This window comes from Diabrotica undecimpunctata, chromosome 2, assembly GCF_040954645.1.
Source record: "Diabrotica undecimpunctata isolate CICGRU chromosome 2, icDiaUnde3, whole genome shotgun sequence".
Taxonomy (NCBI): domain Eukaryota; kingdom Metazoa; phylum Arthropoda; class Insecta; order Coleoptera; family Chrysomelidae; genus Diabrotica; species Diabrotica undecimpunctata.
The window spans coordinates 1,389,953-1,678,310 of NC_092804.1; the positions used below are offsets into that span (position 1 = coordinate 1,389,953).

The following is a 288,358-nucleotide window of genomic DNA, read 5'->3' on the forward strand; positions in this document are numbered from 1 at the left end:
TTGTGTTTTTTTATTTCAAATTATTTTTCAGCTGTTGTCTGGTTTGCCTCTCTTTCTTTTTCCCTCAGGTTGGAATTTAAGTGTTTATATCGATAGGTTTTTTTAATTTATCCTCAAAGTATGGGCAACTTGTTTCCATTTTTTCCTTGATTATATTATTTTCCTTTGTTCTCTTCTCTCTCTCTTCAATGGCGCTACAGTACAAATCGAGCCTCGGCCTCCTTCAAACTATGCCTCCAATCTTGCTGATCAAGCGCCGATCTTCTCTAGGTTCTCACGTCAAGCAAGTTTTGCGTGTCTGTTGCCACTTTATCCTCCCACCTTTTGTGCACTCCTCTTGTTCTCTTCTACAGTCCTGTAATAGTTATTATGTTAAGCGAGTTATTCATAACTTTTCTTAAACATTTGTTTACAAAAGTTCGTATCTTTTAAGTTATAGTTTCATTCTGATTCCATGTTTCTGCTGCATAGAGTAGTATACTTTTTATGTAGCTATTAAGAATTAAAATTTTGTTCAATATTTCACTCGCTACCAAATTTTATTTAAAGCATTAAATGCGCGTTGCGACTTTTTAACTTATGTCATTTTTACACCCATAAATTAAGTTTTAAAAACTAAAAAAACCTAATTTATGGTCTTCAGTAAAAATAAAATTAGAGACGTCCAACTGTTTATCAAGAATACACCAGTGGTCTGAGTAAAACAGTTTACCTATCTTGGAACAATAGTAAACGAACAATAGTATCACTCACAAAAAGTAAAATGTAGAATAGATAAGGCTAGAAGTGCATTCAACAACATGGTCAAACTCTTTAAAAGCCACAACCTTAATATAAAGATAAATGTAAGGTTCCTACGATGTTATATCTTCTCGATATTATACTACGGACTTAAGTCCTAGATAGTCCCTGAAACGATGGAGAAAAAACTTGAAGCCTTTGAGATGTGGCTATACAGAAGAATCCCAAGGATATAATGGACGGACAAGATAAACGATATTCTACTTCAAAGAATGGGGAAAAAAGAGAAGTGGTGTATACGATTAAAAAGAGAAAATTAGAATATCTCTGACTCATAATGAGAAATGGAACTAAATACAGATTACTGAAAATAATCCTTCAAGGCCAAGTATTCGAAAAGCAATGAATTGGGAGAAGATGACTATCATATTTAAAAACCTGAGAAAATGGTTCTCCACAACAACAACTTATCTATTTAAAGCATCAGTTAATAAAATAATTATAGCCAGAATGATCGCCAACATCATTCGAAATGAATAGACACCAAAAGAAGAAAAATTTTTACACCCCCTTCCTTCTTTCCTTCATCTCCCTTCTGTAATTGATCCCAACATGTGAACGTCTTCTACTTTCTTATCCTTTATCATTATTTTATTGTTTAGGTGGTTAATATTTTTTTAAATTTTGCCTTAAGTACTGTGTCAACTTGTTAATTTTTATTTGTATATGATTCAAGTAAGTAACGGAAATGAACGCAGCCTCTGAGATTTTGAGATTGGCAAATATCCAAAATTACATTTGGATAAACAATTCTGAGCTATGCCGAACATAGTGTGGTGCTATAGTCTCAATCAACCTCTCTACTGACTTATCATCGAAATGTATTGATTTCTCGATTGCCGAGCCCCCGCTCTGGATTAGGCCCAGTTCGGCGACTCATCGTTAGTATGTGGGACCATGGAAATCAGTTGCATATGATTTCAGTGTTGTGAGGAGGCAGATAATCAGCTGCTTATTCAAGATCTAACTGTTTGATTAAGTTCCATCTGATGCATTTTTAATAATCAATTACTTTTCACTAACAAAAAAGTTTGATTAAGTTGATTTTGTTTGATATCCCATATATATATATTACCCAGTTAAAGACCTTTTCAATTCGCTAAGGCTAAAATCTAAATGTTTTCCTATTTATTTGTTTGTTCCAGGTTAATGCTAAAACTACAAAATGTGATCATTGGTAGAGCATTTGGCACGAAACTCTGCTTGGTTGCTTCTTAGTTTCTTATGTAGTTTCGGCTTCAGTCTTTCAAATATGATTTTACCAACACTTTGAATGTGGCGTTTAGTATTGTTATTGCTGGCCAATTATTGCATCTACTTAAATGAACTTTTTTGGATATCTATATTAACAGTCTCTTCTGTTACTACTCTGGTAATTCTTTGCCATTCTAAATTTTTCTCAAACATTTATGTAACATTTTTATTGGTTACTCAGTATTTGCTTTTATTAAGTCAATTAATAAATATAAGGCTATTTTTTAGAAGTATAAAATTATTTCCAATTTTTTTCTTTGTAATTTTTCCAATATTCACTTCTAGTGTCTGGTGTTTGTTTTCTACATATGACTTGTTTTATTTCATGTTAAGTATAAATTTCTTTAAACTATTACTTCCATCTTTTTGTTATTTCCTACCCATTTTTTTTATGATTTCTTGTTTATCCTGTATTCCTTGTATTTGTCTTTGTGCTCTTCCTGTTAGGTTTTGTATAATTGTGTATTGTTTTTGTAGGTTGTTTTCTTGCCCTACTTTTTCTGATATTTCTAGCGACTCATTTCTTTAGTTTCTTTTATCTTTTCTGGCTTGTTTCTTTACTTTGTCTCCTTTTACATTGCGTATCCTTTCAAGTGACCTCTTGTTTTTTGATTCTTTCTTTTCTAAGATTTCTTCTCTAATTTTCTTTATTTCTTCTATGAGTTGTGAAGTATCTGCAGTTATCCATTTATATCTTTTCTTCCTTTAAATCCTCTTGTTTGTTGTACTATTTTAAAATGCACTACTTCTTTAAAATGCTTTCATGTCTCTTCGACTGACTTTCCAGTTTGCTGTAGCACAATTTGGTGTATTGTCAGTTTCTCAGTAAATTTATTTCTTATTTTCTTTTGTTTCATGGCGTCGTCGTTATATTTACTCCTTCTGTTGGTTTTGTAGTTTTTATCTCTAGCTAATTTTAGCCTTAGATTTGCTCTGACTAGAATATGACTCTAAATCAACTTCTCTTAAGGTCCCAATATCTTTCAACCAGCTTCTTTATTTAGATTTAATTGTTATGTGATCTATTTGGCATATAAAACCTATAAAATTATTGTTGATTTGGTGGTTCATTTATAAAAGTAGTTGTTAATGAGTATGTTCCATTACTAAGTTGTCATCTTGTAAGTAAATACTGATCTATTAAAATTTGCTAAAAGTCGTTTCTTCGACTAACAAATACTTGATGATCTTAAGGCACCTTACTTATCATCAGCATTATTAGTGTTATACTCATGATCTCCTAAATACCAGATCACTTTTATAATCCAGAGCAACAAATCATCTGATTTTTAAATTTGTGATATATATGTCATTGTTGAGGAGCAGACCTAAAAGTGAAAATAAAACCCTTAGAGGAATGTATGTTAACAAAATCTTATTTAATAAATTTTAGACATACATAAATCATTTATGCTTTAGTTTGGCTGGTTCGCACATCCAATCGTATTTGGCTCATATCCACAAGAAATGGAAAAAAAAGTTGGTAATAGAAGTAGTACCCAGGGATACTCAGGATCCCGTCATCCTGGATTTACTGACGAAGAATCGGCATATATTGCTGGTACAGCAGACTACTTTGGAATTAACTATTACACGTCTGTACTTATTGAACATTATAAAGATGAACACAAAAACGAAGCATCGTGGTCAGCTGATACTGAAGTGATTCAATTTCAACCACCAGAATGGGAGGATACAATAGTCAATATGTTTAAAGTAAGTTTTTTTATAACAATAAATGTTTTTATTGTTGTTTTTTGTTTAAACAAGTATATTTATATTTGATTTTTTATTTTGTTACCTAGAAATATAAGATGCAGGTAGATAATTTTAAAAAAACTACATACAAACTGCCAGCAAAGATTTTTGGCCCACGCATACATTCTTCTATTTTTGATACCTTTTTCTACAAATCAGGTGTATAGGATCAGATCTGGCTCCGTCCATCGTGCATGATTTCCATGATTTAACAAGAAGTAGAACAAAAACAAATTTTCGATCCTCTTCGATCATTTTAAATAGAATCTTTTACACTGCGCAAACTGTACTTTCCACCCACTGTCCGGGAGGTTTCAGTATTGTTTCAGCTTCCTTCTTGAAATCATACAAGATGAAATTTTAGCCTACTTTTACAACAGTTGCCTGCTGTGAAATGATATCGATGTACCGATTTGGACTCAGTATTGTAACTATTTTACGAAATTCCTTTTCGCTGTTTCCAAACACTCTATCTGCTGAAAGATAGGAGTGGCCAGTTACTGGAAATACCAGTTTTACTGTTTTAATAAAAGGATGTTCCACCAACCATTTGCAACAAATCATTATTATAGTGGAATTTTTATTTTGACTTTCGCTGCTGTCTGAGGTCAGTCTAATGGTAGTGATATTGGTAGGATGCGTCTTGTTTAGGTGGTTATACACTGCAGATGCTATAGTATTAGAATTTTTGAGAAAGTGTTCTCTGTCCGAACATTTGCGAAATCTTGTTTTGAGCAGCAAATAGAAAGCTTTTGCCCTCAAGCTATGAACTTTTATTTTCTACTCTGAACTGATTGTTCTAGTAGTTGCAGACATGTAGAACACATATCTGTATTAGGATTGCCAAATCCTAAATAATTGTATTCGATGTTGAAAATATGTCTGAAGTAAGATTCTTTTGCCGGTGCTGAATATTCATTTCTGTATAGTGTGTACAGTTTTTGGATATTTAGATTACTTAGCAAATATTTACTGATTGAACTTTCGCTTCTACAATAACGTGTTTCTGAACACAGAAGTTTGCGAATAAAGGCATGTACTGATGTCTTTTTTAGCCTTGAATAGGTTGGCTTTACGGTCTCCTCCTCTTTTTTCTCCTGGAAACTCTCCACTTACGAAAGACTATTGAACCAAATTTGAGACACGTCCTTTTTTAAAACAAAGCTCTGATAAATACTTATAGATTGTTTATCGACTTTTATATAATATTTTATGGTACACTGCTTGGTTGCTTTTAATGGAGTTTGATCTCCGATTTTACCTATATGTCTATGTGCCTTAGATAATATTGAGAAAGACAAATTTAAAGAAAACCATAAAATTTTAAATCTAATTTAGATAATATATCCAAACAGTGCTTTATGCGTATTTGGAAAAAATCTATCCTATTTCCTTTTACCAGGGAATATGCTGTAAATATATTTTATTATTCCAGCTCTAGCCTACCTTATGTTACCTTATCTACTAAAAAGTTTTTATTTTAGGTTTACCCTCAAGGTATATACAAACTTGTAAAATGGGTTTCCAAGACTTATAATAATATACCTATCATTATTACCGAAAATGGATATCCCGATGACGGATCAACATTAGAAGATGACAAGCGTATTAGTTATATTAAGGTAATAAGTCTTACTTCATGATACGTACATGTAACTTATTGTTTAAACTTTTAGCGCCATCTTAGTAAGTTGAGAGACGCGCTGGATGAAGGGGTTAATCTCATTGGTTACACTTACTGGAGTTTCATGGACAATTTTGAATGGTTAAGCGGCTATTCGTAAGTTATCTAAATCTGTTTTTAAGTAGGATTGTTTAGAGTGTTGGAATAATTTTGGTTTTAAGAAAAACCATTGTTTTAATGACATTTCAGCAAGGTTGCACTTACCATTATCAAGTCGAATCGTAACGATTCTTGGTATTGCTTGAAAATTTATGGTTTCTGACGTAAAAAATGACATCCATGTTCGAAGGACCATTTTAAAATCATACGTTAATACAATAATTTATATCTTTTAAATGTGTGTCAATTTAACAACGGTAGTGTTTTTATTTTATTTTTTTTTTTTTGTATTTATTAATTTTTATGACTATATTACCTTATAATATTTTTAGAGTAAAGTTTGGTGTCTTTGCCATCGACTTCAACAGTCCCAACAGGACCAGAACACCCAGAAAATCTGCTGAGTATCTCAAAAATGTGTACGCGACCAGATGCATTATGGAAGACAATTCTCAATGTTCTGATTAAACACAACTTACTTATATTTATTACACTGAAATCAACTATGTTATTTAAACATACATAAAATAAAAATTATTTTTCTTATTTTGTTTTTTAATGCTTCAGTTTAAGAGACCCAATCGCCCAAAAACAGTTTTGATTAACTTTTACAATGAAAAATATCCAAACAGATTACAATGTTTAAAACATTTTTGATCCTATCAGACAATCATCAGTGAAAATTTGGTACTTGCATAAGCCTCTCATAAATAAATCAGGGTAGATCTGTGAAAAGGCTAGAATACAATCTCACTATTAAAAACAGAAACAGGAAAATGGGAAAAAAATCCACTTGAAAATGCTAAAACATTTGCGACACACTTTACAAATTTTTTTTAAGCCAACCGACGAAAAATAGTTACTGCAAACTTTCTGCTAAGAGATTGTTTCAGTACTCACAAAACCTTATCGTTTAGTACTTCCTAAAAAAATATTCACTAAGAAATAAAGTAAAAAATATTATACACCACAACATTACTACTACTGTCCTTTTAAAAACAATCGATCTATTTCCCTTGAATTAATAACTTAAACTTACCGTTGATAGATGGCGCCTTTTAAATTTTTTTTTTTTATTTAAATTAATGTGTCTCGGCTGCAATGACCATTGACACAAACAATATTGTGTTCAATAATTACACTAAGCACATGTCACTAATTCCTACAGTTAATAAAGAGGCAAAACAAGGCCTTACATCATATACTCTGTCAAAGAAAAAAGTTCAAAAAGTTTAAAATAATAATTAAATTAAATTGAATTGATTCTCATAATTTTTAAGCATTTTGGTTTATTATTAAAACCTTTTTATACGTCTATTATCACATTTCCATTGCGCACTTTTCTTATTTGCTTTTTTTAAATTCGTTTATTCTTGCAGCTTAAATAGCCTAAAAATAACGAAGCAATCGTCTTCAATGTACTGCAAAAATCGAATGACGTTCATAAAAATAAATTAGGTTCTTTAGAATATAACAAAGATGAACGCAAAGCTTTTCTGTATTTCAATAAAAATAAATTCGGCTGCAGATATATAAAATTGAATTGAATTTAAGGAAAATATGTAAAAACTGGAATAAAATATTCAGATAATTCACAAAATTCAGTTAATTTTTTGACAAGTGATTAGTCCTTCTTCAATTGAAGTAAAACAGAAAATGTTACAAAATTTTTCTGCTTAAAAAATTGTTCAAATAGATTTCATGTACCATTTCAACCATGGAACTTCTATTATTGTTCTTAATATTTTGAATTAAAACTTTAGTATTTTTTTTTACTAAAGACACAGAAGTGTACTTACATTAAAATCTGATCAGTAAGACCAATTATCAATTTGTTTCTGACTTAAATTACTAATGAAATATTAAAATTAGGTGTCTACTCACTAGTATCTTTCCTATTATTTCTAATAACTAGCATTAAATTTAGCATGCATACTCGCACAACACTTTACTTTGCTTTTCACTCACTCATTATACCAGTTCAAAAGGCTTTGTTTTTTTGAGCCTTCTCTCTAGGTTCGTATTGTCGAGAAGCTGGATAGCCTCGACGTTTACATGATGATGGGGTCGTTGTTCATGGCTCCCTGCAAATTTCTTGATTATCTGATTGACGTCTTCCATCTTGAGGTCCCGGTGAAGGTCGTTGTTTCTAACGTACCAAGGCGCATCTACGATGTTCCTCAGCACTTTATTCTGGACAATCTGGATTACTTTGATGTTTTAACTTTTGTATGTCGTAAAACAACATGTCGCAAGACTTGCAGTCTCCCGATTGATTCAGTTTCACTACCTATACTGCAAAATATACGCCCTAATTTAAGTGTAGTTGGATTTTCTCCATGGCGCCTTACTTCACTGACTCCAATGATATCCTATTTTACTTTTGATATCTCGATTTCCATTTCGGTGAATTTTTCTTCAGATAGTAATATTCTGGCATTGTAGGTACAGATAAAGAGTGTTAAAGGTTTTTTCGTATTTCACGTCGTCAGTTTTTTATCCCTCACAGAATGTTTGGGACAGACTGATAAATCAATGTACGACTTTCGATTTCTCGTAATACTCACCTGGGCTACATCCGTTTTTGTTTTAAAATCTGACATTTTGTTTGATTGTATTTGCCTTAAAACACCATGCTGGTCCAGGTAGACGCGGATGGAAATAAAGCAAATTGTGAGTACCAAACGGCCGAGATAGAAGTACCCCCGCCAAGCCTGGAAGAAATTATCACGGCGATAGAAACCCTAAAAAATGACAAATCCCCGGGACTAGACAATATTGATGCAGAACTGATTAAAAAAGGGGGGCATGAACTTAGAACTAAAATACACCAATTAATGTAAGAAGCCTGGGAACAAGAAATAATGCCAAAAGAATGGAGTGGCTGTATTATCGTGCCAATACATAAAAAAGGCAGAAAGGATACATGTGGCAACTACAGGAGAATCTCACTAATCGGTACTACATATAAGATATTAGCTTCAGTTGTACTAAAACGATTACTGCCATATACAGAGGAAATTATTGGCGGTTACCAATGCGGCTTTAGGCCTGGAAGATCAACAATCGACCAAATATTTACTATCAGACAAATGCTAGAAAAGTATTGGGAATATAATAAAGAAGTACACCAGATCTTCATAGATTTCAAACAAGCATATGATTCCATAGATCGCTTAAAACTGTGGAGTGCAATGATGGAGTTAGGCGTACCAAAGAAGCTGACCATGATTGCGCGAATGTGTGTCAACAATTCCTTTGCACAAATTAAAATAGGAGGCAAAACTTCAAAGGCTTTCGGCATAAGCACCGGACTCAGACAGGGAGACCCGCTGTCCCCATTACTATTTAACCTAGCATTGGAATATGCAATGCGAAAAATCTATACCAGAGTCAAACCTGACATAACTGCCAGAGGAGCAAAGATTATTCTCGCATTTGCAGATGATGTTAAGATTTGCAGATGACAACACTGGAAGTTAAGGATATAGTATCGAACTTTGAAGAAGCAACACTAAGCGTAGGCCCGAAAATAAACGAAGAAAAAACTAAATACATGGTCGTATCAAAAAAGGAACGACATCGAATAAGACAAAACATTACCATAAACGATCATAATTTTGAGGTGGTCAAAGAATTCAAATACCTAGGAGCAACAATTACCAGTGAAAACACAGGAGAACGGAAGGTTGAACGGAAAGTTGGCGGGGAATAAATCATTCTTTGCCATTTAACATCTAATGAGGTCAAAGCTTCTCTCAAGGCGTGCCAAAATCCAAATGTACAAAACCATAATACGACCAGCAGTGACATATGGAAGTGAAACATGGACATTGAGAAAGAAAGAAATCAATAAGCTATTAGTATGGGAACGCAAAATCCTGCGAATTATATCACGTTGTCCCTGCAATCCTTGCAGGGACAACGTGACAAATGAATGGAGGAGCAGATACAATAATGAAATAGAGACTCTCTTCGGATAAGGAAACATCGTAAGATACATAAAAACCAATAGATTAAGATGGGCAGGCCACGTGGTACGGAGTGATGACGACAGACTGATTAGCAATGTGTTTTGGGAAAGACCAGATGGTAGAAGATTGACAGGAAGGCCTAGAAAAAGGTGGAAAGACGCAGTCAGGGAAGACCTGAAAAAGATGGAAGTAAGGCCATGGGAAATAATAGCACAGGATCGGAATCAATGGAAGGCAATAGTAAACGCGGCAAAAACTCACGAAGAGTTGTAAACGCCAATGATGATGATGACCATGCTGGTAGGGCAGGTTAGTGAGTTTTTAATTCAGCTGCTCATTGTGAGTACTGACGCTATTTGAAGCCACCCGCTCCGGGTCAGACGCTTCCTGGTTTGTGATCTTATACTATCCCTAAAATCAGGGGTTTCCAACTCCGCCATCTTCGCCGTACCGAAAATATTCTTCGACGCATTGGATACCGTTCTGGACTTCATCCTTGACCCTGGACAAGGAATCCTTAACAAGGGAATCTGCAAAGAGCAGGAATTGATTCACTTTCATTGATGCGGGTAGGAACTGCAAAGGAATTCCTACCCGCTACCTTGTCTATACCAATAAAAAAAATTAATAATATTCTGGTTTTTCTTTTTAATTACCTTTGTCGAAAATGTAGTATTTGTCTTATAATCAGTATTGCCATAAGCAAGTATTTTATATTTGATAAAAAAATACGTCGATGATATATCTTTACCCGTGTGACATATTGAGCCCACAGCAACGTACTTACTTAACTTGATTAAAGTGATAATAAAACGAAAATTAATAAACGAAAATTAGTCTATTTTGAATGACTAACGAAGCAACTAATTAGCTGACAAAAGTGCATTATGAATAATTAAACATCTCAGTATTGACAGAATATAAACAGCGCCACGGTTTTTCGTTATTAGATAATAGAGGTTTAATTTAATGGACGAATGATTGATTAATTCTAGGTGACCGTTGTTTGTAGACAAATACGTACGTATACTCTTTTAATTTTCTGGAATGGAAATTGATGAATCCAGATATAAGTAGTATTGACCATATATTGTTTGTTTTTCCTTTGTTGAAGTTTTTGATACATAAAAAACAAATGCAATGTCTATTTACAAAAATGATATATTTATTTTTATTACTGACAAATTTAAGAAAATAATCATAATAATAATAAAGGTTTACTTTCTGTTATACAAGATAAACAATCTTACAAAGTAGTTTAATATAAATGCACTCAACCAAAGTTACATGAAATCATCTGGTATTTCTTATTATTTCAAGCCAATTTAAAAAAGAAACCAACATACGAAGTCAAAGAATATTTATTTTAAAATCCACAAGGAAATTAAGTTCCTGTAGCTGGCTGTATACCATGTAGCACAAAAATTTATTTTAAAGCAATTTAATCGTCAATATATAAAAATTAAAGAAAACGGTAAACTCTTAAAATAATAAACTGAAACCACTTGTTTTAGGACTAATAACATAAAAATTTTCAATGTGAAATGACTAATGTTTAAATTGTTTTTATTTATTTGTGTTTTTTTTAGTAGTCAGTGTAACCACTCCTTACCATTATGAAAGCTTCAATTTGCGTGGGCATGCTCCTAATCAAATCGGCAATATTTTGTTCTGACAGGTTGTTCCACTCTTCAAGAGCAGCTTATACTAGCTAGGAGTGTTTGATGGATTCTCTCGGTGAGTCCTAATTTTTCTTTTAAGCATATCTCACAATTGCTTTATAGGGTTAAGGTCGGGTAAGCAGGTCACTGCAGAACAGTGATATATTCTGCTTCAAGGAAGTCTATAATCACTCTACTGGTATGTGCAGGCGAATTATCATGCATAAAAAATTATATGTTCTTCCATTGCATCTCTTCAAAGGCTAACTACAATTTCTAGAACCAAATCAAAATACCGAGGAACTGTCAAAGTTGGTTAGATGAAAATTAAAGAAGTTTTTTTACTGATCATAATGCCTTCTCAGTACATGACACTTTCTTCTTAATATCGAGCTCTTCTTATGATCAAGCAGACAATCTTGGAACCTTCTTAGAAAGCTAGGAGGAAGTGAGAAAACCCCACTTTTTGTCCCCCGACCAAATAGCTAGCAGAATAGTGACCCTATCTAGGACTCCACGTAACAAATAACATAGGAAATATATAAAAAAGGAACTCAACAACTTACGTCAAACAGCTGGACATAACCCAAGATTCTCCCACTAATTCACCAACGAAGAAATAACATCAGCCCTCCGAGACATGAAAACTGGCAAGGCGCCAGGTTTTGATGGGATACATTCTGAGTTCCTAATACAATGCGGTCAAAGGACAAGAAAATGGTTGGCTGCGTTATATTGACTGATCCTTACAACTGGAAACATACCAAAAGCTTTTAAAAAGAGCAAAATAATTGCTGTATTAAAACCCAATAAACCCCACGATAAAGTTGAAAGCTACCGTCCTACAGCACTTCTCAGTTGCTGCTATAAACTGCTGGAACGACTTATCCTAAACCGAATAGGCCCACAAATTCTTGAAAATATCCCACTCGAACAAGCAGGTTTCATACCTAATCGAAGCTGCGCAGATCAGGTCCTAACTACGCATATAGAAGCAGGCTTACAAAAGCAACAAAAGACGGCTGTAGTCTTTGTGGATTTGACAGCTGCCTACGACACAGTATGGAAGGAGGGACTCCTCTATAAACTAACCAAACTCATCTCATGCCAAAGAATATTGCAATTAATAAACAACATGCTCTCTGATCGCTACTTCCAGGTAATGACATAAGCAAACAGGGGAAATTAAATAATGGACTACCCCAAGGATCAGTCCTTGCTCCGATGCTTTTCAACTTATAGAAGAAAGTTTGGCTACGCTGGCGACCTAGCAATAGCAGTACAACACAAACAGTTTGAAATTACTTAAAACGTGCTGACAAACGACCTCAACAAACTATATGAATATTTCAAAAAATGACGCCTGATACCCAACTATACGATTATACAATACTGATACAATAAAACTGAGGTAAGCTGTTTTCACCTCAATAACAAACAGGCAAACCAAAAATTAAAGGTCAAAATGAGAAATGTAGCACTACCCTACCAACGCTACCCAAAATATCTGGGGGTTACCTTGGACAGGACTCTCTCCTTTAAAAAACGTCTACAAATAACTGTACAAAAAATAAGTAGTAGGAATGATCCAGAATCTTTGTGGTACCAAGTGGGGCGCATCTGCGAAAACACTACGAACATCTGTGCTAAGTTTGGTTTATTCTGTGGCAGAGTACTGTGCACCGGTCTGGCTAAGTAGTCGTCATGTGAAAATAGTTGATACGCAGCTTAATATAGCAATGTGAATGATTAGCGGCTGCATCAAGACTACTCCACTATATTGGCTTCCTATCCATAGCCATATTCCTTCGCCTATTCTACGAAAACAAAAGGCCTTGATAACGGAGTGTTCGAAAGTAAATAGCAACTTGTAACTACCAATCCATGAAGACATCCCAAGTTTAGCAGCAAACCGGCTCCCATCCAGAAAACCACCCATAAGAACAGCCCAACAGCTAACAGCAGATGATTTCAATGTTACCTCCAGATGGCGCACGCTGTGGACTGAGGACTGTGGATTGACCCAGTCCAAAAGCCTGATGGCTTCGACCAGCCACGAAACATATGGAAGAGCCTAAACCGAATTAGAACGGGACATGCAGTAGGTATGCACACACAACCTACATAAATGGGGTAAACAGCCTACCTCCAGCTGCGACTGTGGAGCTCCAGATCAAACCATCCAACACATAGTGGAGACATGTGAATTGAGGGCATATCGAGGGGACCCAAAAGACTTTTTCAAAACTCCGCCTGCAAGCCTTGAATGGATAGCTCAACTTGACTTAAAGATATAACCTTATCTGTTTGTATTATCTTGTATTTTATCTGTATTTTGTCTATGTTCGTTTTTATATAATCTGTTGTTTGTATTTTTGAATGATGTACTTACGATTTTTACAATTATTATTGTATTTAATTTGAAATAAAAATTTCGTATAAAAAAAACTGTTACATTTTTTTAAAAAGTACATTTTTGTTAATTACAGTTTTTTTTGATTATTTACGACTCAAGAAAATCAATCTTTCTCGAAAATTGCTACTTGATTTATATTTTAAGTTTTTCCTACAACTTTTACTTTCTTCTACTTATAAAACAACTGTATATTATACATAATAAATACTTAAAACTCAAGTTGAAGTCAGTCGGTCCAGATAACACAAATCAACGTGGTTAAAAATTGATGGAGCAGTCCCATTCAAACAGATCCCTGTCTAAGAAAAGTCTGTTTATGGCAAGGGATGTACATTTATCCTGGCTTACTACCAACATATAATTCCCTATTGTAATACCCAGTCACATTTTAAAATAAGAACAGAAGATAGAGGAGATAAATCGCCGATGCTGATGTTTATGGTTTACGGAAATGGTTTTGAAAGGTATAAATATCAATTGAATCAGTAATAATCTTATTGTTTCTTATAAAAATTATTTTCTTGACAAATGCAATGACATATTTTGCGATATTTGCTATCGAAAAGGAAATAATTTAATAATTTTTCTCAATTTATTATAAAATACAGGATTTTTTATATATTAGATGTATACAGAGTAATAATTTAAACACTTTTCACCTTGACTTTTATTTTTAGTTTTAGAAAACTTGTGTTTCAGAGGCACAAGTATTGCCGATATCTTAAATAAACTTAATACAAATTTTCTAAATAACGGTAGCCCTACAAGATTCAACATTTCAACAGGGTATTCCTCATGCATCGATTTAATTTTCTGCGACATAAATTTAGCTCATTACCTCAGTTGGAAGGCTCTATACATATGGTAGTGAGCATTTCCCAATCCTTGGCAAATTGGCAGAAATTAAACACTACCGACAAATTTATTGATAAGTCAGTTAACGGTCGATGTTCTGTACCTTGGTGGAATAAATGTTGTGCTACAGCAATCCGTAAAAATAAATCAGATCTAAACCGATACAAAAAGCATAAAACATTTCAAAATAAAGTAAAATTTAATATACTAAAAAAAGGCACAGCTAACTGTCGAAACTGCTAAAACATTTTCATGGAATAAGTCTTCTTCTTCTTCAGATGCAAATCCACTAATGGATGCTAGCGATCACATTTTCCATTAATTCTCTATTTCTACTTCTCCACCACCAATGGCCAGCTATTTGGTCAACAGCAATAGTCATTCCTCTTCTAAAAACTGACAAACCCAAATATGATCCAGAATCATACCGACCCATATTTTTGACATCGACAGCATGCAAACTATTAGAAAATATTGTTAACTTCAGGCTCTTATGTGTTTTAGAAAATTCCAGTTTCTTAATCTCTGAACAAAATGGCTTTAAAAAGATCGGTCAACCACAGACAACATTTTAGACTTTGAAAGTGAGATACATGAAGCTCTTGCTAGAAACCAAAAATGTGTTGCTATATTGTTTTATTTAGAACGTATTGTCCACGTATTCTTTTCTATGTGTTACGATTCTATTAGTTTCTTTACTTTCGTTCTTTGACCTCTTATTAAGCGCCATATTTCCTTTTGCAGATCGTACATCGATCATTTTTTATTTTTTTTACAAGTGCATATATTTCGTTTCTAATTGTCTTTGTTTTTGATTGACATGTATTTCAGGTAAGCTTTTTTCTTTTCTTTACATTTTTTCTTAACTTCTGCACAAAACCATGGAGTTCTTAGCCTTGGGAACAATTTACTTTAATTTATACTTCTTTCACCAATAACTTCCTTGGCCAAGGCTAAGATATTAGACTTAATTTTTACCCAGCTTTTTTCGACTTCATCATTTTCTGTGATATATGTATTTTATTGCTAAAAATTCTATAATAAATTGATTTGATGTTTTTGATAATTTCTAGTACTATCTTGTTATTAATAAATATTCTTTTTCGTCTTTAAATATTAACTATTCGATTTTTTGTGGTCCGAAATTGAAAATATATGAATCCTACACTCATATTTATATACAGGTTGAATAATTTCATAGTTTCAATTGTGGATCATATCAGAAATCCCTGCTATTTCAGTTGAAACATTAAATCTATCCTCAAGGATTTTACTCTCAATCCTAATCGGAAATTCAAAATAATATTTATCATAATAACCCTATGTTTACCCAACGAAATTTGTGATAGTTTCAAATATTATGCTTGCTGATGTGTCAATTTTCCCCAGGCCTATGTGCCTGTTCAAAACAATAGTTATAACAATAATTTTCTTGGTCGTTTCCCTCATATTCATAGCGAAATTTACTGACAGGGATATTTAAACGGTCCCTTGGGGCAAAATTAATTGTTTTCGCGGTGATGGCTTTTAAATAATTGATGGAAAATATACCAGGAAAATAGGAATGGTATTTATTTAAGCTAAAATGTTTTGGTAGAGGCAGTTTTAGCGACTTTAAAAAAATGTATATTTAACTCCAGAACGGACATATCGACGGTTAAACTGCAAAAACTCGTAAGTCAGTTTTATGTAACTTTACAGGAGACACGAAAAACGTTTTGGCTTCTTGATTTAACATTCAGTTTTCTCGTTTTTTGTGTGTAGCGTTCTTTTTAGGTACGATTACATTACTCTTGAGTAAAATTCAATAACATTGTTTTTTTTTTGTTAAAAAGCCACTTACGAGGTTTTGCAACTTAAAATCTTAAACTGTCAGTTAACTTACGAGGTTTTGTCCCATAAAAAGTCCACTTCCAAGGTTAAAAAAAGCAATAAATTAAATTATTTTTAATTAAATTATTACATTACATCACCTATGATATAAAACCAAGTTTTCATTATTATACTCTTTGCCTTTTCTGTTAGAAGCACGATGTACAAAACTAACGTTAATATTCGTCGTGAAAATTATACTTGTACTGTAGAATGTTAGGACACTGTTTCTTATAATTAAAACACTTTACCCTTAATCAGTTGACCGTTTGCCCTTTTTGATCCTCTTACTTATTAACAATAGTAAATAGTGCAAGCTTTTTCAAATCTAAGAATGCGTTATACTTATTTTCACGCGTATTATAGGAAGATTTATTCCCATTATTGCCCATTTTCGAAATTTTAAAGACATATATATATATATATATATATATATATATATATATATATATATATATATATATATATGCTCTTTAGTATTTGTTATAACATCGCAAAAAAATACACTCTCCTATTGTAACAATATGAGAAAAAAAAAATTCTTAAACAGAGGACTAATGCACTAATTACCATTATTTAAAAAAGGAGATGGAGCAAACTGCTGAAGTTATAGTCCCTATATTATGGGACAGTTTTGACCGTATCAATACACAGACAGTCCCAAACACTTTCGCATTTAAGACTGATACTAAGAAGCGCAAATTAGCGCATGTAATTGCCGAACAAATTCCAAAAACGACAACGTTGGTTACGTCCACAAACGGACTAGGAACCAGAGAAGCGTTATTTGCTTTTAATGTGTCAGCTCAAATATGCATGGATATGAATGGTGATGTGCATGTTTGTTACGTTGATTTTGAAAAAGCATTTGACAAAGTAAGACATGAAAAATTAGTCCAAATTCTAAAGACAAAAAACATAGACCATAGGGACTTACGAATAATAACAAACCTCTACTGGAATCAAAGAGCACATATCGTAATAGATAACGAACATAGTCCAGAAATTAAAATCAGGAGAGGAGTTAGACAGGGATATATTATGTCCCCATTACTATTTAATGTATATAGTGAAGCCATTTTTGAAGAAGCATTACTATCTCAAAGTGAAGGAATAATAATTAACGGAATATCTATTAACAACATAAGCTATACAGATAACACCGTGATTGTGGCAAGCTCTGCTGAACAACTCCAATTACTGCTTAACAAAAGAAACAGTTTCTGTGAAAAAAATGGACTAAAAATGAATATAAAAAAGAAAAAATACAGGATAATAACAAAGAAAACAAATATACCAACAAACATACATTTGGGAAACGTACCTATAGAAAGGGTTGATAAATACAAATACCTAGGAACCTGGATTTCAGACAATAATGATCTAACAACCGAAATAATAGCCAGGATAGAAATTGCAAGAAATGCGTTTGTAAAAATAAAAACAATTCTCTGAAATAAAGACCTTAGATTAGAACTGAAAGTAAGGTTTTTACTACACTGTTTATTAACACCCTGTGTATATCTTTAATTAGACTAGTAAAACCAAAATGATCTTGATAATATATATCGCAAAATCTATCTAAGCTTGTTTAATTATCCATATGTTATTAAAAAAAATCACTTAAATAACAATGAACCCTATATAAGTCGAAAAATTGGTCAGTGACCACGTAATTTCGTTTTAAAGAGCTTAGCTGTATTAATATATAAAAACGGCTTGCGCTTTTCAAACTTGCTGAAAGGTTAATAAGAATCCAAGCCACTGACACAAACTAATGCTTTTATCCATAATCTCCGTAATTTATTTTTAGACTTTAAGAACGATAATTGAATCCTCCGCCTTCTAAGCGGTACACACAGCATTAAACGGCTTAACTACTAAATACAATTTCCCTGCTCCCCAGTTTGTATTATTCTTGTAAAAGGAGAATCCAAGAAATGCAGGGTGGACCACAAAGTGGAGATATAATTGATTTAGCTAATCAATTTTATTTAAATTTGAAATCCGGCTAAAATCTCTGCCTTCTGGGGGAGAATTGTCTGACGCTTTTGTGGAAAAAATCGAATAATTGTCGTTTTGTTGGATCGGTAGTTTTCAACAGAATTAATAATGAAAAACAATAATTAATTGTTACAAATTATTTAATTATTATATTTAGTTTATATACTGATGAAGTAAAAGATAGATCAGTCAGTCATTTTGGGTACAATATTTCTTCTTAATAATCAATCCTTTTATACTATGTTTCAGTATATTTCTACAGTCTGTGTGCCGCTTCTCGCATTTTGACCGCCATCGTTTCCTGTCCATCCATTCGTCTTCATGGCTCTATCTCACATTATGTACCTTCCTCTTCTTCTTTGTTGTGGTATGTAATTTAAAGCTTTCTTTGACCATCTTTCTTCATCCATTCGCTTCACGTGACCGTATAACACTAGTTGACTCATTTCAATTCTGTTTACACTGAAATATACAGGATTTGTTCTCCTAATATCTTCATTCCTGATATGATCTTTTTTGGATACACCACATGCACTCCTTAGAAAATCTATTTCTAATACTTCCATTCTTTTTCTATCCTTTTCGTGATCTGTCAAACTTCTGCCCCATAAGGGCAATAGGCTCTACCAAGGTTCTATAGATTGTCAGTTTTGTTTCTTGTCTAATATCCTTAGACCATAGTAGAGAGTTTAGTATGTTTACCGCTTTTTTCCCTGCTGCGTTCTGTTTTCGATGTTTCTTTTGGTAGTGCCTTCTTTAGATATTATAGATCCAATATATTTATATTCATTGCATGTGTCTTTGTTTCTAATTTCTAACTCTGGATCCTCTTCATCATCTCCTATTTTAAGATAGTCTTTGTCTTTGAAATACTCATATTGAGGCCTCATTTTTTATATTCTTTCTTTAGTTTTCTAAACACCTCTCAAGTTGAGAAAGGCATTTGAGAAGTGCTTCTTCAGAAGTACTCTTCTTGCTATTCAATGCCCATCGAGAAACTCTTCAACGAAGATCGTACAAAAACTTGTAAGGCTAAACTACAACGCATCTAATTCTGGTGAATGGACTGGAAAAATACAGTTAATTTTAGATGGTTCACCCTATTTAAGGCCTGCTAGCTATGACTGCGGATCCCAAGGACAAAACATCCACGACGTCGTTAGGGATATTCGCTTGGGGCTTTCACTGTTGCGGATGACGACCTTTTGAATTAAGCCCTACTGGCTCAAAAGATACTGCATAATCTGAAGGTAAAACTGCAAGGAACGGCTGGATGAGTGATTTCGAATTCAACTCTTTTAAGTGTTCTAATGACTTTAATTGTTTTAATTTTTTTTAATGTTTTCTTGTAACAGTATATTGAAAATGCATATGATGTGTCAGGCTCACGCTTAATAATTCTTTTTATATATTAAATTTAATTTAAATCTTTTTGAATGTACCAATTGTTATGAAGATTATCAAGTTACTCAAAATTTTAGGTAACGATAGGTTCATGTACTCTTCCCAATTTTAGTATTAATTTAAAACAATACATACTGTAAAATTCTTAACATATCACCAATAATCGCTCATTATTTTGTTACAACTATTAATAAAATACGAAAATATATTCTATTTATTTTCAATATTTCTCAAATAAAACGAGGTTTCTGTCCCTTCTGTTTTCCGTTGAGACGCTCGCTAAAACAGGTTGTTTTTTAGGTATCTAGACACGCTTCGATATTGTGTTACCGCCAATTCTCCTCTCCTTGTAAAAGTCCTCCCCTTGATATAACAAGTTATCATTTTTACGAACACAACTGGTCATAAATGATTTTTCCTAGTACGAAGCGCTTCGCTAATTCGTTACAAATTGTATGTTTGTAATGAATGTTGTTCTAAGGCCCGATACTGTGGGTTACTGTTGGAAACCAAAAATTTGGAGTATTTTTTAATATTCAATTAGAACACGTTCAATAATAAAAACAATTTGAAAGAAGGTTTTTATAAAAATATATTAAATTTTAACTTACATAACTATACTGTATCTTTTTCACCAGTCTTTTTTTCGTTGGTCCATCCGGGATTCCTTCCAATGTTCCGTGTACATTTTCGCCTTCTGCACTTCCTTATTCTCTCACTTATTTAGAAGAAGGCCTTACGTTTTGCAGTTTCGCCATGTAATATAAAAGGGCCGTCATGTGGTATTTAAAGGATATTAGAGGGTTTATTAAATATTTGGCACTACTTTCATTTTCATACACTCTATTTATTTATGTACGTATAGGTTAATGCTTTGTTTACATGGTCGTCTGTTAATTATAAACTCTAACTATTGACTAACGACCTACGCTAACTTTGCAAAGTGCTATTGTAATATCTATAACAATAATAAGACTATAATAATCACTACAACGTATTCATATCTAATTAGTCGTGATTTCCTAAGGTTACAAAAATGTTTATTCTACTTGTGAGTTAAAGTTACTTGAGGTGAATATATGAATATAGGTGAAGTCTTTTGCGTTTTATTACTTAAGGGTTAAAATCGTAGCATATCTTGTACTAATACATACAGATACACTATATAAATATAAACAAATATTACCTAGGTAAGTCCATTCAGATCAGAAAAATAGCTTACGTCATTGTTTCGGAATTAAGTGGTAAAACCAAACCATTTGTGACCTAAATTTCCCAAAGTTTCTATATTTATGATCTTTTTATTAACTTTAAATAAAATAAAGAAAAAAATATATACAATGCACCATATTGATTTAAGTGTCTTGGGGAATTTACTATAAGGCCATAATAATAGATAAAACATTAGATAAGAGATCACCGTTGTACTACACTACAAAGCTTCATCATTAATCACTTAGCTAACTCCCTTGAAATATTGTTTCAGCCAACAACTAAGTTTGTGTCATCAAATATTGCAAGTAAATCCAGGACCATTAAGCGGATCTCGAGTTCAGCAGTAACTTCCCGGATTTGAAACCAAAACAAGGTGAGTTTAAAGGTCGTCTAATTAATTTAAGTATTATATGCTTAGCCTTGTTTATTTTAAATAAAGTAATGAGTTGATGTTGTCTACTTCAGTATTTTAAAACATAAAACTGTCCTTCTTAGCCCCTTTATTAATAAACTAATTAGAATGTAAAATATACATTTGATTACAACCAATTATAATTTAAAAGTGCAGAAAAAAAGCGATAACTTTAAAAATGTAGCTTTGTTCAAGCATAAACCGATTGTTATACAAGTATTTGTATCTGTTGAAGAGTGCTTGTTGAAAATACGGTATCTCTTAAACCCTCAAGCCCCAAAGGTCTGATACCAAACAAATAAAACACTTTACACTTCATATTTATATAGCAGAAATTGATTTTACACTGGAATGAACTTGTATTCAATAAATTTCAGCGAATTAAATATGAAAGCAATTTATTAATTAATAGGTTTGTTTACAAAACCTCCCGCAGAGCTTTTAATTACTGTCTGTTTATGTAAAATTGATTGAAATGGTTAATATATATTTATTTGGTATACTATAATTTAAAGGTAATATACCGAGAGATGAATCGTCAAACGGGCCATAGGAAACTGGAATGGAATGTTCTCAACGGCTGAATTCCTGCTTCTCTAATTATTTTACATCAAAAGTCATGTCATGACAAACTTTTGTTCTATTTATTGTTCTAAGTCGAGTCAGTTTTTAATTTAGTAAGGCTTTGACGCCCCAATTAATTGTAATGAAAATAAATAATTGAAAGTAACTACAAACTAATGCAAAGGTCTGAATGCTGACATATTAACATTAAGAAAAATTGTATTAAGTCAATAAGTGAAATACTTCGACTGAGTACTTAATATTGACGAACAAAATGAAAACCTGGTAGATACAAGAGATGAGGTAGACAGAAAAGACGAGAGGGAAGAGAACCACTAAACATTCTTGAAGTTGCAGATGAAAACTAGCCAGAAGCAAATGACTCAAAATAGATAATCTCGCAGCTGAACTATATAAAAAAAGTGGCTATAATGCCATAAGGGTACTAAAGTAGATTTCATTAAGTTAATTTACCCTTAATTATGAGAGCAATTTATTATTACCACCCTACCCGTTGATAAAGAACACAAGGCAAGCCTCGGAACCAGACGGAACCTAAGATGACGAACCACGCAAAGAAACGGAAAAAAAGAAGGAAAAATAAGCCCACAATCAGATTAGCAACATGGAACATTACTTCTTTCAATTACAAAGACCAAGAGATAATAGAAAAACTAATAAATGAAAACATAGACAATTCAGTACCTGAAGGCATATTCCCGCTCCAAAAACGGGCGAGGAGCTACGAGAGTTCTTATGGTAAGAATAAGATAACCACAATCGACCAGAATGTAATCCGTAATTTAATTGAAAATATGACGTGTCTCCTACAAGATTGTAAGAGGGGTAAATACACCCTATTGATGAAGATTTTTTTCCTACAATATTTAGTTTGAATAATTTTTTTGTCAGTTTGTTATCAGTAAGTTGCACTTTGTTTTAACTGTAAACTTGTTACTTCTCCTAAATAAATCTCAAAACCAAAATATTACTATTAATTCAATATTGATTATTAAGTAAGCTTACAAAATACAGTACCAATGGCTTACAACCGCAAACAGAAGTTTACAACCGAAAATGTCAACGAGACATCACAATTTCAATGTGACCTCATTTGTTTGCCCGCCAGCGTATTAATCTTTCAAATGGTTCCTTTTCATTTGCTTATTATTTATAAACAAAGTCCCGGTGGATTTTTGAAAAAAAAAGGTTAACTCGGATATTATTGGTCATAGGACATAAGGATTTTTTAATGTGTTTAAAGTTATTTAAATTGTCTTTAAGCTTAAAATCACAGCAGTTTTGCAAGCCTATTTTACAATATTTAATATATATAATAACGGATTTATTACGGCTGTCGCCGCTTCTCCGCCCCCAATTTCCATCTTTTTCTGTCATATGCAGTTGCCTCTTCTAAGTCTCTTGCCGCCATTGCTTCATCAATATCGTTGCGCCAACTTCTCCGTGGTCGTCCTCTCTTTCTTCTTTCAGGAGGGATCCATTCCAGTACTCTCCTAGGCCATCTGTACTCTGGCATTCTTTTAACATGTCCGAACCAGATTAATTGTTTTCTTTCTATGTCATCATTGATATTTCTCTCCATTTTCATTTCGTTTCTTATTTGTTCGTTTCTAACTCTCTCCAGTTTCGATCTACCGCAGCTTCGTCTCAGATAATCCATTTCTGTCGTCATAAGTTTGTTTTTATTAGCTTTGGTGACGTCCCATACTTCCGAACCGTAAAGTGTAATACTTTGAACTATACTACCGTAAATGTGTTTTTTGGTTTCTCGTCGAATTGTTTTTTGCCAGAGAAGAGAGTTTAAGGCACGGGTCGCTGCTCTGCCCTTGTTTATTCTTTCCCTGATTTCATCTGCGCTATTTCCCTTCTTGTTGAAAATGACCCCCAAATATTTGCAGGATTGCACGCCTTTGATTTTGTCGTCTTCCAAGACTAGGTCACATATTTCATCTGTTCCCACTGAGAGATATTCACATTTTGTCATATTCATGTTTAGACCTGCCACCTCATATTCTTCTTGCAGTTTTCTTACCATATAGCTAAGATCGTAGCTGTCTTCGGCAATTACTACCTGGTCATCCGCAAAGAAAAGTGTATATAGCTTGTTTTCTTCCACCGTTATTCCCATGTTTCTACATTTTTTTACCCATTTCACTAAGGATCTGTCCAAATAGATTTTAAATAAGGTGGGTGACAGACAGCAGCCTTGTCGTAGTCCTTTTGTTGTTTGAAAGGGAGAGGTGATTTCTTGTCCCATTTTAATTCTCGCAAAGTTTTGTTCGTAATATTTTTGACTGGCCTTAATAAGAATTGGGTTTATTTTCAAGTTACCCATTTCTATCCATAGTTGGGAGATCGGTACACTGTCATATGCTTTTTCCAAATCTATTAAAGCTATATGAGTTTCTCTATTTCTCTGCACTCGTTTTTCCATTGCAATTTTTAATGTGAAGATATTATCCATAGTGGAGCGTCCGGCCCTAAATCCCGCTTGTTCTTCGGGTTGTTTGTCTTTGATATCATTTTCTATCAGGTTTCGTAGTACTTTTGAGTATAGTCGGCCTATAGTAGCAATCACTGCGATCCCTCTATAGTTTTTAGGATCCATCTTTGTGCCTTTCTTGTGTATTGGAGAGATATACGATTGTCTCCATTCTTCTGGAACTTCTTCTCCGTTTAAGCATCTTTCGAATAATTTTCGGATCATCTCAAACAGTTTTGATGATCCATATCTAATCAACTCTGGATGTATTCCGCCTGGGCCTGGAGATTTTTATATATTTTATATATTAGATACAATATTTAATACAAACTTTTTAATCGCTAAAGGATTTAATTTGATAAAATAAGCATTTTTCTTCAATTTGGTGCTTTTAAAATTCATGTAGACCCAGGAGTATATGCATAATAACGTTGTAGGTAAAAGCTTTTTGGGATAAAAAATTTCAATTTCGCAATAACTATTAGGTGATAATTTTTGAAATTTTTAAAGCTAAACATTTTGTGTAATTGACCTTATTCTGACGTAAAATCATAGCCTTTTGTGCATTTTTAGAAAAGTTGATAATAAATTTCAAAAAATTGACTTTTGAAACAATAGACTTCATAATTTAGTATTAATAAGTTCATGTGTCAGTAGCGCATCCAGGGGGGGTTTGAGGGTTAACCTTCCCCCTCCCAGGGCCTTATTCCGACACTGTTACTCACACATTTTAAGGACTCAAAATGGAGGTACCATCGTAAACAAAATTTCGGTGACCAACCAAAACCCTCCTCCCAGAGGCAAATTATGGTGCGCTACTATTATGTGTGGTACTAAAACAGTGATCTTTATAAGTTTACCTATTATATCAGTGTTCTTCTCCTTCTTCTTCTTCTTCTTGACGTGCCACCTCCGCGACGGAGGTTGGCAATCATCATGGCTATTCTGATCTTAGATGCTGCCGCTCTGAATACTTCGATTGATGTGCATCAGTACCATTCCCTCAAGTTACGCACCATGAGATTCTTCTCTTTCCTACACTTCTCTTGCCCTTGTATAAATAATTAAAGTATGTTGTGTCTTTCATTACGCGTAACATGCCCCAATTATTGCAGCTTTCGTGTCTTGATGGTTTCCAATATTTCCATCCTTCTGTTGACTCTTCTCATGACTTCGTTGTTTGTTACATGCTTGGTCCATGATATCTTCAGGATTCTTCTTTACAACCATAGTTCAAATGCTTCCAACTTTTTAGTAGTCGACGCATTAAGTCGATGCTTCTATCCCGTAAAGCAGAGTCGAGTAAATATAACACTTTGCCAGCCTAACTCTCAAGTCTAATTTCAGTTCCCTTGCCCAAAGTACCTTTCTCATTTTATTGAAGTTTTGTTCGTGCTTTGTCTATTCGAACTTTGATTTCTTTGGAGTAATCGTTTATGTGAATAATTATTGTGCCAAGATAATTGTAGTTTTCAACTTGTTCTTAAGTTTTACCGTTAATTGTCAGGCTTTCATCATTATTTTGGGTTTTTGATATCCTCATAAATTTAGTTTTCATAATATTTATTGATAATCCATATTTTTTTCCATAACCAACTATCTTGTTCATTAACTTTTGGAGCTCTTAGAGGTTGTCTGCTATTATAATAGTATCGTCCGCATATCTAATGTTGTTAATTGGTGTTCCTTGTTGACCTTTATTCCTACTGTTTCTCCTTCAAAAGCTCTTTTTATAATTTCTTCAGAGTATACATTGAATAGAAGTGGTAACAATACACGCTCCTGTCGCACTCCTCTTTTAATTTCGAACTCTGATAGTATGTATTCATTAATGCGTATGTGTGCCTGCTGTTTTTAATATAGATTTGATATAATTCTAAGGCCATTGTATTGTCATTGTTTTTCTTTGAGGACGTCCATTAGCCTTTTGTGACGGACTTTATTGAAAGCTTTGTTGTAGTCTATGAAACATACGTACATATCTTGGTTCACATCTAAGCATCTCTGGATTAATACGTTGAATGCAAAGAGAGCTTCATGGGTACCTACGCCTCTACGGAATCCAAATTGGGTTTCTTCAAAATTCATATCAAAGATTTGGTAAATGCGTTTATGGCTAATCTTTAAAAATATTTTAAGTGTGTGAGACATCAAGCTTATGGTGCGGTGTTTTTTTTTTTTTGAGACAAATAAATGTTGAGGTCAACCATTTATTGGGTATGTCACTAGACTGATAAATTTAAGGCTTTAAGAGGACATCCATGTACTCATTTTCTACTATTTTAAGGATATCAATAGGTAGTTGATCTGGCCCTATGCTTTTTTCGTTTCTGGTATTCTTTAGTGCATACAATAGTTTTTCCTTTGTAATTTCTATACTCTATGTTTCTCTGTCCTCGAAAGATATGTCTTGTAGGTTTTTCTCTTTCGTCGTCGAAGAGCACTTCCATATATTATTTCCATCGTTTTAGCTTTTCGTCAGTTATTATCATAGTATTTTAATTTTTACGTAAAAGAGTTGTGTTGTGGCTTTTTCTTTGCAACCTTTTTATGTAGCTTGAATAAGTCGTATTTGTTCTGAAGATATTCTATTTCTTTACATTTTTCCTCATAGTAAGTTTATTTTGCCTCTATTATCAGTTTTTAATTTCATTGTTAATGATTTTTTAATTGTGACTGTCTTTCGTCGGTTATCCAGTTGTCTCTCTTTCTTATCTTTGGTTTGGTTATATTTGGTTCTTTTAATATCTCTTTGCATGGAACAAGGAGGCAGTTTTTTAATGTTTTCTATTGTTGGTTTCCAAGGTAATCGTGGTCCTGGTAGAAGAAAAACATCATGGCTGAAAAATCTAAGGCAATGGTATGGAAAATCAACTACATCGTTATTTAGAGCTGCTGTCAATAAAGTCACGATAGCGAATATGGTAGCCAACATGATAACCAACGATCGATAACTGTCATGGAACTAGAAGAAGATTGTTGGGTTATCTCGTAAGTGTTAGTATTTAAAAAGGTAAAGGAAATAATAAGTTAGACTTACTCACAATCAATTTAATTTAACTAATCGGACGACCGGTTTCGCTTTCTATAATATGCAAAGCATCTTCAGGTCACGATACAAAGTTAAAATGCTAAAAATAATAATCCCATATTAGGGTATTGTCTAATAAAGATAAAACATAGGAAGGTGATATAAACTATATAAATTACAGTAATTATACCAATATTACATGTCTGTGGTTTTATAAATGAATAAAATGTTTAAGCAGACAAGGTAAGACCCACAAATTGGTAACATAGTCTATTAAACTGTAATGAATTAATAAATAAACAAATAAATAAACATTACTTACATGCCGGTACTCTATTAATTGATGGTTGAAAAAACATGGTTCAAACTATCTTGTATTGTTGATTGGAGAACTCAAGTCAACTATTGTAATTGTTTAACAGTAAACGGGGAAGTTCTTGAGAAAACAGATTTTATCCAATGAAGTAGAGATAGGTGAAATGTATTGTTTGTTTGATGAAAGTAATGTTCTATACCATTAAGTTCTTTAAAGTTAATTATATTTATTCTGGAGATATATTTATGAAATGTGTGTTATTTATTAAGATTTTATGTTTTGTTTTGGAAGGTGACAGTTGTAAGACAATGATCATCATCATCATCATCATCATCATCATCATCATCATCATCATCATCATCATCATCATCATCATCATCATCATCATCATTGTCTTACAACTGTCACCTTCCAAAACAAAACATAAAATCTCAATAAATAACACATATTTCATAAATATATCTCCAGAATAAATATAATTAACTTTAAAGAACTTAATGGTATAGAACATTACTTTCATCAAACAAACAATACATTTCACCTATCTCTACTTCATTGGATAAAATCTGTCTTCTCAAGAACTTCCCCGTTTACTGTTAAACAATTACAATAGTTGACTTGAGTTCTCCAATCAACAATACAAGATAGTTTGAACCATGTTTTTTCAACCATCAATTAATAGAGTACCGGCATGTAAGTAATGTTTATTTATTTGTTTATTTATTAATTCATTACAGTTTAATAGACTATGTTACCAATTTGTGGGTCTTACCTTGTCTGCTTAAACATTTTATTCATTTATAAAACCACAGACATGTAATATTGGCATAATTACTGTTTTTATATAGTTTATATCACCTACCTATGTTTTATCTTTATTAGACAATACCCTAATATGGGATTATTATTTTTAGCATTTTAACTTTGTATCGTGACCTGAAGATGCTTTGCATATTATAGAAAGCGAAACCGGTCGTCCGATTAGTTAAATTAAATTGATTGTGAGTAAGTCTAACTTATTATTTCCTTTACCTTTTGAAATGGACTCACACAAGCAACACATTCATGATTTGTTAGTATTTAATTCATCAAAGTTTTCGTATATTTTCTGTTGGAGTTTGTTTTTTATATCAGCTTTTTTCAGTTTTCTAACGTCTAATTTTGAAATTCCTTGGGGTTCTCTAATACGCTTAAGCACCACCGCTTAAGCTTAAACGTGATATTAGCGATTAGTGGGATATGCTCTGATATGACATTTGCTCCTGGATATGTTTTAACTGATTTGATGGTGTTACGATATCTCTCTGTAATCATTATATTATCAATTTGGTTTCTTACCACTTTTCCGGTTTATCTGCTGTTGAGCTACATGTATATAATCGTCTCGTTGGTAATTTAAAAAACGTGTTTGTGATTATTAGACTTTGTTCTTGGAAGAATTGTATTGGACGATCTCCTGTGTACTTATTATATCAGTGTTCATGTGTAAATAATTTTTATTTTGTTAGAATCTTGTTTCGCTTTAATTTTAATAAATTAGTTAATGTTGTTGGGGTTCTTTTTTCGCATATGCTTACGCGTCCCTTCCCTTATTAGTAATACCGCCACCTAGAGACGTGCCCCACAGGTTCAGAATCACTGCATTAGTGTATAAAATATTTTTTTATAAATTATCAAAAAATATATAGAAGTTGATGTGTTTCAGCTGTTTCCAAGAATATTTATATTTCAGAGAAAAATTATTTATTTTATATTTTACGGACACAGTAAACATTGCATAAAATCATGATTTTGAAAATGATGCACGCAATGGTTATATCAATTTCAGATTAACTGTATTTGAAATTAGGTTAGTCATAATTTTATAACTATAATATATTATTAATGATAAAGTTGTAAATGTTTGTGACACATATATAATAACTAATATTTGGTATATGCAATTACTAATAAATTATTTTGATTATTGCTTAATGAATTCAAAATAATATAAAACAACAGTTTAAAATTATTGATAAATTATGCATTACCAATAACACTCGTATATCATAAAATTGTTTGATGATTTAGTTGGGCTATGATAGTTTTTGTTATTTCAAATATCAAAAATGTACAGACAATTAAGATATTCCTCTCTTCTTTTCTCTACTCTACAAACCATGTCCGTTACGTTACCACGTGGTCTATCATATTGGGTGTTATCACTTAATTCACCCAACTCTGAAGACGGATGGCGAAAACTGATTAATATTTTTTCTATTTCAATTCTATGTTTATGCTGCATTTGGGTGTTTTGTGGACTATCATATATTAATTTTTAACTTGTATTCTTTGCATTATCCAGTAAGACTGTCAATTAGTAACGGTACTAGACAGAACAGTACAGAACTCACAAACAACACAGTATCATCCGCATATCTCAGATCACGGATCTTAATTCCGTTGACAGCGAGACCGATATCAACCCTGATAAGTTTCTGGTATATGCTCGGAGAATAGATTAACTCTTATCCGGGCAACACATTTTATTTTCGTAACCGGCAACTCGTGTCCGTTGGGCCCACCACTGTTCTTGAATGTACTATTCATATTGACCCAAGATTCTAGAATTGTCTAGATTAAAAAAAAGTTGATACTAAAGTATGCGGTCTACCTAGAGCGTGCAATCTACCTGAAGGATTTGCACAAACTAATGAAATGCAAGAAAACTTTTTTGTAGAAAAAATATTTATTCACGAGGAATAAACATTTGGAGCCAAATAAAGATTTAATTAATAATAAGTATTTCTGAAAGTTCTGGTTGACTTGATTCAGCACATCGCATATTGCTGCTAATTTGTCGTCCCTTCTTCGTTAAGACCTCGTGTCCTTATCGCCAAATCGAACAAATCTTTGCAAATTTTTAAATCGTTTTAACGCAATGGTAGCTTTAAATATAGTATATATATATTTAGGGATTCTACAGTATTCACTGCCTTCCCTCGCTCGACCGTTTCCATCTCTCTCTGTTGTTCCATTCTCTATCGTTTAGTCCTCTCTTACTCATGGCGTCGTCTACTTCGTTCCTTTAGGATTTTCCGGGTCGTCCTCTTTTCCTCCTTCCTATGGGGCTCCATTCGGTTATTCTCTTTATCCATCTGCTGTCGCTAGTTTTTCTTACATGTCCATACCACTTTAGTCTTTTTTGTTCTATATATGTTAGTATGTCTGTTTCTATTGATGTTCTTTGCTATATTTCGTCATTACTTCTCCTATCCATTCTTGTTACTCTGCAGCATCTTTGCAGGCATTCCATCTCTGTTGCTACTATCTTATTGCTGTTTTTCTTGTTTATGATCCAATTTTCAGCCCTATATGTCATATTACTTCGCACTAATGTTTTATAAATCTGCGTTTTTGTCTTCATATTTAGGTGTCTATCCCACCATACTGAGTTAAGTTGTCGGATTGCTGTTCTTGTTTGTCCTAATCTTTGTGTAATTTCTTCCTCTGTTGTTGCCTTTTACGTGATTATAAACCCCAGGTATTTGAATTTACCCTTTCCTTTGATTGTTACGTTGTCATCAATCTGTAGATCCTCTATGTCTTCTTCACTTGTAGATAGGTACTCTGTTTTCGCGAGGTTAATATCTAGGCCAGTCTTGGTATATTCTTCTTGTAGTTTCTTCATCACGTAGCTGAGGTCGTTTTGAATAAAGTTGGAGATGTGGAACAACCCTGCAGGAGCCCTTTTGTTGTGGTGAAGTCTCCTATGATTCTTGTTCCCATTTTAATGGACACTTTATTTTCTTTATACAGAGCTCTTGTAGCTTTTATGAGTTCTAGTTAAATATAGTATGTCCATAAAACTTACTCCAAAGTATATCTAAATTATGGACGTTGGCACTCAGGTGCACTGCAGTTAGAAGTAGTCCAATAAAGGCATATAGCTCTGTAGAGTCGCAATATTTCCTATCCCCAGAACTTTTTTGGCTTCTTTATTTGTACATTTCACTATTTCGTTCATAATTTTTTTGTCCAATAAAAAACAAAAGGATTCAACAGGATCATCTACACTTTGACCAGTGGATAATATTACTTTGTGCTCTTTGTTTTTTGTTATGTCGCAGAATCGCATACGTCCTGCCGGTTGTGGTTGACTCTTTCAGTTAATTCGATCCTTAGTTTTTAAAAATTACACATTCTGAAATCTGGGAACTTGTAGCTACACGTTCTTCTTCATTATCACTCAATACTACTTGCTACTTTACTTCAGGAGATTCTTCATAATCGGAATTCCATAAATTATTAGCAATATCTTGCAGTATATGGCCATGTGCAGCACAAATCTGGGGTACAGCAAGTAATACCAACATACAAAAACTTCAACGTTTTCAATCGAAAGTACTGCGCCAGATCTGTAATGCCCCTTGGTATATCACGAACCACAGATTACACCACGATTTACAGCTACGAACAGTTTGTGAAGCAATATCGGCTGTAAACTCTGTATACAAGAATAGACTATCCTGCCATCCAAATCCGCTGGCCACGGATCTGCTCAAAATTTCACATGTAAGAAGATTAAAACGACCAGAGCCTTTGGACCTCTAGTAAATCAGGAAAAATAGAGCATAGTGTCATGATGCGGTGAAAAGTGTTTTCTAAATATTTCCTTAATTTGTGTTTCTAGCCTTGTAATTCTCATATGTGTGTCAGTGATGTTTACCTGTATTAAACTTTGTTTGTTAAGTGAAAGTTTAAACTAATTGGTTATCATAGATTATATTTATATTATATTTTACCTGGGTGCTCGCCACTGGGCAGCTTCCCACTATGTTATTGTACATAAATCATACATATTGCTTATTGTTTATAATGAGACAGATTGCAATACACATTGGATGTTAAAAAAAAATCTTGCAGTTCTGCAGCTGATAATGATTTTCGGGACATTTGATTAGCACTATCTACTTTCACTGTAATTCAGTATAATTTTAGAAGCTTAGTCGTAGATCGACATCAAACGACTGATAGCAGATGCATTATTTATTTCAAAATATGTATAGGTACCTACCTAACAATATTATTGCATTCCAACAATGATTATCAGTTTTTAAAATTTATTTAAAATAGATATAGCAGCTATTATAATTGATGTTCACATCAAAGAGATGTTTACATTGTTTGTTACACGTTGAGACTTTATTATTGGTTTTCCGGAATCATAAAAGTGGTTAAGGTAATCCACAAAAACATTATCCGACTGCCAGATTCACTTCTGTAAAAAAGATTTGGACTTTAGTTATAAATACAAATAGCCGTATACGTATTGCCCCTTTACGTGACAAAATTCATTACTAAGCTATTCATTTCATGAAGGAAACATACTTCTAAACGAATTCAGTGACGCATAAAATTCAATAAAAAACTTTTTATCAGTTTATGATAAAAGAATTTATTCTCAGGCCCGTTGGACCCACCTTGCCCAGATAAGGGTTAATAGAAGTACAGTCTGTCCCAAACCCTTCTTTCAGTGCGTCACAAATTTTGACGTAATATAGGATCTTAAGAATGTCGAGAATTATTGCATGACATTTTAGTTAAATCTGACAGTTGAAGGATCGTAATCGGCTAAATGCGCTAAATGTAAAAACGTTATTTTTTAAAAATGTGTAGTAAAAACTTTAACAATTCAATTTTTTTTTTAATTTACATATTAGAGGTCCCGTCCTGTATAAAAATTTTTATTGCGCATTATATTGAAACGGCAGTTTGTCATAATTCCTATTCTATACATTCCAAGGAAAGTGCTTAATTAGCTAAGATTTATTTATGTATTTATTATTATTTATTACAAACACTATGGCTAAAATGTATAGTATTTAAACTACTAATATGACTATTTTTTAGAATAATTTAAAACTTACTTCACGAACGGCAGAAACTGGTAATAAAGTTGTCCCAGCCTCTTTTTCTAATTGAAAATAATTTAATAATTTTAATATTAGTCTTTGTTCATTCTCGGTATATCTCGGCATATTTAAAATATTTTTATGACAATAAATACAAAATTAAATTTTCACTGTAAAATGTCTGAAAATACTAACCTGGAATGACAATTATCATTTTATCAGTTGATATTGTCAAAGTACTGTCACTATCGAGACCATCTGCGTCAAATTATATTTATTCGCATCATTGATTGGATATCTATTTAGCGTATTCTAAACTTCAACCAATTATATATTCGTAAGTAGAATTCGCTTTAATATGCAAATACCCTTGAACGATACATAATTTTCCAAGTTCTATGTATAATAATCACAGACTCACGTTTTTTTCTGTCACCTCTAGCTTAATGCGTAAGAGAGAATTCGATCAACTGTGACGCACTGAAAGAAGGGTTTGGGATGAACTGTATCTTACAATTGCTTTTAATTTATTTGGCAATAAAAATACGTAATAAACAAAATATGTGAAAGATTAAATGTCATTTTTTCACTTATAAATAATATTTAAACAATTTAAGATTGCTAAATACTAAAGGAGAAGGCCAATAAATTATATGGAAATGTGTTACAATTTTACTGAAAAAGCATCGAAAATACTTTAAAATTATTTTTTGAAGGTTTCAAAAGTTGTCTTTCTATGGATACACTTTACTCTTTTGTTACTTACACTCATGTTTACGTGATAATTAGCCGATTTTGATTATATCACAAACACAAGATTCACTCCATCAATTATTAAACCATGTTTTCCAATTATATTTTTTCACTGGTGCGCTTTTTATTTATGTATGTTTTCATTTATAAATCTGTTAGATACTGCCTTACTCTAAATAAAAAGTGTAATTTATTGTTGTTGAAACTAATTTGTTGTTGACCACTGATTCAGACAAAGTTAAAACTCTATTTCCATTTTATCATATATAAAATATCATCTATTTCTAGTTTTATAACTGTAATTTATATATAAGCATATACCGCAAACAAGTTACTATTTCCGGAAACGATGTTCTAGGCATTGCCAACGAAAATTTAATGCTTTTGCCTATTCAGCATTTATTTACGAGTGGGAAAGTGAATGCTAGGAACGATGGCGAATCACTTTTATGATTTGAATGTTCGGTTTTGTGGTTTAAGTCAGCAAAAGCGATGTTAACGATTTGACATAGAATATATAGAGTGATAAGCTAAATAAGGTTCGATAGATGATGAAATACGTTTTCAAAATATACTTAAACAATGTGAAATTTTATTATAAAATCTTCGTTGCATCATATTTTGTATTTTTGTAATACGATTTAGAGACAAAGGAATTTTTATTGATAATTACTAAAAACAACGTTAATATGTATTAGATTTTCTAGATGTGACCCATAATTATTTTAAAAGTACACTTTTTATTTTGTAGCGGTAATTAAATGTTCCACCAAAGGCGGCGTCTACGGCGGATACTTTAATTCTGAGCTACCTAGGCCGCTAAATATATGTAATTTCTCTTTCTAGATATTTTTCCAAGAAATTAAACTTTTATAAAATAATATGATTGGCATAACCGGGTTAAGATGGCCTCTACCGGAACACGTGACCGAGAATGAACAGAATTCTGTCAGCGACATAATTTTTTGAAACAGTAAGCTATTTAATGTAAATATTATTTAAATATACCTCTCTATTACAGAAAAGCAATATGGCAATGAAATAGATTCTTGAAATATTGCATAAAAAAATGACGATAACGATTACATTAGTGCACCGTTTTTTTTTCTGTCTTACTGTATGGCTGTGAAAGTTGGACAATGGACTCTGAAATAGAAAAAAGAATAGATGCCTTTGAGATGTATATATACAGACAAATGTTGAGGATTCCACGGGTATAAAGAGTTACTAATGTTGAGGTACTTCGTTGCATGTGTAAACAAAAAGAATTACTAAGAATAATCAAAGAGAGGAAAATGCAATACTTGGGTCATGTGCTGAGAGGCGAAAGATATGAATTACTTCAAGTTATACTGAAAGGAAAAGTACAGGGCAAAAGATCAGTAGGAAGACGCCAGAACTCGTGGCTGAAAGACCTGAGGAGATGGTTCGACCGCTCATCCGCAGAGATCTTTCGCGCAGCAGTTTCCAAAACTACAATTGCCATTTGGATCGCCAACCTTCGAAAGGAGACGGCACAATGAGAAGAAGAAGCGTTTCCGAAACCTTTACCATCTGCGACCCAATTTTCCATAATTATTTTCACCGCACCCCCTCTCGTATAACAACAATATATGTGAAGAGCTTTTTTACAAAACTGCATAAATCAATTTCCCGTTAAAATACATTTTTTGAATTTCGAGAGTTTGGTCTTCCTTAGATCTTGTGTATAAGTCTCATGTGGTAAAAGTTAATATTTCCCATTTAAAATGAGACTAACAATCACGTTTCTTCCACAAAACTTAATTAATCCACATAAAAACCTTTACCCCATGTTCATTTTTTTTATACAAAACTTAACATCTCCTTCTTTAGCTAACCATTAAAATTAGTTTTCGTTTTACAAAACTGCATACATCCTCCGGCCTGCAGAACTGTCCCTCTACTATTTTTGTTTGGTTTTAAAGCATCCTCTAGAATTAGATGTTGATTCGTGAAACAAAATATAATATTCGTTAGTTCTAAAACTACTCACGGGTCGCTCTTCTTCTTCTTGCAGTACCGTCTCCTATCGGAGGTTGGCTATCATTACCGCAATCTTTACTTTGTTGGCTGCAGCTCTGAACAACTGTATTGAACTGCACCCATACCACTCCCTTAAATTTCGCAACCAGGAAATCCTCCTACGTCCCACATTTCTCTTTCCCGAGATCACGGGTCGCACTAACAGTATATAGCGTAGCCACGCCATGCCACGCTGTATGAGATTATCATCAGTACTTTTCCGTTCGATGAGACGGGATTTTGTGAATTCCTTGTATGTCAACGTTGTGTTTGTGTTTTGCGTGTTATTTTGAGATGGATACTGTTGTTAATTTATCGGTGAGATCTAAAAAAAGACGATCCATTAAAACAAGTGAGAGAGGGCGTTCACAAATTATGAAGTACAATGATAGTGATCCCCATTAAGTATTTCTAAAACAGAAGACCAGACCATGTGCCCATAATTCGAAAAATCTTCGTTGTGCTACGGTATCCTACGATGATATAAAAATTAATCGACAAGCAGTCTACATGGCAGAGGCTAAAGAGAAACAAGATCTTGTTTTGATGAAACATATCTCTGCTTTCAAACCCCAAAGAAGAAGGGGAAGTGATGCGCCTGTCTCTGTAACTCGCACAAGAACGGTTTCTGTGAAATTTATTCTCAATAGTCAGAAACAAAAACGCATGATTCCTGTCTGTAAAAAGTTTTTTGCTTTCTCAATGGGTGCTCGACTACTGCGGATTGGAAAGGTCGTCAATCAAGGTCTGCTGTCCAAAGAAAATAGAGGTGGTTATCGACGAGAAGCTTTTTTCACAGCCAAGCAGTCTGTCAATTTCTTGGTAAACTAAATTGTGTCGAATCTCATTATGGAAGAGGAAAAAGTAAAAAAGTGTACCTTTCAGCAGAGTTAAGTGTAAATAAGTTATATAAAATGTTTAAGGATGCTTACACTGCTGATTTATACGTGAGCTATTCATGTTTTCACCATATTTTTGTAAGTAATCGATTTTAACATTGGATTTTCCTCTCCAGCTACAGACGCATGCGCTACGTGCACTCGTCTTAAATATCTTATTCAACAAAATGCTCACGGCTCAATTGAAAGAATTAGTCCAATGACTAAACTTCGTATGCACAAGCTGAGAGCGGATGCGTTTTACAAACTAATGAAGGAAGTTCCCAGTTCCTAGTGGTACTTATAGTTTTGTTTTTTATTTGCAATAAGTGCACCCACTCCCTAAAACTCCAATCGGCAATGCCTTTTATCGCCGACAAATTGCATTTTATGCATTTCGCTCTGTGCTTATTGACTCAAAGGCACCAACATTTTATACATGGAATGAAACGCAGGGAAGCGGAGGAGCAAGTGAAATCCTATCTGCACTCATCCATCACTTAAGACGCCAAGATCTTTTGTCTTTTTAACCAATTATCAAAAGTTACATTTCTTCGTTCAGTTCTAAAAATTGGTTTAGTTATTCTTTGTACGACTGAAGACGATAATGTTAAAATCAGATTAATACGCTGCTACATATTCCCCACATTGCTGTATGATATGTAGAGCTGGACCCTTACAGAGACATTAATGAAAACATTGGAATCCTTTGAGATGTGGATTTATCGACGAGTATTGCGGATTAGTTGAGTTGATCGAATAAGAAATGAAATAGTATTACATCGAATGAAAAAGAGCACAGAAATAACAAAAACGATAAATTCAAAAATTACAATATTTCGGTCATATAATGAGACATTTAGTAAGGTATCACCTTCTACACCTCATAATACAGGGTAAGATCGCCGGAAGGAGAGGCCCAGGCCGAAGAAGAACATTCTGGCTCCGAAATCTCCGAGAATCGTATCAAGACATTATCACTAATTTATTTAAAGCCGCCGTAAATCAAAGTTATTATTGCCTAGACTTAAGAAATATTATAAAAAGAACCACACACAGGGTTCACTTACCGTATTATTTACTGTAAAAAGCACACCAATATCTAAAACTGTGAAGCTGCAACACTAATATCTTTGATACTTATGTACACACGTACGATCAAAAACACCGACTACAAAAATATTAAACTGTATCTCTCAGGCCTAATAAAAACAAAAACTGAAATAATATAAGGACAGTTGGTACCTAAGGAGAAAACTGCTTGAAGCATTGCAGGAAGGTCAGTACCACCACTACTATACAAGCGGCGTCATTTTAGCGGCTTGTACTCCCGATTTAATTAACTGATACGCTAAGATATTTCTGTTGTCAGTATTAAACAACAATACATACATATTAACAAAGTGTGTTGATGTTTAGAACAAGTACAAATACTTTCAAACCATAAATTAACAAAAAAAAACGGTTGACAAGAGGTATCAATAAAATACGAAGATTATTAGCGAATAATAGCTGCTAATCAAAATTTCACTTACGACTAGACAATATTCTGTAAAAGAAGATTAGTGGTATTAATTCAGAAGAAAACATAATAAATTTTAAATTTTTGTTATTCCCTCTTTTCCTTTAAAGACTGTTTAACTTTATTTTCTTTGTATTATTGGACCAATATAATTTTGAATGGTATATTAGAAGATGAGAGAAATGATGCTGTAAATCGGATTCATCGGCAATAAAATGCCAGTTCAACTTTATGACACACTAACTTTATATAAGTAATCAAAATAAGATTGAAAAGACGCATTTAATGGCAGCTACATTTATGTGTATATTAGAAAAGCGTTAAGGATCCTTCGTAGGTCGTTTTTTTCTGTAATAAACTATTATTTATTAGAGTACTTTTTTTAATAAAGCCTAAATATTAACGCAAACATTAACCAAATAAAGAAAACGGTCTCAATTTTTTTCTAGCTACCGTAACAATTTAATTATAAAATGTTTATGGTTCTAGGGACGGCTCTGTCCCTATAGAAAAAGAGTAAGCTTAAAGTGTATTTGGAAATACAGTATTGAGTTTTGTAATAACCAGAGCTCAGATTTATGGGCAGAAATTTTAACATATAGGCAATTAATTTTATTATTTATAACAAAAGTGTATTAATTTAGTATTAAGTATATTAAAGTGCAGTTATACGCTATATATATAAAGTGTAGCCACATGCAGCTCATTAATAGCTACAACTACATGATTTTAAATATTTTCGGAAATAAAACTATGTCTTCGATCACTTAAAATGAAGTTGTATACTGAAAATAAAAGTTCTACACCGACAGACGTAATTGGTGCATATTTTAGGGTCAATAATAAATCTGGATTAATTTGTAATTCCTCAGAAAGGGTCCCATTAGAAAGATACATTGGATAAAAACGAAAAACCTTCATTATTGTTAAAAATATATTTATTTTTTTTTAACTTAATTAACCATTACTTTCAGATGCTGATTTACTTTTTGATTTAAAACTAAACTATCTACTTATTTTACTGACTCACATTCAAATGGCTTCCTAAATATTATAATCAAATTCTGACATATATATTTCAGAATAGAACACTAATTCTATTTTATTGCAGTGTAAAAAGTAAAAAACTGCTTGAGGTCATGTTTCCCAACTTTTAATTATTGTTATAAATGGCAAAGGACATTGTTATCTTTTTCTGTATATATCTGCACCCTCAAAGCTTCCTTTGCGAAAACTTTTTTAATTAGTACTCCGTGTTGTTCATAGAAATCATTTTTTATTTCCATGTATTTCTCTGCTATTGGAGCATGTGCTTTAATTATGCCGATTTTTCTATTTTCGTCGCAATCTTAAATAGCATAGTCTTTATAATATTGCTTGAAACTCAGCTACTACTCGGCTTATGTTCTCTGATAGCATAAAACACATTCAGGTATCTATTTGGCCCACCGCTTTTAAAAAGAATACTTTTTCCAACTTTACCGTAAAATGAGGTAAAATTGATTACTCTAAAATTATTGATTCAAAAATATGATGATAAATTATAAAATTCACCATATATTTTATACTAATATGATTTAACAAGATCTATATTAAATATAACTCAATAAAAAATATTTTTTTGATTAAGTTTTTTACTAAAAAATGCTAATAACAGAAAAATAAGACTGTACAAGATAATTATATGTCTCACAATAACGTATGGAAGCGAGCCATGGACTCTGAACCAGCAGGAAGCGACAAAGTTACTGGTACTGGAAAGAAAGATACTGCGAACTATCTATGGGCCTTGCAGAGAAGAGACAACAGGAGAATGGAGAAGAAGACACAATGATGAATTCCAGACAATATATGGAGATGAAAACATAGTACGCTACATTAAAGCAAACCGAATAAGATGGGCGGGCCACGTACTAAGATCGAGTGACGAAAGACTCCTGAACGCCACATTCTAGGAAAGACCAGATGGCAGAAGGTCAGTTGGTCGCCCAAGAAAGAGATAGAAGGACGCAGTAGCCAGTGATCTACGCAAAATGGGAATACAGCAATGGGAAATAGCTGCTCAGGACCGACAACAATGGAGGTAAATAGTAAACGCGGCCAAGACTCACATAGAGTTGTAGAGCCAAATGATGATGACGATGACTAAAAAATGCAAACAACTGGATGAACAATTTCATACCCTAAATGAGGCGAAATTGGTCACCCCTTTTTACTGAATGAAAATAGCATATATAATGCCGGTCGATTATGTTCACCCCACGTTATAAATATTTTTCAAAACATGTAAGCGTTCTGAAAAATGTATACTGCGGCGAAATTGATCATTGCAATTTAAACCACAATTTGCTTTTGTACAGATTTATTTTATTCACAAAAAAAAACAAAAATATGCTAATACGCCCTAAATTAGGTTTCACAAACAAAAGTTATCAATGATATTAAAAAAAACTTGAACCAAAGAGCCGTATTCAATAAAAACTAAATATTGTTCTGAAGCTATTTTCTTGTGGCATTTTAAATTAATTACTATTTAACTGGGAATAAGCCACAATTAAAGGTTAAAATACGTTTATTGACGTTTCAATTTCCACTTCGGAAATCGTTCTCAAAATACAAAATTTACTAATGTTTGTATTTTGAGAACGATTTCCGAAGTGGAAATTGAAACGTCAATAAACGTATTTTAACCTTTAATTGTGGCTTATTCCCAGTTAAATAGTAATTAATAAAAACTAAAATTTTCTAAAAATTGTAATCGTATGAAACAGGTCATGAAAAGTAAACTTCAATATGCTTAAATCAAATACTGACAAAGTTGGGCTAGTACTGCAATAAAGAACACAAAAAAACATAATTTTTAACATATTTGAACATATGTATATTAAGTTTAAAGTGATATTCTACATCTCCATTACATCAACCCGTTTTTTAAACATACAAGCTGTTTCTGTTGAATTAAAGAATTCGGAATTGGGCAAAATGGCAATAATATCACTTACTGTAACCGAAAATTTATCATGCTCAATCAGTTTGAGGTCTTCTTTACTTCATCCGTAGATTTATATCCTACAACGTCTAGGTCCTTTTCATTAGCTTTTTGAATTTTAGTAACATAGCTAATGTATTGCTTCTTTCTTCTTCCTCCCAATACATAAGTTAGACGTTTCACTTTCTGTTTCGTTATCACTTGGTGGCTCTTCTTTACTGTCGCTTTTAGTTTCATCAGATTGCTGAGCTACAACACTTTCTTCTGGTTTGACATTTATTTTGGTTCGCTCAATATTTTTCCTAGATGGTGCAGCTAGATATCTTTTCTCTTTTAGATAGTACCAAAAGGTTGTCGATTTGGAGCTCTATATCTTCATCTTCTCTAGATAACTTATTTAACAGTTTCTCTAGGGAGAAAGGGTAAATTCCCGTCGCTGCAAACGAGCAAACAATAATTCTTTTATACCGCTGTTTTCGTCCGCTGTTTTTGTTTTTTGTCCATGTGCTGAACGCTAGTATTTATTAAGTTTAAAAAATCTTTCTTATTTGTTGTGGTTAATGTGGGGTGATAGTTTTTCCTATCACTAAGAGTTTTCCTCCAAGCCACCTAAACGGGATGGAAAAAACCGACATCAAGTGATTGGGTCAAATGTATTAAGTTTTTGATAAAAAATGTAAAGCCTACATTGTTTTGTTCGCATAAAGATGTCACCTCAACAGTAAAATGTGAGAAAAGGTGATCTCCCATAACGATTTTTTGTCCTTTAAGTCGTTTTGCAAGTAGTAAAAAGGTCAAAGTAAATCAATCCGTAAATGTCTGTGAATCTATCCGTTCTTGATGGGTGCGATTATATGAGTCCCTACAGAGCAGCATCTGTCAGTACAGCAAGGTGATCCTTTTGGACAATTTTTACTCCTTTATAACTACATTTTTTTCTGCTTTTTAAATTATATATGATGGTAACAGTAATCCTGAAGCTGAAGCACACATCATTCGTTTGCGGAAAATACAGTCTGCCCACTATTTTTTCTTTCATATAGGCCATTATGGCGGTTATTAAGGGTTCTAAAGGAAATTTTATATTTTTCGGCAGCGCGACGTAAGAAACATCCTTTCTCAAAAACTTGCTGGAAGAGTATTCCTAGTCCTATATCCTAGCTTTACATCATCATAGTCCTTATATTATGACACTCTGTTCTCTGTCAACAAGTGTTTACGAGTGTTGACAGAGAACATGTAACTGTTAAGATAATTAGTTCAAACCGCACATTTTTTGTAGTTTTTTTTTTAGAAACAGGAAAGTTAGAAAGCTTATATTAAAAATATAACCATAATTAAAACAAGCATTTTTCCATAAAAAAATAGACATACTTTAACTAAACAATCACAAGTTTCACGCTAGTGTTTGCTAAGTGAAGCGACGTTGCCAACAGTTTGTTAAGCTTCTTAGATTTCAGGGAAAATTACAGTATTCAGAATCATTCGCAATTATCAATTTCACCCATTTGGATCAATTTTACCCCATTTTACGATATCTCACTTTCCATCTGCGTAGTTTTTTGTAAGGCCATTATTTCGATTCTATATTTCTCACGTATTTCTTCTCAATTTCCTAATTATTCTTCTTGACAGGTAATTCTTACGTTTCACGTTCCTACTTTCAATCCATTTTCAATTTGTTTGTTTTCCGTCTTGTTATCTTTTTTTCTTTACACTCAAATCATTGTCCTTATCGTAGCCATGTTTTTACCATTTCTCTTTTGTTGTTTTGTGAAGGTTTTATGTAAATTGATCGTAAAATTGTTGGTGCTTGTTAAATAGACTGTAATCCATTTTGGTGTTTTTAACAAAAAATAAATATTTAAAGTAAGATCAGATGAATTAGCGCAATTTATTGCTGTGCATAACGATGGAGGTTACATTCGATTTATCGAAGAAACTCTTAGCGTTTTAGCCGCCAGGGTAACAAATTTTGGTATTCAGGTACTAGCCTGGACTCCTAGAAGTCCAGACCTTAATCCCATAAAGCGTTTCTGGAGAAACTTGGAAAGTGTAGTTAGAAAATCGTACGGTTTGAAATTGTGGTAGCGTTAGAACACGCGCTGATGAAGGAGTGGAAACATATAGCGGAAAGTTGAGATTGTTGCTTTGATCCAGAATATGCCAGAAAAGATAAAACTGTTACTCGAGCTCAAGTACAACATAATTAATTTTATTATCCATATTATAGTTATTTTAGTGGGATAAAATTTTTATACGCTATCTTTTATTAATTTTTCCATGCGTTTTGTCAAATATATCATATATCTTGGATCTTAAAAGTGATTTAATTTATGTAACAGCACAAAACTCCCAGCGACAAACAAATTTCTTTTGCATTCTAACGAAAATTGACAAAAGATTGTGCTGACTCGTCGTCATAAGGAAAATCAAAAAGGAAAATCCTTTCATGGAGCGCTAACCAGAAACTTACTAGCATGGCTTTGAGGAAAACGAAGCTTTTTAGAGAATTGTGTAAGCATGTAAGATGAAAATATCAAATACCTTTGAGATTTGAAAGGTAGTTTAGTAGACCCGTTTTAGCGTAATCCCTGAGGAATGTATATATAAAGAAAGTCGATGGATATACACACTCCAGTTGGTTTTTCTGCTAAAGATGCATGAAGTCGACGCATCCGTTATAAAATTATTTATTCAGTGTATTACAAATATATAAATATTTATATATATATATATATATATATATATATATATATATATATATATATATATGTATATATATATATATATATATATATATATATATATATATATATATGTATATATATATATAATATATATAATTATATATAGGGTATCCATTAAGTCTGTATTTTTAGTTTTATGAAAAAAGTTATTGTCTACAAAAAGTCCTGAATGATATAGGACCAAGAATACAATCATCACATAATAATTTTTTTTGTATAACACCTGTACATTGTTTTTATAATGCTATCTGGATACAAGTGACCAATTATCAATTTTCTCACCTAACTTAGGAGGGAAATAAAATATCTTCCGTGGAATAACGGGTAATTCACCGAATGATTGCCGATATAAGCAATCCCCCACTTGCTGACCAACGACTTCGGGCAGACGAGTTGGTAGATGGTAGAGTACTCTTTTTTCCTGGGGCTGAGAAACCGGCCCCAAAGGCGGAAGAATCAGTGGTTTGGTCAACGCCATAAGAATATAGAAGGTAGCGAGAAACCACTATATTAAAGATCCTCCTATGGATATTTCTAGCACAATCATAATGACTGTATAACACAACATAAACTCGTTTACTGATCATGGACATCGAAGACCAAGATCCGGCAAGAGATGTAATTCCCATGATCACACTTCCTTCCGGGTCGTCAATCTGTAAAATCCCTGTGTAATGCCCAATAACACACCTATAAAAAAATCCACACGAACTGTCTGAAGAGAATATAAATTTGGAATGTTAGGACTATGGCTCAATCAGGAATAATCCAATGCGCAATCAAAGAAATGGAACACACGAAAATAGCAATAAAGGACTTAAACGAAATGAGGTGGTCTGACTCAAGTTATTGTGATATAGAAGAATACAGAGTATACTATTCAGGATCAGAAAATGGTAAATATGAAAATAAAGTCGGAATTATCACTCATAACAGTATAGCCAAACATGTCAACAACTTCATACGAGTGAACGATAGAATCCTTTTGTTACAAATAAATACATTACCGATGAACCCTAACATTATACAAGTCTATGCACCCACAGCAGACCACAGTGATGAGGAAATATCAGAATTTTACAAACAACTAAGCAACCTTATGAGGGATATACCGAGACATGAACTCCTTATAGTCATGGGAGAGTTCAATGCTAAAATAGGTAACGGAAAAGAAGGGCAACATATTGATCCTTATGAATTAGGAGAGAGAAATCAACGAGGAAAAACAATGAGTATATTTACAGCTGAACATGACTTATTCGTGCTGTGTGAACACATTTTACAAACTACCACTTAGACGCCCGTATATGTGGAAATCACCTAGAGAAAACGAAGAAGACGTTATTATAAGAAACCAAATTTTGGTCAAAATTTTAACTTCATGTTCACTGGGACACTGATGATGGAATATGGATTCCGAAAACGCTTTGTCTTCATGACATAGCCCGTTTGGGTTTTTTAATTTATATGCCTTTTATAGAGGATTTTAACAAACATTTTTTGTGATACATGGTATACAGCCAGCTACAGGAACTTAGTTTCCTTGTGGATTAAAATAATTATAGCCAGAATGATCGCCAATATTCGAAACGAATAGGCACCAAAAGAAGAATATCAAGCTCCGCTTTTTTCTTTTTCACATGGGTCTAGGATGATGCCTAAGTATTTTGTTGATGTTGGATAAGGAACTTGGGTATTATTTATTTTATCTAGGAAAATTTTTTTATTTGTAGAGTAAATGTATGCACATTTTGTTGTTTTACTCTGAAATATCTATTCACAATAGATGATTCTAAGATTTCTGAATACTGTGTAGGCATGAACGTTTCTTAGTTTATAGTTTAACCCCTCATGCCAGACTTTATAAAACGCCTGTTCTACGTACCAGAAGATTGTAGAGGAGACTCTCTTCTCTTCTAATGTTTTTCTATTATATTCGTTATTCTGTGAACTTGATCTATAATGGAATGTTTATTTCTAAAACCAAATTGATGATTTGGTATAAGAATTTTTTTCTTTCTATTATTGGTTTTAATCTTTTTTTTTTTCAAATAGTTTTGACATCACCGGAAGAAGTAATATTGGTTGATAGAATGTCACTTCATTAGGAGGTTTACCTGGTTTGGCGATCATAATGACTTCGTCTACTTTCCAGAGTCTGGAAATATATCTCAATCTAAAAGCAGCATTTATTAGATGTGTCAGCTTAACTATGGCTTTTCTTGGTAGATCTTTTAATAGTTCTTGTATTATGAGATCATATCCTGGAGCTTTCTTAGGATTTATATTCTCTGTTATCTCTGGTGATACTTTTCTAAATGTAGTCAACATTATTCTTTGTTTGATTTGGAATGGTTCTTCCGATCTCAGTTCTTCACCATAATTGTCAAGTTTAAACGTGATTTCTAAATGATCTACAAATCGTTCTGCTTTCTGTTCGTTACTTCTAGCCCAGTTGCCGTTTTTCATCTTGATAGGAGAAGAATAAATAATTGGTCTTTTCTTTCTTTTTATTGTCTTTTATAACGAATAATATTATCTCTATTGATGCTTCTTTAAATGATGTTAACGAGTTGGAGTCAGTTCTTCACCATCATTGTCGTTGTCGTTTGCCAACTTGATAGGAAGAGATTGAATAATTGGTGTCTTCATTTTTTTTTTGTTGCCTTCCATAACAAATAATATGTGTTCTGGTTATCTGTTAAATTACTTTAAAAGATCTCAATTGTTGAATTTTTTTTACACTGTATTTCTCTTTTTAGTTTTTGTGTAGCATTTTTTAGACTAGTTTTGTCTTGTGGAGCTCTGTATTGCTGCCATTATTTTCTTAACTTTCTTTTTTCTACTATGAGCTCTCTAATTTTTTTTGCATTTTCCTTTTATTCTAGAAGTTGTTGTGGTAGTATTTTCACAAGCTACCTGTTGAATATTTTTTATAAAAACTTCTAATTCGTCATCAAGTTGCCTCGTGTTTCTCAAACGCACAGCAAGATTAATTTTGTATTCAAGGTTTATTTTTGAAGCTCTTTCACTCAGTTTTTTTATGAATTTAATGTCCATATTTTTGAACAAACAGCGTAGGTTTGAACAAATTTAATATTTATTGAATGATTATATTTTGGGATTTAGAACTCTTTATAAAGAATAACTTTTTTTTTTAAAGCTGCTCCTTATCTCCTCCAGACAAAAGAGATTTGGTTGATCTCTTTCTTGATCACGATTTAACTAACTATTACCTGAATCACATAAAATATTTTGATATTTAAAAGTTTATTTTATTTCTTGGATATTCTGACAATTTGACAACAGCGTGCGATCATTACAACATTAAAGCTGGCGATAACGTAATGGAGATTCGACAGAAAAACTCTAAAAGCTTTTATTTAAACACTGACAGGTTCTAACCACCACACCACACGTATTTGGATTTATTGAAATGGATTAGCTAAATTCCGATGCTGTTTCAAATTATTGTTTTAATACATATGTGTGCTAGCTGAATTCATACCATCAATTCCAATCGATGTTCACTGCCAAAGCTTTTTACAGATATAAATTGCGGTTAAATTGTTTCAATTGGGAAAAATTTTTGGGATTTTCTATATTTGTCAGCGATGATATTGGGAACGTGTGTGCCTTATTTTGCTGAAAATTGATTAGAAGAATATACCAGAAAATAAAAGTGATTTATTGGAGGTAACAAATAATTTTAAAGGAAAAGATCTTATAGGATTCTATGACTTATTGGAGGTTATTTTGATAATATTTTTCTTTGGAAATTTCTGTGGTTTTTGTTTTTTTATAACCTATTATCTGACCTATTTTGATGTTAATTTACAAGATCAGGATAAATCTTGGGTTTACGTTTAGTATGTAAATCATGGATTAAGCATTTGCGGCAATTGTGACTAAAGTTTGGAGTATAAATGATTAGAACGAAACTAAGAAACCACAAAATGATTGTTCTTTGTATTGTAAATATTAAAGACATAAATCAGAACAATAAAAAAATTAACATATCCTGTCGCATTCAGAAGGGCGGCCAGTATGGCATTCCGAATAAATACTCATTCCGACATTCACTAGTCTTCTTAGGCATCCAGGAGATGACAAAACAACATTGTCACAGAAATACTGATTTTCAAGCAGAACAGAGAAGCAGAACCTTTGTTAGAAAATAAAATTCATTCTAAAAGGCTTCTGAATCACTTACCTTCATATTCAAATAAAAAATATATTCTACCCAGGTATATAGTTTTTTCGTTTACTTCGTCTAAAATTAACTTTTGTTGGGGTCATACACAATAAGGAAAATTTTATCATAACTTTTTTATATAAGATCAGTTTTGCTGATATACAGGGTGTCCAGAAACTCTCCTGACAAACGAAGACCGGAGATTCCTCAGATAATTTTAAGAGAATTGACTTTATCCGAAACTGATTCCTAAGGGAGCTAAAATTCTTTAAAGATGGCGCCTTGTAATTAGTTTTTTTTTTAAATATCTTCAGAACGCTCCTAGTTAAAAAAACGAAAACTATTGCGTTTATTTATCCTCCAACATTGAATCGATTTCGTTATTTGCCAATTTCTAGTACTGATCATAGGCGTCCGTTTTGGGTAGGTCAACGGTTATTTAACACATAACTCTTTTGTTTTTAGCTTTTAAAGCATTCGTGGTACTATAATATTAAATTTTCAGGTATTCTAGTACCAAAAGGTATCGTTAGTCAACTCGATAGGATACACTGTTTTCTAGAAATATCGATTTGAAAATGTTTCGTTTTTTCGTCATGAAAGTTACATTAATATTTTTTGCTCTAGTTGGCCGTGGACCCGTCAACATAATTATAACCTACGTTTTTTACTGTCAAATTAGTTTGTGGCATTTAAGATAACAATTTTAATTCAACAACAATGGTTTTTACTAATGGGGAATACGGTGATATGCTTTCGTTTATGACGAAGTGAGGAGTAACGCTTGAGCAGCACAAAGTAGATACCCTGCCTCCGATAGGGACTGCACGACCTTGACGTAGGTTCGGAGGCTTAAGCTGACTGTTTAGATAGGGCTGTAGTCTGGCGTAGAAAGTGGAGCAAGTATGTGTGTGAATGAATGGGATTTCCCTAATAAGGAGCTCTCCGTTGAATAAAGCTACCTCCTATAAACGGGCTAGGCGTGGTGAATGGGAAGTATATAAAGATGTGAAACGATCACGCTAGAATAGTTCCTGTTACCACATAGCTCTCTGGGATATCTAGGAATCTCTCCCAGATATTCGAAAGAGTAGGAATGGATGAACTGCTTCAGCGACCAATAAGTAGCCTACCCAAGCTAAGGTATAAGATAATCGTTCCGATAGCTGTATAGCCACAGGGTTTTATGTGGTCATAAACGATCCCCCTGGGGAACCGGGCAAACCCAATTGTATAAAGCCTTCCCCTGGTAATGCGGGACTCTGCCGGGGCGACCAACCTTTCTTCAGCCTTTCATTGGAACAACATGAATGTACAAAAAACAAAAAACTAAAACCAAATTCCGAGGCTGGACCAAAACGTTCACCTCAGTCTGAAGCCGCAGTTAAGGATAGACAGCAATGTTCACCAACAGCAATCTCGGTCCAACCGGAGGCTGTACCAAAACGTTAACCTCAGCATGAAGAATGAACAGCAATGTTTACCTCAAATGTCGGCCCAAGCGGAGGATAGATAAAGACCACCTCAGGAAAATCGAACAAAGCGCCGAGGCAAAAAGGAGGAAGGCCAGAGAGGTAATGTGAAAAGCACCCGCGGAAGCAGCTCATCCCTCTCCAACCCTTCTCAAACCTAATGTGGCGACTGCCCAAAAACTTACCTCAGCCAAACTGATAGATTTTTCAACAAACGTATAGCAGAACATAAGAGGGTTTTGACTAATAAAAAAATAGATTTTACGTACGCATTTTACCTTCTAGAATAAAAACTTTACCTTTATACCAAAAATAGATCACTTGAGGAATGCACTTAGCCGAAACAGCTGTACTGATAATAAATTATCATAAATTTTGTGAAAGTGTTAAAAATGAAAGTTTTTAGTGTTTTGTTGTTAAATAAAATGAATTTCCATCAAGTAACGGTCGAATCCATCACTTATTTAAAATTATATTGCCAATATTTGGGACGACTTTATTGTAAGATATTTCATTTGATTTCATGAAATCAACTTTAACTTAAGAAGATCCCCCAAAAAAATCATAGCATGTGATTTGTCTTTAAAAAAAAAATAACTAAAGTAAAATTCTCCTGTTCGTGATTTCATGGTAAATATTAAGGAAAAAAACATTTTTGTATGTTTTTTTTAAGTTATTGTCCCTGTTTTATATTTTCTGGGAACTTATATCCACATATCTTTTTCATGACTAATTGGGCCACAAAACTCACTGCCGTTCATAGTATCCTCCTGTTTTCAGTTCACGCTCCTACCATCAATATAAAAAAAGAGTTTACGATATTATCGAGAAAATTGCCACAAACTTGTCAATATAAATTAAATTTTTACGTTACCTGCACTTTGTATGTAAAAATTATTGTCAGTTACTCTCAAAAGACCTGAATTATAATAAAAATATTTAGCTTCACTCATATTGAACGACGCACTGTGGCAAAATCTTTTTAAAGAAATACAATCAAACTGGTTTTTTAAAATCCTCCCTAATATATTATCTCTTTGTTATACTATATTCCACCGCCATTATAAAAAATAAAACGTTTTAAATCCATTTTTAAAACAATTTAGAGAATATTTTTGTGACGAATCCTAGACTATTATTTATTCAGCGGTTAGTTGGGTAGATACGTTTTTCTCTCCCTTAATAAACTACTACAGAACAACTTCCCACTATATATTCTTCAAATATTTCACATTTACTTTACCTCTTTTCCCTTGTCTATTTCAAATACTACAGAATTGCCAAAGAATACAACACCAGAGACTTCGCGTTGATTTACATACTCAATATCGAACACGTATCCCAAAAATTCGCTGCAATTTCCTGGGGGAAATCATATCAGACGGTTTGTTCGGAAAAAATAAGTCAAATCTTGTATAAGTGTCGTGATAAAAACATAAATTCCGATCTTAACATAATCTTTTTTCATACTTTCCCTTCTTCATTCATCAAATTGATTGGACGCCTCAGGACTGCTTTTAGTGGTATTGCTGGTATATTTTTCACATTACCCAGAGTCTGTATACAAAGATAAAAAGCATAAAAAAGACATTTCATAAAGAACTCTTTGATTTATTAAGTTACATGTGAGTAATATTATAAGTGAATTTATTTTGAATATCATAGAATGTCTCTAGTTGCTGAATATTTATCTCTTTTTGTTTCTGAGAAAAAAAAAACATTTAAAAAAGACTTATTAAAGGGAAGCTAAATTTTTCAACGTGCTTTATTTTCGCTTGGAAAGTTTGTAAATTATTATGGTAAATTAACTCGAATAATTGAACAGCCAAATATGTTTGTCAAGCTTGTATCATATCCCCGGTGTAGCTTCATTCTATATTAGCTAAAAAAAGAAGAATAATTGACAGTTGACAGATGAAGAAGAATTGACGGACCTAAAAGAAGAAAAAATGACAGTTGACAAAATGGTTTCGGTCTTGGCTAAGGTTTATGCTTAGCCGGTAATGTAGATTCAACGCTTCAACGTAACCGACAGTGACGTCATACTCTCTCGTCCAAGTGCCCCATACTCTGCTGCTTTAAACTCCACACATAGTAGTACCGGCTAGATTCAGAAACTTGATGAGACTGCCACTGAGCCCAAGCTCGAATCAAGTGAAGCTGTAGCAGCAGGCTAGATCCCTACAATATATAAAAATAAAACTTTCTAAAAAGCCTAAATATCGCGTGAATGGAGAGACGGATCAATGGTTATTGAATATGGGAAGATGCAATATACACAGAGCAAAGCACAAAATCAAGATCATTGTAGCGCAGAATTCTTCTTCTTCAAGTGCCATCTCCGCGGCGGAGGTCGGCAATCATCACAGCTATTCGGACTTTTGAGACGACTGCTCTGAAAAAGAGCAGAATAGAAAATAACAAATAAAAAAATTTTAATTGAATGAGGTAAAAAAAAGAAAAGTTGAATTGGTAAATACTTTCCCATTTCCTCTATACATAGGTACAACGTACATAGCACATACATACATTCTATATGTAATCATAATTCGAGCAAAATAATATACCTCTTGATAATGGCTCCAAAATGGATGCTAAAACATCAAGTTTTAAATTCTCAACGCGGTTCTTGACTTATAGTAATTTTCATTTATTTATTTAATCAATAAATTTTATAACCAATATTATGTAAAAGTGGGTAGCTGTATTTAAGATCGATATTGTACTACTTCACATGTACTTCATTTTTATACAGTATTATCTCTTTTTCACTCAATACGAGAGATCACGTTTTGACTTTCTCTTTCAATTCAAAAAACCTTACAGTTCTTTCTAAAAGAGAGTTACTCTGGCAGCTATGGACTGATACTGTTTTGTAAATACAAAACAAATGCTTTTGCTGATATACAGAATAGTTATTATCTAGCTTGTTTCTTTTCTCCTCTTATCCAACTAAGATCTTATGACAGTGTGAAAGAGATTCCACCCCTTTCCATTGTTTTTATTGTTTACATTGCTTACTGATTTTGACAGTCGTTGCTCCTTCTGGTATATCACCATCATCATCTTCATTATTTTCAGTATATTCTACCGATTATGGTGTAGCCTTCCTTACATATTTATGTTCTGCCACCCATTGTTTAAAATTCGCTTTTCTGTGCCATGTTGTACCGGATTGTTTCCTTGTAATAGTCCCATGTATTAGTTCGATCTTAAATTTGGACGTCTTCTTGGTCTCTTGACGCCTCTTGGATACCACAGTGTAATTCTAGTGGACCACCCATTGTCACTTCTTCTCGCTAAACGTCCCACCCACGACCATTTTAAAGATTTAATTTCTATGGATTACATCAATAACCTTAGTTTTCTGTCTGATCCATTCTATTCTTTTTCCATCTGTCTTTGTTATACCTAGCATGCATCGCTCCATTGACCTTTGAGTGATTAAGTTTCTATATTATCTCTTTCTTTAGTGTGCAAGTTTCGCAGCCGTATGTCATAATTGGTAGTATACACTGATCGAATGCTTTTTTCATTCTTCTGTTGATTTCTGGAAGTAAGGAGCCAGATTTATGTATTAATTGTTCCAGGTATACATACTCGTCTACTATCTCAAGTGCAATTTACACAAATACACCTGCATGCAAAACATGTTGCATACCAAAAAAACAGGTTTAATATACTACTTCCATTAATAAAATATAAAGAACACTTAATTAAAGTTTAATTCATACTATTTTTGTTTTTTTTCTGTTTTCTATGGATCAGTTTAAACACACCATTAAAAGATGTCACAAACGAAGTTTTACTATCAATAACTAAATTTTAAAATGTATTTTATTCATTATTTTATATGTTATATTTTATATATGTGTTATTAATGTGTCATAGCTTTATATAAATAATCTGTACGGCTAGTAAGTTGCACTGACAATTTGTGATATATTGTAAATATTTACACATTTTTCTAATTACAGTGTCTTGTAGAAGGAATAAAACAATTTCGAAAGCAAGACCAAAAGTTAAAAGAGTGTTATATATATATTAATGTGATATTAAAAGTCAGAGATGCGCCAAGCAATTAATTAGCTAATTAATTTATTAATTAAACTTATTTAAATGATGCAATTATGATTTTATCACACTATTTAATTTTCTTATCTCAGGGTTATATTCGTGCTTCAATATCTATGCTTTACATATGATAGGTAAGGTCTGAGGAATACCGGAATAATAAACATATATGATACAAAATTATATATTGAAATAAAATTCACACTCAAATATCTTAAACAAAGAATAGCTCATACAATGATTATCAAAATTTTGTTCTACGTACGTGAAACTTCAAAAATTAATGTTATATATGTACTACATAAATTAAAATTTCAAATCAAAATTGTTGTTCTATATATCCCGATAAATATTTCTATCTTTTCTGAAGCAATTAAAAAAAAAACTTTGTTGATAAAGGAAAAACTGACGAATGAAAAAAAAACTATCTCTCTGATGATAAGTTGTCCAAATCCTTGTTCCTTGTAGCCCATACTATCTATTCTTAGCAGTTCCCTAGGTAATCAGCAATCTTACAACAAATTATTGCGAGCCTCTCGTCTTCAATGATCTCCTTCAGATGCACGTATCGTTCAAAAGATAAACTTCTCCTCTCGATAAACTGAATCTCTCGTTCCGGCCTGAACAGTGACTCTTGGAATATATAAGTAGAAAAGTATGACTTACAATATTTTACTGGATCAGCTTCCGTCAGGATACACTTAGTCCACGAAAACTCACAAACATTCACTTCTAATACTTACTATCATTTGGGAACCGCCAAAGAACTACGACTGTTCGCCTTGCACCCTTGGAAAACAACTGATGATATTTTTTCCTTCTAAAATCTAGCTAAACTCTCATTCCTCCATCTCTCCCACTTTTTTTCACTCTTTGCCAATCAAAGTTTGTCATATTTATCCCCATTTAGATAACAAACAACAACCTTAACTACAATTATAACTTTCCTAAAAACTATTCACATGTTAATCGTTTCTACAAATTCTTAAGAACTAACTGAGAAACATAATTTCTAAATTCTACCCTATTGTCTTTATTCACTGTACAAGTCCATTTGGAAAACCTGGTCGTATTGTTCTATTCACTACGTTCACTCAAATATATTTTACAAAGAAAATAATTTATGCATATCTTAAATTCTGTTTACTACAGGTAATCCAAAGATAATGGACTTTCGTTTCTTTGAAATATCTTTTATAGTTTATGAGTTGAAATATTTTGAATTATTATATTTTATAATTTGAAATATATTAAGAGCAAACCAATATTATTTTTAATTTTTACATAGCATAACAACTCTCCAGGATATCTTGAAAATCTATTTAGATGGTCTATTTAGTAATTTTAATTTTATCTTTGGCGGATAAAATGAATCATAACGATATATATATATATATATATATATATATATATATATATATATATATATATATATATATATATATATATACATGTATCTACATATTTTATTAATGAAAATTAGAAATTTTACTAATTGAAAATTTATTTGGACATTTATAACGGCAATTACTAACTACCCTATAGCTATGATTGCACAGCCACAATTATGTTTGGCAATCACAAATTTTCAGTTGATGTTAAAGCGCCAATAACAGCAGTTTAATTTCCTGCCAGTATTAGTTTTAATTGCAGGAATATCAACGAGGTTGGCTAAGCAACTTGTTTCGCACTTTAATTAAAGTTAGACCTTCTAATTAAAGCTGCTTATTCGCATAATGGATATTTGTAAAGTTATAGCTTATTTACTATAATCCTGCTGGGTTCAAATTTGATGACCATACACTTGAGTATATTGAATATATAGAAATTTAGTTATGTACAGCTGGTTCCTAAAAAAATGATACGACTCTTGAAGCGTATTTTGAAGAAAACTGAGCAGTGTATTTTGAAGGATAAATACTTATTATTTACATACTGTCACTGTCACTGCCAAATCTTAAAATTTGTCAGATAACTTTCATAAACTAAGATCGAGAGAACAAGAAACTCTCGAAAGAAAGGAAGGTTCATCACCATCTGGTGCTACAGCCCTTAGAGGGCCTCAACTTTCTCAAGCTTTCTACGCCATTCTGTTCTGTCCTTTGCTTGCATTTTCCAGTTGCCGACTCCGATATTATCGGCATTTTTTGTTACTCCGACCATCCACCTCAGCTTTGGTCTACCCCGTCTTTTCATTCCCACGGGTTGCGCTGTTAGAATCTTTTTTATTATGTTCGATTCAGGGGCCCGGGCTACATGTCCTGCCCACTGCAGGCGGTTTCGCTTAATTATAGTGGTAATATCTTTAATACCAAACGTATGCTTGTTTTTTCATTGAAAATATTTTTCAATCTTCTAAAAAAGGCAAAATTGGGATGTATAGACCAGATAATAATAGATTTAATCCTGTATATGTTTATACAGGATAATGTGTACAGGACAATGTGTGGGGATGGATTTCATCTAGAGCAATAGGAATGGTATGGCGTATTGATGGCAGGTTTGTTGGACAGACTTATCTGAATATTCTAGAAAACATCATGTTTTCCAGTGTAGAACAGTATCCAAAAAACAATTTTATCCTCCAACAAGATAATTGTCCTGTTCACATTGCAAATGTAATAACCCAGTGGCTCCATGATAATAACATCGAAACCTTACCATCGCCCAGTTACAGTCCAGATTTAAATCCAATCGAGAATGTGTGAGGAGTTATTATAAAACGGTTGTATCGGCGTAATTTCATACCTTAAAATGCTAAAGGGCTGTGACACGGTATACAGCAGGTTTGGGCAGAGCTCTCTGAAAAAGACAATTTCACACAGATGGACCGAAGACTACAAGCTGTACAAAATATTAAGTTTATTTTTACATACCTAAATTTAGTATAGTTTTGGTCTTCCAAACCCTCGCTTTCTTTCAAGAGTTTCTTGTTTCCTCTATTTTTTATTAATAGAAAAACTGTGGTTCTGCTTACGTTAAAATGTTTTACTGCCTTTGATATTTCCCAGTTATCCTTTAATTTGGTTACAGTTTTTGCTTAGATATATTGTTAAGTCGTTTGTTTTATTCCTTAATAATAAAAAAAAAATAATAACATCAACCCCATTTTACGTAAAAACTATCGTTTATATCCTCCTTCTCAATCCTTTTTCCTTCGTAAGGATATAGTGGCGTCATGAAATTTGTTTAATTATTTCTGTAATTCCATCATTTACATACTTTTTATAAAATGCAGGAATTCAAAATAATATCAAAATTTAGACCCTAATAATTATTACAAACAATTTATGAATTAACATAATATGTAATTAATTGTTTGTTGTTTGTTTGTTTATTTTATTATTTGTCCGATATAATAAATATAATATAATGTCAGCTCAAAATGATTAAATTATACAGAGTCGTATCAGTTGTTTTAGGAATCAGCTATATCTAATAGATCAACAGTAGATACTAATATACATATAGTTATAAAAAGTGCTATGACCACTTTGTTTATTTAAAAATATGATATTTCAGCGAACAATATCTAGTTTTATGAAGAGTTACAAAGAACAATTTGTGGCATTTTCGCACCTTTATATAAATACTGTTAAAATATTGATAAAGTCTCTGTTAGTTTTGTTTATCTCTGTATAGTTAGCCAAAATTTCGCTTACAAAACCCTAGATACAAACGATGTTGCAAAGAATAGACTGTTCATTCAATGAAGCATAGAAAAATAAGTGTATTTCGTTAAAACTGCAGATCGCTTGGGTGATTATACATCCACGGGTCACCGCATCTTGTAAAAAATAACTCATTAACCAACCGCCGGTCCTCAGTCAGACAGGTTCCATCTGCCAAACAAGACACTCGCGTAGCGGCTCGCTTAGCTAAGCTTTCGACAGTATCATATACTGAATTTTATTTTTTTTTTAATTAAAAAATATCGGCATTTAAGGACAAGCATTGAATTGGTTAACATCTTATTTAGCTGCATGCCAATAATAGGTCAGCTTTACCTAGAAAGGCAAAAAGTCAAATGCAGGTCATAAATTTATCTTGATATTAACATAGATTTACCACAAAGTACTATTTTAGGGCTCATTATATTTTTGATTTATACAAATCAATTCAGGTCATACGTTATCAACGGATCTGATAGCTGTAACAATAAAACACTGAAAACTTTGTTTTCAAACTTCCACAAAATTTATTTTAAATTCTTATCACTACAGCTGTTTCGTAACAGAAATTCTCTTTGTAACAGGCATTTTTGGTTTCACTACACACATCTGTAATAGATTTTGCAATTATACTTTTTTCGATATTGTTAGCAGTTTTGTTTAATGCTACTTCACATTCTACACCTACAACACAATCATTACATCTGAAATTTTACATCTTCTTGAAGTTTGCATAAACCGGGACTACTTTGAATTTAATAATGAATTATATACAAATAACAGTGCAGGACTTATAATGGGCAATCCTCTAAGCCCATTGCTATCAGATATTTTTATGGATCATCTAGAGACAAAGATTTTAAAACATCCCATATTCAAACAGTTTTTATATTGGTGGAGATACGTAGACGATGTACTGGTATGTTTCACAGGAAATAACAGGCAACTCGACCAATTTTTATCTTATATTAATTCTCTTCATAGTCATATTGAATTTACAATAGAAACAGAACAAAATCAATCCATAAATTTTTTAGATTTAAAAATTACCAGACTTAAAAACAAACATGACTTCTCCATATTTCATAAACCTACCCATACTAACACGACTATTCACAATGCATCATCCCATTCCACACAACATAAACTGGCAGCCTATCATAGTATGTTACATAGATTAACAGCAATTTCTATGTCAAAATACAATTTTGAGACAGAATTAAATATCATTAAGCAAATAGCAGTAAACAATGGATACAACGAACAAACAATTAATAAAATGTTAAATCAAAAACTACACAAGAAAGCCCTGAACTTAGTAATTCCACCACCAGAGAAAAAACCCAGTACCTTCTGCTCGATTACATATACAGGCAAAATATCAACAAAAATAGCCAAACACATAAAAAAGAAAGGAATAACACCAGCTTTCAGAACAAATAACAACCTAGGCAAATATATTAAAAACAACAAGGGCCAACATAAAAAACACTTACACAGTGGTGTGTACAAACTTAAATGTGGCGACTGTCCAAAAACTTACATTGGTCAAACAGGTAGAAATTTTAATAAACGAATAGCAGAACATAAAAGGGCTTTCAATAATAGAAAAACAGATTCTACATACGCACTTCACCTTCTAGATCATAATCATTCTTTTAATGACGAATTTAAAATTCTCCACATTCAAAATAAAGGCCTTACGCTATCTTTGTTAGAATCTATGGAAATCAACAAATTAAAAAACACAGATAAAATTCTGAATGACCAGCTTGAGACAAACAGTTCTCCCCTCCTCAACCTATTTCATTAGAGACTATAAAGTGTAAACCCATATCAAAAACAGATCACTTGAGAAAGGCAATCAGCCGAAACAGCTGTAGTGATAAGAATTTAAAATAAATTTTGTGGAAGTTTGAAAACAAAGTTTTCAGTGTTTTGTTGTTACATAAAATAAATTTCCATCAAGTAACGGTCGAATCCATCAATGATCTGATAGCTCTTTAGAGTCCAAATGTAATCGGTTACGGTTTTGACTTTAGAGCTGGCTCTGTAACAATTATCTATATTATATTATTAGGTATATTGTTAAATACCTAAGAAACTCTTTTCATACAATTTTATAATAGGCAACGGTATGTTAATAATTATTTAAATATAAATAATAATCGCATTGCATCAGTAAAGTTTCTAGGACTTCGTATAGGTGAATGTCTTAATTGGAGAAAACATGTAATACACTTGCGAAAAATTTAAACTAACTTTTTCTTTTGAAATTTAAACCAAGTTTTAATGAAAAAACAATTATGAAAGTTTTATTATACCCAAGCCAAATTAGGTCCAAAATACGGGATTTATTTTGAGCAATAAGTAACGATATTAATTAATAGGGGACATAGATTTTGTATTTACAAAAAAAGAGATAAAAAAATATTCCATATAAAGCATAGTACTTTAAAAGTATTCTCACTATGCGTACGTACCAATATACGTTATCAGTTCAAAAACCTTAAACGCGTTCTTCTTGAAACTTTGTTTTTCCATGCGGTAGACACAATTTCTCGAGAAAGAGAACGAAAGAATTTTTAATCGGTCGACTTATTCTTGTTTTGTACGAAAACAGTGTTTTAAAAACGATGTGAATTGGAAAAATGCTAAAAATCTGAGACGAATATTTATTCAAACTAATTTCTAAATTTAAATATTATTTTTTTTTCTTAATTCGCTTATTCAATCCCGAACCAAGGGCATAAACGATAAGAAAATTGTTGAAATTTTAAATTTAGGTGAACCTGCACGGAAATATTCTATTTACCGAAAAAAATGTGTTGGGCGAGAAAAACTACAGGAAAAAATTGACAATTTTAAATATTTTTAGCTGAAAATGTTTTTATTACTTATATAAATTCTAAAGTTACCTGTGCATAAATTTTAAATAGAATAGATTTTTGGTTTTTAAATACAATTGTTTGAAAAAGCTATGTTTTCTTTTTCAGCACCTATGTAACTTTTTGATGAAGTCTTTATTGCAATAAAATAGTAATCCGGTATATTGCTGGTACCTATCATATCACTGGTTGCAGACAATATTTTCAAAAATTCAAAATTTGCTTTTGGTCCGTCTTTATTTTCTACAGACTAATATATTGCCACAATGTGCCGGGGAATTGATTCGGCTCGAAGGACCGATGGAGAGATTCGAATGTAGTTATAAGGATCAAGATAATACAATAAAATGTTGAAGTCATGAAGTAAAAATTAGAGTTTTATTGACAGCTACTGATAATTAAACTATGGATGTTGGTTAGGTAACTTTCTATAATAGACTGCGCTCAAATGAGCTCAAATTCCCAATTTATAATTTCACAAATAATGTATACCTCAGCACAGAGGTTAATGCTTCTATCATACTAACAAACTTTGAACTATGAGCTTACAATCTAATTTAATCTAGGCCATTATTGCAACACTCAGGAAGTTTAATTTGAAAATATATTATTCGACAATTTATTAAGTTGCAGGTAAATGGACTCTAATTAATAAAATATTACACGATATGCTTTCACAATGTTTTAATTATACACCGTGAAACTATAAAAAGTTAAGAATTTATACAAATTAAGGGATTAATTTGTGATTGAACAATTACCAATGCATGTAAAATTGTGTAAGAACATGACAAGCTTTAAACTAAATTTAAAGGTTTTTTAAGTGCATATTTTTTTTACTCAGTTGAAGAATTTCAATATACGTTCGGAAAAAAAAATGAATAATTATTTATTTATCAGTTTCGATAAAAATAAAGACGTTGATCACCAAATTGAGAGTACAGACAGACAAATTGAGAGACTTTATAAAATAATGCCCACACCTACTTTATTATATGAATGTAAAAGTCGTGCAAGGATTCAAAGAGATAACTAAACAAGTAGTAAAGTATACATCGAAAGGACGGAACAAGATAGAACGCTGCTTCAAAAGGAACGAATGTATGTCTTTGACTGTAAATATTATTCAACTTGAGTGTCTAAGAATGTGTACGAAATTAACACCGCGAGCAAATAAGAATTATACCTGACTGATATAATCTTTTAACCGGACCGAGTTCGTTTCCAATATTTATTTATCGGCTCGTGAGAGCTTCAGCTAATTAAATAGAGCAATTAGTGGCGTTGAGGAGAGAGTGGTCAAGTGTGAATTGGCCAAATTCATTCCGCATGCAAACGGGCTTCGTCACACCGAACGAGAAACTTAATGGATAATGGGAAAGGGAGCGAGACAATGGAATCACTCCAGAGGATTTCGATATACACGGCCATCGGCACTAATCGCATCTAATATTGATGCAATAAATTGATTGGATAATAGCGATAGAAAGTTTGGGAGTTAATTTAAATTGCTCAGGTATTGATAGACAGAAGTTTGATAGAAGTTTGGAATATGACGAAATTTCCAGTACTTATAAAATAAATATTTATTCATAAATACTATACTTGGCAAATACCCAAAACATATGAAATACGCGCATAATTATGCTGTATTTTACGCAAAATTGTGCATAGATATCTAGAAAATATGCATGTAATATTAAAAAAATATATAAAAAACTCAGAAAGTAGTATATATGTTTTATTTGTAAAAATATTTAGAATATCTTTATGTGTTATAGTAACTAACATTTATTTATTTTACAAACTAAGTTTACGTAATTGAATATATAAGTATTTGAAGAAATTACTTTGATGGGAAAACTTCTTTCGACATCAACTGATGTAACTGAAGCATTTTTAAAATCTAGGATAATATTAAGTTCTTAATTAAATGGTTCAGAAAATGTCCCACCTGGTACTTAAACTAATTCAGAAAGAACCTGATAACCACTGTTTTTGTCCATGGTTGCACAATGATTCCAATGATTTCGATGATTCTAATTGGGTTAATCGGCAATTCTGTTGAAGAATGTTATTTGAAAGACTTGCTTAGCGTCTAAAAGAGATTGGCAACTATAACTATCAACAGCAACAACAAAATGATCAGCATAGAAATGAGCTGGAACCAGCCATATGCTCCATCGTGGTAAAATAGAACAACAGAAAGCATCTCTCTATAACATTGAATTCTTACAGGTGATTTTCTAGCATTTTTAAATTCATTGCTATTATATTGAAACCTCCTCGTGTATATCGAAGCAAAAAAAACACCGAAGAATAATTTTAGTATATTTCTATTTATAGTTATAAGTTAAAATACCCAAATATCATTTCAATTCCTGTTTGCGTCGCTGAGTTGATATAAACCATTTTTAAGTTTGTTTATATATCACGGAGCGTATTTCTTTGGTATTTACACTTAATATTCTTCGTTTCAAATATATATTCCCGTTTATTGTTTTGTTTTTACTAAGTTAAGCGAATGATTTTTAAGAATTTACTCATTCTCGCTGAGGCCGTTGTCAAGAGCGGTTGGCTTCAGGTTAGTCCAAATTTAACGTCGAATTTGTAATATTTTCGCGTTCTTCGTCCCTTTTATCAAAATGTAGTGTGTAGTAGCAGACTCCCAGGCCAACTCTGCCAAACGCTTTCGTCACATCAATGAAGCAAATATACGCTGGCACGCCAAACTCTATAGCTTTTTCTTTTATTAGTTTTATTATGAGTACTGCATCTGTTATAGACCGCTCTCTTGTAAAACCTTGTTGTTGATCAGCATTAGTAATTTGCCTTTCCAATTTGTCCTTAAGAATACTCGTGAAAAGTTTCTTTGTTGTATTTAAGAGGATTATTCCTCTGTAGTTTTGTGGGCTTTTTTAAATATGGGGATTGTGATGCTCTTATGCCATTAGTCTGGTGTTTCTGTGTCGTTTAAGATTTTGTTAAATAGTTGTGACAGCTTACTTGCAAGTTAAGAGCCTCCATATTTTAGGAGTTCATTGGGTATACCATCTGTTCCAGGTGATTTTCTGTTTTTTAGCCTCTTGATCTTGGCTTGTACCTCTTCGTCATTGATTGAATATTTTTATTAATCTTAATAATTAAAAATGGATTAATTGCCCTTTTTCAAGCGATATTGATGCTATTGATTCAATAATAGTAGTATCCGATTTCAAAATGAAATATATACACATAGTATCTAGGTTTTCGGTATCTTTTAATAATTATAAAATACATCAAAATAGATAACAGATAATAGATAATTATAAAAGACTCAAATAAATAATTCTGTATTCTTAATAAGAAGTTTAAATGGAGATAATAGAAATGGGTTCTAACAAGGAGATTCTGATTATAAAGTAAAGCCAAAATAAAAGACCGGCCCTTTCATGCAGGAAGTTTATTAGTTTAAAAATTTAATTTTTAATTCTTTTAAAAATTTTGTTGATTCTAAAAAATTGGCTGCGAATTTGGTGATCGGTAAAAAATATAGGCTCCGTTATTACTAACAGTGGAGGATGCGAAGACGAGATCCGTCGACGCATCACAATGACCAGATCGGCAACAGCCAACCTCACAAGAATTTGGAAGATCACTAACATCACCAAAAAAAAAATTACGTCTTGTTCAAGCATTGATATTTCCTATCACCACCTATGCTTCAAAAACTTGGACAATAAAAAAGCCAATTCAAAACGTATAATGGTTTTTGAATATACCATGGACCGCCCATCGCACAAATAACTCAATTCTAGCAGGACTTGAAACATAAAAACTAGACTTATCACAACTATCAACCAAAATATACTGAGATATTTTGGACTTATAACTAGAAGAAGAGAAGGCATGGAGCGAATGATAGTTGAAGGTAACGTAGCAGGTAAAAGATCCAGAGGAAGATCTCCAGTACGATGATCGGACCAAATAAAGGACATGACTGGTTACTCATTCTCCAAAGCAAAACAACACGCACAGGAGCAAGATAATTGATAATTACATCCGTAAGAAGGAGAAAAGATTGAGTAGGAGGAAAAAATATAATACAAAACTCGAGCTTTCATAACAAATAAATTGTCAAACTAAGAATTCCGCCGGTTTTCTACTTAGGTCGACTTCATAAGACGACTTTACGCAAACAGTTCTCTCCAAAAGTAACTTCTTTATTATGAAAAATATACAAGAGATTAACATATTATTCTCTTGTCGTCCTAGCCTTAAATAGTAGGAAGACAAAAAAATAAGTGGAGTGATTGTAGATGCAATTGATTAGATTCCCCGTCGCATGGTGACGGGCAAAATTATTAGTAATATATAAACTATGTTTCGTACATCGACTTGAATAGAGTCGAAGTTTCGAAGTTTCGAAGACGTACGTCTAATTTAAAAGCATTTTACTTGATTTAAAGAAAATGCAGACCAAACGGCATAAGTTTAAAACGAAAATAAAAACGTTTTATTTTCTTGCATTTAACATCGGGAAAGGGACTATTTCTGCGATTGTTGTGAGCATTTCCTTTCGAGGGATAACAGTTCTTTAGCGAATCCAAAGTGGATCTAAAATGGATGAAACTCTCGAAGTAAAGAACAATTTAGAAAGAAAAATCCTGGTTAATAGAAACTTGCACAATGACTTGTAGCTTGGAGAAAAGGATTACGTATTGTATGAAAATTCTAGTCACTTTTACGGCTTTGATGCACTTTAAGGTTTGTGTGACACAGTATGGCTAATAAGAAACATTCTTCGATGAAGTGTTTTCTTAAATAATGTGAATACAAATGATAATATCATGCAAAAAGCATTTATTAGTTAAAAATAATAATTTTAACATACTCAGATAAGCTGTTATTGTACAAAAAATGGGTATCGTCTTATAAAACACCTACTTATAATTTTCAACAATTTCTATTGGCCATGTTTTGCCCAATCATATTGACTAACTCACTTGTCACTGTTTTAGAATACTGTACTGCCAACTGCTAAAAGAAGTAAAATTATAAAAACTATGATATTCTTTTTCTTCTTATTCTGAAGAAATATTTATTATTGGTAAAATTTTGTATTTATTTATTTAAATTCGTAAACTTATTTTCGAAACCACATTCAGATTTTTGCTTTAATCTGTGCCTTCTAAGAATTGCAAGGCAAAACAGGCGTTGATAAAGATGCTATTAGAGACATGGGAAATCTAAAAATTGCATTCCACAACATATCTCCTCAACTAAGCAAAATTCTTAATGAATTGGTTTCTAGTACTTGTACAGAGTATATCGAAATAAAAGGAAAAAGACAGTTAAGATTTGATTTCACGTACACTGCGTCTGTGTATAAGCCTTATACGTATTTCGCCCTAATAGGGCTCTTCAGAGATGGTTATTCACAGTCGCTCTGTGCCAAGAATATTAATTTTGGGAACTCAAAAAGATGCAAAAAATTTAATCCTGGGTCCTGGGGTATAACAGAGAACAATTAAAAATGACAGCATAGCCACACCCTAAAATTTGCAATATTATCTAATATAACATTTATTTTTAATGTTTAAACTATGAAAGAAATTATTATTTTAATGTTTATTTTTTTCTTTTAAAGTTTAAAACAAAACAAGTTACCTTGGTTTCACAACAAACAATGCACTGATGTTAAATTGGAATTATACTGGAATTTCTGCTATGCACAACAAAAAATACTGCTTCAAATGGTCTGTAAAAATGACCAGAGACAAATAAAGGTGAGGTTGAAACAAAATGGGCGTTTCATTGAACATACCCTATAGGCGGCTTTTCAAAACTTTGGTACATGACTCTTTTCTAATCTGACATATTAATAGAGAGTAAATATCCACTATTTTTCACAAATTTTGCCGGCATATCTCATTACTACATCTCAACGACCGTTTCGTTTAAACAAATCTGTCAACCTCCTTTGTAACTACACACTGCACAATTAACTGTCACTACATGCTAGATTTCCATAAAAAAAAGGAAGAAACACAAGAACAATATAAATTTGACGAACTGCCTCTAACAGCGACCTAAGCGAGAGTAAACAATTATCTTTCCGGCAAAAACTTCTCAGCGATCTAAATGGAAGTTTATTTGAAACGCATATATCGAGCGGTTTTATGATCAAAGAATACCGAGGAAATATAAACAACTCTAAAAATTGTTTATTTTACTCGGCGACGCTGAGAGGAATTAAAAAAATTACTTCGTCTTTTAATACGTACGAGGGGATTTCAATATATTTCAATATATATTTCAAAGAATTTGCAAATGCTACACAACTGGAAATCTAGGGTTACCAAGGTGTACCACTGGTGTTACCGGATTATTACACCCAACAAGCAACATCCATTTCTCACTCCAGATCGGTAATTATCTTAATAACACCCTTGGTGCTTAAATAACTATTAAACCATTGTTTTTATATTGATAATAAAGCGAATATGGCAGGGCTCATTTGGACAATAAGAATATAAACCAACAAAAATGTGTGCCCTAAATCTTGTTTCTATCTCTTATATACGCCGCAGCCCGAGAGCCTGTCCTGTTATATGCGCTTCATTAACAATTAAAAATCAATATTTTCAAAAAAATTAGCCCAAAATACTTATCTGAAAATGATAGTGAACTTGAATTTAGCTCCATAATGAATTCAAAAATGTTTTTTACTACTTATGTCGGGATTAATGTAATGTTTACTAAGATACGATTTTCGGGACATCTAGTTACAAAAATAAAAAAAAACGGATGTGGCAGTCCAGTGGGACTGCCGGTAGAAGTTTTACTTCTATACACGCGTTCGTCGTTACAAATTTATATGGTAGTCAATCTGCACAATCATTACATATGTAATGCTATAGGTAAAAGAGCAGAAAGAGAAAAAGAATTAGGTATACAGGTATATGGTGCATCATTTGCTGTATATAAACATTTTACCTGTAATAGGAGTATAGTAAGTAAATGAAGGATTGAATCAATATTTTAATGAAAATATATATTTTTATTTTCATATATGTATAAAAGGAGTTGAATGCACAAAAATTTTTTTACACATACTCTGCAGTAAAATTCATTGTTCATTTTGTTATTAATATAAAAATACAATACAATACACTGCAACATAATTCAATATAATAATATAATCTAAATTAAAATGCAATAAAAATGACAATATACATAATTTACTTACGCATATGTTTAATATACGCTATATGCGTAAAACTATGCGCACTTCAAAAACTAAGCAATGAATCGCTGTTGTAAAATTTTTATTCTAAACTCCATTAAAAATTTGTAAAATCGTTATTTTTATATAGATAAACAAAAGTATTATTTTTAATCCTACCCTATTATCGAATTTTTCGTTTCCAACAATAATTTTTTCAAAACTAATTTTTTTTGGAGCGGGTTAGAGTATTTTTTTTTACACCTGTTTGTAAAAATTTGTTTAAAATACATTTTATTGTTTTAAACACAGTAATTAATATTTTTAAATATTTTTTAACAAAAAAAAAACAAAAAGTTGCCTCACCGTGACATATTAGCACATTGCCGTGACCAGAATTCGAACCTGAATTACCACAGCCACAACGTGGGATCCTAACAACTAGCCCACTAGACGATCACGGCTAATTAGGCGATGTGTATTACGATTCTAGTTCAAATATTTTAAATCTCTAACCTAATTCCATTAAAACAAATTTAGGTCAGTTGTTTACAAAAGAAACAATGTACTTAATATTAATTTAATATACCATTTTATATAAATAAGTAAGCTAATAATTAAAAATAAATTAATCAATCAGTGGAAATAATAACAAATAAATGTTTCCGATTCTAAAAATGCTAAGATATTAAATAAATAATATTCATCAGTATTTAAAAATGACAATAGGTATACATAACTTGCTTACCCATACGTTTAATTTACCATGATAATAATATTAATACAAATTAAAATGAAATATTCCTAAGTATTTAAAAATGACAATATACGTAACTTACTTACGCATATGTTTAATTTACCATGATAACAATATTAATGAAAAAAATATTGTTTGGTGATATAACTGTCAATTTATCTGACATTGACAAATACAATATTTAATTGTTGTTTGGGTGAATAATAAAAAATAACCAAATATTAAAAATCCCACACTTTCTACTAACATAAAAATATATTTCTTATTTATTTGCAATATTCTGTGACCTATTTGTTGTTGTAACTAAGAAATATTTCACCCAAAATACAAAAAAGGTATTTCTTACAAATATTTCAAAAAAGCACGAAAGCTATATCCAAAAACATTAAAAAACCAATCAGGATATATATGAACTTGTGGCAAAAACTAACAACTGCTGAATAATACCTAAAGGAAAATCCAATTTTGTTATTCTCTGGACAATAATAAATTTATCTCCGTCATTTATAAGAAGACGTGCAAAGAAATTATAATTTATCATCAAACGTATCACAATAACTTCAGAGTTTAGTATTCAGGAAAAGGTGCTTAAAGTCAATGCCGTATATAGATGAATCAAAATAAATTTTCCATTACGCTTTCTAGCGAATTTTGTTGTTTCAAAACACATAAGATAAATTCATTGGCGTCTCAGAACTTCATTTATTGATTTTGTTATCTGTTGTTTTCATCAAAGACTGGAAAATATGCACTAAAAATGTCAAAAATATGCATTTTAAAACAGGCTGAATATGCACAAATAATATGCAAATATGCATTTATAATAATTTTGATGTACCTTTGCACTTATTTTTTTTAATAATAATAAAAGGGCAATATCGTTCGGTAATTTGATTCTTGTGTTTGGAAGGGAAATTGCGCAGCGAAATCAAAGAGGGCTTCTCCTTTTATGGCAACTGTCAAAAATTAATTAACGAGTATCAACGTGGCTGCACATCGGTTTTTGATGAGACACGTCTCGGAGCCTCAAAAATGGCTACCACGGAGGATAACGTAAAAAAATCCACGATCTCGTATTGTGTAACAGTTACCATGCTGTTCCTTTTAAAATCTTCTTAGATACGCCCATGGTTCAAATTAAAACGTAATAGGTGGCTGTTTCAACTGTAGCTGAGCGACAAGCGAAATATATGTTTTTTTTCAATAGAGTAAAAAGTCCGAGCTACGTAAACTTTTTATCGAACGATCCTATGTGAAATATGTACTGTTATAACCATTATTAGAAACAATTGGAATTTTCTTGATGTTATTTTGTAGATTCGTCACCAGCCACCCATCCAGAGTATATTTGCAAATACCCATCCACTCATTTGGAGAAATCAGCTTGGCTTATTCCAATCAGCCTTTCATCGTCGTGGTTTTTTTTGTAGAGCCAAGAGGGTCAAACCTTATCTGGACCTGTTTTCTGTGGAACCAGCTTGGAAGAGATAAGCTTTTGCTAATTTGAAATTCATATAAATACCTGTAAATCAATTAATATCTCTAAATTGTTGTTGCTTGTTTTGATTTACTATCAGTGTAAACTGCTTATATGCATATAATCAAGTAAACTTACTAGTTTTTTTTATAAATATGGAAGTGGTAATTAACCTTTATATAGATTGTTCAATAAGGGAAGGGAAAATTTGATGCGGTTTTTTTAAATAGGTTTTTTTTAAAGAGCCTCTGATCCGACTCATTCTATTACATATTTTATATAAATATCTTAATTATAGTTAATGATATTTAGTTGCTATTCGGACGTATATTAGTTGGTGAGTACCTCACCCCTTTGCGTCAGCTAGATAACGTATTCATTTATTGTAACCTATTTTATGTTTATTTTGTATTCTAATACTAACCTATAGTATTAAGTTATTTCCCTTTTCTCTCGGACTTTAGATTATTGTTTTTACTAATACCCTTGTTACTTGGCACAGTAGTGGTGGTATTTTTATTTGTTCGTGACTATTAGCCCTATTTTACCTTTACACACCCACCACTACTGTTATTTTGATATGTATTGAATATGTTCAAACTGTATATATCAATATAGTTGTCACTAGTAGTTAGCTTTTTATTTCAGTTTCTACTAACCAGTATAATATAGCAATACAAGGTAAATAGTGTTTTTAAGTAATTTCAGGTTATTGTATTAGGTATAAATGCTTTTTTACCTCATTTCTAAATTCTTAAGCTAGTCTTGAGTGGCGCCCACATTCAGTACATTAGGCAACTTCGTATATTTACTTATAGTGCCTTCAAGCCTTCAATACAAGATTAAATTCCAAGTTATTCTATTTAATTTCATTGTCTGTGTTACAAAGCTTCATTTCCTCCATTGTTTATATAATCTTATTATCTCATATATTGGTCTTTTATCCCAAGGCCAATCCTAAGTGTAGAAAAGCTAGCACGAATTCTCCCTTGTCCCCTATATTAAGTTCTTTATTTGTGGTAATTTCTGGTGGTTGCTATTCTGGCATCGTTTGTTGTTTTTCTGAATAGAGCTTTTTTAGGTAGTCATTCCACATATCTACTACTACTACTAAGGATTTCCACAGTTTTCACTGTCTTCCTTCACTCAACCGTTTTCTCCAATTTTCCCTGTCATTCCAGTCTCCATCTCGCAGGGTTCTTTTCTCCATAGCCTCGTCGATTTCATCTCTGAATGACCTTCGGGGTCTTCCTCTCTTTCTTCTTTCAATCGGGCTCCATTCTGTGATTTTGTTTATCCAGCGTCCTCTGTCCGCTCTTCTGACGTGGCCGTACCAGGATAGTCTCTTCTCCTCTATTTAGTCGATTATGTCTGATTGCACTCCCATTCTCCGCTTAATCTCTGCGTTTTCAATTCTGTCTCTTTTTGTAAGTCTACAGCTTCTCCTCAGGAACTCCATTTCTACTGCTCTTATTCTACCTCTATTTCTCTTGTTTATTGTCCAGTTTTCGGACCCATATGTCAGGATACTTCTTGTCAGGGTGTTATATATTCTCTTTTTTGTCTTTATCGTAATGTTCTTATCCTACAACACTGAGTTTAGTTGTCTTATACAGTTTCTTGTTTGTCTCAGTCTGTTGTTTATATCTTCTTCTGTTGTTCCCTGGTTCGATATTATGGTTCCTAAATACTTGAATTTATCTGTTCCATTTATTTGTCTTTCCTTGTCTATCTCTAGGTTTCTCATATCCTTGTTTTCTGTTGTTAAGTATTCGGTTTTCTCTAAGTTTATTTCCATTCCGTTGTTTTTATATTCTTCTTCTAGTTTTCTGAGCATAAAGCTGAGATCTTCTTCATCTTGTGCGATGACTACTTGATCGTCGGCAAAACTTAAGGTGTATAGGTATTCGTCTCTTACTGGTATGCCCATTCCTTCGCACTTTCTCCTCCATGGTTTGAGTGTCTTTTCCAAGAATATTTTAAACAGAGTAGGGGACGTAGCACAGCCTTGTAGAAGTCGTTTTGTCGTCTTAAATGGATTGTAGGCTTTATTACCACATTTAATAGCTACTTTGTTTTCTTTGTATAGTGCTTTAACTGCTTCATTCCACATATCCAGACCGTAAAAATCATGTTTCATTCTTTCGAAAAACGTTCTTAGTGATATTTTTTTATTTTTCTTACAAGTGCATGTGTTTCGTTTTTAATGATTTTGTAATTATGGTTACATTTTTGTGTTTTGGTTCACATGTATTTCAGGTAAGCTTTTTTCTTTTCTTTACATTTTTCCTTTACTTCTGTAGAAAACCATGAAATTCTTTGCCTTGGAAAATATTTATTTTTATTTGTATTTCTGTCACCAAGAACTTCCTTGGCGAGGCTAAGATATTAGAATAAATTTTTGCCCAGCTTTCTTCGACTTCATCACTTTCTGTGTGTTTCGGCTTTATTCGGTTATTCTTTTTTGGAAAATTTATCTTGTGGAGTCATTCTTTAAGCTTTCAAATTTTATCTTTGTGGTGTATTCTGGTGTTTTGTTATCACATATATGTGTATTCATTCGGATTTTGCACAATAACAATTTATGATCGCCTCCTATTTCGGCTGATGTTAGTGCTCCTACATCCAAGATTTGGGAGAGCTGTAACCCTCTATTCGACAGAATATAGTGTATCAAAAATCTTTGTCCTCTACTGTTTTTAAAAGTGTATTTATATTGTTCTTTGTGCGGGAAAAATGTATTATTAATACGTCTCGTTTATGCTGCAGAGATCTGTCAAAAGGTCTCCGTTTTTATTTCTGATATTTTCATTATATAGCTGTTTTATTTCTAAAACTATATTACTGCGAACACTATATTATGATTATATATTCATCATTTGGGGTCTCGTTTATAACAGTCTGAAGGTGTTCGTATAAGTTGTCCTTTGTGGTGGTATCTCTCTTGTTCTCTGGTGCATAGACTGCTATCACATTCAGATGTTTGACATCCAGCTTAAATTTTACACTTACTATTCTTTCAGAGATATATTTACATTCTTGTACCCGGTATAAAAATTTTCTGTGTACTAACAGGGCGACTTCTTCTTTGGTGTAATGTAAACATAGCAAGGAAATAAAGAAGGAAAAATTAAGGGACAATTAGCCTAGTAAAAAGTAATAATTATTTAAGTAATTATTATATATTCCAAATTAATAAAGAATAAATACGACACAGTTTAACGTATACATTTCAAATTAAAAACAAAACAATTTACCCAGTTTAACATAAGCCTGAATGTTTAAAAAATTACGACACTTAGACCTTGTTGGAAATTAATACAAGGTACGAATTGTTAAACAAGTGATAAGAATTGAGCTGACTAAGAAGTTTTACACAGCGTGATCCAGTTTAACACATGGAATAGATGGCATAATTTAAGGTAGGAGTTGGCAATAGATAAAAACAAGCAGAAGTTGGTCAAACGTTCAGTAATAGCGCGGCGCCTGAGAGGGCCCCACGCGAGGGGCGGACTAGTGGGAAGTTGGCACTCTATACGCTCCACGTCAGAAGTGTGGAGATCGGACGATACGCAGCCAGTGGACGCGCTATTTAACTCGACGGGATAGTGTGACGTATAAGTGTCGGCAACTGGAGATTCGAAGGTTCGCGATCTCAAATCCCTGTAGGACTGGAGGCGTATTCACTAGCTAGAGCCTAGATACGCGAAGGTAACTAAGATCTATATACTAACCCAAGGTATATCTAATGATACGGAATTGTCCGACCTTTAATTCCTTGCTTTGTCTATTCTCGTCTCCCTTCGCGCCTGATCGAATATTTTTGGTCATAACTGATATTTTGTAGTGTACAGTCTAGTTAATACATTGTAAACTCGAAATTTATTTTTGTTATTCCTAGCCGTTACAGGTAGAGACTAGAAGAGATACACATTTCGCTTATGCAGTGCTCCGGCTTCTAACGTAAGCCCATAGCCTCTCACTCTTTGCAGGACCTGAGACCGAGAAGTCCTTAATTCCCTTCCTTCCAAAAATTTCCCTACCCTCTTGTAAATCCGCGAGGGCGGAACCAGTCAGTCCAGACTAGTGGAACCAGTAAGCTTTGCTCCGCTCGCAGGGATAAGTATCCCCTAAGAATTGTAGAGACATTGATAAGGATATTGAGACAGACGTCTTCTACAATGGTGACAGCCTTTATCAGAGTGGAGACAATTCATTAAAGGGGTTTATTAGATTTATTTACAGCTTCAATCCTAAATTATTACAGCTAGCCACCCCAATTTATTATATTGGCTCTAGTTTCTTTCGCAACACCACTGTTAATCATCAGATAGTTATCTAACATAATTTCACCCTGTCCTTTCTTCTTCGTATCTTGCAGTGCACATACGTCTGTATTTTTTCTACAAGCTATTTCGTAATTTCCTGCTCTCTTGTGTTCAGAGACTTTACGTTTTAAGTGTCGATGCAAAGTATATTTCTCGTTTTTCATAAATTCGTTGTCCTCTTTCTCGCGGTAGTCGTCGTAATGAAATCATTTCTGTTCCGAGGCATAAACCTGTTTCTATGAGCTGTATGGTTTTAAAGTCTATCAGGCGCTAACCTGGCTGTAGACCCCCTCCTCCTTTATCTGGACTTGGGACCATCAACAGTTCTGTCGAGCTACCTCAATCCACCCAACAAAACTGCAGGCGGAGCTAAATTTTATTTCGACGATTAGAAATGTCTGCTATACTTATACGCTTGGAGCGATTTAAAAACTGTAGATATTAACTTTTAGATAAAGACACCGCTACAGCTTCTAGGTTAATTATTAGAGAAATACTGCAATATTTATAGGAGTTGATGATAAAAAACCATTAATATTTGTTTATAGAAAAAAAGATCTTTAATAATAATCATATTATTTATTTAACCCAATAAAGTCAAGCGTTTTTATTCGTAAAAGGAGATTTATATCAAGATTATCAAAATAATTATTTAAAACTCATTAAGATTTGGCTAATAAGGTAAAGAATACATTTTCAAACATTTGTCTTGTAAAGCAGTGTAATTAAAAATAATATCCTAAATATTTACATTAATTAAAGCTCGTGGGGAAAACACCTTACCCACAAAGGATTATAGTAATCCTATGTAGGTATCTAAATAATAAATTTTGAAGTTTATCTAGAATTAATATAGCCATTACATGAAGTCTTTAGTAATTTTATTGTCAATGCTTTTATCATTCAAAAGATATCTTAACAACTCTTTATTCCATACGTTTTATGTATTCTCTTGAAAAGCACAGCATACATATTTAAATTGCATTTCTTAGGAAGCTGTTACACCTTCAAAAGCTTTCCAGTTTCCAGCAATATTTCCAGTTTTCGAGTTAGAGCTTTGTTGCACTTTCCCAGAAGCCTTGAATTTTCACAGCGATACAAATAAATAAAAACAGAATACTTTTATAAATTGAAGGTTTCTGCTTCATTCGCAAATTCCGCGCCCTATGGAGCAATTTCCGTCTTGTAACTATTTTCGATTCAGCGTTCAATTTCCTCAACATATTTACCCAGACTTTCTGACACTCGAAAAGACATATTTTAAATTCCCGTTACAACTTTTAATCCGATGGTAATAGGAGTATTTTCTTTGCCACTACGTCAGATACAAGGAGACGATCTTGTCGTAAATTGCAAACTTCAATAAAGTAAAAAACCTTATCAAGATCGGGTGTAAAATTTATCATAAATTGGGTCAGTAAACAAAACGTTGCAAACTAAAGAGCCACCAAAAAAAATCGTAATCAGAGATGGCCTTGGAATATAACACGTATGTGTGTTTGTGTGTGTGTGTGTGTGTGTGTGTGTGTGTGTGTGTGTGTGTGTGTGTGTATTGTGTGTGTGTGTGTGTGTGTGTGTGTGTGTGTGTGTGTGTGTGTGTGTGTGTGTGTGTGTGTGTGTGTGTGTGTGTGTGTGTGGTGTGTGTGTGTGTGTGTGTGTGTGTGTGTGTGTGTGTGTGTGTGTGTGTTTGTGGTATCATGTCATCAGACAAAAACTATTTGCTACAAAACATAAAAAGTATTAGGTATAAGAGGGGATTTCAATTTAATACATATACGAGGGGATTTCAAAATATATATCAAGGAAAATGCAAATGCTACAACAAGGACAGTTGACTTAAATGATACATCATATGAATATGAAAGTGAATTTTATTCATTAGAAATTATAGATATTAAAACTATTTTATTAACAGTGTATGGAACCGGAAATGGGAATTTTAAAGTTTTTCTAGACCTATTTGAGAAGATATTGACATTTTTCTGTGCTCATTTTTTAGAAATAATAATAATTGTAGATTTCAACATTGATTTCAAAATAACATCTAATGAACTAAACAGTTTGCGTAATCTAATTTCTGCTTTTGGCTTAACCATACATATTATCGAATTTACTAGAATCACAAGTAGATCAAAAACTTGTTCAAATAAAATCTTAACAAACATTAGTAGTAAGATAGTTGGTTGTGGAATTGTGAACCCATGTTTCAACCTTGCTCTATTTCTCTACTTAAAAATAAAATCTGAAAAAAGTCATAGTGCTACTACATCCAGAAGACATAGAACAAGTAATGGCATCCTGATGTTAAAACAGTCGTTAAATAACGTTGACTGGGCTTCAGTTGTTTCTCTCAAAACAGCAACAGAATTAGCTCAATTTATTATCGAAATGTATGTAAAGTTAACTAAAATTACATGATTAATTAATAAATTATCGATTTATGTTCAAAAAATGACCTTCACACGTTTTAAACTTATAGAATAAATATAAAACCATCGTTTCTAAATTCAATTACTTGTAAGTTAATCCAATTCTAATAGGGAAAAGACAACCGAGATTTTTTTATTTTGGAGAATATTTTATCCATTAAAATAGCATCATTATTTATATTAGTTGCGGGTGGAGCAGGACCGCTAGGACTACTCTTGTTGCTTTTAAATGTAGAAACAAGACTGAAGTCTACCAAAAAACTGCCATATTACTTAACCATTTCGATTTAATAATCCTTTCATTTTACACTAATGGACAAAAATATCGAATATTTTGAAATTTTCTAATATTTGTTTTTCAAAATAAATTCTGGTAAATTAAGTCGTTTATTGTAAAATAGAGTTTATTTTAACAATGTTTAATGACTAATTTTAAGTTTTTATGCGGAGAAAATTAAATGCTTAATATTAGGTAAATAAGGTTATTTTGCTCTAAATTTAAATGCTAATTTAAATTGCTTAAATAAATCCTTTTAATTAAAAGAAGTGGATGATCAGTAATAAATATTCACCCTCTAGCTCTTATGAATGCCTGCATCCTTCTCGGCATGCTTGCAAGTAAATTTTGGACATATCCTTGGAAAACTGCTTTCCATTCATACTGTGCAGCAGCCGAAGCTGCTCTATCGTATTTGAAATGGGATTTCTTTGTCGTATGTGGCGTTTTAAGTGATCTCACATGTGCTCTATTGGATTTAAATTCGGGCTAAATAGTGGGCAATCCAATTTTCGGATTTGGACCTCATCAAGATAATTACTCACTATGGCAGCAGCATGCGGTCTGGTTACATTGGATATGAATCTTTCATATCCAATGTAACCAAAATATGGCAAAACATGATCTTGAAGTATTTTTTAAACGTAAGAGTCACCAGTTATCCGTCCAATCACTTTCACCAGTGCTGTGTGTACATCCCAACTAATACCTTCTCAAAGAATTATGCCACTACCTATAAAACTAATGGTCTGGGCGAGATTGTAGCTGACGAATCGTTCGCCAACTCTTTTGTAGACGTGTTTTTGATCATCTGGCTTGCATAATAGGATTCTGGTCTCAGCAGTGAAAAGAACATTTTTCCAGTTAACAATATTCCACTGAATTATGTTTTCTTGCAAATTCTCTCTGTAATAGCTCATTTCTGAGGTGCATCGATGTTAATGAGCGATTTCGTGTAGAATTAAGAACCACAAAACGGACGTCAATTGCGTTGTGCAACTTGGGCGTCCTTGACCAGGCTTTCGTACAAAATATTCTGTTTCGCAATATCTTTTTAAAGTACTAGAAACTGTACATTGACTTCTCCTGAGACGTCGTGCGATATCTTTTTGTGAATAGCCTTCCTCGTACAAAATTACAATCTGTTCTACTTGGGTTTTATCGCAGTGTCGAATTGGTGGCGTACTTGTTTTAAACTTAGTTAAATCAATACAATGTTTAATTAAACTTAATAAATTAAACTAAAAATAACCGAATTAATATGATTTTTCCTTTACGTGAAGAAGGTTTTTTATGATAAAATCTACGAATGACACTAAACACTAAATAAACGTCAAAATAAGCGTCAAAATATTTCGAACCAGTTGAGTCCTACTATATAAGTATCATCAATATTCGATATTTTTGTCCATGAGTGTATTTTAAAATGTTTTCTTATTCGGTTGCTTACTAGCAGGATATCCCTCGTGATTCTTTCTGCAAGTAAACAGGTCTTGTTAAATTCATTGATTACAATATATTGTTTTTTTCTAATTATACATAAAGTTATTTATTTACAATAAACATTAATTTTCTTATACTACTTTCTTGTATTAAATTAATACAATATAATCTTGACTTGAACAAACTTCCTAGTCATAAACAAGTCTTCCGACCATTTTGATTGCTTTCTTAACTTAATTCAATCTACAAAGTTAAACTGAGGTAACATTTTATGACAACATACCGGATATATTGGTCATTTTGTCATACCCGTTTTGTCTGAAAACTATGTTTGCTGGGGAAGTTTATATATAATATTGTGTTGAGAGGGTCATAGAGGTTGTCATATATTGCGCTGCCAGACCAATGTAATATAAAACAGCTAAAACTTTCATGTAGTTTTATCTTTGACAAGTTATGCGAACAGTTATTTAAAAGTTTTACTCTACTTTGTTAGTTTTTCTTATTTATTTAAAAAGATACCTTTTTATAAAAGTATTTGATTTAGTTAACTGAAAAAGATGAGAAATAGACCAAAGCAGATCTGTGAAAAAATGACTACATTTGGATGTAAAAGCTGGCATTCGGATTTTTGCGGAAAAAGTTGTGTGATAAGTTTAGTAATAATAATTGTGTTATGCAAAAAAAAATTAAAATATTTAAGAACTACTAAAAAAATGTCCTTAACCTTATTAATCTTATTAACTTTATTAACCTTTCAGTAAATGCGTCTCAAAATATGCATCAGTACACGCGGCGGACTGTGAGTCCGCATATTGAAATAGCAAATATGAAACTAACTAAAAAATTCTTCTGATAAAATATAATGAACTACTATTACAAACACTTATTTATTAATTATTTTGTATGTCATACACATTTAGATTTTATAAAGAATAACAAAAGGTTTCGTAACGGAGTACAAAGTGCAAAAACCTATCCAAGCGCATATGCAGATACGGACCATAATCTGTTACTAGCTAACGTCAACATTAAACTCAGAAACCCAAAGAAAAAAGTTAAAACCACCAAAATAAATATCAAAAACCTAAAAGACGAGAACTGCCAACAGCAACTGAATGCAGAAATAAATAATTTAAGATATGAAAAAGCCATACTAAATGCCGGAAATGGGGTCCTAGGCGAAGAAGAGAAAACCACAAAAAAAAACTGGATGACACAGGAAATAGTTGAGCTAATAACTGAAAAAATAAAATACAAAAATAAAGATGAAAATGAATTTAAAACCATCAAGAATAAAATCAAATATAAAATCAGAAAGGCTAAGCGGGAATAGATGAACAGGGAAAGAACTGGAAGAACTCAGCAACAAACATGACACCTCAAACTTACATAAAAAAATCAGAGAACTTACAGGCAACACAAGACAAAGAAGAACACTCATAACAAGAGATAATAATGGAGGAATACTTACTGAAGAGAGCAAAAATAAAGGAACTATTGGAACAATATATAATCCTTCTGTTCCATGACAAGAGGGAAAATGAACAAGATATTGGTGAAGAAAAACAATACCTACAAATTTTACCCTCAGAAGTAAAGAATGCCCTCCAGAGTGCAAAACAACGAAAAGCTTGTCCTTGGTCCCGATCAAAATCCAGTTAAACTGTTAAAAGCCTTAGATAACGGTAATACAAAGAAACTCACCCGAATTCCCAACCAAATATATGTAGAGGGCAACATCCTGGAGGTATGGCTTAAATCGATATTTTTACCAAAAAAAAACAATCCAAAATCATGTGATGACTATAGATTGATAAGCCTAATGTACCACCCTTTGAAGATTTTTTTAAAAATTTTTCAAAACCGAATTTATAAGAAATATGAGAAGCAGAAAGATTAAACGCAGTTTGGATTCAGAGGAGGCATGGGTATAAGAGAGGCATTATTTGCGTTGACGGTACTCAGCGGTAAGTGTAGATATATGCTTCATAGACTTTAGGAAGGCCTTCGACCGACTGCAGCATCGGAAGTTGAATAAAATGGATGAATTAAAAAACATCAATTTAGACAAAAAAGACTTTGAGTTTATTAAGGCTATATACTGGAACCAGAAAGCAAATAATATACTGACTGCGAGAGAGGGCAGGCAAGGACGAGTCTTGTTTCTGACGCTTTTCAAAGCTGTTGATGTGCTTTATGACCTTGCAATCCTTATTTAGCCTCCTTAATACTTCTGCATTTGTAACTCGTTAGGTCCATGATATTTTCAAAATCCTTCTATAGGACCACATCTTAAATGATTCCAACTTCTTTATATTATCCAATTTTAGTGTTTAGCTTTCCATTCCATACAACAAAGTCAAGAACACGTAGCATCTTAAGGCTCTTATCCTCAGATCCAGAGGAAGGTCTGGACTGACAAACTACATTTGTAGTACATATTTGATACTGACTTGATGTAATCTATTTACTAAGCATTGCAGTGCTTCTAAACTGTCTACAAAAACTTAATAAAACTTAAAAGACTTAAAATAGCTTCGCTGTACAGATTGACTAACAATGGAGATAGCACGCAACCCTATCTAACATTTTTTTTTGATATTTATAATTTGTGTATCGACATTCTGGATTCTAACCTTTGCTTTTTGATTCCAGTACAGATTGATAATAACCTGTGCATCTCGACTATTCACATCCTTTTCTTCTAACAGTTTTACGAGTTTCTGATGTCGTACTCTATCAAAAACCTTTTGATTATCTACAAAGCACACATAGAGATCCTGATTCAGATCTAGTCATCTTTGCACAAGAATGTTAAAAGCGAACAGAGCCTCTTTCGTTTCTAGTCCTCCTCTGAATCCAAACTGGGTGTCATCTATTTTTTTGTATAATCTTCCATGTATTATTAAGAAATAGCTTAATTGTGTGGCTTATTAAGGAAATTATTTTGTACTGGGAGCATTATGTCGCATGTACTGACTTTGGTAGTGTTACAAACGTGGACAGCAACCAATCTTCGGATATTACTTCTATTGTATACACTTTGTTAAATAGATCTATAAGGATATGCTTCGTTTCTTCGTTAGCTCAGTGGGTATCTGATCTGGACCTACTTATTTTGCGGTCTTTGCATTTCTAATTGCCTGTTCTAATTCGCACATTATTATTTTCGGTCCTGTTTGGTCCTGTAGTTCTTCTTGTATCATTTCATTATCGTCCTATTTATATCATATCATCGCAATTCCATATAGTAACCATTAAACAAAAAATTGAAAAGGGTGCCAAGGGCCACTTCATATCCATACAAATATGGAAGTGTTAAAACTACTAGCTAATCAAGACCTAGTCCGCAGGCTCAAGGGCATCAAACCTATTGAACTTGTGTGATAGTGAAGTGAAGCACACTAAACTGAAGTGTGCAACAGTAATTATTGGATTCTAAAGTGGACCATTGGGAATACCTAGAACAGTAGAATAGCCGATTATTTTTAATATAAAATGCTGGTTAATCATAAGGTTAGGCACGCTGTTCATTTTATAAATAAAAAAAAATTAATTGTGTTAATTTGCTTTGTCGTGTCCAGCCATCCAATATTACAATCAATTAGCATCAAATACGAATCCAATTTACATGTATCAACAATTTGTTTTATTTTTTCATAGCATGCACAAAATATTTTTCGACTACTCTCTTCAATATCAATAGCGTCGATTAAATTTTTATCTTTTCAAACTTGTATTTGTTATACAAAACAATTTTAATTTTTTTGTAAAGGCTTGTATCATATCTCCTTTTAAAATGATATGTTGTTCTATTATCCCACAAAAAACTGTTTTCAATAGGTAAACTTTTTTAATACTCTTTCGTTTGTATTACGTATTTCAATGATAGCACCATTATAAATATTCTGGGTATACAAAGGGCGCGTGTTTTATGTAAATATCCAATATTTGGAGTGGTCCGGTAAATATTGATTCAACGATGAATTCTGCACTTTGAGACTATGTTGTATAATCGTTGTTTAATAAAGAAAAACAAATTTTATGTGAGATTAAACATTCTTTTTCTTCTTCCTGTGCCATGCTTGATTACCGTGCGTTGGTCATCAAATTGACTATACTAATTTTGTTGATGGTAGCCCAGAAAATGGAAAAAGAGAATCTGTTAAACAATTAAACCAGGTTTCTAAATTGGCTCTCTAACTTTGTTGATGGCAGCCTAGTAAATGGAAGGAAGAGAATCTGTTAAGAAACTACCGCAGAGATATACCGCAGAATTTGCACGGCCAACAGATACTGTTTTGGGTTCAATCTCTTCCCGAAATCCACAATTATATCGAAAAATGCAAAAATAAAACTCTACAAAACAATAATACGCCCAGTCCTAACCTATGGTTCAGAGACCTGGACTCTAATAAAAAATAATAAAAACATGTTAAGATGTTCCAAAAGAAAAGTAATAAGACGAATATCCGGAGCTGTGAATGACAATGGAATGCGGAGAAGACGATATAACTTCGAACTTTATAGAATATGCCAGGAACCTGATATCGTAAAACATAGTAAGATAGGATACCTGAGGTAAATAGGGCATATAATGCAGATGGAACAAAATGACCCAGCTAAAAAAACGCTCCTTAATAGACCCATTGGTCAAAGAAGAAGAGGAAGATCCAGAACAAGGTTTCTTGACAACATTCCTTTTAAAATCTGTTAAATAATTCCATTAGGTTTTAAAAGTATGATGGTAATGTATAATGGAGTATATTGTACAACTCTGGATGACGCATAACATGGCCAGAATGTCAAACCTTTGAAACTATATTACTAATCTAATTTTGAGTCTCAAAATGATATTGTTTTCACATAAGATTTTTTTTATCTTAAAAAATGCAGCTCTATCCTTTTCTATATGTATTCAAATTTCTTTACTAATATCTCAGTTTTCGTTTAGATTACAACGTTTAAACCATCTCCTCAGGTCGTTCATCCACGAAGTCTGGCGTCTTTCAACTGATCTTTTGTCCTGCACTTCCAATATGAGTTGGAGCAATTCATATCTTCCACCTCTCAACACAGTTTTCCTTAGTTTATAATAAAAATCTTAATCGAAATATTCTTTGTTCCCAATTAAAAAAGGTTTCGAATTCATTCTTTATAAGATCCTTTGATAAATCTGAATGAATTTAAACAGTAAATACGCCATCATCCGCAAACATCTATTAAAAGTAAATCTTTTTGTAGTACTGATGAACTATCCATAAAAATTTTCTCGAATTTCCCCAAAATTATGTAGGAAATCCTGGTCTCACTAATTAATGACTCCTTTTGACAAAGGTACATTTCTAGAGTGCTTAAAAATAGCCAGTATTATTGGCGAAAAATCTAATTCCTGCTATAACTATAGACCTATTGCCTTACTACGGGTACTATTCAAAATTATTGACAGACTTATAAAAGCTCGTCCTTTCCCGTCCTGTCTATCCTTTCTCGTTTAAAACAACGTTTTATTACAAAATCAGTTCGGGTTTTTATCTAATAAATGTACCAGTGATGCTATGTTTTCAGCGTTTTCCTGTTTTTGTGTGGCTGCCAAAGCTTTTGATTGTGTAAACAATGCTGTCTCGATCAACACCGTTTTCTCAACAATGGATATTTTACGATAATTGCAGATGATATAAATGCTATAATCAACAAATCTGACACCTCTTTGGAGGCCAACTGTAATCGTTTTTTGTCGTACCCTTACTGCTAGGTCTGTAATAATTACCTCTTAATAAATATTCAAAAAACTCTTTCCATGCAGTTTCATAATAGACAATGATGTATTAACCCAGTTAATTTAAATATAAATAATAATTACATTGAAAAAGTTTCATCAGTAAAGTTCCTAGGACTTCATATAAATTAATATAGATGTCTTAATTAGAGAAAACATTTTAATTGACCTGCCGCCAAAATTTGAAATTAGTATTTTTTTGTTCAGAAATTTAAGATAAGTTTTAACGAAGGAGGAATTATTAGTGCTTTATTATACCTAAGCCTAATCCTACCTAAGATACGGGATTTATTTTTGGGGAACCAGTAGTCACAATAATGAAGATTTTATTACATAAAAAAGAATATTACCGTCTATTGCTGGTATCTCCCATAATATTAGTTGTAGACAATAATTTCAAAAATTCAAAATACTGCCTTTGGTGTTTCTCTATATTCTAGAGACTTTTATATTTGTATTTAATAACCTCGAAAATTTTACACATATCGAACAGTTAGAAGTACAGATATACGACGTATATGCAAGGTGGAGAAAATCAAGAACTGGGTACGAAATGGAAGAGTAGAATGAAACAATCATTTGTTGTCAAATAAGCCAAATGACAACAAGTAAGGATGGCAAGAGATGGTTCCCCAATAGTAAGACGATCAGTAGATCCTAAGACCACAAAAACGATGGAACAACAATTTACTGGAGGCACATAACATAAATAACATAAATACTAGATATAAGAAGATGCCTCATGTACCTTAATGTGCAGGAGGAATATATATTTCAACTCTCATAGCATAATAGAACTTTTTATGCATTACCAATGTATATAAAATTGTGAAAGAGCATGACAAGCCTTAAACTAAATGTAAAGCACTTTTTAAAGCAAAGTTTCTACACTGGCGTTGTATTACTGTTTCTTTATGGTTGAATGCCGAAGCGAGCGTCACGGAAGAAGCACCACAAGACGGCGTCATAAGTAGCGTCACGAAATAACATCCATTGATTAATTACTCTCCAGCAATTCGTTTCTAGTCATTATATATTTAAGGTCATTATCTTTAAAACTCGCTAATTGACAAAAGTTTATTTTAATTTTAAATAGAAATCGAATGATATAATTAGAATTTTTCAAAACACGCTCTGTTAATGCTGTCGGAAAAATTACAGTTATTTGCAGAAATCGCTCTTTGCTTTGAATGTTTACCTGCTGTTGCTCTACCACCAATGAAATGTGCCGGTTGGTTCATGTGACGAACACGCTACTACAAAAGTTGTATTTTGGCAAATTAGGAAAGGTTTTTTTTATTTTTATGGAATTAGTAAGTAAAAATGGTTGTTTTGTTAAACCTAGTCCACAGGGAAAAGGACGCAAAAAAGTTCTTCAGTCAAAAACACATAAAAAGAATGTGTATAAACTTGCTAGGTAAGTGCTTCATCTTAAAATTAATGATTTTATGCTACTGCGACAATCGTTTGATTTTTATGCAGTTTCAATTTTTTTCGCATTTTAACGTTGGGTAGGGCTACAGAAAAATTTATTGAAAGAGTTATATTGTTACAGAAATACACCAAAAGCACTGCCAGCCTTTTCAACTTGTGGTCATAACGGACGACCCGGATTGTCGTATTATTATACCACACTCACGCTGATGCAAGTGATAGATTTTCATGCCTACCTTTATCAGCCAAAAGATAAAAGTAAACAAGACCTTCTGATATTAGCTTGTTGTAAGGGACAGAAACGAAAAAGAGTGAAATCTAATCATGCTGCAGTATCGATAAAATACCATGTACATTTAAGTGAGGATAAGATGAATATGTGCCAAGTCATTTCTAGGAATTACAAATTTTAGCAAAAGTCGCATACATAGAATTGTAAGACATTTTGTTATCACTGGGGAGCTATACCCAGAAAACATAGAAATGGCAATAGAGTGGGTCCAAAAAATGACGACAAAAGAAACTGCATCAAAATATTTATAGAATCCAACATGTACAGTTACTGTTACTGTAGAATCAAGACAAGCGTGAGGGTCTACTTGACATGTGACTTGAACGTTAAGAAACTTTTTGACCATTATTTTCGAAGAATGCCTCAGCCTATGCATGTGAAGCTTAGTTATTTTCAAAAGTTTGTGAATATTAACTACAACATTGCTTTTAAAACTTACTGTTGCTCCATTTGCTTGAGAACAAAGGAGCAGTTGAAAGTAACAACTTCTTTAGCTGTTCGGCAAAAGTTAGCCACTGAGCATCATATTTATATCGTAAAAGCAAAGGCTTTTTTCAAATACCTTAAAAATCCAAAACCCAACACAACTTACTTTTCGTTCGACTGCCAAAACAACTTTTACACTGCCTAGACCGCCTGATCAAGCAGCATATTTCAGCCAGCAAATAAACTATAGTAAGTTTACAAATGTTGCTGGAATTTCTAGCGATAAACTAAGAGCAACAAATGTGTTTTCATTTATAATGCTACTCTTTTTGTTTCTGGTTTGTTTATTGTGTATTTATTTCTTTTTTATTTATCAGGCCAATTCTACACAGATTATGCATACCAAAAAGAAAATAAAGTCTTTATTTATTTATTTATTTACCTAAGTAGGTAGTAAACCATGAAAACTTAATACAAAATAAAAGTCCAGAAACTATAATTTATGTTGTCAAAGATTGGGATGTTTAAAAAAGATAAAATAACAACATACTGGATTAAATCGTTATAAAATAACAATTTATTTTCTATATTTTAAATAAAATATTAAATATATTGTTTATTTCGTTATCAATCAAACAATATATTGCATATTACTATATTACGAAAACCCATAATACAAATATAAATGTCAAAAGCTTTGTAAAACTAAAGTAAACAATAGAAATATATCAGCTTTTTCCATCAGAAGTTTTAAATCAATGACAGTCATATATTTGTTAAAATCGTCCAATCCATTTGTTTATATAGTCCAGGTAGATTAATGTTTCAGTAGGGGCATACAGTGGAGATGAGTTTTATCAAGCGATGTTGAGTATTTTATAATATATGTGTATAACCCAGAGTCAGGCAATTTTTCAGAATCCATAGAAAATTAATTATAAATCTAATAAAACTAATAAGATTGATAAGAATAAATAAAAAATACTTTTTGAATTATACATAGTCATAAATGTACCTGATAATATTTTAATGATTTTTTTTTCTATTTTATTTTTTTTTATAAACTGCATTCAGTAAATTAAGTTCTATATAGGTTTAGCATCTGTTTTTCCATAGATATTAGCGTTTTTGCTATCTTTTCTATATTATGCTTGGTAAATGTCCAAATTTGGCAGTTATATGTAAAAACAAGTAGTACCCACTGATCAAAAATCCTCGTTTTTAGGTACTATCGATATTTTTTGCACTTGTATATGTAAGAGAGATTACTAGCCTTACTAGACTGGGGAAATCTGCAAAAACAAAGTAAAAAATATGCTCATAAATAAGCACTAATTTACCCAGTAATGGACACTAAAAGCGCAAATAGTTAAGAAGATTGAAGCCTTTGAACTTTGGATATACCGGAGAATGTTGAGAATTTCATGGACTGCCAGGGTCAACAATGAGGAAGTGCTGAGAAGGATGGGTCGAGACAAAAAATTGTTGAGAACGATAAAAGTACGCAAGACTGCATATCTTGGACACATACTGAGAAATAATATATATAGTCTTCTGCAGGTTATCATGCAGGGTAGAGTCGATGGCTAAAAGGGAATAGCGAGAAAGAGGAAGTCTTGGCTGCGAAATATTCGAGACTGGACAAACATGACTGTAGACGAATTATTCCACGTTGCAAAAGACAAAAGAGAAGCTTTTAAAAATGTGGTCGCCAACCTCCGTTAATGGGGACGGCATAGGAAGAAGAAGAAAGGCAACTTTGATGATTCTAATTGAGTAATAGTTCTTTTAAATGAAACTAAAATTCTAAAATTTACTTTCACGAATGAAAGTTACTGCTAAAAAACGCTGCTTTTAAAAATTTGATTAGCATTTTAAAGTAATTAAAAGCTTGGAAGCATTTCTTTATGAAGTTAAATTTTTATAAGAGATTTGAGAAATATTGTTTTGTGCTTGATATCTGGGAGTTTACAAAAGGAAACTTTTTCTAATTTCTTCCGCAACTCTGTTCATTACATGTGCTAAACAAGTAACGTGTTGGTATAAAATATTTTTATATTTTGTCCTGCCTTGACCATATTTATATGGTGCAGCATCAAATAGAAAAAAGCAATAATTTATAACTTTAAACAGTTGCAAAAAGAAAAAGTTTTGGTATTTCTTCTTGTATAAAACGTGATATTGTTACAGAGTTGGATTTTTCTAATTGCTTGCATGAAACTTAATAGGATTTTGGTAAGATCTGATCGCTTAAAACACCAATTTACAATATTTTTTTTAAAGAAGATAAGTTTCCATTGGATAATGTTGAAAACGGTATATTTGAAGAGATTAATGCATGGCACAAGTCTTCATTAAAAGTATCTTGTTCGTTTCCTTCTTTCAAACTTGACTAAAAAGACTTACAAACCGAAGCTTGATATTTTTCTTCAGATTTAGTTTTGTCCTTTTTGTCTAAATGTTCCTAAGTCTAGAGATTACTAAATGCTGCCCAAACCAATTTGTTCCTTCTTCTAATTACCTCCTGATTTTCTGTGTTCGGTTTTGTGATGCTCCAGATACGTTGTATTTAATTATTTAGCCGATTTTTTTTTCTACTGTATTAAAAAGATTTTTTTGGTTAATTATAGTTTTAGTTTTATTACAGTTTGTCTTTTGCCTATTTTTCTTGATTAGTTACTTATTCAAGTTTTTTACAAATAGATTTCTCAAAATACCAAAAATACAAATTAAAATGTATCTCTAATAAAACTGACAGTGTGACTGATTTTAAGCAAGATATGGTTCTTTAAAGTTTACTACTTCTAACGATATTTGCTAAGATTGGTGGCTATTTTTTAAATTTCTCATTATAACTTTGTTTCTTGTACATTTAGGTATATGAATTCGTAAATGAAAAAGGAAGCTTATGTTGTGTGCTTTGACATAGTAACTCAAGGTAACCAAGATATGGTTCTTCAAAGTGTGATGCTTTCAACGATATTTACCAACTTTTACGGATATTTGTTTAATGTCTAGTTATAAATTCCTTCTTTGACCATTTTTGTATATACAAATTGTTGCTAACATCACACTTTGACGAACCTTATCTTGATTACCGTTAGTCCTAGAATATTTTACAATAGACTATTTAAAATATTATAAATGTTTATAAGCTAAAAAGTTTTTCCCTTCTTGGGAAAAAAACAACCGTTTTTGTTTATAACAATTGTAACAAAATATAATTTTCTTAATATACAGTCCATCTAATTTACTTACCGTTGCACGTCATGATCATTGACAGAGATCGAAGTTGGCATAGTTGAAAAAGTATAAAAAGGTCCTGAATCCATTTTAAATCAAATAGGTCACAGTTATTACAAAAGTGTTTATACAACAAAACAAATTTTTATTTAATGTAAATAAATACAAATAAAACAAGAGTTAAAAAATAATCTTGTTCAAAACAATTTAAGCCACTTGTATGCGTCGTATAAAGATGTAAAATGGAATAGTTAAACAAAAACAACACTTTTTTCATTTCATTTTCATTAGTCAACACCGTAACTGTCAAATAAGTGTTACCAATTTATGGCAAAATATCACCTTCGTTCGATTACAGTTACAGTGTGTTCCAAACAAAAATGTTCTTCATAAAAACGCTTTATAATGCATTTATACAAATTAAATAAAACATATTACTGCGTATTTCTTTTAATTAACATTAATAGAAATCTTTAAATATTATTTTTACGCGTATATAATAAAATATGTCTAGTGGTTAGAATCACTTTGCCAGTGTACTCGGCAAAGTGATTCTAAAAAAGAACATACCTACCGCCTAAATATTTCGTGTTGGTATCATGTGACTTCACGGACTATGACGCCGATGACGTGCAACGGTAAGTAAATTAGATGAAGTATATCTTGATTATATATATATATATATATATATATATATATATATATATATATTAAAAGATTAAAAGCCTCAAAAAATCAATTGCGGTATGCTTAATACCTCTAGAGTTATTGTTTCTATCGGGAGAAATAAATTGAATAACTTACAAACTGATTGTTATTATTCAGAAAACAAAGCTACAAACATTGATATATGTCTGTAAAAATACGAGTTTTTTTTTTGCATTTATATCGGTCAATGTATGTTTATGTAGAAACTGGCAAAATAAAAAACTTTTGAATATCTACAACTGTTATTTGAACCATTTTTTTCTAAGATGTATAAAAAAGATTTACGAGTAATAAAGTCAAAAAAGGATTTTTTCACATTTTTTGATTAAAAAAAAAACAAAGCAAAATCAGCTGTACGTCTTCAAGTTTTTACGTGAAATCAAAGATTTTTCACAAATAGACTGGGATAAAGAGTGAAAAAAAAACAGCAAAGTATGAAGATCAAAAGAATTTATCTAGAAATGTTGCACAAAGTTTTTTTTGTACAGAATAGTATGTGTCTGTTAAATTTTCATTGTACAAGATATTCAATTTATAAAATACACGCAGAAAAATTAGAAGGAAAAGTGAACAGAAGACAATAATAAATTATGTTTAAAATAATCAAAAACTTAAAACTAATAAAAACTCGCTCACCGTCGAAATATCAGTCAATTAGCTACCAATAAAAAATAATAATAGATAATTGTTTAACCATCTTATGCTTATTATCATAAAATGAATACTTCTTAAGTAACACTTATTAATCTCCATACGAGGTCTGGCTATTAACTAACGAGACTGCGCGCGCAGAAGGCGTCCTAGAGGGGAAGAGTGGAAAAAGAATGCAGCATTGGATAGCTGAAAGTGTCTACTCTTTTAGTACGAAAACACGTTTTTGTCGCTGTAGTAGTATTTTTTCTGTAGAGGTTAGAAAAGAACGTTTTTTTTTTCTCGTGTCGATAACAATGTGTGACGAAAAACATGAGCAACGGATTAATGTAAAATTTCTCATTAAATTAAAAAAAAAAACTTCGATTGAGTGCTATAATTTGTTGAAAGAGGCCTATAGTGAGAATTCTCCAAATCGTGCACGTCCTTTCGAATGGTACAAACGGTTTTCTGAATGCCGAGAGAGCGCCGAAGGTGACCAACGTCCATGTCGACCTGTCTCTGTTTCAACTCCGCAAACAGTGACCAAAATAATTGAAATTGTGCCGGAGATCTTTGTATGAGATCTTTATCTTTATCTAAACGCCGATAAAGAAACTGTAAGAAAAAATTTACATGACGAATTAAACATGAAGAAAATCTGTGCGTAGTTGGATCCAAAAAATTTCTCCCCTGACCAGAAGCTCGTTCATCAACAGATCTGCTCAGATTTTCTTGAATGGTTACATCAAAAGCCTGAATTAATATAAAATCATCACTTGCGATGAAACCTGGATATTTAAATACAATGTTGAAACTAAGCGACAATCCATGCACCTGAAAACTCCTGCATCGCCAAGAATGAAAAAAGCACTGATGTCAATATCAAAATTTAAAGCCATGCTATTGGTTTTTTTTGACACTAACGGTATCGTATTGACTTAATGGGTTCCAGGAGGTCAAACTGTGAACCAAACTTACTATTTGAAAGTTTTGGCAACGCTGCGAGACCGAGTTGGTAAAAAACGGCCGGAGTTAAAAAACAAGCCGTGGATCTTGCACCAGGACATGGCATCTGCTAATAACGCGCTGTCTATGAAGCGTTATTCATAGCTAGTCACAGCACCTTGTGACTTTTTCCTGTTTCCGAAGAACAAGTCTGCCTTAATAGGAATGTGGTTCGAGTCGATGGAAGAGGTGAAGCGAAAAACGGTGGCGCTCCTAAAAGTTCTAACAAAATAAGACTTCCAGCATTGCTTTGATCAATGAAAAAGACGAATGGAACGGTGTGTGGCGAGGGAAGGGGAATATATTGTAGGATAGCATTCGATTGTAGAATAATTTTTAAAATAAAAATCTTGTTCATAAGCAGTTTCGTTATTTAATAGCCTGACCTCGTATATTTAAACGCTCGTATAATATCATATCATTAAGGAAACAAAAAATTCTTTTTTACTTTTCCCTCCCACACAAAAACAATTTCTACAGCTGTTAAAATTTTATAGAACATCTTGAACAGACGTCAAGAAAAAAGTATTTTCCCGTTCTTGCAATATTTCATTGTGTAAAAGATACAAATAGTAGGCATCGTTTGAACAAAAAGGGAAGAGGGTTTTATATTGCATCCGACTTTTTCGCAGTAAACTTGAATGGAAATCATTTATCAACCACTTTCGGTGGTGAACGAATTGATATAGTGCACTGTCTTATACAGAAAGACATCTTTTCTCGTTTTAATTTTACAAAAGGAAGACAATATTGATTTTAAAGTCATGATCTTGGCTTCTAATATTCAAAAATAAATGCAATTTTGAGACAGAATTAAATATCATTAAGCAAATAGCAGTAAACAATGGATACAACGAACAAACAATTAATAAAATGTTAAATCAAAAACTACACAAAAAAGCCCTGAAATTAGTATTTCCACCACCAGAGAAAAAACCCAGTACCTTCTGCTCGATTACATATACAGGCAAAAATAGCCAAACACATAAAAAATAAAGGAATAACACCAGCTTTCAGAACAAATAACAACCTAGGCAAATATATTAAAAACAATAAGAGCCAACAAAAACACTTACACAGTGGTGTGTACAAACTTAAATGTGGCGACTGCCCAAAAACTTACATCGGTCAAACTGGTAGAAATTTTAATAAACGAATAGCAGAACATAAAAGGGCTTTCAATAATAGAAAAACACATTCTACATACGCACTTCACCTTCTAGATCATAATCATTCTTTATTTGACGAATTTAAAATTCTTCACATTCAAAATAAAGGCCTTAAGCTATCTTTGTTAGAATCTATGGAAATCAACAAATTAAAAAACAGATATATTTCTGAATGACCAACTTGAGACAAACAGTTCTCCCCTCCTCAAATAATTTCATTAGAGACTATAAAGTGTAAACGCATGCCAAAAATAGATCACTTGAGAAAGGCAATCAGCCGAAACAGCTGTAGTGATAAGAGTTAAAAATAAATTTTGTGGAAGTTTTGAAAATAAAGTTTTCAGTGTTTTATTGTTACGTTCTTTTTTTATTTAGTAATTCATATACCTAACTATTATTATTTTCCTTTTTTACCTCGTTTATACATTTTAAAGACAGTTTCGTTATAGACTAATCACAAACAGCAGTAATTTTAGACGTCCAACCTTTAAAATATTCTTTGAACCAAATACTTATAATCAATTACATACTTGGATTTAATTAGTTGACAACTAAACAAATAGAAAGCATTATAGACGATATCAGTAAGTAATTGGTCAAGCAAATAACCAATTACCTGTTGTAAATTGACTCATTTAATTGAAATAGGTGGATCATTTAATGAATCATTATCACTCAGAAGTTTCTACTAAAGGATTACACCCACATGGAGGCGGACACTGTCCACGCGCTAATAGAGCGAAAGAAAAAAAAACTTAAAATTAGAATTAAATAGAAATTAAAATTTCTATCTTAACATCCTGGGACTGGAAGCAGTTAGTCAGACAAACCTCAATGCAATGAAATATACTGTATAGAATAAGGAACTAGAAGATTTTAAAAATTTTAGGTCTTTGTATGATGTTAAAACATCTCAAAATCCGCCTTTGATTAATATAAAAAGACACATTAACAAACAGCAAGTTCTTCTGTCAAACTGTGTTTAACTGCAAGTAAAACAAAACAGCATGAGAACTATGTTTATGAAAAGTTACTTTCATGATGAAAACCACTGACCTTGTTAGGTTATGAAGGCGATATCTTACCTTGCCAAAAGATTTGCAACTGGTATCACAAAGATTAATACCTATATCACAACAAAAGTATAATGATCTATTTTCATTACTGCCATCTGTTATATCTGTCAATACTAATATTGACTATCCAGAAGTAGACTTACTTGAGGATGACTGAGTGGTTTGTACGTAAAACACCATTTTTGCTATTGAATATCCCAGAGTAAGGCTTACACTACAATATCTTTATTAGAGGGATATAACACCAAGGCCATTACAACGGTTAAAAACCACAAAAAAAAATTGTTTTTTGATTTCTTGTTATTCTCTATCTACTTCGTAGTAGAGGTTTATCAGCGATGTGTCAAAACTTTTAATAATATGTAACAATATTACCGTATAAATCTTAATATTGAATTAAGACATGGAATATCAAAGAAATCTGCATTGTTGGCAAAGTGCCACCCCCGGCCAAACTGAATACTAATATCGGGCCAAATTTCCTAGCGCAATAAACAAAATCCCGTCTTGTATTATCTCTGCTCAACGTGTTCCGTAATTTAAATAGAAAATGCAGCAATATAAAAGCTACAAATAATGCACTTATTTTTGAATCTAAAAGTTTGGAGCGGCAAATTTAATATTTTTGCCAATAATTTCATTTTCTCGCATATGCCGGTAATATTAAACTTGTTATTGCAAGAATTCCCAACGTTTAAATATAACGACGAACGACATATGTGTTGGCCATTAAAGATTATCGCCTGTTACGGGCCAGGGGGGTGGTTGGTGATGTAAAATTGTAAAAGTAGGTAAATTTTAAAGAATATTACTTTCATCTCCAGGCAAGATCGTACAAATCGTCCTATGAAGTTTGTCTCCCATGAGTTTGTATTTTAAAAAACTTGAGTTTACAATTTGAAGAAAAAATTATAATGACAGCTTATTTGGTATTGATAGAAAGATATGTACTTTACTTATGCATTCAAAACGTTTAAGATTTCTTTAACCCTTAACTACCATGCCCAAAAATAGTGACATTTGTACCATGGCAGGGTCAAATTTGACCCCCCATTGTTTTTTGTATCAAAAACTATTCTTTTTTTAACATGTTTTATTTTAAATTATTTTGTTTACAGCTACTTTTACATTTATATAAAAATAAACGAATTTGGTTAATTAGATATAAATTTCTTTAAAAAAAAACTTTTGTATTCAATCAAATTAACATAGCTATGCACTTTCTCGAATTATAAGAAAAATAATAACAATGTGCAGTTTTTTTTATATCCAATGGTGAAATCTAGGTATCATAGCTCCTACCTAAAATAAAAAATATCGATTTAGATTTCGTATTTTAAAAATGACAAGCATGATTTTACCTTAATTTTCAACACAGCTTATGCATAACGTCTGTGTGCGGGAATGATTTTTGCAAATAAAATCTCGACATTTATCGCACGATGAGCTTTCTTTCTTTTGGTTTTTGGAATATGGACATATTTTACACCTTCCCCTCTTTTTTCGTCGTTGTGGCTCTGGATTTGCGACAGGCATTGGTTCCTGAAGTCCGGAAACTTTAAAAATGGCACTACGAATTTCTCTCGGTAAACAAGTTTGCTAAGCTCTACGAGTTAAATGGGCCTTAATAAGTTCTTGACCTAAAGTGGTTAAAAACAATCTTCTTTCCATTATTTGATTTTGCTGAACTCCATTAAAAATTACGTTAGCATTTAATCCTGCAATGTCCAAAATGCGAAACCATATTACTTGAGGCCATCTACGAGTTCTTCTGCCAGTTTTATAGCATGCACATTTCTTATCCAATGAATCCACCCACCTTTTGTCTCGTTGTAAAAATTTATAATCTCTGGCTTTCCATTAACAATTGTATTGGAATGATGCATAGTTGACACTAACAACACTGCACGATTTTTCTTAGGAACGAAAGATACAAGGCTCTCACTTCCTGTAAAACCAAATAAGGCAGAATTAGGTGGCCTGTTTTTATGGGGTTGAAATTCAGCAGTAACCTCTCTGTTATTTCTTTTTAAAGTTCCAACATATGAAATTTTATGGCTTCTCAGTTCTTTTATGAGCTCAATGGACGAAAACCAATTATCTGCTGTTATGTTTCTATTTGTACCAGAAATTGGTGAAATAAGTGTCAAAACATCTAGAGTGGGGATGGATAACTTTTTTGGATTTGCTCTGCGTAAATCTTTTCCAGTATATATAAAACCATTTAGCAAATAATGTGTCTTAGAGTCTACTTAACACTGCATTTTCAGACCGTATTTGTCTGGCTTATTTTTGAGATACATCCTGAATTGGCACCTTTCTCTAAATGCAATAAGCATTTCATCTATTGTGAGATATTCACCACAGCTATAATTGGACTGGCAATTAATTATAAACATTTATAAACATTATAAACATAGCTGCCAGTTTTTCTCCGTACGCAATACGTTCTTGTCTAGTAGCTGGGTCGTCAAAACAAAGGCTTCCAAGCAAAAAATAAAATCGGTTTAGTGACATGGTTGCTCGAAATATATGACGGCCAGTACCATTTGTAGCAAATAAAGACCTTAAATCTTCATTATTGGATTTAAATACCCCAGCTAAATATAATAAGCCTAAGAAGGCCTTTAATTCAATTATGTCAAGATGATTGGTATATTGACACGATACATTGTGTAAATTATATTTAGAAGCCATATTAGTTATTCGGTCATTGGTTTTCTCAAGAATTTTTTGCAATATATCGTGGCTAATTCCCAAGCATCAACTGGTTTTTCTGGCATACTAGCTCGAGCTTTTCCAATAACACCAGGTAAATGACTAATTAAATTATGCTTACGTGTACGAGAAAAGGTGGGAGAAGTTTTAGACCTCTTGTACCTATTTTGCCATAAAACACATCCCTTGAGTCAGCTATATCACTTTCTTCACCCGAATATTCACTACCAGTTTCGGAATTATTAATTTGCCAATTTTTTTCGTCATCATCAACCCATTCCTCTTTACAGTCTGTTTCGTGATCACTGTGTTCACTAGCCTGGTCTAAAAACTCACTGTCACTATCTAGTCCATTGTCCATAATTTTTTGTCCCTCCTCTTTAAGTTCTTTTTGTGTCAGAGGACGTTTATTGCGATTACACCCCGCCATTTCAAATTACTCGGTAATTGCACTAGAAACACTTATACCATAAGCAGGTCAAAATTGACCCTATGCGTGCCTAACTCTGCAGTAATAACAGATAAACTATTTTCGTAGATCGATAAATCACCTACCGGTCGAAGATTAGTAGAAAGCGCGCAATGCTCAATCTATGTTTCGGTAGCGAAACTTGGCATTAAAAACGCGGGATGTCAATTTTGACCCCACCATGGTACTTAAGGGTTAAACATTTACATGGTAAAATACAATAGAAATAAGTGTCTAATAAAATCTATATTAAAATCACCACAAACAACTAAGCAAATTGATTAATCCCAGCCTGAGAGACTTGTTTATCCATTAAAATGACGTTCGGGTGTAAGAATTCATTAGGGCGAGGTATATTAATTTGCGTATAAAACAGAAATCAATCAGTCAAATGCTCTTTATATGAGGGTTCTGGGTACAAACTAACATCAACTATTTTTTCTTGTTTTACTTGTAAACTATATTTTGGTATTATACCAGGACAAAACTGGTCCATATTTCTATTCTTTTATGTGACTATTTATATTTATTCATAAACTGTCGATAAATAGGAAACAGGTGAACCTAGTATATTTTACTAGTATTAACTATTTTTATTACTTGTATTAACACCAAAACATTTTCTACAAGAAATCACCGAGAAAAAATTCAATGTAGAAACACTGTGAAACGACTCAACAAGAGAAATGTACATATCAAAGATATAAACGCCAGCTGGGAGAAAATTTAAAACAACATTGATGTCGTCTGATTTCATGTGTTTTTTGATCTTTTTAATATCGGAATAGAAAATCTCAAGATCTTTGTCTAGGCTGTCTGTTGTCGGTGCGTATATTTGTATTATATTGATGTCGAATGGTTGTCCATTTATTTTGATAATCATTAATCTGTCGCTGACTGGTAGGAAACTTTTCGTGTGTTGTTTCATGGATGCTGTTACCAACACTCCTACACCTGACTGGGCATCATCATCTTCGCCTGCATAATAGAAATGGTTGCCATTTACTGTATCCACATATCCTTCTTCTTTCCATCTCACCTCGCACATACCAACTATGTCCCACTTCATTCGTCTCATCTCGTTTTCAGCATTTGCTAGTTTGCCTGCTCTATATAAAGTTTTAAGATTCCACGTAGCAATTTTAAGTTTCCTTCCGGGGATTCTTAGTAACCTTTGACGATTGAACGTCTTTTGAAAACTAGGGGCCATGTTTTGATTTTGAATTGCCATATTAACTATCTTGGGAATTTATTGCAATGGTTTCCCACTTGCCTTTTGCATCCTATGCTGTTGACGATGGGATGTCGTTCATCTACCTTCGGGGACGATTTCTTCTCCCCAGGAGTAGAGGGTGCCCTTACGTCATTCCTAAAAATAACGTTAAATGCTAATACCGGCAAACACTCGGTCCTTATCTGCATCAGCCACCTCAGCTATCTACTTAAGTGTTGCCCATCTTCTACCGCGTGGAGGTGCAGATTGGGGGTTTCCCTTCCTTGAGATAAAGACCATAAAGGCATTTTTTGATACTCTATAGTACTTTTAGAAGACATAATGTATTATTATTTCTATATAAACAGGATGGCCTCGTTGAAAAATAATATCTCAATTTTAACAGGACAGAAATTATTTTGAGTAATTTTAATTTGATCACTTTACCTGCTGTTTGCAGATTATTGAACAAATGCATTTGTAATGAGCTGCCACTTGTAAACAGATAGACTTTAAGTCCATAGTTTTAGTGTCTCTTCATTTGGATACGATTTTCTCAGAAAAATCTAAAAATGTTTCTATAAATCCAATTATTTAAACCAATAAACGACTTAACTATTTGCAGTATTATTTTATATTTAAACAAACAAAGCTTTATAAAAAGCAACATCATTTTTAATTAAAAAATTCAAAATGCCTTTCAAATAAGCCGAAAAAACAACCAAAACGTTTGGAATCATTCAAATTTTTGCTTATCTATTTAGTGTGTCACTTGCTGCACTAAAAATTCAACCTACTATTGCAACAAAGTACGTAAACAGATTAAGAGCAGGGGTTTTTATTGAAATCCATTACACACTTCAAGCGAACACAAAACTGCACTTTAGTCTGTTTTTCATTTTCAAAACTTCACTTGATATTGATGCTTCAAAAGTTATGGATAGTGGGTCATAAATCTGGAAAAGACTAGGATTAGCATAAATTTATAACGATTTTTAAATTTTGGGAGTCTAGTGTGGTTTTTGACACCTGAATAAGATTAACAATAGTAAGGGCGGACATTTAAAAAGCAAAACTGCATATAATGAATTTTTGTAAACAAATAAGCTAACACAATTTTTTTTAGAATTCAAGGTTTGATTTTTTAGGTCTTTCTAATTTTTTTTTAGTTTGGTACTTATAAAAATACTACTTGAGCTTTTAATTGTATATTGTTGTTTGAGTGATTGTTTAATGCAGTACGTAACAACTTTTAATAAAGGAAAATTTTGAAGTGATTGAAACCACCAAGGGAAAACCTTCTGCTCTTTACGCTGTATATCAGTATCGAAAATATAGGAAGAATAAAGAAGATGTTGTAGCTTGGGTATGTGTAAAAGAACGTCACCACAACTGTAAAGGGAGGATGAAGACAAAACTGACGGAATTACTCGAAGTTAACCAACACACCTGTGTCCTCGATGTAGCTCTCGGAGAAGCAAGAAAGGCTACGTACATTTCAAAAAAGAGAGCTCGCGAAGAAGACACTCTAAATTTAGACATCCACAGGGAAGAGTTCGAAGAACTATTTATAAAAGGACTTGATTTTGTGAGTGAAATTTCTTTGTAAGCCTCACGTAAATCTACACTTTGTCGTTCAAGAAATTTACAAACTGGTGTCGGACCAGAACCAGCGTCGTCTATTGAAACGTTTTTCGACTTCGGAAGCAAAGGAAACGTAAACAACAAAAACAGATTTTTTTGTCGACGGTACATTTAAGAGCTTTTTCAAACAGTTTACACAAATATATACCATGCATGTTGATATGGGCAGCACTGACGACGAAACAAGAATTGTTCCTGTGTTGTATGCGCTTCTACCAAACAAAAAATGAAAACGTATAGAAGGCTGTTTACAATACTGACAAAAAACTAGGCAGATGTAAGCCAACAAAAGTGACGTTTGATTTTGAAGATGCAGTTATTTAAGCTCTCAAAACTGTTTTCCCAATGGATGCAACTACCATTTTAATCAGTCAATAAATTAAATTTTCAACATAAATTGTGGCTTATTTCCCATTAAAATAGTAAATTGCATAAGATGCCACAAAGAAATAGCTTCAGAACAATATTTTATTTATGTGACACTAAGGTTTTGTTAAATCAACTAACTTAATTTTTTTTAATTAGTGCACATAACTCCACTAGATTCGGAAAAGAAGCAAGTTTTATATTAAAATACTTTTTGCCGTAATAAAATTATTAGTAAACATTTTCTCCTCTTATTAACGTTTGTGGTAAATATTATTTAAGTTTTACAAAAATTTGGTTATAGAATTATTTAAGTGATAGTAGTAAAAAAAGATAAAAATATTATTTGTTTATTAAATGACAGCACATGCAAAGATAAATCAACATATTTTTGTATGACCGCAAATGCTACGACCGCATCTGCAACGACACCGTATTTCTTGGGTTTAGGTTTAATAAGTACATAATATTAAATTTGAAACTAGATTTTAATATTCATTGATATCAACGTTTCGGCAGCAAACCCTTGCTTTTCTCAAAAATCGTGAGAAAGGCAAGTGTTTTCTGTCGAGACGTTAAATTCAATGGACAAGAAAAATAAAAAATTTTCTGAATTATAATCATTTTTTTGGCCATGTTGGTTTTTGGTTCTTTTGTTCCTATTTTATCTTCGTGGCTTATTTTGTAAACCTTGTCGTCGACGATGAGATTGTTATATTTAATAATTGCTTTGCATTCATCATTTCTAGTCTCTTTTTAATGTGGATAGCGTATTTTTATTATTCAGACAAGTTGTTTAAACAGTATAATAATAATATTACACGTATTGTACATATTTGATGTGTATTTTTTTTAACAAAAATAGGTTTTATTAAAATTACGACATACACTGTATAAATACAAGAAATACATATTATTTTCATATTATATATAAAAGAATTTCATTAACTTCTTTCAATCCCTCTCGTTCGTATACTTTTCCACGTGTGCTATTAAAAATGACCTTTCCCTCAAAGAGAAAAACAAATTTTAGCCTTCTCTAATATATATCCATTCCTGCGTAGGAATGCGCACCGGAATAGATTATTCACTTTTCCCAAAGGGTGGAATTCAACAGGAACATTTTTTAAGTTGAATTTGTTTATGTGTGTTGGGCTTTAATACTCCAAAACGGAATACGAAATTAACATAAATGTAGGACATTACGTATGTATGCAGAATAAGGTAATATGTACGTGTTACGTAATGAAAACTATTGATTAAACAGAATAATAATAAATTAAAAAAAAAAGCATAGTACTTACTTATTTACTTAATCAGTAGACCCATTTGTACCTTTCGGTGTTGGGCCGTTTATAATACAATTCATTAAATTACAATATTTTACAATCTTCTGAGGTGTCCTAGCTCTTAACGAACTTTCTCCATTCCTTCCTATTGGATGCCATCTGTGTTGCTTCCTGCCAAGTCTGACCCTTACTCTACAGTATCTGCGAGATGTTACTGTTTCATTCTTTAATGGGTCCTCCTCTTCTGTTCTTTTCTATTGGTTTGGCGTCCCATACTATTTTTACTTATTATTGTCCAACCGGGTTAGATGTCCGAACCATGCCAATTTTTTCTCCTTGATTGAGTCGAGTATCGGTTTGATTTTGAGTCTTTCTCTTTTTTCTTTATTTCTGATTCTATCAGTTCCTTTTACTTCCATCGTTCTTCTGAGGTATTTCATCTCTGCTACCTGGATTCTGCTCTGATGTCTTTTGTTTAATATCCAATTTTCTGCTCCATATATCACTAGAGGTCTATATATTGTTTTGTATATTGTCATCTTGGTCTTTGTTGATATTTCTTTGTTATTAAGGAATCCCCTATTTAGTGCTAGGAATAGTTTTCCTGTGTTTTCCATTCTGTTGTTAAGATCGTCCTCGATGTCTCCTTTGTTGTTTATTACTGTTCCTAACTATTTGTATGAATTTGTCTGTATTATTTTTTCTTGGTCTATCATTACTTCTATTTAATTTTCCATCCCTTGTTTCCTTGATATTTTCATTATCTAAGTCTTCTTTTTGTTTACGTTTGTATTTGCTTGCTTTTAGGTTTCATTTTTCTAAGTTGTATTTCAGTTTTCTTGCTGTTTCCGCAATTAATACTATGTCATCTGCAAATATACACATCTCAGCATTTATCATTTGCATTCTGTTCCAACCAATGCTGTATTTCTTAAATGTTTTCTTGCATTCTTTCACTATCTCATCTATTACATTTATGAATAGCTCTGGGCTGAGACTTCCCCCTTGTCTAACTCCTTGAGTTGTTTCAAATGGTTCTAAGTGTATATTTAAAATTCCTACTGTATTTGTTGTTTTCATGTATATACTCTTTGTTGCTTCTATCAGCTCTTCACTTACTTGCTTATAAATAAGCTCATATATTTTATATTTCTCTATTTTTCTTTTATGCTTTTTCTACCACTTGTTTTATGGTGAATATATGGTCTGGTGTGTTGTGTCCTTTCCTGAATCTAATTTGTACGTCCTATAATTTATGTTCCATTTCTTTTCTGATTTTCCTTTCTATTATGGTTTCGTATACTTTTGCTGCTACACATAGTAGTGATATACCTCTATAGTTCTTACAATATCTTGTGTTTCCTTTCTTGTATATAGGTATAATTATTGTATTTGTTTATTCTTTGGATATTACTTTTCTCTTCCATATTAGGTTATATATGTATATCAATTTTTCTTTTGCTTTTACTCCTATATATTTCATAATTTCTGGTACTACTTCATCGCTTCCTGGTGCTTTTCCAATCTTTATCTTTCTTATTGCTTCTTCCAGTCCTTCTTTTTCTATAGTTTCTGGATTTTTTATGTTGTTCATGGCCACTCTCTTAATGTGTCTTTCCTTCTTTATTGTATTCGCTTATTTTCCATTCAGTATTAGCTGGAAATGGTCCCTTTATATTTCCATCTTATCGTCGTTTATTATTGTTCCTTTCTGGTTCATTATTTGTTTTAGTTTTGTTTTTTTGTTGCTTTTTAGGTTTTTCAGTGTTTTATAAAATAATTTTACGTTTTCTGTGCTGTTTTCTTCCATATTTTCTTCAAATTTTTCCCTACTTTTCTCTTTCTCTTTCTTAACTATCTCTTTAAACGAATCTTACTAGTTTAGCGACTATTTGAAGGATGAACTACTTTAATTTAGCGACTATTTGAAGTAGATTCTATAGTTTTCCTTCATTTTACAATTACTGATAATTCATATCATAATCATTTTTTACATATTTTTTTACGAATGCTAAGAAAAATTATGAATTTTCAAATTTTTTTAATAAAGTTTCGTCTGTAAAGAACGAATTAATCAGACGAAACAGGTAGGGGGATTAAGATTGAAATGAATATTATCAAAATTTCACGAGCTCGTTTAAAATTGTTACGAAAAATCCGGACGAAAGGAATAAAAAGATAAAAAAAGTGATGTCATCTGTCCCGAATTGGCTGTTACTATCCTCCTCCCTTCGTATTGTTGTCAGTTTATCAACTTAATCGAAATCGAAAAAGAAATTACGACTTCGGGAGAGTACGTTACTTACAAAATCAAAGGGATCGATGTATCTTAAGATTCTCCGTCTGAAGAAAGATTTATTTGATGTTACTTTAATCATCTTGATTGGGAGAAAAAAGTAAATAAGTTGAGAGGCTCTTAATCGGGGTGGATATCTTTAATAATAATGAAATTTAAGGCACACGTGCAACTTGCTTTATTCTTTATTCTTATTCTTTTTTGCAAAAGGGTTTTCGTTAATTTTGAGTGTAATAATACAACATGAAGGATTTTTTTCGATTTAGGATTCAGAATTTGGCTCGGATTTGCAGCGTCGTATCGCACTACGTTTACCCTTATTTGGCTGGTAATAAATATTGAGAAAAATATTTTTAAAAATGTGTTTTTGGCAATATATTATTGTAATAAAAATAAAAATAAAAAATTGGTGTTTTTTAATTTTTTTATATAGAAAACCGACTTGTGCGTTTATACACCACTGATAAATTACATGAATTAATTTTATAAAAGCTTATCCCAGCATCATTAGCACCGTTAGAAAAATCTAACATTTTTAAATATTTCGCCATAATTTTCAAAATATTGCTTCTTTTGGGTTCTGCAACCAGGAATACTCCTATGAAGACTCGTATAAGACTATGTTAAATAATGGTGGGAGTACCTATTACCTTATAGCCAACAGCAGTTGTTGTTAGTTCAAATCTAACACGCAAGCGATTGCGTTCGTCGGAGCGTTAAAATAAATCTAACTACGCGAATGATGACGTGTGTTGATTTTTAGAAAGATCACTTTTGAAAAGTTATAATATTATCATAAAAGGTAAGAGTTTTAGTAAAATGACTATAGATTGTTATACATCCGTTATTATAAGCGCTATTTTGGTTTATTGCAGGTAAATATGGGCAACAAAATGGAAAACCAGTTACTAAAATGATATGAAGAGATAGACAGCGATGTGGAACCACTAGATTTTGATAAGGAATTAAGTGATATTCGTTCTGAACACAAAATCCCCAATACAGATTCTCGGCAGTCCACATAAGATCTACCCAGTGATCCTAAAGATGCCATGGAAGAAAGCGGCCAAGGTGATGGTTATCCAAGATTTCATGGCAAAGATAAAACATGATTAAAACATAAGAAACGAAAGAGAGTATTTTATACTCGCCCTAGGGATTGTCCTGCTGTTGACTACGAGGAAATGTAAGCATTTATCGGACTTTTATTCCTTGCTGGGGTAAAGAGAGCGCAACATTTAAATACTGATGAACTCTGGAAGTTAGATGGCACAGCTCCAGATATTTTTGCAGCTACTATTTCCAAGAAAAGATTTCACCAATTCAAGTAAGATTTGACGACGCCACTACGAGTCAAGAAAATTCGGCAGTTGATAATCTTACACCTATTCGAGAAATATATAAAATGTTTGTCAATAACTGTTTATCTTCATACACTCCTAGATTCTATGTGACCATAGATGTAATATTGGAAGAGTTCCGTGGTCGATGCAAATTTAGGCGGTATACAAAAATATAGCCAATAAGCTAGTCAAATACGGAATCAAAATTTATGCCTTAGAGGACGCTAGAACATTTTTCACACAAAATCTCGAAATTTACCCTGGCAAACAACCTGAAGGACCATATCAACTACCCAACGATGTATCTAGTGTAGTATAAAGACTTACGACCCATAAGTAGAACCGGTCGAAATGTAACTACGGATAATTACTTTTCCTCTGTACCTTTAGCCAACTCTTTATTGAACGATCAATGCTTGACAACGATAGGTACTTTGCGTAAAAACAAAAAACAAATTCCCCCTGAGATGACAAATGTTAAAGGAAGACCTTTATGTAGTAGCATGTTTGCATATGGTGACGATGGAAACAAGTGTGTACTTGTATCATATGTGCCAAAAAAAATAAAAACGTACTACTACTTTCAACACTACACAGCGATGGTTTTATTGATGAAAATAGCAAATTATGAAGCCAGAGATTAATACTGATTACAACCTCACAAAAGGCGGAGTGGATGTTGTTGATAACATGAAGGCAGAATACTCGGTGACTAGATTTAGCAATCGCTGGATGTTTACTGTTTTTTGCAGCCTACTAAATATTTTATCTATAAACAGCCAAGTAATTTACAAAAATAACACTAATACTGTAACTTCTCGAAGAAGCTACATTGCAAAGATTGGCAAGCAACTATTAATGTCCCATCTTCAACGACGTTCCAATATCCCAAATCTGCCTTTTCAGTTGAGATTCAGGATCCGAAATATAACCGGAGAAAGCTATCAGTTTCTCAAGGGGCAACTTCAACTATAAAACCAAGATATTCTTTTTATCCTGTAAGAAAGAACTGGTTTACCTAACATTATTGTACTAACTCTAAGTTGCCGATATGTAAAAAGCACACTGGTTTAACAAATTTTACTTGCCACCACTGCCTAGAAGAGGAAGAAATCTAATTTTATGCATATTGCGTACATTTTTTTTGGAATAAATCCCCTTATTTGTTTTGTTCTAGGGTAATATATATGTTTTTTTAGTTTACCTAGTAGCTTTTTTTGCAGTTTTGTATTAGAAAAATTAAAAGTTTATCGTTTTTTTGTGAGTTAATAGCCAATAAACTTAATCAATAAGTACTAATGACTCATTTATTTGACCTAAAATTGAAAACGTTGAAAGCGTTGAAAAAAATTGAAAGCGTTGAAAATTGGGAATAGAAATTACTGGGATAGAGACAGGGTATGCAAAACAAACCGAAACGTCTGCGAACGGCTCCTCTTGGTTTGGTTGGAGAGCTGGGTTGTAAGTCATAAGTGAATAAAAGAGGGACTGGAAAAGGTAACTACAAAAAGTTATTCAAAAAGGTACTTACATGGATTTTCTGACCAACAACACAAGAAGGTTAGTAAACTATTTAAATTTGGACGCCGTTTACAAGATTCTTCCTGCTGGATGAAACAAAGGCTTTTCTTTTCGAAAAAATATAAAAAGGTTAGAATCTTTTTAAAGGAAATAACACTACACTTGGTTTAGGGAGAAATATCACATGTTTATTATTACTTTATCATAAACAGTTAAATACAAATAAAATTAACAAAATTCAAAATCAACTTACAATGGTGCTATCGGTTTTCAACAAACTCTAGACGTTGGAAAATTTAAATTATTATTAAATTGAAAATATTTAGAGTTTTTAAAGGAGCTTACAGGTCAAACTTTTAAAACAAAACAAATTAAAATTTATAGTTATAATGTACTAAATGTCCGAAGAAGATAATGCTAACTGTCATATGTCGAAATTAAATATTAAAACTTTTAACTTTTTGAAATAATAATTAAATTTTTAAAATTATTTGCATTTAAAAGAAAAATAAGATAAGAATAATTAATATGACAATTAGCCAATCTTTAAAATTTATAATATTATTTATTACAATTTTTTTAACTTTGAAAAATTTTAACAAGAAAGTACCTGGTATTACTGGCTGGTGTATTTCCTTTAAAAGTTTTTGGAGTAGGAACTGGATCTAAAACGCTACAAAATAACACAAATGCGTCTCACTCAAGCTGCAGATTGGTCTGAAGTGACCAGGGAAAACAAATATACCATTCTTTGGAAGTTGAGTACTGGATTAGGGCCTCGGGTTAATAAACTGCAATCTTCAAAGCTCGGCTTTTCAAACACTCCTTGAAACCATGTAAACCTCTTAAATCGTTGTAACGCTGCTTAAAAATTTCCCTCATGGGACACAACACATACAACGAATCAGTGATTAAATTAACAAAACTGCCAAATTTGCATTTAATTAGATTCACCTCTCCACAATAAAAAATCTTTGCCGGCCTTTTCAGATTAACAACTTAATTTGTCCTGGCTGGACTCTCTGTCCGGCTTCTCTCTGGCCCTCTCAACCCTCTGATCAGTATTCGCAGCGGGCCAATCAGAGTTTTTTTCAGCGACGTCTTCCACGGGAAATTAGATCTTAATCATTGCTTGGCTTTGATAATCGCAGAATTAAAACGTAAAATATGACCATTATTTTACTACGCAGTTAAATTTCTATTGAATGCGTCGCAAACACGTTTTTATAAACAACTTCAAGGAATTTCTACATAACAGCTAGGGGCGTACAAAATAAATCTTATATCCTAAATATTTGACAGTTATAAGGAATTTATACATGCTACAAAATATGATTTTTTACCAATATGATTCAACAAGATCTATATTCAATATTTTTCCATAAAAAATATTCTTTTTTTTTAAGATTTTGACTAAAAAATGCAAAAAATTGGATGAACAATTTTATACCCTGAATGGGGTGAAATTAATCACCCCTTTTTAAGTGAATGAAAATAGCATAATATGGTAATGCCGGCCGATCATGTTAACACCACTTTATAAATATTTTTCAAAAAATTTGTGGAACGATTTTAAGTATATACGTAGACGGCTTTCTACGTAAGAGGTGTAGGCCGCCTTGTATTTTTAGTATGACCACCTTTGTGATATATGTAAGATTCAAAAGTGTTTTCGTTTTTCATTTAAAAAATCAGTACTGAAGGTAGCGCCGAATTAATTCGACATGCGATTAAAGTTTTTATTTTTGATAACAGCTCTAACATCGCAGCACTATTGAGGCACACAGACATCTTTTATAATCTTAGCCATTTTCTAATTCTTGTAGCCGACGTAAGTCTGGCTCACACGCTTTGGTTTATTTTCTATAATACGAATGATGAAAATATGCAAAATTTCAGCGGATTTACTGTATATTTTTACCCAATTTGTTTAATTTTGGAATATACTTGTATCTCTTGTGAACAGTTAATTCGTCTAGCATCAAGTTTTGGAATAAAACAGCAATTTTACAGAAATACTTTCAAATAACAAAAAATTTTATCTGAAGGCTGGTGACCGCCCTTATTGCATCTGGTTTTAATATCATCCAGCAGAAAAGTAGATTTCCGTTTCGCGATAAAGAACTAAAATTAAAAAAAAATTGTATAAACTAACGTTAGGAAAGATTGATAAATAAAACGGCTAAAACAAATACCATTGGTCTTGGTTACGTAATTTATTTATTTGATTTTTTTTATTTAAGCTTCGCAAGAGCTGAGCAAATAGTTGTAAATACCGGGAATCCGGATTTATGCAAAGGAAACTGAATGCTGGTATCGCTTTTCAGTGGAAATGCAAATCAGGAAAATAAATAATGCAGATATCACTTTTCTACATTTTTTGTAAGGGTGAAGTCATGCCGGCTTCGATTAAACAAACACAAAGGGAAAATGTCGCAGCGTAAAATAGTCGTGATGCGACATCCATCGTCTAGCAAAATTAGACGGACGAATGAGAATATTGCAGAGAATTATAAAAGGTTTAATTTTACCATCGATTTTATTAAAAGTTTATTAGATTGTCTTAGAAAAGAAAAAATAAAATACTTGAAAAAGAAATGAAAAATATCTAGGATTAATAATAACTAGCGGACCAACTCGACATCGAGTTTTTTAAATGAAATTTTTATATTGCGAGAAAAATTAAGAGATCAATACAAACAATATAAGCAAGAATATACATAACATTCATCAATAATAATGCAAGTAAAAAGTGTATTAAATATCACGAAATATTTCGTCGAAAACAATGTTTTTTGTTACAATCTCTCCATTTTCTGAAAACTTTTGATTGGCACCGGGAGTTATGTAAATTTTTCGCCATCAAATGAGCGGGATCGAGACATTGCCACATATAGCTGTCCATCGGAAAAAACAGGATTTGGAAGATAAATCCCAACCTTCTTCAGACTTTGTCCTTGTGCTCTGTTGATGGTCATCCCAAAAGCTAATTGGACTGGAAACTGAAGTCGTTGCATAGAAAAACTGAAGGTTCCTTCAATTGGCGAAAGTTTGATCCGAGGTAGAAGAATGATTTGTCCTGTTGATTGTCCCGTTAAGACCTCGCATTCCAAACAATTGGTATGCAATGATTTTATTTTGAGACGTGTTCCATTTATAAGACCTTAAATCAATTGTGTTTCTACTACTAACACTTTTTCGCCGGCTTGTTTTAGGCATTTTATCAGTCTAAAAATAAATTTATAAAAAAGTTTAAAAAACTGTTACTAATTTATACGTGTTAGAGAGAGAGAGAGAGAGAGTCGGGGAGTCACTAAAAGCCCTAAGTGATAAAAAACCTTGTAAAAGTCATATAATGTAACATTTAATTAAAAATATAAAGTAGTTTCAATTTTAATATTTTTTTTGTTTTTTCAAAAAATTTCAAAACCGAAAGTGAATTTTACAATTTTTTTTCAGTTTCAACATCAGAAGACGATGCTGAATCCGAATATATATAGTTTGTCATTATTAAAAGTTAATAGTTTCTCTCTATGAAAAGCCGGACAGGCTCTTTTAAACAATTTAAGAGGTTTTTTATCACTTAGTACAGGGAAAGGATGGATCCTTCGACTCCCCGACTCTCTATCGTCAATATAGCTCAGTTTTTAATTTCAGGAAATTCAGTTCTCTATGTGAGGCGAGAACTCAAAAATTTCCCAAAATTTGTGAGAAAAGCAGTATTTCAAATTTTTTTAAAATAAAATTTCAAGCTAATTAAGTGAAATAATTATTAAACTTAATAAGAAAATAAAAAAATCGACCGGAAGTAAAAATATTTTTATCAATAACTCAAAAACTATAAATGATAATTTCGTGAACTTACATTTTTGAACTCTACGTTGAATTCTCTATTGATTTGACTAATAAAAACGAAACCGGAAGTCGACCTCAAAACCGGAATGCAATTTTTAGTTCATCAAATGTCGACATGGATATCATTTAGCAGTTAATTTTGCATGCTGATCACGAATCCGGTGTCAGATTTGCTCTATCTTGACGTTTTATGCTCGTTTCGGGTCACTTCCGGTGTTGGATCGCAACCGGAAGTACATATTTAGATTCGCCTCGACGAGACCTTTCGATCCATATATACATTGTGGGGTCTAAAACTTAAAGTAAATTTCAACTTCCGGTCATCTCAAAACCGGAAGTGAATTTTTGTACCAAAAGTATATCTTGACAATCTCATACGTAATACTAATAATATTCCGAAAAAATATTTTAATTATCTAATATGGTTTTTGAGTAAAGTGTTGGACAAGACAAGGGCTTAGCGTTTTAGTATATAAGATTATTCATGAACAAATTAAGTGAACCAAAATATTCAGACTGTCATTCAGAATATTCAACTGTCTAGTGATTTTAATAATTTTGACAAACTAAAAGTGGCTGGAAATTACTATACAACCAATCACACGTGCTCGTAGCCAATATAGTACACAGACATAAATAAAACAAAACTTAGCTACAAACAAAAGTTAATTACAACCACTAAATAATTTTTTATTTACACCATATAATGTATTGATAACAAATAATGCAATTGTAAAACTATTGTGAGGAAATAAATTCCACCAAGATCGGCAGGCAATCAGAAAAGGTAAGGATAGCGTGGCACACTTCATTGTTTTATTGTTGTAATTTTTGGTAGAAGAGAACTAACAAAAATTTTGGCTTCATGATGTTACAAAATAAGTAAAATTCTTTATGGAAAGAGAGTTAAACAAAGCAAATAGTAGTAATTTCCCAACAATTGACGCTTTTCAATGTCAATTACTTTTCTGGTCCATCTTGTGTCTTTCAGTCTCGCTATGTGTTTTTTTCTTTAATTCTTGATTCCTTATTTTCTCTTTTTTTGTCACGCCGAGAATTGATCTTTCCATGCGCCTTTGTGCCACTTGCATTTTCAGTGCTGTTGTTTTTGTAAGCGTGGGAGTTTCTGCTCCGTATGTCATAATATGAAGAACGCATTGACGCTGTTATGCTAGGCATATTCCAGCAGAATAGTAATTTTGCTCATTAAAATTCAATGTAAATATAAACAAAATTAAAACTTAATTTAAATTATTTATTATAATTTTTGTTGTATTTACAATAACTGTTTATTATGAGATAAATTATAAGATTCTTTGTAAAATAATTGATATTTGTTTTGAGATAAGTTTTGCAAGAAGTGCTAAATGGTCAAATTTAATTTCAGATCTGCAGGATCGATATTAAGAACAAGTTTTTCGCAGATGAAGTGTGACAGCAAATAAAGTTATGTAAAATGTGCCCAGAACAAAAACATCATTTTCTATCGAAGGTTCATAATCATCATGACTATGCAAACCTTGTTGACTGCCATTCTAAATAGTTCTGCACTACTACATTCAATTCTTAAGTTACCCTAAATACAATACTAATATAAATAACTAATTTAACCCTTACAATTTTTAACTTATGTTAGATTTAAAAAGCACCACTACTCAGGAGAGATCTCATTTGGTAGAGAAAATCCACAAACTTTGTGGTTAAATTTTGAAACTTATAACAGACGGAACTTTGGTGTCCACAAAAAACACATTAAAAAATTTGTTTATGTACAAATAATACGTTTACTTATCAATACTTAATGTTTTTCCTTCTAACGTCAAAAACAGACCACCTCTTCTTTCCTGCTTTCAAAATTTATCATTATCAAAAATTTTCACCGTCTCTTTTAGCTAATCATCTTTCGTATTTCAAAACAGCCAAAATTCCCAATTTATCAAACTTGACTATATTTTCCAATTTTGTTTTTAATAAAACAAAACAGCAATGGACTTCATTAGTTTTCTTAACCCATGATAAAAACAATTGCCATCGTATTGCTCATCTTTTGTTTATCCAAACTATGAAGAAAACAGATATCGGCTCCTTCCATGAATTTAATAATGAAACAAATTGTTAATTTTGCATGTTTTAAATTTATTTTAAATAAATCCATATGTATTGTGTTTATTCAAAGCTTACTGTCTAATTGTACTAAACTATAGAAGAAAAACATCACAGCACTGTTAAATAATCTTCAGGCAGAATCCGCTTAAACATTATCCATCTGGATTTCTCAAAAGACCTCGAATGATTAATTACATCGCGATACAGAAAAGAGACAATAGGCGTAGAATAATAAAGAATAGAATAAAAAAACAGTCTCATTTGAACAGATTGTTAAGGTAGTAGCTAAATATTGTCGAGCGGTTTCATTCGTATTGTTGAAAGTTCTTCTATATAGTAATACAAAGAGGAGCTACAATTAATAAGATTGTAGAAATACAAAAGCGATTTCCGAATTGAGCTTTGCAAGAATTTTATCGCAGTTCTATAATTTATCATGGAAGTAAATATTGATAGGGAATGTGTTTAAACCTATAAGGTGCTTAAACGTACACATTTATGGAAATACAAGATGCTATTTTTTTTATTATTTAGCTTTACGTGTTTTGACACTGAGACAAGAACAATTTTATTACATTATATTACAAGAATATACAGTACCATTACAATCGATAAAGAAATATTGGTATAATTATTAATTATTAAACTCTAAACTACGTTTCTTCTTCTAAATTTCCTGGAAAAGCCTGGTTTTATAGATGAAATTAATAAGATTTTGGAATTGATCTGACGAGCTGAGAACATTTTGGTTTCCACTCAAACGATTCTTTTTCTGTTGTTGGTGAAATAGGGACAGTTTACGAGAATGTGTTAAACAAATAGTACCAAAGTGTATACATGTAACTGGATCTTGGCAAGTCATTTAATGCTAATGAATTAGTCTTGCATGGCCGATTTTAAGCCGGCGAATTATGATTTTGATTTTTCGTATCATGGAAGTAAACTCAAGCGTTTAACGATGGGATGGATATCACGAAGCTTGGAAGGGATTTTAATTCAGTGATCTTGCCAAGACAATTAAATATATTTTTAAGATAGGACTGTAAATATGTATGTAATTTGTATGTTTTTAGTCTCTATATTAAAAGATGCGGCTTGTTTTGCAAAGAGGTCGGCTAGGTTTCGACATGAGACGGAATCCAGATCATGGTTATGGATACTGCCAGTGAGATTAAACTATCGAAAGAGTTTTAAATAGCTTGAATATACATACTTTTGAGAGAGTAGATTGACGCTAAAGAGTCTGTACATATTGCTACTTTTTTATATTCTAATGAGTGTAAGTTTGAAGCTTTGAGAATAGAAAATAATTCAGCACAATGTATGAAGCAAAAGAGCGGGAGATCACAAAATGTGATTAAATCTGTGTTTAAAGTTACAGCACATCCAAAAGCTGTAAGACTTGTAGAAGCATCTGTGTAGCCAATTTGGTCAAATCTGTTGTTAGCAATTAAGTCTTTAAAGGTTTCCCTTAGAAATTGTGGATTCGTCTAATGCTTATCTTAATTAGTTAACGAGAGATTAAAATCTAATTTTAATTTATTTCAGGGAAGTTTACGTGATAACAATATTGGAGTTTTAGCTGAAAGATCGATGTTATTCAGATGTAGTGAGAGATACTGTGGCAAGTTTAATAGAAAAAGGAGAGTTTAAAAGGTCATTACTTTAGTAATGTATAGGCTGGATTTTCGGTATTAGCTGAGATTCGAGACGAATATTTTAAAAGAAGTTGCTAGCGACGTAGCCAGGGGGTAAGTTCATTAGCTTCTCTGTATAAACTCTCTGCGGGTCTCGACCTAAAGGCTGCGAGGCAGATTCAAAGTGCAGTGTTGTGTACAGAATTAAGAAGTTTTAAATCTGATGGGCTAGCTGACATGTAAATAAAACTGCAGTAATCTATTTTAGAATGAATAAAACATCTATAAATCTGAAGTAAGGAGTCTTCGTCTGTACCCCAATGATGATTGGACAGAGTTTTGAATATGTTAAGATTTGTCATATACTTAGTTTTGAGATCTTTTAAATGGCATTTCCAAGTAAGTTTACTGTCGAATGTGAATCCTAAAATCCGTATATTCTTTATTGCTAGTATTAATGGTAGACAAGTACCATTTATGGTAATTTTAGGATTTATGGTACTGAATGTCCTGCGAGAAAACTTAATGATTTTTGTCTTCTCAACAGACAGGTTATATCCGCTTACTTAAGGCCATTCAAGGTAGCATTCTAAAGCAGTTTGCAAGTGGCAACAGGGTCTTTGCCTCGGCAGAAAACTATTGAATCATTTGCGTAGAGTGCAAACTTAACTGGACGCTCAACTTTTTTAAATATATCGTTTAAAACAAGTATAAAGAATGTAGGAAGCAATACCGACCCTTGGGGAATGCCATTAGTTTGTTTGAAAGTCCTAGAGATTTTGCCATTTTCTCTGACGATAAAGGTTCTATTTATTAGAAATTGATAAATCAATGAAGATATGTTTCTAGATATATTGTACTCCTCGAGTATGGCTATAATAAGAAGTCTATACAGAGTATCGAATGCTTTTTCGATATCAAACGAAACAGCTATTATGCTGATTGATGTTTGGAGGACTGCTAGATTGTCTGCTGTACTTTGATGTGATTTAAAACCTTATTGTGACAAATTTATTATTTTATATTTTTGTCTTTTATTAATCATTTTCTCCATAAGTTTGCAAATTGTATATATGAGAGAAATTGGTCTGTCGGAATTGTGTGGATCAGTTGAAGGTTTGCCTTGTTTTTTAACACGAATATTTATGGATTTTTGCCACAAATTTGAAAATGATTTTTTGGTCGATATTAAATTGTAAATTTCAAGCAGTTTAGCTGGATAAGGCCTAGAAAGCAGCTATTTATGAAATCAATTAACATATATAATTATGAATGAATAATGGATTCGACCATTACTTGATGAAAGTTGATTTTATTTACGAATAAAACACTGAAAACTTTTGTTTTTAAAATTTCCAAAAAATTTATTATAATTTATGATCACTACAGCTGTTTCGGCAGAGTGCATTTCTCAAGTGATCTATTCTATCAAACTTATAACTTGAAGACTATAAAGTGTAAACGCATACCAAAAATAACTCACTTGACAAAGGAACTTTGGCGAAACAGCGATAGTGATATTCGCTCAATGTACTGAGTCTAGAGCATTAATAAATAGAATATGTGTCTTTACTTAATAACAGTTGGTAGCTGGTTTGTCTTTAGTTTCAAGCGTGAAAGACAATGATGCAAGATAAAAAGTATGTGTTTTATCTCAGCAGGTAATATTGATGCACGGGTAAAGAACCATGGACTCAACTGTATTAATAATTTGGTTTTTTAAGTAATTATTCGATATATTTTATAGCAGATTTAAATCCTTTATAAATCTCTGATTAATATTTATTGACACCCATCTTTGCTGTTTTGCTGTATTTTGTTTTTGTTGGCTTTTTTGGTCATACTGTTAACTATCTGTTATATGTTATTCGTATTCATACCCACTCCAATGACGCTGCCGAGAGTGAGCAACAGCGGCTTCGTAATGTTCTTGTGTTCGATGAAATTATTATAACATAGTCATTTAGGCTTATGGTGGAAAAGGGCACCATCGTGGACGTTACGGCCGGGGTACCTCAGGGATCTATCTTGGGCCCGACGCTATGGAACCTGGGTTATGCACTGGGAATACGGAGAGGATACAACCCCCCTCGCATTCGCGGTTGACCTCGCTGTACTGATAGTGGCCCGGGATGAGCCAGATCTCAAATGCCGGGTTCAGAACGCAGGCCTCGTCGTAAAGAAAAAGATGAAATAACTCAAGTTTCAGTCCGTGCTGCGGAGAGGCAGAGAAAACCGAAGCCATCATTCGAAAGGGGGAAAGGAACAGGCAAATTGTTGAATTAGAATGTGTAGGAGCATGTCTAACACCCAAGAAACTAGTAAATTACCTAGAAGTGACATTGCACCAGAAAGCAAAATGAGGGAGCACGTGCGTGAGGTGGTCCGGAAGGCTGCAAATAGTGCGGTTGCGTTGGGGAGGGTGATACCTAACATTAGGGGACCCAAATCCGAAATGAGGAGGGTCTTATACGGTGTTGTTCAGTCAATCGTCCTCTACGCGGCACCATTCTGGAGCGAGGCAGTAGAGATAACGGCCTATAGGAGGCTCATGACACATGTGGACAGAACAAGTCTGTTGCGAGTAGTATGCGCCTATTGGACTGTGTCTGCGGCAGCCATGTGGATCATCACTGGATGTGTTCCGTTGCATGTTTTGGCGGTGAAAAGAAAAAAGATCTGTGAGAAAACAGGCCCAAACCTTACTGTGACCATGAAAAGACAGGAAAGGGAAAGGTCAACTGAAAGATGACAAGAAGAATGGAACAACTCGGAGGATGTGGTACAGTGAACGAAAATGCTGATCCCGAAGATAATAGATTGGGTGAACTGTAGCCACAGGCGACTGGATTATTTCCTGACGCAGGTGCTCACAGGACACGGGTCTTTTAGGACCTATCTTTCTAGGTTCGGAAAGGCTGACACAGATGAATGCCTATACTGTGGATACTCGGACACTGTGACACATACGATCTTAGATTGCAGCAGATGGATAGTAGAAAGGAACAGAATGGAGAGAGAGAGAGACAGGTGTAAATTTTGTTACAGTGAGAGAAATTATTGCAAGAATGATTGAAAATAAAGCAGGTTGGACTAACATACACAACTATATCCGTGCAGTGATCAAGAAAACATAAGTGAAAGAAAGACAGCTGGGCCAACGGCAAAGTTAAGAGTGAAAGATCCTGGAAATTGAAGCTAAAAAAGTGGGTCAGACTGTAGTTAGAATGCGTGAGTCAGACTTTGGGGAAGAAGGAAATGCCCATCTGGGAATGATGCCGTACTAGGAGCGATTAGGGTCTTCTACGCGCTACCTGGAACGACACAGGGGCCTCCTTGCTGATGAATAGAGTGTGGATGTGAATGAATGGAGAATTAATGAATGAAGGTAGTGCTTCGGAAGTGATGTCGGCCTTACAGCTGCCATTCCGCTTCCGGATCGCTGGATGACAGAGGAGGGTCTGGTTTAGCAGGAGGGCATCTCCTGCTAAACTGGTTTAGCAAGTACTTCGGGAACTGTCGCCGGAGTACGAAGAACGAATCCTGCACTAAGGTCAGTCAGGTGGCATTCTGGACTAAAATGTCTTTTGAAAATTTCAAACCCCCCCTCTATAAAGACGAAAAAAAAGTCATTTTTGTCCACGTTAGGATAATAATCTTTATAAGATCATTAAGATATGTACTATGGCGCCAGCGCTAATATTAACATAAACAACTGGTCAGTCAAACTGGATTTTAGTTTTAAATTCCAATAGTATAACATGGAATGTAAATTATAAACTATTACAAATAAAGTGTTTGTTAAAAATATATCAGAGCTTTTCCACAGTTGCAAAAATAAAGTTACTAAATTCTCAAATTGTGATTCTGAATTGGAATCTCAGAAAAACTGACATATTTTCGAATGTGCATTTATTTAGGAGTAAAGTATCATATATATATATATATATATATATATATATATATATATATATATATATATATATATATATATATATATCGATGTAATGTCATATTTTTTTGGTTTAAGACTCAAAATGCATTAAAATAAAAATGCCGAGAATCGACTGTGAGGCAACAGGTACTTGAAAACTTCCTTCAAACAAAGCGCTTGAACTTAACAATCAATAATGCACTACTGGTGCATTGCTTGTTCTTTGATGTGTGTAAACACGGCAGCTTATACAAGTGTTCTTTGATCCGCCTCTAACATTCTCAATTAACTCCACCTATCAGACTATCTGCGTAGAAGCATTTGTAATTGAACGGAGCCTAAAGTCATAATTTTATTCGTTTTAAAAAGTATTATTCTACGAGGATTTCTCAATAACCATATGATCTAACACAGAGATAAAATTAATTGGGTAGAATCTCAGCATCTCTCCATTTTTTTTTTGTTTATTGACGATAATATTCGTATTTTTTAGATAGACCATTTACAGCTGCTCTATGTTTTTTTCGCTTTTCTCTAGATTGTTAACGTTTCAATATTTTTTTTTCAATGTTCGTATTGAGTTAATTGTATTCTTTGATGGACAAAAAAAACCTAATACAGGTTTTTAAATCATTAGAAAAAGCCGCGAAGACAATGAGACTGCAGGTCAACGTATCCAAACAGAATACATGAAGGTCACGAACAGCAACAAGGTCTGGTGACAGAAGCATATACATTCGAAGGGGTCTCGAAGTTTATATATCTTGGAACACAACTAAATAACAGCAACCTAGTAAGCGTAGAAATTAAGAGAAGAATATTCCTGGCGAACAGAGCTTACTTTGGACTAAAGCAGCTCTTAACATCTCACATAATTAGCAGAAAAGCCAAGATACTAATATATTAAACTTATATTTAACCTGTCCTGACATACGCGTCAGAGACATGGACTATGGTAAAAAGCGACAAAGAACTGTTAGGCCGCTTTAAAAGAAGAATACTTAGGCACATATACGCAGCAGTACAAGAAAGCAAGATATGGCCCAGGCGCTACAATTTTGAGTTGTATCAATGCTATGAAAAATGCAACATCGTCCGGTATATTAAAATTAATAGACTAAGGTGGCTAGGACACCTTAAAAGAATGGACACTGGAGACCCCCAAAGACAGATATTATATCAAGAGCCAGTAGGAACCAGGAAGCGAGGCAGACCAAGATGATGACTTGAGGAATCTAGGGGTCAGAAATTGGAAAGCCAGGTCGAAAGATAGGTAGGAATGGAGACTATTTTTTAAACAGGCCAAGACCCACACAGGGTTGTAGAGCCAAAGATGATGAATATGTATTTTTCGATGTTTTTATTTTTGGTTTCGCATGTTATCGATAAGCTTCAAGATACCTTTAGTTTATTATTTTTCCTTGTCCATTTTGTTTTTTATTATTTTTTCTTTACATCAACCAACCAGTTATTCTTCTTCTTAGAGTGCCTGTGCGTTCAAAACATTGGCGATCATTCTGGCTATGATGACTTTGTTGATTGCTATACGAAATAGCTGTGTAGAGGTCTTTCTATACCATGCTTTCAGGTTATCAAGCCAGGATATTCTTCTTTATCCTGGGGCCCTTTTTCTTTCAATTTTACCTTGCAAAATGCATTAAAGTAGCTCGTATCTGCCTTGATTTCTCATTATATGTCCCAAGTACTGCATCTTACGACCCTTCACGATAGTGACCAAATCCGCGGTTGTGTTCATCCTCCACAGTACGTCTTCATTGGTGATTTTGTCTGTCCATGGTAACTTCAGGATCAATCTGTATAACCATAGCTCAAAACCCTGAAGTTTTAATAGAGTTCCCGCCTTTAATGTCCACGTTTCTACTCTACTTTATTTATTGTTAGGTTTTGCAGCCCTTCTATGGTATTGGAAACCACTATTTTATCATCTGCATACCGCAGGTTATTGAACTTTACTGCATTTATTAAGATGCTTCATCAATATATTTTAGAGCCTCTTCAAAAATGTGCTCCGAGTCCAGATTGCACCGCTGATTGATTCCAATACAGGTTAGTTATTATTTTTAAGTCTTTTCCGTTAATGTCTCTTCAGAACTACCATCATTTGTTCATGCCTGACTCTATCAAAAGCCTTCTTGTAGTCAATGAGGCATGCAAAGACATTACAACTGACATCTCCACTAATAGTCTCTCTAATAAATCTGCCCTCGTACTAAGGGCGTTCACAAATCCAAACCGATTGGGCGCAATTTGCTCCTCGTATTTCCGGTAAATTCTTTTGTGAATGCCTTTTAAAAACAGCTTTATCAGATGGCTCATTAGGCTTATGGTCTTACAGTCTTCACAAACTTTTGCTTCTGGTTTTTTGAGCAATGGTACGAACTCCGATTTGAACCATTCTACTGATATTTTTCCTACCTTGTATATTTCATTAAATATTTCAGTTAATATTTTTATTCGTTCTGCATCTAATAGCTTCAACAGTTCTGTAGGAATTTCATCAAGTCCCGGTGCCTTTCCATCCTTTATTTGTCTGATGGCTGCCGTTTTTTCTTTCGGTAGGATTTCGGGACCTAAATTTTCTTCAATGGTAGGCTCTTGTATTGTTCTAAGATCACGGAAAAGTTTCTCCGAGTATTCTTGGCATACTTTTTTTTATCTTTTTTGGTTATGGCAAGTTTGCCTTCATCATCTGTTATTTTTCCACTGTTTACAACATTAAAGTAATCATGTCGACTATGTACTCCTCTATTTCTTGACATTGTTGTTTTTTGTTTTTTCTTTGGCTTCTCTTATTTTTCATCTGACGATGGTATGTATTCTCTTATATTCTTGGAGATTGTCTTTATTGTTTTTCTCTGATCTATAAGTTCAAGTATTTTATCGGTCGTCCACGATTTCCGTCTCTCTGTATCTTTCTTCAGGTGTTGTTCTTTTATTTCTCTCGCTATTTCTTGTATGATGGTCAGAGTTTCCAGAGTTATTAGCGTGTATAAATTGTGATATTATTACAAAATTAAAACTTATAGCAATAAAAAATAGAAATACATTTTGCGTGGCACTTCATACTTGGGAAAATGGAATAAATAATGTTTTACCGTTAAGATACTTTCATACATGTCACACACAGGTTTATCAGTACGTTTTAGTAAGTATATTATATAGCATAATAGTATAATATAGCCTATGTAGGTATATACATATAGTACCTGTAGTATATTGCTCTGAACTACAAATCAAAACGTAAAAAGAAAAAAGCAGGCAAAAATAGTAAATCCAAATTTGTCCCAACTTTAGTATAAACAGATACTCCTGCGTACTCAGCAGTAATTCAAGTATGATTTAAGTAATTAGTCTGATTGATATTTAGACAATATAAAAGCCAACCATGGAGGCAAGTCACCTATTGAAATTATTTTACTCTTTTTTGATAAAGAAGTAATTTAGAGCATTCGATGTTTTACAAATATTTATGCATCGCAGAATAATTGTCACGATTTTGAAATGAATGACATTAAAAAAAATGATTGGCATATGTATATTATCCGGTTATCACACTCTGCTTCAAGATATGTATTGGTCAAAGGATGAGAATAAAGAAGTGCACATTATAAGAGAAAGCATGAGACGACATAGATTTTGTTAAATCAAATAAGAAGAGAAGAGAATAGTGAAGAAACCGCTGTAAACTTAATACATGAACGTCAATCTAAATTTGGTTGACCAGATGAAACTAGATTCGACAATCTTGGCCACATATTAAAGCAATCGGTTTACTGTGGTTACTTATAAGTAATCGTCACTAGAAGCGGCATTACTTTGCCGGAACGTCGTAAAAATATTGGTTTTCACTTCAAACCAAACTTATTTAACACGGGGACTAACTTAAAATGAGTTTCAAAGAATGATCTTAAACAACCCTCACTTAATGTAAAATAAAACACATCAGATTCTGCAGTGAACGTTTTAAAAACCTAAGATTTTAAAAATATTTGAAACAATTACCTAGGTTTTGTATATTCATAAGCATTTTTGGGATCTAGCTTTCATTTAAAATTAATGTTCTCCCTAAAACACATAGCTAATAAAATCCTTAAAAGGTCCGTCAAGCTTTCAATAAACACTATTCCAGCTAAAATTTATTGACATCGTGCATTAACGCCTCAGTAAACTTGTTCAAAGTAGAAATTGAGTTGGTCAGTTCTTTATTGAAACAACTGGAAAAGCTTAATATATAGCGAATATAGGTAATAGGCATTGATTGCTATTAAGCTTTTATTGCTTTACAAAGACTAATTGTTGTTTGATAAATAGGTAGTCTAGCATATATGTATATATCTATGTAGATATATTGTTGTGATCTGCTTTATGATGTTTTATTATTGATTAACACTAATTTAATTAATCCAAATATTTAATTAATTAATTCACTAATTTATGCAGAGTCATACAATTCAATTACTATTAAAATTCTCAGGGTGCCTTTTTAATTTTACTTTAATCAGTTTACTTTATATATCTTTTCTAATGGGTTCAGTATCTCCTAGTTGCTCATAATCGGGATAGAACAGGAAACGGAACTAACATTAAAACAATATAAATATGCACACAAATTATTATTTATTTTCAATAAGCAATACGGTGAATGTTAATAAATAACTTTTTGTTGGCAATTATCTTTCCCAACAAACTCCTATGCTCTAAATTTAATTTTAATTAACAAACTATCTATTGATCTGTTTTATAATAATATCTACTAAAAATTTACCATATAAAATACAATTTATTCACAAAAAAAAATAACTCTTTGAAACTTGGAATCTTAGTTCGTATGCTTATATTTGATTTTATCTTTAGAATATCTTAAGTTTTCTTTCATTCAAATTATTTGACTGACCTTTATTTTTTACAACCAATGATGTCTCCTCTCGATCAAAACCACAGTTCCTTCCTTGATTGATTATGTCCGGCTACCATCAAATCCTTCCCGTTCTCAGCATTGATCCAAACCGCATACCAGCAAACTACTCCTCCGAAAACACAAGCCCAAGCCTCTTTTGACCGGTACTCTTTATTCACAAATTCTCCTTTCTTTCTCAATTATATCTCGTGTACTATGCAGACTCAAAAGAGGTATTAATCTTCTCGATTTTGATCTGCTCTCAGCTTCCACCTTTTTCACTAACAAACGAAAACACTGGTACTCAGATTGACTACACAAAAAACACGTCTTCTCTTCTGGTCTGCCGGTAACATAATAATCTTTTCAATCTCCCCAGACAACCTTCTCAAACTCTCTCATCCCCCATCATTCCTTTTTAACCAATCATAAGCATTCATCTTTCCCACTAATTTTCGATTTAGAAAATTTCCAACATAATATTTAAAACAAATAAACTACTTTCACTCAAATTACTTCTCAGAAACCAATAACAATTTTGCCTTTTTCAACCGAAATAAGCTTCCAAATTCTTGTTATCTCATATCTAAATCTAATTCGTATTTACTTTCGAAAAATGTCCACCGCAAAATACAATTACAAAGTTTATTCCTAAAATATAGAATTATACGGGTCCATTGTCCTTTCACTATTCACTCAGTCTTTTAAGGAAAAACTGTTCCGTCACGGAAACAATGTCTTCTCTTATTCTAACTATTACAAATAAGTACAGGGTTGTATTTTAACTTATATGCCCGCGGTATATTAAAATAATAAAAAAATTCTTTATTCTATTTCTGATCGATAAACTGATCCATAACAATATATATATATATATATATATATATATATATATATATATATATATATATATATATAGTAAAACCTCCGTTAACCGAGATAATTGGGGGGAAGCCGTTTCAGATTAAAAGAATTTCGCTTAAAAATAACACATTGTTTTTTTGTATTTTTCAATCTTTATTCTCAAGTCTTTTGTATCAAATTACATAGTATTCTTGGTCAAAGTTGGTATTAAAATATACTATGAGGTTATATTGTAATGTTTTTTAATAAGTAAATACAGAATAAAATAATAAATATAAGGAAAATGAACAAGTTTAACATGTTTTTTTTTTAAAGAAATCTTCGATTTTCTTTTTCGTTTTCCTTTAACAACGATGTTTTGCAGCTATATATCTTCATCGCTTCATTTGCAGAACGTCATGAGGTTTTCCTTATTCGATTGTTTGACGAAATGTAAAGCAATCTGAAAAGGACAAAACTTTATGCAATAACAACAAAAATTAATAACCTAGTCGTGTCCCTAACTAATTAGGCCTACTGTATAAAATTTTTACCTCTAAGTCGTCTGATACGCTCAGCTTGTTTGGATGAAGAACCGTATCAATAATGTCCTGGTCGATGAATTGAATTTCTGAGTCATCGGCTGCTAACCACTCACGTATCTCTTATTTGTTAATTTTGTCACATCCTGTCAAATTTGTAAAGATTCAATTTCTTTAGTCGTTTTTTTCCATTTTTTTTTTCAGCATTTTTCCAATGTTAAAGGTTTGATCTTGGCCCACGACTCAGCACAATAATAAACAACTTGTTGTATTGTTAAAGATTTGAGAATTTCAGGAACAATTTTGGATTCAATCGTCTCCTGTGATAACAGATGCCTCAAGAATGCTCCTCTATAATGTCTCTTGAATCTCTTGAATGTCTCTATTACTCTCTGGTCTAACGGCTAAATTAAGCTCGTGACGTTCGGTGGCAAAAATCTGATAATCATGTCACCATTTTGTAGATTTTAAGAGTTGTCGCATGGTCAATAAGCAACAATGCTTTGATGGGAAGATTTTTTTTATTGTAAAATGGATTTTACACTTGGGACGAATTCATTTTCGAACTATTCTGAAAATAAAGTCGTCGACATCCATGAGCGTTTTTGGCTTCTATAAAAAACTGGAAGTGCTTTTTTGGAAATATCTTTTAAAGCTTTTGGTTTTTTTGATTTCCTAACACAGACAGAGGCTTCAATCGGTGAGTTCCTGCTGCATTGATACAAAATAGAAAGGTTATTCGTTCTTTATTCATTTTTAGGCACTGTGTTTATGTGCATAGGCACAATGTGCATATATGTTCCTAACGTGGCAACGCCACGTTTCCTACTGACAAAACTTCTTCCTGCCCATGATTTCTCAGCGAAAAAATTATGACACATCCGTCAAGAAGGTGTCTGGTAATTCTATTGTTTTCAGTTTGATAAACGTCATCAATTTTGGACATATATAATGAATACAGACAAAAAATCAAGATTTTGATGCCAGTCAAGTGAAGAATCCTAAAAATTGATTTCGGGAAATGTCCCATTGAACACGCAGAGTCTATTTGGAATTTTCGGAGTTCCTAGTTGTGAAAAATTTTACGCTTGAAAGAAATACTACCATCACGAAACTAGCACAAATTCTCCAGGATTATGCCTTTAACATGAAAGAGGCAATGGCAAAGACTATAAAAAGTCGTCTGTAAAGTCAATGTGGAATACTGAAGCAAAAGAAAAATTATTTACGGAGTACGGCATAAAAATCGACCCTTTCACAGATATATCTTTTAAATGTGCAAGATTGGCCAGAGATACGAAGCGGGGGCAGCTTCAAAGTGTTCAAGAAACGAGATAACTCAGTTCAAAAGCATTATCCACCGAAGAACTATTAAAAATTATCAAAAGCTACGACGAGGGAACCCCCGATGAAGCACAAAAAAAGTTTTTTCACCTTTGCTCATTTGAACTTGCTTTGAGGGGCAACAAGGCCGTAAACTGAAAGATTCACTTTCTTCCAGAAGGAATTTGATGTTATGTTATACAACAGCAGTTTTTCAAAATAAATCAAGGCGGTCGAAAAGTTTGGCAAGCAGCAAATGGTTGGTAAGAAATTCATCAAACGAAAATTTATGCCTAAAGTACATTCATTTAGCAAATTCCCATCTGTAAATATGAGCACGTGTTGATATTCGTCGTCTCATTCGTCAAGAGGCTATTAAATATAATTTATTGCCTTAAGCTAGACAGATTCTCATGTTACAGATCCAAACTTGCCAGCATGTTTAAATTTAAATGGTATCGTGTTGATTTTTAAGTTAATATATTGTGTTATATTTATGTTATAGTTATTGTTAAGTTATTTACTGGTCGTGTTAATTTTTAGAGTTTAGTTTAATTGTGATATAATGATTAAATTTCAAGAAATTCTTACACTAACAGTTTTAAAAGTAAATATTTTTAAAAATTATATGTTACACATCAGTACGACCCTGTTTGGCTTTCACGTGCTTCTATTGACAATTGGGAATTTGTAAATTGAATACGGTTTAGTTAGATTATTTTTGAAATTAATGGAAAAAAAAGGGACCAAAGATTTTATTAGACAGACTCTTTTCTACCGTTCACCCCAACTGGAAGGATGGATCTTGGTTTAAAAACTGTCCACTTGGAATCAACACCGTATTTAAGTGGACAAAAATGTCAGCTGAAAAAATTGGAATAGACACAAAAAAACATAAAATAACAAACCATTGTCATCGATAGAACAACAAATGAAGCTTGACCTTCGAGTTCCCAAATGTTACAGGTCAATAATACACAAAATCATGCTTTGGTAGAAAAGAATGGGCAAACTACTATAGCTTATAATAATTGAATATATTTAATATTTTTAACAAAAAAATAAAGATTATGTTTCGTTGATATGGTGCATTAATTGTCTCGTGAAATAGTCTTGTCGAATATCATTCGAGAGAAAATTATTTGCTGGCAAAATTTTGTTCTGGTTTTATTCAAGTTATATTATTAACTATTATATTATACGATAACCTCTATAATTTTCTAAATTTTTATAAAAAATTATAGACAGATATAATAAATAGATAGTCAGAAAGACAAATATTTTACGTACACCTTGGATCTCTACTTTATTGTCCCTTTTTGTTCCAGGAATACTGAATTATCTACAATGAAATTTCCCACAAACCTACTCACCTAACTAATTCAAAAACAGCGAAACTTTCGACAACACGATGAACAGTACATCTACAAACTTCTCTATTTCGCAAGTTTCTTTAAACATCTCAAACCAAAGCGACGATGCGAACTCCACCGATGAACTGATTCCGTACAATGAAAGACCAGAAACTTATTTCGTACCGATACTGTTTTTGTTAATTTTTATCGTGGGCGTGGTAGGAAATGGTACCTTGGTAGCCATATTTATAAGACATAAAAATATGAGGAATGTGCCAAACATGTAAGTAACGATATAACATGCTTTTTAAAATTGTGTTTGTAGATTAATTTACCCATCACTAATATTAGCTTCATAAGTATCTTTATATACTTTCCTTTAAATTTTACAATATTTTCTGTAAGACAAAAATATTAAAGTATCTGTGAGAGAGAAATCTCTTTCCTGTTACCGACAAAAATGTAGCTTCGACTAAAGTGTTTGTCCTTGTTTAGTGTAATGTTATGTTCAACTTTATGTTTAATTTTATGTTTATGACATTCTGGGATTGTTGGGTAGCCCGAAATTGACGAAATGCCCCTGAGGATGCTCTAATGAGCGAAAGTACTTGGTCAAGATTTAATTAATAAAACTGTGATCGATATCTGCCTTTATTTTATCAAAGTTCATTTATTCGAGCATTCAATCTTATATCAATTTATTCTAAATTTGTTGAAAGACATTATTAAGTACCACAAAATTTAATAAACTTAGGTAATCTATTAATTTGTCGCTAATGGCCATTTGGTCGATACGATTATCTAAAAAAAAGCTGGTGTCGAAAAATTTATTAATAAACTATTTTATTTATTTTTTTTCAACTAACTTTTAATTCTTTCTCATCAATTACATAACATATATCATAGGATTTATATATTTAATTGGATTTTTCATTCCGTATACTGTAGCTAATTTTTATTTTTCTAGTAACTGTTCTTAACTTTAATACAAACAAAAAATTTTATTGTATTGTGAGTATAAACTTTCAGGCAAAGATATAATGCCCCAATTCAACTGTCTTCTAAATAAACTTTTTTTTCTTCATAAAAAAAAGAACTTTTTCTGTTGAAACCAAGTGGGACTAAAACCCTATTTTGCGAATTTTCCAAAGCATTGCACATGCCTGACATTTTTATAAGTCCGCCGAAGTGGGTCACTTAGGATTCACCACAGAAACAAATTTAATTAAGTGCATGGGAAAAAAAAAGGAATCATTTAACACTGTTCTTGGCTAATTTGATAGAAAATGAAGACATATAGCGTATACACTGAGGATGTTTCGAGGTATTTGCTGAGGATAATTGCAATTTGTGAGCTGAGAAGTTATAAAACAATCAAGAATGTACAAAGAATGATGATTTTTAAATTTGTTTAATCAACGTACAAAATTTGTTATATTTTAATGAAATATAAAAGAAATACGTGAAAAACACAAACTTGGCAAAGAGAAACATCCTTTCCATCCCATTATCTGACCGTGAACTTTTATATAATTTTTTTTTTGTTTCCTGGGTTTCTATATATGTTGTAAATAAAAATACCTGACTACTGCGTAAACTCTTCGGCTATTTGTCGTTTTCATTAAGCACTTTATTTTATAAACAGTACAATATACAATTATTATCTCTTTAGAAGTTTAACGTGGATTAAAAAATTGGTATCTGACATTGACAGATGACATCTGGGAGGTATCTTAAAACAGGAGTGGTTCAGGGTCGTATCTTAAATATCTGCCATGGTGCATTTAAAAACAACTCAACTTATTAAATTATGATACATATTGGCAAGATCTTTAACGTCAGTCTTATTATTGATAGAATTTGGATCTTTTTTATGTGAATCATCTCCAATATACATCTTTTGTTATAATTTTGTTTTTTTTCCAAAATCTGTACATTTTCAAAATCAAAAGAATGGCTATTTTCTAGAGAATGTTTAGCTAGGGCTATTGTGTTTAATGCGTTGGTCTGTACACTATGTTTGTGTGCAACAACCCTTCTATCTAGGTATTTGTGTGTTTGCCCAATATATGTTGAATTACAGTTTGTACAATTTATTTCATAAATACCATTTGATTGATGATCTTTATTGGCCTTGGGTTTAAATTTTGAAAAAAATATGTTTTTGATAAATAATGTCCATTAACATTAATATCATACTTTTCCAACATTTTTGACATTTGTTTAGAAAATCCATTAATGTATGGTAAGGATATAAGGTATTTGTTTGATTTAGTGACATTTCAGATTTATTTATACGGCTCACACTCCCTCTAATTGAGCTCTGGTGGAACTCCTTCCGTGTTATCGAGCCCTAGGTAACTTGGTATGTTGGAGTATCTTCCAAAAATTTTCGTCTGGATATCTGGACGTCGCGAAGAGTACTGCTTTTTGCATGGCCATATAGTGATGTTCATTTAGACCTAGCTGTTTTATGTTCTCTGGAAGGTTTTTGGGAATAACACCAGTAGTAGGTGTAATAATAGGTACTGTCTGACTACTTTCCATTCTCCATTGTCTTCTGATTTGTATTTCTGGATCTGTGTACTTGGCGATCTTTTCGTTGTATTTAACACGTAAATTATTGGTGTTGTTTGCCTAGTAAGTTTATTAACTAGTATGAGATCCAGTCTATTATGTGCCACTGGCTGCTTTTTGAGCACAATGCGGTCCCAGTATAGCTTGTAGTTGTTATTTTCTGTTAGTAAGTAAATAAGTATTCTGTCATGGACGTATTAATATTAAGGTAGATGGTCGGTTTGAAGAAGTCCCAGTTTTTCAGCAAGTTCTTGGTGGATAATCTTTCCTACTGAGTCATGGTATTCTTTATAATCAGTACCGACAAATGCCTGGCAGCCACTGGTAACATGTTGGATGGTTTCTTCGGCTTGGCATCCACATCGATATTTGTCATTTTGGACTTGAGGATCTTTAACAATATATTTCAGGTAATTTATAGTTGGAATAACCTGATCCTGAATGGCAAATAGGAAACTCTAAGTCTCGGGAAACATCTTTCACATATTATTATTATTATTCCTATTGCTAGGTATGGATTAGGTTTATTTTGGTTTGGTATTGGAATCAGATTAATTTCTGATAATCCAAATTCTTTTTTAATTAGATGTTTGTAAAATTCTGGTGGTTTTTTTCTAAAATATCTTTCACTTTTCTCAGATTTGCAGAATGGTATTGTAGGCTAGATAGCTTTATTGCTCTGTCAGTAAAATTGAACACAACACTTTTATGAGCTATGGGTGGGTCAGTATTAAAATTTAGATATCTTTCGGACCAAACATCCTTTGTAAACCAGTTAGTTGTGATCATTCGGTTAGTATTGTTATATTCTAAACTTAAATCAAGAAAAGTAATTTTATTGTTTTCTTCTAGTTCATAAGTAAATTGAATGTCATAGAAATTATTGAACATTTGGGAAGTATGATCGATTTCATGATCCGAAATGCAGAGTAAGCAGTCATCAACATACCGTTTGTAGAAATGTGAATGTTGTACTTCAATTTAAAGATGACTGTTATTTCTAATATTTCCAATACTAAGTTTGCCATTGGTACTGAGATAGACGAACCCATGGCCAGAAATCTGAGAATAGTATTTATTTTCATGTTGGAAGAACTTTGAGCTGAGCTAGAATTTTACACCCTCTAGGAATTCTTTAAGAGGAAGAGAAGTATGTGTTTGGATGCCATTCCATCTAGTTTTGACACTGTTGAAAGCTATTTCAATTGGGATGTTAGTGTATAATGATTTTATGTCGAAAGATATGTTTTTGATTAATTTGTACAGACTGTTTTGAAATAAAATTGTGGAATTATCGATTGTATTTCCCAAAATGTCTGCAAAATATTTGGAGAGGTTGTATGTTGAACTTCCAATATTACTAATAATTGGACAAAGAGGAATGTTGTTTTTATGTGTTTTTGGAAGTGCATAAATTCATGAAGATGTGCCATTGTGAGATATTAATTTAGTTTTTAAGTTTAAGTCTATTGTTTAAGTAAATTATTTGTTAATGAGAGAATTTAAACAAGTTTGGATTTTATTGTGAGATTTGTTTTTTCTTTTTTGTACACTGTTTTATCATTTAATAGTAATTAAAGTTTGTTTGAATATTTAGATTTTAACATTATTACTGTTTTGTTGAATTTATCTGCTGTTAAAATTAGTATGTTTTTGTTGACTTTTTCGGTGACCTGCATAATTTTGTATTTTTTGAGTATAATTTGTGATTATATTGACTGCTTTCTTCTAATTTTATTTATATTTGAGTTATCAATGTAAGTTAGACCATTTTCTATGGCAGCAAGAATGTTAAACGTAGGAAATTTTTGTAAAAGTAAAGAAAAGTTGAGACATAAATTTAAAAAGTATTTTACATTTGGTAATATGTTGCTTTAAGTTAAGTTCACTAGCCAACCATTCTTTGGTTTTAAATTTATTTTTAATTGGTTTTTTTTTTGTTAAAAATATTTTCATATGTTATTTTCTCTTTTCTCGAAGTTTACAATTATACGTTTATTAGTCATTTTAAATCATCTGTTCTCGTTATCTGCTAATTATACTGTCTATTATAACAACATATTATATTCTCTCTCAGTATCTCTAATAGATAATATACACACTCCAATAATTGTTTATTGCTTTCAGGTACATCCTCTCGCTGGCATTAGCAGATCTCCTAGTGATTTTAACAAGCGTGCCATTCACATCGATTGTGTATACAATGGAGTCGTGGCCGTGGGGCGAGCTGATATGCAAACTTTCCGAGTTTGCAAAAGACATATCTATCGGAGTTTCAGTCTTCACACTCACCGCTTTGTCGGCAGATCGCTTTTTCGCCATTGTTGACCCACTCAAGAAGTTCCATACGAGTAGTAAGTAGCCATTTGAGATAGTCACAGAAGATTGTTTGTATGAGCGGTTCTTAGCGATGTCGGAGATCAAAGTATGAGAGTCGCCAGTAAAATAGAATCGTTTGTTTGATTAAAGAGGGTTTAACTTTAAGTTATGAAATGTATTGTAACGGGAAATGAAACTTAGTTTTTAATTTATTTACACTATCGTCTTATTAAAATATTTATTTATTTGTTGATTCTGTACAAAATAATATTTAAGACTTGACTTAACTGAAACACAAAATAAAAAGCATGTTCTTAAGTAACAATTAACAATACATAACTATTAACTATTAACTATTAGCTATTACAAAAAAAATTATTTAAAATCCTTTATAAAAGGTATATAATTAAATACCCAAACGGGCTATATTACAATTACAAAACGTTTTCGGAATCTATATTCCATCATCAGTGTAACCTGAAAGTATATAACCACTTTAATTAAAAAGAACGTGAAATTTGAAATTTTGACTAAGGTTAATGCAAAATGTGGTTATTACTTACTAAGTGTACATGTTTTGAGCCACTAAAATATTTAATTTATATTTAAATGGGAATAAGCCACAATTAAAGGTTCTCAAAATACAAACATTAGTAAATTAAACAAATTTTGTTTTTTGTTACTTAGTGAAAAAATTCTTCTAATAATTTAATTTTATCTGACTCATCTATATTGACAATTCAGACATACCTTATACATTTTAAAGTAGAAGACTTTAAAATGATATTGCCAATATTGTTGAGTTGCGTTCCTGGGACGACTTTACTTATAAGATAGTTCATTCGATTACATGAAATCAACTTTAACTTGAGAATATCCGTCAGAAAAGATCATAACATGTAATTCGTCTTTAAAAAGACAAATACATGCCATGATGACAGTAAAATTCTCCTGTTAGTGATTCCATAGTAAATTATGAGGGAAAAACCAGGAAAAAAACCTCATAATACTATCCCGACATGGTAAGTATTTGATCGTGCATTTAGTTTACCTTCAATAAACACCAAATTCCGATTTTTTATGTTTGTTTTCTATATATGTATTCTCTATATGTTACTGACTTACCAATACTGGTATTTTCCTTTTAATAACTTCCTCTTTCAATATGGGTAACCAGATCCTACTACATTCTGCCGAGGAATTCGCGACACAATTGGTCTCATTTAGCATAATTAGAGCCGCTTCTTTGATTTTTCTCTTTTTACCATCCGTTTCTTTTAGGACTATATTTGAATCATTCCATTGAACCCTATGTTCATTATCCCATGCGTGTTTACAGATTTGAGATCTATCAAATTCTCTATTTTTAATATAGGATTGATGTTCACTTATTCTAACATTTAATGGTCTTGATGTTTCACCTAAATAAAACTGATCACATTCACAAGGTATTTTATAAATGCAATTCTTTGTCCTTTCTTGTTCATTGTTAGGTTTGGTTTTGGACAAGATAGATCTCAACGTGTTTGTTGTTTTGAATGTTGTTGATTTTATTTGTTGTTTATTTATTGAAACGTCAATAAACGTATTTTAACCTTTAATTAAACGCTTATTCCCATTTAAATATAAATTAATTTAAAATGCCACAAGAAAATAGCTTCAGAACAATACTAAAATATTTGGGTAAAAACCCGATAAATTACCAGTGGAATTGGTAACATGGCAGCTTACGACTCTAGATGAGGTTGCCTGGTCCCTGAGACAAATTGTCTACGAAGACTTGTTGATAGCAATTTAGTTGGTAAGTAAAGCCGTTGGCCAGTAAGTAAGGGATTGCTTATATTGGCAATCATTCAAAGCATCAGAATGAGATGTGTTAAACATAAAAAGCTAACAATTGATATATATTGAATATCACAGACTTAATTTACAAAATAAACCTTAATTAAACTGGGGAGATATAAAATATATTAAGCCCTATACCTTAGAAACACAATCAGTGTAGAAATAAAAAATAAGCTAGTTTCGCTTCGAAAGAGACTGAAGCTGTTTTAAGGCAACCAGTATATCATGTTGATGTTGATTAATTGTAGGATAATTCACTATTTTTTAATAAAGAAAAAAAAAATATAATTACAATTTTTTTGGAAAATTAATATCAGATAGAGCCACAATTGTATTCTGACAACAATCTTTTATTTTAAATCTACAAACCAGTTGTTGTTACCTTCTTTTCCTTTATCTTATTTAAAAAGGAGAAAAAGTTTGTAGACGTTTGTCATAAAACTTTCTATATTTTTTCAGCCAGTCAATATTTAAAAATCAAAAAGGGTACACAAAAAGCTAAACCGACTGTACTTTTTAATAAAATGTAATAAAAACTTCAACAAAAGATCTCTTTATACAGAGACTCTTTTCCAAATCAAAAATTTCGTTCGCTTTTCTGATACCGGATTACGTAAATAAAAGAACTTTTAAATTCCTCATCGTTATTTGTGCACACTTTCGTGAAATTCTTTTAAATGAATAAAAAAAAAGGAAAAAACGGTTATAGATTGTGTACCTATATTGTTGATTTTTGTGTAAACCGTTTGTGAAATATAACGAAAGTTTTGGAGAAAATAAACAATTTAAAAGAGTTAAAATTTGGAGAATTTAGTAATACAAAGGTAGAAAAGTTATGGAATCTGTGGAAAAAATAATAAGAGATGCACAATAAATAATATAAAGCAAATTTTTTGGCTTTCTAAATAAATTATACAAGCCATTATGAAAACTATCTGTAAAAGTACTTCATTTAAAAATAATTACAAATGATACAAAAAAAATGAAATCTAGTGAACTAAAATCTATTCAAAGGAATAGAAAAAGCGAAAAGGAAACGTAAAAAGCCATAACATTGATCAGATACTATTTGATAAAATATTAAAGAATGTTAGGCGCGAAAATTTCGTGATAGGTGTCACCCATTTTTCCTTCACCTTCCTTATTTTCTATGTTTGTTGAGTTGGAGATTGCATTTTTTACCATCCTCAAGACGTTTTATTGATATCTCTTAGGTTATCGTATCGTATCTCACTCACTTTTTTATATGGATGTAAACTAAAAAGATAACTCTAAAAACACACAAGATTTCCCAAACAGAAGAGCAAAAGATAGTACAAGACTTGATAGACACAAAAATTAAAGCTTTGTTTCCTTCTTATCTGTTAAAATAGAATTCTGGCAGATTTTATATAAAGCTAGTGATTTTCCCTGTCACCAGCCGACGAGGGATCCAATTAATTGCCATCTACAGTTACTAAACTCAATTTTTTCTTTTTTCTATTTAAGATTAACGTGTAGGTGGTCTTTCTTTCCTCTACTACGTTTGTCTGCTCTTGGCTTCTAATTTGTAATTTTGCTCGTCCATCGTAAGTCGTGCATTCTCGTTACATTTTAGTTCCATTTTAGTTCCGCTCTATGTTTCACAACATTAGCAATACTCGTCCTTCTTCGCAGATCTTCATTTCTTAATTCGGTCTCGCAACGTCACTTCCAGCATAGACCAATCCATTCGTCTCTGTGCCACTCTAAATTTCGAAGCCGTAGTCTTGGTTAGGGTTATAGTTTCCGCCTTTCCGTCAATTTTTCAAATACTTTTCTTTTGAGGCTAATTGCTATATTGGCCCTAAGTGTGTCTCGCAGTTTTCTAAAGGCTGCCCACGCTAAAGTAATTTCGTGTGTTTGGCTATCCCTGCTGATTCTTATTCCGTGGTCCAAATATGTATATTTCTCCACCAGTTTTACCACTTTGTGTTGAACAGTTAAATGGTTATTGGGGACCATATTTGTCATAAATTTAGTTTTGGTCAAGTTCATTCTGAGGCCCACCTTCGAACATGCAAAGTCCAATTCATTTAACATATCTGTGTCGTCTCCTAAATTATCTGTGATAAGGACAATGTCATCTGCGAAACGGTAATGGTTAAGTTTTTTAGCCGTCTATTGTTACTCCTCTGTGGCCCCAATTGACCATCTTCTAGGCATACCCTAATGCCGTTATGAACAATTTCGGCGACAATGTATCTCTTTGCCCTATCCCACGTTTTATTTTTATTGATCGGGTTTTATCGTGTATCTTAACAGAGAAGAAACATTAACAAGACAAAAATAAATCATTTAAATTTAGAAGTACAACGAAAAGCAAATCATCACTAAAGTTTTGTAAACAGCATGTAGATATCCTTTTTCAATTTAGAGATATCTTAAGAAACTTTTTTTAAATTTAATTAGGTTGCCAATGAAAATCAATAAATTCAGAACATTTGGAAAAGCTTGCCACCATTAAAGAGCTTTCCATTGTTTAAAGTTTAATAGATATTGAAAATAAACGTACCTAAATATTTATTTACTTTTGCTTACAAGTTTTAACAATTTTCAAAAATATAATAAAGTATTTTTTAAAACCATTTCCGGACTAGAATAAAAAAAACATGCAATTTTAATTTTATAATAAGTAAGTAATTTTTAACTAAAAGCTGTATACCTATTTATTATTTATTAAATTCTAAAGTATTTATGTAAACACACTTTCAGCATTCTTGTTTTATCAGTGTGGTAAATAAAACAACTGTCTACTTAATGTATCATGTCTACAAATTACTCATATCACGATTATTGGTGCTAAATAACTAGTTTTCGGCTGTATCGATAACAGTAACCAATCCAAAGATTTATAGACAGTGCTAGTAAAAGAAAACCTCCTTCTTTGCAGGTAACTAATTAACATATTGATACGGTCCGGTGGGTGGATCACATTTGTACTACCGCCTATATTATTGAATTTAGAAGCAGAAGATGAGTTAACCCATCAAGGACAGAGTTTTAAAATTTTTTAAATTAGAATAATTTTAAACAAATTTATTAACTAAATTATTAGTTAGTCTTAAAACAACAAAAAATAATTATGTTTAATATTGAATAAATTTATTCTGCAACCTTTTAATTAGAGATCGTAGTTTGGCAAATTTGTCACGAGGTTTAAATTATCATTATCCGCACAGTGCAAGTACCAGAAAATAGTCAAAAATCTGTCTCTCCGCATGCCTTTTTTGAACATGTTACCCATATCTTCATTGAAGTCCCAATAATTTTTTTACCAGGAAGAGTTTTGTAACAAAATAAAATTTGAATAGCAAGAAAAACTCGCATTTTCTCAATGCTGATGTTGAGATCCAAATGTTTTCTGTTTAGCATACCTTTCAGTTTCCATTATCAAAAATATTACCAAGTCATTGTCGAAAAATAGCTCTAACATTTCAGTTAAAGTTTTAAAGTTTTCATAAGTAGGTTGTGGAAAAGATTTTCATGTTGCTTCAATATCGCCACGAACCCAAATGACTTTTGTCAAATTAACTTTTATCCTTTATCCTCAATACTTTTAGAATGCCACTATATATTGCCTCTTCAAGTGTTAAACCATTTCTAAAAAAAATATCATCATCATTCTGGATTTACAACCCTGCGTGGGTCCTAGCCTTCTCAAGAATTTCTTTCCAGTCGTTCGTATTCGTCGCCTTCCTCCGCCAAGCACATATTCCCATATTTCTCATGTCTTCATCGATGTTATCAAGGAACCTTGTTCTAGGCCTTCCTCTTCTTCTCCGACCAATGGGTCTATCAATGAGCGTTTTTCTAGCTGGGTCGTTTTGTTCCATCCGCATTACATGCCCTATCCACCTCAGAGGTCCTATCTTAATATGTTTTACGATATCAGGTTCCTGGTATATTCTATAATGTTTGAAGTTATGTCGTCTTCTCCACATTCCATTGTTGCGCACAGCGTTTTTCGTTCTGACAACAATATTGATACCATCAACATAGGCCAGGATTTGCACTGATTTATTATACTTTAAACCAGTGGTTGTGATTTATGGCATACGTATTACGTTTTCCAGAGCCAGATTGAACAGTATATAGGAGAGAGCGTCTCCCTAGAGCAGCCCTTTATTTGTTTTAAAAGGTTCAGACAGTTCCCCTGAATTCGTCCTCTGCATTCAACTTTGTTAAGAGTTAGTTTTGTTTAATTTAACAACTAATTTGGTATTCCTAGCTCTTTCATTGCTTTGAACATTTCTCTTCTATTCACAGACTCATAGGCTGCTTTGTAGTCTATAAATATGTGATTAGTATCAATGCCATATTCCAGTATTTTTCCCAAATTTGTTTCAGGAATGCAATCTGATGAATTGTCAACTTACCTAATACGTCTGAAACTAGCCTGCTATTTTCCTACTATCCATTCTGCATATAGTGCCATACGCTGACAGAGTACTGTGAAAAATATTTTATACGCTGCATTTAGAAGCGTAAATCCTCTGTGGTTAGAGCATTCAAAGATATCCCTTTTTTTGTGTATGGTGCAAAGTATTCCAATATTCCAATCATTGGGGAGGTATTTCTTTTATAAACTGTTTTAATGCCATTATGGTATTATGGCCACCTTTTTTATATAGTTCAGCTGGGAGATTATCTATTCCGGGTGATTTGTTTCTGGCTAGTTTTTTAACTGCATCTTTAACTCTAAGAATCGTTGGTGGTTTCTCTTCCCTCTCGTCCATTCTGCTTACATCATCTCTTTAGCGTTTCAAATTTTCTTCTTTTTCTTCTATATTAAACAACCAACCTAACAACGCTAACGTACTAACTAGTAGCGCCATATCTGTTTTTCGATCTTCGGAACTTTTCGAGAAAGAGCTACTAATATTTCAATCAGTGTTTTGATGGGTTAAAGAAACTAAAAGACATTAGGAAATAAGTACTAGAGCAACAACTGCGTTCTTTATATATCTATTGGTTGATGTTTCCTGACACATTTTAAACATCTCGGTTACCTTCTACCATAACTTTAGATATGTCCGTACTCTTGACATCATTTTCACTAAATAATAATTTCAGTTTTTCAAATGCATCTTGATTTAATTTCATGTGTTAAATTTCTTTACTATTATTTACTTTTTTTGTATTTTTCTACGGAACAATATGATTGCTAAAGTATTAAAACTTTAGCCTTCATATTGTTTCGTCCCATTATAATTTACTTTATGTTTGTCGATTTTACTTTATTATTTTAGATTGATATCGGTAATTCTTAAAGTTTGGGTAAATTAGCTTCCAGAAATATATTAAAAGATTAAAATGTTTATCAGTTTTACATATTTATGGGGAAAATTTGTAGATAATAATCCCTGTCTTTAGAAATTACGTAGTTTTAACATTTACAGTTAATCGAATCAAGCGGTTTATTGTTTTCGTGCCCGCTATGTATTTATGCATTTCTGAGAAGGACAATTCGTGCTTTCCCAAGATAAAATTTTATAGTTTTTAGAAACGCCCTCCCCTCCACTAGGGGCTTCTGTTAGACGTTTTGTAATGTATTTTTAAGAGTATCATTCGAAACTCAGTTCTGTACACACGTTTAGCTTAGTCAATAAAAGTCTTATCAAAATTGTCATCGTATATTATTTTAATTTGATAAAAGAGTATTTTTATAGCAACTATATCTCACGGTAAACTAATCGTGAGCCGAACACATATATTTGTAGGAAAAATATTTTATTCGAGCTATCAAGCACTCAGTGGAAAATAAATATTTAAAAATACAAATATATATACATTATTCGACCAGATAATAAAATACAACCTTCTTAAAACTCCGTTTTCGAGTGACGCTTCTCAAATTACTTTTCACAAACTTTTAATTGATTTTCTTGTGGTCGTTTTTAAATAGACATCGGAAAAGTTTTCCCACATATTTCTCGTTGAATTTTTGGAAATCCTTGTCGTAATGATATTAGCGCCTAAATTGATATTTATTGTGTTTGTTCGTGTTTTATTCGAATTTCTCGGTCGGGATCTGAAAGAGAAAGTAGGAAAAACATGTATTTTTTATTGTAATGAAATATTTATTTGTATACTATGATATTTTAATTTATCTTTAGGAACTGCAAGCCATATTTTTATTAAAAAAAGTTTAAACGAAAGCATTTTAGAAAAAATAATTATTGTACAACCAATTTAAGCTGTGTTGATACAATTTTTTTTTTCTTCTTTACGTATTTTTGTCGCGACAAAGCGGCAATCATCACTGCTATTTTAACTTTTGACACTATAGCCCGAAAGAGTTCAGTTGAGCTGCATCCAAACCATTCTCTGAGGCTTCTCAGCCAGGACATTCTTCTCCTACCTATGCTGCGCTTTCCTTGAATCTTTTCCTGCATTATTAGTTTTAGGAAGTCATATCTGTCACCACGTGGTATATGACCCAAATATTGTAGTTTTCTTATCTTGATGGAATCCAGTATCTCCCTGCTCTTCTCTATTTTTCTTAGTAGTTCTTCATTGGTTATTCTATCTGTTCAGCAGATTCTCAGTATTCTTCGATATGTCTACATTTCAAATGCTTCCACTGTATTGAGACATTATTTATTTAAAGTCCATGTCTCCACACCGTACAAAAGGACAGAAAATACCTAACACTTTAGTACTCTTTTCTAAGATTTAGGCTGAGGTCTCTGCAACATAATATTTGTTTCATATTATTGAATGCACTTCTAGCCTTCTTTATTTTAACTCTAATTTCTTTGGTATAATCGTTTGTTTCATTAATGTTTGCCCCTAAATAGTTATAATTCTGAACTCGTTTTATCTTTTTATTATTTACGTGTAGATTGATGTGTCTAATATTTTGCTATGATATAACCATGAATTTTGTTTTCTTTATGTTTAGTGACAGACCAAATTCTTGATTCGCTGCAACAACCTTATCTAAAATTCCTTGTAGATCTGTAATATTTTCTGCTATTAGTATTGTATCATCAGCATATTTAATTTCACGTATGAGTAGGCTCATACGTGAGTAGGCCAATAGTATGCATTAAACAGTGATGGCGACAAGGCACAGCCCTGTCTAACACCTCTTTTAATTTTTATTTTATTAGTTTTTAAATTATTTATTCTTATTACAGCTTCTTGTTCATAATACAGATTATTTATTATTCTTATATCCCGTGTGTCAAAGTTCTCTGTTCTCATTAACTATAACAGTTCTCAGTTTTATTAACGGATTATGTTTGACCGTATCGAATGCCTTGGTATAATCTAGGAAGCAGACATAGATGTCCTGGTTTACATCTAGACATTTACTGCATATAATGCTTCTCTGGTTCCTTGAGCATTTGTAAATCCAAACTGAGTTTGTCCAATGTCTTGTTGTAACTTTTTTTATATTTTACGATAAATAATCTTTAGGAATACTTTTAGTATTTGAACATTAGACTGATAGTACGGTGATCGCAACATTGTCTGGCGTTTTTTTTTTTTTCGGTATAGTCACGAATGTTGATGGAAGCCATTCTTTAGGTAATATACTTGTTCTGTATATGATATTAAATAATTCTACAATAACATGTATATCTCAGTCGGCGATAAATTGCAATATTTCTGCCGGTTTTTCGTCTGGTACTACTGCTTTCCCAGTTTTCATTTCTTTAATTGTGTGTTTTACTTAACTTTCTGTTATTTCTGGTCCAGTCTCTTCAACGAAATATTCGATATTTTATTTTGACTTATTTGTGTCTTGTCTTAGGTATTTGTTCTTCCAGACTGTTTCATTAGGAGATCCCGCCGCTTTACTTGCTTTTATGCCTTGTTGTCGTACTTCTTATTCAACATCTCCGTTACTAGTTATATCTATTCCCAGATATTTAAACCTTGCTTCCTGCTTTATTATTTTAACATCAATTTCAATGTCACATTGTAGTGGGTATTTAGATGTAACACATTTGGTTTTTTCTTCTGATATTTCATATTGTATTTCTGGCGTCGTCTGCATTACATACTATTAAGATTTTTTTGTTTCCCATTCTGTAACTATGAATTTTACGTACTGCTTGAATTATTTCGTCCATTAATATATTAAAGAGAAGTGGCCTTAACGAGTCAACTGTGTTAGTTTTCAATTTTTCTTTGTTTGTATTCGATTATGGAAGTAGATGTTATCGATATTTTGTATAATATTAATTGGTATGTTTCTTTTATACAGTAGGTGTAAGACGTCTTCGACTTGGATGCGATTGAAAGCCTTTGTTAGGTCTATAAAACATAGATATGATTATTTATTGTACTCGATGGCCTTTTCTGTGATTTATCTTAGTACAAATACGGCGTCTACGCAGGATCTTCCGGATGATCTGAATCATTGTTGTTCATCTGATAAAGTTTTTAATTTATTGATTTTGTTGGTTAAGACTTTTGTAGTAAGCTTAAGTGCGATGTTCAATAGATTTATACCTCTATGATTGTTGGGGTCTTCTTCATCTCCTTTCTTGGACATTGGCAGTTGATCTGTTAAAGCAGCAAATTAATCTAAACAATTTTATTATTATATTCTCTTGAGAATTTAACACCCTGTACACTATAAAGACCCGAAATTCTTCATCGAAATTCTTGGCGAAAGCTCCTTATATTATTCTCACTGTCCTATAGCTTTCAAAATTTCAATATCCATTGAAAGCCACGTCGAAATCAATTATTTCATTTTGCAAGTCACGTTTTGTCGAAAGCTGAAAAGACTTTATAAAAAAATATGTAATCATAAGTTTTCTCCTGAGTTTTTGATCTATATTACTGTCTAAAAGTGAAAAGTTTCAGCTTTCGATTTCGGTATCGGGACGGGAGGCATCGAAGGGTCGGGACGTAGCAATAAAAAAGTTTTCTAACGATGTTGGTTGCTTTTAACAAAATGATGGAAAAAGCAAACGATTTAATCATTAGACTGCAGAAAAACTTCGATAATGTATCAGACTAATAATTTAAAAGTAATCAAATATTGTTTTTTTTTCATCATGTGTGTGTATGTGTTCCAATATACAATATATATATATATATATATATATATATATATATATATATATATATATATATCCGCATTACCACCTCAACCTACACAAATAAAATAAATAAATTCATTACTGAACTAAAAAATAAAAAAATCATCGATGATAAACAAGCGAATTTCCTCCATAATTATAATAGCAATGCTCCCAGGTTCTATCGTCTTCCCAAAATTCAAAGTCCCAGTTGAGTATCCGTCCTATATTATCGTCAATAAACGCTAAACGCTCCCAACACTAATCTAGTCCAATTCTTAACGGACCTTTCTTCACAAGCATACAACTACAAGAACGATTTCAATATGGTAGACTCTTTCTAGTTCAACGAATTCATCAATAATTATCAGTCACCAAGAGAACAGGTCTTAGCAAGCTTCGACATAGTGTCTCTATTTTCTAATCTCCCACTCTCTAGCGTTGTCACCTCACTCCGAAACCATTAGAATTAAATCCAACCACACAGTACCAACCAGTATCGTGAGAAACGTTCTCTGAATTATTAAAACTGAGGTTTGACACCAATTATCTAATATTTAATGACAAATTCTATCATCAAAGTTTTGAAACTCTCATGGGATCGTTCATTTCCCCCATTTTAGTTAATTTCGTACTCGATGACACTATCATTGAAAGTATCAGTAGGTTATATTTCAAGGTTCCCTTTGTTAAGCGTTATGTCGACGACTGATAAGATTTTGAGCCCCTTATCAGTCTTTAATAACGTTGATCCTCACCTTCAATTTACATGTGAATTAAAGGTTGATAATAGCATACCATTGTTAAATACGCGAATCATACGCACACATAATAACACATTGGGCACTACGTGGTACAGGAAAGAAATGGCGAGCAACCGGTTCTTAAATTACCACTCTACACACCCAATGAGATACAAAGATAACCTTGTACAATATCTAAGCCTTAAAGTACATACGTTGACCGATATGCGGTAAAAGAGAGAATCTTTGGATTTACTTAAATCCATTTTCATTAATAACTCTTACCCCATATCCATCATAAACAGATATCTTTTATCTAAAAGCTACGGTCACTCTATTTCGGAAACACCTAACGGGGCAATCATCATCATCAACCTGTATGCGTCTACTGCTGGACATAAGTCTCCTTCTCAGCTCTTTCCATCTGTCTCTGTCTTGTGCGGCTTACATGCAGTTATTGCTAATACCCTTCAGGTAGTCAGTTCATCTAGTTGGTGGGCGTCGTCTACTCCGTATTGCTTCTTGCATTGGTCTCGACTCTAAAATACGTTTTGTCCATCGGTTGTCGTATGACGTGTTTTTTCGTTTGGGATTCGATCTCTCAGAAAGATACCCAACATCTGGCGCTCCATAGCCATCTGATTCATGCGAATCTTATTAACTACTAACGGTGCAATACTAGCCTTTATATCCAATAGCTTACAGATGAACAATTCCCCGATGACCAATTTTCAGTTAACCCCAGAACGAGCCACATATCAAAATACCCCTTAAAAATACCAAAATCGTCAGAAACCTATTCTTTACGTCTTAAACTCCACTAAACCCGTTGGAGCACACTAATGTCGTCTCCCATATACCCTGTTCTGAATGCAACTCCTGCTACATTGGCCAGACCAGCCGTTCGCTTCTAGGATGTATAACTTCACACAAAAGTGACATTAGACTTTACAAACTCTCCTGTGCCCTTGCACAACAAGCCATTTCCACCAAACATCCCATTGAATGTACAAATATCAAAATACTGGCTAAACAAAGTAACTATCAAAATCGCTTCTTTACGGAAATGTATGAGATCCTCAAGAGGCCATCTGCACTAAACCAAAGAACCGACATCAATAATTTGAGCTAGGGTTACCACTCTCTCATCTTACGTAATAAATAATATCAAATATTTCTTTACGTAAAATGTGGCTTATTTTCCATTTAAAATAATAACACAACCACCCCATATTTACAAGTTAAAAAAATATCAAATATTTTCGCTATACGAATCCACCCGTTTAAATAATTATTCAACGACCCACATAGAAGTTTAAACTGTGTTTCTCAAACCTCCGAAGTGATTGGAATTCGGTTGACATATGGCCCTTGAAATTTTTGGTATCGCTTCTTCCGGGTAACAATCTTCCGGGTTAATTCGCGTCGATTATTATTAAAAAATATTTGATCCTCTTTGATGTCTTTTCAGGGGTTCCAAGGTCTCAGTCTCCCGAGCTACCAAGCACTACTACTCTAATCACTAACCAGAAATGCATTGGTAATGTACAAAAAACCGAGTGCTTAGTTGCAGGAGAACACACAGAAAACGTACAAATTGGACTCATTAAAATCAACTAAAACCGTTAAATACTTGGGAGTCCAAATAATATCAAAAGCAGATAGTAACGCAGAAATATATTCTAATATTGGCCAAGCAAGATCAGCCTCTAGAAACTTACACGGACTATTGTGAAATAATAAAATAATAAAAAAGCATAAAATAATTTATAAAACAATAATATAAAGTATGGGATTAAACGGCGCCGAATTTCGGGAAATTAATTAAAGAAAAAAAAATCAAAAACTAATGCCTGGAAATGAACTGTTAAAGACAATGTTGCTGGTTCACTAGACTTAATAAAGTGAGAAACAAAGATATTCGGGGAGAAATAAAAATAGATCTAGGAGTGATGTGATAGACACAAATGAACCTGTAATAAAAGGGCTAAACAAGTAGGGGCACCTGCAGAGAATGCCTGCAATAGATGGTAAAAAAAGATAGAAAAATGGACATCGCCCACTAGAAAAAAATAAGGTAGACCAAGATTTCCTGAAAATAAGATTAAAAAACTGAAGATTTTTTCCACAGAAAAAGTTGGAAATTAGGATACTATAAACGGCTGCAGGTTTAGAAGATTAGCCTATTACATAATCTTAAAGAAATAAATTATTTTGAAATATTTCAGAAGTAACTTAACCATTAAAAGATTGTCAAAATAATCAAAGGTGGTCCGTTTACCCTCTGATTGTTTTTTTATTCTGCGGTATTACGTTATGCAGATAAAACACAACAAAAAAAACGTTGAAACAACAACCGGAATCTTTTTAGAAATTTTTAGTTATAGTAATAAATCTTGAGCCGAAGTCGCAGTAAAGCTCCACGGTCCTAACTGTATATGCCCTTTCTCAAATTAATCACCCTTTATTTATCCTTCCCTTTTATTTCAGGTGGCGGTCGCCGAGCTACACGCATCACCGTCTGTATCGCAGTCTCGATATGGATACTAGCCATTATCTGCGCCCTTCCGGCCGCTATAGCTTCGCACGTACGAGGAATTCCCGAGGAGAACTCCAAGTTTTTCGTCTGCTACCCGTTCCCGCATTGGCTCAACAACACTTACCCCCAGATTATGGTCGCCAGTAAATTCCTGATTCTTTACGTTATTCCGCTGACTATCATCGCCATATTTTATTTAAGCATGGCCGTGTCATTAATTATGAGCACCCGAAATGTTCCTGGAGAATTGCAGGGGATGCACAGGCAGGTGAGGGAAGTTTTTATGTGTTTTCATAGCGTTGGAAAAAGTTTATTGGTCCATAAAATTCTGAATAGACTGGGGATATAGAACTCTTGTTAAGAAGGATGTACGAGCTGAAGATAAATATTTTTTATTTGTTTTGGGGTAACTATATCGGGAGTATAATTGTATTGGTGATATGATTGACACTTATAATCACGCTCTCCACCCACACTAAACAAGTTTTGATATAATAGCTATCTAGACTTTTTACAATAACATAGAGTTCAGAAGGTTTTTAGATACTGATAAATCTGGTAACAAAATGTATGCTTCTTCTGAAAAGCTGTGTAATAAAATAGCTTACCGTTAAGATAGGCAAAATGCTCACACTCCCAGAATTCGTTTTTTTTATAAATAAGAATCTCTGCAATTTTCGTCCTCCAATATATCCCCCCCCCCCCACCGTCTATCTACAAAAACGTCGATTTTTTGTTTTTATTTTTTTTAGACGGGTTGCTATAAATTTAAGAATTTCAAAAAAATCACACGCATATTTGAAGCTTTTATAAAACTAAAGCCTTTTTATAGAGCCATAGATTGAGCCTATATAACCTAAAAATGCATTGTTTTAAAAAAAAAGCCTATAATTTTTGTTATTTTGGTTACAGCTGTCTGCAATTCCAATTTTTTGTTATTTTGTGTATTAGATCAAAAACTATATTCTTATTTTTTCTAGATTTTTCCGTACGCTGTGCTATCTTCAAAAATCCAAAAAATTGTTTTTATGGGTTTTGGGGGTTTTCTTTATTTTATAGACTTTAAAGTAAATTAAATAAAGGTTTTTTTACAGGTTATATAAAGGTGCTTTTTTAGAGCTATAGAAATGTAAGTTGGTAACACTTTTGTAACTGTCGGCCATTTTAACATATGTCAAGTGATCTATATTAAGTTCGGTTTGACATTTCAGCATGAATAGACTTGACGCTTGGACAACCATTTTATGGTCAACATAGAGCTACGGTTTGTTAGAACATTGTGCAGCGCACAGCATACACGTACAGCAGAATCTGTTGTACTCGACTCACGGCAGTTTTGGATAAGTCGGTTTGTTAGATTAGTTCACATACATATATTCTGTGGCGCTCAAAACAAGTTTAGAAATAAGTTTCACGTTTGATATTTAAAGGTTGTACGTTTAGAAAAATGGAATTACTCCAAGAAGAGGATGAAGAAGAAGAGTTGATATTGTCAAAACTAAATAAAAGAAAAATGTTTACGAAATTTTTTTTATGTCTTAATACAAAAGGTGCTTTTAAATTAACAGTCGAAAGAAGATTGTTGCAAAACGCGGAAAAATTTTGAGAATATCTTACACTTTCCAGGGATTTATTTGTAACTGATATTGGAGGATGCTCCCTTACTAGATCCACTAGCCTTTTATCTTCCACTGGGAAAATTTACTAGATATGGCTGTATCTATTTTAAGTTTATTTCATGCATTTTTTCCGATGCGGCAACGCAGCAGTGTCTACATATATATCATATGCGAAGATTATGAAGAGTCACGAATCACGAAAAGAATCTCCAGGCGACAGCACACAAGATACGAGATCGAGAGTCGGTGATCCAGCGAAACACGAGGTGAAACATAATATTATATACATTAGCGGGAGTGGACGCCAACCGTCATATATTCATGTATTTATATTTTATTGTGTTAATTCAAAATAAAGTCTTCCACACGGAGTTTTTTGAATATTTACCAGCGGCACATTCGAAGTGCATATGATAAATAAGCTGCGCTTATGGTATCGTATGGTACATTTATTTAAAACACTACTGTACACTCTTACAAAGTTACTTATCTTAAATGTAATAGTACTTAGTTGACGTTGTGCTAATACATGGTATATCGACTTACCATCTTGACGTTAATTTAGTTCTGATCCCTGAGATAATAATCGTTGTTTTTTTTATAATAGTCCTTGCTATATCAGCAGTCATTCATTACTGGGTCAAGTTTGTTTTATCAACCTACGACAACAATACGGTCGCGATTCACAATTCTGCTGACTTACACATTCTAATCGAGGCTACTTTTTATGAATGTCCTCGATTCGAATTATTAAACATATTTTATATAAACAAATGCGATGTGTGTTACACGTTTCTTTTGACTTATTCCTTTTATAAATAGTAATATTTTAAGGATAATACCACATGCAAATCAACTTACATTCAATCGCTTAATTACTACAATAATAAGAACTATATAAAAATACAATTATAATTTCCAATTGATATCAGCGCATACCATCGACATACACTGCTATCGCTCTGCAGTGCGCGCAACTAAGCAGAACCTAACAAACCGTTGTCATAGAGAAGCATTTCTTTGATATTGACGAACGTACGCGGCGTTCGACTGACTTTGAGTTATTCGTCGCTCACAGTTCTAACAAACCATAGCTTAATAGTTCACCAGAGCAAGTAATTTTTTTTTATGTAGCTGCAGGTCCAATTTTTTTTATGTTGTATATTTAATCAAACATTACATCTCATGTTTTCAGATTGTTCCCTACAGTGCGGTATCTTTAAAAATTTACAGAACTATTTTCTTTTAGGGGATTTGATAGATTGTGACATTTACAAAATAGAGAAAATCCCCGAAAACCAGTAAACTTGTTCGGGTTTTTGGAGATGGTAACCTTACGAAATTTTTAAATTGATTGCATCCCACAAAAAAACAAAAAATTGATTTTAAATAAATTTTGGAAGTAAGGGCACTTTTCCTATCTTAACAGGGGTTACCCTTTTGAGATTAAATTCCAAATTTACCGTTAAATCTAATTGCCCTTTCTTCAACAACTTTTTAATAACTTTTATAAAAAATTTAAAAATTTACAAAAATAATTTATTTTCATTGCCATGAAATGTTTTGGTACAAAAACACTTTGTTGTCCAAAAGAAATTTTAATTGATTTACATATCAAACACAACTGGTTGATTTTTTGTCCGGTGTAAATTAAATAAATATTGTGTGATATGTGTTAAGTCAGCGTATGATAGCGTCCTAAGAGGTAAATTATACGAAGCCATGAATGAACTTAACATTCCCCATAAATTAATAAGGCTCGTAAAAACAACTATGAGTAAAGTGATCTGCAGAGTGCAAATACAAGGCGATATGTCACAAGCGTTTGAAACATATGCAGGGTTACGGCAGGGAGACGCGCTGGCGTGCCTTCTCTTTAATATAGCGTTAGAAAAGACTATAAGAGATGCCGAGTTACACAATAGGGGAACAATCTTTAATAAATCAACGCAGATTATGGCTTACGCTTACGATCTGGATTTGATCGCACGTACTACACGAGGACTTAAAGAGATGACTTCCACCTTCTTGACAGCCGCACAAAATATGGGCCTTAAAATAAACGAGGAAAAAACCAAAATGTTAGCATCTATTCCAAATAACAGAGATAGAGCTAGAAACGCCGAAGAAAACTTCAGTATAGACCAATATAATTTTGAGGTAGTAAATAAGTTTACATATTTGGGTTCTCTCATAACAAACGATAATGACACATCTGAATAAGTAAAACGGAGGGTACTGCTAGCAAACAAATGTTATTTTGGACTAAGCAAGCAGCTAAAAAACAGAAATTTAAGCCAGAAAACCAAACTAATAATATATAGAACACTCATCCTACCAGTGCTGACATATGGGTCAGAAACATGGACCATCTCCAAAACAGACGCAAATCTTCTGCTTGTCTTCGAAAGGAAGATACTAAGAAGAATAATGGGCGCATTCTGTGAGAATGGTATTTGGAGAAGGCGATATAATTTCGAATTGTACGAGAAGTATAAAAAAATAGTAAATGGTAGAGATGTAATATCCTTCATAAAAATAGGTAGGCTTAGATGGGCTAGACATGTGTCAAGAGCAAATGAAAATTACCCACCCAGACGAACTCTATTATCGGTCCCAGTGGGAAATAGGAGTAGAGGCAGACCACAACTAAGATGGAGGGACGGTGTGGACGAGGACGCAAGGAAAATCGGCGCGGCAAATTGGCAACGGTTGGCGATGAACAGAAACGACTGGGGAAGGTCAAGGCTCAACTAGAGCTGTAGCACCACTGATGATGATGATGATGATGTATACATGAGCGCCTTACGTGGGGTTTATATAATAAGTGACCAATACATTTCAGATAGATTAATACTGGAGAATCCTTCATCCAAGAAAGCTGAAGACCTCTCGAAAGGATAAAATGCAAGAATCTGGAAACCGATTGTTTTTGCCAACGAGGTAGCGGTAGCTTTTCTATACCAAGCAGTCGCTCTAGACATCAGCTCATTTCTTTAATTCGTAGAAATAACATCAATTACTTCCCAATAACAAGTGACACTAACTCAAGTGTAGGATGCAGAGCCCTAGCTGAATAGACCCACAGAGTATCGAAGACTTTACGGGAGCTCTTAAAGCGGTGATTCGAAAACCACTTATATTTACCTATTAGGTGTCAGGCCTGTCTATAGAAATGGAGGATTTTTCATATATCGCAAGATGCTATAACATTAAGGTGTTCATTGGACAGTGGGCGTGCAATGTGAGTTATTCTAGAGACAGACGGATGAACGGACATGATTCAAATATTTTTTAAGCTCGGATTTTGGTTGCTTTCTCTAGGATTCTTAATTATTCTGATTCGTATAAATATTTTATTTCTTTACATGATGGTGCATTTATTTCGCCGTAAATATTTCTTCTTGTGTAGTCTTTAAATATCGATGCATACTACAAATTTAGCATTTTTGTTAGAAAATTACTATAAAAATATAGTAACTAATTTTAGACGAGAAATTTCACTGCTTTTCAGTTTATTATTTCTACAATTTGTGTATAATGTTGTTGAATGTATGATACACCACAATAATTATTTTATTAGTATCATAAATCACTTACCAACTGTTTTCTTTTCAGATCCGGGCAAGAAAGAAGGTAGCCGTGACAGTGCTGGTTTTCGTAGCGGTGTTTGCAGTTTGCTTCGCGCCACTTCACGCTTTTATGCTCTTCTTTTATTTTCATCCACAATCGCAGGAGCTTTACAATGCGTTTTGGCACTACCTGCGGATAATTGGGTTTTGCCTGTGCTATATTAATTCCTGCGCTAATCCAATTGCTCTATATTTTGTCAGTGCAGCGTTCAGGAAGTATTTTAACAGGTAGGTAATTATTGTTTATGAGTAAAGTTATACAAGATAATGGGTTAAAAATAGGAAATTTGGAATTTATTTTGTATTGTAACAATAGAAGTTAGATGAATATTCTATTTTTTTGTTGAAAATATAAAAACAGGTCAATATAAAATAATTACTAATAAAATAATAACTGAGAGTAACATAAAATGAATGATATGTATGTTGTTTCAGATACCTCCTCTGTATCAAAATAAACAGAACTCACAGCAGCTACCTTCACCAACGAGCCACGTCAATGTCGATGGTATCAATGAAAAGAAACCAATCTCTTATGACCAGAAAAAGTAAAAACATGTCCATAAACCGTCGATTGGATCCCATGATCGTTCAAGAAACTTCAGTAACTTTACTCGGGGTCAATAACGATCATATTTGTAATAATCTTTGATGTGACTTTCATTAGATTAATCAGTGAACAACATTTGTTGATGTGAGTCGACTAATGTGCGGATTGTGCAAATATGGGTACCAAATTCATTCAAAGTTACTTGATGTATTATTTTATATTTATTTACTTTTTAGTACAAGTGTTTAATAAACAGCAAAGTACTAATCTATATATAATGTTTACTGTACATGCTTCTTCTTCAAATGCCTTCTTGTAACTAAGTTGGGTGATGATTTAGGTATGCAAACTCTTGCCTATGTTAAATCATTTTTATGGACTGGAGGACTAAAATAGTCTACAATTGATATTTCTTCTTCGTGTCTTCTGTAATCTATCAGAACCTCGTCTACCCTCAATATTTTCTTTCATTATCAGATGTAAGAAGTTATATCTCTTATACCCAAGAAGGTGTCGTGTTAAGAAGCTACTATTAGCTTTGTTTTTATTCTAATATCGATCCAAACCCATTGACTTAATTGTTTCTAACAAACATGGTCCGTCTATGGCGGATTTTCATTATAATGGCGAAATACTTACAACTCAAAGGGCTGCATTTTACTAAAAGAAACGAATAGTGACTATGATTCATAAGTTTTCACAATTATTTTGTGACCAGAAATTGAATGTTCATAAATCCTATTTTGGATTCTACGATTGGTTTGGCCTATGTGAGATCGGGGACAATCGGCATAGGGAATTTTGTAAACTTCGTGTTGTTTATTTGGAATGTTGCTTACAAGAGATAAGAGTTTTTGTTGAGGGGGTAAATATTGTCTTAATTCCCTTTGATTTGAAAATTTTGTCGATTTTTTGTCCTCTTATTGATATGATTTTGGCGGTTACCATTTTATATCAGTGAATCAGAGGATCTACTTGCATTATCCAGAAGGAGTATTAATATAAAGAGAAGAGTATTATTGACTGAATTAATTTGTGAAGATACGTGATGAGAGTTGACATGTAAGTAGCAGTGGAATTTCGGTAAATAGAGTGAGGAAAACCTGATCGGTTTTTCCTTATGAGAACGTTGAGAAACGGTAGGGATAAAACAGTTTCCGTCACTATCGTAAACTGGATACTAGGATATATCTAGGATACTGGGGCACTCAGATGGGTTTAAAAAGATACGAAAGCAATCTTGCTGTAACGCCAAAAGATTAATGTATAGTCAATATATTGAAGCTAACATGTGTGTTAACCTTCGAATAAAAGTGTTCGATTCTTGTATCCTTTCCGTTCTCACTTACGGAGCTCAAACCTGGACATTCACAAAAAAGAACATGGACAAGATTCGAAAAACTCAGCGAGCCATGGAACGACAGATGCTTGGTATCTCACTAATAGATCGGCAAACGAACGAAGCAATCCGGAACAAAACAAAAATAAAGGACGCCGCGAAACAAGCAGCTAAATTAAAATGGAAATGGGCTGGATACAACGAACGTCTCGAAGATGGTAGATGGAACAAAGAAGTCGGAAACTGGCGACCGTACGATGCGAAGAGACCAACAGGAAGACCTCAAATGCGCTGGAGCGACGATATTAAAAGAGTCGCAGGACCAATGTGGAAACACCTAGCACACAACAGGGATGAATGGCGAGAAATGGGAGAGACCTTTATTCGACAATTCGGATAGAAAAAGGGCTATAAAAAAAACATGTGTGTTTGAGCTGGCTAGCAAATAAGTGTTGGAAATGCAATGTTTAATGAGAGATAAATGGTCTTGCTGACTATTGTATTTAGTTTCCAAAATTTTTAGGGTTTTGTCTATAAGAATATTTGTAAAAAGTAAACCGAAGTTAAAACTTAGTAGAAATATCTGAGTGTTAGACAGGGCATTTTTTAAGAGGTTCGTTAAAATGAAAAGAATTTTGGACAAAGGATGAAGCATTTTCGGCAAAAGGTTGTAGAGTTTTGGCCACGTATTTCGCCAATCATTATGCAGAGTAACTGTATGAACTAACAATGGGTCGTAAAGGAATGCTGGGCCATATATTCCAGGTGTTATAAAGGACTTCTTACGAGAAATTAATTGTTGAATAATTACTTAATACTTGTTGAAAATAATAAGAAGACCACGGCCTAGTTACAACTATAAATTTCGCTTGGTAAATAGAGTGAATTGGAATATTTCTGAGACACAGCACATCACATTATTTTATTTACTTCCCTACAACTATAGTGCTTATATCTCGATTTTTTTTATTAAGATTATTACATTTTACAAAAGGCAAAAGATTTAACTACTTCGCTGTTTGTTTTATGTCGTTAAATAGTAAAATATGAATATTTTTATATACAGCATGTACATAATTATAGAGTATAATGTACATATATGTAAATTAATGATTATTGTAAATAAAAAAACATTGAAAAAGCTACATGCGCTTAGATCGCTAGAATGAGAATTATTAAGCCAATAAAAGGATTCAAGATTTTTAACTAAAATAGTTTAAATATGTATGTGAACCAAATAAGAATTGGACGTGTCTCACAGTACAACTACTTGAAAACTATAATCAATGAGTTATGGGACAATATCCAAGAGATTAAATGTCGCATCAGAAAGGCAAAAAGTGCATTCTTGACTATGATCTCTGCGTTCAAGAGCCATGACCTCACCCTAGAAACAAAAAATAAATTCCTTAAATGTTAAGTGTACTCAGTGCTTCTGTATGGAGTAGAAACGTGGACATTAAAGGCAAAAACTCTATCAAATCTTCAGGTTTTTAAGCTATGGTTATACAGAAGGATCCTGAACATACCATGGACAGACAAAGTTATCAATCAACAAGCACTACGGAGGATGAACACAACCGCGGATTTGGTCAACATCGTGAAGGACCATAAGCGGCAGTACTTGGGACATATAATGAGAAACCAAGGCAGATACGAGCTACTTCAATGAATTTTGCAAGGTAAAATTTAAGGAAAAAGGGCCGCAGGACAAAGAAGAATATCCTGGCTTGCTAACCTGAGAGCATGGTATAAAAAGACCTCAACACAACTATTCCATATACCAACCAATAAAGTCATTATAGCCAGAATGATCGCCAACGTTCGGAATTGACAGGTACCCTAAGAAGAAGAACTAAAATAGTGGTGGGCATTTACAGATCTTATCTAAATAAGAATATATTGCAATTAATAGAAATGTATGTATCAAGAAAATAACAAAATGTCGTAAGTTGTGTATTATCTTATTAGTTTAATAAGAAAACCGATCTCTACCGATGTTAGGGCACTAACATCGGCAAAAATGGGAAGCGATCATAAGCTAGTATTATGCAAAATCCGGATGAAAATACATATATATTTTAAAAATACAATTGAAGGGTATGGTATTTATTAAAACAAAATGCAGAAACACATATCCAAAGCTACGGAGTTGAGGAAAACTGGGCAAAAATTAAACTGACAGAAAAAACTGTTAACTGTATTAATATTTTTAAAGAAGATATATTGAAAAGGATATTAGGACCCATATGCCACAATATATGTAAAAAATGAGGTTGCTGTGGAAGATCAGGGCCCGACTTGAACTCTAGATGCATTGGAAGTAGACTCTAATAAGAGCATTTAAGCAAACATCAAATTTATTAACAATATTAGGTATAATAATGACAGCGATAGTGGCAGATAATATTTAAAACCTTCAATAACTTGTAAATGATCTTACTCTTGCAAGTTAAGCTTTGGGTTTGAAAATAAATATCAAGAAGACAAAAACGGTGATTATAGGTAGAAATAATTACCCAAATACAAAGACATATCTAGCTGGAGAACGAATTGCAAAAATCAGGCAGTTTAAATACTTGGGTTGCCTGCTAAATGCTAGTCGAGACCCTCACACTGAAATAAAGAGCAGAGTAAAACAAACCAGAAATGCTTCCTAAAACTTCGTAAATTTCTGACTGATTGCAAGTTGTATTTCCACCTGAGAAATAAGATGCTAAAGTGTTACGTTTAACCTGTTTTTTGTATGAATCTGTTTTTTTTTTGTATGAAATGGACGGATGGACGTTAAAACTCAGATCCATTATAAAACTTGAAGTTTTTGAAATGTGGTACCTGTGCCGAATGCTTGGAATATCATGGAATACCATAGTCACAAATAAAAAAAGTATTAAGAAGAGCAGGTCTTTAGAATAGAAATTTTTTGACCATGTAATAAGAAAACTTCATATTTTGGGGCAAACATAACGAGGAGAACGATACACTTTATAGCAACTATTACTCGAATGAAAGATGGATGATAGAAAAGATCTAGTAAGTAAAAAGTATCATGGCTGTATAATATTCGCTAATGAACATGAATATACAATTATGAAATTGCTAAAAATGAAATAGTTTGATTCTGACTATTTAACATCTCTACTGACAAGACAATGTATGGTGGATGCCTACGCAGAAATGCACAGCATCTTAAGAAGAAGAAGAGTTGTTTAAAATATCTGAACTGAATCCTTTTATTGGTTTTAATTTATATTGTAAATAGCATTAAATGATTACATTATCTTTGAAGTATTATATTGTGTAAATGTTATTTGTTTGATGTTCCCCTTTAAAAACTTTTTATACCGATTCTGTATTATAGATTTATTTATTTATATATAAATATATATTTTTATTAAACCCAGAGCTAAGATTATTAATATTACAAGAATTAATATTAATCTCAACGGTCTTTCGGTCGATTATCATTGCGGCAAGTTTTCGACATCCTTTTTGATGCTTTCTTTAGGAATTCAACGTCTCCCGAGCCCCCAGACACTACTACACTAATCACCAGTCAATGCATTACTGCCACTGGCAGGCAAGCAAGCAATTTAATTCAATCCTGCCTGTGAGACATGTTCACCCCTAAGACTTACGTTCGGATGTAACAATTCATTGGAGCGAGGTGAATTAACTCGAGTAAAACAGAACTCACTCCACCCCGCTTCAATGCTCCAGACCATCCCTTTCCTCCCAATAGCACTCTGATGCGCCGTAGGGGCACAACTATCAGCCAAATGATCTTCATGTAGGAGTCCTGGGTAATAGAATTCCAACATGGTACCATATCCGATTAAAATTCAGGCTAGCGTTAGTCGCTTTATTCCTATAATCTTCATGTGACTTATCCGCGGATCTAAAATTGCTTACGTGGACCTCAAGTCTTCGCTCTGGGCTAGACCTAGTTCGGTGACTTGGTGCTCAATTGATTGGGCCCTACTTGCCCGGGTTTTTAAGTTTTTGTTAATATTTTTTTGTGGCTTTCGCCGATTTTTGTTTTGTGTAATTTTGTAATTTATTTGGTTGCCAAAGCGTTTTTTGTATTTTTTGTAATTTTTTTTGTACGTCTTGATACACAAGATCATAGTTAGTGTGTATATATAAATATAATCAAATTACCTGGGAATACACTTGTGATTGCGCTTGTTCATGATTTCATAGAGCTACGAACTATCCGCTTTTGTGTGTTGTTGTTATTGTATTTTGTTTTATTTGCTCTCCGGTGATTTTTGTTTTCTCTTTGGTATTTTTGTTTATTTTCTCTCTGGTTTTGATTAATTTTTATTCCGCTATTTTTTGTTTTGGTCTTTTGTGCTTTCATCGGTGAAAAGCGTCGTATCTCATGATGTCTCGCATTATGTAACTTTGATGATTCTCTAGTTCCTCGAACTTTGTTTTATCTTTCATTATTTTAGTCACTCTGATTTGTTGTAGTTCTCTAAATACGAATCTTTCAGTAACTTACCTCGGTATGTTGGCTGCTTGTCTTAGGTTGCTGTTGTGTGCCGCTTGTATTTTCTTTTTTGTGGTATTGCATATGTGAGAGATGCATATATTAGTATAGGAAGAATTATACTATTTATTAATCTTATTTTTGTTTTCATCCTCAGGTTGTTTTTTGTTCCTGCTTGTTTTCTGATTAACGCTTTTGCTATGTTTGCTTTTTATATTGTGGAATCTACGTGCTTTTTAAATGTTAATCCTTTATCCATAAAGACTCCTAGGTATTTTACTTCGCTCTTCCACTCGATGGGATTATTTTGCACTGTTGGTTATTTCTCTGGTTGTTGATGCCTCTTTTTGAATAATACTGTCTGCGTTTTTTTTTTTGAGTTTAAGGCGATTTTCCATTTTAAACTCCATTCTTTGATGTATCCTTTGTTTACCGCTATGTCTACGTTTCGGTGTTCAGCCGCTATCTCTGTGTTGTCGGTATTCTAGGAACGTCGGCTGTGTATATTGTGTACAGCATAGGTAACAGGACTGCTCCCTGTAGTACTCCAGCCTCCGGGTTCCCGAGCACGGATAGAACTTGTCCTATACAAACCCTGAAACTCCGGTTGCTCAAGTACGAGAAAATTAGTCTCGCCTACTGCCACTGGAAATAGAGGACGAGTCATTTATACCGTCCCAAACATTTCTCTCAGTAGAATTTTGATTCGTGGGTGAAGCAAACGATATTTTCATAATGAGAGGTCTCCACGTCGAATTTTATTGGGAGAATTTGGTTTTTTTTTTTATTTCTATGGCTTCTTAGATAATTCTTGGTTATTGAAGCGGATGGGAGCTATAAAGATTAATTCCTGTAATAGTATTATTATTAGCTGTAGGTTTGAATGTACTTACTGCAAAATGAACATTTTTTCCAGATTTTTCATCATTATTTGGTCTTTATATTCATTATCTGTCAATTCAAGTCACTATGTAAGTACCTGATTATGATTAAGTCAAACTGTTTTAAAGGGTCTTACCTACCTATCCAGTAACATTGTTATATTTGAGATTGATTGTGCAATGAAACTTTTCCAGAAGGATTTAACAAGATACCCGCTGAACTACTTTTAAACTGTTATGGGTCTAAAACCCTTGACGAAAACTGAATGAAGTACTAAATTTAAGTATTTCTGAAGTAGGTACATAAGAAAACAAAAACTTAAACCATGTCTATCATGTTTTTTACCAATGTAGTTGAAAAAGAAAAACATTGTTAATTAAGAAACTTAAATGTTTATACATGTAAATTCCCTGTAAATAACACTTTTGAAGTCAAATTTTTGTATAAAAATTTAAAAAATATACACAAACAAAATAACATAGAATGTCACTTTATCATTTCTGACAAAATATGAAAATTGGACGTCCCTGATAAAAAAAATATTTAGCAAAACAAAATAACAGATAAAAAAATTATAGAAAAGTATAAATCAAACAAAATGGAGACGTAGTAAATATTACCTTTAGTATTTTATTTTTAAAATTCTAGATGCAACTTCACGAAGAAATATATTATGTTTCGATTAACAATAGCAAACTAGTTAAATTGAACAGTGATAGTTATGTCAAAGGCAGTGAAAGAACAATTGCAACATTTTATTTACAGTTCGTGACTTTTCACTACTATTTAGATTTGCTAATGTAAGTTTACTGTTGCTGTGATATCGTTTTGATCCTTCAAGGTTCTTTTTAATGCACAGAAAGTTGTTTTTAAAACGTTTTCTGAACTAAAACGTGACAACGCCATCGTTTACCCGTTCTTGTTCTATTTAGATTTATATTTTTTGTGGTACATATTTATATGTAGGTATATGTTTTAATTGTATTTAAAGAGAAATAAATTATATTACGTTAAAAATTACTGTTTTAATATTTTTTTTACTCTTATATTCTTAATTAGTCTATAGTAAAGCTGTGTATCATAAAACTTAACGTATTCTTCTAATATTCTTTAAATTTAACTTTAACACATTGGCTGCCACCATAAGAGGGTTAGGTAAGTTCCTAAGGTGCCAAAGTGAAAAATGCTTACAATACAATATTAATTTATACAAATGTAATAAGCATTACATAAATTACTATTTAAATGGGAATAAGCCACAATTACAGGTTAAAGTACGTTTATTCACGTTTCAATTTCCACTTCGGAAATCGTTACATTTTTACAAAATTTTTAAAAAAGATTTTGAAAAAGAGCAAGATCACGGGTGATCCTAATAGCACAGCAGTAACATATTACACACCTATGTATGTGCTACCAGTATCATTGATGATCGTGAACAACTTAATGCTTTTTAGTGAAACATTTCACACAGTAAAATTTTTCTCAAACATTAAAAAATGTAGAAACAACTGCCTTTTGTTGCAACTGTTTCAGTGTAACATTGGTTACAATGTTTTCTCTTTTTCCTATTGTTTGCAGGTCAACTTGTATTTGCGTCAACTGTAACAGGCATATGATTTACAGCAGTAATAGGTTTAGGCATCGAACTGTAATTAACTAAACTGAAGATTATCATTTCCCGAAATGAGATAACTTGCTGTTTTGGTGTGTTAAAGGAATTATATATTATTAAACTATTTATGACAGCCGTATTCAATAAAACTTTAATTCTCAAAGGTAAGAAATAGGTAGCGAGTAAATCTGAGACGTCAACACTATTTTTTCCTTTGTTGTAGTATATAATTACTTCAAGTTTAATTATAGCTACATATATATATATATATATATATATATATATATATATATATATATATATATATATATATATATATATATATATATGTTCGAAAAGATTTCCGCGGTTAGTACAATTAAACCTAGAGCTAAGATTAATACTATTATAAATTAATATTCAATTATTATAATAATAATACTATTATTAATTAATATTCAACTCACCAGTCTATCGGGTTCAACCACGTCGATATCCATTGAGCCGAGCTTTCGACATCCTCTCTGATGTCTTTTTCAGAGCTTCCGAGGTTTCCCGAGCCCCCAGACACTACTACACTCACTAGTCACTTCTGGTTCACTCACTAGTTCACTACTACACGGTAGTACCACAGGCTTTTTTACAGATAGAGGTTGTCAACTTCTAATCCAGGGTTTATTTCCCAACTCCCTACCGGTTCTGTGACCGGTTAGGGCGTTCCCTTATAGGACGCATCCGATGAAGACAAACAACTCCCCACGGATTTTATTATACATATATGATATAGATATTGATATCAATAAAGTCATCGATCGTTACGCGCATACAAAAACACATCGTTTAAATTTTCTATTATAATTCTTCTTGAGTGCTTTCCAATTAAATATTTCAATATTATAAACAAAGTAGGTAAAATATAATATAATAATATATTAATATTATATTATAATTATCATTACAATTATAACTAAGAATATATAATAATTTTTGTAATTAATATTATAAAAATTTAAATATGAGTACTTTTGTAATTATTTAATAATTACTAAAAAAAACAGCCGCGCACTATATCTTAACAAAATTATCAAAACCTACCAATCTGAGCTTTATACTATATTTCTTACCACAACTATACTTTCTCATTAAAGTATTTCTTGACACTGAGTCAACAAGAGTTACAACAAAGAATTTGCAGCTTGCATATCGAAGAAGTATTTTTGATAAAATACCTCTTATTTATAAAGGAATATTAATAATGTGTCACAAAACGATAAAAGAAAAATAGGTAAATATTAGGAAAAGTCAATAAATACCAACACGTTATCTTCAATGAGTAAAAAGATATATTATTAAAAGTCATATTACGATCAAATGGCCGCTTTAGTCTTTCTAGTTAAAAATTAATTTAATATTTCAATATACAGTTTTAATATATTGTTTTTTTTTCTAAAATGACTCTATAAACTTTACTTGCATGTTTCAATTAAAAGTCAATTTTATTTTAATTTTCAGCAATCTAATTATATTGTTTCATAAATTATTAGCTCAAAAAATAAATCAGAATTCGCAAGCAACTAAACAATCTCACTAAACAAGTTAATGCGTACTTATCAAATACAAAGCATGTTTTTAATCTAACTCTATATACAAAGTTTGCAAACTATATTATAATTAAAATATAAAATTGTACTTTTTAACATAGCAATTGTGCCGTCATCGCCGGCAAACTTATTTGTCTGACGTCAAATCGAAACAACTGTACAATTTTTCTTTAGGTTTGACCAATTACCCGATAGACCCACGGAGCTATAAAATGTTTACACTTCAAGTTTAGTCAGGAGATTGGCTAATTGATAAATTACCAATTAAGAGATATGCTATTAATTATTCAGTAGGTATTTGCGTTGGAAATATTGGACCAGATCGTGCGATGAACTGAATATAACCGCAAATTTAAGTTATTGGCGTAGGAAGTACGGGTCTCAAATTATACAGTGGGTGATCACATTGTTAGATGCATCTGGTAAAGTAAAACTAAAATTTTTTCTTCTTAGAATGTTTGACGCATTCGCCAAACTTTTAAAAATTTGTAGTGCGATTTAAGAAATAACTTAAATTTAAAATAATTTAAAAGCTCTTAAAAGTGAGTTACGTGAATTTTAATAGATATAAGGTACCGAATTATTTCTTTAAACGTAAAAATTTTTATAAATACATATATAGCATACATCTCCAAAACAGACGCAAATCTTCTGCTCGTCTTCGAAAGGAAGATACTAAGAAGAATAATGGGCGCATTCTGTGAGAATGGTATTTGGAGAAGGCGATATAATTTCGAATTGTACGAGAAGTATAAAAAAATAGTAAATGGTAGAGATGTAATATCCTTCATAAAAATAGGTAGGCTTAGATGGGCTGGACATGTGTCAAGAGCAAATGAAAATTACCCACCCAGACGAACTCTATTATCGGTCCCAGTGGGAAATAGGAGTAGAGGCAGACCACGACTGAGATGGAGGGACGGTGTGGACGAGGACGCAAGAAAAATCGGCGCGGCAAATTGGCAACGGTTGGCGATGAACAGAAACGACTGGCGAAATAGACTGGGGAAGGTCAAGGCTCAACTAGAGCTGTAGCACCACTGATGATGATGATATATAGCATACATAATAATCATTAAGAATGAACAAGGACAACTAAAAGAAAGTCTAATATATAGTGAAGTCGTTTTACCCTGTCGTATTTCGGATTAACGCCCGAAAAATAATTTATGACTGTAGTTACAGCCACTCTGTTATGCTTTCCCTTTTCTACCTGCTTTGTGGTACCAAAAATCTTACTGATCGGCTGTAGTACTTGAGGATAAATCAGCGCTACCAAAACAATTTTTTATAAATCGTGAAAAAACGCAAATTGAATGCTTTGTGATGATAATTTATTGAAAAAACTTTTATAATTTTATTTCAAATAAAATTGTCTCGAGGAGTGCTTCCATTCCTTGCGGTCGCATAACTGGATAATTTTAGTTGTGATATTTGCAAAAATAGTAAACAGTCTGCGGAGTCGAGGCTCTCCATTGACCGGACTCATCGGCCAATGACCGACGCGCCCTGCCACCGAGGCCCCACCCCCTCGTGTATATATTCAGAGAGCTCCGAAAAATCTCGCTATTAGTATTCAACGATAGCCAACTTCCGGTACAACCGGAAGTGCTGAAAGAATGCAAATATTTAAAAAATGAAGAATGCTTTGCATAACTCATTATTCCAAGTTTGCAGAAACAAGTGACGACCAGAACTTTGAAAACTTACCAAAACTTACTTTGATAACCAACATGTTGCGTGAATGACCCTGTATATTTCATACTCAATGTTTATCAATTTACATTATGATATTTAATTATTATAAAACATAATACAACTACATACTAACGAATACAATATCCATCATAATGTATACACAAAAAACTTTTGGTCTCTGAATTTCTTGGGAGTCAATTTTTTTGTTGAAACACACTGCATAGTGAATAAAATTACAGATATTAACGATAGAAAGTTGTAAAACTGTAACCCTGTATAAATAATTTAATTATATTATTAATGTATAAGTAATTTGCATAGAAATTTTTAATTTTCTGTTCAAACCAATTTATTAATGCACAAAAATTTGCGCATTAAAAACGTCATACTTTAAACTGTAATGGTCAATTTTGACGTTACAACCTTTATAAAAGCTATTTCGTATTGAGTCAACGGCGGCATTACTTTCAGCAGAGAATTGTTGAAAGCGGAATAAAGCGCATATCACATACCATTTCCGACTAGAAAACCCTTAATTTTCTTAATAGTCTCGTAGTCACGTATATTCCTACTAAGTACAACTCCAATAAAGGGTCTATCGTCTAATGTCTTTCTTAAGTTCTATTTTCGAAGATTAAAACGTCTTTTGGTAAACGTGCCGCCCCGTCTGCCTCATTCTCACACATAACTTCATCCCTTACAGATGGTATAGCTGCAGTACTTCGGTAAAATTTTATTTCGACATTTTTGGGGATGGCGATTTTACTAAACTATAAATATGTTTGTTAGGATAGGTTTATATACTTAATGTAAACCTCTAGAAAAATGTTAGTCAATAATTTTACAAAATCGTAAAAAGACGTAAATTTATCATAGAAAAAAATATATATTTTTGTTTTTTGTAGTTCTTTATAAAAAAAAACATTTGAGAACGAGTTTTCAATGTGTCTTTAGTAAGTTGTCGTTCCATTGCTTTGGTGGTCTTTCTACTGATCGTCTTCCTTTTGGGAGACCGTCTCTTACCGTTTTTATTACTCTATTTGTTGTCATTCAGCTCATATGGTCGTTCCATTCTACTCTTCTATTTTTCTTACCCAGTTCTTGATGTTCTTCACCTTGCATCTACATATATCTCGTATATCTCGTATATCTGTACTTCTAGCTCTCTCCAATAGTGTCTTAACATCAATGTTTCTAATAGTTTTTATCTAATTCTCTCTGTCTGCTGTTCTGTGTTAAGTGCGGGAATTCATTCAGCACATTTATTTCATACCACTAAAAAACTTTCTGCAAACCATTTTGTCGTACTTGTCCTGTAAATTTTTTATTTTCCATTATATTGCGCTTAAAAATCTTACACTGCTTCTATTTCTATGGATGTTAAACCTTTTTCTAGAAAGATCATCGTCGTCGACTGCGGTCATTATTGCCTTTAAAGTCATCCATTAGTTTTAGAATGACTGCCGATCATTTTCATTCATAAAAATCATGGAAAACTTCATCTCAACTCTATGATTAAGCCATTAAGCAATTCGTTAAAATGATTCGCCCATCAGTTTAGTATCTGTTCTTTTTTACCAATTACAGCACCATTATTATTTTTAGACGCTGTTAGCCTGAGTTTTAATTATTTTCCACAACCGTTATGTTTTGGTAGAGTATTATTAATAAGATCAGAGAAAACATCTAATAGAAAATAAATAGAAGAGCAAAAGTTGGATGAATGGCAACATACTGCAACTCATGGAAGAAAGAAGAAAATCAAAGAATAACAAAAGAATGTACAACAATATTCAAAGACAAATAAGAACCGAAATACAAAAGACCAAAGAAATTTGGTTTAAAACACAGTATAAAGAGTTAGTGGAATTAAAATACGATACATTTTATATGGATAAAATGGTAAAATAAGCAAATGGTCTTCAAAAATCCAACACAGCTATGGTCTGTTTCTTAACCAGGAGGAGTAATTCAAATTTTCCGCGTTGTAATGCTTGTTTGTAATTGGTCCAACCGCAGGCAAGTTTACTCCACTAAATTATGACATTTTGACACTAATGAAATTTGTGAAATTTTAAAATTCAAAATTTATATCGACGATTTTTTGTTTTCTGCGTTATTCCTTACATTTTTAGATATTTCGTTTATATTTATATAAAAAACAGATCTTTTCAGAACTATTTAGCGATATATTAGTGTTATTAAGATAATAATATGGATTAGATGCCAAGTACTAGTGGTAATTATTCCTCTCCACTTAAAAAATGCCGTGTAGATTTGGGTCATTTATCTTCAAATGAGAAACAATGCATTATAACCATGTATAAACAACTCAAAATTGATAATTCTGGAATGAAAATAACAGCCACGGTAGCAAAAATAAAACAGGCAACAGGTTAGTTTTGCAGAATAGTTATTGTTAAAATCAAGACTTACTAAAGTAATGTGCCAATTTTATTAGCACAATACTTTAGCTTGTATTAGAATATAAGCAGACTGGAACAGTAATATTGTAAAATTCCATTGGATTTTACATATCATTTTATCACGAATATATCGCTTTCGTATACGTTCCGGACGATTTTCTTCTACAATGTGATAAATAAACTCTAAAAATTCTTTAACTTCTTCATAACAGTCCAACATTTTTTTATTGTAATTAGAAATACTAAACAATATATATTGGAAGTTAATTTGAAAAATTATTATTAAACCATAAACAATCAAAGTTATGTTAGAATCAACGTGTGAAGATGTCCGATACTGATTACTGGATTACCGCAAGGCCGAGATAATCAACAAAAAAAAAAGATGTATTTGGTGACTTTTCTAGTAACTTTCTTGGGTGTGAATCTGTCTTTTTAGTTTACTCCTCCTGGTTAAAAAACAAAGTATAGCAAACTGCAAGATCAACAGAAGAACATCATAACAGATAAAAATCAAGAAATATGCATATAGACCAAATACATACAAGAACTCTTTGATGATGATAGGTCTGAACAACCTTCGTTCTATATATGTGATGACAACTTATTAATCACATCAGCTGAAGTGAAAAAAGCACTATCACAACTAAAAGATGGCAAAGCTCCTGGACCTGATAACGCATATGCTGAACTGATAAAGCTTATGGAAAAATAAAGATAAAATCCGTATCCTGCAATGATTTCCGGACCATCAGCTTAATGAGCCACATTTTAAAGTTATTTCTGAAAATTATACATTAAAGGATATATAGACTATGCGAAGAAAAAATCAGCCGTACACAATTTGGTTTTCGGAACGTTGAAGACGCAACGTCTTCAACGATATAGAGATGTGAATTGCGATTATAATGCATGCTTCATTGATTACCATAAAGCGTTCGATAGAGTTAAACACGATAAGCTGATGGATATATTAACAAATATTGGAATAAACACCTGTAATATAAGAATTATAAGCAATCTTAACTGGAATCAAATATCGTTGATCCGTACAAAGGCAGGAGAATCCGATGATATCAAAATCAAACGTGGGGTTCAACAGAGATGTTTACTATTACCCTTGCTGTTCAAAATATACTCTGAGGAAATCTTTCAAGAAGTAGTAGAGGATGTTGAAGCCGGAATTCGAGTTAACGGAGATAGTATCAATAACATCAGATATGCGGATGATACGGTGGTATTCGCTGAAAGTTATGAAGCCCTAAATGAGTTAATGAATAGAATCACAGAAGTGAGTCAGAGATCTTTTACTGAACATGAAGAAAACAAAATGTATAATGATCTCTAAGAAGAAACAGCAAATTAAAAGAATCAGTGTGAATGGTCAACCAATAGAAAGAGTGAAAACATACACGTATCTTGGTACGAATGTCAATGAAAATTGAAATTATTCCCTAGACATAAAGTGTAGGATAGAGAAAGCAATATCTGCATTTCAAAAAATTGATAAGCTATTCGAATGCCATGATTTATCAGTACCCATGAAAATAAGGTTTTTATGGGTACATAGACTCTACCTGCAAGAAAAATAAGGTTTTCGAAATGTGACTTTATCGTCGAATCGTGAAGATATCCTACGGCGACCACGTTACTAACCAGGACATTTTGTTAAGAATGCAAAAAGGAAAAGAGTTGTTTGCCACAATAAAAACAGCTAAAATCGAATACCTCGGTCACATCATGAGGAACAGCGAAAGATATGCTTTGCTGCAATTAATTCTACAAGGAAAAGTAGAAGGAAAACGAAGGAAGGCGAAGGATTTCATGGCTAAAAAATCTACGTACGTGCTTCAACACAACAACCAAAAATCTTGTCAGAGCCGCAGTTTGCAAAATACAGATTACCATGATGATCGCCAACATCCGAAACGGATAGGCACTACAAGAAGAAGAGAAGAGTGAACTCTCAGTAAGTCTTCTCTATTAATAATCTCGTTTAGGACGTTTTTGTACTGCATTTTCTTTTTCCTTTATAACCATTTTTATTTGTCGAAGTTTTTCATCATCTTTTAGATTTAATCCAGCTCTGAGATGCTGCAGTCTCTTATATGTTTTATTTTTTTGTGGTATAATAGATCTATATTCTCCTTAGAACCAATCTTTGTTTTTTTTGCCTTATTAGATTTTAATCGACTTCTTAAAACGTAGTAATAAAAGTCTATATTAGCACCTCTATATGCTGTTACATATACCCAATACATCGGAGAAATATCGAGTATCAATAAGTACACACTCAATTTATTTTTTTTTATCTGACGACTAGTGATTACCACTTGTCTTTATGAATAATGTTGTGGGAGAAACATTACTTACGACCACCATTCCCAATAATATTGTGAGTTCAATTAGGCGTAAACCGTTTTAATTGCTGACCGCATAAAGACTATGCTCATCGATTGTTGGTCAGTAAATTATCTCTTCACCTACTTTTTTTAGCGTTAAAATCGCCAATAGTAATTTTTATGTCATTTTTTTGTCATTGTCTATAAGTGCTTTCCAGTTTCTTGTAAAATAGATCCTTCTCCTCGTCTTCTTTATCTTCAGTGGGAGACTGGATATTCATGATAATATAGTTGAAGAACCTGTCCCTTATTTCTTTTGACTGTTTTTTTTATTTCTCTTTTCTTTATATGGTTAAACTTTATGTACGTGGAATATCTTTGATGCTTTAAGGGACAAATTTTCTAAGGACTTCATACTACACCTTTTTAAAAAAATATACTAATAACTTATAATAAAATAAATAAATATATTCGTTATTTACAAAAATATAAACACACAATATATACACACTACTTTCAAGCTTTCTTAATTGTCCCATTACTGTGCAAATTGTCTCTAACCAAGTTAAAATTTTCATCTATATCCACAAAAAACGTCTTCAATTTTCCCTGCTTTCCCTTGACTTGTATATTCCCCCTTTCGGTACACTTATATCCGAGCTTCTGTATGACTTCGGCGGTATGCTCCAATACTTGTATTCGGTCTGGTATACCAGTGCTGTCCATTCTTGATGCCATGTTAACTGGGTCGCCCCAAATATCATATAAGGGTTTTTTGCTACCGACGACACCCGCTGCAATTGGTCCGTGGCTTATACCTAGAATCAAATGATAAAAATAAATCAAACAACAAAATTTTTATTGGTAAACGACATAGAAAAAAATTCAAAAATAATGAAATTTTACTCTAGGAAGATATATTGGTGGTCTAAAAATCATGAACATGCGATAAAAAATGCAAAAACTATAACTGTTGACGCAGATGAAACACCAACTAAGGTAATCAAGCTGGTAGACAAAGAAAATATAAAAGTGGTAGTAACACTTTTTAGTGCTAGATACACAAGTGGTAGATACACACACACTAGTGGTAGATACACAATTTGGTTTTCGCTAAGGCCTAGGAACGCGTGAAGCTCTTTTTTCACTTAATATACTGATACAAAGATGCCTGGACGTCAATCAAGATATATACATATGTTTTATAAAGAACGACATAAACAATTAATGAATGTCCTGAAATCAAAGAAGATTGACTACAACGACCTCAGGATCATATCAAATTTAAACTATAAACAGCGAGCAAAAGTACGTGTTAACGAACAGCTGTCAGAAGAAATTGAAATAAGATGTGGAGTGAGACAGAGATGCGTTTTTTCGCCAATTCTTTTTAATGCCTACTCCGAAGAGATCCTGAAAAACGCTCTTGAGGGTGAAACAGCTTAAATAAAGGTAAATGGAGTTCCCATTAACAACATTAGATATGCGGACGACACTGTGGTCTTAGCCAAAAATATTGAAGATCTTTGGAGACTGGTGACCAGAATAGCCGAGTATGGAAAAGAGTATGGTCTAACAATGAATGTCAAGAAGACGAAATTTATAAGAATATCGAAAACTCAAAGAAATAACGAGAACCTTCTAATAAACGGAACCAACGTCGAACAAGTGGACTAATAGGCATATCTGGGAACAGTGAATAACATCACAAATAATTACAATCAGGAGATCAAAATCAGAATAGAAAAGGCTAGAGTAAAATTTTAACAAAATGAGAAGAGTGCTATGTACAAGGGATTTAAAATTGGACCTAAGAGTTAGGTTGGCGACGTGCTATGTTTTTTCGACTTTATTTGATGAAATGGAATCTTGGACCTTAAATGCGACATCAATAAAAAAACTGGAATCATTCGAGCTGTGGGTGTATAGAAGGATTCTAAAAATATCTTGAACAGAACACGTCACAAACAAAGAGGTTCTGAGGAGGATGCATTAAGAAATAGAAATTTTAAATATAAATAAAACAAGAAAATTGGAATATCTCGGACATATTACACGTGGAGAGAAATACACCTTGCTCCATTTGATTATGCAGGCACAGATCTAAGGAAAGAGAAGCAAAGGGAGGCATAGAATGTCATGGCTGCGCAACCTGAGAGAGTGGTACGGATGTACATCAAATGAACTTTTCAGAGCAGCCGTCTCAAAAGTCCGAATAGCTTTGATGATTGCCGACCTCCGCCGCGGAGATGGCACTTGAAGAAGAAGTAACACTTTTTATTGTAATATCGCTCTTACCCCGAGCATAATGACTTCCACAGCACTTTAATGATTTTATGAAATCAATCATTGATTGATCTGTACTTGAATCATTGGATTTTATCCCTTCTCCACCTCGCTTTCCACGAGGACATTCTCCTGACTCTTTTAAAGCTTCAGTGTATCGATTTAATATTTTTAAAGAAAATTTTGTGATCGACAGGAATATAAAGATCCACACACTTAATAAAACACCATTTTTCTGTCATGTATGAAGTATTTTGTAACTGTTCGAGATCGTGGATTTGTTTTTTTTTTTAGACCTATGTTGCTTAGACTCTTGATTTAAAAAGTATTTGAATACGAAGTTGTTCTAATCAGCCGCAGTCTTATGTGAGTACATTTTATCATAAAAGCTAGTTACATTATTAGGAGTCAATTGATATGCCTTACAAACATCGCCTTTATAAGTACAAACAATGCGAGGATCTGGATGAGTTTCTTTACTATTTCTTGCGAATTTCTTGAGATTTTTGTCCCGCAGATCTTCATTTCTCTCGCTTCCTCTTCTTGGCACAATTAATGTCGTTTACAGATACTGAAAAATTATTTGTTACAGAATCTAAACTCATTTTATACTTATAACATACGTTTTCGATTGCTCACTTGTTTCACCTCAAACAGTCAACATACCTTACCAAAAACTCACAGCAAATAGATGCTGACAGCTGAAATCAAGTATACTATACAGATTTGTAATTTTTATAGTATACTTGACTTAGGCTGTTATGGCATGAATTGTTTTTTTCTAATATTAGAAATGATGTTCTAGAATTAGATCCAACTAAAACCTCAAAATGTGAAAAAAAATGACTTAAACCCTTTTGGAATCCACCTCTTTAATTGTTTTCAATTTGCATTTATCACAATTTTTAAAATATACATGTTCGAGTATCGATAAATTAGCCCAATTAAGACGTCTTTAAGAATACTTTACAGCAGAATTAGACCCAAATGTGAAGAAACTCTTAAACAAACATTGTTTGGTTTTAGAAATGCACTTTTTAATCAAAAATAAAGATATTTTTCAAAATTTTTTTTATTTACTTCTAAATCTTTCATATAAAACACTTTACTTACCAATCCTTAATCGTGAATTTTGCAGATATTGCCTGTTAACATCCTTTAACTTTTTAAACATATCAGACGCAAAGCAGAGCAACGTATACATACTTGAGCTAGTTTGGTGTCGTTCACCGTCCGATGTTTGTCTATCAGTAAAGAGTCCACAGGCGACCATGTAAGTCCATTTGGCAATTTTTATTTTTTCTATATTATGATACTGTTCTCTGTTAGTGAGCTGGAAAAGTAAAAAATATATTACACTTCAATAAATAGAAATCAATAAAGCTGCAATGGATGATGAGGTTTGAGCTGAGATGTTAAAGGAGGGTGAGACGGTAACAAAAAATAAAGTGGTAAATATTTTTAATAGATGCCAAATAGAAGACGTTAGCCCAGACGAATAGGGAATAGAATTGGTCACATTGGTATACAAAAAAGGTGATCTATACCATTTGGAAAATGATCGACCGATAAATCTCCCGTTCTAAAAATGCAAGCTTTTTATAGGAATAACATCAAATATACTAAAAAGAAAATTTAAGCTATACCAACTATATCCAGTTCAACTCAGGAATCATAGGATTAAACGTTTAATGTTCTTTTAAAGAAAAAGCAGAAGTAAGTAAGTTATGATTAAAGTTACAAAAAACAGAAATATGTAAAAAATATATACAAGAACAATATACTTTATAACATAAGGACAAACAGAATTCCAAATCGCTGTTAGTGTGGTTTAATTATCATTGATAAATGATTAAAATAAAAGTGACCAGCATATTCACGTAGTTGCCACATAAATAGCTCACAAGAAAAGAGAACTTAAAAAGTAATTTAAAGTGCTAACGAATATTCCCACCAACAAACAATCAAGATGCTATTTTGGGCTCAATGTCCTCCTTAAATCCACAATTATATCAAGAAATACAAAAATAGATCAATAATACGCTCAGTCCTAACATATGGTTTAGAGACCTGAACTCTAACAAAAATTAATAAAAACATGTTAGGATATTTCGAAAGAAAAGTACTAAGGCAAATCTATGGAGCAGTAAATGACAATGGAGTGTGGAGAAGACGATACAACTTCGAACTTTATAGAATATACCAGGAACCAAATATCGTAAAACTATATTAAGATAGGACGTCTGAGGTGGATAGGGCATGTAATGTGGATGGAACAAAATGACCCAGCTAGAAAATCGCTTCTTAATATACCCAGTGGTCAGAGAAGAAGAGGAATACCCAGAACCTTGAGGTCTGGGTATTTCTCTTGAATCTGAGATAAACAGGAGATTAGTATTTGTATATTTTTAACAAAAATTTAGTTCTTTTAAAATTGTAGTAGCTTCTTCAGTAAATATGCTGCAAAAAGTAGGAATTTATATAGTATCTTTAATATCTGTTGCTGCGGCATAGCCATTTTCGGTTTTGATGCATCGCAATACAAGGCTAGGACGACACGGTATACGGAAACGTAGTTAGCGCCACGGAGGAAAGAAATTTTATTTTCTTAGTCCTTATTTTCTAGTGATGTTGACGATCACATTGACCTATCTTATTCTATTCACAGTAGCTCGAAATAGAACAGTTGACATTAGACCAGTCCACTTCCTAAGATTATCCAGCCAGAATATACGTGTACGTCCAAGGCCTCTCCTTCCCTCCATCTTGCCCTGTAGAATCAACTGTAAACGTTGGTATTTACTATTAGGTACGCATAATGTGGCCGAATTTAAGCTCCGCAAAAAAAATATTCTATAGAAACTATTAAATTGATTGAACTTTTTTCTTACATAATAGTTTGGAGTATTTTTCTTTGGTTTTTTTGTTAATTTTTGTGCTATTCATTGGATAATTTACTAGATATGTATTATAAGTAGAAGTATTCATTTTCCAGGGAGGTTCAGTTGACTATGTAGATAGCGGGTATATCATCAAATTTGTGTTATATCCATAATTCATTAAGTTCTTTAAAGGTTAAATATCTTTATTGTCTGTTACTTTTGTAGGGGAATCTGTATGTATATAGGAGCAGGTAGTTATGATTGTTATTATTTCTATACAGTTTAGTAGCGTATCTTAGTATGATATGTTGTCTTCTTACAAACAAAGTTGATTCGTTTAGTAAGTTTAAAGACTTGCCACTGGACTAGTATGAAAGGCACTCAGTACAAGTCTTTAAGTAGCATATTACTACGAATAAGTAACTGATATACATAAAGCAGAGTATGTAGTTAGGTAAGTATAAAAAAAGACCCTATAAAAAAACCCTATGAAAATTTCAAAAATAACGAAATTAAAAAGGCTTACAAATACCTAAAAAAGATACAAAGTGGATATAAACCTCAAACAAGCCTATATAAAGATGAAAGTGGGCAAATATTCAGTGACCAACAGAAAGTCTCAGAAACCTGAAAACATTTTTTTCAGACCCTACTTGGTACACAAGTAGACACGGAAGATGAAATGGGTACGAACGAAGTAGAAGAGAATGAGGTAGAGAATGGAGTAGAAGCTCCAACTATAGAGGCAGTTCTCAAAGTTTTTAAGTCCCAGAAAAACAATAAAACCCCGAAAGTTGACGAAATACCAGCAGAATTGTATAAGGTGGGTGGCAATTACCTATACATCCACGCGCTTATCAAAGACATATGGCAAGAAGAGAAAATACGACAACTTGAAACAAGTAAAGTATTCCCGATCTATCAAAAAGAAGACAAACTCCAGTGCAAAAACCAGCGGCTTCAACCACTAGCAGAAAATATTATTGGAAACTATCAGACGGGCTTCCGATGGGGAAGATTGACACCGAATCAAATATTTACAGTCAAACAGATCTTGAGTAAATCATAAAAACCTTTATGGACATTATTGTTCACAACATGTTTGTAGACTTTAAACAGGCATACGACTCAGTCAAAAGAAACAAACTCTACCATATATTGGCTAAATTGACAATATCGCACAAGCTAATTAGACTTATTAAAGCCATGGTGGATGAAAATTAGGCATGTGTACGATTTCAAAATTACCGGATAGACTTTTTCAAAATTTTGCAGGAACTAAAGCAAAACCTGGCACTGAAGTATGGGGTTAGGCAAATGCAAACTGGACGAGGAAACCTACTAATCAACCGAACGGTTCAACCGGTTGCTTATGCCGATGATATTAATATTATGAGTAAAGTATCAACAGGAGCACAGGAAACATACGCAGAATTAAAAATGCAAACAAAAAGGTTAGGTCTGGAAAATAACGCAAAAAAAACAAAAATATTGATAGGGACAAGAAGAAATATAATCCCACAAAACATAATACATGAAGATGACATTGAAACGGTTGGAAAGTTTACATACCTGGGAGTAGAAATATATGCCGACGGATCAGAAGATGGAAAAATACGGAAGAGAATAACGCAGGCAAACAGAACATATTTTGTCCTCTCCCATATATTTCAGTCTAAAAATGTCCACCGACCAATAGCATGCTATGGCAGTAAAGCATGCGTCCTGAAAGAAATATCCAGAAGCAAACTCGATACATTCGAAAGAAAAGTACTGAGGAGAATACTAGAACCTGTGAAGAAAAACGGAATCTTTAGAAGTCAATACAACAACGAGCTTAATCACCTTTATAAGGAAGCACCACTGTCAGACTTCATTAGAATACAAAGATTGCAATGGGTCGGACATGTGATAAGAATGGGAGAAAATAGGCTACCAAAAGAAGCGCTGGGAAGACACAGTAAACAGCGACGCACAAGACCTTTTAGTATATGGAGGTTTATTTGTAGCTAACAGGTTACAACTATTTTTTAATATGATCTGTCTATTTCAAGTAACTTTTAAGTCTCAACCCTAAAATTTCTGTAAAATTTACTTAACCAAACACTATTTAGAATGGAGGTAGATTTGCTAGTGGTATTTTATTTTTATCGCATATAATAAAATAGGTCTTTTTACTGGAAACAGCAAAACCAATTTTTTGGGATTATATTTTCAGTTTGTAGAGAAATAACTGAAGGACTTTTATAACTAGAAGGATATTACAACTTCTAGTGGAAACTTTTATATCGTTAGCATATAAATTTGCTTTTATTGGTAACTTTATTCATTGTACAATATAATTGATAGTAATAAAAGCAACAGAACATTATTTGTTAGTCGTTGAATTCATCTAATACTAGTTGAAATTGTTTTGAGTAATAATTGCCGATAAATGAAGGTACTTGTTTACTTTTCCAATTATATTAACAATAGAAATATACTAACCACGTCGAACTTCAGTATATAAGCGTTCATTAACGTTAAAAATTCCTTCTCGTCTAAAATTTGCTGCAATTCATCCTCGGTTATAATTGATGCGAACATAACAGCCACATTATCATGCTCTTCGAAATACAATTCTTTTTGTTCTCGGCTCACATCCAGATACAGATTCGCTGAAACAACGGGAAAGGGTTTTATTTCTGACCGGTGATTTCGTTAATTAAAATTTAGATTACGTAATAGATTTCCTGAATTATTAACATAGATTATATGAGTATTCGCTAAAGATCAAATGGAAAAATATATATCCAACAAAAAGGAAAAGAAGGAAAGGCATATTTGTATCTGTTATATAAACTTTTTGTTAGTAAAGTTGTACGATTTTAGGTTATTAGTTTTTAAATATAAATAGGACGATACTTGTTAGAATAAGTATCTGTAAATAATATGAAAAATAGTTTTCTACACTTCTAAATTTCTTTTTTTTTTGCTTATCTCGTAACACATTTTTAGTACACAAAAAGGCATAAAGGGATAAAATCGGGATCGTACTTTGTACTGAAATCCGACGTTTTACTAGAAAGATCGTTATAATTTCAAATAGTAACCTGTATCAAATAGAAAATTATTTTAAGAGGCGTCCAATTTCTTGTTTTTTAACCTTTCAGTTTGTCTAGGAGACCGGTGGGAGTCAATAACGGTCAATTCTAAAGACAATCGGAAGCTTTTGAGTTTCTCTGACTATGGACCTTGTGTTGATGCCCGAACTGTAAGTTTGTAATTTGTAAAACCGGTGCAGTGGACCGTGTGCATCTAGAGAAGTGATAGAATTTTGTAACTTGTAAGTAATTGTTTTTTTATAACTTTTTGGAACAACAAAATTTATATGCCATGACCACACACTTCAAGAAACCAACAAATCGAAAATGGACGTGGATATCTCCCAATAAAATGACGAAAAATGAGATCGATTACTTCTTGCGTGGGTACAAAGACATTTTTGAAGATATTACTGCTCTCAATCGATTCACAATTGGCAGCAATCATGAACAGACGAAAACCAGTAGAAACAGGCCACATAATTATTGTAATCAGATAGATCAAACTAAAATGCGACAGAAGAGAGATGAGTACAGAGAAGTCTTAAGAAAAGAATTTGTAGAACATTATCAACAAGAATATTCCGACATGAACACAATTAATAAAGAAATAAAACGAAAGCTCTTGAAAGCAGGACTGACTGTTGCAAAGAAAACGAAAAATAAATAAAACAAAATAAGTGATGGAACAAAACGGTTTATGGAAAAGAGACGCATATTTCTAAGCGAAGAAAAGCGAAACACCGACGGTGTCAAAGAATTGAATAAACAAATAAAGAAGGGAGTAAAGGAAGATTTAAGGATCTACAATGAAAACAAGGTAGAAAAAATAATAGAAAAGAAACGAGGCCTGAAATGCTTAAAATCAAACTTTGGAAAGCCTATAATAATCGCATTAAAGGATAAAGATGAGAAAGCAATAAGAGACAAGAACGAAATCCTAAAAGTTACTTAAACATTGTACCGTAATTTATATTCCTTAAACAAGAATCCAAATAACACAGCAAAGAAAGATCTTAAAAAAAAGATAAAAAATGTCAACTCAGAAATACTCCCTAACATAGAATCTTTCGAAATGAAACAAGCTATGGCACAACTAAATATAAATGGAATACTTGTAGAAATGTTGAAAGAGGGGAGTGAAATTATTGTCGAAGAATTGAAAATTTTTTTAACAAATGTCTTCACAGAGGAGAAGTTCCAGATAATTGGAATACAAGTTTGACAATACTTTTCTTTAAAAAAGGAGACAGAAGAGATCTGAAGAACTGTAATCCAATCTCCCTACTATCCCAAATGTACAAACTGTTTATACCAATCAACAGAGGGGTTCGCCAGGGAGATGTTATCTCACCAAAGCTATTTACAATTGGACTGGAAGACGTGTTCAAAGACATTAATTGGGCAGATAAAGGAATAAATGTTAATGGAAGAAAACTGAGTCATTTGGGATACTCTGATGACATTTTAATATTCGCTACAAGTTTTGAAGAACTACAGACTATGATGACGCAACTATTTCAAGCTTCGGAAAAAGTAGGTCTTAAGATAAACTTGGAAAAAACAAAAATAATGCCAAATACACCAAAGAACATGTCTACCCGGGACAAATAATGAAAGTTAACAAAGAAAATTAAACTGCTGAAATTACCAGAAGAATAAGGAACATCATGAGATTTAGAAATTTACTAAGGTATATGAAAACTGATGATATCAATTCAGGGCATGATAGAGTTAGTTTGGATAAATTATCGCCAATAAGAGATCTTATTACCAAGTGGAACGAAAACCATAAAAAATGTTTCTCTCATTCGCAATACGTAACCGTGGACAAAAAGTTGGAGGCTTTTAGAGGACGGTGCTCGTTCCAACAGTACATACCAAGCAAATTCAATAGATGCGGTATAAAAATATTTGCACTCTCTGATGCAAAGTTATTTTACACCAGTGCCAGTAACATGGAAGTATACGTTGGCAAAAACCAAGTGGATGATCCATACTCTCTAGACACTAGTACCAAGACAGGGGCGGAACGGGTCTGTCAACATGTCTACGGATCTAAGAGAAATGTTACCACCGATACAGCAGATGTTGATACAGCAGCGTTGATCTTGGTATAATGGTTTAACTGTCTTGGGAACAATAAAAGTAGATAAAAGAGAAATTCCTACATATTTCTCTAACAATCAAGGACGACCTATTGGCTCTAGTACATTTGGGTTTGGTTCAAGAGGATCATATAAACCAAAAAAAAAACAAAAACGTTCTGTTGTATTCCACTATGCACCATAGGGACGACGTTGATCCTATAACTGGAAAACCAAAAATCATATTAGCATAAAACAGCACAAAGAGCGGTGTTGCTACCGTAGATAAATTTTGCGCACAATATGATATGGCACATTGTAGTAGAAGATGGCCTATGGTCGTTTTGTATAGCCGTTTAAATGTTACAGCAATAAATTCCTTTATTTATTATATATTTACAATTGTAACATACCAAATTTCACAAAAACCCTACGACAAGTTTTGACAAATTTAGCCTTATATACTATAACCAGAAGAATCGAAGCCAAAATGTCTATATACCCAAGACAATAAGGATTCGACTTAAGGAGATCTGTCATTTGGATGAAGATATCGTGCCAGTTCATAGAACTCCGAGAGCAATTGGGAGTTATGGTGACTGTGGATGGAAAAAGAATCGAGAAACGAAATATTTTTGTTCGATTTATAAAAAGTATCTTAGTTTAGAACATTTAAATCCAATTTGCAATGACTGTAACAATATTCCGGCTTAATTTTATTATGTTTTTGCCATCTCTTATATTTTTTTATGATAAGTCTTAGTGAAATAATGTTTTAGTTTTGTTTAAAATAGTTATTAATAAATATAAATTATAATTAAATAAATAAATTAGTAAAAAAGAGAATAAACCAAACTATTACAAAAATTGTGGAATATTTTTTGTGCTACGTAAATAAACATTTTAAATAAACAAAGTATGTCCATATTAATAAATAATGTCAAAAAAACTACAAACAATAAAATATTTTATTAAAATTTAAACAAAATGCATCTAGAGGACTATTTTTATGGCCGGTGTAGTAGACCGTGTTCGACTACTGATACACAAAATTAAACCGCGTCTACTGAAAAGTTAAAACCAAAATTGACCTGTCATTCCTATTTTTTATATTATTTACGAAAGTAAAGTTGTTAAAAAGTTAAATATTTTCAAATAATTATCACCCTATACTTTAAGTATAGTTATTTAAGTCATCTAAATATAAATACGTACCTACATGCTTTGGCAAAATGTTTACTAACAAATTCTCGTTGACTTTTTGTAATAAATTTGCCTCGTCTTGTTCGCATTTGAATTTTCTATTTAACAGATAATCCAGTCGATTCATGTAATCGGTCTGACGATCTACTAAATGCAGAGTGACAATCAAGAATACCGTTGACATGATATGCGCAACTTGGGGATCGAGAAGGTGGTTGAACGTTTCGCTGTCCTAAAACAAAATTAGAAGTTGGTGGTTTATGAGATGTGGTTACAAGTGTCACAAAAGATGTGATTATTAAGTCAACTGTAATTAAAAGGCATTTTGATATTGTAGATGCTTGATTTACAAGTAGTCCAGGACATGATAGTAAAAATAGTAGAGAAGCTCATATTATTTCATTTGTATTAATTCGCATTAAAATTTGTCGGTAAGCTCAAAAAACCCTCTACTTGAAAATAAACACTGTGGCAATACGTGTTATTACTTTGTATGGTCCAAATTTATATAAACTAACAGTAAAACTTATACAAGATAGAAATAACGCTAAAATAGTTTAAACAAAGATTGTTTGATACTATAAAATATTATTTACCAATTTTATGTGCCAATCTTTCAAAATTATTCTTCATTATGACTAGTGAAAAAAATATTATTTTACTGATATTTTTAATTAAATTGATATTACAATGCAATATAATTAATATAGTTAATATTATTAAAATGTTATTGTTTCATAAGCTGGCTTCAAAGGCAGAAGAACCGTGGAAGCGATCAACGGCATAGAGATGAGGAAGAAAGATTGGGACAAGATTAAAGATCCGGATTAAATAAGTGCTAGTAGAATCAAGTGCCTATGTTTGCAGCGTAATTTAATTGCAAAGTAAGCACCCCAATCGGATCTTCGGGAGGAACAGTTACAAGTATAACAAAAAGAATTAAAATGCAAAGAAGATATCAGACTAGACACATGGAATATGAAAACCATGGCACAGGAAGGTAAAATCCATAATATAATATAAAAAATGGCACACATAAAATTAAATATTCTGGGAAAAAGCGAAATGCATTGACCAGATTCAGGAACCGCAAATATATGGAACAGATAATGGCAAACAGTAGATGTCGGCATTATATTGACAAAAGAAGTGGAAAAATCTGTTTACAACTTCAAACAAGACCAATCGACATTAATAGAATTCAAGTGTATGCACCTACAACAAAAGGAACAGAGAAAGAGGTAAAAGAACTATTATAATAGTAATAATCAAGTCGTGAAAAGGTTGAAAAGGCAAGACCTAATGTTGGGGCCAGCAAAACATCAACTGCAATGGACCATTTGAACTATCAAACCGGAATAATCGGAGACGTACATTGGAGATTTTTGCGTAATCAAATTAATTAGTAATAATGAACTCCTGGTTTAAGCTACACCCAAGGAAATTGTACACCTATAAATCTTCACAGGATTCTGTGGGAAGGATTGCAAGAAATCAGATTGATTACATGCTAGTAAATAAGAGGTATTGAAACAGCTGTACAGCTGTCAAAACATACCCAGGGCAGACATAAATTCTGATCATGTACCAGTTGTAGGTAATTTCAAATTCAGAATGAAGAAGCATACAAGTAAGTCGATGAAGAAGTATGATGTTACAAAGGTGGTAAAATGCAGAAATTCAGGAACTATGGAGAAAAGTTTGAGTAGATAAAAGAAAGAAAAAATAGAGGAGTATCAGAGTCGATATGATAACTTAAATGTCCATCGAAAGGTGAAGGAAATAGCTGAAAAGTTCCGAAAATGCAACGGCGGAAAAATAACAGAGGATGAAGGTAATCTGGCCCTAACCAAAAAAGATAAAAAGAAAGTATGGGAAGAATACTTGGAGAAACTTTTCCACGACTTAAGAACAATACAAGAACCCACCATTGAAAAAAATTCAGGTCCCGAAATCCTACCAGAAGAAATAATGGCAGACATATAAGAGTTTAAATGTCGCATCGAAGAGGAAAAAAGTGCATTCTTGACTATTAGCTGTGTATTAAAGAGCCATGACCTCACACTAGAAACAAAAATAGAGCTCTACGTGTACTTAGTGCTTCTGTACGTAGTAGAAACGTGAACATTGAAGACGGAAACTCTATCAAAACTTTAGGCTTTTGAGCTATGGTTATACAGAAGGATCCTGAAGATGCCATGCACAGACACAAGCACCAATGAAGAAGTACTACGGAAGATGAACACAACCACGGATTTGGTCAACATCGTGAAGGGCCGTGAGCTCCAACACTTGGTCATATAATGAGAAATTAAAGTAGATATGAGCTAATACAATGCATTTTGTAAGATAAAATTGAAGTAAAAGGGCTTTAGGACAAAGAAGAATATCTTGGCTTCTTAACCTAAGAAAATGGTAAAGAAAGACCTTAATAGGTCTTTCTCCTGTTATGGGATTATGTCTTTGTAGGAAAGTCATCATAGCCAAAATGCTCGCCAACGTTCAGAATGGACAGGCACCCTAAGAAGTAATTAATTTTGTATTGGAAGTTTTCAACCCTTAGTTTTATTAGTGCAACTCTTAGAAGCCTTCATTATTGTCCAATTATCATATTGTAAGGATGTGCATGAAAATTTGTATTTAAAATAATACAAAATTACAATATTCAAAATAAAACCGTTGTTTCTAGTATTTTCTTAATAATTTTCTCACCTATTAGACTTTCCTAGGACATTAAATAATTATTTGAAAACCAAAATAAGCCAAATCAATTCAGTCGTTCCCGATTTATTATAAAAAAAGTTATAAAAACATAAAATGTCTTTTATTAAACGTCTAAATGATGTTTAAGAAACGAATCAAACGATTTAAAACGTAGAGGTGAAGTCTTATAAAACATTTTGAATTTACAATTAAAAAGGATAAGGGTCATTCATCCAGATAAAAAATATCCTATCTCCTAAGTTGGACCAACAAATACACTTTTACAAAATTTTATTGCAGTCGGTTCAATGGTTATTGAATATTAGCTTGGACGAACATCGCGACACGAGATTTTTATAAATAAAGATATACCTTATAATATCCTTTGCTGATACTGAGCACGCAATAGGCATAGAAGGTGATGGTTATCGTTGCTAATAACAGTTTTATCCAAATAAAGATCCTTAGAAATAAAAACGTCATGATTACAGTCATAGCACATGTTTCTGTCATATGCTAAAAATAAAAAAATATAAAATTATATAGAATCATTCGGTAGTAGTAAAAAACAGCATAATTTTGATTTCGACATGTATAATAGCATAGCTTTTCTGATAGAACATTGGTCGTTGTATATGTTTGTTCAATGCATAAAAATCTTAAATATCGATATCTTTTTTTCTGGGTTAGTAAAGATAGTGATGTTTGTATTTGTAGCTGCATTAGATAAAAGACTCAGTTAAACTCAAGTACAATCTAAATGAAATATATCCAAATAAATAACAAAAATAAAATTAACTTGTGTCTAATATATACAATAAAAATAAAAAGACGAATTCTTGTATATAAAATCGACGGTAAGCCTGCGAATAGCTGATCATTAGTCAGCCTAGGCTAGAAGTAAGATGGACCCAGTCAATTAATACTCGACGCAGACGGAAAACGAACGCGATCGATCAATACTCAAAGATCTGGGTAAGAGCTCTTACGAGATCAATACTTCACATCAAACTCGATTCGTTGTTGTTATCTACAGCGTTTTATACGTTTACCGGTGTTCCGTCTCCATCGTTCATAGATATTAGTGGCAGGTTGTCAGTGGGACTGTGGGCATGCAAAAAGAGGGTCGGTCGCCGGCAAATGATAATGGTTGACAGTTTTTTAAAGTTTTGACAGACAAAGAGAAAAACAAGAAGATACACAAAAGAAAAAACGAAACCACCTAAGTCAGGAACTTATAGAAAACCTTAAGAGAGAAAAATAGTTCAGAGCATTCCCTAAGAAAGTTAACATCAACAGACAAGAATTCAAGGCAATCGCAAGACAATGCAGAAGTCAGAATGGCGACCTACTAACAACAAAGAAAAATGTATTGAATAGTTGGCTAGAATACTTTAACCACGCACTTAATATAGATTAAGAAAAAGAAATCCTAGAAGACGAAGGAGATCAGTTAAGAGAAACAGATGAGAGGGAAGAGGAACCACCAACGATTCTTAAAGTTAAAGATGGGGTTAAAAAGCTAACCAGAAATTAATCACCTAGAATAGATAATCTTCCAGCTGAACTATATAAAGAAGGTGGCCGCCACGATACCATAATGGCATTACAGCAGCTTATAAAAGAAATATGGACACAGAAATCCCTCCGCAATGATTGGAATATTGGAATACTTTGCACCACACACAACAAAGGAGATATCTTTGAATGCTTTAACCACAGAGGAATTACGCTTCTAAATGTCATCATCCTCATCATCCCATAGTTGTCCACTGCTGAATATAGGCCTTCTCGAAAAACCTCCATTCAGATCTATCTTGCGCTGCTGCAATCCAGTTGGTACAAATCCTCTTTATGTCGTCAATCTTCTGTGTGGTCTTTCCAGGTTTCGTCTATCCGCTCTTGGTCTCCACTCCAAGATTTTCTTGGTCCACCTATTATCCTTCATTCTACGTGACATGTCCTGCCCACCTCCATTTAATTTTGGCTATGTGTTTTATGATGTCTTCTACCCCAATTTTTCTACAGATTTCTTCGTTTCTTACCCTATCTCGCTTCTTAATGAAGCGTATAAAATATTTTCCACAGTAATATGTCACCGTATGGTACTCGACAATTCACCAGATTGCAACCCTGAAACAAATTTGGGAAAAACACTGGAATATGGCATTGATACACATCACATATCTATAGACTACAAAGCAGCCTACGACTCTGTGAATAGAAGAGAAATGTTCAAAGCAATAAAAGAGCTAGGAATACCAAATCAGTTGGTAATTTTAACAAAACTAACTCTTAAAAAATTTAAAAGAATGGTACGAATTCAGGGGGATCTGTCTGAACCTTTTAAAACAAATAACGGGCTGCGCCAGGATGACCCTCTCTCCTGTATACTGTTCAATTTGGCTCTGGAAAAATTAATACGTATGTCACAAATCACAACCGCTGGTTCAATATATAATAAATCAGTGCAAATCCTGGCCTATGCTGATGATATCAATATTGTTGAGAGAATTGAAAACGCTGTACCAGAGGCACACGTAGCATTGAAAGAATCAGCTACAAAAATGGGTTTAATAATAAACACCAACAAAACGAAGTATATGAAAATAAGCACGCAACTACAAATCCTAAGATCACATCTTATAGAAAATGACGTCTTCGAAGCAGTGAACAAATTTGTATACCTGAGAGCGCTTTTTAATAATGAAAATAATACTACCGCAGTGATTAACTGCAGAATTTGCACGGCCAACAGATGCTATTTTGGGCTCAATCTCTTCCTTAACTCCACAATTTATATCGAGAAATATAAAAATAAAACTCTACAAAACAATAATACGCCAGTCCTAATATATGGTTTAGAGATCTGGACTCTAACAACAAAAAGTACTGAAAACATATTAGGATGTTTCAAAAGAAAAGTATTAAGGCGAATCTATGGAGCAGTGAATGACAATGGATTGTGGAGAAGACGATAAAACTTCGATTTTTATAGAATATATCAGGAACTTGATATCGTAAAACATATTAAGATAGGACGTCTGAGGTGGATAAGACATGTAATGATAGACTCATTGGTCAGAGAAGAAGGGGAAGGCCCAAGGTTCCTTGATAACATCGATGAAAACATGAGAAATATAAGAATACGTGCTTGGCTGAGAAAGGCGGTAAATAGGGACAACTGGAGAGAAATTATTGGGGAGGCGAGGACCCATGTAGAGTTGTAAATCCAGTTTTATAAACAAAGTATAGATAAGTCCAGTAATGGAATTCTGCAAATTTTCTCTCCAGAATTTTTTATGCAATGTATTAAGTATGTATAGGTTAAAATTAAATATATATTTAGTAAAAATTTCTACCTACCCAAGGAAGCACGCAGTTGAGCATACTTAAATTATAAACATCCTTATAGAATAATATATTTAAAAAACTTGTTTTAAAACTAGTGCTATTATGGATATCAATTTCTTCCTCTAGAGTATCCCTGCATTCCATCTACAACATTAAAATTAAAACCCTTAGTTAGTTGTTTGCCATAAAAATTGGTAGACCAATAATTAGTAATGTAAATTGAAAGTCTTCTATAAATTTACTAAATGGGTATCTCTCGACTTAATAGATAAAAAAAACATACTCACTACATCGCTCATAACGCAGACCAAAAAACTTATGTAGATGAATAAAAAAATGATCAGCCTCACAGAAAAACTATTGGTCATCACACCCGACATCTTGTAGATACCCTTAAATAAAAGATTTCTTGGTCTTTCGTCACCATGTGAAGCTATATATTTGTTGTATAGATATTCAGCCCATGATATTGGAATAAAAATGAAAATAATGGGAGCCGCACTCGCAAGGAAAGGCCACGTGCTAACATCCCATCTGTAAATTTTAAAAAATGTTAGGTTAGTTGTTTTTTATAATGTTTTATAATCATATAATAATAGGTGAGTCTTCCTTTTATAGCATCAAGAAATTTCAAATTTTTACACATGACGACAAAAAAACATATTAAGTGATCTCGTGCAAAAAACACCATAATCATTTTGTAAATTCCATAAAAATGTTTGTAATTTACTGCTAAAAAACTTTGCTGTCGTGCATTTTCAAAATGAAGTAAAGTAACTTATAAGACTGTGATCCTAAAGATGGAAACATTTGTGAGAATGTACTGTTGAACGCTTTTGGCAATGTTAATTGATCTTCCCGAATTGTTTAAACAATCTTTTAATGGATTATTGAAACATATTTTATTAAGAAAATACTGTGAACTTCTCTAAACTTACTAATTCACCTAGATATCTTAATATTTTCATTCCTCTATTCAAACATTATAAAAGTAGATCACTAAACAAAAATGACCAACTCTGTAGCTGGCGTGCATTCAATTTTTAACAACCCTGAACTGACAGTTATCATATTGTATTTTATTTTTTGTTGACAACATTTCACCACCCGAATAAAACCCAATTAAAAAACGTGTCTACGTGGAATGTAGGACACCCTTATATACTTACTGTTTAAGCGTCAGATTCTGAATAATATACACGCAAATTATTAGTGCTGCAGCGCTCAACAAATAGTATTTAAATAATGCATCTGGTATTTTCAAATATTCCATTTCTATTTTAAAGTTATTGAAAAGAAGAAGGACATTTATGTCTTTTACTTTAATGTATTGCCTAAAAAATAAATATTTTATCAGTTCATTCAAATATTCTACTAATTTATTTGTGCACAATAAGCGGCAAATATATTAAACGAACTATAGAAAGGTAAATAAACGACTGGAAAACATCCCAATAAGTTAAAGCAGTAAATTTATTGGACAACTCCACACATCTAAATAGATTAAACATAAGAACTCCTCTTGGCTTACCATTGATAAAATGTGTGTCAAGATTTAAATTTAGTTATTAGTAAAAAACTTACTAGGAGTTAATAGTTATTGGACTTGCTTATCTATTATTTTTAACAACAATACTTAGTGATATTTGTTTGTATGCTCACATATACTTCACACATTTAAAGATAGAAAGTACTTGATTAAAGAATGATCTTACTCTGAATTAAGAATAAACTTACTGGTATTTTGAAAATGAAATCAGATTTATCGATTTTCCCATCTCTTCATTCACATCATTCGTCCTCTCATTATACCTCTTAATATTATTATTCATGAACGCAGTTCTTCTCTTTAAAGTATTCGTACTTCTCCTACTATCACTGGCTCTTTGATTTTGCATTTTGCTCTTTCTGAATATTCTCTCCTCACTGTTGCGATATTTTTGATCATCTATAAAAATTTTAACACTATTTTTTGATGTATCTTCTTCTATGACAGAAGGAACTCTTTGTAGTTGCTGTAACAGAGTTAAGTTGTTTGGATACGACCGTTGTTTCTTAAAGATGGACGGTCTGGTAGTTGGACTGCTAGGACAGCTCTCTGATGTTGGTGATGGAAGTGAGTCCTTTTCTATCTAAAATTATATTAAAATTAATAAAATATTGCAAGTTTACCAAACCAAAGTCTTAAACCTAAATCATCATCATCATCATTGGTGCTACAGCCCTATAAAAGAGCCTCGACCTTCCTAAGTCTATTATGCCAGTCAGTTCTATCAATTGCCAACTGTTGCCAGTTTGCTACGCCTATTTTTCTACTATCCTCATCTACACCATCCCTCCATCTGAGTTTTGGCCTACCCCTACTTCTACTTGAGCTATATACCCTTCCTTATGCTTAAATAGTCCGATCCTTGGTTTAAATTCTTTTCTTGCTTTATTTAGATTTTTATAGAATTTTCTTGTTTGATTTTCCTTTTTTAATGCCTTTAGTTCTTCCAGTTATTCTATTTTCATAAGTTCGCTTTTTTTCCGATGGATGTACTTCTCTTCTCTTCTGATATCTTTATATTTTTGTTCTTTTTCTTGGGTTCTTCTTTGCTGCATCAGTTTATATGCATTGTTCTTTCTTCTTGTAATGCCCTCGCACTCTACATCGAACCACTCATTGTGTGGGTGGTGGTCTTTTCGGCCCTAGAATGTTATTTACTGCGTCTTTAATATAATTTTTACACATTTCTTATTGTTCTTTAATTGTTAGATTCTCTTTAGTTATGTATTTAGTTTCGATATAGTTTTGAAACCTTTCTACCGTTTGTGGGTTTTTACGAGTTCAATATTAAGGCGCCTTGTTTTGGTACTTCTCTCCTTCTTCGCATTTGAGATTCTAGCCCGAATTCTTGTGCCAACTTAAACCTAAATAGTATTTGATAAACTTATACATAAAAAAACAAATATTTATTATTTAATAAATATTTACATATTTGCCATTATTCGTTTTGTTAATAAACTAATAAAAAGTCTTAATTGTAAAAACAGTACTTACGTTAGGTCTAATTAAAAATGTTGAAAGCCCGTAATTTTTAAACTGTGGTACAGTCTCCCCCTTGTCAGTTGGCTCAATTAAATAATTTTTTGTTAGTAAGTCCTTTGTTTTATTGGTGATATGTACCATCCTGAAAAGGGTCAATGTTAATAAAAACTTATTAACAGAGTTTTTTTATTTCATTAAACACGTCAATATATTTCATGTTAATTAATAATGCGATAATCATTTTTTTTGTGTGTGTTGAGTAAATGTCTTAGTACTATTTTTTTTAATAAACATTCCATTTAATTTGCAATCTGTAAAATTTCACGATCAGCAAATGTTAATGACAGTAAGAAAGTATTTAGGAACAGTGGTTAGTGACAGTTTTATTTAACTAATATAAGGTTGGGTTTGAAAAATAAATTACTACACAGCACTATACTATGAAATAGTACTAAGGTTCTAAAAATTTTACAGCAAGATCACATGAAAGATGCCTTATTAATCTTTGCTAGAGAGGATGTCTCACTAGGGATTGAGCCAATGAGTTGATGTGGCTGATGTCACTTAGTAATGTTAATTTTTTGTCTTTACAGAGTGTCTAATTATATTGGAATGGCCAATATCTAATCTCCAGGTATCCAACCACCAGAATTATCTTAATCATGAGCGAGTATCCGGATAAAATAAACTTCTAACAATTAAACAATAAAAACTTTCGATTTTAAATTTTTTTTTTCACGAAATTTATTATAATTAATTATCACTACAACTGTTTCAGCAAAGTGCCTTCCTCAAGTGATCTATTTTTGGCATGAGTTTACATTTACATAAGATGATAAGGGGAGAACTGATTGTCCCAAGTTGATCATTCAGGATTATATACGAAGACGGTTTCGATTTAATTTGAGGCTCTTACTGATTATGTCTGTATTTTAATTTAATACTTTTAGTAGATTCTAATAAAGATAGCTTAAGGCCTTTAATTTTAATGAGAAGAATTTGAAATTAGTCATTAAAAGAAATATTATGGTCAAAATGGTGAAATGCTTACGTAGATTCTCTTTTTCTTTATAGAAAGCCCTTTTATGTTCTGCTATCCGTTTGTTAAAAGTTCTACCAGTTTGACCGATGTAAGCTTTTGGGCAGTCACCACATTTAAGTTTGTAGACGTTGCTGCTTTTTTTCTCTTGTTGTTTTTAATATATTTATAAGTTTTTGTTTGTTCTAAAGGCTATTGTTATTCCTTTCTTTTTTATTTTTTATATCACTTGGGAATGGCACTCTGCCGAAACAGCTGTAGTGATAATAAATAAATAAATACCTATTGTGGAAGTTTTAAAAACAACAGTTTTCAGTGTTTTATTGTTAGATAAAACAAATTTCCATCAAATAACGGTCGAATCCAACAGTTAAATAAACTTTTTTTTCTTCTATAGATGACGTTTCTCGTATATGCATAGTAGAGGAGAACAAATTTTTTATTAAATTAAATTTATAAGAATAGAAGATCATAACAACATCAGCGAATAGAAATACAATAGAAGCAGACCACATAAATACGGAACTTTTAAAATACGGAGGTTCATCGTGTTACAAACATTGATGTACCAGATGTAGCATCTTTAATTCTAGCAAGAGGTCTTTTAAGTTTCATATTTGTTTGGTTTGCTTAATGTTTTATTTTATTCTTATTAAGACAGTGGAGTATACACTTATTTACCCTGCTCGTCCTTCACTTTCCATTTTATTGGCAATATCAACGTCCTTGGACCATATGTCAAACTGATATTTGACAGTTCCTATGATTCCGCTAAGGATTTTTCCGCTGTGAATCCCAATCCTCATGTTGACGTTGAGATTACGCTTTTTCCTAAAAAATGCTATAATGAAGAACACATATAAGATGTTTTAATAGTATTTATAGTATTGTAATTAGCATATCATAAACATTTTTTATATAAATAAAAGTGCAGTTTTGTTGCGCTCGAAGTTTATATTGCATTTATTCAAATTTGGCGTTTTGTACATAAATATTAAGTTAATAATTATTTAACAAAACTAAATAATTGACAGTATAGCATATCCTCAGCAAAAATATTCAAAGATATTATAACACTCAATTTAATGTTGTTGAAGTACTGTTCATGTATTATATTATTCAGTCCTTCGAATTTTTAGTATGCGGCGGAATATCCATTTGTCAAAGTTTTCCAGGCGGCGTACTGAGGTAATTTCCGACGTCCGGGCTTCCATGCCATGTAGTATAAAATTGTGTGCATTATTTTATCATGCGAAATTGTCGAGTTAGATCAAGATCTCGATAAATAAAGAATATGTTCTTTTTTTTTGTAAATAGTTTATTAGTTTTTTTGTGCTTGACTTAATCAAAGGACTTTTTAATAAGCTATAAAAAACAAATACCATTTTGGGTGAGAACAATAAAACTTATCAAGTCCTGTTGGTTTTCTATGTGTATTATAACCGGGACCATGTACTTTTCTATTTTTCATGTTTTTCATTTTTTATTTTATTTCTAATGTTAGAATGGGTAAATTATTATCAATGCTAAAAAGTCTGTTAATATCTTGTTCCCTGTTGTCTTAGAATAGATTTTCCATATACGTTTTGCTCTCGTCGTTTAATTCTTCTTATGCTGTCAGGACCCTATCATCCATACTTGTTAGTATGATACTCTATTTGATACTGGTTTCTAGTTAGTTCTTTTATTTTCTTGTGAATAAGTTTGTTATCCTGTTTTTTAAAGGATTTCAAATAAATTTTTTCAGAACATTACAAATTTTTTAAGGTTTGGCGAATGCGCCAGGAGTACTTACGTACATGCCTACCATAATTTTTTGATAATAATTTTAAGTGAGTTATACGAAATTTTATGCCATCCGTTTCCGAAAATTTCTGCATCAAAATATTTACAAACTGAGTGAATCAACTATACTAAGCGTTTTGTATTTACAGTCTCTCCGTTTGTTAAAAGTAAAACATAAAAAATCTTTGTAATTATTTATTTCATATAGTCTGATGAAATTGACTCCACCAATGCTAAAATATGCCCTATCTAGAAATACGAGACAAAAGTCTTTTATTATATTTTCCCAGTTATGTATCTATAAAAAGTCTCATTACAAGACATATTTTCGTGAAAAATACATTTTTAAAATAGTTCTTCTTGTTTTGAGTGATATAAAAGTCTTTGTCTTTTTTAATCGTCTCACTATTCGCATTGTTCCAACTACTATATGTGTATGAAGATCTTTATGTTTCAAGAAAGTATTACTCACAATAGATTTAACTTTAACGAACTAATTGAATCGTAAAAGAAATTTTTAAAAGTTTGGCGAATGCGCCAGGACAAAATTTAATCTGCTGACTGCAACAATTTTTGATAATGATTTTTATTAGGTGATAAGAACTTTTATACTTTCCGACAATTTCTGTATCAAAATATTTATAATCTGGATGAATCAACTATCGAAGAAGTTTTTTATCCACACTCAAGCTCTGTTCTGTGTGATAAATATTATGTTTTTAATATTGTTTGTGATTATGATTAACTAATGTTTGACGTTTCGATTTAAACTTCAGAACTCGTTGGTCCCAAAAAAAATCGTTTACATAATTTGTAAAAAAAAAAAATTTTTGAGAATGATTTCCGGCGTGAAAATTAAAACTAAACATTAGTTAATTAAAAATATGATTTTTATCACAATCACAGCCAATAATTGTGGCTTAATCCCACAAAAAACATAATATTTAACTCAACCAAACCACAAAAATGTAGTTTCAGAACTTCTATGTGAATTCTGAATTTAAAATTAGATGTAAAATTGTAAAGTTATTTGTCTTACACAGCATATTACCAATCTGATATAGATATGTCCAAACTTTATATAAATATCTTACCGTACTGATGCAATTATAGCGATCATATCTAATCCTAAATCAACGCAGGACTCAGCTGGATTCGAAGAAGCTTCTGGAGGAAGGCCAGCGACGCAATAATAGCAGTCACCTAAAAATTTTATCCGCGTTACCTGCCGCTTCTACAAAGACAAAAGTATTATGGTAGAAGACTTCGTTAAAAAAAGGTTATAATTGTATTTAATAGTAAATATAGTATTGGCTTTAGCTTTCTTCTAAGATTTGGACAGAGCAAATATTGTCTAAAAAAAGATTTAAAAGATCGTCGAGTAAACTATGATTATGTAAACTACTGTGCAGGATGTTTCGTAGCAATCGGGAAATAAATGCTTACACTAACATTAGAGTAAGTAAATATGAAAATGGAAAAAAATTAAAGGCGTTAAAAAACAAAATGTTAGAAAGCTAGTGATCATAAAATTTCCAAGTATAGCTTTAAGCCGTTCTTCTTCTTCTTTCAGTGCCTATTCGTTCCGAATATTGGCAATCATTCTGGCTATAATTATTTTATTGACTGATGCTTTAAATAGATTCGTTGTTGTTGTGGAGAACCATTTCCTCAGGTTCTTCAACCATGATGTTCTCCTTCTCCCAATTCCTCGCTTTCCGAATACTTTACCCTGTAGGATTACCTACAGTAATCTGTATTTAGTGCTGTTTCTCATTATATGTCCGATATATTCCAACTTTCTCCTTTTAATGGTATACATCACCTCTCTTTCTTTGCCCACTCTTCGTAATACGGTCTCGTTGGTTATCTTGTCTGTCCATGATATCCTTAGAATTCGCCTGTATAGCCACATCTCGAAGGCTTCAAGTTTTTTCTCCATTGCTTCAGTTAGTGTCCAGGATTCAACTCCGTAATACAATATTGAGAAGATATAACATCGTAGGAGCCTTACTTTTATCTCCAGATTAAGATTGTGGCTTTTAAAGAGTTTGGCCATGTTATTGAATGCACCCCTAGTCTTCTCTATTCTACATTTAATTTCCTGTGAGTGATCCCATTGTTCATTTACTGTTGTTCCAAGATAGTTATACTGTTTTACTCGGTCCACTGGTGTATTATTGATAAGTAGTTGAGCGTCTCTAACTTTATTTTTGCTGATGATCATAAATTTAGTTTTTGTTATATTTACTTGAAGTCCAAATCTTTCACTTACTTCATTTACTTTGTTTATCAGTTGCTGTAAACCGTTCAAACTGTCTGCAAAAATAACGGTGTCGTCTGCATAACGGATGTTGTTTAGGCGTTCTCCATTTAGAAGTATTCCATGTTCGCATTTTTCCAAGGCTTCACTAAATATTTCCTCTGAATATAGATTAAATAATATAGGTGAAAGTATACAACCTTGTCTAACGCCTCGTAGAATCTGGATCATTTCCGTTGGTTCACCTCCAAAATTCGTTCTTATTGTGGCTGATTGGTTCCAGTATAAATTTTGTATTATACGCCGATCTTTATCATCCATTTGGGCTTTTGTTAGAATATCCATCATTTTTTGGTGTTGAACTGTATCAAATGCTTTTTGGTAGTCCACAAAGCAGGTGTAAATATCGCAAGTCATATCTCTGCATCTTTGAAATATTACTTGTAGACTAAACAGTGCATCTCTTGTACCTACGCCCTTCATGAATCCAAACTGTGTGTGTTGTATTCTCTCTTCGCATAGCTTGTATATTCTACGATGTATAATTTTAAAAAAAAGTTTTAATGTATGGCTCATTAGACTTATTAGCCTATATTCTCCACACTTTTTTGCTCCCTGTTTCTTTGGTAAGGTAATAAATTCTGAAAGTAGCCAATCTTTTGGGATATTGCCTGTGTCATAGATATTATTGAAGATTTTACATAGTAATTTACATAGTAAGCCGTTAATAATTGTGAATTCATGAAATATATATAAAGAAGGCAAGAAAAGCCAAACAGGATATGAATATAAAAGTTCAGATAAAAAGTTTTTACTAAAAAATCCTTTATAAAAGGTATATTTATTTAAAACGAACCCTTACGTGCTAAATCACAGAACGTTTTGGAAATAAATATTTCATCTTCAGTACTGCTACTTGAATAAAAAATATCTGTGAAAGAGTTTTATATTGATATGCATCAACATAAGTATTTATAGAAAAAGATAAAGTGTGATAAAATAAAAAGTACTGTATATTAAAAATATTAAAGATTTTACCTACATCGGAACAATCATCGAATAGTCCAAAAAGTTCGTTCAACGTCTCTAACAATTCAGTTATTTTTAGTGTACCAGTCATTTCTGTGTAATTTACTATATCGGCAAATAGAATCGATACATTTTCATGTTCGTCAAGCAAGGAGTTGCTAAAAAATAATAAAGAAATGCTATAAAAATTATAAAGAGACTGTAATAAAAATATACAGGCAGATATACAACTTAACTGACATATTTAAATAAAAACTGGATGTTTGTGATCTATGATTTAGTATGTAAGAATTACAATATGAAAATAATTATAAAAGATATGACATTTAAAGGTAAATGAATTTCCATACGAACAAAAGTGTTAAATATTGTCATGTGCCAGCAACTTGCCCAACGCAGTTTTATACTTATTCATATTTATTTGCAAGAGTAAGTACCAGCATGTCAGAAAACAGAATAAAAATGAATTGGCCCATAGGATAACATACAATTTATGCTTTGTAAGTAAACTTGAATTTGAAGTGGGTTTTTTATTTGTTCAAAAAATAAGTAATTCTGAAACGATACCTGTCTAGATTTATAATGTTGTAAGTAACTAAAAAATCAAAATTTGTAGTTATTTTATTTCGAATTTTAAAAGGTTATTACATAGAAAACTATCCAACGAATCTCGTAGTTTAGAGAACCTGTAGTTTTTAAACAATGCTGACATCGCATTTGTCATTACTTCTGAAAGATTGTAGCACACATTTAGTGAATTACACGACGATGATTGTTCGATACAAATAATTCAGCAACTATGAACGATGTTCTGTGGTAGTACATTTTGATTGTTAGTTATCTTTAAAGTGACTGTGAGTAGTAGTGTAAGTAAAAAAATGGATATAAATAATGTGCCTTCGACATCTAAAAAGGCTCTGAAAAAATCCGAAAGAAAAAGGGTTTTACACGGTGTTGCACAGTCGATCGTCCTCTATGCGGTACCAGTCTGGAGCGGGGCGGTAGAGATAACGGCCTATAGGAGGCTCATGACACGAGTGAACAGAACAAGTATGTTGCGAGTGGCATGCGCCTAGAGGACTGTGTCTGCGGCGGCCTTGTGGACTATCACCGGGTGTGTTCCGTTGCCTGTTTTGGCAGTGGAAAGAAAAGAGCTCTATGAGAGAAGAGGCCCAAATCTTACTATGGCCGGGAGAAGACAGGAAAGGGAACGGTCTTTTGAAAGATGACAAGAAGAATGGAATAAAATGGAGGATGTGACACAATGGACGAAAATGCTTATCCCGAACATAAGAGATTGGGTGGACTGCGGCCATCTGATGCAGGATTATTTCCTGATGCAGGTGCTCACAGGACACGGTTGTTTTAGAGCCTACTTCTCTAAGTTCAAAAAGGCTGACACAGATGAATGCCTATACTGCGGACACTCGGACACTGTGACACATACGACGTTACAGTGCAACGGATAAATAATAAAAAGGAACAAAATGGAAAGAGAGACAGGTGTGAATTTTGTTACAGTTAAGAAAATGATTAAAAATCCAAGCAGGTTGGACTAGTATACACAATTATATCTGTGCAGTGATCAAGAAAAAGGAAGAGGAAGAAAGACAGCTGGACCAACGGCAAAGGTAAGAGGGAAAGATGCTGGAAGTTGAAGGTAGAAAAGTGGGTCAGACTGTATGAGTTAGACTGTGTGAGCCAGACTGTGGGGAAATAGGAAATGCCCGCCTTTGAGTGATACAGAGAAGGTCTGGTTTAGCAGGTAGGCGTTCGGTGTACACTCGGCGAAGAGAGGGCATTTTAAAGTACCTCGACACTATTGCCGAGAGTACAAAGAACGAATCCTGCATTGTCATTTAAACGGCGCTCTGGACTGAGATGTCTTTTGAATATTCAAAAGAAATAAAAGGTACTTTAAGAAATGACCGAACAGGCAATATCCAGAAAGTGATGTCAAAAAAACTAGTCGCCGACGAAGCGAAGATAGTCGCCCTCGGGCATAAATATCTACATAATAACTTTGATACATAAATATTTATTTCGTTCTTATTACAGCCTTGTTTGCATGCTTTTATCGATTTTGGCTTTTTTGATGCTTTTGGTGATACATTTAAGTTGATTTGATACTCTTATAGTTATTACAATATTTTTAAAGCTTATTGTATGCTTTAAATTGCTGTTGTGAGTTTTCTCAATTTAAACATTTTTGAGAATGCCTGTTTAACAATTTTTCTACTTTTTTAATAATGTTCCTTTCTGTTATGGATGATTGTTTCTTAACGTTTTTGACGTTAATCTAGGTATCTAAGTTTTGTAAGCTTTTGATGCTAGTACTATTTTTTTTTGATATATATTTAAAAGATTTTTATGATTTTATTTCTTTTTAAAACATTTAATATCTTTTTGAACCATTTTTTAAATTTTTTTGATGATTTTAATAGCATTAAACTGCAAATATAATTTTAAAAATTTAGCTCTGTTTAGCCATTGTTAGTTTAGTTTCCTGTTTTTATATCGAGGCTGTTCTTTTTTACTGCTTTCTACGTTTCATTGATGCAATAATCTACTAACAAACTCAGACTTACACAAAGAGCTATCTGGACGGGAGACTTTGAGACCTCATAACAAACCAATAAATTAGGCAAATATTTAGAGTTAAAGATGTTTTCGAAAGAACCACGACGCTTAAGTGCAACTGGGCAGGGCACTTAGCTAAAACACAAGATGGACGGTAGACAGACGAGTCATGAAATGGACCCCCAAAGACTATAAGAAAATCTGAAGATGACCACCGACTAGATTGACCGACGACGTAAAAATTCTTCGAAAACTTATTTCACGTGTTTCAACGATTTTATCGCTTTTTAGAACTGTTGATGATTTATTTGATACTGGTACCAAAATCAATGCTTTTGTTTTTTAACAACCTCTAAGGTATTTCAATACTTCCAAAGCTATTTTTATCCTTTTTTAAAAATATCTTTATTTTTTTAACTTTTTAGGTGCTTATTAACGCTTTTAGAAGTTTTCCGTGCTATCTCCTTTACGTATTTACTGCTTTTTGTTTCTATGCTTTTGAGGATTTATTGCTTAACACCCCAAAGAGTTATTTTCATTTGTTTGAAGCTTTTTTACGCGTTGATAAAGCAGTTTCTTTTTTTGTGCTGTTTGGGTGATATTCTTTTGATAAATTCTATTTGATTTTGCTTTTTTGGCACTCTTAACGATATTTAAATGCTTGTAAGTATATATATACAAGGATTTCCACAGTTTTCACTGTATTCCTTCACTCAACCGTTTTCTCCAATTTTTCCTGTTTAGCAAGTCCCCTTCCTGTAGGTTTCTTCTACTCATTGCTTCGTCCACCTCATCTCTGAAAGATCTTCGGGGTCTGCCTCTCTTTCTTCTTCCTATCGGGCTCCACTCTGTTATTCTATTTATCCACTGATTTTGGTCTGCTCTTCTGACATGTCCGTACCAGGTTAACCTCTTCTGTTCGATGTAGTCTATTATGTCGGAGTTCATGCCCATTCTCCTCTTAATCTCCATGTTATTTATCCTATCTCTTCTTGTTACTCTGCAGCTTCTCCTTAGAAATTCCATCTCTGTTGCTCTTATTTTGTTTTTGGTTTTCTTATTTATTGTCCAATTTTCACACCCATAAGTGAGGATACTTCTTGTCATGGTATTATATATTTTTTTCTTTGTTTTCATGCTGTTGTTCTTATCCCATAGTACCGGGTTCAATTTTCGTATGCAGTCTCTTGTTTGTCCTAGTCTATTTTTAATATCTTCCTCCGTTGTTCCTTTGTTTGATATTATGAAACCTAAATACTTATACTTGTCTGTTCCTTTGATTTGTTTACCTTCGTCTATTTCCAGCTGTTTTATTTCTGTATTCTCCGTTGTTAGGTATTCAGTTTTCTTTAGGTTTATTTCCATCCCATTCTTTGTATATTCCTGCTCCAGTTTTCTCATCATAAAACTGAGGTCATCCTCATCTTGTGCGATCACTATTTGGTCGTCGGCAAAACTTAGCGTATATAGATATTCGTTCCTTACTGGTATACCCATTCCTTGCCTGTAAGTAATTTTATAAAATACAGAACAAACTGAAAACAAAGCATAAATAGAATGGATGCAAATAAATTACAAACAAAAAGAAAAACGAAGTACGTTTTGCATTTTAATACTTACTCAAATGGATTTTGCCTAACATGTCCCGTTTTTATAAAATGCTTTGTAGTCTCGATGTACCTCTCTTTTACTTTATTTATTACATATTCAGGTATAATACTCTGCATTAGATGGTCCTGAAACATAACAAACACAGACATTTCTTTACAAACTTCAATTTTTCTAAGAAAATAAATACTTACCACCTGCTTTTTTTCATGTTTTAATAAAAATGTCGACATAATGCTATCCCTTCTATCCAGAAAGCTCCTTCTTATCACAATTTCATTCATATATCTGTAGTAAATACCTAAGCAATTCATAAAAAATGCAAATATGGCATCCGAGGTTATCTAAAAATATTTCCGTGATTAAGAAATCGTCAATATTTGTTATTTATGCGAGATATATGGATCAGTGGGTTATTTGTTGATGAATTCGAAAGATATTACTTTATTATTTATTTTTTATATTTTAAATAAGATACAAAAAGCACTAATAGTTTTAATTATCCATACAAATTTGTAATCAATTTACGACAATAATTATAAAGTATCCATTCTAAGTAGAATTTAGAATGAATCTTCTTCTTCCTTTTTACAAGCAATTCTGCTTGTTCAATGGCGAATTAATACCTCTATGGAAGGTTGTCACTCCATCTTTTGCGCGGTCGTCCGATACTTCTTCTGCCGATTAGAGACTTATCTCTTGCTGTTTTGACGACACTTGTTTCCTTCATTCTGTTTAAGTTGTTTTGTTAAATGCTTTCGATAGTTTTTATAATATTTAGGGGAACTTCCCTCTTATAGAGAAGATGGATTACATCTGTGTCCCACTCTGTCAAACGCTTTCTTTAGTTTAATCAGACACAGAAATACTGGTCTATGGTCCATGGTACTATGGTACATGGTCTTCCACTGCTAAAACCTTCTTGTTCATCTACTAAATTTATCCTCTGATTTATAAGCACTTGTAAAATTTTAGTTGTAAGTTTTAGCGTAGTATTTAATAAATTTTACCTCTGTATTTTCTGGCGTTTGTTTTCTCTATTTTTAAATAGAACAATTTGTTCGCTTGTTCTCCATTTTTTCGGTACCAGTTTTTGTGTTTTGCCACTATTGTATACAGATGACGATATATGCCACATTTCCCTGATAAAAATTTATAATTACCTAAACAAACACTTAGGAATCGTTACTGTGCAATAGCTTACCTTTTTCCAAATCATGTGGTCTAAATTCGAGTAAGTCACAAAATATAATGTTGCAATATGAAAAAGAGATACAGACGCTCCCATCGTAATTGCCATCGTTAAATTATTTATGGCAAAAAAGAGGTAGCAGGCGATGATAAGGTACGGCGAGTAAGCAGGTCTGAAGTGTTCGTGTCCGACATAATAGTATGGTACGAAGCCGTTGACGAAAAATATAAGGCAAAAAGCTGCTACGGTTACGTACTGTAGTTTGTTGTATTTCTCTGCCACTCTGTCTATTATATACAAACATATTAGAGATAGTAATATCGTACTTATGTAGAGAATAATATCTGGGAGGACGGGTAAAGGGTCGTCCTAAAAAAAAAAGAAAAATTATTTTTTTAATAAAAACAATATTTTGTGTATCGCATTTAGAGCATGCTCAATGTATAGTTAGATACAGTTAGGTACAGTTAGATACTAACACCTACGAGATAGACCAACAATAGGAAACATTAAAAAACGGCCTCCTCGTTCCATGCAAGGAGATATTAAAAGAACCGATAAAAAAGAGAGACAACTGAACGACCGACGAAATATTCGGCAGAATGGACCAAAGAGACAAGCCACGAACAAGGACAGTCACTATTAAAAAATCATTATCAATTAAATCAGAAAAATGATAAGAGAAGCAAAACAAACTTGCTATGAGGAAAAATGTAAAGAGGCAGAAGATCTTTAGAACGTATACGACATATTCAACCTACATAAAAATGTTAACGAAATGGCAAGGCTGCAAAAAAACCCCAACACAACTCTTTAAGATAAAAATAGAAATACCATGATAACGACTGACGAAAAGCTAAAACGATGAAAAGAATATATGGAAGAGGAAAGTCTTTCGTCGTCTTTCGACAGAGAAACCAGTATAGAAATTACAAAGAAAAACAATATTGTATGCACTAAGGAACACCAGAAGCGGAAAAAGCTCGGGGCAAGATCAACTGCCTATTGATATCCGCAATAGAAAATAAGAAATTTATCAGTCGGGTGACATACCCAATAAATGGTTGACCTCAACATTTAGTTGTCTCCCAAAAAAGAAAAATGTTAGAGAATGCACTGACCACCCCACCATAAGTCTAATGTGTCACACACTTAAAACGTTTTTAAAGATCATCCATAAACGCATTTACCAAATACTTGATATGGATATTGAAGAAACTCAATTTGGATTCGGTAGAGGCATAGGTACCTGTGAAGCTCTCTTTGCATTCAACGTACTAATCCAAAGATATCTGTTTCATAGATTACAACAAGGCTTTCGAAGTCCGCCACAAAGTGCTAATGGACGTCCTCAAAGCAAAACAATAACAATCCAATGACCTTCGAATTATAACAAATCTATATTATAAACAGCAAGCACACATACGCATTAATGAACACATCAGAAGAGTTTGAAATTAAAAGAGGAGTGCGACAGGACTGTGTATTGTTACCACTACTATTCAATGCATACTATAAAGAAATTATGCGAAAAGCTCTTTAGGGAGAAACTGCAGGAATTAAAGTCAATGAAACACCAATTAATAACATTAGATATGAGGACGATAATATCATAATAGCAGACAATCTCCAAGACCTACAAACGCTAATGAACAAGATAGTTGAGTATGGAGAAGAATATGGATTATCAATAAACATCAAGAAAACTAAATTTATGAGGATATAAAAAACCCAAAATAATGATGAAAGCTTGAAAATCAACTGTAAAACTTTAGAACAAGTTAAAAACTACAATTATGTTAGCACAATAATTAATCACACTAACGATTATTCCAAAGAAATCAAAATTCGAATAGAGGAAGCACGAACAAACTTCAATAAAATGAGAAAGGTACTTTGTGCAAGAGAACTGAAATTAGACTTGAGAGTTAGGCTGGCAAGGTGGTATGTTTTCTCTTCTCTGCTTTACGGGATAGAAGCATGGACACTTAACGCGTCGACTACTAAAAAGTTAAAAGCATTTGAACTGTGTATGTATAGAAGAATCCTGAAGATATCATGGACCTAGCATGTAACAAACAACGAAGTCATGAGAAGAGTCAACAAAAGAATGGAAATATTGTAAACCATCAAGACACGAAAGCTGCAATACCTGGGGCATGTTATTTATAATGAAAGATTAGGAGAAGAGTCTCATGGTTGCGTAACTTGAGGGAATGGTACGGATGCACATCAATCTAACTATTCAGTGCGGCAGCATCTAAGATCAGAATAGCCATGACGACTGCCAACCTCCGTCGCGGATATGGCACGTAAAGAAGAAGATTTAGAGCATAAAAAATATAGTTTTAAATCACATTCTAAATACTAACAGAAATGCAAATAGGTAAAAATTATTAAGCAAACAAGCAAACAGTTCAATGAAAGATTTATTAATTATGTTTAATGAACCAGGCAGTAAAAACAGGTAAAACAAATTACTGCAAATATTTTAATAAATAAAACAAGATTCAAATTGTTCAGAAGAATATATTGTATTAATACTTTAAATTCGTGACGATCTTTAGAGTGAAACTTTAAAAAAATTTCAAATTTTATCGCTTTGGCGACAAATTTTCCATTTTTTTTTCTAAAGACTTTCTAGATATATTCCTTGTGCATTTAACGCTTTTTATAGTTTCCGAAGTTTATCGCTTATATTGTTTTTTTTTGGCACTTTTTCTATTCTTTTAGTACTTTTTAAAAGTTTGATTTTGACACTCATGACGCCATTTTATTGCTTTTGATAATTCTTTATTTATTATTCAACATTTATTCATACTTCTTAAAATGTTTAAAAGTTTTTGATATTTTTCTGTGTTTCGTCAATGCTTTCGCTAGATTTCTTGACACTTTTTTTTGTTCAGAGCTTCTGATGCTTTGAACCCTATATTTTCGATGCTTGTTCTTTATTGCCCTTTATACTCTTTTAATACTTTTTGGCTCTTTTTGATGATTGGGAATATTTGTAACATTTTTCTGTACTTTTACGTGTTTTTTACACTTTTTTTTAGGGTTTTTGACATTTTAAATTTTTTGATGTTTTAACTGCTGCTTTTCAACAATGCTATCATTTTTTATAATTTTTAAAGTTTTTAAATATTTTTAATTTATTTATAATGCTTTTCTGTACTCTTGATGATTTTTTTTCACATTTAAAGCTATTTAATTCTATTTAAAAAATTTATATGCCTTTTTATTGGGTTATTTAGGATATTTCCGCTTTTAGTTTTTTGAAGCGTTTCTGTGATGCTTTTCAATACTTTTAACCCTTTTTGCCAATTTTTCTGCCATCTGAAGGAGTAGAGTAGGGAGTTTTCTTTTTTTTATCGAGGCCTTCTATAACTTTATCAACGCTGTAAATGATTTCCAGTAATTTTGATCTTTTTTATATGTTTCAAAAGCTTTTTTTTAAATATTTTTATGTGCTTTATATATATTTTATAAAGTTTTTAACTCTAGCCCTATATTTTTTATTATATTAAGACCTTTTTGGCATTTGGGTGCTTTTAATATCCTTTCTTCCCTGTTGATTTGGTTTTTTTGCTTCTAAAAGACGCATTTTTTATTTTAATTATATAATTATTTTAATATTCTATAAAAAGAATAGGCAATTTTTATCACATTTCTATATTATTAATAACTTCTCTTCTCTTCATTGAGGCTATGTCTATATTTCTTAGCGTTTTTAATGCTTTTCAGAGCTGTTGACACATAATATGCTTTTTTAATACTTTCTCTACACTTTTTGTGCTATTTATAGCAATTTTGTAAATTATATAATGTTATATATCTTAGATGGCACAAGAAGCAGAGGACGACCACGAATGAGATGGATTGATGATGTGTAAGAAGACCTACAGATTCTTCGAGTCAGAAGATGGAGGGAAGTTGCCAGGAATCCACAGGAGTGGCGATTTCTTTGTAAGCAGGCCAAGATCCACAACGGATTGTCGAGCCACTTATGATGATAATGGTGATACATCTTAGATATTTGTTCTACTTTATGCGCTGTTTTTTGCCGTTTTTAATGATTTTTATACAGTTTGTTGAAATTTATATATAGTATTAATGCTTTTTCCCTATACTCAACGCAATTACAATTATTGTAAACATTTTTCAATTTTCCATGTCTCTTAAATATCTTCTATGTGTTAACTTTTTTACAATGGTTTTTCTGACGCTTTATTAATTAATTAATTAATTTTTCTGGCTTATCGATGCTTAATCTTAATTTTTATTTTTGTTTTTTAAAGCTATTTTTAATGTTTTTCGCTATAATTTATATTTTTAATTGCTTCATAAGTTATTCAATGCTTTCTTATAATACACTTAAAATACCTTAATACTATTCAAAAAATGTGTGTTTTTTTGTTCCATTTTTTAGCTTTTGACTTTTTATTGGGTTGTTGATGCTTTGAAGTTTTTAACCATTTATTGATACTTGTATTCATCTTTTGGCCGTTTTTCTAAGCTCGTAATAATTTGCGTTCATGTAACCACTTTTTTCTTGACACTTTTGACGCTTCTTTAAGTTTTTTTGGCGTCTCTAATGCTATTTCTAGTATTTTGATAGTTTTTCATGTATTTTGTACACTTTTGATGTCCTTTTAGTAGGATTTCTATGCTTTTAGTGCATTTTTCAGCCCAATCGTATACATATTTAAGTTCAACGCTTTTTGATGCCTTCTAATTACATTTTTTTTTATTTTTGACAACTTAAACGCTATTTTAATATTTTTAATATAATTTTTACTTTTCATGTGCTTTCTAAATAGTTTTTCATGCATTGATGCATTTTCCACCTTTATTCGATACTGTTTTTATGCGCTTAATACACTTTTTAGTATTTTTATTTCTTTATCGATGTTTTGTCTAAGTTTTTGATGCTTCTTTAAGCTCTTTTGATACTAAAAAAGCTACTGTAACCTTTTTATATGCTCTGCAAATACTTTTACTACGGTATTTTGACTTTAAACATTTTTGATAAATTTTAAACTGTTTCTACAACGATTTTACGCTCTAGAAAACTTTCTTTATCTTGATCGAAGTTTTTTTAATATTCCATGATAGGTTTTAAGGTTTTTTAGTCTTTTTTAAATGCTTTTTTTAACTATTGTAACTTTTTTGAGTTTGCTTTTAATATTTTTACGCTATTTTAACGATTTGATAGTTTACCATGTTTCTTGTGCAGTATTTGCGTTAGGCTTTTTCGATATTTATTACACGTTGTCTGTATACTTTTCCTTTCTGATGCAATTTGAAATTTTTTTGGATTTTCAAAACTATTGTTGAAGCATTGTCTATATTTTTTAAAACATTTCTCAGTTTTCACGCTTTTAACACTTTTCTAAACTTTTTTTGTACTTTTAAAACTTTTGATATTGTTTATAGGCTGTTGGATTGTTTTAACGGGACCCAAAAAACAAAAATACCTAAGATGAATACTGATAGTGACGGTAACTCGATGTATTCAATGTATTTGGAGAGGAAACCCAATAATAGCAAGACAGATTCGATCAAATTAACTCAAAAACATAATAAATCTGAAGGTTAACGTGAATCCAAATAAGAGATTTATGTTTCCGCTGAAGACTTTTTAATAGAATGATGTCTAATCCTAACATTTCTCTGTCCCTGACTGATATGATAATTGGTGAGATATTCTTAGGTTATATATGTAATGGAAATAAGAATGGTTATATTTGATAATCACTTACCACATTGTTACTCAGTACAAACGAAAAATGTGTTATAGTTAAAAGCGTTTGCAGTATTAAATATAATGAGAAATATCCATGATTCACTTTCTTTGTATACAATCTAAAAAGATCTTGTAACTGATAGGATTTAAATTGACTCTAAAACAAAATAAAAAATGATTTAGTATGTATCTATATCATATGAAAAAGGCCGTCTTTTTGATAGTACAGGTTTTTGTCTGTTAGTTAATCCTTATTATAACGAAATAATAACTGCTTACGGACTCTTTTTAATTGTGTGGAACCCGAAGTCTAAGTTTGCGTAGGATAATTTACGTAAGTAAAAGAACCTTATTTAGGATTTAATCCAATTTAGATTTTTACAAATAACTTACATTAATATTTAAATTTTGGGGCTTTACTGGGACCCAGTGTAATTTTTAAAGTTATTTTGTTGCTAGTTCACAAAAAAATATTTGCATAAGTTAAGTGCTTATGCAAATACATAATTGAAATGCAACCAACTCGGGTGTCCTCTCTTATAGAGAAGTATTGGTTTCGTAGCAGTAATGAAAGATGAAATGACTAAATCAGTATTTCTTATTTATGTCATTTCAATGAAATTGCCTGTGTTAAAAGTTTGTTTTTCTATCCAATTCTATCTGATTATTTCATATCGTGTTCCTGCGCAAGCTATTGTCCGGTTTCCCTTATTATCCTTTTCTGTAAGTACAATCGGTACTCGTATTGCTAACTTACTATGGTAACTTGATATTTTTTCAGTGTATGCCCAATTCATTTCCGTTTCTTTCTTGTATTGTTAACTGTTATTTATTTTTTTCTTTTTTATAGCTATGAATTCGATATATTTTCGGGCCTCAGACTATTTTTTCAGACTTTCGTCAGAATACTTCACGATACACTCAAAGATATGTTAAGGTAAAGGTATTAATAATAAGGATAAACATAAATTATTATGAGTATCAGAGACAGGAACGGACTAAGGCCTAGGCAACCTAGGTACGTGCCTAGGGCCGGTCATTTTTGGGGCCTGAAAATTAGGTTTTTAATTTTTATAATTATTTCTCGTTGTTTAATAAAGTCAACAAGTGAGGACAAGCGTTCCTGTGATGAAGCATCCACACCCGCAAGTGTCGATGTCGATGTGTACAAATACGATAGAATCTCGCACCTATCGAGTTTAAAAAGTCTAACGTAGCGATGTAAATCAGTCTTCTGAATGTTAAGTATTTTATCTTAATTTTTGTTTATTGAAAATTGTGCAATTAAGACTTAAGTCCTAGACCTGATTGCAAATAGATTGTTTTGGATTCATAGTTGGTAAAACCCACTTCGGCTACGTCGGAATCTGGAATGCCACAAACACCTTCACCATCAAAAAATGAAAAGAAGGACAATTAAATAAGAAGCTACAATTTTAGTATTTATGTAATTTATTTATTAAAATGAGCTTAAACTAAAACAAAATTATTATGACTGAATAGTTATTTTTACTATTTTGACAAATAACCAAAGACGGACGTTAGAATTTTTAATAAATGATAATATTAATTTTAATAAATAATTAAATGCCAAACTAGAATTTTAATATTTATTTAATTTATTCGTCAAAATCATCTTAAATCCAAACAAAATTATTATGATTGAATAGGTATATCAAAATAATTGTAATTTCACATTAAATTAATGCGAATTAATAAATATTCTAACTGGTTAATTGTCAAAAAAGTTGACGTTGACATAAAATCAATTAGAGAATTGAAAAACGTCAACATTTTGACAAGTAACCAGAAACTACAATTTTAGTATTTATTTAATTTATTTATCAAAATGATCTTGAACTCAAATAAGCTTAGTATGGTTGAATAGGTAGTTTCAATCCCTTTCAAATGAATTGTCACTTGCTATAAGGAATTATTTAAAATTATCTGTCACAGTGGTGCTGTAACGTCATTTGTCACTATTACGTCACCTCTTATGACTAGTTGAGAAGCCTACGTCTGTTTATTACTTCCCACCAAATTTCACTATTATTACAATAATCGTTCAAAGGATACGAGGGTGGAACGTACTTTTGACTAGCACTGTATAATATATGTTATATATTACTGTCTTGATTAGTGATGTGCAAATCAGAACTGACCCGATTCAATGAGCCTAATCTTCAGAAAGATCCAACTTGTAACGATGCTGTGATCGTTTAACAGTTCGAACCGTGGGAGTGTCAATATTTGCGCATCCACTTCTACAACGTGACGGCGAAGTGGGATTCAGAACGGCTATTTAAGGCGTGTGAATAGCGGAATTAGACAGTCTTGTAGCTAACGCTCTAGGCTCCCTGACTCGCAGGTGTAGTGAACCTGCGAGCCAACCTGGACAGAGAGATTTCCGTATTGAGGATCATACTCTGTCCTTAGCCAAGCGGAACCCATCGGTATTGTGTATTGAACATTGCCATGGGTCTGCGCAGCTAAATATTTTGTTTGCGAGTGTATTCGGAGCTTTCGCTGAATTGAAGCGAAAGCGAGTATAAATCTGCGCGCGATCGATTTCCCCCATTTCATTTCTTATTAGTAATAATTAGTTTCTTTTCTTTTATAGACGTTCGCTGGGGACTTCATTTATCGCGGGATTCAGACGGGGACGTAGAACTCATTTTAGTTTTATTCATTGTATAAGTATACGACGTAGAATTCCTTTTTATTTTTATTTATTCCATATATACTAAATTAATAGATTTATTTTTATTTCAAACCTGTGTTTTACTGAGTCTGTCGCCCCGAAAGAGCTACCCATCACAAACTGGCGCCCGAGTAAAAATTAATAACATGCCGACAGATAAAGTCACAGACTCAGTAACAGGTACGTCGTGGATAAATCGACTTTGCAAAGAGGAATTGCAGAGCGAGGCCGAAAAATGCGGCTTAGATCCCAAGGGAACCGTCGACGAATTGAGAGCACGACTCAGAACCTATTTTAAAAATCGCGAGGAAGCTACAGGAACAATCCCAAAAGAAAAAACTTCCAAGGGAACAGAATCCGACACACTGACCCAGGAAATTTCGGGCATCCGAAGACAATTACAGGAATTAACAATAACGAAACATATGGGGCAACCAGAATTGCTAAATCAAGTACGAAAGTGGAACACACACTTCGACAAGAAACATTCGGATGCAATAGAATTCTTAGAGAGGATAGACGAATTAAGCTTGGCCTACGAGATCGATAAACAAGATCTACTAAGAGCATTACCAGAATTATTAGGAGACCACGCTTTGTTATGGTACAGAAACAATAACAAAAATTGGAAGTCATGGACAGATTTCAGCGAAGATTTTAAAAAAGCTTTCTATCCCAGGGGATATTTGCTACAACTAGAAGAGGAAATCCGAAACAGAAAACAGAGACAGAACGAACCAGTAGATAGATTTATCACGGAGATTCAAACATTAATCAGACGAGAAGGATCTTTTTCCAAAAACCAAGAACTCGAAAGTATATACAAAAATTTGTTACCAGAATATAAGCTTTATGCTCGCCGCCGATATTTCGGAAACTTAGCCGAATTACAGGATTTAGCCCAAGAATACGAAGCTCTAGAAGACGAAAAGACCCGAGAAAATCAGATTTGCCGTGGAAACTGGAGACGCACGGACCAAGCAGAGTACGATGCGAAAACGGCATGCTTTAGATGCAAGATGCCAGGTCACAGCCGTAAAAACTGCAAAAACCCATGGAAAAAGTTTTGTTCGCGTTGTGGCAGAGAAGGGGTTTACAGCAGCGACTGCTGTTTCAGGCGTCAGGGAAACGAATTACAGACTGGAGAAACAAGGAGTCGACCCGAATCTCAAAACTAAACCTAACGAAACACGGGTCAGTAACAAACACATATGACGCGCGGAATGATGTAGTTCTAAGCGAAAGCAAGGAGTCAGCTGAACACTGAATCCCAAATTCTTACAAACAGAACCGAATCTTTTCAAATATTTTGCGGTCTTGCTGGTTTGAAAGGAACGTGAATCGTGAACTGATTGTCGGTTGTCAGGACGGGGATATTGGGAGAGCAAAATATTATTTATTTTACTGATAATTATAAGGTGTAAAATATTAATTAAAAACTATAAGTACTTATAATATAAATTATCGGCAAAAAATATGTATATATTTGATCAAAGTAAATTTTTGGTTGCCATAACATTTACTTGTAAGATTGAATAACAACGACATAATAACATAATGCTCTTACACTCGATTATCCACCCACCGCCTACCGCTAAAATTATAGATTTGGTTTGCATATGATCTGTACTGACCCGTGACCCGATAAAGTGATTCGGTTCTCTTAAGTGAACCGGAACCGGTGACCCGAATCTTAAAGATGACCCGAAATTCCCGTCACTAGTCTTGATAGATCTTTTTGTTCTTGTTGTGTATTTATAGCTCATATTTCATTTGATACTTTTTAAAACAATAACACGATTGTGGATTTTTACTTTACCATTTGCCTTTTCCTTAGTCGCTCTAATCTCATATATTTTTCAAAGTGTTTAATTAGATTCTATATATATATTATTTGTACTGTACTAAATTTTTTGTTATTTTTAATACGTTCAGTTTATTATTTTTAAATTAATATTCTTTCAATAATATCCTTTATTTTGTAAATATAGAAGACAAAGGATTTCAATGCAATTATTGTACATATCAAATAAACATTTCTACTCACCCTTAAATAGGAAAGCCTCCATTTTCGTTCGTCGTTAGTTAAAATACTCTTTCTTGGTGCTCTATCTAAAGGATCATCGTCACTTACCGTAGATATTTCTTTGAGACTAATTCTAGATAGAATTACGTGATCTACGTTTTCAACGTCATCAGCATACATAATGGTTTAGGCCTGTAATAAAGAAATCATATTGGATAATTTATAATTATCTGTGCAAAAAAAAATTTAGTTTTCATAGATGTCTGATAGAGGATGTTCAAGCACAAATTAGTCCATTAATTTGTTATCTCACTTTAATCTCAATTTCCTGAATTTTTATAGTTTCACCGTGTATAATTGTGAAACATATTGATTAGAGCTTAATTACAGTTTGTTCAACTTCCTGCAAACTATTCCTATTATTTAATTATTATTAATTCCCTAGCAAATTATATTTGCCAGCTTTCAAAAGTCTTATTTGGGCAATACACTTATTTGATGAATCGTAGTATTTTAGTGAGATTATAAGTATAGCTTTGGGACTAGTTTGGAGCGCAGTCTATTATAAATTTATACCTCAACAACAACTATAATGTAATAAATCAGTCTTCTTTCTGTCTTCCTTTAGTGCCTATCCTCTGTGGATGTTGGCAATCACGTTGGTCCATACAACTTTGTTGACAGCTGCTCTAAATAGATGTATGGAAGTCATTCCTGCCCACTGTCTGATGTTCTTCAACCACAATGTGCTTCTGTGCCCTTGAGATCTTTTGCCTTCTGTCTTGCCTTGTAAAATTACTTAATTAGTTGATACTTCTCACTACGTATCACATGCCCTAAGTATGTCATCTTTCTGATTTTCACGATTCGCATAATTTCCAGATCTTTATTCATACGTTGGATCACGGTGTTGTTTGTACCATGATGGATATAGGAAATTCTGAGCATGCGGCATTAGCACCACATTTCGAAGGATTCTAATGGTTTGGATGTTGCCTCCGTCCTTATTTAGACTGCATCCAAGGTATGTAATTTTGTCGATTATTTTCAAGGGTTCATTATTAGCTGTGAATTGGTGCTATATTACGTCGTTTTTATTTACCACCAGAATTTTGGTCTTCTTATAGTTTAATTTAATGCCGTATTTGTCACAGGCTTCCACTACACGGTCTATTAATGTTTGCAGATTCTCCGAATTATCAGCAATCAAAACCATATCGTACGCATATCTTAAATTGTTTGTGATTTCACCATTGATTTTTATACCTTCTCTTAAACCATCAATAGCTTCCCTATACAGCATTTCCGAGTAAGTATTGAACAACGTCAGTGATAAAATGCAGCACTGACATACTCCCCGTTTTATCGTGAATTCTTGTGAGGTTTCGTTGTCTACTCGTACAGTTGCCCTTTGCTGTATGTATAAATTTTTAATTATGCATAAATATTTATCATCAATACTAGGTTCTTTCAGTATCTGAAATAGTTTTTGATGTTGCACCTTGTCAAATGCTTTTTCAAAGTCCATAAAGCATGCGTAGACTTCGCAATTTACGTCTCGAGCTCTTTGTATCAATACTTGTATGGAAAGTAGGGCCTCTCGCGTTCTTAGTCCGCTTCTAAACCAAAACTGAACACTTGTAATGTGTTCTACAAGTTTTCTATATATCATCATCATCAATAGCGCTACAACTCTTCGTGAGTCTTTGCCTTCGTGAGTCTTTACTATTGCCTTCCATGTTTGTCGGTCCTGTGCCAGTAATTCCCATTGTCGCACTCCCATTTTCTCTAGATCTTCTTTGACTGCATCTTTCCACCTTTTTCTAGGCCGCCCTACAGACCTTCTTCCCTCTGGCCTATTCCAGAACACATTGTTTGTAAGGCGGTCGTCGTTACCTCGTATCACATGCCCTGCATATGTATATCTATCTATATATGCGAGAGTGAATAACAGAAAGAAGTATTTTGAGTGCATTGCTCATTAAGCTTATAATTCTGTAATCAGAGCATCTGGTGGTATTTGCCTTCTTGAGGAGAGGGATGAATGTGGAAACTACCCAATCTGTAGGAAATTCTGCAGTTTCATCGATTTTGTTCAGTAGACTCGTTAGGAGTTTGAATTGGTTGTTTTCAAATAGTTTCAATATTTCAGCTTGTATCTTATCAGGTCTAGGTGACTTGTTGGTTTTTACTTTTTTTATTGCATATGTTACTTTACTGAGCGTTATTTCTTTTCCTGAACATTCAGAAACACTGACTTCTGTCTCTTGATCTTCCTTGAATAATTCTTCCAGGTATTGCCTCCATCTCTAAAGTATTTTTTAATTTTCGGAAAGCAGATTGTTGTGCTCGTCTAGTATTAAGTTATGGCTTCGTGATCCGTTTCCTCCCGTTAAGTTTTTGATCTTTTCATGTAAGTTAAAAGTGTCATGCTTCTATTCTAGGGATTCTACTTATATGCATAGATCTTGTAGCCATGATTCTTTTGCTTCTTTAATCTTTTTCTTAATAATTTTGTTTATTTCTTTTTACCTTTCCTCATTCTTATTTCTGTTTTCTTCGTTCTTCCATTAGCTCTAATATTTCTTGTCTCATCTATGGTTGTTTCTTTATATTGTTTTCTGATTTAAGTTTATTATCTACCACTGAATTACAGATATTTTTGATTTTATTCCACATATCATCCACACTTATGTTTTTCTGATTAATATCTGAGAATACCATGCTATTTATTTTGTTGTTGATCTCCCGTTTGACTTCTTCTCTTGTGGTTGTATCTTTCAACTTCTGGATGTCCGGACGTTTTTGTGCTTTTCTTTTATGGACTTTTTTCATGTGGAGTTTGAAACATTCTAGTAAAATATTATGGTCTGATGGTCATCTGCTCCCAATAATTCAGTAGCTGTTAGTAAAACCATATTTTGCTTCACGACTTCAACATTTTATTTTATCATCGTCGATGGAATAGAATCGGACAAAGGGAATTAAAAACAATTCAAACTTCTAATTATGTTCGAATTTGTACAGGGGGCGCTATTATTTATTTAAGTTTAAATTGTTTTTGTTATAATAAAATAATGAGATCTACATTTTCTGCTACAGGAAACACCTTTATTTATTGAAATATTTTTTAGAAATGTACACAAATATTTATTCTAGAAATTTAAACAAAATCTGTCGGTATATTTAATCTAAAAGTGTGCAATTCTGTTATGTTATTATATTGTTTTAGATCCTTTCGTAATCTTTTTATTGGCGTTGTCCGGGTATTGTTATCTGTCATTATTTTTTATTAAAGGGAGTCCCCTAGTAAAAAGATTTATGATCAGAAAAGGTTTTATCGCTTTTTAAGGCTGTTTTTAATCTGAATGTCTTACTTGTAATTTGTATTAGTAATAGAGTACACACTTTATTAAGTTATTTCTAGATTCTTATTTACTTTTTATAGATTCATCTTTCTGCTTATTCTTTTTCAGTCAGTAATTTATCTTTATAGATTTACGTTCCGTATTACGTACCAGTATTTTTTCGAAGCTTAGCTTCACTGTCAAATGTTATTTATTATTTACAGCTTGCCAGATCATTCTTTTATGTTGGCCTTTAGGATTAGAACTTGAGTTTAAGGTACGAAAATAATCTAGGCTATATCCTGAGAGAAATTTTCCTGAAATCGGTAAACCTTTTACAATTTTCGTACAGCTCAAAAAGACAGAAAGGGATATTGCTAGCTTTCCGTGTAGGAGTGTGTATCTACTTTAATGTGTAAAGACGTATGTGTAAGAGGCGACCAACTATACTTTAAGTTGTTTCTCCTTATGCTGCTTCTGCAACCCTCCTGCTCTCATTTACTATAGAACATATGCGGCTTCGCCTCAAATAATTCTTACATTAAAATAAAAACTTACAAATTGTGGATTTAAAGATCTCTGCTTACACTCAAGTTTTGTGCTGCAAACTTTATTTCAAGATTCACTACTTTATCTCTCAATGTAAAAACACCTTTTCACTTATCACAGGAACAACCTTTTCTCTTCTGATTCTATCTTAGATCTCTATCTTTTTGTCTTTCTCCAAAAAACCAAAGTAACTTCCCTTTCCTCTTCCTTCTCAAAATCTCTCACTCTCTCTCTCTCTTTCTTTTTCTCTTTCTCTATCTCTCTCGAACCAATAAAATTAATCATAACAAACATATCTTCTACTCAAAATTTCCTTATGACTCACTGCGCTTTCTTTTACTAAAAAAACCTTCAAATTCCTTGGTCAAAAAACTCCTAACGTTCCTTCATTGTTTTCAAGCTGAGTAGATAGTTTTCAGTTGTATACAATTTACATTACTTGGAAACCGGAGTTTAATTTTATATTATATAAATCCTTACTTTCTTAGTTTAAGTTAAGTAATTAATTAAGAGAAAGTAATTAGATATACAAATAATTCTTAGTATCCGGAAAACCCAAACACACTTTTATTGCCCCGTTTTGTTTGCACAAGTTTTTATACACTTTTTAAACTTTGTTTATTTGATGACGCACTTTCCCTGCATTAATAACATATTCTTAATCTAAAGAAACATATATATATATATATATATATATATATATATATATATATATATATATATATATATATATATATATATATATGAAACAAATTCTTAAATAGGAGACTCATTATATTATATATAATCGTTTAAAACGTTTGATCTGACGAAGGCATTTGACAGGGTTTGCCTGGGAGACATTCTAAATATATTATTAGAAAATAAAACGCCAACCAACATAAAAAAGATATTCCATAACCTAAATAACAACAATGTAACCAAAGTTAGAGCAGGAGATCAATTCACTGAAAATATTCTAACATCGGGAGAAATTAGACAAGGCGACAGTTTAAGCCCCTTCTTGTTTAAACTACTTATGGGCAAAATTATACACAAAGTAACATCTCTCAATCTCGGATACAGAATGGGCAACAAAAGAATTGGTATGGTGTGTTACGCAGATGATGCAGCAATCATTGCCGAATCAAAAGATGATCTTCAGAGACAGCTCTTTCAGTTCTTTCAAATAAGCCGCAAACTAAATATGACTATTTCTACCAACAAAACTAAATGTATGACAATAACAAAAGATCCGCTCAGATGTAAGTTAGTGGTTGAGAACAACCCCATAGAACACGTGATGCAATTCAGATATCTGGGCATAGATATATCAAGCAGACACGACCCAGTAAAGGACCTAAGGAGTCAGATCAACAAAGCATCCGCATTGTCGGGATGTCTGCGGGAGATAGTCTGGTCAAATCCATATATACGCACAGATAGTAAAATTAGAATCTACAAAACTTGCCTACGACCGATCATGACATATGGCATAGAAGTGCGCGAAGATACAAACAAAACGAAACAGATGCTAAGGGTTGCCGAGATGAAAACACAGGGTGAGAAATACAAACGTTAGAGAGCAGTGCAAAATTCAAGATATTGTAAGATAAGCAAGATAAGGAAGGCAGCGTAAAATAATGTGGTACAGTCATGTAAGACGAATGGATGAGAATAGACTCCCAAAAATTGCCCTAGAAAACAACCCGCCCGGTTCAAGACCTCCCGGAAGACCACCTAAAAGATGGAGTAATAGTTAGCAATCTACCTCCCAGGAAGTTAACCAGAGGCAGCTTCAGAATTAAACAGATCGAAAGATCTCCAAGAAGTAGAAGAAGAAGAAGTTTAAAACGTGCAGTGACGTTGTCCGATATCTAGACTTCATTATCTTCGATTTTCCAATGTCCTGGGATGAAAGTCCATCCTCCCTCATATTCATGGCTTTATGTACAAATTCCTCGTTTTCCTTTGATGATGTAGTACCCAATTGGGTGCTTTTTTGGGTAATTTCTTTTCGCTCATTCTCTGTTTGTGTACCAGATAAGATAATATATATACAAACAAAATTAGTAATTGGGGATCATCCACTAGCATATATGAGTCAGTTAAATTATCTAGGGTGTTACACAAGTTCCGATAAGATAGATAAACTGATTGCAAAATTGACAGGTTTTGGTATATATCAGGACCAACTTACAGAATATTTATTAGGTAAAACAAGAACTGACACAACGATAAACTTAAAAAATAGCGTCTCGATACTAAAGATATGTAAAACATAGAAGAGTACACCGACCAATGATTTGAGTCACGCTGAAACTGAAGGACAAGAAATAAAGATCTACGAAACAACACTAGGATTACAAATGTTATAAAAGAGGTATGTGTGAAGTTTGAAGGTGCACTTGCAAACCATTGAAATAAAGGCCAATAACACATAAGCTGAACGCATAAAGATCATCTACACAATCATAGTATTGTCTAAGAAAGATAACCAAAAACCATGTACAAATAATACATAATCGGGAATACATATGAACATCACAATGGACTACCAAAAATTAAATGTCATATCTATCTATAGCTACAAGGACTGCAAACCTAAGGACGAAGGAGAGGCATTCTACCAACAATTGCAAACCATCCTGGATGAAATACCTCATGAAGAACTCTTAATTCTTATGGGTCACTTTAAAGTACGAATCGGAAATGAAATAGTTCCAGATTTAACGATTTAATGAAAACTATTTCAACGCAAATGGATAACGCATGGCTAATCTATGTGCTTTTAACGAACTGAGAAACAATAATACTTTTTCGACCATAAGCTTGAGTATAAACATACATTTGAAATCTCCAGTGGGCTCAAATTTATGATTGATTTTATAGTCACTAATAGAAAAATCCATCCAAAGCAAATTCTAGATATCCGAACTTTAAACTCAGTAGACGCAGAGAGTGAATACAAACTAGTACTAGCAGAAATAAGAATGAAAAAAACACCAAAACATTTTCTACAGGAAATCACCGAGGGAAAATTCAATGTAGAATCACTGTAGAACGACTCTACAAGAGAAATGTACCAAAGGAGGCTAGAAGGAGGTACAGAAGATATAGTTGAAACAAATAGACGACATCCAAGATATAAACGTGAGCTGGGAGAAAATTAATAACAACATTGAAGAAGCAGTAACAGAAGCTCTAGAAAAACGCAAAGTCATACTGAACAAAAGAAACAACAACAATACACCATGGTTCAGAAAAGAAATAAAAGAGAAATGCACAGAGAAACGAGAGGCCTACACGAAGTACAAAACATCAAATACTCCAGAATCCCGAGACACCTATAGAAAAATACGAAATGAAACAAAGCAGTTGGTAAGAAGAATAAAAAATGAACACTAAGAACAGCTTACAAAAAGGATGGAAAACGACTTCTACGGTACACAAAAACAAATAAGAAGATTTATAAGAAACCAATGAAAAGAAATGGCAGAATTGAAGTGATACAAGGTGTACTAAGACAAATCACAGAAAAGGCCATCGAGTCCAATAAACCAGCATATCTATGTTTTATAGACCTGACAAAGGCTTTCGATCGCATCCAAGTCGAAGACGTCTTACACCTACTGTATAAAAGAAACATACTAATCAATATTACACAAACGATCGAAATCAAATACAGGCAAAGTTAAATGAAAAACTAACACAGTGTATACCAGTACAAAGCGGAGTCAGACAGGGTGACTTGTTAAGTCCACTGCTCTTTAATTTAATAATGGACGAAATAATACAAGCAGTACGTAAAGGTTATGGTTACAAAATGGGGAACAAAGAAATTAAACATTATGTTATGCAGAGGACGCCGCATTAATCGCCGAGACAGAATACACAAAGAGCTCCAAAGATTAACTCATATCTTCAATACAACAGCCAAGAAATACAATATGATAATATCAGCAGAAAAAAACCAAATGTATGACAACATCTAAATACCCACTATGATGTAAAATCGAAATTCATGGAAAAATAATAAAGCAGAAAGCAAGGTTTAGATATCTGGGAATAGATATAACTAGTTAGGGAGATGTTGAAGAAGAAGCACGACAGCAAAGCTTAAAAGCAAATATAGTAGCGGGATTTCTTAATGACGCAATCTGGAAGAACAAACACCAAAGACATGACACAAAAACAAGAATCTATAAAGCAGCAATTAGACCTATATACCATACACGGCGGAGACAAGACCTGACACATCTAAAACGAGACGACTACTAGAAACAACAGAGATCAAAAAAGTCTGTTGGATAGGAAGAGAAATAAAAAAATAAGAAGATCATGCAATATAGAAGACATAAATGGATGAGTGACAAAAACGGAAACAGGAGTGAAACGAACACATTAGTAGAATGGCAGAGGATACGATAGTACGAATAGCACGAGATAAGTCACCAAATGGACGAAGAAGTATTGGCAGATCAAGAAAAAGATGGTGCGATAATTTAAACAATTTAGGAGGCTAATATTGAAAAAGAAATAGGCTCTAAGGCCTACATATAAGAAGGAAGAAGAAGAAGAAGGGAATTTTCTATAAAGAGAAGGTGTATATGCAGTAGTGGATTAAAAAAAGTTTGGTGATGATAGTAACATATATTAACTCATCAATTGATAATCATTATTAAGTAGAATTCTAACGCAAACTCTTGTCGATAAAGATAGATCACCTGCTTTTAATTAAAATTATTAAATGATAATGCATAATTGAGTAAACTTTAAGAATTTGCACTTTAAACATTTGTCATAGGTTCTAAATAATCGTATAGATATTTTAGGTGTATTCCAGCAAAATGATTTTATTGTAATATCAACAAACTGATAAAATAATCGATAATCGTGATCATTATCGATAGTCACTAGTTTTTACTAATTGATTTTTTATCATGCATTGTTGCATTTTAATTTGTTGGAACACAAAACCACGTAATAATTTAGCAGTCAGAGATGAAAATGCCATTGAACCTCTAAAAATTATACTGACAAGCTGAATTTTGCTGAGGATGTTAATTTTAGGTCTCCAAAAAAGATTAAAAAAGGTTTACTACTTTTACCCTCAGGCTTTATCCTAAAACTCCCCTCGTAGATGGGGGAAAACGGAAAAAAATCGATTTACCAAGAATCTGTACGCCATGGAAAAAAATATTTTAAATAAAAAATGTAGCTAAGATAATTTTGAACTTCTTCTTCTTCTTCAAGTGCCCTGTCCGTTGCAAACGTTGGCTATTAACATCGCAATTCTGATCTTGTTTGCGGCGCTTCTGAATAGTTCGACCGATGTGAGCCCGAACCACTTCCTCAAATTTTGGAGCAACGAGTGTCTTCTCCTGCCTGGCCCTCGCTTACTGTCTATTTTTCCCTGGACAATCAATTGCAGTAGACGGTACTTATCGTGTCTTAATATGTGACCTACATATTTAAGCTTTCTTTGTTTAATTGTATTCACGATTTCTTTCTCCTTTCCGATTCTTTGAATTACCTCTATGTTGGTGACATGTTCGGTCCAGGATATACGAAGAATGCGTCGGTACACCCACATTTCGAATGCTTCTAGTTTTCTCGTGAGCGTCTCCGTCAGCGTCCAGGCCTCCACACCATACAGTAAGATCGGAAAAATGTAGCATTTAACTAGACGTAGTTTTACATAAGGTACACATAAGATTCTACATGGTCAATTAGTATGTTACTTATCCGTAACTGTCGAGCAGGCTGTTGCTTCCTGCTTATCAGCATCCACTTTGTCTTCTTGAAGTTGAGGCTCAGGCCGTATTCCTCACTAACTGAATAAACTCTTTCCATCACCTGTTGTAATTCGTCTATGGTACTGGCAAGGATCACCGTGTCGTCGGCATATCTTATATTGTTCGTTAACTCGCCGTTTATTTTTATGTCCTCATTTGCATTTTCCATACATTTGTTAAATATTTCTTCGGAATAAATATTGAATAGGAATGGGGATAATATACACCCCTGACGGACACCTCTTTTGATCTGCACACTTTCAGTGAGTTCGTTGCCAATTTTTACTCTTGCTGTTTGACCCCAGTATAGGTTTGCCACAATTTGAATATCCTCGTCGTCAATACCTGTCTTTCGCAGAATATCTATCAATTGCTCATGATTGACATTGTCAAATGCTTTTCTAAAATCCACAAAGCACAAATACACGTCCTTATCAACGTGTTTACACCGCTGTATAAGCACCTGGAAAGCGAAAATTGCTTCTCTAGTTCCAAGTGTTTTCCGAAAGCCAAACTGCGATCTATCAATATTTGACTCACATTATCATATATTCTTCTATCAATGATCTTAGTGAACGCTTTAGTGACATGATTGATCAAGCTTATAAGCCGGTAGTCATCACAGATCTGGGCATTTGGTTTCTTCGGCATTGTAATAAATGTTGACTGCAGCCAGTTCTCCGGGATTTTACCGCTATTATTTATGTTGTTAAAAAGTTCAACTAGATTATCAAGAAACTGTTTGTCTGATTTACATAGGATCTTTAATATTTCGCAGGGTACATTGTCCGGACCTGCTGACTTATTGTTTTTTAGTGCTAATTTTGAACAAAAATGTTTATTATCATTTTCTGTGTAGAATAAACCGTTGTCTCAGGAACAACGCTTGAAGCGATCGACAATTTTTCATGCCAGTTACGCGTGCGAAATCAATGTTCAATAAAATTTGTATCAGCTCGACGGAAAAAGTTCGATATCTTTTGATCCAAATGTCATATCAACAAAAATCAGGATGCGTCTTAAAGATAAAGAGAGCAGTTTTTGTTCGCAGTTTTTGTATTTTGCCGCAAATTAACTAAGTTTTTATATAGGCGTTAAATAAATAAACGTGGCGCGATTTTAGCCAATTTTTATGACTCTTATGGGATCAATACAATTTATTCCTTAAATTATCGGGCCAGTGTAAAGTTTTAATAACTAGCGCCTAATCTTTAAACGTTAGCATTACAAACGTTCTAAAACATTTACATCTGCTCTTTTTCAATTACACTAGTACGTTTTTCAAAACTACCCATCTGCTGCAAATTACACTCAACCACTTTCTTTGAGGCATTTCCCGTGACGTGCGATGGTTCATCATGTTCAAAATCATCTCAACTACAGTTTTTATTTACTGGTTACAGGTTCTTGGTAAATCGATTTTTTTGAGTTTCTACCCCTCTACGAGTGGGGGTAAAAGTGGTAAACTTTTTTGCATCTTTTTGCGGCTGGATGCATTACTGTTCGTGATTAACTTTAGATAAGTTATTTATTTTATCATTTTGTATCAAAAATTTTTTCTGCATAAATCGTATTTTTATCATAATAAATTATTTAAAAAAACAAATTATTTGCTTACCTGCAAATTTAGAAAAACCACTCGTTAAATGTTCTAAAAAACCAACTGTCAATATTGTCCAAATACCGCACAAGGTTTACGTAAATTCATCTTCATCACTTTACATTTTGTCCAAATTTACTCTATTTATACACTTCTTTATTGTCCAAATTCACTGAGGTATATTTTATTTACTCTTTCGAAAAATCCAGATTTCCACGTTCAAACATCGTATTTGTACCGAACATTTGGTTCTCACAACTACCATATCTGATTGATCGTTACTAAAATCTCGATATAATTATCTTATCCATTAAGTATACACTTTGTCTTATCTCGTTATCGATAACTGTAATTAATTATATGATAACTTTTCAAAGAATCTTTCCATTTTATTGTTATTTTTTTGTAGAGTACTAGAATGACGCGATTGTGTTATTTTTTTTATTTACGCATATCCTGTAAAGTGATATTGATTTAGATAGTTTTTGTACGTTGAGAATCAAGTCTTAAATGTATCTTTTAATTGATATAATGGTTCCAGTTTCGTATAATTTTTTAAACAGTACTATATTGTACAGTAAAAATAAATAAATTTAGGTGAAAAGGCATCTTAGAAATAAAATAAAACATTTACCCAAATTATATAGTAATAGAAGAGAACTTTGACATGGATTCAGAGTTAGGCAATAGAAAATCTAATATGGATGGATCTGGAGGAAAAGATGTAACCGAATACAGTTGTACCTTGATAATCCGACAAGTATGGGATCAAAGGGGTGTCGGATTATTAAAGTGTCCGGATTACCGAAATTATATATTTGGCATTGTTTTGCTAGCAGTAGCCTACAATATTCTTAAATTTTATGAGTAAAACGGTACCCAGATTAATTCGCAAATGAAACACCCATTTCGGCTAACTAAAACATGTTTTTTAAAAGAAATGTGGAAGCTAATAAATTTAATGTATGTATGACGTATGTAAATGCTCACACTTTGAAAAAATCTGTAATTGTCTTTGGTTTTTTTTTTATTTATACAGTCTGTCTTTGCTTGTTCTTGTATCTCCTTTAAAATCAAAATTTTTTTAAAGTCATATGCTCTCTCCTCACACCAACACATCAAAATGTTTGCAGCCAATATAGCATCACCACAGTTGACGGTGAAAGATTTTTCATCCTGTGCTTCCTGGGTCACGTGTTCATCAGATTCTGTCATTTTTTTAAATTATTTCTTCATCTGTTAAGTCAGCATTAAGACTGTCATCTAAAATCCACTCTTGTAAAGCTTTTCTTGATTCTGATGAATTAGTCATATCGTTGCAAATTTGAAGTGCAGCATCTAGTACAACTTACACAGATTGGTCATTGGATTGTTTGTTAACTTCTTTTGAAAGGAGTGGGTTGTTGAGCTTAATATTCTTCCACGATTTAATTAGTGTATTAGGCTTGATTTGCTGCTAGGCAAACGCAGTATTGATAATCGCATCCTTGATGTTAAAGTTTTTCAAAATTAAAGTGATGTCAGTATTAGTTTGACTTACAATATACACAAGGAGTTGTTTCTTGTAGTGTGCCGTGAGAAATTTAATAACGTTTTGATGCATGGGCTAAATCAATTTTGTTTTGATTTTTAATTCGTCCTTATCAGGATATCCTGCAGCATTATCTAAAAATGGGAGGGCTTTCACTGGCAGTTTCTTTTTTCTTAGCTCATCTTTAACTTGTGGGATAAAGCTGTTATTGTACCAATCTAGAAAAAATTCTCTTGTCACCTAGGCACGGCTTTGCCACATGTACGTAATTGATAGAGCTTCTCAATTTTAACATTTTTAAATGCACGAGGTTTTTTGGACTAACCCACGATTAGCCATTTCAATTTGTGGGATCCTGATGCATTCACGCATACCATTAGAGTGAGAAGTTCTTTCTGAAGTTTTTTACCAAAAATTTTTTTTTTTCGTCTGAGCGACAAATGTCTGAATTGGAAGTTGCCGCCAGTTTAGACCACTTTCATCAGCGTTATAAATTTGTTTAGGAATGAGGTTTAATTCTGTAATCTTTTTGCTCAAATTTTGAATACATTCAGATACCTTAGACTCATCTGCACTCAATTTCTCTCCACTTATCTGCAAAAATCGTATTCTATACCGTTTTTTGAAGTTTTCGATCTAATCTTCATGATGATGGATGAATGGACCATCACTATATCAACATAATCTAACATATCTACCAAAATGTCGCGGCTAGCGTAAGACTAACTGAACAAGAAATAAATAAATTCTGTATACACCAAGAAGTTATCGTTTCTTTCAAAGCTATTCATGCCACTTTTAGAACATACTTGTAAGAAGGCAGATCTGAACAAGTTTGATATAATCATAAATGGCCTCTATAGCCGGTCATATAAAGGGACAATATTAATGTTGGAAAAATTTTATCACGCTTTCTTGGAGGTCGAACTAAAGAATAATATGAACAAGACGAAAATAATGACTAATCTGGTGCTAAATCGTAATATTTCGACATCGACAGGGACAAATGAAAAGAGCTGATGGAGACCTATGTCCAGCAGTAGACGCGTACAAGTTGATCATTATCATGATGATTATGATGATATTGATGATGATGATGATAATGATGATGAACAATACAATATAAACTATAGTTTCACCCCTCTTCATGATCAATACAATTCACTATATCAACGTATTGATCTAGGCAACATTTTACAATTCTAAATTAGAAATCTTTATAAACAAAATAAATGAAAATTACAAGTAGGTCTTTTATTTGTTACTCTATAAGTTTTGTATGAAAACTCTTCCATTTCATGTGTATTAATTTGAACAGTCAGGTTACTCTCCTTTAAGTAACAGTAATTTTAAAATTACTGACACATCGTTTATTTCTATTGCAGGTTGGTATGTAAACCATTCTCCAAACCTTATCAAATTGATAGCGTTCAATAAATGAAACAATTTGTATACAGACATCCCGGTATCTTAATTGATTACATTGGCGATTTTCAAGTATTAGAAACAAGTGGCAGTTATAAGTTTGGTAAACAATGATAAACAAATTGTTCTGATTTAGTTTGTTAAAAAAGATCACGTGAAATATTCGAAATATAACATATATATATATATATATATATATATATATATATATATATATATATATATATATATATATATATATATATATATATATATATATATAGTTATATATACTAAGTTAGTAGTTATTGGCTTATTGGCATAGCTCGCAACAAGTAAAAAATAACCATAAAAAATATGTGTACAAGAGGAAAGGCAACCGTATAATATACGTATTTCTGACTATTGGTCGTCTTCTTGAAGAACTCAAAAGAGAAATCCAACAACTTAAGAATGAAACAATTAATTCATACCTAAAAAATTTAGAGATGATAATTTAACTGATATTTCTCTATAGAAAGCTACAAAAAAAAACTAAAAAGACCAATTATCCGCTCTCCACCCATCAGACTAGAGGATAGTAATTGGGCCAGGAGCAATAGATCAGAATAGAATAGAAATATGCTTTATTGTCACTGAAAATTGTACAATTTTATGGATAAAGCTTATAAAAAGTCAAAAAAATAACAATAATAATTTAAAATTTACTAAAATTTAATAAACGAACTAGTTTACGAATAAGTTAATTAATTGCTTGTACCCAAACGTACTGTAATTTCTTAGTTATTCGTTAATAAACTCTTCTACTGAATAGTATGGTCTTTCAGATAGATATTATTACGCTTTTGTCAATTTACGGAACTTAAGAAAAGAAGTTATAGGTCTAAGTTGCAAAGGGAGATGGTCGTATAATTTTTTTTGCCAAATATAATATAAATTGATATAAGGTTGAATGGTCGAATAAATGAATTTTGATTAAATAAAAGGCAGATATCGAGCACAGGTTTATTAATTTAATCTTGCCCAAGTACTTTCGCTCCCTAAAGCATCTTCAGGGGCATTTCGTAAATTGCAGCCCTTTTTTGGATAGGCCGCAATTGACGAAATGCCCCTGAAGATGCTCTAGGGAGCGAAAGTACTTGGACAAGATTAAATTAATAAAACTGTGCTCGATATCTACCTTTTATTTGATCAAATGAATATAATAGAGATTTATTTAATAACTCAGTGGAAGGGATCTGTAAATACATATCAAAGGTTGAATTTCTGGTGAAGTAGCAATGATTAGGTCTTGCTAGAAAAACATGTAAGTGTTTACGAATTAAGCAATCAGTCTCTAGAATATATAAAGAGGGAAGGGTTACAATCCCGTGATTTTTGAAGTTTCTTCTGTAATGTGTTTCTTTACTGAGGCCAAAGAGATACCGCATTACCCTTTTTTGTAATTTAAAAATAATATCAAATTAGGCAGCTGTACTAGAACCCCAAAAAGAAAGACCATATTAAAGATGAGACTCGAACAAAGAAAAATATGTTATTTTGAAAGATACTAAATTGATTTTTTTCAAAACAGGTCTTATTGCATAGCAGGGTGAGACTAGTTTTTTATTTAATCGATATGAAGGGACCATTTAAGGTTGTTGTCTATAAAAATACCAAGAAATTTTACAGAATCAATGAATGGCATTGATGAGCCTTGTTTGGCCATTTCATCTGCTTTCTTATTGCCCTTATGACCCTCGTTTCCTCGGAAATGATCTGGCTTCGCCCTGTATAATGATAAAAAGTGGTGGTAGATTTCGGAGGACTTCCAACGATCCAATAGGAGTTTTTTATGGTCTCCGTAATATGTGTATTACCTAGCAGCCTTATTGCTTCCACTTGCTGCGTCTTTGTCCACCACGTCACCGAGCCATAGGTTATCATGGGTCTAGTAACCCTTGTGTATAACCGTAGAGTAATTTTGGAGTTAAGTCTCCCATTCGTACCGCACATTCTTTTACATCTGCCCAGGGACATAGTAGATTTCTATGTGGTTTTCAGAATGTGAGTATTCCATGTAAGCCTATTATCAAAATACATCCCAAGGTATTTTGTTTTTTTGGCAAAACTCTGTTCATCCCAGCACCGGTGGTTTTAGGCCTTGTAGTGCTATTTTTTTTTGTGAAGTTGACGATTTGTGTTCTCTGAGCATTGATCATCAGTCTCTCTTGTTTACACCAGTCGTCAACTATATTTAGGGCTGCTTACAGTCTCTCAGACAACCCCTGAGCAAACTTGCCCCTGACAACGATTGCTATATATAAATTAAGACAATTTTGAAGATGAATTGCTAAATGAAGACATTACTGAACTTTTTAAAGTCCAAGATGTTTGAGCTAACCTTATATAATATTTTAGTGTCATGAAAAAACCTGAGAAGAATCATTGATTGTTTTATTCGGTATTAAAGTTTTCTTTGTCTAATTTAATTTATTCCTGCCACCACAAATTGTATAATCAAAAGAGATATTAAAACATTATTGTCATTTCTTTGACAATAATTTAAATATTGATGTGTTCCGATCTGAAATCGGTAAAAAATATAATACAAAACTTGAGCTTTCCCAACAAATAAATTGCCAAACTAGATTTATGCTGGTTTTATTATAAGTAGGTCGATTTCATAAGACGTCTTTACGCATAAAGTTCAGCGACTCTCCAAAAGTGACTTATTTGTTATAAAAGTTTAGATTAAACAGATTAAAATATTATTGTCGTATTGATGCGTCGGATCCCGTTGCATAATCACTAATCATATTTATTAAATATATCAATATTTATTTAAGCATCTTTGGTAAAGATTTACACTTTCGTCTTCTAGCAAATACACTTGACACAAAAACACAAGTATTTCATCCTGTTTTAGTAAAAGAATAGAGTATCTTTACAATATTACAATATAATAATTTAGGATTTTATCAGCTTGCAATCCAATTATTAGTTTATAACCATCACCACGAATAAAAGTATCTTAAATCGTTAACCATTCCAGAACACCAATGAGTAAATTATATTTTGATGTAAAATAAAAACCCCAATCAGGTGAGCAGCTGCCAAAACATATGGTACACGACCGACACAAATTTATAAACAGATAAATATAATATTTAGTCACCCATCGATCGCTCGTCAATATCAAAGTGTTCAGTGCTGTCGAGTGCCAAAAATATTTTTACCATGCGTTATTTTTATTACTACTTCAGACCATGGGTACTGATTCTAAAAATTTTGGGAGTCTTCCCCTTGGACTACATTTTAAGTGCAGATCCGAAGAATCTTAAGGTGAAACGTTTCGGCATGTCTGTTGTTTATTCCACTGTTATTTTTACGACTTGTATTGGTTGTTTGGTGATCTATTCTGGAGCTGTATTTCACGTGGAAACGGTCCAAGAGAGAAGTCTTCAGGCAGTTGTTCTATTCAGTTCAGCCAGATCTGTGATTTGTCTGCTTGCTTTTTGGCGGGATGCCAAAAAATTACCGTCACTTATAAATATTTTACATACATATGACCAAAAAAAGGAGGAACTAAATTTTGGTAAACGTCGTAGTTTCTGGTATAATATTCTTGTATGGACGATACTACCAATTTTTTTATCGTTCTTGTTAGCTGCTATGTACATATTTCTTTCGGCCTGTATAGTTATGGGAATATTTGTTCCAGACATTAGAAATTCCAAAAAAGGTTTTTTTGCTGCATTGTCACTCGGTTTTTTGGCTATATGGCACACATTTCCTCTGTCTTTATATATTTACTTTTCGGCGAAGATCATCCACAATTTCTCAGAACTAAATCAGTCGCTTGTACAGGAAAAGATCGTTGGCAATTATCTCGAACCGGCAAAGAAACCTATGGATCTTGAGACTGTTTCGAAATACAAGTATCTACATAACATGCTCTCCCAATGTGTCTACCATTTGGAGTACGCCTATGGTACAGCTTTAGCTGCCGACCAAATTTGCGTCATAGGGATTTTAATTATTAATTTCGCAGTGTACATTTGGTTGTATCAGATGGCGGATAATTGGGCTTTGCTCGCACATACTTCAGTTTCCATTTTATTAGCACTAGCAGTTCTTCTTACATCGGAGAGGATCAAAGAAGAGGTAAGAATAGATTTTTTATGTATTTTTTCGAGAAAATTATTAACACCTAGCTGATAATCATTTACGCATGTCAGTATGTTAAAAACCAAACCTAAAATTCAGAATAATTTAATCATAATAGAACCGTTCTTATGAAGATTAACTGTCGCAGATAATAACTCACCTCCTACATATAACATCTTAGTTAAAAAATATAGCAGCTGCCTCCTAACCCTTGGCTCGCATTTCTTTGGAGCAAGCGACTGGAATGCCAAAAATACTGTATAAGTATCACGACTAGCTACAACAAAAGGGACAAACCTACTTCGATTGTCACAATAAAATAATTCATACTTTCTATCTACAGGACAACCAATATAGTGGCCCGAAGATATCATCAAAATTCTTGATTTTCTAGATTTTACAATTTTTTGCAGAAAAAACCTCTATTAACCCATTCTTTACCAATTTTTTTTTTCTTTTATTTTTTGTGTTAAAAATTTGCCTTTTTGTCTAAAAAGATATATAGTTTATTGAATAAAATTTTAAAATTGGCATTTTGTCAATTTTTTCGTGTTTTTTTAGTGTCCCAAATGGGGATCGTAGCATACGCCATAAAAAAAACGGTTAATTATCAAAAACATATTTTATTGAAAATAGGCATTAATTTACATTAAATTCAATATATTTACGAATGCCATTTTACCATAAATTATATATATAATACAGTTGATGCATTGTTTTCTTCCATTGATCTTACATATTGCACATTTTCTGTTTTCCTTTGTTAGTTCTTTCCAAAAAATGACCTATAGGATATTTTTTTACTGACTGTGGAACATGTTTTTAATATAACTTTTGCAATGAGGGTCGACCAAGATTTTTTAGATTGGCAATTGACTTTATTTAAAGATTTGCCTTCTAAATTCCAAGAGCGGTATATTCTTATTAGCGAGAGAATATAATACCCATGTATACACAACTGTCACATCAATCATCATCATCACCTAGCCCTTTTCGTCCACTGCTGGAAATAGGCCTCTCTAATTTTTGTCCATTATGCTCTTGAGCACTCTCCACTCTATTTGGTGTTAAAGTTATTTCCTGAAATTTTTTTTTCTACTCTCAGAGAATCGTCTGTTGGTGCATATACTCCGAGTATCACTGTCTGTTTACCATAAATGTCTATACGCAGTTAAATTACCCTCTCGTTAATTAGTTCGCATGTTCTAACCCTGTTCTTCCACTAATTTTTCCCACTCCTGCCTTTGCTCTATATTCCTTATTAACTCCACTCCAGTGGTGACTATGATCTTGATCACTTCCGTCGTCTTCTTGTTCCATCCTTGTATATTTCACGTTGCATATATGAATGTTCTATATTTTCTTCGTTTTGATTTTTGGTTGAGCTTTAATAAGACTGATTTTCGTTTTTCTTACCCTTACGTTTTTCTGTGTGTTAGGTTGCTAATTCCTAATGCCACAACCCCCGTTTTTAGGACCTTTTCTTCAGCCGCCCATTCTGGATCAGACGCTGTTGGTTCTTCCGCCCTCTCGACCATTGTGACTTTTCCAGTCATCCTCTGCTCTTCAGACCGTTGACCGGTTTTGATCTGTACACCAGGCAGGGACGCTCACAGGGTGCTATCAGCTGGGTCAGCTGAACCCTGGTTTTTTTTTAGAGGTTTACTCCTATGTCCCTCGTCTTTTATCCGAACTTGGGACTGGCTGCATCGGTTTAGAGCTACTCAATTCACTCCATATCAATACAGGTGGAGTTTCTTTTGATAATGTCTTCTTAAAAAAATTGTATGTTTGCAAGCCTGGAAAATAGTATTGTCTACATTTTTTCTACATAAGTTTTTTGGATATTTCAGACCATAATGTAATTATCGACCAATGTCGCATTAAAAACTTATTCTGTATGTCGCGCAATGAATTCGCAGTTGAATTGGATTAACGTATAGTCTTAAAGTTTTTGGAAAAATTTCACCTGGTCTGATTGAGAAACAAAATGCATTTAACAAAGAAGGCCATGAAATTAAAATGTCATCAGTTATTGACATTTAATATACAAAGCAGAATATTTTGGTTTGTGCTCTGCAAAATGTCTTATAAAATTGATATTCGTCGAGGTGTTTATAATATGGTTGGGCGAATGTCGAAACGAGATATTGTTAATATTTATCGAGATCAAAACATAAGCAAATCGACAATTTATCGCACAATCAGAGAATGTGAAGGAGGGATATCATGTGTTAACTTGCGTAAAAGTGGCCGACCACGGATTTTAAACCATATAAGAGAGGCAAGACTGATTGAAGCAGCGAAGAACAAAATTGGGGTCTCACAGCGAAAACTGGCCAGAAGATTTCATGTTGGAAAGACTACAGTATACATGACCCTATCGAGTAACAATATTATCTACCAGAAAAGAAGGAAAGCTCCAAAATACACAGAGGATCAATTAGAGAGAATTCCGAGATGTTGCCGCGCATTAAGGCGAGTGCATTTCGTCAACAAGTTGATCGTGATGGACGATGAAAAATATTTTACTTTGTCCAACTCTGAGATAAAGGGTAACGATGAGTTTTACACAAAAGATTACGAAAATGTACCTGATGAAATAAAATTCAAAAGTAAGAAAAAATTTGGGGACAAAATTTTTTATTATGGTGTGCAATTTCTGCGGCTGGCTTTATCTCACAGCCCTACATTGGTGTTGTTCGAGGCGAAGCCTTAAACGCAAATATTTAAATTCAAAGATGTCTCTCTAAATTCCTTCAGTTTGTGAACACACATCATGCAAATGATCAAATAGTCTTTTGGCCAGATCTTGCTTCATGTCATTACGCGAGGATCACAAGGGACTGATACGAAACTAACAACATTACCTTTGTACCGAAAGCAGACAATCCCCCCAACCTACCTCAGGCTCGTCCAATTGAAGAGTTCTGGGAAATATTAAGTCGGAAAGTCTATAATAACGGATGGTAAGCACAAAATCAGGAACAGTTAAGACGCCGCATATATACAAAAATTAGAGAAATTGACGCCGAGGTCGTCCAAAGGATGATGCAACGTGTCAGGGGAATTATTAGGCAAATCGAAAATAATGGTCCCTTGTCTGTCATTTGAATTTTGATTTATAATAAGGATAGTTAAGTTAAATTGTTGAATAATTTAATAAAAATATAAGATTATTGTGGTCAGAGTTATATGCTTTTGAAATTTTTCCCAAAACTTTAGGACCATACGTTATTATCGATTAAATTGGGTTAAAAGTGATAAAAATAACTAAAACACATTTCATTAAAATTATATTTCAATAAATAAAATAAATAAATACATAATAAACCTATCTAATATTGCTATCAAATAAAGCAAGATTTATTAAAAAAGAGAGACGCAACTACTAGATCATATCGAATAAACAATATTCCAATGGACATATTGCATTCATAACAATTTTAAACATTTTTTGATACACCAAATACATAGCTTTTCTTCAAAGATCTTATTGTAATATATAATCAACCAATCAATTATTTTCTGTGGCAGTTCTATATTATGTACTAAAATTTAATGGCAATTAATTACAAATATGATTAAAAATCTGTTGATCTGTATGTATGTATGTATATGTGTATCTGAAGTTGACCTGCATTTCCAGCTCGGTAATCAAAACTGATTTCAAACATTAAATTTAAAGTAACTTCAATCGTTCATATAATATTCTAGTAAAAAATTACTGGACAATTTTCTAGGTCAAGCAAATAATTTTATTTTCCAGGAACAAAGTTCCTGCAGTATGTTTGTGTATTAAGCATCTTATTCAGAAACAAACAAGATAAACTTTTCCAACTGGTTTTATTATATCTTGATATAACAACTCTATTCAACCGTATTAGTCTTTGAAATGAACATCTCAGTTAAGATATGTTTAATATTTAAATTGTATAAATAAATACTAACTAGAAAATTATATTTTTTAGTATCGATTTAAATTCGTGTTATTCTCTAACCAATCTTAGTGGTGTAAGCTTTTTAGAGAAACTTTTTCCCTTCACCTGTCAAACGACATTCCCAGTATTTGTCACAAATTTTTGTGACTTTTTCCGCAAGCTTTTTATTTAAAAAATATATTAAGACTAGAAAATATGTGGACTGTTTACATTTGGTGTTTTCTCGCTATAATAAAGTTCTTACACAATCTCTATTTATCAAATAGCTTTTAAAGTTCAATGATTAGTACGTTTTGTAAGACAGTCCTCATAGGAAAAATGTTTCTGATTCGGTTTCTTTGTGGATTCTTGTTCAAAAATGTCTCCTTTAAACAAATCTCAAGGGTGCTGGGCAAAATGTTTGTGCAGAAATTATTCAAACAATTTTTTTTTAATTAAATTCCAAAAATCACGTTTTTTGCTCGGAGAAACATTTTTTAAGTTGACAGTAAAACTCTAAATTTGACAGTTTTCCAGTTATAAGCGATTTAAAATTTGAAAAATACGAAAATACGCATTTTCGAGGCTTGGAAACTCATATGTGAGTTATAATTTTTAAAATTGAAGTTTAAATATTCAATTTCAAGATTCTGAAGAGCAATTAAAGTAGAGATCAGAGTCAGAGCATGACCTAATTACTATAATAATCTAAAAGTAATTACCCAGAAAAGCTCAACTTTATCTTACACAACTGTATAACGCCATAATAAGAACACAACATTTTCCTCTAGGTTCGAAATTAGCGCAAATAGTATTAATTTCAAAACCCGGAAAATCTTTAAGGGAAATAAAGTCCTACAGACCTATTAGACTGGAAAAACTGCTAGAAAAACTGCTGTTATCTAGAATAGAGCCAATTATAATTTACAAATAAATAATTTCTCATTACCAGTATGGCTTTAGGCCACAGCACGCTTCTTCTTCTTCTAATGGCGCTACAACCCTTTGTGAGTCTTGGCCTGCTTAACAATGTTCTTCCATTCTGCCCTGTCGGATAGTTTCCTTTGCCACTGCCTGATGTTCATGGCCACAACACGCTACTACTGAAAAAATTCACTGGGTTTACCAACAAATACACAAATCACTGGAAAATAGAAAATATTGCTCCAGAATCTTCTTAGACCTCCCTCAGGCATTTGAGAAAGCCTGGAATAATGGTCTTTTATACAAAATCATCACCATCAACACGCATTAAAAACAATGAAGAGTGGGAAAAGCCCTGGACCTAACAAGCTTCCTATAGAAATATTAAAAATTCTAGATGAGAAGCACATTGATGTTTCAGTGACACTCTTGAACCAAATATATAGTTCAGGCGTATTACCCAAAGAGTGGTTAACGTCGATTTTTATTTGTCTCCCCAAAAAGAAAAACGCAAGAGAATGTAGCGATTACCGCACCATTAGCTTGATGTTTCATATGCTAAAGTTAGTACTAAAACAGCGGCCTCAGGATCATATCAAATTTTAACTATAAACAGTGAGCAAAAGTACGCGTTGACGAACAGCTGTCAGAAGTAATTGAAATTAGACGTGGAGTGAGACAGGGATGTGTATTGTCGCCAATTATGTTTAATGCCTACTCCAAAGAGATCCTGAAAAAAGTTCTTGATGGTTAAACAGCTGGAATAAAGGTAAATGGGAGTTCCCATTAACAACATTAAATATGCGGACGACACTGTGATCTTAGCCAAAAATATTGAAAATCTTCAGAGACTGGTGACCAGAATAGCGGAGTATGGAAAAGAATATGGTCTAACAACGAACGTCAAGAAGACGAAATTTATGAGAATATCGAAAACTATCGAAGAATTCTGAAAAAATCGTGAACAGAACACGTCACAAACAAAGAGGTTCTGAGAAGGATGAATAAAGAAATAGAAATTTTAAATACAATTAAAACAAGAAAATTTGAATATCTCGGACATGTTACACATGGAGAGAAATACACCTTGCTCCAACTGATTATGCAGAGAAAGATCCAAGGAAAGAGAAGCTTAAGGAGGCGTAGAATATCATGGCTGCGCAACCTGAGAGAGTGGTACCTACGGATGTACATCAAATGAACTTTTCAGAGCAGCCATCTCAAAAGTCCGAATATCTATGATGATTGCCGATCTCCGCCACGGAGATGGCATTTGAAGAAGAAGATACAAAATCAAAAATCTCTTTCCGACAATTACTTCCCAATCCTGAGATCCTACCTGCAAGACCGCCATTACCTTGTGAAACATCACCATGAGTATACCAGACTTTACTTAATTAAGCTCTCTTTTTCCTTAAATGTGTTAACACAATGATGCAGAGACATGAATGTAAATGTATATGCATGTTTTATTGATTATCGAAAAGCATTTGACTGCGTTAACCATCAAAAGATGATTAAAATTTTGAGAACACCTGGAATTGACGAACAAGACTTGCCAATTATCTTAAAACTACATTAACACCAAACGGCAACAATTGAAATAGACCACACAACACTTGAAGATATACGAATCCGAAGAGGAGTGCGACAAAGTTACGTCTTACCACCGCTATTATTTAATCTGTATTTGGAATCTATATCCAGAAAAGCATTAGACGAGGTTCAAGGTGGAATCAAGATTAACGGAACCAGCATAGACAACATCAGGTATGCTTATATAACTTCATAAAATATTTGGTAGCAAATATCAACAGCCAGTGTAACCCAAAAAAAGAAATCCTGTCAAGAATCGAAAAAGCGAGGACAACGCTCATGAACATAAAAACATTTTTTACAAGATCATACCTGAGTCTATAGCTCAGATTTTGAAAGATCAGATGTTACGTTTTCTCTCTTTTGCTGTATGGCTGTGAAAGTTGGACAATAGACTCTGAAACAGAAAAAAAAATAGATGCTTTTGAAATGTATATATATTATACACATTTATATACTAAGAAAAATAAGAATATATACTAAGAATTCCATACTAAGAATTCCATAAATACAAAAAGTTACCAATGGTGAGGTTCTTCGGTGCATGAGTAAACAAAAAGAATTACTTAACATAGTTAAAGAGAGAAAAATGCAATACTTAAGTCATATGTTGAGAGGTGAAAGATATGAATTACTCCAAATCATATCCAAAGGTAATGTGCAGGGCAAAGTAGTATCAGTTGGAACATGTCAGAACTCGTGGCTGAAAGACGTGAGGAAATGGTTTGACCGCTCACATACAGAAATCTTTTGTGGATCGCCAACTTTCGAAAGGAGACGACGCAATAAGAAAAAGAAAACCTAATTATGACTGGAGTCCCTCATTGCAGTATTCTCGGACCAGTGCTGTACCTGATATCCACTTCAGTCTCTCTACATCACCAAAAGGCACAACAGATGCAGATGGCACAGCAGCAAACTCTTCTCATGAAAACCCAGCCGTATAATCACACAGACTACAGGCTAACCTAAATGCAATACAAACTTAACTAAAATTGTGTCACCTATGAGCCAACGGGACAAAATCTGCGCTATCACGGCAAGCTACTTAAGCTTTTTTTGTCTTTTCATATTTTTCTGATATTTGTGTACAAACATGAAGTGGTTCTCCCTAGAAATAATTTATTTTCATTTATCTTTCTTTCCTATCTAGCTTTCGTCGATTCCCTAACTTTCTTATATGTTGCTGGTTGTTTCTATTTTATTTTCTCAACTTTGAAATGTACTGAATACACAGCAAAAATAGCTACGAAAATACCAAAGAGAAAACTCGTACAACTCTTCGAAACTCTTTACATCTGGACCATGATTCTTTACGTCTACTCTAAGATCCACGACGCATGTCATTAATTTTTAATTGTGCCCACATATTTCTAGACCTAGTATATTATTTCCTAGTACTAATCGCTAAAAAATTATTTTATTCAGTCTATTTTATCCTTTGATAGTATCACATAGCATCTTAGAGTTAAAAATAAATATCTTGATGTACTGCAAACAATAGCACTGTATGTTGTAAATTTGTTTTTTTTTACATTACCTTAACCTTGTTTTTGTATTTTTGTTTCTACTTTTATGTAAGGATTTGATAGAATAATATTAGAAGTATATATAATATTATTAGAAGCATGGCAAAGTAGTGTAAAAAAATATGCTTTTAGTAGACGGGACAAACTAAAAAAAGATTTAACTGTAATAAAATATACAACAAAACTAAACTTCTCAGTTTGTCACTCATTAATTTACAATATACTGACAAAACAACATCAAAACTTCTATAAATCTCTTAAGAATGACGATTTACTGAAAAGTTTAACAAAAATTTGCATCTGAATATAAAAAATTATTAAAGCGAATGAATTTTTTTAATTACCATATTTATATTTCATTTTTGCAATAAATTATGAGAATCGTTTAAATAGATGGAGCACAAAAAGAAACTTTAGAGAGCTATAAGGAACATAATACAAAAAGCAGAAAAATTGAGAAAGCATGAAATATTTGTAAATTTGTGTCATTCTATAATCATATTACCACGTCATTATGTAAACATGTTTCGTTTTGGTAAATTTATACACTCTAAAATGCTATATATACTATCGTCTCTATTCTAAATTTATCTTAAGCAATATGGAATAACTCTATAGCATGAATATTTCCCAGAATCAATTTGGAAAATAACTTATTATGCCATAAAATTCATCCATTCACAGTGTTTTGTTTTTTCACTTTCAAAAATTTTAAATATCTATGTCATCGAATTCTGGAGATTTTTTGAATAGTAAACATATGAGGGCAAGTTCACAAAACATAACATGCAAAACATGCCAATAGAAACATAATAACTATTAAATCTTTACATAAAGTTTTGGCACATGCACAGTCAATTATTGTGCAATAAAACACCGCAACCAATTCATCATGCATTGACAAATGACATCAAGATGCATATAACCATGCAATAAAACAAACGATTTAATAACACACTCTTCATATCTAATGTTCTATGTACATTCTTGCACTTGTTCAATCAATTTGACACTCTATTGTCATAATATTTGTATCTTGTAAAGAGATCCTGTCTCATTCTCATTGTATTCTTGAAGCATAATTGAACCATTGCATTTTCTATATGCACGTGTAAATGTATGTACAACAAAACCTTTAGAAACTGTGATATTTTTGTTATGCTTTTGCATCCTTAGGTCATTTCTAAATTTCTTCAGCTTACTTTCTATTTATTTTGCATTTTTTTGAAAGTTAGTAAATGCTTTGAATCTATTTTAGGAAGAGCCAATATTTTTGACCGACAGGTCGTCGCTTCTATCACGCCTATCTTTGTAATATGGATTCGAAGACACATTTTTCCAATTTTACTTTGCATACATTTATACTATGCATACTATACACAGTTTGCATACTATTTTGCACATTTTACATAGGTTGTATGTTGTTGTGCATATTTTATATATTTTGCATATTATTTTGTATATTTTAAATATTTTTACCACATTCGTTTTTGTAATAGAGTACTACATCGTTTAACTTTTTTGAAAGTGCGAAAATAATACATCATGCTAATCAGTCTATTGACTAACGACAGTCGTAACGTTGACAAAGAGATAATACAAGTAACCGAACCATTGTGATATTCTGAAAAATGGTATCAACTCGAAGAATCCAAAGAACAGTGCCGGAATGAATGCTAGCCCTCCAAAGAATTTTGTTACTAATACATATATGATGTTAAAGAAGTATATGATCGTCATTAAGAACGTTATATTTCCTGAAACAAAAAATATGATAGTTTAGCATGCAGTTTATGCAATAGAATACAAAATATACATTATACAGGAAGTCGCTAAGTTTTAAAATAGGTATACAAAAATAAATCAAATATATAAATATATATATATAGATATATATATAAATATATATATATATATATATATATATATATATATATATATATATATATATGCCACAATTGTCAAAATCTCGAAAAATTATTGGCATAAAAGGCTTCTGATTCTTCGAAAGTCAAAAAATATTAATTTCTTAGGTTACTTTTAAAAATTCGTATGTAAATGAGTTGATGTCAAATCAGGGATGAATTGAAGCGTTTCTTCGCGATTAATGTGACAAACAACCTTGACTCTGACTGTCCTCGCGTACATTCTATAAAAATTCATTCCATGATACTTCTGGTTTAAGGGTGATTCCCTTAGACAAGGAAAGAGCGGGGACGAGTAATCGTATGGAATTTACTGAAGCCAAACCGGCACCAGAAAGGTTGCCAGATCATATTTTATTTCTTTAGTAGATTAAAAATAATGGATAATAATAGCAATTATAAGATAATAATAAATAGATTTTTTTTTAAATTTATAATTGAACACTGACATAGTGATCACTTTTTGAACATGATTTTATCATAACACTTTTTTTTATTTAGTAATTGGCAACGTACAGTCACCAAAACATGGCAGTCACATCCAAACTGGCTTTACTTTTCGAAGGTTTATTAAATGAGTGTTACCTGTCCCGTCTCTTTTCTTGTCTAAGGTGAATATAAATACCAACAGCTGTCACTCGGTTGTCAATCGTAACAGTATAACATTTATGCATTGATCTCTTTTCATATAAAAGTTGCTTTATATTTATGTAACAATAAGAACAACCCGTATATTATTCATATACAATTATTAAAAACAGAAAAACTAATTTAATTAGCATTACACACTGTAAATGGTAAGTAAAATTATTTGACTATTTCACTGGACTATTTTTAACTAATAAAATTTAATAGCAACGCCACGTTTCCTACAAACAAAACTCCTTCCTGCCCGTGATTTCTCAGCTACAAAATTATGACAGATCCGGCACGAAGGTGTCTGGTAATTCTATTGTTGTCAATTTGACAAACGTCATTGAGGCGTACGTAATCAATTTTGAACAGATATACTGAATCCAGACAAAAAATCAAGATTTGGATGCCTGTCAGGTGAAGAAATAAAAAAATTGGTTTCGGAAAATGTCCCATTGAACACGCAGAAGTCCAGAAGCCCTATTTGGACTTAATTTTCGCAGTTTATACGGGTGAAAAATTTTATGCTTGAAAGATGTACTAAAATAACGGAACTAGCAAAAATTCTCAAGGATTATGCCTATAACATGAAAAAAGGCAATGGCGAAGACTATTAAGAGTCGTCTGTAAAGTCAACGTGGAATACTACAGCAAAAATGGTACAAGAAAAATATTTTACGGAGTACGGCATAAAAATCGAATTTTTCACAGATATATCTTTCAAATGTGCAAGATTGGCCAGAGATAACAAGCGGAGGCCCTTTCAAAGTGTTCAAGAAAAAAGAAAACTCGGTTCAAAAGCATTATCTACAGAAGAACTACTAAAAATCATTCAAAGCTACGACGACGAAACCCCCGATGTAGCACAAAAAAAGTTTTTTCACCTTTGCTAATTTGAAATTGCTTGAAGAGGTAATGAGGCTGTAAACTGCAAGAGTCACTTTTTCCAGAAGCAATTTGATGTTATGGGAGAATTTACGGGTCGAATTGAATTCAACATCATTTTTTCCAAAACAAATCAAGGCGGTTTGAAAAGTTTGGGAAGTAGCAAAAAGCCAGTAAGAAATTTATTAAACGAAAATTTATGTTCATTCAGATTATTTTTGAACTTAATGAAAAAAGGGGACCAAAAATTTAATCAGATAGACCCTTTCTTACCATTTACCCTAACTGGAAGGATGGATCTTGGTTCAAAGACTGTCCACTTGTAATCAACACTGTATCTAAGTGGACAATGATGGCAACTGGAAAAATTGCAATAGACACAAAAAAACATAAAATAACAAACCATTATCATCGATCTTTAGCTGTGTCAGTCTTGTTTAAGCAAGTCTGAACAGGAGTTAATTAAATTAACGGGTCACTCAAATGCAAGCTCTCTAAAACCATATTTCCAGTTGATCGAAAATCTCAGAACAACAAATGAAGCTGAACCTTCGAGTTCCCAAATGCTACAGGTCAATAATACAGAAAATCATGCTTTGGTAGAAAAGAATGGGCAAACTACTATAGCTTATTATAATTGTACATTTAATATTATTAACAAATAAAGATTATGTTTTGTTGTTATGGTATATTAATTGTCTCGTGAAATAGTCTTGTCGAATATCATTCAAAAGAAAATTATTTACCGGCAAAATTTTCTTCTGGTTGTATTCAAGTTTGTTGTCTTTTGGCAATTTTTGGTTAGGAAATTTAACAAAATTAACTGTCAAAATTGAATTTGCGAAAATTGCCAGGCAACAAACTTTCATACCAGTCGAAAATAGTGCCGGCAAAATTTTCTCTCTTATGATATTATATACGAAAATTTTTGTACAGTCAAAAGGTAAAAAGTTCCTGTAAATCTTGTAGCGTTAATTTCGTCATTATTTAGTTATTGTGTAGTTGCTTATAAAGCAAGAGCCATCAAAAATCATCGTAATTAGAGCAGGACTTAGAATATGTCTTCCTTCTTTTGGGTGGTTAATCAATTTTTTGCTTTTCTTTAAACACACATTTAAAGATAAATAAACCGTTTATTACATTTGCAATAGACAGAAGAATTATGTGTAAGTAACTGTACTGTAAAATATGCCTGCATAAATATTTTTAAAAGTTCTGAACCACAAAATGAAATTCTTGCAAAATGAATTAAAACAAGTATATTATTACTGCAGAATCGAGAATTTATGTGTGTCATTGTTGTTTATGATAAAAGAAAACAGAGATTGAATTTAGTTAAATTATTTACAGCACAGCTTGGATCGGGGCATAAACCAAAAAAAATTGTAAGATATATGTTAATACTTCAGTCGTCAGACACAAAACGGCCACTGAACCTCTAAAAATCATACGAACAAGCTAAATTTTGCAAAAAATGTCAATTGTAAAACACTTAAAAAGATGCAAAAAAGTTAACAAGTTTTACTCTCGGGCTTTCCTCTAAAACCTCCCTCATCGAGGGCCCAAGAATTTGTACGCCATAGAAAAAAATGTTTTAAATAAAAAATGTAGCTAAGATAATTGTAAACAAGAATGTTTATTAGCATTTTTTGTGTAGAGTGAACCGTTCTCTCAGAAACAGCGCTTGAAGCAATCGTCGATTTTGAATGTCAATTAAGCGCGCGAAATCAATGTTCTATAAAATTTGTTTCAGCTCGATGGTGAAAATTCAATATCTTTTGATTCGAGTGTCCTATTGACAAAAATCAAGATGGTTTTTAAAGGTAAAGAGTGCAGCTTTCGTATGTATTTCTTGTATTTTGCCGCAAATAAACTTAGTTTGTTTAAATGTGTTAAATAAATAACCGTTGCGCGATTTTTGCCATTTTTTATGACTTAAATGAGATCAATACATCAATACATACATCAATATATCCCTTTCATTGACCGACCACTATGAAGTTTTAATTCCTAGAGCCTAATATTCAAAGCCTATAGCATGAAATTTTAGTTTTGAGTTTTGGCAACAAATGTGAGGCATTTAAAATATGCTTAAGAAATGCTAAATTTAAACTTTCACATTACAAACAATTTAAAACGTTTGAAACTGCTATTTTTCAACTACACTAATACATTTTTCAAAAGTACCTAACTTTTGCTACAAATTACACCCAAAACTGTCTTCTTGGAGGCATTTCCAGTTACGTGCGATCGTTTATAATGTAAAAGTTTAAATTCTGAGTTTTTTAGTCATATTTTAAATTTCTCAGTTTTGTTGCCAAAAGTTAAAATTTAAATTTTATGTTAAAGATTTTGAAGATTGATCTCTAAAATCTTAGATCATATTTTTTCTAGTATAAATAACATTGATTTTCAAATTGCAGGTCAATCTTTATTAAAATGTAATAGTTATTATCCAGCCTTGTCCTTTGACATTATTGGAAATGTTATTTTATACTCTCTCATACAAAAATTACATACGGAAGCTGTACTCTTTGTCTTTAAAAAACATTTTGATTTTTGTTCATAGAATGCTCTGATCAGAAGATATCAAATTTTCACCGTCAAGTTGATACAAATTTTATTTACCATTGATTTCACCGCGCAAGTGACATTCAAAACCGCCGGTAGCTTCAAGCGTTGTTTCTAAGAAAACGGTACATTCTACATAAAAAACGCTAATAAACATTTTTATTTATAATTATCTAAGCGACATTTTTTATTTGAAACGTTTTTTTCTACGGCACACACATTCTTGGTAATTCCATTTATTTAGGTTTTTACCCCCCTACGAGGGGGTTTTAGGGGCAAGCATGGGAGTAAAAGTAGTAAACTTTTTTACATCTTGTTTGTTGTCCCAAAATTGATATTTTAGGCAAAATTTAGAGTCAAATCTCTGACGACTGGATTATAAAGATTAATTGCAAGAACAAACTAATCAAATTTACTACAGAAGGAATAAAAAAAGTTGAAAGTACTTTCTAGCTTTAGAATTTGTTTGCGGATATAAAGTGTTAAAAATAGTGTCAGTGTTAAATTCAAATTGTAGCAATATAATATTAGCTATAACAACTTACTGCAAAGTAGCAAAATAAGTAACTTCATGGCACACCTAAATTACGATTCTTTTCGACGGCTCTATATAGTAAAACTCCTGATTTACTGTTAATATAACGTTAACTTGTATTAACAGTATCAGATCTTCATCTGATAACTCCAACTGATATTTGCTCAAGGTTTGCTGTAATTTCTAACTTAAATAGGAACTAAGAAGAGGAAATTCATTGACTAATAAAATCTACACGTCTATAAGGCTAGCTGTCCCATCGAATTCATTAATATAACAAATGGCCAGGCTGGGAATATCAGAGACATAAAAGGCAGTATTATGAATAAACTTATTCCGACTATTACGATAAACATTAAACCTACTAAAACGGTTTTTATCACTGAGAATATTAGCGTGCCTACTGATTTGTCTGAAACAAAAAAAATATTTTTTATTAACCTTTGTTGATGCTCCAAAATACAAATTTTTTACGTGCTACAAAATTTTTTCCCAGTAAATGCATTTGGTTTGTTTAGGATAACTCCGTTAATTTTTAAGCTTTAGTAACCATTAAAAACATTTTGAAGGTATGTAATTTCAAAAGCTACAAGGCTATGTACATTAAAATATTTTAAAACTCTCTTTTTAATAGTTAAGAGCCAAAGTGATTTAGGTGCTTATATCAAACTTGTATTAGCTTTAGTTCTTTTATTTTTTTGAGTTACAACAAATATCAAAAAATTAAAAATTTTGTAAAGCTGTTCGACAAATTATATGAAACAACAAATTTTATTTTTTTTCGAGAAAAAAACTGTGTATTATCACCGGAGAATCAATACATTTCTATCGAAAATAAGAAACTACAATAGGAGCAGTATCTACCTTATCAAAAAAAAAAATAGAATCAAATTCTACAGATTATTTATTGAGTTGTCAGTTCTTAAAGTTGGGGCAATTTTGAGTGTTTAAGAGTGTTTTAAACACAAAAAAATTCAGATGCCTCACACACGTATCTAGTTTTCCTGTCTCTATTTCTAGGACATCTTGAACATCTTCCCTGCTGATTGGGTTTAGTCACATAGAAATTGGAATAGGTACAGTGTCAAGTTCTCATAATTATGCACTCGCGGCAGATAACAATCGAATTATTAGAGCGGATAAAATGGCTGCAGATGCAACAAAAAAAGGACAAAGTTCATCGAAAGAAGGAGCAAAAAGATACTCTAGATGTTTTAGCAGAAAGCAGGTCGCTATATGGGATTGGAATAGACGATACTTTATTATAAAGTATTTATAAAGTATCGTTATATATTTGATTTTCTATAGGGACCAAATTATAGTGGGTGGTACTTTTTCAAATTGACTCACTGTATATAAAGTGCGTGAAAAAAAAACATTTTTCTGCAAAGACGGCGTTGAAAAAATTAAAAGACAGAAATACGTTCGAAATTTCCAAGGTAAATATCTGGAGAGTTTTCAAATAAGATTGAGTTTCGGTTTAAAATGGAAGACAACGACAAGTCTTATGGGAAAGACCTAGTATCGTTTACAGGTGAATCGAGTTTTAATAGCAAATTATGAGTTTAAAAAATAACACGCTTTATTTGTTTATTTGGACAAAAAGTGAATATTTTCTAAAGGTGCAATAAAACGAGGACCCTTAAGCTAGCGGGGATATATGAGTAGAAACCGATTTAACCTGCGCCATATTTTTTTACTCATTTTTCACTAATTTATACACCCCAATAATTTTTCACCACCAAACCACTCTTAAGGGGAGCGATTCTGCTGGCTTAAAGTTCAAGCTAGCAGAATTAAAAAAAAAACTTTTTGCCCATAGCATATTTTTTCACCCATTTTTACTAATTTATTACCAACCCCGATATTTTTTCATCCCCAAACCTAACTCTAATAGAAGTGATTCCGCTAGCTTAATATTCAAGTTAGCAGAATTAAAAAAAAAGAGTATTTATGATATACCAGAGTGTTCTGCTAGATTTTTCAAATTTATTGCCACCCTAGTAATTATTCATCCCTGCACTACCCTTTATGAGAAGTCAATAATATAAAACCTAGCAAAACACTGTGGTATTTCAAATACATATATTTTTTATTTCCGCTGGCTCGAATATTAACCTAGCGGGAACGTTTACAAATAAGATTGCAATGGCCCAGACGTCAGCGTAGTCAATTTTTCGCGAAGTTGTCCCAGGTAGATCCGCCATGTATAAATTAAACAGTAAGGGTGACAAAACAGATCCCTGTAGCAGTCCAGTGCTGAGCTTCATTTGGACATTTTTAAAATTGCCCATTGTGACTTGAAAAGGTCTGTCGGTGAGCATGCTATCAATGAGTTTAGTTACCTTTTGACACGAAATGGCACGAATTAGTTAGCAGATTAGTCTTTATCTCCAGACAGTATCGTATGCAGCTCATATGTCAATGAAAGCAACAGACGTTCTTTGCTTTCTTTGAAAATCTGCTTCAATAAGTTTGTTAGGGATAGGATCTGATCTGTGCAGCTGTGGTTAGGTCTGAACCCTGTTTGCTCAATAGTTATCAATTCAAATATATTTCTACTAATTCTGTTGTAGGGCCTGCGTAGCGCAAGCGGTAGGATGCTTGCCTCGCATGCCGGTGGTCCGGAGTTCAAATCCTACCGCCGGCAAGAACAACTAGACATTTTTAAAAATGTCTATAGGCCCCAGGTCGACTCAGCCTGAATAAAATGAGTACCTTGGGTAAAATCAGGGGTAATAATAGGCGGTTGAAGCGTAGCACTGGCCATGTTACCTTCCTTGTATACCGTAGGCCCTAGATATAGCAGACTACCCTGCTATACTCCCAAAGCCGCGAGCGGTATAAAACGGGAGACTATTATTATAATTCTGTTGTAGATTAAGCGTTCCAATAGTTTATAAACACAGCTCAGCAGTTCAATCGGTTGGCAGCTGTGAGGCTGATCATTTGCCTTTCCTGGTTTTAAAAGGGCTATAGTGGAGGCCTTTTTTAGTGAATGGGGAATTTCTCCTGATTTTAACATATCTGTACAGAAATCAGACAGTCATTTCCTAGTATATTTGCCACAATGGAGTAAAAATTCTGGATGGATTTTATCGGAGCCGGATGCCTTTCCAGACTTTATTTCTCGTATTGCTGAAATAATTTTTGCTGGAATAAACTCGTCAGAGTATTCAGATGTAGGCGGCATGCAGACTTTAGTATTTTTAGTTCTTGTTTTACTTTGGTGGTGTGGTCATGACCTCTAGGTGCTCTTTAGGTTGCTACAATGTGGGAGACCACTCTGTTGGGAGCTATTGGTATTTTGTCTGTAGTTGGGAGTCTGCTACTACCAAGTTTTCTAAGTAAACAGCATGCTTTTCTGCTTGATCTACTAAAGTGTAATTTTTTCACAGTTTCCATCCAGTTTTGTCATTTTGCTGCATCCAAACTGTGTAGTAGTTCATTCGCAATGTCTCGGTTATGGCTTTCTTTGTATTCTTGATACAATTGTTTACATTTTTTATTCCATCCTGGGACATACTCTTTACGATATCCTCGGGGTACAGTTTTCTTCATTGTAAAGATAACCGCGCCAACAAATCTCATGTAGTTTGCACGTGTTGGAGTTGCCCATTCCAGACATTTGTCCAATCTCTCAGTAAAAGTCGCCCAGTCTGCTTTTTGAAAATTCCACCTAGGTTTCACGTAGGAGGAAAAGATGATATTATTGGTATTTTGATGCCAACTTTTATTCCTTCTGGTCTATGTTGGCTATGTGGAAAATCTGGGTTAGCCAACAGGAATGAAAAACCAAAAATATTTATAGTAGACGAGATTATATATAGTTTTAGACATAGTGTTACGACTGCTCCTTTACCATTATGAATTCAATCCCATTGAACATATTTCGGAAATATGCAAAACTTACTACGATAATTATAATAAACGTAACGGTTACAGTGACACAACAGTTTGGAAACAGGGCAAAAAGCATTGAATACTGCTACTCCTACAATTTTGGCAAAAGTTTGCAGAAATGTCATAAGTTAAGAAAAATGTTGAATGCGTAATAATGGTATCGAAGCAATTAACTCGGCGATTAACGATTAAAATACCGAGGACTCTGATTATGATTGTGGATCTAATTGTTGATTACATTGTAAGGTAATGTGTATTTATTTTCTCATTAAGAAAAATTGTGAGTGTTATTGTTATTATTGTATCAGTAAATACTTATCACTACATTTAGAAACAATGAATTTTTATTTTTTTTCTATTTTAGCACTAGTAATTGTATATTTCTCTAAATGAATGTAAATTGCATTATTAGTTAAAACCGTATTTTTGTTTGTCTCGACAGTGCTTTAAATATTAAGGGAATTTGATATTGACTTTCTCAGTAAACAATACCACAGTCTCCTCTTAACAAGACATTGCTAAAACTCTTGCTTCCACCTTTGAACAACATTCCTCTAGCGAAAACTATGACATTAATTTTAGGGACTACAAGCTAAGGAGAGACCGCACCATATTGTCTCTATAAGAATCCCACAAAACCCCCTATTTCAACCTATAACTATTATAGAACTAAATAACCCTTTACAGAATATGTAAAACTTAAGTCCAGGACCCGACAATATTCCTGTTGTATTCCTAAAGTAATTATTAATTTTAGCAAAACAACATCTACTGCAAATTTTCAACCAAATTTGGCAACAACGACATTATCCGTCTATATGGACAAAAGCCACAATTTTGCCGTTTTTAAAATCCAGAAAGCCTCGACTTGATTCAGAATCATACAGACCCATCTCTCTAACATGTGCCAAGGCTAAATTAATGGAGAAAATAGTCAATGCCCGGCTTATGTGGACACTGGAAAAATCTTATTTCTTCTTACCAGAGCAAAACGGCTTCAGACGTAACGGGTTAGCAATTGACAATATCGTAGACTTACAAAGTGATGTCGAAAAAGCGTCAGCGATGAATCAACTGTGCATAGCTATTTTCTTCGATCTAAAGGAAACCTTCAATACGTGTTGGAGATTTAACATCATTAAAATATTGCACGCATCCAATATTAGAGGACACTGCTTAGTCTATATCGAATATTTCTTTAAAGACTTTTTTTTTCAAGCAAGAGTTAATACCGTTTATTCCGATTTTTATACTGCAGAAAACGGTACCCCACAAGGCTCAGTACTTAGTCCTACCCTATTACTAGTCGCCATAAACAACATATTAAACAAATTACATAAATCTCTCAAAGCTCGCCTATATGACAACGATTTAGTGGTGTACATTAAAGAAGCACAAGAAGAATCTATGTGCCGAATAGTACAGACATTTTTAACCAAACTAGATGAATGGACAGCTACTATATGCTTCGAATTTTCCGTTACAAAGACAACTGGCATTTACGAAACAATCATCCATTACACCAGTCCTTTATCTTCACAATAGCATCATTCCCTTCCATAACTCCGTGAAATTCTTTGGTATGTGGCTGGATCAAAAAGTTTCCTTGAAAAAGCACATACAACACTTGGCGCTAACATGCAACAAAAGACTCAATTTGCTTAAAACCGTATCGAATCGTTTCTGGGGTTCCGACTTCTCTACACTACTCCTTCTGTATAAAACACTAATTAGATCCAAACTCGAATACGGTTCAATTGTTTATGTCTCCTCAACCAAGAGTACCCTAAAACCGTTAGATACAATCCACAATGCCGCACTTTCGATCGTTCTCGGAGCTTTTCACACTTCACCCATAGAAAGCTTATATTCCAAAACTGGAGAGCCGTCATTGCAGTATTGGCGGGCACTTTTAACACTTTCACACGCTTCTTCTGTAGCTGCTAATAAGGATCATTCAATGTTCGAAAATACTTTTTCTAAAAATAATCTTGACTTTCTCTTTAATAAACCTCGTACTGGAAAATCTTATTACACACGAGTAAGATCAATTCTGAATAATTTTGACACAACAATCCCAGATGTATTTTACTGTAACATCCAACATCCGACTCCATGGTTAATAAGCATTCCAAATTGCAACACCTATCTGATAGAGTTATCTAAATAATGCAATAACAGCATACTAATCAAAAACAAACTAAACGAGATTCTTGAACGAGACTACCTTAACTTCACAAAGATCTTTACCGATGTCTCTAAATCTAATGATGGCATTAGTTGTGCATTTGTTACTCCAACATCTACTTTCAAATTTAAACTACCGCCTAGCTCAAGTGTTTTCATCGCTGAACTGTTTGCTTTATACGGGGCCCTAAAATATGCAAACCTCTCAAGAATTTCAAAACCTTTGTTTCTCGCCGACTCGCTTAGCTCTCTTCTTGCAATACAGCATCTGTATCCTAAACAGCCCTTGGAGCAAATAATAAAAATTGAACTACAAATCGCCCAAGAGAACCACATAACTCCTAAATTTATATGGATCCTAACATTTCTCAGTACAGTTTTAAAAGAAAACATGAACAAATTTTTACCACGTTTCGTAGACAGTAAAAAGGGTATAACGAATTTTGCAATGTTTTTACAGCGATTCACTGACCTTAATATTCCATCGTCCTTCAAAACGAAAAAACAAAATTAGTTTAATACTCTCGACAATGCATAAAGGAGACAAACTACGGTCAGATGTGCCTTATCCAAACAATTTTATTACTTTAAATGACATGGCTATAAATGGCACTTTTGTTTTGGGGCACAAATTGGCACAAATTACTAGACTCACACCACATCTTCAGCTTTCATCGTTTTGTTTGTCATTTTAACGCTAAATAACAAAAGAAATACATAATGATACAAAATAAGGTTAATTTTGAATAGAATAGAAGAAAAAAACTACGCTGAAAATTCTAAATTAACTCATATAACCATCTCACGGCTTAATGCCTGTGAAATCACTATAAAAACTTATTTACTGACGTCAATATGATTCAGGTAGGTCATAAAACGAAACATCTCGGCCATTATGATGCGTTATTGTTGCCTGAAACAACTGGTTATCTTTTTTTATTAATTGAAAAAGGAACCGTACGGTTCTTTTCCGTTGCCGTTATAATTCATTTATTTATTGTGACCCGAGATGACCGAGTTGTCTGGTAAATTTGTTGAATAATTTATTGTTCTAGATTAAATTTAAGATTTTGATTTATTGTATTAGATTTGAGTACACCCAATGGCGTCCCAAATGAGTTAATATTTTGGATAATATAAAAGAAATTGTAAATAGAGATATGGGAATTGAAAAAAATAAATAAATTGTTTAATAAAACAAACGTTCCACACATTTGTCGCTATGAGTATAAAAATGGAGCTATGTAAATATATTCTCCATTTCGTCTCATGGACCAGAAGCATTGAATAAATTTCTAATGGATGTCAACAATAAAGAAGAATCAATAAAATTCAAAAAATAATTATCCACCAGAATTTTACAACCATCTAATTAAAAAAAAGTATCATTATCAGAAATGAATCTATTTCCGATACCAATCCAAAATAAACCCAAACCATACCTAGCAATAATAATAGTATTGTCACTTAATCAAACAAACACTACACATACATTAATGGATTATTTAAACAAATGTCGAAAATGTTGGCAAAATATCAAATATCAATGTTGGATATAATTCGTCAAAAACATCCGGAAAATATTTTTCAAAATTTAAACCCAATGTTTTATTGCTATACGGAGTGGAAACATGGAATCTTGAAAAAGTATGAGACGTGTAGAAGCCTTTGAGATGAGGATTTTTCGAAGGATGCTTAAGATCTCTTGGACAGAGCACGTGACCAACAACGAGGTGCTGAGAAGAATGGGGACTTGGAGAAAACTCCTAAACATTCTAAAAACCAGAAAAACGAGTTATCTAGGACACATTTACAAAAGAGAAAAAAACAACTTTCTACGACTAATAATGGAAGGGAAAGTGGAAGGAAGAAGAGGTTCAGGAAGATAAAAATGCTCCTGGCTGAAAAATGTAAGAGACTGGACAGGCGTGGACACACATTCGATACTAAGAACAGCTCAAGATAGAGAGTAATTTGCTGTAGTTATAGCCAACCTTAAGTAATGGAGAGGGCACCTTAAGAAGAAGAAACCCAATGCTAATAAAGATCATCAGTCGGATATTATTTATAAAATAAATTGTAAAGACTGCAATTCAACATATTTTGGTCAAACATATCAATATCTACTTAGAAGGATTGTTGCACACAAACGGCTCAAATACGGCCTTAGCCAAGTGTTCTCCAAAAAATAGCCATTTTTTCGCTGTTGAAAATGTACAAATTTTGAAAAAAAAACCAAAACTACAACAAATAATGCATATTGGAGATGATTCACATAAAAAAAGATCTAAATTTTATCAATAATAAGACTGGCATCAAAGATCTTTCCAATATGTATCATAATTTAATAAATTGAGTTGTTTCTTGAATGTATAATGGGCAGATATTTAAAATACGACCCAGGACCACTCGTATTTATACCTGCCAGATGTATTTAGGACCAGAGTCCACTTTTGCATTCCATATTAAAAACTATCAAAAATCGAGTCACCATCCTAGAATATTTTGAAAATAATAAGTCTCCAAATCATAAAATAAGCACACAAACATAACTTACAATCCAACACATAAAAAAATACGGCCTTAGCTAAGCGTTCTCTATCAAATAGGTATTTTTCGATGTTGATTAAAGATTGTACAGATGTTGTACAGATTAAAAAAAAAGACCAAAACTACAATAAATGATGCATATTGGAGATGATTCACATAAAAAAAGATCAAAATTCTATTATAATAAGACTGATACCATAGATCTTTCCAAAGGAGACCACAGTTCAAGCCGCATGTCTCGCTCATCGTATTATTTAATGATCCTACATTCCAGTACTGGTTGGATTTCTTTTACAAAATAATGCCAGATGTTAACAACCATTATTTAACCAACTGCAGATAATTGCAGATGCTCACAGGACACGGTTATTTCAAAGCATTTCTTTACAGATTGTGAAATCTGGGAAATAACCAATTTCTGTAATGTGAAATATTGGACACTATCTTACACACTCTATTAATATGCGATATGTGGATAGACGAGAGGAGCCTGCTTGAAAGAGAGATAGGAAGTAGGGTGCAATCAGTCACGGATCTGGTGGAGGTGCTTAGGTCGTTAGATCGGTGGAGAACAGTTCTGAGATATGTGAAGATGTCATTGGAGAGAAAGGAACAAGAAGAAAGGCGACCAAAGAGAGGCAGGGTGCCCAGGAGCAAGCAAGAGTATAAGGCAGAATGAGAAGAGACGAGATTGAACATGAACAGGTAGAAACAAAGGAAGAAAAAGATTCAGTCGTAGTGAGAAATTGCGAGAGTGCGAGAGAATTAAACGTGAATGATAGATCGGGTGAATGCTGAGCAATTAGGGCGATCCGCCAGTAATTCATGGTTGAAGAGGGTGTTTTTTTAGCAGGAAGCTCTATAGCATTGACAGAGATGATGGTAATCTTAGAAATTGCAATTGATTTTTGGAAAAATAGTTGTTACCAGCAGAAACAGCCTAGTCTCTATAACGAAAAACATGCAATAACCGAAGGGACCGAAGAGACCGGTATGAAACGAGGAGAATTTTAATTTTTCTGCGAGAGAAACTGGTGACAATAATATTAAACATTACAAAAAGGAACTACGTTTTCGAAGAGATCGATATATTTTACAATGGTTAAAAAACATGCCCTGAAATTGGAATTTGCAATATTTTACTCGCTACCGAAAATAATACAAGAAAACAAAAAGTAATCGGTTGCTTGCTTTAAATTTAATAGTGTAATGAGGTTTTTAGACATATTGTGACACAAGTAAAGTTTTTAAATATTTTAGTAACAATGCCAATAACAATTGAAGTGGTAGATTCCAAAAGGGCTTAAGTTATCTTTTTTTCACATTTTGAGGTTTTAGTTGAATCTGATTCTAGAGTATCATTTCTAACATTAGAAAAACAATTTATGTCATAACAGCTTAAGTCAAGTGTACTTTACAGATTACAAATCAGTAATGTTTTCCAAAAGTGCTTTAGTTATGCCTTGTTCTTTTCCAAACAGGATTAAGTCTGTTGAGTGTTTTCGCGTGAGCGATTTCAGCTGTCAGTATATATTTGCTGTGAATTTTTGGATATGTTGACTGTTTAAGGTGAAACAAGTGAGTAATCAAAAACGTGTGTTATAAGTATAAAATGAGTTTAGATTTTGACATTAATAGTGCCAAGAAGAGAAAGCAAGAGAAAAATGAAGACCTGTGGGACAAAAATCTCAGGAAATTCGCAAGAAATAGTAAAGAAGCTGTAAGAAAGAAGGTTGTAAGGCATATCTATTGACTCCTAATGATGTAAGTAGCTATTTTGATAAAATTTACTCACATAAGACTGCTGCTGATTAGAACAACTTCGTATTCAAATACGAAATTCAAAACTTCGTATTCAAAAAATGTGAATAATTGATTTTGATGAATAAAAATTAATTTTTAATTATGTATTTAGATAGTTATTAAACCTTTGCTGACATCTTAAAGACGAGCTCTGATTATCAATAAACTTACAAATGAATAATAATATGAAGTTGTCTTCCACATAAATTTTCCAAAAGTGCTTAAGTCACTGACTTAAGGTCGCTTTGAACAAAAAAACCAACAATGTTCTTAAAAGCCATGATTTTGTGTTCAAATCTTACTTTTAATTGTCTTGAAACAAGAATTTGAACCTGCATATTACATGACTGATTCTATTCCAAAGCAACATTTAATTATATTTTTAAACAGAGAAAAAATTCGTTCCTGAAAAATTTACTTTTTTAACTTAAGACCTTTTGGAATCCACCTTTTCAATTGCAGAAACTGAAAGATGTTTCTCTAATTTGAAATTTATCAAGACGTTTTTAAAGAAAACAATGTCAGAATACAGTGACTTTAACAAAAAGGTAATGAAAAGGTTCATCTCTGATAAAAACAATACATTTAGTTTTATTTTTGAAAATAAGCTTGTGTAAAGTACTTATTAATCTATTGTATTCTCTAATCAGTGCCCCCATGAACAAAATTAGCAACAGATGCCACTGGAGAATAGGTACCTATAAAAAAATTAATCTGGATGTCTAATTTTTTATATCGTTACATAAAAATAAACATTTTTACGAGGTAGATTTAAAAAAAAACTAAATATCTCAATACTTACTTTGCACTGGAGTACTACTCTGTTGTCCTTCTTTGTACTCTTGATCAATTTTATCCGTTGCATTAACAGTCTCGTTCTTCCAAGTTATGTTCATATCGATCATATCTCCATACTTAACAAAATTTTTCAAAGAAATCCTCACAATTTTGCCAGTAAGGAAGCTAATATTGGGCAGCAAAATTTCTAGGTCTCTGGTCAGCATAAAAACCCTAACCTTCTCGACAAACCTGTCCCAAGCGTCTGATAGTGTCACTTGAGTGGTATTACTAGGAGGAAGGTTTTGATGTAAGTCTTCTGTTGGACTAGCAGTTGAGGGTTTGTTGTTTTTCTGCACACTATCTACTTCATTTTCAATATTATTATCATCTAAGTCATTATCATACAAATCATTGTCACTATCTTGACTATCTATATTATTTTCTACATTGTGGCTGTTAATATATTGTACTACAGTTGTAGCCTGTGTGGTGGTCATTTCAGGAATATCAGTACTGTTTTCTATAATAATAAACTTCACAAACGTCAAAGGTTTCACGTCGTCGCTGTGGTCTATGACATCTCCTAAACCATTCGCAGCTTCAATCAAAAACGACTTTGTTTCATTAATAAAAGTTGTCCAAAAACTATACTCTTCTGTACTATTATAACCCTCCTGACTCATATCGTCGGCAAAACTCCGTACTGAACTTAAAATTATAAATAAAATAATATATTTGTACATATTTAATCCTGCTGTATTGGCCTGGTTAATAAAAATTTATCTTCCTTGTAACGGTACTCGGGTCGTAAACTTTGATAATTAAGTCTGAAATTAAAAAAGGAACAAATTACAAGTTTAATAAATCTTTAAATGAGTTCTTCCAAGAAGAATATACACGAACATGTATAAAATTAACTACATCAACGAACATTTTGGTCGTACCGCATGCAATACATGAAAAATTATTCATTAATGTTTATTAAGTAAATTATTTTGTACATAAGAAATATTATACTAATTGTGTGTATAACAAATATCCATTATATGGCGATTTAGTGGAGAAGCAGATAAATATGCACTATACTCCGTTGTTATAAGGTAATAAGGCTTTCAGGCAATTTGCTTTTCTTAACACAAAGTGTTTCTTTGGAAAAGTAACATCATCATTAACAGTAAGATAGTGGCAACAGAGATGGAACACCTGCGAAGATGCTGCAGAGTTACAAGAATGGATAGGAGAAGTAATGATGAAATAAAGCAAAGAACATCAATGGAAACATACATATTAACATATATAGAACAAAAAAGACTAAAGTGGTATGGACATGTAAGAGGAACTAGCGACAGCAGATGGATAAAGAGAATAATCGAATGGAGCCCCATAGAAAGGAGGAAAAGAGGACGACCCCGAAAATCCTGGAAGAACGAAGTAGACGACGCTATGAGTAAGAGAGGCCTAAACGATGGAGAATGGGACAATAGAGAGAGATGGAAACAGTTGAGCAAGGGAAGGCAGTGAATACTGTAGAATCCCTAAATATAGATACATTATCATTATCATATGTGACCAGTGACAGCCCGTGGAGGGCCATGATCGCCCGTTGAGGTTTTTAGACTCTATAGTTTTACAAGGTATGGGGGCCAGCTACATAAGAGCATAACTCTTTAAAAAGTCCAATGTTTTATATTTAAAATCGTTTTTCTTTTTTAAAAAGATCATTTCAGTTTCATGTATATTTTGTTTTCTTCACTACAGTCGACCATGTTTTTCTCTTCTTTGCTTTTTTTCCCATTCTCTTATTCCTATTTTTTTTTAATCCTGGTTAATACGAGGAGTCCATCTCTTTCTGTGCCTACCTCTCGGTCTTTTCCAGTTTAATTCATTTTTCAGTACTGTTCTTGTATAACTCTTGTAACCCTTCTTTTCTGCGTCCCAACCAACCAACTCAGTCGTTTACTTTGTTTTACTTTTGTAATAGTCGGTTTATTAACCTGCAACTCGCGTTGTGGGGTCAGGCGGACCCACATTACTTTTTAAATCCATGTAAAACTTTTAAATTTAGCCCTGAGTAGCCAGCGGTAAAGTTCATTTATGTACTAGCGGTAAACACTAATAGTGTTTTATTTCTGAAATGGCAGGTTCTTCCAAAAGAGTGTATAAAATTTCGGAGAGCCTAATTTTGATGAAAATGTAAAACGGTGACATGATGAATTAGAAAGCGAGTTTAGTGATTATGAGTACTACAACGATAAATATTTTTCTCCAGAGAGTGACCATAACTCTGATTCTGATTTAAGAGATCAGGAGGACAATGCTGAAACACAAGAAAGTCAGGCTATAGGTGAAGAAGAAGAGGGGCCAGAAACAACAAATGGAAAGTTTTATTTTGGTAAAAATCGATACAAGTGGTCTGCTGTTCGGGCCAACTCAGATTTAAATATTAAAACAAAAAAACACAATCTGGTAAAAGTTCTTCTGGGGTTAAAAGGTCCTGCAAAATGTGTGATGTCTCTGATGCCTTAAAAATATGGAGCCTTCTTTCCACAGAGGATATGAAAAACGAAATAATTCTACGGACAAATGAAAAGATATTGTTATTTTAAAATAAATTTAGCAATTCTGATAGAACAGAACTGAGAGAACTAACAAAGGAAGAATTAAGAGCGTTTCTCGCTATCTTGTATTACTCTGTAGCTTTCAAGTCAAATGATGAAGACTTGCAAAAAAGATTTGCAACAGATGGAACGGAACGAGACATATTCAGATCCATTATGTCTTTGAAAATAGTACGAGTATATGCGTTTATAATGCAAATGATCGAAAAAAACGTAAAATTAATGATCGAACTGCAGCAGTGTCTTGGTTATTTGAGCGTTTTGTAAAAAATTGCCAAGACTGTTATTCCATGGGAGAATTGTGTTATTTGGACGAAATGCTGCTAGGATTTCGCGGTAGATGTAGGTTTCGCATGTATATACCTGATAAACCTCGGAAATATGGACTGAACATTATGGCTCTAACAAACGCAAGTGCCCACTATTTTGATAATGGCTATATTTACTGCGATAAGGATAGTAATGGTTTTTCTCTAACAAATAAGGAGAGATGTTTTATGGACCAACAAAAGGGATGTTGAGACTGTGTCATCTAATTGCTAATTCACACCGCAATATCACAGCAGACAATTGGATTTCATCCATATAAGTCATGAATGCATTAAAAAAACGAGGACTAACCTATGTTGGCATGCTCAAGCGAAAGAAAAAGGAAATACCTATGTAGTTCCTTCTAAGTTGGAACAGAACTGAAGGATCTTTTATTTATGGTTTTACAAATGACTACACTATAATATCCTACGTTGAAAAAAAGTGAAGGCAGTTGTGTTAATATCATTAATGCACCATATCGAATGTGAGGGCATAAAATCTGGTAAACCCGGAATCATTTGCTTCTATAATCAAACAAAAGGCGGTATGGATGCACTAGATCAAAAATGTACGACATATTTTACTAACCGGCGAACTAGGCGATGGCCAATAACTATTCTTCTTTACAATATTGAATATTGCAGGTGTCAATGTACACATTTTACATGAATGTTATAAAAACAATTAACCCATAGAGGAAAAAGCGTTTTACAAAATTCTTGCAAGACAACTTGTAGAACCATACTAAATACATAGAATACTAAATAAAGCTTTACCTTTAGCAGAGAGGGGAGGAATTAAATAATCAGAACCAGAAACGAAAGAAATTTTATATCTGTGATCGAAAGAATGACAAAAAAAAAACAAAAATGTCGTGCAGCAAATGTTCCCGACCCATGTGAGGCGACTTCAGGGCATATGTTTGCAAGAATTGCATTGAGAAAAATGTTACTGGTAAATAGTTCGCAGTTTTGTTGATAATAATATATTTTAGTTAGAGAGTTTGTATATTTTACTTACTTGTTCTTTATATGATATGAGAAAATCAAGAAAGAAATAGTAATTTTATTTTTTATATTTCTTTTGTAAGAAATTACTTTCTGCTGTCAGAAAACCTTGAAAAATAAGTTATGTTACATTTTTTTAGCATTTGTCATTATTAATAAAAAATAAATAGAAAATGGGCTTACATGACTTTATTCCAGCTTAAATGATTAAAAATTATAACAAAATAATGAATGAAAACTCAGGACGCAGTTAACGGCAGAATAAGCCACGACTCCAGTTGGAAGTTAAATATTCTATTTATTTCGTGGTTCATTTTTATATGCCATTCCCCATTTTCCCTTATATATATCTCCCTTCATATATTTTCCTTAAAATTTTTCTTTCAAATCTTAAGAAGTTGTTCATCTTGTTCATTAGTCAAAGTCCATGTTTCTGGTGTATACTACAGGTCTTGTAACTGTTGTATATATTTTTATTTTTGAGTTAATAGGCACCTACTAATCTTGAGTTCATAATATTCTGTAGGCTGTCGAAGCAGTTGTTTCCAAGTGAAATTCTTGCTGTTACCTCAGTACTGTTTTTATTTCCTTCTGTAACTATTGAGGCTAAATATTTGAAATGGTCTACTCTTTTTGCGGCACCAAAGCCAAAACCTTTTGCCAAGTGGGGCACCTTCAGACGTTTTTGAAAAAGTGGTTTTGATTTTTTTTTACAACAAGTATAGGGTTTAATATTAAAAGCATGTATACAGTGAAAGTTGGGTGAACAATGTATTTTATGAATATTTTCTTTCTTTATTTCGTGAGGTATTTAGAGTAGTATGACAGTTCAAATTTTTATGCCTAAAGGAGTCTCACTCTTCCCTAAATTTCTAACTTTTAAAATATTTTCAGTAATAATTTACAATACTGCTGTGTTCAAAATGTACTGATAATAATATCAAAACAATACACAATTTATATTTCATTTACTGTACCAGGAAAGTATTCAACTGTACAATGGCCTAAAAAACAATGAGATATTAGTTTGCTTTTCCAACTCTAAAATGTACAGAACTGCAGTTTTAAAGTAAACAAACGCTGTTTAAGGTAAGCGGTTACTAACATTTAAATGTTGAAATAGAGATTTGTTCTATAAAATTGTTGAACACTATACATAGTTGCAGAAAGAGAACAACCAGAAACAGTAGCATTAAATGATTAAATTAAGTTCTAAGATACAAATATTTCAAATTACACCGCAAAAATTTATTAAACAAAGGCGGGAGAAAAAACAAAATAATAGTTTATAATCATTTTTTCCTTGAGTTACAGTTATAGTACAACAGTGGTGGGTTTCTGGGTAACCCCCTCCCCAACGGTTACGCCACTGCCTGGTTTAGTGCTGAGTGATCGGACCGCGGAAGTGTAGTAGGTTTTCGAAATGGACCCTCAGAAAATATAATTGGTGACCCCTGTTCTAAGCGATTAGATCTTACCAAAATCCTGTTTAATTCCATGTAAGCAATTAGAAAAAACTAACTCTATCAACAATATCATGTTTTGTATAAGAAGCAATATCAAAATTTTTTCTTCCTGAAGCTGTTTCTAGTTATAAATTATTGCCTTTTTATCCGATGCTGCACCATATATGGCCAAAGCAGGACAGAATTTAAATATTTTATTCCAACTCAATACACGTTATTTGTTTAGCACACGGAATAAACAGAGTTGCGGAAGAAATAAGAAAAATGTTTCCTTTTGTAAACTCCATGATATCAAGCATAAAAAAGTATTCCTAGAAGAACTCAACTTTATAAAGAAATGCTTCCAAATATTCCACATCCACCAGAATCCGTTCTAACACGATGGGAAACATGATTGAAATTCGCTTTTTTCTATTCAGACTATTTTGTAGATTTAACAAATATAATTGACCTTTAAATGATGTAAGCTCCCAATCTCTGCTAGATTCTGAACAAGTTTTTAAAGAAACAGCGTTCTTCAGCAATAACTTTCATTCATTAGACCAAATATTAGTTTGCTTCAAATAACTATTACTTAATTAAAATCATCAAAGTTGTCCTTTTTAGAAAGCAAAGCCTTAATAGAACAAATTAGATCAGCTTGTCAAAATGTTAAAGGTGACACTGGAAAAGATATTTTTTAAAAAGTTGAAACAATAATTTAAAAAAAAACAATGGTTTTCAGAAACTTGCTGAGGCAGCTGACGTTCTTATTGGTAAATTTTGCGAAGAAATTGATTTAGAATCAAATATTTTTGTGAATTTAAAATATGCTCCTTTTACATCCAGTGATGTGGAAAGAATATTTTCAATTTACAAATATATGTTTACAGATAGAAGCCATAAGTTTTTATTGGAAAATTTTGAAAAACATTTGGTCATTTATGGTTTCCATAACTCTATGGAACAGTATTTAACTTTTTTACTACTTTCGTTACAATTAATTAGTATAATATAATCAGTTACTCCGTTTTTAAATTTATTTATATTGTTTTCTAACTATTAAAATAAACATTAATTAATATACCATTATTAAATATATGTTTCCATTGACAGTATGCATAGTTTCTAAAAAAAAATGCATTTTTTTGGGTAAATTAATGCATATTTATGGGCATATTTTTCATTATTTTTTGCATATTTGCGTAAGTCTAATTATAACAAATTGGTATCTATTTTATATAAAAATAAACCCAACAATTAACCATATAAAAGCAAAGGATTGTGTGCGTTTTTTTCTAAAAGATAAACAACTATTATTGGTAAACCAACAAGCGTACTATTGTCTTAACTTAAAGTTTATTTATTAATGAATACATCCTTACCTAGCAACACTTTTCTTTCACACAGTATACGACTCAACCCGTTCACATTAATTCGATCATAGCCTGGGTTCTCGTGTCTACCGTATCGCAAAGAATACTGAACTGAGTGAACTCATATGCCGTTATAACCTGCATAAAAACCGACGAAAAAATGTAAAGGGAATCCCGTGTGCCGATGTGCCTAACTGTACTCTTGTAAAAAGAAGAATCGGTCAGACTAGCACCGTGTTAATTGCATCTTGCCGAATGGGTATTATACCAGGTAGTAAGGAAACGCAACAAATGGAATTATGGTAATTTATTGTTTAATGAGTAGCATAGTTTAGTAATTTAGTAATTGGGAGGATGTATCTCCTTAGAATCTACAATTATATTTGTAAAAGTGTCACAGCGCCACGAGAAAACTTATGTTATGGAAAAAGAACAGTTTATAACACAAATTATGTTAATTAAGTCTGTGTATATTTATAACTGATTTTAAAATGTGCAGCTCATAGCAAACATCTATTTTTTAAAAAACTTTTCTGGTATCCCCTATAATAATAGATATTAAAGACTTTATCTCTTATCAAGAATAAAAATAAATAACACCAAAACATTTTCTACAGGAAATCACCGAGGAAAAATTCAATGTAGAATCACTGTGGAACGACTCTACAAGAGAAATGTACCAAAAGAGGCTAGCACAGAAGATACAGCTGAAAAAAATAGACGACATCGAAGATATAAACGCGAGCTGGGAGAAAATAAAAACAACATTCAAGAAGCAGCAACAGAAGATCTAGGAAAACGCAAAGTCATACTGAATAAAAGCAACAACAACAATACACCATGGTTCAGAAAAGAAATAAAAGGGAAATGTAAAGAGAGACGAGAAGCCTACACGAAGTACAAAACATCATATACTCCAGAGTCCCGAGACACCTATAGAAGAATACGAAATGAAACAAAGCAGTTGGTAAAAAGAACAAAAAATGAACGCTGTGAATAGTTTACAAAAAGGATGGAAAGCGCCGTCTACGGTACACAAAAACAAATATGAAGATTTATAAGAAACCAACGAAAAGAAATAGCAGAATTGAAGAAAAATGACGAAAATATGACACCCTGTACATAGAGAATATATAAAATCAATATCTTGATCCAAGCCAAATAAACCATAATACACTTACTATATCAAATATTTAGAAGTTTTATTATGTTTCCACAATATTTTTGTTTAATATAATCCTACGCTAATAAACAATATCATTATATACATACGTTATAGATATGTACATCGATGGGTAGATATTTTAGTTCGCATTATTTCGGTGTAATTGCAAAATGAACAAAGCTGTGCACTTTTACGCCTATTTCAGACCGTGGTTGATACTTCTCAAAATTTTGGGACTTTTCCCATTGGACAACGTGTTTAAAAGCAATCCCAGACACTTGCGTTTTAAATTTTTGAGTTTATCTCATTTATATTCGCTCTCAATTTTTTGTACTACTATTTTTATGATGCTGTATTTTTCCGAAAACGTTCCTTATTTCCCTACTGCCGACAATAGAGGACTAGAACTGATTATTTTGCTCAACGTTTCACGTTCAATTCTTAGTTTGTTATGCTTTGCAAAAGCATCATACCACTTTCCCACTTTAGTCAATCTCCTTCAAGCCTATGACCAACAAAAATCAGTTCTGTTGTGCAAAACACAGTTAAATAAAAGTTTAAAATGTTTGGTGTTAACAGTTGTGCCGATATTTTCTTCGTTTTGTTTGTTTTTTCTATTTGCGTCTCTTTCCGGATATATCGTCAGCGAAATCTTGGTACCTACACAAAAGAATTCGTTTATGGGTTTGGCTTGTGAAATATTTTTTGGTTTCCTTTCCATGTGGCACATTTTTCCAATGTCATTATACGTTTACTTTTCGTGGATAATCATTTCAAACTTTTCTCAACTCAATCAAGTCTTTGAGAATCTCTTATTCAGAAAAAACGAATTTGTGGACCACTATAAACATAATCCCGACTGTGAAACTTTTTCGCACTATCGTTATCTTCATAATTTATTAACTGAGTGTGTTCTGTTTCTGGGAAAAACTTTTGGAATGTTTTTAGTCATTGAATTTGCAGCTGTAATCGTTTTGGTTGTGGTAACTGTGGCAGTGTATTTGATTGATGGTGAAAAAAACGAAGAAATACTTATTCTTTGTGGATACACCGTTTGCATCGGTTTGATAGTGTTGGTGTCTTCAGAAAAACTAAAAAGTTCTGTAAGTATTTGTATACTTAATTATTTCCTAATATTTTTTTTTACTTATTTACGCTGTAACCACCAGGGTTATTAGCGACCTAAATATATAATACAGGTAAAGTTAGAAAAAATTACAATAATTGATAAAGTCCTGAGTCTTTAAGATAACTTATTGTGTTTTTAATGTTCATGTTTTTCCTAGGGCTTCCTTTATATTATTTTGTATAGTGTGCTTCTTTCTTGCTGCTTCATATGTTTTGCACTGAGTTAGTATATGCTTCACGGAGAGTGTTACTTGACAATTTTCACACATTGGCGGCACAGTCCGCGTAAAGAGGTGTTTATGTGTAAAGTTACTGTGTCCTAGTCGCAAACGTGTTATTCTCACTTGGTCCTGTCTATTCGCTGTTGGTTGGAGCCACGGTTTCACTAATTGTTTGATTTCCTTGAGTTTATTTTGTGATGCACTCCACTTATTTTGCCACGCACTTAACACTTTATGTTTTATTTCTGACTTAAAGTCATCTGAAGAAACCTCATTAATAAGAATGGAGTCTTGGCTGAAGGATGCTAAGCGTGCTAGTTCATCTGCTTCTTCATTTCCTTGTATACCTGAATGTGATGGAACAAACATGAAGTCAACAGTGATCTTATTATTATTTAGAATCTCTATTTCTGATTTGATATGTGAGGCAATTGGATTATTGGTATATAAACGTTTGATAGTGGGAAGTGAGCTTAGTGAATCGGTTATTATGAGAGACCGGGACTGTTTCGACTCTTTTATGTGGATAAGTGCTTGTAATATTGCAAAAATTATGTGATATGCTTCGTTCAAAATGTTTACTTTCTTTGCACTGTCCCTTCTAAAACAAATGCTTCATACTTGACAAACAAGGTGCAAGATCTTGCTTCCTATATTATTGAAAACAAAATTGTTTATTTTGTATTTTCTGAAATATTTTTACAGCCGGTTTAACAAAGTGAAGTTACCTTGTGGATAAGAGATAACCAGTGGTTCCTCTGAAGTATACGGTTCACAATATAGGATCAACAGCTTGGGTTGTGGTTAAACTACAAAATTTTTAATAACGTTTTATGAGTTTTATGTTGCAAATTATTTTAATAAATGGTTGAATTTTATATCGCATACATATGGCATGCAGCCGCTTGATGTTGCTATATTCCAACCAGTTAAAGCTACATGGCGCAAAATAGTTTATGATATCTGAACCTATTTTGAAAATCAGTCTCCCATAAATTCTGCTGAATCCTATTTTGTTACTCCTCCAAAATTTCCAACGCCATTTAAAAATACATTATTTCCTCAAAAAAATATCTCAAATGTAAAAAAAAGGCTTCAAAAAAATTAACACCTATAGTAACGATTACTGATGATTTCATGAAGTATTAGAGAGGAACAGAGGCTGAAAAACATGAAAAGGAAGCAAAGAATAAACAAAAGCTTAAAGAAAACGAAAAAAAGGCACCTAATATCACGAAGAAAAATGCAGAATCTGATGGCAAGAAAACAGACAAAATTAAAATTTCGAAAGCTGTTAAATTAAACCTAAACATTGAAAACGAAGAAAAACAAAGAGGAGAGATAGATGGAGCAAATAAAAATAAAATGAAGTTTTAAACAAAAATGTTAGTTCTGTCAGAAAAATAGGTGAAATAACTAGAAAGCCGAAAGCTAACAATTCTATGGATTTAGAGGTGGGCGACTACGAACAAGGTGACTACGTCATTGTAGTTTACGAGGAGAAACATTTATCATTGAAGATGGCCAGAGACGGATTATATTATTTGGCAAAAGTATGACTCAAAACTTACCAACAAGCTCTTCTCGGAGCTATTCTACTAGACAAATTGGGACTTCTGTTATAATTTGTCACATTAATATAGAAAACATATGCTACGCCAAAAGCCAGTATCTATCAAGGATACTAAAAGATAACGATATCGACGTATGTACCATACAGGAAACCCACTGTGTAACACAACATAATTTCGGAAAAAGCAGAAAAATACCAGGCTACGAACTGCTGGGTGCTACCTATCATCAAACATACGGCACAGCCACATACATAAAATCAAATATAGAACACACATCTCTTGTTACCATCTCCTTTGAGGATAACATACAAACCGTTGTTACAAAAGTCGGCAGCATCACTATCACGAACATCTATAAATCTCCAGGCAAACAATGGCCAACGTTTTAGAAACTTATCCTCATCCAGCGGTGTATGTAGGAGATTTCAATAGCCATCACGAGCAGTGGAAATACAAGTAGAATGAAATAAATGGAGATGCCTTAGTAAATTGGACTGAAGATAAGCCTTTATATGTCATTTTTGATGCTAAATACAAAGGCACATTTAAATCAGCCGCATGGAACAGGGAGTACAATCCCGACTTATGTTTCGTAGCAAGCGACTGTAACAACGCCCCTCTGGTAGCCACAAGAAGTGTTCTATCAGATTTTCTACACAGCCAGCATCGCCCAGTCATTGTAGAGCTGGGCATACACATTCCCCTAATTAAGTCAATTCCAAGACCAAGATGGAACTTCTCACGAGCAGACTGGGGAAGTTCGCTTCTGACCTTGATAAGTGCCTAGGCTGGATACGTCCGATCAGTAAGAGCTATGGTCGTTTTTTCGGGGCTGTGATAAGCACGGCCAAGAAGAGCATGTCTAGAGGTTATCAAAAAATATATATTCTGGGATGGTGTCAAAATAGTGACATATTATACCAAAACTTTGTTGAAACTGGAGACCAAGAGATCGCAGATGAACTTATTCATAGTCTGAATGTAACGCAACAGCAAAAATGGACTGAGATAGAGAAAACCTAAACTTTCAAAAATCAAGTCAGAAAGCCTGGGCCCTAATAAGGAAACTTACAGATTGGTAAAAGATTTCAACAACGAAAAGCAAATAAAGCTATACCAATTGAGCAAGCAGGTTTAAGACCAAATCGAGGTTACACAGACCATTTGTTATCTCTCTGTACTTATACAGAAGCCGGCTTTCAAAGAAAACTAAAGAGTTCTGCTGCGTTCATAGATATGTCAGCAGCTTTCGACACCGTCTAGCGAGAAGGAATGATTTATAAACTCTTGTGCACTATTCCATGCAAATTCACCGCTAGATTAATAGAAAATATGCTCACCAACACAGTATTTCAAGTAACTATAGGCTCCGAAGAAAGCACCCACAAAAAACTCATTACTTTTTCATGTCTGAATCCGACTACAGTTTTTCTGCCCAATATCGGGCTACGTCTACACCCTTTGTATTTGCGAGCCATAAATCATCGAGGGTGCACTGTGATGGGTAAAGTCTGCATACTCTCAGGTGCTCCACGTTCTGTATTTCCCCACATTCACAAAGTGCGTCGCTGTCTGTCTTGATGCCCCATTTAATGAGGTTCTGTTTTACAGGGGCAACACCTGTGCGTATGCGATTGAGTGTCCGCCAGGTTCTCCAGTCCAGGTTCATTCCATTAGGTCGTTTTGGATGTAGGAGGAACAGTTCGGGTGGTTCGATGCTAACATTTCTCATAAACCTTTTCCTTGATTTAAGTCGGCTGATTCCTGGCGGTTCGTCAAACCCGTATAATTGGTGCCTTTCATCGAAAGTTTGCCTGAACTTCTCCACATATTGCGAGGCGCATCTACGGTCGTCTGGTGATGCGAAACCAGCTACCCGGTACAGTAGGGGTAGAGGGGTAGGCTTTATACAACCGGTAATTATTCTCAAACTGAGAAAACACAAAAAATTGAGAAAACTCAAAAATCGTCTGCCACAAGGCTCGGTACTAGCACCACTGCTTTTTAGCCTTAACATCGCAGACATGCCGACAACAACATGAACAAAGTTTGGCTATGCTGATGACTGGGCTTTATTGACCCAAAAAAAGTCACTAGAAGAAGCTGAAGAGATTCTTATGAAAGACCTAGAGGTTATGGGAAATTACTTTCGAAAATGGAGACTTCGCCTCAATGCCTCCAAGACCGAAATAACCTGCTTCCACCTAAACAACAATCTGGCGTCAAAAACCCTTAACGTTCACTGTGATAACACACGACTCAGCCACAATAAACATCCAAAATATCTAGGCGTGGCCTTGGACAGAACGTTAAGTTTTAGAGAACATTTAAGTTAAGTAATTTAAGTACAGAGCCGGTATAAAATTCACCTTGTACAAGAACTTAATGTGGGGATTGGTAGAAGAGGTGCCGTTGAATGGCCCCCAAGATCGCCAGATGTATCACCTTTGGATTTCTTTTTGTGGGGTTACTTAAAAAGCAAAATCTATGCTACTCAGCCAACATCCTTAGAAGATGTACGACAAAGAATTGTGAATGAGTGCCATCAAATTACTCCTCAAATATTGCAAAATGTCCGGCAACGTTTTCAGCAAAATCTTAAACTTTAAATCAATAAATCTCCAAAACTACTGAATTGAAGTACATGAATTTTACATCATTGTAAAGGGAGTTGAAAGACCTTTTAAATGATGGATCATTCGACCCCCCTTTCCATTTAAGATTTTAGGGTTGGTGCCACCCCCGCTTAGGGGGCTGCAAATGTTAATGTGATTTTATGCCAATTTTGCTTCCCCCTCGATAACAAAATCGACGGGTCCAAGCGTTTTTTTTTTAAGGAATCATCTGCCAGTAAATGCATCTATTTCGTTTTCGGTGCGCCACCCTGTATATAATAATCCATTTAAAAATACAAGCTCACAACCATATGTCATGCAAATACTGTGCAAATAAAAATATTAAGTGCTTTCGATAATTTTAATCATAAGTTTTTCAAATAGTGTTTAGCAAAATAGTTTCTATAACAGAGGAAATCGGTAAAAATGTTCTGAAAGTGATCGGTGATAAATTATTACAGATATGGCCTATTTTTATTGGTATTTTCGACCTTGGGCAATCCTACTAAGCCTATTTGGAATCTTTCCCTTGGAACACATCTTCAAATCCGATCCAATGAAGCTAAAGTATCGTTTCTTCAGTTTATCGCATTTATATTCCACTTTCCTATTTCTAAGCTTGAATTTTATTTTTTTCAAATACAGTGCAATCCTTTTCATGGTAAATTCGCCAACACAAAGGTGTTTCCAACTAGTTGTTTCTATAACCTCGATAAGAGCTTTATTTGCTGTTCTTACATTTTTTAGAACATCAAAAAGATCTCCAACTTTAATAAAATTGTTACATTCGTATGATCAACAAAAAGAAGATTTTGTAATAGCCAAAGACGAAAGCAAAATAAAAAGTATTTTTGTGTGGACGGTTTTTCCATTGCTTCTATCTTGTTCTTTTGTAATTGTTTTTGCTATCTATACGACTAAAATCGCTCAAGATGTTTTACGATCAGACAAACACTATTTGCGAACTGGAACAGTTGGAGCAACTTCTTTAGGCTTACTATCTATATGGTACGTTTTTCCGAATTCTCTCTATATTTACCTTTCCAGTAGGATAGCGTACAACTTCTCACAACTGAATCAATCTTTGAAAATTAAAGCTTTCTCAGAAGAGTACGGACTTCCAGAAAAAATATGTGCAGATTATAAGGTTATAGAAAGATATCGTTATTTGCATAATATGCTTTCTGAATGTGTACATTCTCTCGAATACATTTATGGTTATTTTCTGGCGGGAGAAATGGCTGCTGTGATAGCTGTAATTGTTATTAACATTGCTGTGGCTATTATAGTAGACTATGGTAGTGTTAACTTAATAATATATTGTACTAATTCCGTTTTGCTTATGCTAATAGTGATATCGACAACACACAAACTGAAGGAAGAGGTAGGTGAAATAATTTGTTTATAGTATTTTACAATTTTGAATTTTTTAGAATACTAACCTTATTTTACCTTTATTTTCCTTAACCATCGTAAAATTTACTAGGCAGAGAAAAAAAGTTTGGTCCCTGAAAAAGTATTTTATTTATCTTAATTTTACAAAGTATTTTGAACAAAGAGATGTTTTTAAAACCTAAAAATTACAAAAAAAAAACATAAATTCTATATTTTAGAACTACATTGATGACAATAAAGGGCGCGATCTTCACCACAAAATCGACGTCGGCGGTGCTCGCAATGATGGGTTGTCATCGGACGTTTTTTAGACGAACAAAATTAACATGTCACGTTTTGACACAATAGGGCACATTAGTTCTTGCTGCGGCTCCAAATTTAAAATATTTTCAATAAGCAACTTTACCGAGCAGTTTAAAGTTGGCCAATTTATACAATGCTGTAACCAAGGTTTCGTCAGCTGTTCAGACAAAATGGCCATATTTTTTTTCTAGCGATGGTTTTTCTCTTCTTTCGTTGTTGGTTATGATTATAAATTATACAAGAGTTTATGCAAGCTATATGTATCATGCCATAGAACAGAAAAGGAGGCCACCTTCTTGTTTTTTGGGATGTTCATATTTCCGCACATTTGGTCAAATGTGTCTACTCCGTACTTAGTTGCAATATAAAATTTAATGATATCTGGCTTTCCAGTTGGATCACATTCTACTGAACCATTGTGTACTGTCGACAGAAGAAGTACAGACTTATTTACTTTTGTCTTATAGAATACCATTGTTTTTTCACCATCGAAGCTAAATGAGGAATTACCACTTTCTCTCTTATTTTGCCATTGAGTACCAACTATAGTTAAATTGTAAGGAGGTTTTAAGAGCTCTGTACAAATGTTTGAAATTTTGTAAGGCATAATGGTTTTATTGAAAATAAAATATACAAAAAATAATGTATTAACTTACATCTTTAAAATTAAAGGAACTGGTAAATTATCCTAAAGAAAACTTAAATTACTGCAGGAGATGCTCGAAATGTTCTCCATTTACTTCCTGGCAGAAGTAGATTCTTTGTTTCGTTGCCTCCCTAACCCTTTGTAGGATCTGCATATCAATCCAATTACATTCTTCGATTATTCTTTGACGGAGTTTATCAAGTGTCGTCAACTGGCTCCCATACAGTTTGGATTTAAGGTAACCCTATAGGTAAAAATCTAAAGAAGTAAGATCTGGTGATCTTGGTGGCTATTCAATGAATCCACGACGTCCAATCTTCTCGGATACAAATTATTTAAAAAATTTCGAACGCAAGCATCGTAATGAGGTGGAGCTCTATCTTGCTGGAAAACAAGATCTTGGGTAAATTCGCCTGGATTGTTTCTAAGCACATCATTAATTGCAGGAATTATTTGTGTTTTCAATAGATTAAAATAGCTTTCCCCCGTTAAATTGCCTTCGATAAAAAAAGGGCCTATAATGCGATCCTTTAGTATACCTTCCCAAACATTTAATTTAGTGGAAAATTGAGTATGACACTCTCGAAAAAATCGAGGGTTTTCGTCAGACCAATATCTTTGTCTATCTTGTTTTGTCGATGTACATGACCATTTAAATAGAATGTAGCTTCATAGGAGAAACATATGTCTTAAATAATTTGGATCTTGTGAAATAGTATTATCCATAGTTTCACAATATTGCAGTCGTCGATCTGGATCATACTCTGTCAATTTGTGCACCATTTTCATCTTATAGGGATGAAATTTTTGCTTTTTTAAAATGTTTAAGACGGTCCTGTAACTTACTTCGCATTCGCGAGCAACATTTCTAGTTGAACTGGATGGATTTACTACAAATTGAGACAAAATATCTACTTGCTTTACCTCAGAAGTCTTTTTTCTACCTTCCCGTTTCTTGTTTTCGACAGAACCAGTTTCACAAAAATTTGGTGACAAGTAGTCTATAGTAATGTCGATCAATTGGACGATTCGGAAAACGTTTATCAATGGTAGTTACGGCCTGCTTCACTACTGTGGCGCACCCAGGGGGGGGGGGGTTTTGTTGGTTAAACCCCCCCCCCCAGGGCATATAAAGTAAACAATATATAAAGAAGAAAATTTTAACTTGTCTTTCACATACAATACAAAAAATCCAAAACGCTGATTGAATAATTAAATTACCACTTTAAATATGTAGAACACAATAATTATTGTATAAATACGCAATAATTAATAATATTTTTCATTATATTTAGATATAGATACCTAATATTAGGCTTATAAAAAATTAGACAGAACGAGTCTGTTGCGAGTAGCATGCGCCTACAGGACTGTATCTGCAGCGGCCTTGTGGACTATCACGGGTTGTGTTCCTCTGCATATGTTAGAGCAGTAGAAAAGAAAAGAGACATCTCTATGGGAGAAGAAAGCATTTGACAACAGCTATAAAAAAAGAAAGGGAAAGATCAATGGAAAATGGCAAGAAGAGTGGAACAACAAGGAAGATGTTGCTCAGTGGACAAAGATGCTGATCCCGAGCCTAAGGGACTGGGTAGATTGTCTGTTTTAGGGCGTATCTTCATAGGTTCAGAAAGACAGATGCAGATAAATGCCTATACTGCGAATATTCCGACACTGTTACTCACACAATGCTGGAGTGTAATAGATGTACAGTGGAGAGAAACAGAATGTATAAAGAAATAGGTATGAACCCTGTGACTGTAAGAGATGATCGTAAAGATGACGGGAAATACGGAGGGATGGAATAGTGTTCACAATTACATCCAAGCAGTCATTAAAAAGAAAGAAGAAGAAGAGAAATACCAACCGGGCTAATGACAGAGATAAGATCTAATTACTATTTTAATGGGAATAAGTCGCAATTGAAGGTTAAAATAAGTTTATTGACGTTTGAATTTTTGATCTTTGATCTTGCACTGATAACTTGTTTATACTCCAACAATTAATATAAAAAAGAATAGCGGTTGGTACAGAAGTACATCTAGCCTTCATCGACCTAGAAAAGGCGTATATTACAGTTCCAAGACTTAAATTGTGGCAAGCTTAACAACAACTCGACATTAGTCCATACCTTTTAGGAATAATCACAGAAGTATACAGGGATAACACTACTTATTTAAAAATCAGATATAGACTATCAGAGCCAATAAAAGAAACTAAAGGACTAAAACAAGGATGCAGTATGCCACCCTTACTGTTTAATTTATATATTGAGGCAGCCCTCTAAAATTGGAAAAACCACTGCCAGGGAATGGGAATCCCCATAGGAAATGACGTACTGTTCTCCCTAAACTTTGCGGATGACCAAGTCATCCTAGCTCAAGATTCTTATGATCTATAATTTATGATAAAGTGTCTATAGAGAGAATATTTAAAATGGGGGTTACAAGTCAGCATGAAGAAAACAGAATATTTACTTAATTATCAGTTCAGATGCAAGGTTTGAAGTGTTGATAGACGAGGACGTGAAAATCAAACAAGTGAAAAAATTTAAATATTTAGATCCACTCATTGCTAAGAACGGCTTGGGAGAAACCGAAATTAAACACGAAGTAATCAGGGACGTAAAATTGTAGGATGTCTGAACTTCTTATGGTGGGATCACCACATTTCCAAAAGGAACAAAAAAAGAATAGGGCAAACCATGGTTGAATCAGTTCTTTGTTCTATGGCTCTGAAGTATGGACAATTAATGCAGACCTGAAGAGAAGATTGTTGACAGTTGAAATGGATTATTTGAGAAGAAGTGCTAGAATATCAAGGCAGGAAAGGAAGACTAACGAATCTATAAGAAATAACATGAATGCTACAGAAACGGTCATTGACAGAATAGAAAGAAGAGGTTCAAAATGGTTTGGACATCAATTGAGAATGTCTGACAAACGTTGGCCCCAAAAACTTCACAAATCGAAGCCCCCTGGAAGAAAAAAAAGAGGTAGACCTCGACGCTCTTGAAATGAAGGAATTAGAAGAGCGATGGAATCGACAGGTTTGGAGGAGGAGCATGCCTTGCACCGGGAGGATTCCCGGAGGAGAACGGGAATACGGCGATAGCCGTCTTCAAAATGTATTGTATTTACAAGTTCGATTAATGTCAAACGTCAATAACCTTATTTTAACCTTCAATTTTGGCTTATTCCCATTAAAATAGTAATTACTTTAAAATGCCACAAGAAAATAGCTTCAGAACAATAGATAAGATATAGTTAAGAGAAGGGAGTGTTCCAAAAATGTCGTCAGCCTTACAGTGGCCATCCCACTTTCGGAGTACGGTACGTGTGACAGTCAACTGCGCATAAGTAAGAGAGGGTGGTTTTAGTTGGTAGGTAGGATAATAGATACCTGAATCTTTGGAACTGCTATCTTTAGTACTTTAAATTAAACTAAAACCCAAATTGTAGGGACTCAACATGGAGGTAGCATAAAAAAATTTCAAAACCCCCCCCTAAGACAAATTCTGGGTGCGCCACTGCTTCACTAAACATTAAAATTGCTTCACATTAAATTTGTCTACTAATCTACGAGGTGGTGCCATTTTGATTGTTTTAACTTTTGAATACTATAAATTTACAGGTTACCACTAAAGCTCACCAAATCTCAAGTTCTTGTTAATATTCTTTACAATTAACAGTGCTAATTGCTTGGTTTTTAACACAGTTGTCAAAAACTAGACACGCCAACTAGATTATTTAAAAAATTGTTCTGACTACGATATGTTTTAACGACACAAAAGTATTTATTCTGCAAAAAAATAATTCGATATAAACGTTCAAGAATAAAAATTAAATAAATTTTGTTATACCGAATGTCCCATATTAAAGCAAAACCAGTATACCTACTTGTGTATTGTTGTATCGCAGAGTGTATCTCCAAACAATAAATCGTTATTAACAAACAGATGCTTAAAGTTAAAGTAAAGTTTGATAGATTTTAGAAATCTTCTTTTCAAACCCTTTCCAACGAACTATCGCACCACCCCCATTGCTGTTTAAAAAATCTGAGGGGGTAGCTGTCAAGTGAAGGGGATGAAAGGGGTGACAATTTTTTTATGTTATAAAATACCTCTATTAAAATAAAAATTGACGGGTCCGAGCGTTTTTCATCTTTGACTTAAATAACGGAGTTCACTAGGGGAGGTAAGACTTAATATCCACACTGTATGTACTTATTGCATTAAAATTAACCTTTATTTGGGTAAATCCTTAAAGTTTGGAAATCTATAATCTAAGGATAAATCGTTATTTATCATTAATATCTTATAAATCACTAATGTTAAGGTTATAGTTAATTGGTTAAAAGAATAATAAAAACAATGGGGCGGGATTGTAAGGTAGATATACAGGCACTTTCAGTTAATATTTTGATCAGTAAGAATTCACTCGTCCTTCAGTTTTTTGAGACGAAGTAAAATCGAAAATGAACTGTGTAACATGTAGTGACAAGTGAATAGAACTATTAGGGATAAGAAAAAGCAATATTATTTTTATTTTTTATATTATTTCAGTCATACATAAATTATATTTACCTATGAAATATAAAGAGTTATTGTAAAAGCTTGTATTAAAAAAAAACCTTCATAAAAGGCATCTTTATTCAAAAATTGCCCTTTCGAGTTACATCGCAGAACGTTTTCGGACTAATAAGTTCATCATCAGTACAGTTATCTAAAATAAGTCAACACTTTAATGAAAGCAAACATAAATATAACAATTATGTAATTAATAGATTCGACCATTACTTGATGGAAGTAATTTTATCTAACAATAAAATACTGAAAACTTTTGTTTTAAAAACTTTCACAATTTTTATTATAATTAATTATCACTACAGCTGTTTCGGCAGAGTGCCTTTCTCAATTGAGCTGGATGTTTTAGATTAGTATAACGTTAATATATGATGAAAATAAGAAGACTACAGAAGGTCTACAGACTTATTCAATTTAGTACTATAATAAATAATTAGAGGAGCCAAGATTCAAACAAGTGGCACAATTCTAAACAAAGCACAACGGTGCATAGATTTCGCAGATGACTTAATATTTCGGATACGGCCAAGAATACAACTTTGAAGCTAGAAAATATGGCCTGACTATAAATCAAGAAAAAAACAGGTATATGGAAATGAGATGGGAAAATACAGAAGAAAATAAATGGATTACACTAAGGGCAAATGAGAGCATAAATTTGAGAAGGTAACAGAATTTGAGTACCTTGGAATAACAGTTACAAATAAAGGAGGAAAAAAAAGAGAAATGTATAAGAGAGAAATGTAGATCAAAAAAATCAGAATTTTTGGGAAGGAAAATCTTTAGAAAAGTTCTTGGTGGTATGAAGGTAGCTAACGCGAAATTGCACAGAAGAACAAGCCAGAAGCTAATAAAGATAATTGTAGAAGAAACCCAAAATATCATAGCAAATTAGATACAGACGGTCAGATGTTTGGGATATATTTCACGAAGCTAAAAGAAAGAAACGTTCTTTCTTTTAGCTTCAAGAAGAAAAGAAGAAGGAGACCACAAACAATGTGGTTTGATACCGTTTATACCAACATAGAGGAAATGGAAACAAGCGACTGGAAAAAACAAGTAAAAGACCGTAAAAAGTGGAAAAAACTAGTACACACTATTGAAGCCAATAGCCTCTAAGGCCTATAGGGATGTATATTTATATCCTGATTTATTTTTATTACTATCGTTGTCTTTATTTCCTATATATGTAGTATTCCCATTCATTTTACCTGTGACACTGTATCAAATGCATTTTCTAAATCCATAGAATACGCAAAAATACCTTTCGTATAAGCACGACACTTTTCAACAGAAAGTCCAGCGCAAATAGTTCTATCTCCTTCGAATTGTCATACAGCCCAAATCGAGCCTTGGTCTTCTCCAAATTATGCCTTCAAACTTTCCGGTCCCGCGCCATTCTTCTCCAGATTCTCACGTCTAGCAAATTTTGCGCATCCGCTACCACTTATTCCTGTCACCTTTTCCATCGCCTTCCTTTTGGTCTTACATTTAACTATCTAGGGCTCTTTTTGACAATCTTTTGATCTCCATTCTTACTACATGACCAGCCTATTGAAGTCGCTGAAGTTTAACGAATTCTGAGATCGATGCCTCTTTGAACAGTTATTAGAGTTTATGGTTGTACCTGAATCTCCATACTCCGTTTTCGTAAATGAATCCAACGATTTTCCTTAAAACATTTCTTTTGAAGACTTCCAGCTTTTAATTTGTGTCTTCTGTCGTCACCCATGTCTTGCATTTATAATATACTATTGGTCTGATAATAGTTTTGTAGACCCTGATTTTCCATCTTCAGTGTGTATTTTTGGAGCGGAACACATGGATGAGTGCAAAGTAAGCTTTGTTTTCCTTTAAATTTCTGGTTCTTCTGCTCCATTCATATTTAATGCCACTCCCAGATGTATGAAACTTTCTACAGTTTTAAAATCGTCCCCAAATTCAACTGTGCGTTTGTTTTCCCTTGCTCTTGACTGTACTAGTCTTTTTTTGTCTTTTGAATATTTATTTCTAGTCCGGTGTCTTGTGTTCCTGTTTTTAATTGTAAATATATTTCAGCCGCCTCTTCTGTTCTGCGAGACATAATGCTAATGTCATCGACATGGACGTCAATCTGTACCTATTGATTTATTTGTTACGAGATTACCTCTTCCTATATTCAGCGATCTTATCACATATTCGAGAGTCAGATTAAATAGTGTCGGTGCTAGCCCATCTCCTTGTTTAATCCTTTGACTATTGAAAAATTCTCAGTGAGCTCATTTTGTACTCTGATAGTTGCTGTTGACGAGTACATTGTTGCTTTTACTAGCTGGATGTAGTTTTGGGGGATGTTAAAGCTATGAAATATTTTATGTAACTTTTGTCTATTAATTGAGTCGTAGGCTTGTTTGAAATCTATGGAAATGTTATGGACATCAGTGTCGTATATTTCCACAATTGATTTTGAATTTGTTTCACTGCGAGTAGCTGATCAGTTGTAAATCTTCCTTGTCTGAAACTGATTTGATATTCCCCGACAATATTTTCAGTTATTCGTTGGAGTCGTTTGTTTAGTATGTAAGTTAAAACTTTGTACGCTGTGCAGAGAGGATTATGCGGCGATAATTTTCGCATTTTGGTGTATCCTCTTTTTCATATATTAAGCATATAATCCCGGATTTCCAGTCACTAGGGATCTTTTCATCGGTCCAAATCTTGTTCATAAGCATATTCATGTGTCCTACTGTGTATTTGCCACCTAATTTATATAGTGCAAAGTTGTCAATATCTGGAACCTTGTTATTCTTTTGTGCTCGTATTGCTTGTTTTACCCATTTCATCGTCGAAGGTATTTAGCTGGTAGCAAATAAAACAATGACTTAAGTAATAATATTTATTCAACATAAAAAAATAATATTTAAGTAGCAAAAACAACCCTGCGTAATGCTTTACATTAAATAAATTTAGAAGTGATACTTATGGCATCGATGGATGACTTGCTTCTTAATATATGTGGCCTCCAGATTATGTGGTTAGGTCCTCCAGAGCATGTGGTAAGGCCCTACTGACAGCTGCAGTTATTTCATAATATTCCATAAATATATTATATAAATTTCCAGAAATATCCCATAAAATTTCCAATTAACCCAATAAATTCTCCAATAAACTAGAATATAAGAACAGCTTAGAGAGACATCAAAGGGGTTTAATTTCCTTGCCAATTATTTTATCAAAATTACAATTAAACAAATAGCAGATGGCAAACATAAAATGAAATAAAATTACTATTAAACTTAGTCAAATTTTGTTAGATTTTTACATGCATAGAATTGAAAACGTGGTTTTGAAAGAAGTAAGGCTATAAATATTGAAAATGCTGTCAGAATTATAGAATATAGATTATACTGAAAGTACTCACACCAAGAGATTTCTGCACACCATAAAATGAAACTTATAATAATTCCTACCTTCTTTTTCAATGATAGACAAAAAATAATATCCCAACATGTTAGAAAGCTGATTGACAGAAAATAAGTGGGAGACTGCAATGAAGTTAGCACAGATGTCATAGGACGTATTCCTATGATGGAATTAGCTCTTCTGTCAACATAGAACAGAATATTTAGTCTACCGGACAGAAAGAGAGAGAACGAATATTTATTCTACGGGACAAAAAGAGATAGAGGGCGAATATTTATTCTACCAAACAGAAAGAGAGAGAGATGGCGCCAACTACTTTTTAAAGAAAAAATAGTAAAAAAGAAACTGAAGGTAAAGGAATTATTCTTGCTGCGTTAATAACTTTTGTTTTAATTTCTTAACAATGTTCTTCGATGCCTAGACTGCCTGTATTTGTCATTGTTTGTGTTATTGCTCCCATAGGTTTGTTTGACATCTTGTCTAAATTTTTGTATATCTAGTTGTTCTGTTGTTTGTTCCTGTCTGTCCCTCCTGTTTCTCTGAATTCTGCATCTATATTTTATCTGTACTAGGAGATGGTCAGATTGTCAGCATGCTCCTCTTTGGCTCTTCGCATCTCGTATGCTTGTTGCGGCCGTTTTTGTCTATCAAGACATGAACAATTTTCCGATGTTTTGATAGAGTGAATATTTACCAATGGTTCCTAAAAGAAAAGTTATTTGCCTATTTGAGCATACATATCTCCTAGTACAATCTTGATGTCATTTCTCGGTGAGCTCTCGTATACTTTCTCTAGCTGTTCGTAAAAATCTTTTATTTCCATGATATGTTGTTTGTTGGGCAATGTATGTTAATGATTGAGAGGTTAAAAATTTTTGTTTTTATTCTTAGTTTACATATTCTCTCATTCGCTGCTGTAAAATTCTAATACCACACTTTTCATCTTATTGTCCACTATGAAGGCTATTCAGAACTTTTTTCCGCTATATTTTCCGCTATATAGTATTATAGTTCTTCTTTAGTTCCAAGAAAATTTCAAAAACTCACCTGCGTATGTTCATAAATAACTTCGCATTTGTATCCCATTCTGCTGCGAAGTATTTTTGTGAAAATCTTCTTACTTTATGTTTTTAGAAATTGCGACAAATTTGGATCGAAGCCACTCTGAGAGAACTAGCCAGGCATTGTATACTATATTAAAAAGTTTTACTCTTCTACCTCTTTTACGTTTTCTTCATGTACAAGTCTTAACAACTCAATTGGTGTTTCATCTGGGCCAACCGATTTTTCAGTTTTTTATATTTTTTTATCACATGTTCCACCTCCGATTTCATGATTTCTGAACCGTCAATACAGTCTCGATAAAGTAAAACTTCATTAATTCTGTCGTCACTGAAAAGTTCTGATACATATGTTTTTCAATCTTTTTTTATATATTGTTTATCAATAATAATTTTGTTATTACTTTCAACCAGTACAGATAAAACTTTTGTTTATATTCCGCTTATCTTTTTTACTTTTTAAGCGTGTTAAAAAAGACGACCCCGTATTTGTACGATCTACTCTAACAACTGTTCGTCTTATCAGTGATGAATATTGAGCCTTTTAGATCGCTAGTTCGACCATAAAAAGCTTTTTAAACCTTTTATCTCCAATCATCAAATTCACAAGAATTTTGATTATTGTTTTATAGTATTTGTATTAATCCATTTAATAATACAAGCTCATGATCATATGGCACGCAAGTACTGTGTAAATAATAAAATAAAGTGCTTTTGGTAATCTTTTTATCAAATATAATGTAGTAAACTAGTTTCTCTACTAGAGAATATCGGTGTTCTAAGGGTGATTGGTGGTAAAATATTATAGATATGCCTTATTTTTATTGGTATTTTCGACCATGGGCAATCCTACTAAGTCTAATTGGAACCTTTCCTTTGACAAACATCTTCAAATCTGATCCAACGATGTTAAGGTTCCGATTCTTCAGTTTATCGCATTTATATTCTATTTTACTATTCGTAAGCTTCAATTCTGTTCATATTAAATACGGTATACTCGTTTTCCACGCAAATTCGGCAACCCAAAGATGTTTCCAGTTGGTTGTGTTTTTAACCTCGATAAGAGCTTTTTTTGCCCTTCTTACATTTTTTAAAACATCACAAAAATCTCCAACTTTAATAAAATTGTTGCATTCTTATGATCAGCAGAAACAGGATTTTGTGATAGACAAAGACGAACGCAAGATAAAAAGAGTTTTTGTTTGGACGGTTTTTCCAATCCTTATATCCATTTGTTTTTTTAATAATTTTGCTCTTCATACCTCTAGAATTGCCCAAGATGTTTTACCAGCAGATATACAGAATTCATCAGCTGGAAAAGCAGCAGTGACTTCTTTAGCTCTTCTATCTATGTGGTACATTTTCCCGAATTTTCTCTATATTTACCTTTGCAGTAGGATAGCGTACAACTTCTCACAACTGAATCAGTCTCTTAAGATTAAAGTTTTCTCGGAAGACTACAGACTTCAAGAAAAAATATGTGCAGATTATGAGGTTATAGAAAGATATCGTTATTTACATAACATGCTTTCTGAATGTGTACATTCGCTCGGATACATTTATGGTTATTTTCTGGCGGGAGAAATGGCTGCTGTGATAGCTGTAATTGTTATTAACTTTGCTGTGGCTATTATAGTAGAGTATAATGGTGTTAATTTAATAATAAATTGTTGTCAGTCTGTATTGCTTATGCTAATAGTGATATCGACAACACACAAACTGAAGGAAGAGGTAGGTGAAATAATTTTTTTATACAATACATTCAACCAACTTATATCTCTAAACGATTAATGGAATTCGCAGAAAACGATTAATGGCATTAGTTGTAGTGAAAGGCACGGTAAACTGCACTGGAGTTCTCCATAATCTTTTTAATTACTTACTTTGTTAGGTATAATTTTAAATATTATTGTTTATTTGGCTAATAATGAATGTATAAAAATAATGGTTAACCTGCTGTACAATGATTTTGTAAATGAGATTCTAATAGTGTACTTACTGATTATTTAAATTTATAAATCATCATCATCGTCACTAAATTCACTACCGCTATCATTATGTAAATCTATAATCACTGGATTAATTTCACTAATTTTATTTTCCCGGATCCACCACTCTTCTATTAATTTTTCACATTTACTTATAATTTTGGCCCAAATTTTTGGAGTTGCAGATTTAAGAGCTGCTTCACTGCTGTGTTATATGTGTGATAGTTCACTCAGACGAGGTTAAACTCAAGCCATTTAACAAACATATCTATATTTATGTTTTCATGGTAATCAGTAGATTTTGATTTTAAAGAAAAATCAAATCTGCGTTTTCTATAAAGTCTTCTTTCTTTCCTATATAAAGAATAAGATGTCTTTTGCCTTCGCTATCTGTGTGTTTTATTGATTTTATGCTGTCGTCTTGCCAAATTCTTTAAATTCCACCCTTTGCGAATATCCATGTCTCATCTAAGTATACAAATGTTGCATTTTCAGATTTAAATCTAGTTTATTCTCTCAAAATTTAATTCTTTTGTGAATTACACTACTCCTTTCGCATAAAAGTAACCTATTATTTTCTTTTTTGAATTTAAATCCTAAATTTCTCAACACTTTCCAAAGGGTAAACCTCTTAATTTCAGAAACTTGTCTTTCTCTTATTTTGGCCAGTAAAGTATTTAAACTGACATGTTGATTGTTTTCACTCATTCGATACAAAATATTACGAAATTCAAATTTTTCTCCATCAGATAAGTCAATGCTCCTAGAATGTTTACGAGTTGTTTTCTTGTATTCGTGATACTCAGTCACAGTAAGATCCTCTTGAGAATCTCTGACAATATTCACTACAGTTTTTAGCTAACTTTCACTTATCCCGACTGCTTCACAAACGCGTTAATTTATACATAATAATGTCTTTAAAGGGCCACCATTATCTCTTTTCATGGTAAAGTATTTATGCAAATTTGTAATTAATTCATCAATATCCAACTTACGTCTAGGCATGATGCCCACTTGAAACTATATTTTCCGTTATATAGTTTTATAGTTCTTCTCTACTTCCAAGTAAATTTCAAAAACTCACCTGCGTATGTTCATAAATGACTTCGCATTTGTGTCTGATTCTGCTGCGAAGTATTCTCGTGAAAATCTTCTTAGTTTATGTTTTTAGAAATTGCGACAAATTTGGATTGAAGCCAGTCTAGGAGAACTAGCCAGGCATTGTATACTATATTAAAAAGTTTTACTCTTCTACCTTTTTTACGTTTTCTTCATGTACAAGTCTTAACAACTCAATTGGTGTTTCATCTGGGCCAACCGATTTTTTAGGTTTTTGTATTTTTTTATCACATGTTCCACCTCCGATTTCATGATTTCTGAACCGTCAATACAGTCTCGATAAAGTAAAATTTCTGATACATATGTTTTTCAATCTTTTTTTATATATTTTTATCAGTAATAATTTTGTTATTACTTTCAACCAGTACAGATAAAACTTTTGTTTATATTCCGCTTATTTTTTTTTATTTTTTTCACTTATCAGTGATGAATATTGAGCCTTTTAGATCTGAGCTGGTCCGACCATAAATGGCGTTTTGCTGTTAAATTTTATGTATTGTTATGAATGGAAAGCTTTTTAAATCTTTTATCTCAAATCATCAAATTCACAAGAATTTTTATTATTGTTTTATAGTTTTTATATTAATCCATTTAATAATACAAGCTCATGATCATATGGCACGCAAGTACTGTGTAAATAATAAAATAAAGTGCTTTTGGTAATCTGTTTATCGAATATAATTTAGTAAACTAGTTTCTCTACTAGAGCAAATCGGTGTTCTAAGGTTTATTGGTGGTAAAATATTACAGACATGCCTCATTTTTATTGGTATTTTCGACCATGGGCAATCCTACTAAGTCTAATTGGGATCTTTCCTTTGACAAACATTTTCAAATCCGATCCAACGATGTTAAGGTTCCGATTCTTCAGTTTATCGCATTTATATTCTATTTTACTATTCGTAAGCTTCAATTTTGTTTATATTAAATACGGTATACTCATTTTCGTGGCAAACTCGGCAACCCAAAAATGTTTCCAGTTGGTTGTGTTTTTAACCTCGATAAGAGCTTTATTTGCTGTTCTTACATTTCTTAGAACATCAAAAAGATCTCCAACTTTAATAAAATTGTTGCATTCTTATGATCAGCAGAAACATGATTTTGTGATAGACAAAGACGAACGCAAGATAAAAAGAGTTTTTGTTTGGACAGTTTTTCCAATCCTTATATCCATCTGTTTTTTTAATAATTTTGTTCTTTATACCTCTAGAATTGCCCAAGATGTTTTACCGGCAGACATACAGGATTCACCAACTGGAAAAGCAGCGGTGAATTCTTTCGGCTTCCTATCTATATGGTACATTTTCCCGAATTCTCTCTATATTTACCTTTGCAGTAGGATAGCGTACAACTTCTCACAACTGAATCAGTCTCTTAAGATTAAAGTTTTCTCGGAAGACTACAGCCTTCAAGAAAAAATATGTGCAGATTATGAGGTTATAGAAAGGTATCGGTATTTACATAACATGCTTTCTGAATGTGTACATTCGCTCGAATACATTTATGGTTTTTTTCTGGCCGGAGAAATGGCTGCTGTGATAGCTGTAATTGTTATTAACTTTGCTGTGGCTATTATAGTAGAGTATAATAGTGTTAATTTAATAATAAATTGTTGTCAGTCTGTATTGCTTATGCTAATAGTGATATCGACAACACACAAACTGAAGGAAGAGGTAGGTGAAATAATTTTTTTATACAATACATTCAACCAACTTATATCTCTAAACGATTAATGGAATTCGCAGAAAACGATTAATGGCATTCGTTGTAGTGAAAGGCATGGTAAACTGCACTGGAGTTCTTCATAATCTTTTTAATTACTTACTTTGTTAGGTATAATTTTAAATATTATTGTTTATTTGGCTTATAATGAATGTATAAAAATAATGGTTAATCTGCTGTACAATGATTTTGTAAATGAGATTCTAATAGTGTACTTACTGATTATTTAAATTTATAAATCATCATCATCGTCACTAAATTCACTACCGCTATCATTATGTAAATCTATAATTACTGGACTAATTTCACTAATTTGATTTTTTTGGATCCACCACTCTTCTATTAATTTTTCACATTTACTTATTATTTTGGCCCAAATTTTTGGAGTTGCAGTTTTAAGAGCTGCTTGCTACATTTCCCTAACTGCATCGTCACACATAATACATTTTACATATACCTCAGATGTATTCGATGGTATTAAACTGACAGTGGTACAGCAGTAATCGTAGTACTTGATGTGCATAGCTTGATACAAATTGGTCAACTATATAAACTGTTGGTTTTTCATTACGTTTTGATATTTCCAGTAACTCTGATTTAAGGGCGTATTCCGGAAAATTAATATTATTTTTAACTAATTTTTTATGCTCGGTACGTTCCAAGACTGTTTTGGTTGTTTCCCCAAAATCTCTGAATGGTGAGGTACATTATCCAAAACTGTAACTGATAGTTCACTCAGACGAGGTTAAACTCAAGCCATTTAACAAACATATCTGTATTTATGTTTTCATGGTAATCAGTAGATTTTGATTTTAAAGAAAAATCAAATCTGCGTTTTCTATAAAGTCTTCTTTCTTTCCTGTATAAAGAATGAGGTGTCTTTTGCCTTCGCTATCTGTGTGTTTTATTAATTTTATGCTGTCGTCTTGCCAAATTCTTTTAATTCCACCCTTTGCGAATATCCATGTCTCATCTAAATATACGAATGTTGCATTTTCAGATTTACGTCTAGTTTATTGTCATAAAAATTTAATTCTTTTGTGAATTACCCTACTCCTCTCGCATTAAAGTAACCTATTATTTTCTTTTTTGAATTTATATCCTAAATCTCCTAACACTTTCCAGAGGCTAGTCTTTCTCTTATTTTGACCAAAACTGACATGTTGATTGGTATTGAAAATGTAGCAGTAAAGTCGAATTCTTATCTACGTATCTTCTTAAACATTTTATTTCAAACACGACCTTCAGTCTGCATCAACATTACAAGATTTTTAAATATTGTTTTATAATATTTATAATAATCCAAGCACTCAACCATATGGCACGTAATTATTGTGCAAATAATCATATTAAGTGGTTTTGATAATCAGTTTTTTATATACCATTACCCGATATTTATTGTCTAATACAAGAAAGTAGTGATAATGTTCTAAGAGTGATTGGTGGTAAAAAATTACACAGATGGCTTACTTTTATTGGTATTTTAGACCATGGGCAATTCTACTCAGCATACTCGGCATCTTCCCCTTAAAACACATCTTCAAATCAGATCCAACGATGTTAACGTTCCGTTTTTTCAGTTTGGCCCATCTGTACTCTCTTTTCCTGTTTGGAAGCTTCAATTTTATAACAATTAAATATGGCACGATTGTTTTTGAGGCAAGTTCAGCCACCCAAAGATGTCTTCAGATAGTTGTATTTTTAACTAACATAAGAGCGTTTTTTGCTCTTGTAACTTTCATTAAGACAGCAAAAAGATCTCCAACTTTAATAAAATTGTTGCATTCCTATGATGAGCAAAAACAGGACTTTGTGTTAATAAGCGAATGCAAAATAAAAAAATTTTTGTTATGGACTGTTTTTCCGATGGTTTTATCCAGCTTATTATTTGCTGTATTTGCTATGTCTACATGTACAATTGCCCAAGGCATTTTAAGAATAGATATACAGGAATCTCATACTGGAAAAGCTGCAGCAGCTTCTTTCGGTTTACTATCTATATGGTACATATTTCCAAATTCGGTTTATGTTTACCTATGTAGCAGGATATCTTACAATTTCTCACAACTGAATCGATCTCTTAAGAATAAAGTTTTCTCGGACGATTATGAACTTCAACAAGAAGCTTGTACAAGTTATGAGGTTATAGAAAGATACCGTTATTTGCATAATATGCTTTCTGAATGTGTACATTCTCTCGAATACATTTATGGTTATTTTCTGGCGGGGGAAATGGTTGCTGTGGTAGTTTTAATTGTTATTAATATTTCTGTGGCAATTATAGTGGACTATAATAGTATTAACTTACTAATATATTGTTGCCATTCTACGTTTCTTGTACTAGTGATGATATTGGCAACACACAAATTGAAGGAGGAGGTAAGTTTATAAGAAACTAGTGATTTTGCTCGTCACTATGGGACGGGGATCCAATCAAATGCACCTACAATCACTCCACTTAATTTTTTCTGTCTTCCTAGTATATAAGGCTAGGACGACAAGAGAATAATATTTTAATCTGTTGTACAACTTTCATCACTTTTGGAGTGTAGCTGAACTTTTTGCGTAAAGTCGTCTTATGAAATCGACTTACGTATAAAACTAGCGTAATTCTAGTTTTGGCAATTTATTTCGTGGGAAAGCTCGAGTTTTGTATTATATTTTTTACCGATCACCAAATTCGCAGCTAATTTTTTAGGATCAAAAA

The 288,358-nt window shown here is 32.7% G+C and overlaps 6 protein-coding genes across 12 annotated transcripts in view; 4 read left to right on the top strand and 2 right to left on the bottom strand.

Moving 5' to 3' along the window:
- LOC140433129 (myrosinase 1-like) overlaps positions 1–6,142 on the top strand; it is a 16,155-nt gene extending 10,013 nt beyond the window's left edge. Inside the window, exons 6-9 of the mRNA XM_072521180.1 lie at positions 3,475–3,771; positions 5,298–5,435; positions 5,490–5,593; positions 5,929–6,142. Coding sequence (XP_072377281.1) covers positions 3,475–3,771; positions 5,298–5,435; positions 5,490–5,593; positions 5,929–6,064 — 675 coding nt within the window. The 3' untranslated portion in view covers positions 6,065–6,142. The remainder of the gene's footprint in view (positions 1–3,474; positions 3,772–5,297; positions 5,436–5,489; positions 5,594–5,928) is intronic.
- Positions 6,143–21,266: 15,124 nt separating this feature from the next.
- Positions 21,267–153,231, top strand: CCHa1-R (CCHamide-1 receptor). Its single transcript, XM_072521181.1, has 6 exons — positions 21,267–21,370; positions 127,984–128,293; positions 132,715–132,941; positions 147,050–147,366; positions 152,336–152,577; positions 152,785–153,231. Exons 2-6 carry the CDS (start codon positions 128,067–128,069, stop codon positions 152,999–153,001), a joined length of 1,230 nt encoding a protein of 409 aa, XP_072377282.1. The 5' UTR covers positions 21,267–21,370; positions 127,984–128,066; the 3' UTR covers positions 153,002–153,231.
- Positions 153,232–169,723: 16,492 nt separating this feature from the next.
- On the bottom strand, positions 169,724–223,426 carry LOC140434037 (adenylate cyclase type 2-like). 3 transcript variants are annotated; one of them, XM_072522021.1, is made up of 19 exons: positions 223,163–223,426; positions 211,893–212,063; positions 207,161–207,301; positions 201,414–201,770; positions 200,404–200,553; positions 200,222–200,337; positions 196,035–196,179; positions 193,824–193,963; positions 191,626–191,775; positions 189,918–190,047; positions 188,612–189,006; positions 188,044–188,208; positions 187,162–187,408; positions 186,887–187,018; positions 183,893–184,036; positions 180,830–181,049; positions 176,932–177,101; positions 172,676–172,895; positions 169,724–170,094 (listed from the first exon to the last, which is right to left on the bottom strand). In XM_072522021.1, exons 2-19 carry the CDS (start codon positions 212,049–212,051, stop codon positions 169,793–169,795), a joined length of 3,483 nt encoding a protein of 1,160 aa, XP_072378122.1. In that variant the 5' UTR covers positions 212,052–212,063; positions 223,163–223,426; the 3' UTR covers positions 169,724–169,792. The 3 variants fall into 3 exon arrangements, with proteins under 3 accessions (XP_072378122.1, XP_072378123.1, XP_072378124.1); XM_072522022.1 differs by lacking the exon at positions 207,161–207,301; XM_072522023.1 differs by lacking the exon at positions 201,414–201,770.
- Positions 223,427–229,250: 5,824 nt separating this feature from the next.
- The window catches only part of LOC140434040 (uncharacterized), an 83,143-nt gene continuing 24,035 nt past the window's right edge, over positions 229,251–288,358 (top strand). Inside the window, exon 1 of one of the 4 annotated variants that reach the window (XM_072522028.1) lies at positions 229,251–230,225. In XM_072522028.1, coding sequence (XP_072378129.1) covers positions 229,299–230,225 — 927 coding nt within the window. In that variant the 5' untranslated portion in view covers positions 229,251–229,298. Of the gene's footprint in view, positions 230,226–264,085; positions 264,996–284,666; positions 285,603–287,057; positions 288,031–288,358 lie in introns of those variants that run through there. The other 3 variants (XM_072522031.1, XM_072522029.1, XM_072522030.1) reach the window with 3 other exon arrangements.
- LOC140434038 (uncharacterized) lies at positions 233,508–262,897 on the bottom strand. 2 transcript variants are annotated; one of them, XM_072522024.1, is made up of 3 exons: positions 262,737–262,888; positions 255,992–256,796; positions 233,508–239,954 (listed from the first exon to the last, which is right to left on the bottom strand). In XM_072522024.1, the coding sequence occupies exons 2-3, from the start codon at positions 256,710–256,712 to the stop codon at positions 239,755–239,757; spliced, it is 921 nt and encodes a 306-aa protein (XP_072378125.1). In that variant the 5' UTR covers positions 256,713–256,796; positions 262,737–262,888; the 3' UTR covers positions 233,508–239,754. The 2 variants fall into 2 exon arrangements, with proteins under 2 accessions (XP_072378125.1, XP_072378126.1); XM_072522025.1 differs by lacking the exon at positions 233,508–239,954 and adding an exon at positions 240,044–245,158 and having other exon boundaries at positions 262,737–262,897.
- Positions 281,577–282,613, top strand: LOC140435048 (uncharacterized). The gene has a single exon (XM_072523736.1). It carries the CDS (start codon positions 281,633–281,635, stop codon positions 282,611–282,613), a length of 981 nt encoding a protein of 326 aa, XP_072379837.1. The 5' UTR covers positions 281,577–281,632.

Coding starts and splice junctions, on each gene's coding strand:
- CCHa1-R (XM_072521181.1), top strand. CDS start 128,067: ATGAACAGTACATCTACAAACTTCTCTATTTCGCAAGTTTCTTTAAAC. Junction 147,367..152,335: donor TGCAGGGGATGCACAGGCAG/GTGAGGGAAGTT, acceptor TTTTCTTTTCAG/ATCCGGGCAAGAAAGAAGGT. Junction 152,578..152,784: donor TTCAGGAAGTATTTTAACAG/GTAGGTAATTAT, acceptor ATGTTGTTTCAG/ATACCTCCTCTGTATCAAAA.
- LOC140434037 (XM_072522021.1), bottom strand. CDS start 212,051: ATGTATGCTGATGACGTTGAAAACGTAGATCACGTAATTCTATCTAGA. Junction 196,180..200,221: donor GTTAGGCAAAATCCATTTGA/GTAAGTATTAAA, acceptor ATTATTTTTTAG/CAACTCCTTGCTTGACGAAC. Junction 193,964..196,034: donor TATTCGATGATTGTTCCGAT/GTAGGTAAAATC, acceptor TTGTCTTTGTAG/AAGCGGCAGGTAACGCGGAT.
- LOC140434038 (XM_072522024.1), bottom strand. CDS start 256,712: ATGTACAAATATATTATTTTATTTATAATTTTAAGTTCAGTACGGAGT. Junction 239,955..255,991: donor GAGTAGTACTCCAGTGCAAA/GTAAGTATTGAG, acceptor TTTTTGTTTCAG/GAAATATAACGTTCTTAATG.
- LOC140435048 (XM_072523736.1), top strand. CDS start 281,633: ATGCCTTATTTTTATTGGTATTTTCGACCATGGGCAATCCTACTAAGT.